Source organism: Triturus cristatus, chromosome 7 (genome assembly GCF_964204655.1).
Source record: "Triturus cristatus chromosome 7, aTriCri1.1, whole genome shotgun sequence".
Classification (NCBI taxonomy): domain Eukaryota; kingdom Metazoa; phylum Chordata; class Amphibia; order Caudata; family Salamandridae; genus Triturus; species Triturus cristatus.
The window spans coordinates 1569486711-1569696062 of NC_140590.1; the positions used below are offsets into that span (position 1 = coordinate 1569486711).

At 45.9% G+C, this 209352-nt stretch overlaps 1 protein-coding gene across 2 annotated transcripts; it reads left to right on the plus strand.

Moving 5' to 3' along the window:
* The first annotated feature begins 68550 nt into the window (after positions 1–68550).
* LOC146812404 (solute carrier family 2, facilitated glucose transporter member 10-like) lies at positions 68551–203315 on the plus strand. 2 transcript variants are annotated; one of them, XM_085619403.1, is made up of 6 exons: positions 68551–68751; positions 111727–111881; positions 114978–116360; positions 180154–180276; positions 188928–189063; positions 200569–203315. In XM_085619403.1, the coding sequence occupies exons 2-6, from the start codon at positions 111878–111880 to the stop codon at positions 200660–200662; spliced, it is 1740 nt and encodes a 579-aa protein (XP_085475529.1). In that variant the 5' UTR covers positions 68551–68751; positions 111727–111877; the 3' UTR covers positions 200663–203315. The 2 variants fall into 2 exon arrangements, with proteins under 2 accessions (XP_085475529.1, XP_085475530.1); XM_085619404.1 differs by lacking the exon at positions 111727–111881 and having other exon boundaries at positions 68579–68751.
* Positions 203316–209352: the final 6037 nt, after the last annotated feature.

Genomic DNA, 209352 nt, shown 5'->3' on the forward strand with positions numbered 1-209352 from the left:
GGTGCGATTCGCAAAAATCGGCCGTTTGCGCCCGCAAAAAGAGCATTTGCGATGCATGAAGGGTCAAGGCACTCGCAATTTGAGAATTCGCAATTAATTGGGAGTTCTCAAATTGCGATTGCATTTAAGGAATCGCAAATTGAGATTCCTTAAATGCAATGCATTAAAGTAAAATAATAAGCGATTTCGATGATAGGGGGCGCAAATTACCATGAAGTTGAACTTCATGGTAATTTATAAAAACTTTGAAAAATGCACGAAAGTGCATTTTTCAAAGTGGTAGGTTACACACACACATGTCCTTTGGACATGTGTGTGCGCAACATTTGTACACAGATCGATTTCAGGGGTGCAACAGGGTGTCGTTTTGACACCCTTGCACCCTTGAAATTGCATTCTCAATTTGCGATTCTCTAATTGAGAATTGCAAATTGAGAACGTCCTCCCATTCATTCCTACGGGCCTCTAGGCCCATAGAAATGAATGAGGAGGTATTTCTTAATTGCGACTCGCAATTTGCGACTCGCAATAAAGAAATATTTAGAAATGGCTATTTTCTAAGCGATTTCTACATGCATAGGCTTTTGCGATTCATTATTAGCGAATCCTTATTTTTCGCTAATAAGGAATCGCAAATGGCATTTTTGATGCATGTGCTAGATGGTTTGCCGACTAGGCCATGTGAGTCACGCTGGGATAGTTGGGTTAATTATTCCTATGTCACTCTGTGTTTATGGATTTTAACTAACCTCGTGAGAAGCTTCACGTTATGAAAGGAGCTGCCCGCCAATAAGAAATGCTATGAAGTTATTATCCGTCAGGGATTTCAATAGAACAAGTCGGTCATCGTGTTCAAAGTAATGCGGCTACACATGAATTAACAAGGCTTGCCCGCTCCCGCCTGTGTCAATACAATCAGAGTTGTATACATGTTGTGACCTGCGCTCCTTGCAACTTAATTAGAGGCCTTAATATTTTGAACTCCTTGAAATGATGGCGGATGCAGAAGACGCTAACGTGTGATGCGGTCTCTTGGACTGAAAGTCAGACAAGACGATTCTGTAAAGCTGTTAACCCAGTTGAGACCCGGGTATAGTATGTAGCCTAAGAACAATGTCTCAACAGGTGATCATTAGGGGGGACAATTACAAAGTGAGTATAAATCACTCCAAGGGGGAAGAGAAGGGAGACCACAAGAAAGTACGGTAGAATATAGATTATTATTCGTAAGTAGTTGTATCAGCACTACAGTACAATTTTACAGAATGTAACCATAACACACAAGTGGGCACTGAACGTGCTAGTTACGGTGAAGGACGCAGTGACACAGGGGTGAAAAAACGAATAACAAAGTGTATAAATAATCAAGTGGTCAACGATACAGACAAATGTATACAAAAAGTAGGTATTATGATTACGACTGAGCTGGTTGACCACGTCAACGCCCCGGCTTGTGTAGTCGACGGCCTTTCGACCTGTTCAATTCCAGGTCATCATCAGGACAATGGTTACTGATTATGGTATAGTGCTGGGATGGAAGTTGTAAATTACGAGTGTGCACAGCCATGTTGCGGAGGCGAAGTGGGGGGTCCAAGGGGGCTCTTGAGCGGTACAGATGAGGAAAATCTGTGTTTAGGGGTGTAGGAAACCAAGTACCCGGTCTGTGAGAGGGACCTGGATATGCTTGGTGATTGTATCTTGGCATGGAAACCGCTATCATTTAGTAAAAGCTGGGCGAGTGAAGCGCCCTCTCTGTCAGCTGCGAGTGCTTTTACTAAATGATAGCAGTTTCCATGCCGCTTTCTGATTGATTCACCGATTCCCAAGATACAATCGCCAAACATATCCAGGTCCCTCTCACAGATCGGTTACTTCGTTTCCTACTCCCCTAAACACGGATTTACCATAATCAGTAACCATTGTCCTGATGATGACCTGGAATTGAACAGGTCGAAACGCTGTCGACTACCCAGAGCAAACCGTGGCGTTGATGTGGTCAACCAACTCAGTCCTAATCATAATACCTACTTTGTATATATTTTTCTGTATCTTTGACCACTTGATTATTTTATACACTTTGTTATTCACCGTTCATGCTGTTTTTTCACCCCGTGTCACTGCGTCGTTTACCGTCACTAGCACATTCAGTGCACACTTGTGCCTAAAGAATTGGCCAGATCCTTGCCGGAGTTTCGTGTTGACCGTAGCAGGAGCAGGAGGACGCGCTAGACGCTGCAAGCTGCAAGCGGGCAGACACCAAAAGTTGTCTCCTCCTTCGGCCACCCGGCCCCTGACCTCCCCGCTGACCTCCCCCCGCTGTGGGGTTGAGTAGTGAAGGTTGAGAGGCTGGGAAGCGGACGGGCCGGGCGGGAAGCGAGACGCGAGGCTGCAGGTGCGGGCTGCAGCCGCGAGAAGGCTCCCGCGTTTCAGCAGCTCAGCTCTGCGGTCGGCATTTGGCATTGTGCCTTGGCCTGAGCCGAGCCGTGCCAAGTCACACAGGGCATTGAAGGGCATTGAAGCCGGAGCTGCTCGTGGCCTATCTGTGTTCGTGTCAGCATCTCTGTGGTCCTGGCAGAGGTGGAGACGTCAGTGGAGGCGGCGATGGCGTGCATAATGAAATACCCTTGAACCCTGAGGCAGGCGGGTACCGAGCATTGGCAGATGAATACTGGCTCATTCACCAAGTAGGCACTGAGTACTGTTGTGTTGTGTTTCATGTCTTGTGACTAGCAGCTTCTTGAGCAGTCTCGTGAACTAAGTGGTCGTGGTCGAGGCAAGTGAACCACAAGTCCTATTGAAGATCCTCTAGTGGAAGAGGCCAGTGACTCTGCGTCCCGGCGCTCTGCCCACAGCTTTTGCTACAGCTGCAGCCACAGTGAGGGGTGAAGAGAAAAATAGTGGGAGCCAGGAGTTGAGCAGGTGGCTTCGTGGCTCTCTGCGGACTTGCGACCTTGTGACCTGCGGCCTGTGCACCTTGCACCCAGCACTTTCCAGCACTCCCTAGTAAAGGTCAGTTGAGGGTTGAGAGCACTGACTTGCCCACCTCTCCACTCCTATTACCCTCACGCAGCTCAGTAAGTTGCAATAACTTACAAAGGGCGCGGTTAATGACTATGAGTGAGGTGGTGAGAGACGGGGGTGTGAATCCCTCATCGTTAAGAGAGCTTGTGGAGTTGGTGGAGTAGGTGGAGTAATTGTAGAAGAGCAGAGAACTGGGCTTCTTATCCTTTACTCTCCCTGCCCAGTGGGATTACAATGGACTATCATAGACCATAATTGAATATAATTGAGTATCTTGTAATGCCATCCAGGTGCTTGCGCTCAAATGCATCAGTAGAAACAGTAACAGGCCAGTCAGGGCCATCAGCCAGCTCAGTAAGTCGCTATACAAACCATAGTAGTCCCCTTAAACTCCAAAAAACCATCCGGCGTAGGAGAAATAGGGATCACCTTTCACAGTTGAAAATGTACCCATCGGTGATGTCGATGATTAACAAAGGTGTAAGGTGCTCCAAGCATGGTAAGGGGTTAAAGGAAGAGAAAAAGGAGGCCCAGGAAGATGTAGAGATGGACACCCATGTAATATCAGAGAACGAGGAGGCCCTTCAGTCCACTAACCCAGAGGTCAAATGTAGTTGGTCGTTGCTGTTACCGGGTTGGAATGGATCACAGGACGCAGTAATATGCGTGACTCTTCTTTTATTTCCTCTCTCAGACAAAGGTGGGTAGGGATTTGGTGGGAGTTACGGGTATACTGATCAGTCAAAAGCACAACATAAAAAGGAGGTATGAGATAGCTTCTCTTTTAGTTCTTGGCTTAAGGATGTCGTGGTGGGGTATGCCGAGGTCTTCCTATTTCTTCTACTCTTGCTTGGAGGCGCTCGGTGGGGCGGGGAAGGAAAAAACAAAACACAGGTCGGGGTCAGTCCTCGCGCTCACAGATAAAACTGTCCTTGTGCTACCGTCACCAATGGCTCTGTGCGGTGAGTATTTGTGTGGGTCTTTATTAAAAGAGCATCACCACTCCAGTGCCCTAACTCCCCATACCACCCCACCAGAACGATCCCCGTAGGGGTACTTGCCTTGGGCCACGGCCCGTCCCTGGGACCGCGGCAGCTGGACCCGGGGCATCTTCTCCTTCCCTTAGCCCTCCAGGGATGGTCGCGTTATACACTCCGCCCTTCTGTCTTCTCCTCGTCTGCTTCTCCTCGTTCCCGTCTTCCTCTGCTGTACCGCCGTCCTCCACTCTCTCCGTCCCTCTGTGTTCGGCGATCCTCTCCGACTCCTGTTCCTCCGCATCTTTTTCCCCGCCTTCGTCACCGTCTCTGCCCAGTCTCCCGGGGCCGCTACTAGACCACTGCTACTTTAGATATTGTACCCTTAGGTGAGGTCCCCGTATTAAGAGAAAGTAATATCAGACTTGGTCAGAGGGGTAAGAAGAAGAACAGGACCCAACGCATCCCAAAACGGAAACAGAAAAAATTGCGGTTCCCTCCCGTAAGTAAGGAGTTAACTAGTACAACATCTCCTCCAAGTAAAGAGGTTACCGGGATTTCGGGCCAATCCACATCGAACACGGGACAAAAAACTGGGCAAGATAATGATAACCAGTTGACCTGCTCGAACTTGGTGCTGATTAACTCACAGAGCCAAGAGGGATATGAAGAAAGTGGGATTCCTAAAGTAAACATAGGCGACAGCGAGAATCAGAACCAGAACCTTCCCCGGAACATTAACTTGGTTAATTATGAACCAAGTAGTGACCCCATTCCTGGAAATGTACTGTAAAACTCAAATGAGCCTGTAATAGAACAAGTCTTAGCTACTGGAGATGCCCCTCTTCGTCTCCGTGGGCGGGATACTTTCCTAGTACGGTTTGATTCCGGCCAGGGGGAAGTCGGGGAGGGGGAGTGGATCACAGTTTGTAATAATAAGAGGGCTATGATAGAGAGGGGTCCGGTCTTGGGGCAGCCTGGTAAAAGGCCAACAGGGAATACAGGGCCAGTAGTCGGGCAGGTGAGCAGGACCTTGCTCTTTGTTTCCCTGTTCGAAACTGTTAGACCTGGCACCTCAGCTGGTCACGCACACAGTGCCCAGGTGATCTCCAGCCTTTTTTGGAAGAAATGCCAGATGTGAGCAGACATGTTGGGAGATTTTGCAGGTAAACACTATTATCTATATTTAACATGACCTCCCGCCTCTTGCATGCCTAGATACCATCTTACCGGCTTCTCCGATCAAATATAAAAGTGGCAGGCTGAAAAGACAGGTGTTGTGGGTCCCCGCAGTTCAATACTACTTGCGCCACCTGCAAACCTGCCCTGCACCAGCACCGATCACCGGTGCCAAGGCGGGAAAGGCAGAGGGCGCAGAGGCGAGCAGAGGTTTGGTTGAGGGAGAGCATCGGAGCCTAAAAAAAGCCTAAATAGCCTACTCTGCATACTTTGTGAGCACACAAGGACACACTTATCCCTTCCCATAAAAATATCGGCCATAATAAGGCGTGACACTTCGTCCTTGAGGTGACTCGTCCTTCAGGGATTTCAATATAGAACAAGTGGGCCATCATGTTCACAGTAATGCGGCTACACATGAATTAACATGGCCTGCCCCCTCCTGCCTGTGTCGATACAATCAGAATTGTATATATTTTGGGACCTGCGCTCCTTGCAACTTAATTGGAGGCCTTAATATTTTGAACACCTTGAAATGATGGGGGACGCAGAAGATGCTAAGGTGCGATGCGGTCTCTTGGATTGAACGCCAGATGGGACGAGTCCGTGTGCCTTTGGAGTTTGGACTATAAATATCCTTGAGGCACCCATACCAATAAGGAGGCAACGTGGTCCGCCCATGCCGACAGTTTTTTATAACTCACAATGGGTGGACATTGCACTGTTTTAATTGAGGCATGGCAAAGCTACCATTAGGTGCTTTAGTTTTATATTACACGAAGGGCTAGAGAGGAGATAAGGGCTCCGAGTAATGTGCTATTGTCAGCCCAGGGATCGAGGGTAGGGATGTGCTCCCTGGATATATTTTTCCCTAAGTATGGTGGAACTACGAGCCAAAGGAGAGTTGCACACTTTGATTTGATATATCAGTATGACATCTCTTAAGTGACTAGTGCACGAAGACAGGAGACCGGAGGGCCTTATTCAAAGCGAGCGAGCGCAAACGGTGCGATTCGCAAAAATCGGCCGTTTGCGCCCGCAAAAAGAGCATTTGCGATGCATGAAGGGTCAAGGCACTCGCAATTTGAGAATTCGCAATTAATTGGGAGTTCTCAAATTGCGATTGCATTTAAGGAATCGCAAATTGAGATTCCTTAAATGCAATGCATTAAAGTAAAATAATAAGCGATTTCGATGATAGGGGGCGCAAATTACCATGAAGTTGAACTTCATGGTAATTTATAAAAACTTTGAAAAATGCACGAAAGTGCATTTTTCAAAGTGGTAGGTTACACACACACATGTCCTTTGGACATGTGTGTGCGCAACATTTGTACACAGATCGATTTCAGGGGTGCAACAGGGTGTCGTTTTGACACCCTTGCACCCTTGAAATTGCATTCTCAATTTGCGATTCTCTAATTGAGAATTGCAAATTGAGAACGTCCTCCCATTCATTCCTACGGGCCTCTAGGCCCATAGAAATGAATGAGGAGGTATTTCTTAATTGCGACTCGCAATTTGCGACTCGCAATAAAGAAATATTTAGAAATGGCTATTTTCTAAGCGATTTCTACATGCATAGGCTTTTGCGATTCATTATTAGCGAATCCTTATTTTTCGCTAATAAGGAATCGCAAATGGCATTTTTGATGCATGTGCTAGATGGTTTGCCGACTAGGCCATGTGAGTCACGCTGGGATAGTTGGGTTAATTATTCCTATGTCACTCTGTGTTTATGGATTTTAACTAACCTCGTGAGAAGCTTCACGTTATGAAAGGAGCTGCCCGCCAATAAGAAATGCTATGAAGTTATTATCCGTCAGGGATTTCAATAGAACAAGTCGGTCATCGTGTTCAAAGTAATGCGGCTACACATGAATTAACAAGGCTTGCCCGCTCCCGCCTGTGTCAATACAATCAGAGTTGTATACATGTTGTGACCTGCGCTCCTTGCAACTTAATTAGAGGCCTTAATATTTTGAACTCCTTGAAATGATGGCGGATGCAGAAGACGCTAACGTGTGATGCGGTCTCTTGGACTGAAAGTCAGACAAGACGATTCTGTAAAGCTGTTAACCCAGTTGAGACCCGGGTATAGTATGTAGCCTAAGAACAATGTCTCAACAGGTGATCATTAGGGGGGACAATTACAAAGTGAGTATAAATCACTCCAAGGGGGAAGAGAAGGGAGACCACAAGAAAGTACGGTAGAATATAGATTATTATTCGTAAGTAGTTGTATCAGCACTACAGTACAATTTTACAGAATGTAACCATAACACACAAGTGGGCACTGAACGTGCTAGTTACGGTGAAGGACGCAGTGACACAGGGGTGAAAAAACGAATAACAAAGTGTATAAATAATCAAGTGGTCAACGATACAGACAAATGTATACAAAAAGTAGGTATTATGATTACGACTGAGCTGGTTGACCACGTCAACGCCCCGGCTTGTGTAGTCGACGGCCTTTCGACCTGTTCAATTCCAGGTCATCATCAGGACAATGGTTACTGATTATGGTATAGTGCTGGGATGGAAGTTGTAAATTACGAGTGTGCACAGCCATGTTGCGGAGGCGAAGTGGGGGGTCCAAGGGGGCTCTTGAGCGGTACAGATGAGGAAAATCTGTGTTTAGGGGTGTAGGAAACCAAGTACCCGGTCTGTGAGAGGGACCTGGATATGCTTGGTGATTGTATCTTGGCATGGAAACCGCTATCATTTAGTAAAAGCTGGGCGAGTGAAGCGCCCTCTCTGTCAGCTGCGAGTGCTTTTACTAAATGATAGCAGTTTCCATGCCGCTTTCTGATTGATTCACCGATTCCCAAGATACAATCGCCAAACATATCCAGGTCCCTCTCACAGATCGGTTACTTCGTTTCCTACTCCCCTAAACACGGATTTACCATAATCAGTAACCATTGTCCTGATGATGACCTGGAATTGAACAGGTCGAAACGCTGTCGACTACCCAGAGCAAACCGTGGCGTTGATGTGGTCAACCAACTCAGTCCTAATCATAATACCTACTTTGTATATATTTTTCTGTATCTTTGACCACTTGATTATTTTATACACTTTGTTATTCACCGTTCATGCTGTTTTTTCACCCCGTGTCACTGCGTCGTTTACCGTCACTAGCACATTCAGTGCACACTTGTGCCTAAAGAATTGGCCAGATCCTTGCCGGAGTTTCGTGTTGACCGTAGCAGGAGCAGGAGGACGCGCTAGACGCTGCAAGCTGCAAGCGGGCAGACACCAAAAGTTGTCTCCTCCTTCGGCCACCCGGCCCCTGACCTCCCCGCTGACCTCCCCCCGCTGTGGGGTTGAGTAGTGAAGGTTGAGAGGCTGGGAAGCGGACGGGCCGGGCGGGAAGCGAGACGCGAGGCTGCAGGTGCGGGCTGCAGCCGCGAGAAGGCTCCCGCGTTTCAGCAGCTCAGCTCTGCGGTCGGCATTTGGCATTGTGCCTTGGCCTGAGCCGAGCCGTGCCAAGTCACACAGGGCATTGAAGGGCATTGAAGCCGGAGCTGCTCGTGGCCTATCTGTGTTCGTGTCAGCATCTCTGTGGTCCTGGCAGAGGTGGAGACGTCAGTGGAGGCGGCGATGGCGTGCATAATGAAATACCCTTGAACCCTGAGGCAGGCGGGTACCGAGCATTGGCAGATGAATACTGGCTCATTCACCAAGTAGGCACTGAGTACTGTTGTGTTGTGTTTCATGTCTTGTGACTAGCAGCTTCTTGAGCAGTCTCGTGAACTAAGTGGTCGTGGTCGAGGCAAGTGAACCACAAGTCCTATTGAAGATCCTCTAGTGGAAGAGGCCAGTGACTCTGCGTCCCGGCGCTCTGCCCACAGCTTTTGCTACAGCTGCAGCCACAGTGAGGGGTGAAGAGAAAAATAGTGGGAGCCAGGAGTTGAGCAGGTGGCTTCGTGGCTCTCTGCGGACTTGCGACCTTGTGACCTGCGGCCTGTGCACCTTGCACCCAGCACTTTCCAGCACTCCCTAGTAAAGGTCAGTTGAGGGTTGAGAGCACTGACTTGCCCACCTCTCCACTCCTATTACCCTCACGCAGCTCAGTAAGTTGCAATAACTTACAAAGGGCGCGGTTAATGACTATGAGTGAGGTGGTGAGAGACGGGGGTGTGAATCCCTCATCGTTAAGAGAGCTTGTGGAGTTGGTGGAGTAGGTGGAGTAATTGTAGAAGAGCAGAGAACTGGGCTTCTTATCCTTTACTCTCCCTGCCCAGTGGGATTACAATGGACTATCATAGACCATAATTGAATATAATTGAGTATCTTGTAATGCCATCCAGGTGCTTGCGCTCAAATGCATCAGTAGAAACAGTAACAGGCCAGTCAGGGCCATCAGCCAGCTCAGTAAGTCGCTATACAAACCATAGTAGTCCCCTTAAACTCCAAAAAACCATCCGGCGTAGGAGAAATAGGGATCACCTTTCACAGTTGAAAATGTACCCATCGGTGATGTCGATGATTAACAAAGGTGTAAGGTGCTCCAAGCATGGTAAGGGGTTAAAGGAAGAGAAAAAGGAGGCCCAGGAAGATGTAGAGATGGACACCCATGTAATATCAGAGAACGAGGAGGCCCTTCAGTCCACTAACCCAGAGGTCAAATGTAGTTGGTCGTTGCTGTTACCGGGTTGGAATGGATCACAGGACGCAGTAATATGCGTGACTCTTCTTTTATTTCCTCTCTCAGACAAAGGTGGGTAGGGATTTGGTGGGAGTTACGGGTATACTGATCAGTCAAAAGCACAACATAAAAAGGAGGTATGAGATAGCTTCTCTTTTAGTTCTTGGCTTAAGGATGTCGTGGTGGGGTATGCCGAGGTCTTCCTATTTCTTCTACTCTTGCTTGGAGGCGCTCGGTGGGGCGGGGAAGGAAAAAACAAAACACAGGTCGGGGTCAGTCCTCGCGCTCACAGATAAAACTGTCCTTGTGCTACCGTCACCAATGGCTCTGTGCGGTGAGTATTTGTGTGGGTCTTTATTAAAAGAGCATCACCACTCCAGTGCCCTAACTCCCCATACCACCCCACCAGAACGATCCCCGTAGGGGTACTTGCCTTGGGCCACGGCCCGTCCCTGGGACCGCGGCAGCTGGACCCGGGGCATCTTCTCCTTCCCTTAGCCCTCCAGGGATGGTCGCGTTATACACTCCGCCCTTCTGTCTTCTCCTCGTCTGCTTCTCCTCGTTCCCGTCTTCCTCTGCTGTACCGCCGTCCTCCACTCTCTCCGTCCCTCTGTGTTCGGCGATCCTCTCCGACTCCTGTTCCTCCGCATCTTTTTCCCCGCCTTCGTCACCGTCTCTGCCCAGTCTCCCGGGGCCGCTACTAGACCACTGCTACTTTAGATATTGTACCCTTAGGTGAGGTCCCCGTATTAAGAGAAAGTAATATCAGACTTGGTCAGAGGGGTAAGAAGAAGAACAGGACCCAACGCATCCCAAAACGGAAACAGAAAAAATTGCGGTTCCCTCCCGTAAGTAAGGAGTTAACTAGTACAACATCTCCTCCAAGTAAAGAGGTTACCGGGATTTCGGGCCAATCCACATCGAACACGGGACAAAAAACTGGGCAAGATAATGATAACCAGTTGACCTGCTCGAACTTGGTGCTGATTAACTCACAGAGCCAAGAGGGATATGAAGAAAGTGGGATTCCTAAAGTAAACATAGGCGACAGCGAGAATCAGAACCAGAACCTTCCCCGGAACATTAACTTGGTTAATTATGAACCAAGTAGTGACCCCATTCCTGGAAATGTACTGTAAAACTCAAATGAGCCTGTAATAGAACAAGTCTTAGCTACTGGAGATGCCCCTCTTCGTCTCCGTGGGCGGGATACTTTCCTAGTACGGTTTGATTCCGGCCAGGGGGAAGTCGGGGAGGGGGAGTGGATCACAGTTTGTAATAATAAGAGGGCTATGATAGAGAGGGGTCCGGTCTTGGGGCAGCCTGGTAAAAGGCCAACAGGGAATACAGGGCCAGTAGTCGGGCAGGTGAGCAGGACCTTGCTCTTTGTTTCCCTGTTCGAAACTGTTAGACCTGGCACCTCAGCTGGTCACGCACACAGTGCCCAGGTGATCTCCAGCCTTTTTTGGAAGAAATGCCAGATGTGAGCAGACATGTTGGGAGATTTTGCAGGTAAACACTATTATCTATATTTAACATGACCTCCCGCCTCTTGCATGCCTAGATACCATCTTACCGGCTTCTCCGATCAAATATAAAAGTGGCAGGCTGAAAAGACAGGTGTTGTGGGTCCCCGCAGTTCAATACTACTTGCGCCACCTGCAAACCTGCCCTGCACCAGCACCGATCACCGGTGCCAAGGCGGGAAAGGCAGAGGGCGCAGAGGCGAGCAGAGGTTTGGTTGAGGGAGAGCATCGGAGCCTAAAAAAAGCCTAAATAGCCTACTCTGCATACTTTGTGAGCACACAAGGACACACTTATCCCTTCCCATAAAAATATCGGCCATAATAAGGCGTGACACTTCGTCCTTGAGGTGACTCGTCCTTCAGGGATTTCAATATAGAACAAGTGGGCCATCATGTTCACAGTAATGCGGCTACACATGAATTAACATGGCCTGCCCCCTCCTGCCTGTGTCGATACAATCAGAATTGTATATATTTTGGGACCTGCGCTCCTTGCAACTTAATTGGAGGCCTTAATATTTTGAACACCTTGAAATGATGGGGGACGCAGAAGATGCTAAGGTGCGATGCGGTCTCTTGGATTGAACGCCAGATGGGACGAGTCCGTGTGCCTTTGGAGTTTGGACTATAAATATCCTTGAGGCACCCATACCAATAAGGAGGCAACGTGGTCCGCCCATGCCGACAGTTTTTTATAACTCACAATGGGTGGACATTGCACTGTTTTAATTGAGGCATGGCAAAGCTACCATTAGGTGCTTTAGTTTTATATTACACGAAGGGCTAGAGAGGAGATAAGGGCTCCGAGTAATGTGCTATTGTCAGCCCAGGGATCGAGGGTAGGGATGTGCTCCCTGGATATATTTTTCCCTAAGTATGGTGGAACTACGAGCCAAAGGAGAGTTGCACACTTTGATTTGATATATCAGTATGACATCTCTTAAGTGACTAGTGCACGAAGACAGGAGACCGGAGGGCCTTATTCAAAGCGAGCGAGCGCAAACGGTGCGATTCGCAAAAATCGGCCGTTTGCGCCCGCAAAAAGAGCATTTGCGATGCATGAAGGGTCAAGGCACTCGCAATTTGAGAATTCGCAATTAATTGGGAGTTCTCAAATTGCGATTGCATTTAAGGAATCGCAAATTGAGATTCCTTAAATGCAATGCATTAAAGTAAAATAATAAGCGATTTCGATGATAGGGGGCGCAAATTACCATGAAGTTGAACTTCATGGTAATTTATAAAAACTTTGAAAAATGCACGAAAGTGCATTTTTCAAAGTGGTAGGTTACACACACACATGTCCTTTGGACATGTGTGTGCGCAACATTTGTACACAGATCGATTTCAGGGGTGCAACAGGGTGTCGTTTTGACACCCTTGCACCCTTGAAATTGCATTCTCAATTTGCGATTCTCTAATTGAGAATTGCAAATTGAGAACGTCCTCCCATTCATTCCTACGGGCCTCTAGGCCCATAGAAATGAATGAGGAGGTATTTCTTAATTGCGACTCGCAATTTGCGACTCGCAATAAAGAAATATTTAGAAATGGCTATTTTCTAAGCGATTTCTACATGCATAGGCTTTTGCGATTCATTATTAGCGAATCCTTATTTTTCGCTAATAAGGAATCGCAAATGGCATTTTTGATGCATGTGCTAGATGGTTTGCCGACTAGGCCATGTGAGTCACGCTGGGATAGTTGGGTTAATTATTCCTATGTCACTCTGTGTTTATGGATTTTAACTAACCTCGTGAGAAGCTTCACGTTATGAAAGGAGCTGCCCGCCAATAAGAAATGCTATGAAGTTATTATCCGTCAGGGATTTCAATAGAACAAGTCGGTCATCGTGTTCAAAGTAATGCGGCTACACATGAATTAACAAGGCTTGCCCGCTCCCGCCTGTGTCAATACAATCAGAGTTGTATACATGTTGTGACCTGCGCTCCTTGCAACTTAATTAGAGGCCTTAATATTTTGAACTCCTTGAAATGATGGCGGATGCAGAAGACGCTAACGTGTGATGCGGTCTCTTGGACTGAAAGTCAGACAAGACGATTCTGTAAAGCTGTTAACCCAGTTGAGACCCGGGTATAGTATGTAGCCTAAGAACAATGTCTCAACAGGTGATCATTAGGGGGGACAATTACAAAGTGAGTATAAATCACTCCAAGGGGGAAGAGAAGGGAGACCACAAGAAAGTACGGTAGAATATAGATTATTATTCGTAAGTAGTTGTATCAGCACTACAGTACAATTTTACAGAATGTAACCATAACACACAAGTGGGCACTGAACGTGCTAGTTACGGTGAAGGACGCAGTGACACAGGGGTGAAAAAACGAATAACAAAGTGTATAAATAATCAAGTGGTCAACGATACAGACAAATGTATACAAAAAGTAGGTATTATGATTACGACTGAGCTGGTTGACCACGTCAACGCCCCGGCTTGTGTAGTCGACGGCCTTTCGACCTGTTCAATTCCAGGTCATCATCAGGACAATGGTTACTGATTATGGTATAGTGCTGGGATGGAAGTTGTAAATTACGAGTGTGCACAGCCATGTTGCGGAGGCGAAGTGGGGGGTCCAAGGGGGCTCTTGAGCGGTACAGATGAGGAAAATCTGTGTTTAGGGGTGTAGGAAACCAAGTACCCGGTCTGTGAGAGGGACCTGGATATGCTTGGTGATTGTATCTTGGCATGGAAACCGCTATCATTTAGTAAAAGCTGGGCGAGTGAAGCGCCCTCTCTGTCAGCTGCGAGTGCTTTTACTAAATGATAGCAGTTTCCATGCCGCTTTCTGATTGATTCACCGATTCCCAAGATACAATCGCCAAACATATCCAGGTCCCTCTCACAGATCGGTTACTTCGTTTCCTACTCCCCTAAACACGGATTTACCATAATCAGTAACCATTGTCCTGATGATGACCTGGAATTGAACAGGTCGAAACGCTGTCGACTACCCAGAGCAAACCGTGGCGTTGATGTGGTCAACCAACTCAGTCCTAATCATAATACCTACTTTGTATATATTTTTCTGTATCTTTGACCACTTGATTATTTTATACACTTTGTTATTCACCGTTCATGCTGTTTTTTCACCCCGTGTCACTGCGTCGTTTACCGTCACTAGCACATTCAGTGCACACTTGTGCCTAAAGAATTGGCCAGATCCTTGCCGGAGTTTCGTGTTGACCGTAGCAGGAGCAGGAGGACGCGCTAGACGCTGCAAGCTGCAAGCGGGCAGACACCAAAAGTTGTCTCCTCCTTCGGCCACCCGGCCCCTGACCTCCCCGCTGACCTCCCCCCGCTGTGGGGTTGAGTAGTGAAGGTTGAGAGGCTGGGAAGCGGACGGGCCGGGCGGGAAGCGAGACGCGAGGCTGCAGGTGCGGGCTGCAGCCGCGAGAAGGCTCCCGCGTTTCAGCAGCTCAGCTCTGCGGTCGGCATTTGGCATTGTGCCTTGGCCTGAGCCGAGCCGTGCCAAGTCACACAGGGCATTGAAGGGCATTGAAGCCGGAGCTGCTCGTGGCCTATCTGTGTTCGTGTCAGCATCTCTGTGGTCCTGGCAGAGGTGGAGACGTCAGTGGAGGCGGCGATGGCGTGCATAATGAAATACCCTTGAACCCTGAGGCAGGCGGGTACCGAGCATTGGCAGATGAATACTGGCTCATTCACCAAGTAGGCACTGAGTACTGTTGTGTTGTGTTTCATGTCTTGTGACTAGCAGCTTCTTGAGCAGTCTCGTGAACTAAGTGGTCGTGGTCGAGGCAAGTGAACCACAAGTCCTATTGAAGATCCTCTAGTGGAAGAGGCCAGTGACTCTGCGTCCCGGCGCTCTGCCCACAGCTTTTGCTACAGCTGCAGCCACAGTGAGGGGTGAAGAGAAAAATAGTGGGAGCCAGGAGTTGAGCAGGTGGCTTCGTGGCTCTCTGCGGACTTGCGACCTTGTGACCTGCGGCCTGTGCACCTTGCACCCAGCACTTTCCAGCACTCCCTAGTAAAGGTCAGTTGAGGGTTGAGAGCACTGACTTGCCCACCTCTCCACTCCTATTACCCTCACGCAGCTCAGTAAGTTGCAATAACTTACAAAGGGCGCGGTTAATGACTATGAGTGAGGTGGTGAGAGACGGGGGTGTGAATCCCTCATCGTTAAGAGAGCTTGTGGAGTTGGTGGAGTAGGTGGAGTAATTGTAGAAGAGCAGAGAACTGGGCTTCTTATCCTTTACTCTCCCTGCCCAGTGGGATTACAATGGACTATCATAGACCATAATTGAATATAATTGAGTATCTTGTAATGCCATCCAGGTGCTTGCGCTCAAATGCATCAGTAGAAACAGTAACAGGCCAGTCAGGGCCATCAGCCAGCTCAGTAAGTCGCTATACAAACCATAGTAGTCCCCTTAAACTCCAAAAAACCATCCGGCGTAGGAGAAATAGGGATCACCTTTCACAGTTGAAAATGTACCCATCGGTGATGTCGATGATTAACAAAGGTGTAAGGTGCTCCAAGCATGGTAAGGGGTTAAAGGAAGAGAAAAAGGAGGCCCAGGAAGATGTAGAGATGGACACCCATGTAATATCAGAGAACGAGGAGGCCCTTCAGTCCACTAACCCAGAGGTCAAATGTAGTTGGTCGTTGCTGTTACCGGGTTGGAATGGATCACAGGACGCAGTAATATGCGTGACTCTTCTTTTATTTCCTCTCTCAGACAAAGGTGGGTAGGGATTTGGTGGGAGTTACGGGTATACTGATCAGTCAAAAGCACAACATAAAAAGGAGGTATGAGATAGCTTCTCTTTTAGTTCTTGGCTTAAGGATGTCGTGGTGGGGTATGCCGAGGTCTTCCTATTTCTTCTACTCTTGCTTGGAGGCGCTCGGTGGGGCGGGGAAGGAAAAAACAAAACACAGGTCGGGGTCAGTCCTCGCGCTCACAGATAAAACTGTCCTTGTGCTACCGTCACCAATGGCTCTGTGCGGTGAGTATTTGTGTGGGTCTTTATTAAAAGAGCATCACCACTCCAGTGCCCTAACTCCCCATACCACCCCACCAGAACGATCCCCGTAGGGGTACTTGCCTTGGGCCACGGCCCGTCCCTGGGACCGCGGCAGCTGGACCCGGGGCATCTTCTCCTTCCCTTAGCCCTCCAGGGATGGTCGCGTTATACACTCCGCCCTTCTGTCTTCTCCTCGTCTGCTTCTCCTCGTTCCCGTCTTCCTCTGCTGTACCGCCGTCCTCCACTCTCTCCGTCCCTCTGTGTTCGGCGATCCTCTCCGACTCCTGTTCCTCCGCATCTTTTTCCCCGCCTTCGTCACCGTCTCTGCCCAGTCTCCCGGGGCCGCTACTAGACCACTGCTACTTTAGATATTGTACCCTTAGGTGAGGTCCCCGTATTAAGAGAAAGTAATATCAGACTTGGTCAGAGGGGTAAGAAGAAGAACAGGACCCAACGCATCCCAAAACGGAAACAGAAAAAATTGCGGTTCCCTCCCGTAAGTAAGGAGTTAACTAGTACAACATCTCCTCCAAGTAAAGAGGTTACCGGGATTTCGGGCCAATCCACATCGAACACGGGACAAAAAACTGGGCAAGATAATGATAACCAGTTGACCTGCTCGAACTTGGTGCTGATTAACTCACAGAGCCAAGAGGGATATGAAGAAAGTGGGATTCCTAAAGTAAACATAGGCGACAGCGAGAATCAGAACCAGAACCTTCCCCGGAACATTAACTTGGTTAATTATGAACCAAGTAGTGACCCCATTCCTGGAAATGTACTGTAAAACTCAAATGAGCCTGTAATAGAACAAGTCTTAGCTACTGGAGATGCCCCTCTTCGTCTCCGTGGGCGGGATACTTTCCTAGTACGGTTTGATTCCGGCCAGGGGGAAGTCGGGGAGGGGAGTGGATCACAGTTTGTAATAATAAGAGGGCTATGATAGAGAGGGGTCCGGTCTTGGGGCAGCCTGGTAAAAGGCCAACAGGGAATACAGGGCCAGTAGTCGGGCAGGTGAGCAGGACCTTGCTCTTTGTTTCCCTGTTCGAAACTGTTAGACCTGGCACCTTGGCGTGAGTCTCCCTTCCTCTTTTTGTCGCTGTGCCTCATGTGTTTTTATGGTGTTGGCCGCTCAGCGCGCTGTGCCACTGCCAACCAGTGTCGCGGTGCGAGTGCTCCCTATGTAAATTGTATATGTTGGTTGGATTCCATGATTGGATTGTTTGATTTACTGTCAGACCCCAGTAAAGTGCGCCAGGGCCTGTAAATGCGAACACCGCTGGTGGGCTTGCAGCACTGGTTGTGCCACCCACAGGAGCGGCCGGTAAAATATGTCTGAGGTCTGCCACCGCAGAACCTGCGTGCAGTCTGGTACTGATATGCTGACCGGCAAGTGCCCACACTTGCCAGTCCCTAAAACCTTCCCTTAGCTGCATGTTAGTCACCCCTCTGGTAGGCCCACGGGCAGGGTGCGTTGTAAGCCTAAGGTAGGACAAGCCCGGATGCGTGGCATGTCCTAGTAGTGAATTACCGCCATCTTGTTGTTCACTACTGCAAGGCTACCCTGTTCTCATAGGCCAGTATGGGCGGCCTGGATTATTACACCCTATGATCCTAACCGACCCAGGGAACATGGTAGAAGATCGAGTTTAGTATGCCTGAACTCGGAATAATAAGGTACATCTTTTCGCAAGGTTTATTTTAATATTCCGGGTTTGCAAATGCCGCTTTTAGAAAGTTGGCCTTTGCTTGCCTAAACCTTTCAGCCGCCTCTGCATGATGTGTATCTGATGTCTGGCTGGTGTGAGTGACAGGGCTGGGGGAACCCAGATGGGCAGGGCTAGGTAGCCTGGTATGAATAGGACGATCGACAGGTAGATGGGTGGGAGGAGTGCTCCTAGGCTCTGAATAGGACAGTGCTCTGCTACCTCAATGCCGGCTCCGCCCCCTGTGGAGCGTCTGATGACTCTGCCCTGCACTCTGAAAGGAGAAGCCTGCATCACGTAAACAAAGTGCTCAGAAACCGGACTGAACTAGGCAAGGGCCCCCCTGGCCTGGGAGAACAAAAGATTTGCTGTATAAATGGAGGAGCCCTGCTCCTGAGAAACTAGATCCGCTTTTGACCAAGAAGAATCTCTGCCTGAGGAGGAGGCACCGGGAAAGCTGTAGGAGGAAGACTGTCCCTATCCTGGGGGATTGGCCTGCAGTGGTGACCTTGCTGCCAAAGGAGAGAAGAGAAACTGTTGCTGAAGACTTTTACCTTACTTTTACTTTCAAGACTTGTGCTTTTCCAAAACGATCTCCAAGGGCTTGGAACTGAGCTTGCCCCCTGAACTGAGCCCCAGGACCATTGGGCTCTACCTGATCTTCACTCGCCTGCTGCTGGACTGTGGTGTCCTTTCCCTCGCCGGAGCTGTGACCCTCGTGCCCCAGTCCCTCCTTGAGCCGTGACCAGGTCTGCTTAGCCGCCCCCGCCTTGGGAAGAGCCTCGCTCGATCGGAGCCGCTCCCCCTACGCTGTGCTGGGCTGCCCCGTCACCTCGCTCGTTGGAGGCTCGCTGTGCACCTTCACCCTCCCGCCGGAATCGGCGTTTGTGAGCATCTCCAAGCCTCGGACGGCCCGGACGCATCTGCGTGCCCGGCTGCCCCGCTTTGTTCACCCGCCACCTGCAACACCCCGCTCTTGTCGTGAGCCTGAAGATCAGACCCCCCTCGTGAAGTGTGGGAGCCCCAGACGCCGCCTCGCTCTTCTGTCGAAGAGCCGCTGAAATCCCGCACCCGCCTTTGCGTCAAGAAACAAGGTACTGTACTTACGAACTCGACCGCGAGCTCGCATCGGATCCAGGGTCCGCAACGTTCTTATTTCCCTGTCATCTGCTGTGTGCTCCCTGGGCGCTGCCTCAGCCCGAAGTGCGCTGAGGCCTACAGTTACCTTGTGCCCGCCTAAAGAACTTTCCGTAACACAAAGAGAACTTTACCGTACTTCCAAGAATTGTGGCCCCATCAGTTTAACGTTACTGGGCCTTGTATTTGAATCTGCTGAAACTACATAAAAGCTTATTTTTATATACTTCCTGATTGGTGTCCGTTTGTGGTGCATGCAAGGGGTTTACTGTATGTGTAATTGCATTTTCTTAACCGTGTACGCCTGAGACTTAGCCTAGACTGCTCGCGCCACGCACCTAGAGGGTGAGCAGGGGTTATTCTGGGGAGTCATCCTTCGCCCTGACAAGAAGTAAGGGGTCCCTGCTTGTTGTGGGTTCTCACCTGCGTCAACCAGAGCCCCCTCATTTCCAACATTGGTGGCAGCGGTGGGATTTACGGATTTGCATTTGTGGTTTGCGTATAGTGAATCACTGATCACCACGTAGTGAGAGCAGACCAGTAACACAGCCACAAGGCTAGCATTTGTTTTTGTTTTGCCAAGAGTCTCCGTTGCTAGAGCCATGCCTGGTTCACTTTCAGCCGGAAGGGCGGCTTCCATAATCTCTGGATTTGAAGACGTAGATTGGGAGGAAGACGCACTTCAGAATCGTACCAATGAAGACTTGAAAGGTCTTTGCTCCAAGTTCAGGATTGCCCAAACTGGATTGAAAAACAAGACCCAATTTGTGAAGGCGCTGAGGGCCTGGTATGAGTCAAAGGCACCAGAGAATCAGGTGGAAGTGGTTCCACCAGAAAGTGTCCATGAGTTTGGCAGATGCCTGTCACCAGAAGAGTTGGCGGACAGGGCAGCAACCCGGGCACACGAGGTGGAAATGGCCAAACTTCATGGGCAGATGGATATGGAAAAACAAAGATTAGCCATGGAAGAAAAGAAACTACAATTAGAGCATGACATGAAGCTGAGGGAGGTGGAGCTGAAAGCAAAAAGTTTGGAGCTTAATCCCTCTGGTGGCAGCACACCGCCAGTACCGGCGGAACCAAGAGTTTATATTCCCAAAGATGTAGTGAAGGAGTTCTTCAAGAATGACGACATCGGGCAGTGGTTCAGAGCCTACGAGGTAGCCATGTCTTCCCACCGGGTCCCTGAGAAAGATTGGGGAGCGGGGTTGTGGGGACGGTTCCTGAGTGAAGGGCGGGACACACTGTTAGATTTACCTGCTGATGTTCATAATTCTTATGCCCATATGAAGGAAGCGTTGATGGCTAGGTATGGGTTGACCCCTGAGTTATATAGACAGAGGTTTAGGGGTTGCACTAAGATTCCCAATAGTACGTATGTGGAGTATGTGACTTTCTTTTGCAGAGCGCTGGATGGTTGGGTAAAGGGTAGTAAGGTAAATGATTATCAAGGGATTCTTGATTTAATGGCATGGGAGCACTTGTCCAGTAATTGTTTTCCTGAGCTACGCCAGCACCTGATCGATAGTAGGCTGACTAACCCTAGGAAGCTTGCTGAGGAGGCGGACCGCTGGGTCAGTACCAGGGTCCACAAGGGTACCGTGGGAGATTCCGCCAAAGGTGGGCAGGGTCCCCAGCAGAAGAGTGGGGGGGACAGGGGTAAACAGAAGCAGTTCCAAAAAGGGCCCCAAAATAGTCCCCAAGGGAACCAAGGGAAGGGTTCTCAGCCTCCCCCACCCCAGAAACCGACCGGGGCCCCGACAGGTCCTCCTGTTCCAAAGGGGCCCGTAAGATGTTACAGGTGTAACAATTTGGGGCATTTTGCCTCTGATGTAAAGTGTCCATTGTTTGGTAAACCAGCACCCACTGGTGCTCCATCCCGGCAGGTGACTAGTGTAGCCTTGGGGGAGGAGAGGGATGTCCAAGGTGGGTGGGGTCCCGCAGAGATGTCCCTGGTCTCGCTAGGAGACCGTGAAGTGGTCCCTCCAACCCAGCTGCCTGAGAACACTAAGAAGTACAGGCAGTGGGTGACCATAAATGGCCATAGAGTGGAAGCTCTTAGAGATACAGGAGCCAGTGTGACAGCTGTCAGGTGTCACCTGGTGTCTCAGGAGCAGGTGGTCCCCAATGCATTCTATCCCGTTGTTGCCGCTGACAACACAGAGAGACACTGCAAGGTGGCTCAGGTTCCCTTTGAGTGGGGGGGGGTCTCTGGTACTCTTCAGGTAGCTGTGAGGCCCGCCATGCCTGTAGACTGTTTGTTAGGGAACGATTTGGAGAGCTCACCTTGGGCTAAGGTGGAGCGGAGTGCTCACCTGGAGATGTTGGGTATGCCGGATTGGGCGTGTGTCACCACACGGTCCATGGCAGCCAGTAGAGGTACTCAAGAGGTCCTGGAGCCTGAGAGGGAGGCCCAGGAACCGGCCTCAGAGAGAAGGAGCAAGGGGCGCGGGAAGCCGGCCCCTGAAGTTCCCACGGTCCAGGAGGAAGCAGACCTTGAGGGGGATGCCCTGGAGCCTACAGGGGAGCAGATAGCTGAACTGGGAGACCTGCCGGAGCTGACCCATTGGCAGCAGGAAGGGGGTCCCACCAGGGAGGACTTTTGCAAGGCACAGAAGGAGTGCCCTTCTCTCGTGGGTATGCGGCAGCAGGCTGCAGACCAGGCCGCAGGTGATCAGTCAGGATCACATTTCGTTTACTGGGAGAACGACCTCCTATATACAGAGCCTAAGGTTGCTGAGCCTGGGTCAGCCCGTGCGCTGGTGGTACCCCAGGACTTCAGAGCCTTCCTACTGGGGCTGGCTCACGATGTGCCATTGGCAGGGCATTTGGGGCAGGACAAGACCTTTGAAAGGCTTGTCACCCACTTTTATTGGCCTCAAATGCGCAGGAGTTCAGATACTCACTGCAGGACATGCCAGACTTGCCAGGCAAGTGGAAAGAGTGGAAGGAAGCAGAAGGCTCCACTCCAGCCATTCCCTGTGGTCGGTACCCCATTCCAGCGAGTGGGGATTGACATTGTAGGGCCACTGGACCCCAGGACAGCGATGGGCAATAGGTTCATCCTGGTCCTGGTGGACCATGCCACCCGGTACCCGGAAGCCATTCCTCTAAGGACAGTGACGGCCCCCGTGGTGGGACGGGCACTGATGGGAATTTTCTCCCGAGTGGGATTCCCTCTAGAAGTGGTGTCTGACCGAGGTACCAATTTCATGTCCAAGTACATGAAATCTCTTTGGCAAGAGTGTGGTGTAACCGACAAGTTCACCACCCCTTACCACCTCCAAGGAAACGGGTTGGTTGAGAGATTCAACCGAACCCTCAAAGGCATGATAATGGGCCTAGAAGGAGCCATGAGGCGTAAGTGGGACGTCCTCTTACCATGCCTTCTCTTCGCTTACCGTGAGGTGCCACAGAAGTCTCTGGGGTTCAGTCCCTTTGAGCTTCTGTATGGTCACCCAGTCAGAGGACCTCTAAGTCTGGTCAAAGAAGGCTGGGAGCAATCTCCCAGGAAGCCTCCCCAGAATGTATATAGTTACATGCTGGCCTTCAGGAATCAGACTAGGCGATTCAGGCAACTTGCTGAGGCAAATCTGGAAGCCAGCCAGGAGGAGATGAAGCGGTGGTACGACCAGAATGCCACTCTGGTAGAGCTTCAGCCTGGACAGAAAGTATGGGTCTTGGCCCCCGTGGAGCCGTGTGCGCTCCAGGATAAGTGGACCGGTCCCTTTGAGGTGGTGGAGCGCAAGAGTCCTGTTACCTACGTGGTGGACCTGAAGTCTCCTAGGAACCCCTTAAGGGTCCTACATGTCAACCGCCTCAAGCCCCACTTGGAGAGGTCCCAAGTGGGCATGCTCTTGGCAACAGATGCTGGAATGGAAGAGGAGACAGAACCTCTTCCTGACCTCCTGTCAGCCAAGGAGCAAGATGGGTCAGTGGATGGTGTCATCCTCTCTTCCACCCTGACCCCTGAGCAACAGAATGATTGTCGCCAGTTGCTGGGACAGTTTTCTGACCTGTTTTCCCTGGTCCCTGGTGTCACTGATTGGTGCGTCCATGATGTGGACACTGGGGATAGTCCACCTGTGCGGCACAAGGCCTACAGGGTGACTGACAGGGTGAGGACATGCATCAAGGAGGAGGTCTCCAAGATGTTTGCACTCGGGGTAATTGAGTCTTCTAGCAGTCCTTGGGCCAGCCCCGTGGTCTTGGTCCCAAAGGCTGCAGCGCCGGGAGCCACACCCGAACTCCGGTTCTGTGTGGACTACAGAGGACTCAATTCGGTCACTAGGACAGACGCCCACCCCATCCCCATAGCTGATGAGCTCATCGATCGGCTAGGGGCTGCCAACTACCTCAGCACGTTTGATTTAACGTCTGGGTATTGGCAGATCGCCTTGACCGAGGGGGCCAAAGAGAGGTCAGCATTTTCCACCCCAGATGGGCACTACCAGTTCCGGGTTATGCCATTTGGGATGAAGAATGCCCCTGCCACCTTCCAGAGATTGGTCAACCAGGTGTTGGCTGGGCTGGATTCGTTCAGTGCAGCCTACCTGGATGACATCGCAGTGTTCAGCTCCACTTGGGAGGAACACTTGCGTCACCTCTGGGAAGTGTTGATGGCGCTGCGCAAGGCAGGCCTCACGATCAAGGCGAGTAAGTGCCAGATCGGGCAGGGTTCCGTGGTGTACTTGGGACACCAAGTTGGGAGTGGCCAGGTGGCACCCCTTCAGCCCAAGATAGAAACCATCCTGAATTGGGAGGCGCCCAAAACCCAGACGGAGGTGAGAGCCTTCCTAGGTCTCACCGGGTACTACAGGAGGTTTGTCAAGGGGTATGGCAACATGGTTGCCCCCTTGACAGCGCTGACTTCGAAGAAGCAGCCCAGGAAAGTGATTTGGACTGACACCTGTCAGAAAGCTTTTGAGGCCTTGAAAACTGCTATGTGCACGGCGCCCGTGCTCTTGGCTCCCAACTTCTCCAAAGAGTTTATCGTTCAGACAGACGCTTCAGAGCATGGTGTGGGGGCTGTTCTTTCACAGATTAATGAGGAGGGCCTAGATCAACCCGTAGCCTTTCTTAGCAGGAGGTTACTTCCACGGGAACAAAGGTGGAGTGCTATTGAGCGTGAGGCATTTGCTGTGGTCTGGGCGCTGAAGAAGCTAAGACCCTACTTGTTTGGGTCTCACTTCCGGGTTCAGACGGACCACAGGCCCCTCAGATGGTTGATGCATATGAGGGGTGAGAATCCAAAGCTGTTGAGGTGGTCCATTTCCCTACAGGGTATGGATTTCACGGTGGAACATCGCCCTGGTACAGATCACGCCAATGCTGACGGTCTGTCCAGATTTTTCCGCCTTAGTGATGAGGAACTCCCTGGGGTAGGGTAGTTCTCCCCACTTTTCAGCTGGAGGGGACACGTGTTAGACCTGGCACCTTGGCGTGAGTCTCCCTTCCTCTTTTTGTCGCTGTGCCTCATGTGTTTTTATGGTGTTGGCCGCTCAGCGCGCTGTGCCACTGCCAACCAGTGTCGCGGTGCGAGTGCTCCCTACGTAAATTGTATATGTTGGTTGGATTCCATGATTGGATTGTTTGATTTACTGTCAGACCCCAGTAAAGTGCGCCAGGGGCGCCAGGGCCTGTAAATGCGAACACCGCTGGTGGGCTTGCAGCACTGGTTGTGCCACCCACAGGAGCGGCCGGTAAAATATGTCTGAGGTCTGCCACCGCAGAACCTGCGTGCAGTCTGGTACTGACATGCTGACCGGCAAGTGCCCACACTTGCCAGTCCCTAAAACCTTCCCTTAGCTGCATGTTAGTCACCCCTCTGGTAGGCCCACGGGCAGGGTGCGTTGTAAGCCTAAGGTAGGACAAGCCCGGATGCGTGGCATGTCCTAGTAGTGAATTACCGCCATCTTGTTGTTCACTACTGCAAGGCTACCCTGTTCTCATAGGCCAGTATGGGCGGCCTGGATTATTACACCCTATGATCCTAACCGACCCAGGGAACATGGTAGAAGATCGAGTTTAGTATGCCTGAACTCGGAATAATAAGGTACATCTTTTCGCAAGGTTTATTTTAATATTCCGGGTTTGCAAATGCCGCTTTTAGAAAGTTGGCCTTTGCTTGCCTAAACCTTTCAGCCGCCTCTGCATGATGTGTATCTGATGTCTGGCTGGTGTGAGTGACAGGGCTGGGGGAACCCAGATGGGCAGGGCTAGGTAGCCTGGTATGAATAGGACGATCGACAGGTAGATGGGTGGGAGGAGTGCTCCTAGGCTCTGAATAGGACAGTGCTCTGCTACCTCAATGCCGGCTCCGCCCCCTGTGGAGCGTCTGATGACTCTGCCCTGCACTCTGAAAGGAGAAGCCTGCATCACGTAAACAAAGTGCTCAGAAACCGGACTGAACTAGGCAAGGGCCCCCCTGGCCTGGGAGAACAAAAGATTTGCTGTATAAATGGAGGAGCCCTGCTCCTGAGAAACTAGATCCGCTTTTGACCAAGAAGAATCTCTGCCTGAGGAGGAGGCACCGGGCAAGCTGTAGGAGGAAGACTGTCCCTATCCTGGGGGATTGGCCTGCAGTGGTGACCTTGCTGCCAAAGGAGAGAAGAGAAACTGTTGCTGAAGACTTTTACCTTACTTTTACTTTCAAGACTTGTGCTTTTCCAAAACGATCTCCAAGGGCTTGGAACTGAGCTTGCCCCCTGAACTGAGCCCCAGGACCATTGGGCTCTACCTGATCTTCACTCGCCTGCTGCTGGACTGTGGTGTCCTTTCCCTCGCCGGAGCTGTGACCCTCGTGCCCCAGTCCCTCCTTGAGCCGTGACCAGGTCTGCTTAGCCGCCCCCGCCTTGGGAAGAGCCTCGCTCGATCGGAGCCGCTCCCCCTACGCTGTGCTGGGCTGCCCCGTCACCTCGCTCGTTGGAGGCTCGCTGTGCACCTTCACCCTCCCGCCGGAATCGGCGTTTGTGAGCATCTCCAAGCCTCGGACGGCCCGGACGCATCTGCGTGCCCGGCTGCCCCGCTTTGTTCACCCGCCACCTGCAACACCCCGCTCTTGTCGTGAGCCTGAAGATCAGACCCCCCTCGTGAAGTGTGGGAGCCCCGGACGCCGCCTCGCTCTTCTGTCGAAGAGCCGCTGAAATCCCGCACCCGCCTTTGCGTCAAGAAACAAGGTACTGTACTTACGAACTCGACCGCGAGCTCGCATCGGATCCAGGGTCCGCAACGTTCTTATTTCCCTGTCATCTGCTGTGTGCTCCCTGGGCGCTGCCTCAGCCCGAAGTGCGCTGAGGCCTACAGTTACCTTGTGCCCGCCTAAAGAACTTTCCGTAACACAAAGAGAACTTTACCGTACTTCCAAGAATTGTGGCCCCATCAGTTCAACGTTACTGGGCCTTGTATTTGAATCTGCTGAAACTACATAAAAGCTTATTTTTACATACTTCCTGATTGGTGTCCGTTTGTGGTGCATGCAAGGGGTTTACTGTATGTGTAATTGCATTTGCTTAACCGTGTACGCCTGAGACTTAGCCTAGACTGCTCGCGCCACGCACCTAGAGGGTGAGCAGGGGTTATTCTGGGGAGTCATCCTTCGCCCTGACAAGAAGTAAGGGGTCCCTGCTTGTTGTGGGTTCTCACCTGCGTCAACCAGAGCCCCCTCATTTCCAACAGAAACTGAATCAATGTTACTGAATACAAGTGCCCTTCTACAGCTGTTAACAGAGATAAAATACTTGGGTCCGATAACAAGCAAAGACCTTGAGATGGTCTACTTAGATTGTAGAAACACTCCCCCAAGTACTAGAGTTACATTTACATCAGGGGTAGTCTCAATGTTAGTAATAGCTAATGTAGATTGCTTTAGGGAAAAAGGTATAGATGTGTTCTCTAGTGTACCCGCCTGGCTTGATCCGTCTGAAAGCTCAGGAATGGTTCATCAGTTGCAAGGGTGTGGGTTTTCAAATAACAGGGGCGCAAAAATCCCTATAAACCTCAATGACATTTAAATAACGATAGGGAGAAATCTACAAAACAGAGAAATGAACATTTTAGGTCCCGAAGTTCGAAGGCTTAGTAGACCCAATGTGGAGGATGAGGTGGTTAAGTGGAGTTGGGTAGCTGGTACCCCGAATGGGTCAAAAAGAACCACTACAAAGCCCAGAGCGCGAGGTAGCCAATTAGGAAGAATCCTATCCTGGAATGTAGCGGGGGTAGGAAATAGGTGCTGCAAGCTTAAATCTTTATTAGAATAAATGAAATAATTTGCCTCCAAGAAACCTGGATGGGGGAGGATTGTCAGTTTGAGAACTTTTATGTGTATTGTTGTACACCAAAAAGATCTGTAAAAGGGCACACTAGTGGTTGTTTAGCTATTTTACTCAGCTGTGCAATGAGATGGGATCCTGTGATCTATAAGCATACCTCAAAATGCTGCATTGGAGTGAAGTTGAGGATCGGTGAAGATAACGTGGGGCAAGCAGTTTTTCTTTTACTGGTAAACATGTATATTCCTCCTGGGAGAGCATCAAACTCATTGGTCGATTCAATCTGTACTTTTGTGGAAAGTTTAAGTAACACTGAAGAATGCTCACGTATAATGATGGTTGGTGACTTTAATGCTAAATTATCCAACAGTGCAGTTATGTCCTTTTCAAATCTTGAGTTGGAGGAAGTATGGTCCATCCCAGATTCTGTATTACCAGTCCATTTAAAATCAGATAAACGACGCTTGTTACTTCTGCATAATTTCAGAATTCTAGACCTTGTAACGTTAAATGGTAGATTTCCAGAGGACTTCCCTGCTGTTTATACTTTTCAGGGCGCATATGGTCACTCCTCAATTGATTACATGGCGGTATCTTACCAAATATTTAATGTATGCACACAATTTAAGGTATTGTCCTCAAATATGAGTGACCACAGTATTTTAGCTGTTAATGTTGATATAGAAATTGAGATGCCCAAACTCTGGAATCAGAGGGATGAAAAGGTCTTATACAATCGTAATAACGGGCGCACTTGCTGGTCAAATAATGCGCTTCCTAATTTTAAGAGGGTCCTTGAAAATACTGCCTTTGCCTGCACCCAAGAAACCCCTGTTAACAGGTTCGAGAGAACCTTGGCTGCAATTAGAACCTTTGGAAGAAAGAAGCAAGTCATCAGTTTTGCACCATTAGTAACTACATCAAGGAAAATTAAAAAATTGAATCAGTAAATTAATACTTTAATTAGAGTCCAATTTAGGCTGCCCACGATACAAAGGCAAAGAGAAATTAATAGATTGAAACAAGTACGGAAAAGGAAAATGATATCGGATCGCAGAAGGGTTGAAGACTCAAAATGGGTTAGACTTCGAGAGGTTGCCCTGTCTGGAGATACTGGGAAGTATTGGGCACTGGTTGCAAACTTTTGTGATGGGAGAGAGAAGTCAAAACCTATTTTAATCCCATAAGCAGAATGGTCAATGTATATTTCCCAGCTTTATGTCTCAAATCCCGCAGTTGGGCAGAATCTTGAGGTTAGCACTGCCCCAACCATGGGGAGTGTTTATTGTGCACCATCACGCTTAGAGATTGAGGGTTACATTAAAGGGGTACGATATTCTAGTGCAATGGGCCCAGACGACGTACCAATTGTCATAATAAAACGGGATGGTGAAGAGTGGGCGAAATGTCTGCACCCACTGTTTGTCCATTGTTATACTCATGGTGACATCCCACAATCCTGGAAGGGAAGTATAATTGTTCTACTGTATAAAAAGGATCCAAAGAATTCACCTGCCAGTTTTATACAGATTTCTCTTTTGGATGCAACAGGGAAATTATTTGCAAAGAGCATCCTTACTCATCTACAAGATTGGGCATTTGGAAATAATTTCATTCCCTTAGAACAAACAGGATTTCGTAAAAATAGTGGCACTTTGGATAATATCACGCCTTGCAAACCTTAACCGAAAAATATCCAGTAAGTCGGGGTTGCCGTTATATGCGCATTTTATAGACTTCTCCACAGCATTTGACAGGGTAGATCGGGGAATGCTGTGGAAGAAAATGGTCACCTTGGGGATACCAGGGAATCTCTTACGATTAGTTATTGCTCTACACTCCTCCACCTGGATTCAGGTTTTATTAGGGGGAACACAAGTCCTCTCGAGAAAAATAGTAACTAATAATGGGTTAAAGCAGGGGTGCCTTTTGGCCCCTCTGCTTTTTTCTATTTATATTAATGATTTGCCAAGAAGAGTGGGGCTCAGTATAGGGGATTCCCCTATATTAGGAAATTTAGAGCTGAGCTGTCTGCTATATGCAGATGACACCATAATAATGGATTTAACCCCAAGTGGACTACAAAGACGACTTGCCGAGTTGATCAGGTATACAGAAGAGTACTATTTAAAAATAAAAATCTTAAAGAGTAAAGTCATGATATTTAGTTATCAAGGATGTAAGGTCAGAAAAAACTTGAATTGGGTTTTGGGAAAAGAGAAACTGGAAGTAGTAAAATTCTATCCATACTTAGGAAAAATATTTACAAACAGGTGCTCAGCTAGCAATCATACGGACCATTGCAAAGGCAAAGCAATCTCACAAGCCTTTGCAATCAACCGTTTGTACACACACTGCGGGAAAAGACACTTTTCTCATATCATATCAGTATATAAAATAAAGATTCCACCCACACTGAACCATGCCAGCGAAACAATAGAGGCACAAGAGTGGGACAAATTTGAGAAAGTGGAAGGGCAAATCTGGCGCCAAATTTGTAATCTGAATCGCGCTGCACCTATTTCTGCGCTTAGGCTTGAATTTGGTTTACTCTCCACTTATGTGCTATCGATGGCTGCATGCTTAAGATGGAGCAATGCATTGATAAATAGCTCAGAAAACCAGTTACGGGTTGCACTGTAAAGAGAAATATTTGTAAATATGTATGAAAAGAGTGCTCTTTTTAGGAATTATTTAAAAGCTTTAACAATGTTCGGCTTAGATGAGGATGGGGCGGCGGTCCTCTGGAAAAGGGTTCTGAAAATCAGAATTAAGAAAACAATCTATGGGGTCTCTTGTGAAAGGGATATTAAAATGTGCACAGAGAATAGTCAAGTCAAGTCAAGTCAAAGTATGCTTTATTCGAATTTCATTCATAAAAGCAGAAAAACAAAATACAATGTAAAATGAATACATACAACAATTTTAAAACAAGATTAAATTTCAATCATTAGCAACAAAGTGCAAAGCACACTTCAAGAGGAAAATGTTTTGACTCAAATTATTGGTCCTCTATATATGTGCTGTTCTATTTATAATGGTAAGAGAATCATAAGATGCATAATTTAAAATAGTTTAAAAAATGGCATACAGATAAAAATACAGGAGTAAAACATAACAGAGAATAGTCAAATGGCTAGCAGTCTCTGTCATGAATAGGAGAGTAGTTAAGTAACTAGCAATCTCCTTCTAATTGACCACACCCAACCTAGATATTTTGCGGTGGCTACTGAAACCCATGTCAAAGTGCTGGTGCATATAATGCGCAGAGCCACAGTGCTACTATCTGTCCCGAGATTTTTGCACATTGGGGACAACCAAATACGCCTTGGTACTGCGTAGGGTTGACAAGAAAATAGAAAGTGACCGATTGTTTCTTTGGTAATACCACAAACAGGGCAGGTGTCACAAGATCCACCTTCCCACTTGGCTGTCAAAAATTTGAGGGGAAGTGCACCTGCTCGGAGTTGGAAGAGAAGCTTCCTTTCACCTGGCCTGGTTATAGTGTCCCGGTAAGATTCTAAACAGGGATACATTTTAGCCTCCAAAAATTCACCAGACATTGAACCAGCACTGGAACTTCTCCAGTGTCGGGAGGCAACCATCTCCCAGTAGGTGCTCTTTAAAATACTTTTAGATGGGAAGATTGCTCTCGTAGGGTCTTCCCAAAGTGAACACATACCAAGGTCGATCAAGGATATCTTTAGTGATTTCAGCCATCCAATTTTGTGGTATACATCAGATCTTATGATATCCAAAAAACCCTCGGCGTAATGATGAAGCACAGGAGTGGTCCAAAGCCTATGCCAATAAATAATCGGGCGAAGCTTAACTAAATCTGTAACTGCTCTTCTACCCAAATCATATTTTAGGGGCAACAATGGGGTGCTTTTAGGAACACCAGTTATAGCCCTGAGAAATTTATTCTCCGAGGATTGAAGTGCAACCACCTTTTCAAAGCCCCAGAGCTCGGCGCCGTAAAGCGCAGAGCCAATAGCCTTTGCTTCATAAATCTGCAGGGCGGGTTTAACAGGTTTAGTTAAAGATTTTCTGTGCTCTGTTGAGATAGCACCAGACAATTGCCTGTGTCTAAGTGTTGCAAGATCAATATGATGCCGCCAGCTCTTCTCTTTAGATATATGTATACCTAGGTATGTAAAAGTTTTCACTACCTCTAGCGGGCGGTTATTCAAAGTAATTTTAGATTTAAAACTACGATGGGGGTTAAAAATCATAAGTTTAGTTTTGGCTGTATTAACCTCTAAGCCATACTCCCCACAAAATTGATCGAAAATAGACAAGGCATGCTGTAAACCGCTAGGGGTTTTCGATAGGATGAGCGTGTCATCTGCAAACATTAAAATAGGGATTTTAATCCCAGCTAAAAAAGGGGCATCCACTTGTGCTGAGAGCATCCGGCCTACTATATCGTTAATGTACAGTGTAAAAAGCACGGGAGCCATTGAACATCCCTGGCGAACTCCCCTTTCAACAGGAAAGTCCGCAGTTGCCGAACCCATCCCCCCCCACTGAATTCTAGCGTAATTAGATTCGTGGAGTCTCATTATGAGGGATAATAGTTCGTTTGGGAGTCCCTGCTTCTTAAGAACCGACCATAACATAGAACGAGGGACAAGATCAAAAGCGGCCCTCAGATCGACAAAAGCCGCATACAAGCTTCCCTCTCCCAGCACTACGGTCTTCCACTGTAACAATGTAAATCGGAAGACCTGGTCCACCGTACTAGTGGAGCGACGAAAGCCTGCCTGAAAGGGTGAAAGAGCATTAAACTCCTCCGCCCAATCCAGGAGCCTGTTAAGGATCACACGCCCCACGACTTTTTGGATAGTATCTATAAGGCTTATTGGCCTATAGTTACCCGGCTGGGACCGGTCGCCTTTCTTAAAAATGGGTATAATTACTGCCCCCTGCCAGGATGTGGGTACCGATGCGCCCTGAGCAATAGCATTCAGAAGAAGATGAATGTACTTGCTCCAGCGTTCTTTGTCATTAATAAATAAGTCCGCTGGCACTCCATCAAGACCAGGAGCACGTCCACAAGCCACTGAGCCAAGGGCCGTCGTAATTTCAGAGAGGCTAAAAAAAGTTTCCTGGATTTGTTCTGCTCTAGTTTCTAGACCCAAACTAGAACTGTTTGGGTCAGCATACTGCGCTCTGAAAAATTTTACCCATTCTTCTTCAGGCACATTATTATACGGGGTCTCTGGAAAACCAGATTTTTCCCACCTAACAATGTGCCAGAACAACCGGGAGTCCCTTTTGTTGCTGGCTACCCTTAGCTCAGACCAATGGTGCTCGTCCCATGCTTTCTTAGCCTTGGATATACTAATTTTGTAACCCTTCTAGCTGTTTGAATTACAGAGGATTGACCACCCTTAATGGCGTTACCCAAGGTTAGACGTGCATTTCTACACTGTTTGTTGTACCACTTGGTAGGCTTGGGGGCTCTGGCTCCATTGTTTTTTACCGGTTTAAGAAAGTAATCTTTGATTGTGCAGAAGAGGGTATTATGTATTCCTTCTACCTTGTCTAAACCAGTATCACGTGAGTTAGAAAGCTCAATTGCCAATATTGCTTGATCAACTTGGTCAGATATTTCAGCAATAGCTTGGTGATTGGTTGCTATCTTTTCCCACTTTAATCTGCGCAGGTCGTTAGTCAGAACAATCAGGGGAGGAACCAACTCAGAGGAGCCATCGGGCTGGTTGGTATGGGACCACCATTTATGTGTTGTACACAAGGGATTATGATCACTCTCAATTCTCCCTACAACCTCCATGTCGCATATTGAGGACCACAATCTAAGGCTACATAAAACGTAGTCAATTCTACTATTATGGCACCCATTGTCAAATGTGCTGGCCCCGTTCCTGTCACTACTAGTCCTTCCGTTCAGAGCTCTTAAGCCCTTCTCATAACAGAGGGAATTTAGGGCAATGACATCATTGGTCCAACGCACAACCGCATTGAGCTCTAATTTGGGGACTCCCCAGTGACAATCCTCTTCCTCCCCGAAAAGATCGTCTTCATTGACTAATGGCTCAAATGTTCTATTAAAATCGCCCGCAATGACAATGTTGTTATTTGAAGAGTGGGTATTAAAAAGACAGCTCAAAGCTGCTAGAGTCTCTGATCTCCCCTCCCTATTACTCCGAACATAGATGTTATAAATATCCAACATACCTAGTTTTTCTAGGTTCACTTTAATTAGTTGGATATCTCGATTATTAGTTTCTACAACTTTAATGGATAGTTTTAAATTCTGACGGACCCATGTAGTTAAACCCCCCATTGGTCTCCCCCTAGGTCCTTTTAGTGCAGGTACCGAATAATTCAAATATCCCTGTACAAAAGATGGTTCACATAACCAAGTCTCCTGGAATATGCACAAATCAAAACTGTTAACAAAAGATATCCAATCCTCAGAATCCAATTTAGAGGACAATCCAGCTATATTCCAGGATAGTAGGTTCCCCGTGATAGCCTTGGTGCCAGCCAAGCTGTCAACAGATGGTAAAAAATCTGGGGCAGAGAAATGACCATTACAGATATCAGTGCTTGCTTGTGATACTGGCTTTCTTAGGTCACTAGAGGCTAAAAATGTGTCAGAAGATGGCTTTCCAGGGACCAAGGAGGAAGCCTTAGGGCTATTAAGTCAGTCCACGTCTTCGAGGTTTGCTAATACCTCATATCGATTTCTGAGCGGAATAGGAGGGTTGAATTGATTAGAAAGTGGAGCCCCAAAATTAATATTGGGAACTATCTGAGTTCTGGGATAAAAATAGGTTAGTTCCCAAGTAGTGATAAAAGACCTCGTATAATTAGTATGCCAATTAAGGATATGGCTGACAGCTCTAGTGTCCCTAAAATTGATTAAAATGATATCCCCATCTATATTTTTTTGTGTGTTTCCCAGCCAAGATAAACGCCGAACATGTAGAATTTCCCCGTCGATATATGAGGGAAGAGGGCGGTTCTGGCCAAGCCAGTGGATCACCTTGTTTTTTAACTGCAAATATCCCTCTGTTGTGCCATCTTTTAAAGTAGGAACTCCGGCAAGGACAACCACAAGGGGGACAGCTTCTGGTGGCATGTTAATAAAAGAAGGTCCACGTAGTTTAGAGGTAGGAGCTAACTTATAACCTTTCCTATCACTCATTGGGCCTGTTTGTGACAGAACATTATCTCCCAAGTAATCGCTTGTATTAATTGGAATAATGGGTTGCATTAGGTTGGAAGTTGTAATTCCACCTGCATTAGTGCAGGTTACCTTGCTAGTACTCGGGTGAGTTTGGGAATTGATCTCCAGAGGAGGAGCAGTATAGGATGGTTCAGCAGGACCTAGACCAGCAGGAGGCGCTGTATATGATTTGCGGGAATCCGCGGCCAATTCCATTTTGCTGTTCATTAGGAGTTCCACTTTCTCCAGCCTTTGTTCAATTGTTTTCAGACTCTCAACAACGGGTACCAACAAAGATTTCAATAGCTGATCTATGTTACCCATTAACTCTATAACATTTATGTCACTTAGCAGACAAGGTGTTGGCCTGCTAGGAGAAGATGTACTAGCTGTACAGTGTGTAGGACCTTTGTCGGCAGGTGCCACACCAGAGTTGCGGCTAAGTTTTATTTTATTTTTGTTCCTTAACAAATCAGAGTCTATCTTTCTCCGTTTATTAGGCACTGGGCCCGTGAATTTAAATTGCCTGGATAGGTTAACCTTGTGGGGTGGAGACTTGCTAACTTGTAGTGATGACCCATTGGAAACAACTGGCTCGACAGTTTGACTAGGGAGTGTGGTTAAAACCATGGGGGATAAATCAATCAGTGACTCAGCAAAATGTTCATTTTGTGACAATACGATGGAATCATTATTACCAGAAGGGGGTGGAGTCTCTTTAGAGAAAAGGCCACTCACATCTGGGGAAGTTACCACATACTGGGGGGTCGTGAGTAGAGGCGTACTTTTAATCAATTCAATAGAATTACGACGCCTCGCTCTTAATTCTGCGAGTGTAGCTTCGCGATCTGAACTCGAGGTAACTTTAAATAGATAACCATCAAGAGTACCCCTATTAGCACAATCAGCCATATCGATATAACTTAATATCGTACACCACTATAAAAATACGTACAGTGAAAATGAAAGGGTATGAACACCACCGAGCAATAAAGATCGAACCAAAATACTTTAAAAACAGCACAAAGGAAAGTCAAGGGGGTGAGCCCGGCCCGGCCTCCTTCGGCTCCTGAGGGCTATAGAGGGCCCGCCCTTGTCCCGGGCTTCTCCCGGCGCTACCCGCGCGCTTCCCGCGGCGCGGGGGGCAGGGTCCGTTATGTAGCGCCTCCGGGCGCGCTGCAAGCGTGTTTCCTGTTTCCGGTCCCAGGGGATCCTGGGTGATGTAGTTCCCGCGTGTGCTCCCCCCACACAGCGGTCGCGGCGGCAGGTGACGGCGGGAGGGAGACGCTGCGTTCAGCAAGAAGTTGAATGCGCCAGGGAACTCAGACCCACTCAGGTGCGTTGCGGTGATTCGCCCAAGCTTTATCCAGGTATCTGGCACGGCCCCCGCTCTGCCGGGGGCAGGGTCTGTTATGTAGCGCCTCCGGGCGCGCTGCAAGCGTGTTTCCTGTTTCCGGTCCCAGGGGATCCTGGGTGATGTAGTTCCCGCGTGTGCTCCCCCCACACAGCGGTCGCGGCGGCAGGCGACGGCGGGAGGGAGACGCTGCGGTCAGCAAGAAGTTGAATGCGCCAGGGAACTCAGACCCACTCAGGTGCGTTGCGGTGATTCGCCCAAGCTTAATCCAGGTATCTGGCACGAATAGTAATAATGACCGTATTGTGGGCAGTAGTATTGTCCAAACAAAACAACCCCTATGTTTTATGGAATATTAAACATCGAGTACTTAGGGTGATTCTGCTGCTGAGACTGAATTTACTTTCTCTAAGAATTATAACAGGAGCTTGGGAGGGTATTCCTAGACAGGAAAGATATTGTCATTTATGTAATTCATGTATACAAGACTTGAATCATGTCCTATTCTTCTGTCTCGCATTACATTCAATACGTCGCAGATACCTAAGGAATTGTTTTTTAAAGTATAATATCGCCACAGCAGGAGAGGCCCGGAACTGGCTGCTCTCACCCCCATCTGAACTAATGTGTTTTAATTTTTTTAATTTTTTTAAACAATTTTTAAATATATATTAGAGCAGTATTGATCGATTTAATATGTATGTTCATATTAAATCAGAGGAGGCTGATTTATTATGTACGCAACTGAGCACGTGCACTTTCTACAAACTTTTTTGCTGCTAGTTACATGTCCTGTGTGATCGCTTACACTTTAGTAAACCCTTGTTTTGCTGCTAATTATCGTACGTTTCATGTCGAAAGTGGCCCTTTAAAGTATTTAAATACTCTTGCACTGCTATTATGCTGCTGATTATCCTGTACTGTTTAGTGAATAGACAAATTATTGTTTTTTATCACATGGCTACTTTGCTCGTTATCTAGTACTGTATAGCGAATTGCAAAATTCTCGCATTTTAAAATAAGGTTTTAATTCTGAAAGTTTTATGATAATGTTAGATTATACATTTTGTACAAGTCCGCAAGTATTCATCTATGGTAAAATTGATTCTTTATGGTTCAACCCTCTTGGCGTTCGAAAATCTATAGAATGGCTGCTATCGATATGCTTATTTGTGCATTTAGATGATATGTTATGATGAATTTAGTACTGGTAATGTTTATGGAGTGTAATGTTGTTCTTAAGATGTATTTTTATGTGGAATTCTTCGGAATTCCAAACCATAATAAAATTAATTGAATTGAATTGCACACTTGTGTGTTATGGTTACATTCTGTAAAATTGTACTGTAGTGCTGATACAACTACTTACGAATAATAATCTATATATTACCATACTTTCTTGTGGTCTCCCGTCTCTTCCCCCTTGGAGTGATTCATACTCACTTTGTAATTGACCCCCCTAATGATCACCGGTTAAGACATTGTTCTTAGGCTACATAAATAACCTTGAGGCACCCATACCAATAAGTATGACATCTCTTAAGTGACTAGTGCACGAATCCAGGAGACCGGAGGGCCTTATTCAAAGCATATGGTTTGTCGAGAAGGCCATGTGAGTCATGCTAGGATAGTTGGGTTATTTATTCCTATTTCACTCTGTGTTTATGGACATTTTTCCCAACCTCGTGAGAAGCTTCACGTTATGAATGGAGCTGCCCGCCAATAAGACACGCTATGAAGTTATCATCACTGTTTTGAACCACATGCAACCTGTTTTACCTGAGTGGACCTCAATGTATGATTCTTGCAACTATCAGAACAATGTAAAATGGCCAATTACACTAACATGTATAACCGTTCTCAGGTTATGCGCACACTTAGTACAAATGTTTGCACCGACTGTGTTCAAGTAATGTAATTTACTTTCATTTGCATTGATGTGCTCCTTAAACATTGTTTCCCTGTTTAAACCACTGTGTATCATATTCGCGGGCACACCACACAACCTCTTCTGTCACACTGACATTTGAGGCTTCCATCCTTGAACTAGTTACGGCAACTCCCATGTTGACCGTTGAGTTATTCGGTCTCTTGTTGTCATGGTAGTATATGTCAGTGTCAGCTGCACTGACGTGCGAGATCTCTCATAATGTTATGAAACTCACGGTGACACGTTGAGCAGCATCCTGCTGCCCCTAGCCCCACACGCTACCTACGTGCGCATTTCAAATTAAGCGGCTCCCGGTAGAGTATTTCACCACGAGCCCGGCAGCCTCGTTCAAGACTGCAACAAAGCGTGGGGGCACGTCTAGGTAAGCGGGCTAACTTCACTAGCCCCTGCAATTGCCTTCAAATCTTCCATTTAGTGTCATACTTAGCGTTAATTCCTTTCACACTTTCCTCATAGGATTGGTGACTGGCCCATTGTGTGGATCCTATTCATTTTGTGTCCCACACTGGCTGATTGTTCACATAACAGCACTCAACTTTATTTACATAGGTAAGCCTTCCTATGTGGCGCTATTAAGTCATTACTCCTACCATTTGCATTATCATTGTATATACTTACCTCAAGACCTTATTACTCCTGGCTTCATTCCAGGTATATACTTACCTTTAGATCCTAAAGACTACAATTAACAAAGTATACCGACAATCGTGAGCTACGCTGACACTCGCAGGTAAGACTCCTTGTCTGCACGCATTCTGTCTCTCACCCCCCAACCGACGGGGTCCTACATCAAGGCTTAATTGTTTGATCTATATTTTTATAGATCCGTTGGCAGCCTTCAATCAACGAGGGACACCAAAGGGAGCCCACCCCCATGTTAGGTGAGTAACTGGTGTTTCTACAACCCCGACTTTTCCCTGCCGCCCTTAGTTGGAACACACATTGATACTTTCTCCTTACTGTCAGGCTGTCATCCCCTTTTCTCTTTCCTGAAGAAGACCAGCCATGAAACTCTAATAATGCCTTGTCAGAGTCGAAACGTCGATGATAATATATGGTTCAGCTCTACCAAGTCTCTTGGTTCAAATCAATAAGCAAATGTGCTATTTACCAGAGATATTGTTTTTTTTGTCGTTCCGAACATCTTTTAGTTTTTCTCTCTTGATAATCTACATAATTTCACCTTGGATATATGCACTGTACCACTATCACTGAGCACCCAATGTCACTTCAATATTGTATCTCATATTGACAGCTCTTTAAATACTTGTAAATATACATGAAAGCTTCAATTTACATAAAATAATATTTTTGCAAGCATCTACAGCCAGTGATTAAAGCAATTGCTACTATTGTTTGATTTATTTATTATGTATTAAGAAACCATTCTTTGATTCATTTCATTACTGGTCAGGCAATTGTTTCCTCCCCCACAGAACCATTGTAGCTTCTGATACACATACCGAACATAGCAGCATGCCTCGCAGAGCAGCGCATGTGCTGCCTAAGCTTCTCCTAATAAGAATACCTTCAGGGTGTATAGCAGGGGAAGGACACTAACCTAGCCAGTGGCCAGTGACCGGAAGCTGTACTTGGGCCAAATTCCATGACACGACATGGACAGACAAGAAGAGCAAAAAGAAATGAAGTGATGACGTGCTGATTAATCAGAAGAGTCTAAATTAGAGTGATGTTGGAATGAACCAGTGGTAAGTTCAGGTAAGTATTGGGCTGGTTCTAAGCCCCTTTTAAATGATTTTTTTAAATACAAAAGACTTCATAAGCACAGCGCAAGGGGTGTATCGGTGTTGGAGCTTAGGCCCATTCAACAAAATTCCTCTCCATAGGGACGACTTTTATAGCTGCATGAGAGGTAGAGGGAGAAAAATCATCAGAGTTAAATCTCAATACAGTGTAACCCGAGTGGGGTCACACATTAATCCACTCGACAAATTAATCTGAGTTTAGTAGGGTTTAATTATACATTTAGAAACAAGTCAATATAGAACAATCTCAACATAATCATATAGAAGTACAGAAAGACCAAGAAAAGTTCAAATCTCTTGAAGAGATTTACCCTATGTAATACAACGCAGATGACTAATTCTATGATGATGACGTAGACGATCAGGAAAAAGACTTGAAAATTGAATTGCATCAGATGACTCTCTTTAATGAGCATGAGCAACTATCTTTTCCTACACAAGCATAAAAAGGGAAACCCTAATACTAGGAAGCAATTGGTAAGGGTGAAATCAGAAAGGTGTCATCTGTCGGAGTCTTTAGTAGAAGTCACTCCAATCATGGGTCAAGTAGCATAAAGCCACACAAGCATAGATAGGCTCTCTGTGAAAGCCCTAAAATGACTCTCCTGTCCCTTTACTTTGTTCAGCATAAAATATCAATCGCAAACAGAGCAGACTAATCCACATGAGCTTTGCCGGAGAATTTCCATAGCTCTGGCACAACTGGATACTTTCACCACCCTTCCCATATCAATAAGTTGCAACTTTGCTTGTGCTTGGTCATTCCTCTCTGATGTGAATTTTGTCTCCTTGCTCGTTACTGCGCTTCTCCTTTCCAATGTGTCCTTTCATACCTTGTTATCTAGTGAAGACAAAACCCTCTTATTTTAGTCTAATGAGGCCTTCACTCTTAATACCAGCAGTGGAAACAAAAAACAAGGAAATAATGCATTCTTCAAAGAAGATCAAATGCGATTCACATGTTAAGTCTCTAAACGTGAGCATAGACTGAACTTTTTCTCAAGGCCTAAACTTTAAACAAGTTAGCAGCAAGGCTGGTTCAAGGATTTTTGGGGCCCTGGGCGAAGGGGAATGTGCGAAGCCCCTCTAATTTTGAAAGTCACACCTTCATGGCATCGGAAGCTGCTTTGTGGAGTCTTCTCCTAGGCCGCAGCTCCTCCTCTCAGCAATATACAAGCACATCTTTTACAGCTCATATCGGGCTGAAGGTGTGAGTACTGCTTGGGGGCTGAGAGTTAAAAGTGTGGAGGTGCTAAAGTGCTGTACAAAGGGGGTCCTGCGGTGTCTCTAAATGGGCTGCCGGGCAGGAGGCCTAATTGCAGGGCAAACCTGCAAAATGTGTCTCCTTGCAACTGGGACAAAAGGAAGTGTCCCCCTCCCCTAGGCTTACCCATGCCATCCCTGAGAGGCCCAGAAAGGGGGCCACCCTCCCATTAGCCCAATTGCAAAGAGACACCTTTCTTTTAATTGGATCGTCAGGGATACATGAGGACCGGTGGGGTGTTGCAATTGTTTGGGCTGAGGGGAGGCCCTAGGCAGCTGCCCACACTGCCCATGCCTAGCACCGGCCCTGGTTAGCAGTGTACAGAGTTACAGAATACGAGCACTTTCCTACACACACAATAAATGCAGCTATTGACACAAATATAAATTGTAAAGAATTACAACTTATCAATTTAATTTCCCAAGTGTAATTAATTCTGGTTGCACGTATAAATGTTTTATCATTAATGAGCACAACTTCTAGTTTAATAACCTCACAATGGGACAGATTTATGTTAGCTTGTACTTTCGCATTAATAGGTAAATATCACATAAACCTTTATTAATTGCGTTATATACACAAGTTTTTCATGTGGAATACTTCAAATATTCAATACTCCACTCCGTTAATTACACAAAATATATTCGAGTGATGGCTATGAATGAATATGATACACTCCTACTATATCTCAGATGGGATCAAGATTACACTTCTCCACAGGTGAAACCTAAAAATGACAAAATTGTCAAGTAATGCTATCAAAAAATAAGCCGCATTATTAGCTGCTTTCACAATTTATAATGTGTTATCATGTGATCTTTGCCATCCTAACCTACGGTGGATCTTATGCCCGCACTCTGGTGCCTTCCTTTCCCCCTGGAGTGATCCGGGTAGCCTGCTGCACACCATCCGAGTTTCCTGAGGGAGCGCCTACGGAGCCTCTGCCACCATGGGCCGCTGACCCGGTGGAGATGCCTCGCTGCTGGGGGACTGTGAGCTAGCAGCTCTCCCCCCTTCGACTGCTTCCCTCCTCCAGGATTCGAACTCCTGTTTCACTCGCTGCGGACCCCAGGAATGACCTGGGTGGACTGCTTCACACCCCTAGAGTTTCCCGAGGGAGTGCCTACGGAGCCTTTGCCAGCATCGCCGCTGGCTCGGCAGAGATGCCTCACTGCTGTGTGAATGTCAGCCAGCTAGTGGGTCTCCCCACTCCTACCACCTCTCCTCCGCGATCTCCGGAACCGAGGTGAGGGGTAGCTGTGTGGTGGGCCTGTGACTGGCTCTGGGGAACAGCTCTCGCTTTCTGAGTCCGACGGAGCACTGAGCGGGGCCTGGCCACGGCCCGGTTGCCACTTTCCCGTCACTACAATCACCTGATGGCCGGGTGATGGAGCCGGCATGGAGGCGTGAGCAGAACTGCACTACTCCAAGAGGCCTGAGGCAGCGGTGAGCATTGTGTGAGCTCACAGATACTCCCTTTGTAGAGACGCTGGGACATCCAGAGCTGCGACCGGAATGAAAGACCGGCTCCCACATCCCTACGCTGCTGAAGCACTGCGTGAGGCCCGGATGCAGCCCAGACTGCCGCTGACCGCGGCCCCCGCAGGGGGCCACTCGGCGGTCGGCGCCTTAGTGGCCCCGGGGCCCCGGTCACCCCTCCCCACTCCCTCCTTCGGGGGGGGGGGCGGGGGCAGGGATCCTGATTGTTGCCCCCCTTCGTGTCGGGAGCCGGAAGTGACGCGCAATGATGCGCGTCACTTCCGGGCCCAGGTGTGAGGGGAAGGCTATTTAGCCTTCCCCCACCCTCACTGGCGACCTCTTTGTCGCCCACCTCGCCTTTGTCGCCCACCTCGCCTTTTTTCGGACGCCGAATCGGACGCCGAATCGTCTCGCGGGGATCGTCGTCGCCGTCGCCTTGCTGTGGAACTCCTGAATACTTGTGGTGAGTTGCCGGATTGCCCCCTCGCCCCGGCCCTGTCCCTGGGCAGTACCAGGAGACGGGGCCCTGTGGTCGGAGTACCACGGGCGGGGGGGGACCGTGCACAGAGCAAGGCTCGTGTTTTATTTACGTTTAACGGAACGTGCGATCGTTGAGGGAGGCTGTGTTTTGCGTGTTTCCCGCTGCCACGGATGGCTAGCGCAGGTGGGCGCGAGGAGTCGATCGCGGGACGCAACCGGCCGGCAATCTGGCTTCCATCTTGGGTGTGGGGCATACTGGCTTCCATCTTGGGTGTGGGGCATAGCATGTTTCTCCTTACGGCGCAGGGATGTATTGTATTATATGTTGCGTCTAGGTTCACGGTTTCGATATTCCTGTAGACGGCGGGTATGGGAACTTGTCCCGGGGTTCCCCCACGTTATAGGCCCCCGTCAAGCGCCATATGTTATGGAGTGCTTTATCTACTACTGGCCCGTGCGTCCCGTTCCGGCCGATGCAAACCGGGTCCCGCGGTGCTTGATGGGGGCTTTCTAGGAAGACCAGCGTTTTTCTGGTAGTTTCCCCGCGCGGGGTCAGTGAGAGCCCCTGTCCGGGTACGTGTGGACGAGGAAGTCTGACTTAGCCCGCTGCATTGTGGGGCTGCGCTGGGACTGAGAACGCGATCGAATTACCTTATCAACCCTCACCAGCGCGGGTAATTTAGAGCGCTATTCGGGACATCGTGTCCACGTCTGTTTCGTGGGCTCCTGCTCCCCGTGCCTGAATGCGTAATGTAGAGGGCGCGATTAATTTACTAAACGCGAGTGCGCGTTGGGACAATTACGCAAATGCGGTAAATTGACAAGTTTTTCCCGCGTTTGGGGCCTCTGGTGGACTCATAATGTGTAGTGCTCTCGGGGCATCGGGTCAGCGCGTTCATATCCTTATCCTTGAGCCCCTGCCCCCGTGCCAGAATGCGTACTGTAAAGCGCGCCAAGAATTTGCTAGCTGCAAGTGCGCGCGGTACAATTACGTTGAATGTGGTAATTTGGAAAGTCCGTTTCCCACGTATCCCTTTCCTTGAGCTCCTGCCCCCCGTGCCTGAATGCGTACTGTGAAGCGCGCCACGAATTTACTAGTTGCAAGTGCGCGCGGTTCAATTACGTTAAATGCGGTAATTTGGAAGGTACTTTTCCCAAGTTGGGGGGCTCTGGTGGAATCGTAATGTATAGTGCTCGCGGGGCATCGGGACATCGTGTCCATGTCCTTTCCTTGCGCTCCTGCCCCCCGTGCCTGAATGCGTACTGTAAAACGCGCCAAGAATTTGCTAGCGGCAAGTGCGCGCGGTTCAATTACGTTAAATGCGGTGATTTGAAAGTCCGTTTCCCACGTATCCTTTTCCTTGAGCTCATGCCCCCCGTGCCGGAATGCGTACGGTAAAGCGCCCCAAGAATTTACAAGCTGAAAGTGCGCGCGGTTCAATTACGTTAAATGCGGTGATTTGAAAGTCCGTTTCCCACGTATCCTTTTCCTTGAGCTCATGCCCCCCGTGCCGGAATGCGTACGGTAAAGCGCCCCAAGAATTTACAAGCTGAAAGTGCGCGCGGTACAATTATGTTAATTGCGGTAATTTGGAAAGTGCGTTTCCCACGTGGGGGGCTCTGGTGGAATCGTAATGTGTAGTGCTCTCGGGGCATCGGGACACCGGTCCATGTCCTTTTCCTTGAGCCCCTGCCCCCCCCGTGCCTGAATGTGTACTGTAAAGCGCGCCAAGAATTTACTAGTGGCGAGGGCGCGCGGTACAATTACGTAAATGCCGTAATTTGACAAGTACCTTTCCCGCGTTGGGGTGCCTCCGGCGGACACGCGATTTGTAGTGCTCTGGGGGCATCGGGACATCGCGTTCACATCCGTTTCCTGAGCTCCTGCTCCCCGTGCCTGAATGCGTAATGTAAAGCGCGCATAAAACTCACTAATGCCCCGTGAAACAGCAACTTTTGGGGAAATGGCCACCAAGAAAGTACAGTGCTGTGGCGCAGGCGAGCGTCATGTGGCTTGCCATGTTCGAGGTGGGGATAGGGGTGGAGGCGTGCAGGGTGTGCGTGGTTTAAAGTGAATTGTAATAACACCTGTTTAAAACCCCCGAGCCCATTTGACCCCCCCCCCTTTTTTTTTTTCTTTGTTTCAGTCGCGCCCCTTTTCCTGTTTGCCTATTTCTGGTGCTCATGCTGGTTTCTCTTTCAGTACATTCGTCCGCTGGCGGTGACTGGAGGTTTTCTAAGTGGCAACAGGGAAACGCGAGCCAAACATCCCCCGTATTCGGGACTCGGACGGGAGTAAGTACGGGCAGGTGGGGGAAGGGGGTACCTGTCGGAGTAGCATGTGGCACTCTGGAGGAACGAATCTGCCTCAAAGGGGGCGAACAGGCGGTTAATGTTCTCTCTTTCCCAATTGCAGATAAGAGAGAGCAACCGTTAAGAGATGGACAGCCAAGGATTATCCCCCCCCTTTTCACACCAGGGACACAGGTTGAGGAGTCCGTGCCGGGCACTTCGGAGGAAGCCCGGATTGCCGCCTTCTTGGAGCTGACAAGGGCCAAGGGTTTAGCCTGGGCAACTGAACTATTGAAAGCCAGTACCCCCCCCCCAGACTCTGGGATAGCGATGGACGTTCCATCTACAGATAAGGATGTAGGGGAGGGTGCGGGCCCGTCTCGGTCAAAAAGAATTCGCCGCCCCACGAACAAGGATTTTCCGGTTGAGCAACCGCCGGCACGAAATAGAGCGGCTCCCCTCCACAGGGCCTCAATGACCCCCCAGGCGGCGGTCGGTTTGGGGACGGGGACGAACATCGGACTACCTTGCCCTCCCCAGGCGACATTTGCATCAGCAGAGGAGCTGGGTAAGCTTTCAGATACTTTAAAAGACTTCATGGCTGAGGTCAGATCTGGTCTGTTGCTTGCCAGGGCCCCCCTGGTGGTCGGCCCGTCCGCCCCACCACCACCGAGTGTAACCCCGGCGCCGGGGGGCTTCACGCATGTCTGGGGTCAGCAGTCGGCTGCGGTGGAACCCCCGCAGCCCCCACCCCCAGCTGCTGCGGTGGCTGAGAACGCGGCAAGTGCGGTCAATCCCGCAGCGGTGGTTCCCCTGGTGGTACCCATGCCGGCACCAACACTAGCCGTTGTGCCTAAGCCTCTAGTTACTACGGCCCCGCTAGTGTCGGGCCGCTGCTCACTCGCTTGGATGGTCCCTTTAGTCGCCAAAGAAGGGATTTGGCGCAGGGAATTTATTGATATCTTCACCCTTCTCATGCATGGGGCTGAGGGGGTGGATACCAGGAGGATGGGCAACAAGGAGGAGGACAAGAGGGTGCGGTATCATTTATATCCTGCAAAAAATATTGTGACCTGGGGTCAGGCCTTTGCCATCTTTGCGGCAGTAATAGTGGAGAAATTCCCAGACGAAGGGCCAGGTCTTTTTCACTATGCAAGCGTGATTACAGAAGAGGCTGCTAAGGGTGGGGGCATGGGATGGTACCACTATGACTGTGACTTCCGCAGACAGAGAGCAATCTGCCCAGATCTTGAGTGGGACCAGTTGGAGGTCCGTTTATGGGTGAAACACATGGGCAAGCATACTGAGGGGTCTACGACAAAGTCAGGTACAGAGAGTGGCGTAAAGAGCAAAGAGAAAGCGGATAAACAGGTGGGGAAATGGCAGAACAGGAAGTCCTTTCGGGGCGGTCGTGGGGGGGGCCGCAGGCCTGGCTTTCGGGCACGGTCTTCTGGAACTTGCAGGCTCTTCAATGCAGGGTTCTGCTCCTGGGACAAAACATGCCGTTTCTCACACAATTGCAGTGTGTGCGGGGCACCCCATGCCGCCACCGCATGCTCCAAGCGCGACACTCCCGACAAGCCTTCCTCGAGCAAGTAGCCCAGGGGGTTTGCCCCCTCCTGCGCTCTGGCCCCCTGCGAACACATCTGCCTGCGCGCATGACCTTGCCCCACACGACCATGTGAAAGGGCCCTCTCCCATCAGCGTAAAGAACCTCCTCAGCGCACTCCGCGGTTACACTAGCAGGGAAGGGTCCCTCATTTCGGAGGGTTTCTTAGACGGTTTCCGCATTCCTTATCAAGGCCCCTTAGTGAGCAGGGATGCGGAAAATCAGAAATCAGCTAGGGAACACCCGGAGGTAGTGCGGGATAAAATAGCGAAGGAGGTGTCTTTGGGCAGGGTGGCGGGCCCATTTTCCTCACCCCCTATGCCCCACTTTGTGATTTCTCCCCTGGGGGTGGTACCAAAAAAGGAGCCAGGGGCTTTCCTCCTTATTCACAACCTATCACACCCTGAAGGGGACTCCGTGAATTCCTGGCTTGACGAGGGTAGATGCTCAGTGTCTTACTGCTCCCTAGACCTGGCGGTCGACATGATCAGGAGGGCAGGGAAGGGAGCCTGGTTGGCCAAGTCTGATATCGAATCGGCCTTCAGGCTCCTGCCAGTACACCCGGACAGCCAACACCTTCTGGGCTTCAAGTGGGGGGACCAGGTCTTTTATGATAGGTGTATGCCCATGGGTTGCTCGGTGTCTTGTGCGTACTTTGAGGCGTTCAGCTCCTTCCTACAGTGGGCCTTAACAAACAGGTATGGCATTGAGGGAGTGACCCACTACCTGGATGATTTCCTCTTCATCGGGGGAGCTGACTCGCAAGATTGTGCACGGGCGCTGCAATGTTTCAAGGAATTGGCAGGACACTTGGGCGTACCTTTAGCTCCTGGTAAGACCGAGGGTCCGGCGCAGGTTTTGGTATTCTTGGGCATCGAGTTGGACACGGTAAAGGGCGTGTCCCGACTCCCTGCAGATAAGGTACAGGCCTTGCGTCAGGAGATCTGCGATCTACTGGGTAGGGACAAGGCTACTCTGGGTGAAATCCAATGCCTGCTAGGGACCCTGAATTTTGCGGTAAAGGTCATACCCATGGGGAGGGTCTTTGCACGCAGGTTAGCAAGGGCGACCGCTGGTATAAAGAAGAAACATCACTGGGTCAAGCTGGGGACAGGTCTGAAGCAGGATCTGGTGGTATGGAGCGAATTCCTAGCCTGCTTTAATGGGACGGTTATTTGGAAGCAGCCCTGGATTGATAGTCAGGAACTTTGTCTTTTCACAGATGCCTCAGGCAGGGAAGGTTTCGGGGCAATCTTGGGCGAGGAATGGTGCGCACAGGGATGGCCCAATGTTTGGCGCAGGCGTAGAATCACCAAAAATGTGACTGTTCTGGAGCTCTTCCCGATTGTTGTTGCACTACACCTATGGCCGGCGGCGTTGTCAGATAGGAAGGTGGTATTTTGGTCTGACAACATGGCGGTTGTTCAGGCAATTAACAACCAGTCCGCTAGGTGCCGGCTGGTGCTGTGCTTACTAAGGGAGTTGGTCCGGGCATGCCTGCGCATCAATGTCGAGTTTAAAGCTAGGCACATTGAGGGTATTCAAAATGTGGCAGCTGACGCTCTTTCTCGTTTTCAGTGGCTCCGATTCAGGGAGGCCTGGCCGCGGGCGAGAGCGCAGATGACCCCATTCCCGGACCATCTATGGAGGATCCGGCAGTGGGACTGAGCCTGAAGGCGATGGGAGAAAGAGCTCTGGCCCCAGGTACCAGAAAGCGTTACAGCGCCCACATGGCAACATTCAGAGCAACTTCTGTAGCGCTGGGTACTTCAGGGGCTGCGTTGGTGTCCCAGGTCCGAGCATTTCTGGTGTGGGCTAGGGGACAGGGGAAAAGCCGTTCATGGGTAGGCAGCCACTTGGCGGCCGTAAGCCACGACACCAAGTTGTCTGGCGGGGCGGATCCCACGAACTCCTATCCCATCCGGGCTGCCTTGAAGGGCTGGGCTAGGGAGGAGCCCAGGGCCCCTGATAATCGGGCCCCCATTGATTTCGAAATCCTGAAAGGCATGCTAGGGGCTCTCGAGCTAGTCACCTACTCTCATTACGAGGCCACGCTGTTTTCAGCCACGTTTTGCTTAGCATTTTTTGGGGCATTCAGAGTCAGCGAGTTAGTGGCTAGGTCCAAGGTCGACTTTTCAGGGGATGCGCTGGCAATTTCAGATGTGTCCATTTCCGGGTCACTGACCATTCATTTACGCAAGTCTAAGACCGACCAGGCGGGGCGGGGGATCAGGGTGGTTCTTCAGCCCCTAGGTGACCCCAGGTTCTGCCCAGTACAATGGGTAAAGGCATTGTTGGAGTACAGACCGCCCGGCCCTGGTTATCTTCTGTTGCATTCAAATGGTACCCCCGTAACTAGATACCAGTTCGAGCAGGTAATCAGGGCCAGCTTAGCCAAGGCGGGGCTCGCCCGGCCGGACAGAAGGTATTCCAGCCACTCCTTCCGCATTGGCGCTGCCACCGCCGCTCACCTGGCGGGATTAGAGGCCGCTCAGGTGAAGAAATTGGGGCGTTGGGAATCTGATTGCTATAAGATATATGTTCGCCCGTGAGGCAGCTTTTAGTAATGTGTTTGTGATTTTATAGTGTGTATCGTTGAAATCACCCTTTCTGATTAAATAACTTGTGTGTACACCATGTCTCCTCTTTATTAGGACGAGTGGTGTGGGTGATCGGGCATTCATTTGTCGCCCGGGCGGCCCAATGGGCATCGCACCGGAATTGGATGCGACACTTCCCTCAGACTGAAGTGGAATGGATGGGGGTGCCGGGGATGAGATGGTTCGAACTCAGGAATAAGATCGAGCAGAGACTAAGAGCACACGGGTCCACCTTGCCCCACCTGTTGGTGATACACCTGGGTGGTAACGACCTTGTTACCCTAGGGAGACGATTGCTGTTATTAGCCATGAAAAGAGACTTAGGGGAAATCTGCAAGCGTCTGGGTGAGTGTGAGATCGTGTGGTCGGAGATCATCCCCCGCAGGTCCTGGCGGGGAGCTAAATCCTTAGAAGCGGTAGAGCACTCCAGGAGGCGCATTAATGGAGCAATGCGTAAGTTCACAGCCCAAAGGGGTTTGGGCTTTATTCGCCATGAGATGATTCGGGGGAATGTAAAGGGGTACTTCGACTTGGATGGAGTACACCTCTCCCAAATAGGCATGGACCTGTTTTTATTGGATTTAAGCGAAGCATTGGTGAATAGAGGGTGCAGGTAAAGAGCTAGGTTGGTGGGGGGCCCTGGCTGCGACGGTTAGCCGCCTCCAGGGCTGTGGCGGAGTTACAGGGCGATCTGGAAGCAGGCCGGTACAAAGGGTACCTCTGCGCGGCACCACGTGGTGCCTGAGCCAAAACGAGGAGCCTCCAGAGAGGTCCCGGAAGCCGGTCGGCGCCCCGCTAGGCCTGCGGGCGGTTGTGGGCCTGAACAACCGGGGGCTTGCTATGCGACGCTCCGCCCCGAGAGGGGGGGTGTGAGTAGAATTTCAACGGCACGTGAGCGAAAAAAGAATCACTTGGGGGGCAGCACTTGCGGGTCGTTCCCGTGCTGCCCGGCTCATCAGGCGGGGCAGGTGAAGTAGATGGCCGCCTGCCCTTGGATCGCCCGTAAGATAACCCACCTATTACATATCCTGGAATTATGTAATAAATCCTGCAGCATTTGTTACCCACTTACAACTGTTTCTTGTGTCTTCTTTGGGTAACCTAATTTGGGGGAGGGGGGAAAGCGGGGTGCCCCTGGGGGTACTATGCCGCTGACCGCGGCCCCCGCAGGGGGCCACTCGGCGGTCGGCGCCTTAGTGGCCCCGGGGCCCCGGTCACCCCGCCCCACTCCCTCCTTCGGGGGGGGCGGGGGCAGGGATCCTGATTGTTGCCCCCCTTCGTGTCGGGAGCCGGAAGTGACGCGCAATGATGCGCGTCACTTCCGGGCCCAGGTGTGAGGGGAAGGCTATTTAGCCTTCCCCCACCCTCACTGGCGACCTCTTTGTCGCCCACCTCGCCTTTTTACCCTCCCTACCGCTTACCCGGCGTGGTGTGGTGGGGTGGGGTTTTTTGCTGAACGTTTTAATGATTTCCTTTTCGTTGCAGGCGGAGTTACAGGGCGATCTGGAAGCAGGCCGGTACAAAGGGTACCTCTGCGCGGCACCACGTGGTGCCTGAGCCAAAACGAGGAGCCTCCAGAGAGGTCCCGGAAGCCGGTCGGCGCCCCGCTAGGCCTGCGGGCGGTTGTGGGCCTGAACAACCGGGGGCTTGCTATGCGACGCTCCGCCCCGAGAGGGGGGGTGTGAGTAGAATTTCAACGGCACGTGAGCGAAAAAAGAATCACTTGGGGGGCAGCACTTGCGGGTCGTTCCCGTGCTGCCCGGCTCATCAGGCGGGGCAGGTGAAGTAGATGGCCGCCTGCCCTTGGATCGCCCGTAAGATAACCCACCTATTACATATCCTGGAATTATGTAATAAATCCTGCAGCATTTGTTACCCACTTACAACTGTTTCTTGTGTCTTCTTTGGGTAACCTAATTTGGGGGAGGGGGGAAAGCGGGGTGCCCCTGGGGGTACTATGACTTTTGGCATCCTGCCTCCACAGTCTACCAAGGGCGGATGGCCTGAGCCTGCCTGGCGTGGGGAGCGGCGCCGGTTACTGTGCTGCAACCACTGGCATACACACGCTATTTTCTCAGTTTGTGCAAATACTGGAGGCAAGCGCTGAGGAGGTGAGCAGACAGCCATTTAAAGGGTCTGGGAGTGGATCGCCATTTCTGCCACAAGCCTGCGCCGTTGCGCAAACTATAATTGCCTGACTTTAAGATGGCTGCCAAGCTTCACTCCCCTTCCTATCCTTTCACCCTTGCCAGCCCCACCAGTTCGTGTCTGGACTCTAGCCTTTTGGTCCCTTCCTGATCCTCATTTTAATCCGGTGGAGTCTGAAATGTATGACCGATTCCCGGTGGAGCTGCTCCTCCAGCTATAGAGGAGACAGGCTGTGGCTCACCGATATGGCCGTCACCTACCCAGCTGGACCTCGGATTTATGTCTCGCCTCTTTCTACGCTGCTGACTCCCTCCCGTGGACTCCCTGGCCTTTTTCTTTTTTTGTGGATCTTGTTTTTCCTGGTCGCTAATACTTCCTGTATTGAATTTGTAACCTTTCTGTAATTAATGTGATTATTTTTGTAACTTGTAAAACGCTGTTTCCTCATGTAAAGCGCTCTGATACCTCCTGGTCTAGCCAGCTCTATATAAAACTCAAATAAAATCTTCAGGTGTGCTTCTGCCTCCAACTTTCTTCCGCTAGAGCGCCCCTCTTAAATAAAATGATTTTGCTTACAAAGAGTACATGCAGAGCTACTGAAACAATAAAAGCTGCAAGAGTAAAAAAACAGGGCCATTGCAATTATACGCAGGGCACGAGTCGGGGGTACACGCAGGTACACGGCGTCCACCCACTATTTTCACAGGGTGAACGCCATCCCCCTGCCAAGAAGTTGGGCCCCACAGAAATATGCTGAACTTGTCCTGGTGTAAGACACTGGGACACGTTCAGCAGCGCCTGCACATTGTCTGCTTTCCATTTCCAGCAGCAACGTGTAGGCAGCAGGGGTGGTTTTTTTTACCTCTAGCCAGGCCAAAGTTAAGGGGCCATCAGGCCTCCTTTTGTTTGAACATCTTGACTGGAGGCGGCCTGGAACCTCACACAGATGTAAATGCCATGGAGGGAAAACAAAGGCACACTGCTTGCTATCTCTTCACAGGTACTTAAGAGATGCATGCTTTTGCCTTTGTTCTGTCCCTGTATATAAGTAGAGACACTGTAAGACTCAGATGGGGTGGTCTGTCCCAGTAGTTACACAAATAATTTAAATAGCACTATTTTATTTCTTTTATAGGGCTACGTCGTGATGTCATGTGCTGTGATGCCTGCGTCATGGTGTCACTTGCATAGTTTCTAACTTGGTTAGTCCCCCTCACTTCTTTTTACAGAACTTGTGCCCTGATTATACGGCAAGGAAGGCCCAATTTATGCGAGATACTCGACTAAATTAGGCAGCACGAAAATACAAAGTTCGAAACAATGCCCCCGAGTATACTAATCCCCCTAATACTAAGCCCCCCCCCCACTAACCCACGGGCTTGGACACTTCTTGGGAAGCTCGAGAATTTGGAGGGCCCAGACAAGGTGATTGGTACCTGGGGCATAGGGGACAACAGGACCGGGGCTCCCCAGCGGCACCTGAATGAGTAAGAAAGCCCCCAAGCGGCCTGCCTGACTTCAAAATGGCGGCCTCAGGGACATATACAAGCATCAATACCTCTGTGAATGCCAGAGACGGCGTGCAAGGTAATTAATGTGCAGTAGGGAAGGAGCAACCACAAGCCTGGGGCCCTGAAGGGACAATAAGTGCAGATCAATCCTCTCCTAACGGGTGAACTGACAAAAGTTGTCCTCCTCTAGACGCTCAGGGTATTTGGGGGCAATTCTGTCTGAGTTAGGAGTGAGATGCATTCCTTGCCCCATTTCTTCACAGCTGCGCAGCACTTAATGCCAGCTGCAACGTTTAGATTTGCGTAAGTACGCACCCTGGACTTTCGCTGCATTGGCAGCAGCCCCGACATGCTGGACACAGGGCATTTGAGCCCCTTTGAGATGGCCAGTTGGCCTGGGGGACTGGGAGGTTTGTAGGGTGCCAGGCCCTAATGTGTATATGTGGTACTAGGAAATGTATTTCATGTAGTTTGATTTTCGGACCCTGTTCTGGCTACCTCTAAATGTGTTTTTTATGATTATGAGGTTGTCTTGCATACTTTGGTTTATGCTAGTGAGATTATGGTCCACCCTGTGCTTTATGCCCCTAATGTTGGAGATACTTAGGAGGTTAGTGTCTAATATTAGACTGTTGAGATTATGGGCGTACAATGCGTTTGGCGCCTAATGTGATGCTGTGCATAATGTGGTTTATGTCACAGGATGATGCTAAGTACAGTGATTTTCCTCTTACACCACTCCATCTTCAGTCCTATCTTGTTGAATCAGTCCTGTTCTGAAGTAACAACCTGTTCCTAACCGCCTCACTTCCCTGACTGCACATTAGTTCAGATCTCTTCACCCGATGACTGGATTATGTGCCCCCTTCTTGTCCTTATACTTCTTCTCACCACCGCTTTCCTAGTAACACCCTTCTTATATCCCCACCACCCTCCTCCTCCTCAGTTTCCCAACATGGCCACCACTCGAGTTAAGTCTAGAATTAATTGCTACAAAATCATTTACCCTTCTAACCTGACTAAAGCTTCAGCAAAACGTTTCAAGCATAACACCATTGAATGTTTCCCTGATTCCCTTTTTGTTGATCAGTTTTACAATGGTCGTTATGGGAGGCTCAAAAACGATCTCATTTTTTTCACTCACGACATCCCCTCTTGGTCCACCAGCTTTTACAATTCCCTTAACGTCACCTCCTCCTCCTCTATCCCTCATGGGAAACAGCTAAATATTTCCCTCTCTTCGTGTTTCAACGGCTCCCTCACTATTTCACTCTATAACAACGGTACTGTCATGATCCAAGCCAAAGACACCTGTCTGTTTCTCTTTGACCACCTCTTCCCTTCCCTACTCCCCTCCTCTGTGACCGGGTTATCCCTTGACTCTTCATCTAGCTCCACCAATTACTCCCTATCTCTTCCCCTGACCCCCCACTCTCCAATAGGCTGCACCATTGGGAGGCACAGGTCGACCCTCTTCCCTCCCCTGTGCCCTCCCCTCCCATTCTTCCCCCCTCACAGTATGCCCCCCCTCATCACTTCAGCCTTACCTCTAGCTAACACGCTCCTCGTCCAATCTGCACCGTCCCGGTACTCCATTCTCATCTCCTCCCCCTATCCCTATCTGCCACCCCCCTCTTTAGTTCACCTCTCCTCCAGCCTTCTCCCCTAGTTAACTTTCCTTACGTTCCCCTTATTCCCTACTCCTCTCCACTTTTCCACCCCCTCCTCCCCTCACTATGTACCCTGATTTCCCCACAAATCCATTACATCTCTCTCCTTCCCCCCACTCCTCCAGCATTGCTGTGCTACCCCCTTTCCCCCCCAGTAACCCTTTCCCTCCCTCTGGCCTAGCAGAACCACTTCCGTTCTTCAATTTCCCTATCTCCCAACCCCCCTCACTCTTCCAGATACTCGCTCCCTCCCAGCCACCTCACCTAGCTGACAGGACCTCTCCAACCCCCTCCCCTCTCTTCCTCTCAAACCTTCTTGATCTCTATGACTCCACACATGCCTCCCCTCTCCTTCCACCCCACCGCCTCGCTCCTCTCCTATCTCCCCCTAATTATGTCCTTAATTCCTATCCTTCTTGCAACGCCAACAAAAACAACTCTCCTTCCACCTCTGGTGCACCAACACCTGCTCTCATCCACCACCTTTCCCCACCTCTGAACCCTGTACCCCTACTCCCCTCCCTTTCCCCCACCTCTCCCTGCCTTCCACCGCCAAGTGCACCCCCTTCTGTTTCCATCGAGCTACCCAACATGCCGTGCTCTGCCTTACTCTCTCTGGAAAATAAGCTAGGCTCTCTAATCACCTCCATCTCCCAACTTGAAGCTACCATTTCAGTTTTAAGCTCCAAGATTTCGACTTTTCCATACACCTCAATTCCTTTGGAAAACACTCACCTTCCCACGAGATGCACCTCGCCCCCACACCCCATAATAGCCAAGCATAACCTGTCGTCTGCAGATTCACACAAGCCCTCGAACGCCACCCTTCTTCCACTTTCACTTCCAAGTAACCCTACTATCTACACTATTCCGACCATCTCCTCTGTCAGAACCACTCATCCATCTTAAACCCTCCCGAGCACCCTCGTATAAGTACAATATCCCCATAACCCCTCATAGCCCAAGTGCCCCCGTCACCAAAACAGTCATGACAGAGCTGCGCTGTATGCTCCACAACTGCAGATCTGCAATAAAACACAAACTTGAAATCTCCGATACCATCATCCTGCACAATATTGACATGCTCTTCCTCACAGAGACCTGGTTCAACGATACCTCTCACTCTATGTTCGATCTCCTAGTACCCACAGGCTATTCTATATTTAGAAATGACAGAATTGACAAAGTTGGGGGAGGTGTTGCAGTCATCTTTAGAAACTCCCTTCAACATAAGGCTTTTCCTAACAGCGCCTTCCGCACTTTTGAATGCCTATCTCTTGAGCTTCAATTGCACCACCGCTCACCTCTCAGATTCCATGCTATTTACCACCCGCCTGGTAATAGTCCTTCGTTTATGGAGGAACTCACGGACTGCATCAGCGACCAATACTCGCAAAGTGACAATCAGATCTTCGTGGGTGACTTCAATATTCACTGGGGCTCGCCTCAAGACACCTCTGCGAATTTGCTGGCCACCTTCCTCTCTGCAAACGATCTTATCCAACACTGCACAGAAACAACTATCGCTACCCCTATTCATGTAGACTGGTCTGACCACCTCCTCATCCCATTCTCTCTTCACCTATCACACTCTATAACTCTCGGCCAACCTAAGAGGGCTACTTCCTGGTTCCGTGACACTAAAAATATTGACCTCGGTACCTTCTGTGATTCTGCTTTGCTGTCACTTCCAAGGCTAGACCCGGACTTAGATGTTAACGAACTCACCTCCCAATGCCTCACAGTCCTTGCAGTCGAAATCAATAATATCGCTCCTCTCCAAAGCAAAAGGAAAAGGCCCACTCCCTCAGCACCTTGGTTCAATAAATCCCTCTATGAAGAAAGGAAGTATCTAAGAGTCTTTAGTCTTTAAATCAGCTTCATTCGGTGCAATACATGTCACCATAAAAGCAAAACAATTATTATAAAAAGCATGCATACCACATCATTTACACAGTTTAAAAAATACATTTGTAATATCTATACAGCTCATAAAGAGCATATTTACAAGTACAGTGACCGGAGCGTACTATCCTGCAGATATAATTTTTAACAAATAAAACTATGTAACAGCTCCCGAAAGTGCTGGTGTCATGTCTTTAAAAAATATAGTTAAAATAACACACATATACCAATATAACAAGGTAATCCACATACGGATCAGTGCATTAGAATGTAAAACATTTCAATACAGTGCCTTCAACCATTATTTAATCCTGGTTGCCCTCTAGTATTTCTTATTTTCAGTGCAACTTTCAGAAAACTTGTTATACATGCCAGGGTCAATGGGTCTTCAGCCCTTTGTAAATATAATAGAGCGGCCCTGGCTTGTCTAAACTTGCCTTTTTTTAAAATTCTTACTAAGTAATAACGCCTGGGAAAAGAATAAAAAGGGCATAACAATACAAAATGAAGGGAATCCTGCGGAGATTTACTATCGCAGCCGCAGGGTCCTTTCTGCTCAACCGTGGCGGTATAACCCGCGGGATCCGCCAACAAATGATGTATAAGGTTGAGCCTAAAACGAGTAAATAAAAACCTAATTTCTGCATTATGTATCAGACTGAGATATGGTTCCATGCCACCTACTGTTTTGGTGGTGCTGTGCGCACAAGCTAAAATCTTCCTACCCTCAGAATCAAATCTACAATCTGCAGCTTTCCTCAGGAGCAAGCTCTTAATTCTGTCCTTATCTTGGGGTATGATTGTGGTTGGGTTAGTAAAAAGGTCTAGACATTCTATTCCTTCTAGTGTCAGTTTTACATATTTAAACCACGGGATGCGCATCCCTTTATCCCTACTGATGCAATCTCTAATAATTTGTCTACCCAGTTCCGCATCAGGATTGGACCAGATTCTCAGCCAAGCCATAACGGGCCTGGCCTTGATCAGGTCCTCGATGTAAGGCCTCCCTAATTCAGCATGGGTGATGTAGGCTGGGGAGCTCTGGGGCGTTTTGAGTATTCTCCGCAGGAATTTATTTTCCTCACCTTGTATTTGCCGTGCCCCTGCGAAGCCCCAAACTTCTGCACCGTACATGACTTTGGAGCAGCAAATGGCGCCATAAAGGTGCATAACCTGCTCCGGCGACCACCGGCCCAGCCTACGGCCATAATTCATTATTGCTCCTGTTGATGAAATCAATTTTATACACCGTTCTTCAATTAAAAATTAAAAGTTTAAAAGCCCATCAAATAAAAGACCCAGGTACGAAAAGGTTTTTACTTGTTCAAGTGTGTGTGTGCCTATACGATATGTGAATTTTTTACACGGTTTCGTCCCGGCTATTAAAACATAGGACTTAGTTAAATTGGCTGCCAGGTCTAGAGTGTCCATAAAATCAACAAAGCCGTCTATTAAGCATTGCAGACCTCTTGGGGTGCGTGCCAGAAGGACCGCATCGTCTGCGTATAACAGCACTGGAATTGGGCGAGACCCTATCCTTGGGGTATCAGCGTTCAATTTGCACAATGCCTGTTCCAGTTCGTTTATATACAGAGAGAATAAGAACGGGGCCAAAATGCAGCCCTGTCTTACTCCACTCGCGCAATTAAACGGTGCAGTTGTGTTTCCCGCCAAATTGAATCGTACTTTGGCGGAGGTGTTCCAATGGAGTGCTCTCATAATATTTGCAAGACCTGGCTCTACTCCTAGTCTAGTCAAAAGACTCCATAATTTTTCTCTGTTCACGCGGTCGAATGCGGCCGAGAGATCCATAAATCCCAGATATATTGATTGATCACTGGCTATAGTATATTTTGACACCAGTAAATAGAGATTCAGGCATTGATCCGTAGTTGATCTGCCAGTCCTGAAACCATATTGTAAATCCGAAATTATATGGTACTCCTCAGCCCAGTCCAGCAGGCGGTTTAGTACCATTCTGCCTAAGATTTTTGCGGTTACGTCGATTAAGGAGATTGGGCGATAACACTGCGGGTCATCCTTTTTGCCTTTTTTAAAAGTGGGCACTATAGTAGCTGTTGACCAAGAACGTGGCATACCAGTGGCAACAGCTGCATTGATCACGCGTGTCAGTATTGGGACCCAAAATTCTGTGTTGGATAAAAAGAGGTCTGGTGGTATCCCATCAGGGCCTGGTGCCTTATTATGTGACAGTCCCAGAATGCCCGCTTTAGTTTCACCAGAAGTGAATTCAATCACTGTCCTCCACGGGCAAGTTTTCTCTTCAGCCTCCGGGTATTCATCTAAAAAGTTATATAATTTTTTTAAATGATTGAACCAGCGCTCTGGGAGAATAGTTGTACCAATTACTGGTGCTGCAGAGTCCTGAAAGCATGGGTTATTTATGGTTCTCCAGAAGGTACTTGAATCCCTCCTCTCCACGGCTTCCCTTAAAGTTTCCCAAGTTTGGGACTGTAAAGCAAGTCTCCTGCATTTAATGGCCTTTTTATAGACAGTCCTACAATGTGCTATTTGTGGTTTGTCTCTGGGTCTCAGTTTCAAACTTTCTTTGAGATCTTTCTGTGCTCGTGAGCAATCTTTATTAAACCATCTTGGCACATTGTTTTGTTTCGGAGGCCGGGAGGTTTTTAATAGACTCTCTATGCGAGTGGCCATTGATTCAAAAGCTTTAGTCACTGTCAAACCTTCAGCCAGGGGATCAGAGCAAATTTCAAACTCTTTGCCCCCTTCCTTAATTAAGGTCTTGAAAAAGGCGTCTCCATCAATACGGGACCACTTTAAGCGCCTCCCCTGATCTGTAACCTTCTCAAGACTGCCTTCCGGCGTACTTCTTATTTCTTTGTTGGAAGACCAATTTTTAATCCATAGTACAAGTGGATTATGGTCACTGAATATACTCCAGTCGACTGTGGCCTCTTTTATCCATTCCCAAAATAAGTTAGAAACTAATATGAAATCTATTGTGGAGCTACACCCCCTCCCTTTAAAGGTTGTTGGAGGACCGGAGCCTTCATCTACACTCACTAGGTCGAGTGTGTGTTTTAGTGAGTGAGTTTTCATCACTTTCTCTAGCTCCCTCCCCTCTTTCGTGTGTTCAAAGTGCAGACCTTTTATCAAGGTGCATCCAGACCAACCCCCCATGCAATATTTTAGGTTTTGGCACAAATGGCAGTTTAGGTCACCCGCCAAGATTATATAGGGGGCCACTGTGGACTTACTCTGCTCTATAACAGCAGTCAAGTGAATCTGCAAATCATGTAATATAGAACCTTCCTTGCTCGATGGTATGGCGTTATAAAAACTAACAAGGATAAAACTCATTTTATTTCTTTGAAACCTTAAACCGAGGAAGTAGTTAGATTTCCAGTTCAAGCTGGACCACACTCCTTCCAGCTGCAAGTCCACATATATAATTAGTCCACCAGTGGGCCTGCCTGGTGATAGTTTTTGTGCGGGGACAGCAAAGCAACCATATCCTTCTAGCTGGAAGGGGTTATGGTCCACCACCCACGTTTCCTGGAGACAAATGACATGAAACCTGGTTACATATTCCCACCATTCATTGTTGTCAAATTGGAGGACAGGCCAGCTATATTCCAGGATACTAGACCAATGTCACCCAACCTTGGCTTTTCCATGGGAGTAGAATTACTGGGAGGTGGAATATGCAGTCAGTCAACCCCCTCCAGTCCAGAAAGTGAAGCAAAACGGTTGGAAGTGGGGATATTAAAAGTGGGGTCTGCCATCAGCTGGGCACTCCGATTTGTTGAGATCACATAATTTCCTATCAGAGATATTGGGTAAAAGTAACTTAAGTCGTGGGTGGATATACCACCCTCATAACCCTCTGATAGCCAGTCTCTGATATAGTTTACCACTCTATGGTCTCTAAAATTGACGATTATAACATCCCCTTGTACATTTTTAGGTCTTTAGTATCTAAGAGTCCTTGAGAAACAATGGAGACAAGCGCCCTCCACCGATAATTTGGCCACGCTTCGTTCAGCAAGATCCAAGTACCACAAGCACATCATCCTTGGAAAAGCGTTGCACTTCAAATCCCTCCTCGACTCAGCCAACAATAGACCCAAAAAACTATTCGACCTCATCAAGAACCCAAACTGCTCTCCCACAACCTCCAAGTTGGAGGATTCTACTAAGAAAGCAGTGGAATTCGCTATATTCCTTGACGAAAAAGTGAAATCACTTCATTCAGGTCATTCATCCTACCCCTAACCATTTGGCAGAACTTTGACCCCATCTCTGAAGATGCCCTCCTTAAATGCATCCTCGATACAAAGCCCTCTAACCATTCTCTTGACCCCATCCCTAGTGCCATTGCCATTGACTTCTATACCCATTCTCTTTCCTATTGGACCACTCTGGTCAACCCCTCCCTCTATCAAGGCTCCCTTCCTGTTTCCTTCAAAACTGGGCAGGTCACCCCTCTGCTTAAAAAACCCACTGCTGATGCGAACGACCTCAACAACTACCGCCCCATCACTAACCTACCTTTTCTTGCGAAAATCACAGAAAAATGTGTAGCGAAACAACTCTCTCGTCATATCAAGGACAATGATCTTCTTGACAATTTCCAGTCCGGCTTCATTCAAAACTGCAGCACTGAAACAGCCTTGCTGCAAGTGATTGATGACGCGCTGCGGATACTCGATTTGGGAGAGTCTTGTCTTATAATCCTCCTTGACCTTTCTGCAGCCTTTGACACTGTCAATCACAACACTCTCCTTAACAGTCTTCAACAGAGAATGGGCATGGAGGGCACTGTGCTTAAATGGTTTGCCTCCTTCCTCTCGGATAGATCCCAAATGATCAAAATAGCGAACAGTCTTTCATCTCCTTTGGCGGTCGGTCAAGGTGTTCCTCAAGGCTCTATACTTGCACCCACATTGTTCAATCTCTATTTAGAACCTTTGGGAAATCTCCTTAGTAAAACCGGGATCCACTATCATCTCTATGCGGACGACACTCAAATCTACCTTAAGGTGGCCTCCACTCACGATCTCTCCTTCCTAAGCTCTACTCTCGACTCCATTCAAAACTGAATGTTAACTCATCAGCTGATTCTGAATCCCTCCAAAACTGAATTCCTCCTCCTCTCCTCCACACCTTCTCCTCCCCCAGTTCAATCATGGATGGATCAGATGAATCTACTTAACAATAAACCCATCACTGTCGACAGCGCAAAATCCCTTGGTGTCATACTCGACAAAAAACTCAATCTACTCTCCCACATCGATTCCATTGCAAAGTCTGCTCGATACCAACTGCGCCTTCTTTGGGGGATTCGTCGCTTCTTCCCGGAGCACGACCTTAAAACCCTGGTCCAATCGCTGGTTCTCTCCAGATTGGACTACAGCAATTCTCTTCTTACTGGCCTCCCCAAATCCCACCTGTAGTCTGTTCTCCATTCAGCAGCTCGTTTCATATATGGGGCCAAAAGAAGCGACCACATCACACCCATTTTATCCATCCTCCGTTGGCTTCCCATCGAGGCAAGATCTATCTACAAGACTGCCTGTATCACCCACAAAGCCTTGCACTCCTCCTCCCCTCGCTACCTGGCAAATAAACTGAAACTCTCTGGAGCCTCCAGACCATCACGTAATGCAGAAAATGTATTGCTTGAACCTCCCACTTTCAAGAAGGAAAGTTCGATGGCCCAATCCTTTTCAGGCAACGCGGTGAGAATCTGGAACTCACTTCCGCCTAAGCTCCGGACCACCACCTCTTCCCAGGCCTTCAAAACTGACCTCAAAGCTCTCCTTCTTCAAAGACACTTCCAAATTGTATTCACGCCCTCTATTTTCTGAAGGAAGTCCTTCCATTATAGGAAATTCTGTTCTCCATGCCTATAGAAGTGCCTTCCCAGTGTGTTCTTATGTTTTGAGTGTCTGCCATTTAGTGCAGTATTATACCTCTACTTGTACTTTGTACTCTTTTGTAACATGCACACATGTCACCTTTCCTTTTGTAACGTATCATTTGCTACCTCTTTGTAGTGTCGCTAGGTGGACCTTTCCACTGTCGTATGGGTCCCTGGCTGAAGTGAAAGCATGTCCCCCTGTGAACGTGCCTCCGGTGGATGAGCCTGACGTCCAGGGAGGAGACACGTGGTGTAAAGTAATAAAGAGCCTGGAGCACCGGGCGTGGCAAGCAGGGTTCTAGCCACCAGTTGCAAACACGTGTGTTGTGCCCCCTGATTTCTAGGCCCGAGGCCCCAACACTACACTGGCGACGAGGTGGTCTCGCCACCCCATCGCGTGCATCGCCGCGTTGCGCTCTTGCCCAAGGAGCGGCTTTGATCTCCCCACCTCATGAGGAGTTGTGCCCCCAGCGTGGCCCCCAGCTGCCTCCGGACCGCCTACCTGGTGCCCAGCCGTGCTGCGCCCATCCTTTGCCGAGCCAGGCCCTCCGCTTTCCCCCTCGGCCTCCAGCGCCTGCCTCCTGGCTGCCCGAGAAGCTTCTGAGCCCGCGGAGCCTGCACACGCGGAACACCGGACCCGCCTGCAGTCTCTCACGCATCTCGCGTGCACCGGGCAATCCAGCCTTGCCGTTTCTCACGCATCTCGCGTGAGATGCGTTTTTGACCGTTCTGAAGTCCAGAATTGCCCCTCCTGCCTCCCAGGACGCCCCAGGACACCGGGAAGGCCCCAGAGGATCAGTACACGATGTCCGGAAGACTAGTGAGCCGGCCCCGAAAGGGTGAAGGTGAGCCTACCCCCGCTGCTGCGCCCGCCCACGACAACCATGGCCAATGTACCCCCCCGCTGGAGCCATTTGCAGTCACTGGCACACCCCCGTCGCAGGCGGCACGGTGGAGGAAGTGGGTGGAACGGCTTGAGAACTACTTCGTGGCGGCGGAAATCGCGGCAGAGCGACGGCGCGCCATGCTGCTACACTTAGGAGGTGAAGCGATCCACGACATATTGAAGGACGTGACGGAGGCTGGCCCGCCCAGGACGTATGCCACGCTGCGCGACGCTATCACTGGATACTTTGAGCCGTTTGCGAGTGCCGACTATGAGCGATTCTTACTGCGCCAAGCCCGCCAGCTCCTGGAGGAGTCTGTGGACGTCCTTTACGCCACACTAAAGAAGCTAGCCAGCACATGCACCCTCCCCGACGTGGACGACGAGATCCGCGCCCAATTCATCCAAGGTTGCGCGTCATCAAAGTTGCGCGAGAGGGTGTTAGAAACGGACAACATGCCCATGCGGGACATCCTCGCGCTCGGGCGGTCAAAGGAGTTGTCTAAAGCACGTGCCGCGCACATGGAGCCAAAGCCGATGGTCGCAATCAAGACAGAGCCAGTGTGCGCCCTCAAGACCGACGCTGGCGAGAACAACTCAAAGCAGCCTCGGCGGAGAAACCCAAGACCGGCGCAAGCTCCCCCCGGCCGCGCTTGCGCGTGGTGCGGAGGAGCGACGCCCCACAGAGGAGCGTGTCCAGCACATGGCAAAGTATGCAGCGCATGCGGAAAAGCCAACCACTTTGCGAGTGTATGTCTGTCGGCACCCAGGAAGAAACAGAGTGGCCCGCCCAGGAGGGTAAGGCAGGTAGAGCTGCTACCTAGCACATCCACCAGCAGCGACATGGATGATGATGAAGCGGACGTGGCCTCCGTCCATGTCGTGAGAGTTCTACACACCCTGGCGGGCTCTCCATCCGCAGAACCCATGTGCACAGTCAACGTACAGGACCAAGCCGTGGCGGCCCTGATCGACACAGGCGCATCAATCAACCTGATGTCTGCCAGCGTATACCGGACGTTAGAAAATGCCCCGGCGCTCCATCCTACGAGGGTACAAGTGTACGCCTACGGCACCAGTCGCCCACTCCGCCTGTGCGGGATGTTCCGGACGGACCTGTCCCACGACACCACTCGTTTACAAACCAAGATCTACGTGTCGCAAGAGGGATCAGGATTCCTACTTGGTTGTCGAACAGCCCAAGACCTCGGGCTGATCCATTTCGCACTCACCGTCCAAGCCAGCAGCCTCGACCACCTAGTTCGGAACCACACAGCTCTATTCGAAGGGATAGGCTGCTTGAAAGGACCTGCTATTCACCTCCACATAGACAAGTCGGTCACCTCGGTGGCCCTCCGGCACCGACGCATTGCATTCCACCTGCGACCCAAGGTGGAAGCAGAACTGAGAGTACTTGAGCGGGCTGGCATCATCGAGAGGGTAAGCGGGCCCACCCCGTGGGTGTCACCCATCGTGGTGGCAAGGAAGCCGAAGCAGCCGGACACGGTGCGAATTTGTGTGGACATGCGCATTCCCAACCTCGCTATCAAGCGCGAACGCCACCTGACGCCAACTATTGATGAAATAGTCGGGGAGCTGTCCGGCTCAAAGTGGTTCTCCAAGATGGATCTGAGGTCAGGATACCACCAGATCCCCCTGCACCCTGATTCGCACCCGATCACCACCTTCTCCACGCATGCGGGCCTCTGGCGCTACACCCTGCTCAACTTTGGAATCTCGAGTGCCGCGGAGGTGTTTCAAAACATCATCCAGAACGTACTACAGGGACTCGAGGGAGTTCTGAATGTCAGTGATGACATTTTGGTCCACGCACCGACTTTGGACGAGCACATCCAACACCTCCAGGCAGTGTTCACCTGACTCCAAGAGCAAGGGCTGACCCTCTACCGAGAAAAATGCGACTTCCTACGCAAGGACATCAGTTTCTTCGGCTACCGGTTCTCAGACCACGGAATTGGGCCGGACCCAGAAAAGGTCAAGGATATCCACGCTGCTCCAGCCCCCACGTCGGTGACCGCGGTCCGCAGTTTCCTGGGGATGGTCACCAACTGCGGGAGGTTTATCAAGGACCTGTCCGACCTCACCGGTCCCCTCCGGGACCTCACAAAGGCGGCCGCCCCCTGGGAGTGGGGCCCGGCACAGCAGGAGGCGTTCCAGAGGACCAAGGCGGCGCTCTCGGCCGACACCACCCTGGCCTACTTTAATCCCCGCAATGAGTCGCAACTCGTGGTGGACGCCAGCCCGACAGGCCTAGGGGCCGTGCTAACCCAACGACAAGCATGCGGGGAATGGGCCCCCATTGCCTACGCGAGCAGGACCCTCACACCAACGGAGCAGGACCCTCACACCAACGGAGCAGCGGTACTCGCAAATTGAACGCGAGGCCATCGCCATCCTATGGGGGTGCCGGCATTTCCACATCTACCTGTATGGGCACCCCTTTGTGGTCATCACGGACCACAAACCTCTAGTCCCGCTGTTCCAGGGTTCCTCCACTCGCCCCCCTCCGCGCATCGAAAAATGGGTGCTCCAACTCCAGGAATTCCAGTTCACGTGGAGTATCGGCCAGGCACCCGGAACCCTGCTGACTTTCTGTCGAGACACGCACGTCCTGCCACGGACTCAGAAGCTGCTGATGCCGCGGCCACGGAGGAATTTGTCAGGATGATCGTGGAAAGGTCACGGCCACTACCGATCTCTTTGGAGAACGTGGCGCGAGCCACCAAAGAGGATGACTGCCTCCAGATCGCCATCCAAGCCGTCACGTCAGGCAACTGGAAAGAACTCCAAAGCCCAGCGTCGTTCCGCACATCGGATGCCCAAGCGACCCTTAAAGCCCTACATCAAGTCCGGAACGAACTGTCCGTATCTCCGGAAGGATGCCTCCTGAGAGGGCCCCGTCTGGTACTACCTAGCTGCCTCACCCAACAGGCAGCCCTTCTGGCGCACGGCGCGCACCAAGGCATCGTGAAATCGAAGAACCGCCTCCGGAGCAAGCTCTGGTTCCCCGTCCTCGACAGGGTGGTGGAGACAATAGTCCAGCGGTGTCCCGTGTGTCTAGCGACCAGCCTACCCAACCCTCCAGCACCTATAATCACTGAGGAAGGCCCAACGGCTCCATGGGAGCGAGCCAGCGCAGACTTTGGCAGCCTCCTCGGAGGGAAGTACATGCTGGTAGTGGTGGACGATTTCTCGCGATACCCCGAAGTGGAGCTCCTGTCCTCGACAGCCGCTGCGGAAGTGGTTCCCAAGTTGGAAAAGATACTTGCCACCCACGGCCTCATCGGGGAGCTGCGCACGGACAATGGCCCCCCGTTCAACGGTACCGAGCTGGCAGAGTACCTGCAGTCACACAGCATCAAACACCGACGCATAACCCCAAGGTGGCCGCAAGCTAATGGAGAAGTCGAGAGACTAATGAGAACTTTAAACAAGACAATTCAAATCGCACTGGCAGACGACCAGAGCATAGAACTAGCCCTCTATCAATTTCTACGGGAATACCGAGTGACGCCCTACTGCACCACGGGGATTTCTCCAAGCCGCCTCTGTTTTGGCAGAACAGTCACCGACACTATTCCACACCATCCCCGGTGGGCGTCAGCACCAACCCCGCCCAACCGGTCCATGGAACAAAGGACAAAAACTAATTGCGAAGCATCGCGGAAAAGGAGAGCGGCCGACAGCCCCATCCAAGTGGGTGACCGGGTGCTGGTGAAAGACCGCCACCCCGGGGGAAAGTTCCGCCTGCCCTTCGAGCTGGACCCTTGGACAGTCACGCGAATCAGCGGAACCCTGGTCACGGCGGTCAGGAATGGTGAAGAGGTCACAAGAAACGTATCGTTCTTCAAGAAGGTCCCGGACGGTGGTGAGGAAGAGTGTCCCGAGCAGGAAGATGACTGGCCAATGGCGCACCCGAGCCCCAGGAGGGCCACGGAACAAGAGACAGCGGCAGCAGGAGTGACTCCCCGCAGCGCTGAAGAAGAGGTGAGCGCCTCGACCGCCTCAGCCCAAGGAGGTCGGGAGTCGCAAGAGACACAGAACCGCCCCCACGGAGCAGGCGCAGACTGTTCGGAGGACATGCGTCTTACCCCTCCCGAAGGGCGCAGCCAGAGCAGGTACCACCTACGCCCATGCCCGCAGCCACCCCAGAGATACCGAGACTTTGTGGCCCGCTGTCATCTCCCGAAGCCGAAGTGAGATGCGCCAAGACCAAGTAAGACTGTTCTTTGTTTATGTTGTGTCTGGAAACCTGCAGAGACTGTGCTAGAGACTCTAAAAGAAATGTGTGACCGTGGTCGCTATGGTTATTGTTGTTTTCAGGTTTTTGTATTTGTGGGTAAAGGAGGAATGTAGTGTCGCCAGGTGGACCTTTCCACTGTCGTGGGGGTCCCTGGCTGAAGTGAAAGCATGTCCCCCTGTGAACGTGCCTCCGGTGGACGAGCCTGACGTCCAGGGAGGAGACACGTGGTGTAAAGTAATAAAGAGCCCGGAGCACCGGGCGTGGCAAGCAGTGTTCTAGCCACCAGTTGCAAACACATGTGTTGTGCCCCCTGATTTCTAGGCCCGAGGCCCCAACACTACACTCTTGTATTTTGTTTGCTTTTGATACATGCACAATTGCCACCATTGCCTCATGTAACGTAAGGTTTGTTTTAGTGTTTTGAGTGTCTGCCATTTATTGCAGTTTTTTACCTCTACGTGTACTTTGTATGCTTTTCTAACCTGCACACGTCACTTTTTCCTTTTGTAACGTATCGTTCGCTACCTCTTCTTGTATTCTGTTTGCTCTTGATACTTGCACAATTGTCACTTTTGCCTCATGTAACGTAACGTTTGCTTTTGTAACATGCTCACTTGTAATTTTTCTCCTCATGTATCATTACTGTTCCTATTGTGAAGCGCTCTGACACCTTCGGGTAAAGTCCGCGCTATATAAAAACGCATTAAATAAAAATAAATAGAATAAATACCGGTGATGCGCCGAGTGGCCAGAAGGTGGCGCTAGTAAACCCTGTCCTGGCAATCCTGTGCTTAAGTCTCTGTGTAAGAAAGAGAGTTTCTGCCACGTCAACTGAACTTCCTGCAGGATTAACTTCCAGCCAGGGACATCAGCCAGAGATACCTGGATCTGGAAAGCGGTCTGAGCAAACAGTGGTTAGGAGGGAAACAGACCTCCTTTGTAGTTTTGTGGACTATTTCCAGATACGGTGAAGGATGCAGTGCACACAATGAAGGTATTTGAGGATATAGTCGGGTTCTTGCTGATTCTGGCTGGGTCGCCGAGAGATAAAATATGCATGCAGTTTAAAACATTTATTTTAATCGTCTTTCAGTGTGCACTGCGGGTGTTTAAACGTGCAGGAAGGTGTGGCTAGTACACCGCGCCGATGTTCTATCAGTGGACCAGTCCCACGTTGATACCCACAATGTTCCGTTTTTTCTGTTTTTATTCTTTGCTCCTCGTGTGCACAGTTCTCATTAGCTAGATTTAAATCTGCCGTCAGAGGACAGCTTCGTGATAATATCTTGAGTTAGGGTGACCGCAGCGAGGATCAGAGACTAATCTTGTAGAGATTACGCTAACCTCAGATACTATCGTTTAGAGACAGGTCCCGTTGCCCCGCGCGAGCGGCGGAAAGATCACTCGCGTGTCCCGTTGTTTTCCTGGTATATGTTACGTAGTTTTGCTGTGCCCATTACATTCGCGCGACAAGGTCCCAGGCAGACCTCCTGAAATCACCAATGAGATTCTGGCCAAGAACGTGAGATAATTGGTTAAGGGGGGGGGGGGGGGGGGGATGGGGGTTGGGGCGTTGCTGTGTGTAAGGATGGTAAAATGACGTCAAATTATTTTTTTTGCAGTTTTATATAGCACGATCTCACCCAAAGGTCTCATCGGAGCGCTTTACATGAGCACCAGTTGCATTACAGACACACATTCATTTGTTGGGCACGGGGAGATCAAGTTATTTGCCCAGAATCACAGGATGTTTGAGCCTCCTGCCAGACTCGAACCTGGTTCAAAGTCGGCAGCTCTACCTGTTAAGCCACATCTGTTATCCTTCACTTTAGGAATATAAGTGCTAACCCATCTCCTCATATGCATTTGTTTAGGATACAGAATAGTAAGTCTCCCACAGTTAAGTTTTCAATTTCAATCCCCCCAGCTCAGAGATCTGTCATTCTGTTCTGTTTTATTATCAGGACTGTAAGTGGGATTAAAAAGTGGAGGTCCCTGAAAGGGGTGTGGCTTATACGATTAAGGGCATGGCTTAAACATATGCACTAAAATTCCCAAAGAGCGTCACCCTACCCATACGTTTGCATAGAATTGCAACTGGAAGGTGACATACGTGGTTCCCCAGCTTCAAAGTCGGCTACTCTGGCCGTTAAGCCACATCTCAAATACTTTATTGTTTGATTAGTTAAATCATGACAATCTATATAAAAAGCTTAAGACACTATTCAAACATTTTTCCCTAAACTGCTCCCATCACATTCAATAAAAGTAAGGCAATAAGACTATTAGCTAGAAGTTCTCTTCAAGAACAAGATAACCTTCGCTTGTGTGCAAACACAAGGTAGCATTATATTAATAAATACATTTGATAAAAGTAAAAGTCCCTTCTAAAAAACTAAGGGGCATATTATCAAGAAACGGCGTTAAAATTATCGCCGCTTTAGCGGCAGAAAACTGCCGCTAAAGTGGCGATAATGGGCTTGATAATATGCCGTTGAGAATTCCCATAGAAAGCTCATGTTCTGGTGTCAACATGGGCTTCTATTGGAATTCTCTGCGGCATATTATCAAGCCCATTATCACCGCTTTAGAAGCAGTTTTCTGCCGCTAAAGCGGCGATAATTTTAACGCCGTGCTTGATAATATGCCCCGAGGTAGCCACCAATATGGAGTAAGTGCAACGTAGCGCAAAAGGGACTACTTGTTCATGGGTCAGGGAAGAGTCAGAGACTGTTAAACAGCCACATCGGTTATACTTTACTTTGGGAATATAAGTGCTAACCCATCTCATCAAGGGGCATATCAAGAAGGCGGTGATAAAAAATTATCGCTGCTTTTGCGGCCGTTTTCGGCCGAAAAGCGGCGATCATTTTATTGCTATATCAGCAAGGTCACACTATCGCGTGAACCCTTGCTTTGGCGCCCTTTCCAATAACGCCCACCTTTGCATCTCTAATGCGATGCAAAGTGGGCGTTCCAGCTCAAAATAACTGGAGAAATTTCGCTAACCAACATTTCTCCATTTATCAATGTGCACGCTAACAAGCATAGCGATAAGAAAAGTAGCGCTAACCTTGGTTACCACTACTTTCCTTACGCCTGCTTTTAGTTTGACTTAGCCATGATATCCAATGGTAGGTGGATATCATGGCTGAGTCTGCCCTGCCCTATCAGCAAGCTATCGCCAAACGTTGTGCGATTATCGCTGTATTTCCAGCGATAATCGCACAATTGGCAGCTTGTGCCTGGAATTTTATCGCTTTTGAGATAAGCGTTGCTAATAGCACGCTATCTCAGCGATAAAATTCGGCGATAGCCGGAGATAAATATCCTAGCGCTAAGCCTAAGTGCGCTTAGCGATAATTATCACCGGTTGTTGCTGATATGCCCCTAAATGCGTTTGTTTAGGATACAAAATAGTAAGTTTCCCACAGTTAAGTTTACAATGTCAATCCCCTGAGCTCAGAGATCTGTCATTCTGTTATGTTTTCTTATCAGGGCTTTAAGTGGGATGAATAAAGTGGGGGCCCCTGAAAGGAGTGTGGCTTATACGATTAAGGGCATGGCTTAAACATATACTCTAAAATTCCCAAAGAGTGCCACCCTACCCACACATTTCCATAGAATCACAACTGGCAGCTGGCATGCGTGACTATTGGTCTGTGCTCTTTGCAGCGAGGCCAAGGATTGGATGATCACATATTCTGAACACCTTTCTGCCCTCAAAGAGAGAAATTCTCACTGCCTACAGCCACAACTTAATTGTGCCCCGTTATAAACACCCAGATACGACTTAATTCAAATTATGCATTAAACAAGAGTAACATGCTGCCCTGAAATCCTGAAAAAAGAGCAAACATTTATAGGAAATGTGCGACTAAGTAAAGCATGTGAAACATAAGCGGGAACGACATGGATTACCTGAAAGTTTTTTACTCTAATTCTGAAATTGATCTGTGTTGTCATATGAAAAGCTAAGGACATGAATACAGAGCCCAAAAGTTTAAAAATACCCGGTCTAGAGCACTCCTGAGAGTCATTACCCAGTGCACATTTGTGACCAACCACCTCCAGTTCCTCTCAGACCACACCAAAAGCTCTTCTAGTGGACTTCTCGTAGAGCCCTTTAATGAACGCCACCCTCTAAACTAATGCGCATCCCAGTCTGCGCCTTCTGTGCATTCTCATGGGCAACTTTTAGTCTGTGTGAACTGATGCTTGTATGTTTGTTGGCCATTGTGAAAATTAGGTGTGGGTGTGTTGCATTGTTAGTCTACGAGCATGCTCTATTTTTCCATGTGTACTAGTATGCTGCATGGCACAGTGTGCAGGCCCAATACAAAAGGCAAATCTAATAGCAATGCTTATTTGCTTTGTTGATACTTTTCTATTGAGAACTTAGTTTTTTAGGTCTCGCCTGACCCAGCGCATGCGCTGGTCAGGCGAGACTTTTTGAGAGGGCTCCAAAAAGTGCTACCAGGCCAGCATAGAGCTACAGTGCATGTGCGCGGGCGCGCGCGCCGCGATTGACCGCGAGTACTTTCACTTTCGCGGCCGCTTTGATGTTTGATCGCGATCACTTTCGCGGCCGCACGGCCTCTTGGCATAGCCAATAGGTCTCGCTTTTGGGACCTTATAAGTATTTAGTTATGCAACTGTTGCATAGAATTGTTGTAGAGTGGCCTGTTTTAGAGTGGAATGGCGTAGAGTGGAGTGGCATAGAGTGTCGTAGAGTGGACTAGAGTGAAGTGGCATAGAATGTCATTGAGTGGAGTGGCATAGAGTGGAGAGAGTGGAGTGGCGTAGAGTGTGAGTAGAGTGTCATAGGGTGGAGTGGAGCAGACTGGAGTGCGTAGAGTGGCCTAGAGTGGGGTGGCATAGAGTGTTGTACAGTGGAGTGTCAGAGTGGAGTAGAGTGGCGTAGAGTGAAGTGGGCTAGAGTGGCGCAGAGTGGTGTAAAGTGAATTAGAGAGTTGTGGAGTGGTGTAGAGTGGCATAGATTGGCGTAGAATAGAGTGGCATATCGTAGAGTGTCATAGAGCATCGTGGAGTAGAGGGTGAGGTAGCACACTGCCATTAAAGACAACACATTTTCAATTGAAATGACTATTACATTTGCCCATACAGTATATTGCACACAAATGATAATGCATGGAAATGGAATCCCCTAGGATACCAATTTTCTTTAACTGTATTACAATATTTGTTTCCACCACACTTCAAAATTTCATAAATGTGCTTCATTGATGCTTTCCCAACTGATATATTCTGAAATATTTGCACAAGTAAGCTAGAGACATTTGCATTTTGTTGCGTGCCAGAATAAAATAACATCGTTCCTCCAGCACACCCTCAGGACCCAGCATGAGTGTCACATAAATCCTCTCACTGTGAAGTCAGAGAAAGAAAAGTAAACACTAAGCTCCCTTGGAAGACAGCCTCTGACATTTTACCTCTGTCTTTGAATGCACAACAAATGTGAGAATAAAAGAATAAAATGTAAAGGCCTGTTTACAGAAAGCAACTACTTATGGAAGAAAACAGTAAACAGGCTGTGCTCTACGGGAGGAACAAAGACATACTGGACAGCCTAAACAAAATAAGCCAGCAAATAGAAAGGTAGTAACTGTGAATTACAAAACGCAAAACCAATGGTAAGCAGTGGGTGGAATGCATTCCCAGGGAAGCATTCCGAATGTCCCCAAGAAGTCTTTGCAAACCAGACAAAGTATGTAAAATTATTCTTTCTGATTACATGTGGCCAAAAAATGTTGATGTGTCACTAACATCGTTTGATTTACTAACCAGTAAGAAAGCTTTAATTTTTCATAAAAGTAATTTGCACCAACCTCAGAGCACAGTAAAAAATAGTACTAGAAGACGCCCCCCTTCAGCCCCTTACAGTTTTTTTTATATAAACCATATGAACTGTTTTTACAAAATGAAACAAGATCAAGATATTGGCCTCAATAGTTCCCGAACTTCGGTCTCTGCTTAATAATAAGCTTTGGCAAAACCAATTTGTCTGGCTTGTATTTTTAATTTGCGATGCAGATAGTACTCAATAACAACCCAGCAATTTGTGGTAAATTCAGTCCTAGGCCTATACCGAAGAAAAATATGCATTGAAAACAAGTGTCATTGTCAAAACCCCTTTCAGAGGGCCACGGGGCATGCAGGGGTTACTGGGCGCAATTGTAGGGGTTCAGGCCTTTTACTCCTGATGTCCCAGGGCCAACCTACTGTGGATTCTGTGCAACTTGACCAAGTGCCACATCAGCATTTTATCCTCAGGGCAAGCATGGTCAAAGCAGTTGAAGGCTCCCTCAGGGCAGAAATACAAAGAGAAATACAACAATCACAAACAGCTACTCAGTCCCGCTGAGGTCAGGACTCTAGTGTTTCGAAGGCAGTTCTCTGTGTCTCAATCCCCCTCCTCACTCTAGTGATCCTGGTTATTAGCCATTCACTTTAGGCAGCATTCAGGGTAATTCTCACCAGCAGTCTGAGTGTCAAGAGTCCACTCCAACTCTGTACCAAAGTCAAAAGTGTTCCAGTGCTGTAGCGCTATCTAGCAAGCAAGTTTGCCCGGGGCCAACTGGCCTGAATTCAGTCTTACCTACATAGTCTGGGCATCTGGAGTTCCTGAGACTGCCCCCTCTGTGGGTGCTGGAGTGGCAGTGGGTGGTTTAGCTGAGTTTACTGCACGCTTCCCAGATGGGCTGAGCTGGACGATCCTGGGGTTCCTTATACAACTGCAGCGACCAGAGGTTCCTTGTGGCTCTGCCTGGCAAGGTAAGTCTTTGGTCTGTCCCACGGTGAGGGGGGGGAGACGTCTCGAAGTTCCTGATTCTGACTTCTCGTTCCAGTATAGGTGCGTGGGGGTCCCATGCGGGCCTCACTCCTACAGAAATGCATCTGTTCAGATCACCCTTCTTGCTGGTTCCAGTGATCCCCTCTGGTATACGGGGTAATCACATCTCTACTGTACAGTGGTACCGGTTCGATCGACACAGCAAATGCCTGCATGGTTGGCCCTCCTGGCATACGTGGATACTGGCTCTTTACCACAAAAGCGTATAGGGCCCACTCTCCAGTAATCCATCCACGGCAGTCCCTCCTGGCATATGGGGTCAGTGATTCCTCACTGCACACTGCGCACAGGCTCCAGCGAGCTCAGCACAGCGATAATTAAAGTTCACTTTGTGTAGGATCCCCCAGCACATGGGGTCACCGATGCCTCTAAGCACAAGGACTCTGGTCCGATAGGCACAGTGATATTCATAGCTCACTTCACAGTAGCCCTCCTCTGGTATAGGAGGGTCTCTGACTTTGTCCTGCACATGGGCCATGACCCGATCGGTGTAGCCCCCATTTCCTCACACCTCAAAAAGGGATTCCACTCAGCAGGATTCCCAACTGGTCTTTGCTCTCTTCAACTCTCTCCTCTACTTCACAGGGCACATTGGGTTTGGCAGGCAGGCATGCGCTAGTGCTCTAGTTTCCAGGGCAGGTAGTCCTGGATTCCCTGGGGGATGTCCCCCCACCCAGCAGGGAGACTAGAAGACCTTGGCCACCAGTCCTGGTCATAGGCAGAAGTCTTGCCAAGCTACTACTCCTCGCACAGCTCAACTGGCTGCTTGATAGTTGACAATTTTGTGGTGTCAAGATATCCTTCTTATAGTCTATTTCCAGACACCAAATGTGATTTAGAAGTCTGAGTCTTTTACGTTGATGTTGGGAGTCTGTTTCCTTATGAAGTGCTCACTCCTATGCCCTCTTTTCCTCTCCAAAGCAGTCTGTCACAGCAGGAGTGGTTCCAAATCTGATAGCCCCACAACACAGGCAATGGGAGTGATTCACACCTGAATTTCAGACACAGTGATATGTGTATCAAAAGGTTAGCCCAGGGCCTCAGCCCTAGTCTTTATGATGGTCCTTCCTAGATTTGCCCAGGCCCCTTCCTTGTGACCTCTCTCTGAGTTGAAGTGTATGGTTTCTCCAATGTGCCCAACCCAGCTTACAGGAATGCAGCAATACACAAATCTGCCTGGGTCCATTCCTCTACCTTCTCCCCTCATGTTTCATGAAGCCCTGGGTCTCCTAAAATGGAACTCGGAGTCCTCCATGTATTATACCCTTCACACAGTAGTGTAACGAAACATATGGACCCGTCAATATGGAGGGGCTTCCCATACTCCGGACTCAGTCAGGAGATCTCAGACCAGGGCCCTGCACTGTGCCAGAGGGCCCCTCTAGTGGTTGGGGACCCAGCACCATAGGGGATGCAGGGGCTATTGTTACGCCACTACCACTCACTGGCACACATACACTCAGCACATGCATTTGACATACACACACTGCATTTTCTCTGTTTTGTTCCATTCACAGGCCCACATATACCCAGTACGGGTGCACCACTCATGCTCTGCGCAGCACTTCCCACCAAACCGATGTAGAACAAGGGTGAGTTAAGCACACAGCAGTGAAACTTTAAATGGGTGAGCCTGTCGGCCTCACTCCAGTAACACAGGTTAAAATGGACCTGTCCACTCCTACTGATCATTACACCATAGGCTGCCACCGCTGCGCTCGTGCTGCTTAACTCCTGGTAAAGGCAGTAGCCTAACACCACCGTGAGTGTTGCGCTTTGCTTGTCCCTCCCTGTCCCACAATACCGCAATCCGTGAGACATGCCTATGTCATGGTACACACATATGATATGTGTTTGTCTATGGCAATAAAAATCAACATTAGGGATCCAGACATCAGTACAGTTACGGCACTTAGGGCAGGAGCGCATCGTCCTTTACCATGCAGGTTACTTTTCGGTCTCAACAGTCACTATTTGAAAAAACATTCTCCGTGTATCCTATTTACAGGCAACAGCAGACATGTTTGATCATTCACAGTAGCCAGTGATTGGAATCCATAGCTGTGATAACAACGGTGACACACCAGGTGGAAAAAACATGACTTTATGAAAAGCACTAGATTTAAAATAGTTGATCATGTATCTGAGCTGATTTATTAATCAGAAAATAATGTTTATTTACGTGTGTAACCTGGCACAATTACGGTGCAAAATACATTTTCTGGGCCATTGCCTGTTTGCACTAACAGTTGCAGAAACGTGCCGTTTAAAAGTGGCACTAATAAGTTTCCTGCATGCATGTTTCTTTTCCTTTTCTGTCTTTTTCATTTTTATGAAATAGTCAAAATGGGATTGATTTTATGGTGCTGCTTCATGTACTGTACTTAGGCGGAAGCCAAGTCGAGATGTTCCTGTAATGTTGCAATAACCAAGGCTGTTACTGCCTGCAGCAAAAGCTGTATTGTCCATTGATTTCAAATTGATTTTTGGAGGACAAAGGGGATCATTATTTGTTAATATTTTGGGTGAGCGCCAGAGTAGCCTGCTTTATGTAACACAGTTTCTACAATGTTGATTTGCTTATGTCAAGTAACTTTATTAGTTCAACCCCATGATACCACTTCACATTATGTACAAAGCATTCTTTTCTACTCCTCTGAAACTATCAAGTGTAACTTTTCTGGGGTTTTGCTCAATTCCTTTGAAGGCAGACTCCCTGACAGTCTGCTATCTGATTTATGCCTGGAGAACTGTTCTTGCCTTTTAAACTGATCAGTTGGACTCTGTTGGACTGTTATCTGATTTCAATTAGACGTTTGCATTTGAACTTACGTTCTACACTTTGCCTGTTTGCTGATTTACCTCTTTCCCTTGATTTATGAGCTGAGTAGATTATGCTTGTTCATTATGGCACTATATTTTTGCTAGACCTGTCAGCCTTAGGATGGTCATCACCCACATTTTCTTTCTGCTTATCTCCTCTTTTTGTTGGCCTGAGGATTCTGAGCACTTTACCACTGCTGACTAGTGTTAAAGTACACATGCTTCTCCCCTAATCATGGTAACAGTGGTGTATACACAATTTTCATATTTAGTTTACTTGTAAGTCCCTCGTAAAGTGGTATACCATATACCCAGGGCCTGTACAGTAGGAAGGTTAGGTGTGTCTGAGCGCTCATCTGCATTCTGATGGCTCTTTCTGGGCAGGAAGGCGGCAGGGGCTGACACTCACACCTGATTAGGCAGTGTCCTGCCCTCACACAAAGGGTTGATTATCCCCTACTGATAGTATGGAGCCAGGGCTGGGAAGTAAGGAACTTAGTGCACTTCAAAGACCCTTCTTTGTAGTCACCCCCACTTCAAAGGCACAAATGGGTATAAGTACTTGGTCTCTGACCTCACCAAAGCAGACAATACTGGACCTGTGAAGACCTCTGCAAGGAGGAACGACTGCTATGCTGCTACAATGACTACAATTCAGCTGGACTGCTGCTCTGGAAGAACTGCTTTTCTGCTCTGCTGTTCTGCCCTGCTTCCTGCCGAGGAAAAGGACTGGACCCATCTCACTTGAAACCAGAGTGACTCCAAGGGCAGGCTGGCTTGCCTCCTGTTCTGAAGTCTCAGGGGCATCAAATAATTCCTAAAACCCTGCAACAACACCTGGACTCTGCCATCTGTGAGTCCCTTCCCTGCCAAAAGGTGCCAATCCAGTCCTGGACCCTTGGAAGTGAGGTTTCCTGTGTTGCAACTCTCAACACTGATGCATCGCCGCCTTTGCGCCATTCGGAACTAGTGCATTTCACCCCATGGTCCATCCTCAGTGCCTGAGTGCACAATTCAATGACAACGCATCGCCTACAAATACCTCGGATTGACGAGGACACATCGCCCCCCTTTCTACTCCCATCTCGTCCTCAATGGTACTGTTTTCAGCAGGGCAAGGCTGGTCCCTGTAGCCCACCTGCGCTCCTTTGCAGTCGGCCTGAACTTTTGGATTTGTCCGGTTAAGAATGACAAAATGTCTCCTGCTACGTTTTATGACGCTAAGCACTATATTTTTATTTAATCTTTAAAAATTAATAACTCCGACTCTACTTATTAGATGGTTGTCATTTTGGTCTTGATTTATTAATAACATTATTGTCTATTTTGTTAACTCTCTTTGTAGTCTTTTTGTTGTATATGCATTGTGTTACTGTGTGTGTTGCACAAATACTTTACACATAGCCTATTTAGATAAGCCTAACTGCTCTGTGCCAAGCTACCAGAGGGTGAGCACAGGTTATCTCTAAGTGAGTATCTAACTCGTCATGACTAGAGTGGTGCTCCCTACTTGAGCAGGTTGCATATCTCTGCCAACTAGAGACCCAATTTCTAACAACTTTCCTAATGACTAATTCAACCTGTTTTATTTTTAGATGTGTTAATGGTGCTTATTTGTATGTGACTAACTAACTTTGGTCTGCTGTAATGATTCTTACATTTTGAATAAACCTGAATGGTTTTGACTTTGAATACTGTCATGTGAAGGATACCTTTATTAGTACTAGGGCTCTTGTCCTTTGGGACTAACATGGCCCCAATTCTGCACATCAACCCTTTGAATTTATTGTTGCAAAGCACTGACACATGCATTGGAATACAAGATCCATTTATGAGGCGGGAAGACACGCCAAACAGTCAATAGAATGAGGTGAGCGAGAAATACACCTCTAGGACAGCGAAAGCCCACACGATGTAAATTTTAAATAACTGGTAACAATAGGTCTTGAAGACAGCTGTGTTGTCAAGCCACCCCTAAAAATAACATTCTGAACGAAAATGAACAAGTAATTTAAAGACTCCATGAAACTAGGTGGACTTCCCAAATATGACAGGATACGATCCTATGCTGTTGTAAATTAGTCCAGCTTGTAATTTTAAGAAAATTAGTGCAGTAGGAGTTGACCAGTGGTTCTGATTGGTGGGCATTCTTGACGTCATGGCTTGTGTAGGATAAATACACCCCGTAGGAATATGCCTTTTCTTAATTTCATTGGCATTGCAGTGCGTAGAAGTGACGAGATAGGTCACATTATGAGTCTCTGTCCTCACTCCATTACCTGCTTACAGCAAGCCAAACTGAGTGGAAAAACGTGTCACTTATCTTTTCCCAACCTATGTTAAATATACGTAGGAAATTGCATTTGTGTTTCAGTGCTACATCCTCTGCTAAAAGAGATGGGTACCACTATTAACCTACTCAACCAAGGGCTACACAAGCGTGTGAGGGAATGCTGAAGACCAGGGCTTTAGCTGTCTCCCCATTATCAGCCTTATGTGATCAAGTAATTGATAAATAAAAAATGCATGTTTCTAAACATAAAGGGTCTTTGGGCCAGTCCCCCTTTTTCATTGGTTTTCTCAAATGTCATTCACATTTTGCTTTCGCTCACCACAGCATGGAGCTGGGGAACAACCCACTTCAGCCACTGGCTCTAAATCATTTCCTTGATCACATATGCTGTTCAGTGCCAATGTTGATGGAACATTGCTTGAATTTGCAAATGCTTTTTTGCTTTCCATTCTTTATCCAGTTTAAAGTTTGCTAGTCACCTTTGTGGATTTAAATTAGTCTTCCAGTTACGTTAATTCAAAGCCAATCATACATTTTCTCTGTACCACTAAGAATCATATATTACTTTGATGCATAAGTAAACAAAAAAATATTTCTATAGCTGTTCCAAGTTCATCTGCCCGCTGGGAAGTATCCGTGGTGTTCTAATAAAATTATATGCAGTGTTTATTTTTACATTTACAATTTTCTGACATCCATGTGGCCTCAGGTTTAGATGGTGGCATGTTTTTCATGTTTCTTCTGTTTGTTTTTGTGTGGTATGTTTGCACTTAAAAAATGAAATAACCCTTTCTACTGGCTTGCCATGACTAGTGATTTTGCCAATGCTTCTTCAAAGATAAATTGACTCAGCAACTATATTTTATTTTTGAAAGACAGAAAATGGCAGAATAAAGGTGTGTTGAAGACCTATCCATCAGCCACTTCACCTGAAATACATTCCTCTTCTTCCACCTTCTACCCATTTCTCTCGAATCTTACTAGTAAGACAGAAATCCCATTCACTGGAATACTTGAATGAAACTTGTACAACATTCCATGTTCCAATGAATTTACATGTTTTACAAGGTGAGAAGGAGATAATGAATGACAAGGGAGAGTGGAATGGCATTTCAGTTTTTCCAGACCATACCATAGCATGCACAGAATTATTCGCAAAAGACAGCTCAACTGGAAATTTATTTAAAACATAATAATTTAGGATACAAAACATGAAACAACATCAAATTGTTTTGTTAACCTCATTAACCATTTGGGGACACTGTCAATTTGCCTCATCGTTTTGAATTTTGCCAGCAGACATTTTCAGAATTTGTTCTATTTATGTCTTCTCCATAATGCATCAGACGTGTACAGTGCGTTCCATAAGAAATTCATTCGAAATTGCAAAGCCACATGGGTTTAAGAAATCTTTTTTATATATATGCCAACCTTTTAAATTCATTCCATGAAGACATGAGTGCCTCAGCCCTATTGCTGAAAAGGTCTCTATTATTTTACAAACCTATGCATATAATTATAATTCATACAGCTATAAAATCTTTTAACTGATTTTCATCAAACTAATATAAAGATAGATGTCACCCTTTTGGCTCCCATTTCTGATAATCGTTGGTTTCTTAATTTTTTGTCTGCTGCTAAAAACAAAACAAATTACTGAGACTCGTATTTTGTCAAACCTTTTAACCTTTGAACAGCTCGTGGGCTTATCATTAGCTGGACTGAATTTGTTTTTAAAAACGGACTATGTCTTTTAAAATTCAAGTATTTCATACAGCCGAATTCAGAATCCGTACTATGTGCTGCGTTCACTTGGCTCCCCCCTTACAGCGTCACAGGTGACTCAGACACCAATAGGAATCTCCTAACTATTCTTTGTTGTTATTAAAGGAAGTCTTCTTTGATTCGCTGATTCTCAATGGTTGCTGGAGCTTGCCACACACAGTATAGTTCCTGCAGTCTATATCCATCCACCTAACGTTCTTTCTTGACCACTTCCTGTTGTGAAAGTAATGCAGAGTCTAATTGGGTGACCTGCCATAGCCATCCTCTACTAACTAGGCCTTGTTAATGCAGTACCCTCAACTTTCAGGAAAGCTGCGCTTGGCATATGAGATATGAAATTTCAAGTGTAGGTAGAAAAGAGGGGCAGAGCTACTTGTTTAGATGCACATTCTAATTATGACCTTCTATGGAGGAGTTTCGGGCGCAATGGGGTTGGCCTCACAGCTTAACTGGCCTCCTATTTAACTCTTGAGTGTTACCTCTGGCTCGTTATCACACATGCCGATAAGGAAGTCCAGGCAACAGGAAGGGAATAGACTACATGGGAAGTGATTATCCCCCTCACACATATATCCATGTATGTATGTATGCATGTATAAATATTTGCAGAGGGCCAGCCTAGCTTGCAACAGGTGTGGTTAAAGCCGCTTGGACACCCGGATGCCCTAGGCAGCAGTTGGTAGCCCATCCTTACTGTATGTGGCTGGGTTTGTTTGAGAGGAAGGCCACACATATAGCAAGCTTCTTCCTGAGCCTTGCGCAGACGTGTGGAACTACTAGTTGTAGTGGCCTGGTCTCTTCGTTTCTCAGTCGTCTCAGTGCTGTTGACTGGCCTGCCTTTCTGTCAGCTGTCTGGTGTAAAGCTGCGGTTAGCCAGCCTGCATAAGAGTCACAGTGTGTTCCCGGGTAGCACAGAGTTACCATGCGAAATGTAAACGGTACACACAGCCCCTAATTATTTGTGTTGTTGTGCTCAGTTAAGGTGAAATTAGTGTAATTAAATACCACTAGATCAATGGGTGCTGAAAATAGACTCTAATGAATACTGCATCTCTTTTAAAAAACAGTGCAATCTCCAGTGAAGTTTCCTGAGGTAACCTTCTTTTGCTCCCCAAAGGCAGCGGCAACTGGGGTTCAGCTACAACAGTGAGGATGCTAATTTACAGTGGTAGAGTTATGCCTCTTCCTATATGGTTTAAGCATACTGAAGGCCCGAAGGAGGCCTACCACAAGAGCATGCCACAGTATGCAAGCACATGGAAAGAGAAAGCTATTAAAAAAGTAATACGTATCTTTCATATTTCATAGGTTAGTCTTGAAGGTCCATCAACTCGGACCACACCAAGGGTCACTTTTCAAGGTCTCTGCAACACCGTCTGAAGTTTTTTCTAGAACACCTGCTCTGGTATCGGAACTAGACGTTTTCTTGTGCAGATTTTTATTGCCTATAATAACCTGTGCTTTATTTAGTACCGTATATCCCACAACTCAACATCTCTCCACTACACCTAAGCACCAACACCGTACCATCACCTAAGTATCACTCAGCATCAGCACAGCACTATCTCAGCATCAGCACAGCACTATCTCAGCATCAGCACAGCACCATCTCAGCATCAGCACAGCACCACCTCCTCATCAATTCAGCACCACCAGTGTGCTACCAACTCAGAATCACTGCAGCACCAGCTCCCCAGAAGTGCAGCACCAGCGCAGCCCCACCAGAGCACCATTGTAGCCCCACCTCAGGACCAGCACAACCCCACCTCAGCACCAGCACAAACACAACTCAGAAGCAATTCTGCACCAATGCAGCACCACTTCAGCATCAGCCACCACCACATCAGCATCACTTCAGCACAGCACCAACTCAGCATCACTCAGCACCACCTAAACACCAGCGCAGCACCATCACCTCATTATTACTCAGCACCACCTCAGTATCACTCAGCATCACCACAGCGCCACCTCAGCGTCAGCACAACACCATCTCGGGATCAGCACCACCTCCTCATCAGTGCAACACCACCAGTGCAGCCCCACCTCAGCACCAGTGCAACCCCACATCAGCGTCAGCACAGCCCCACCTCAGCAGGAATTCAGCACCAACACAGCACCACTTCAGCAACAGCAACAGGGCATCACCACATCAGTATCACTTCAGCACAGCACCAACTAAGCATCACTCAGCACCAGCGCAGCACCACCACCTCAGTATCACTAAACAGCACCTTAGTATCGCTCAGCATCACCACAACACCACCTCAGCATCAGCACAACACCATCTCAGCATCAGCACCACCTCCTCATCAGTGCACTACCACCAGTGCAGCACCACCTCAGCACCAGTGAAGTACCAATTCAGAAACAGCACAGCCCCACCACCTCAACAGCAGCACAGCCCCACCACAGCACCAGTGCAGCCTCACCACAGCACCAGCACAGCCCCATCTCAGCAGTAATTCAGCACTGCTTGATCATCAGCTCAGCACCACATCAGCATCGCCTCAGCACTGCACCAACTCAGCATCAATCAGCACCACCTAAGCACCAGCACAGCACCACCACCTCAATATCACTGAGCACCATGTCAGTATCACTGAGCACCACCTCAGTATCACCACAGCACCACCTAATCATTAGCACAACACCATCTCAGCTTCAGCACCACCTCCTCAGTACCAATGCAGCACCCCCACCTAAGCATGAGCGCAGCCCCACCACAGCACTAGCACAGCCCCACCATAGCAGTGATTTAGCACCAACACAGCACCACTTCAGCATCAGCGCAGCATCACTCAGCAACACCAGCTCAGCACCACCTAAGCACCAGCACAGCACCACCACCTCAATATCACTGAGCACCACGTCAGTATCACTGAGCACCACCTCAGTATCACCACAGCACCACCTAATCATTAGCACAACACCATCTCAGGTTCGGCACCACCTCCTCATCAGTGCACCACCACCAATGCAGCACCACCTCCGCACCAGTGCTGTACCACCACCTCACTACCAGCGCAACACCACAACCACCACCACAGTACCAATGCAGCACCCCCACCTAAGCATGAGCGCAGCCCCACCACAGCACTAGTACAGCCCCACCTTAGCAGTGATTTAGCACCAACACAGCACCACTTCAGCATCAGCGCAGCATCACTCAGCGCCACCTGAACATCAGCTCAGCACCACCTAAGCATCAGCGCAGCACCAACAACTAAACATCAATCAGCACCACCTCAGCACCACTCTGCATCACCTCTGCAGCAGCACACCACCACCTCACCCACACTCAGCACCACATAACTATCATTTAACATCACACCAGCACACCACCACCTCAGCATTACTAAGCATCACCTCAATATACCCTCGGAATCTGGCATCTGTTGATTCTCCCCAAATATCCATCCGCTACTCATGTTGAAATTCAGGTATTATTTACCAACATCCACCCTCCCATTTTTTTATGCCCCTCTAAAAAAAAAAAAGATATAACAAACAAGCAGTTCCCAGCAGTTCAAGGACAAAAAAATTAGAAGACATGTTTATATGAATTCATTTTTTTTTAAATTTTTTATTCGAAACCGTTAGCACACAATAAAATACAAACAAGGGCCTACAACCACCAGGGCCGGCCGCTATAGAGCCCGAGGGCCCGCAATGTAACGCCACACAGTCCGTCGAACCATAGGCAAGGCGCCCGGCAGTTCGTAAGCACATATAACAGGCCGTGGCCGCAGGCCAGGAGCAATTGAAAACAACAGTTTCATTTTGTATTAAATATAAAACACACTCAAGGCAATGAGAGTCCGAAGTAGCAGCGTGCTCTTCATGAATTCATTTTTAATACTTTTGTTCAGTTGTACATAATGTCTTTTAGGTTACATATAAGGTAGCAAAAATGCTTCGAAAACGATTTTATTGTAACTTTTCAACATACTACACAGCAGACACACTGCTCTACAGCACATCTTGAAGACATTAGCAAAGCCAACAGCTCTGGCTAAACACTTATAAGGTCACAAAGTCGAAGTCTATTGGCTATGCCAATGCTTGTTTTCTGTAGTCACAGCTTTTTAAAAAACATTTTGCAGATTCATTTCAAAAGCGGAGGACTGAAGCTTTCTTCAACAATCTTGTGGATATTGTTCTTCTGGGCAGCCCAGCACAGGGTCCTGCTATTCCTCATTCTGTCTGACACTAGATACAGCACGAAACACTTTGGTTCTATTGCCTAAAACAGTGTTAGGCCGAAGCCAATTTTGAAACCAAATGGTTCAGAGACAATGGAACCGATTTGAATCTGGCCACAAGAAATACATGGTGACCCCTGAGCACTACTTCCCTGCCAAACCAATTGTCGATTGGTCCTATGATTGTTTTGTAGCTACAAGTGAACAAAATGATATCTGTGGATCGATGGAAAGAACTTTACCTGAGAACTCCTCTGCATTGCATCTGACTAGTCAAGCAAACTTCATTAAATTTGTGGAAAATTGTCAGAAAAAATCCTGATTAATGAATGTTCAGATTATTGGAGTATTAACATATCCAGTTACCATAGATTTCTGGCTGCAATATGAACAAGCATTTGCAATGCAATAGGTCCCGCACTAGTTAAATGCAGAGCTATTGGCTATTGGCGACAGTTACCTTTTGCAGGGTGAGCACTAGGCTGTATACTCTATGTGCAGTGCATTAACATGTGGCTCCATGCGAGTAAAACCTATGTTTACGCGAGTCTACATCTTTAAATACCTGGAATGCTGAAAAGACTTGCACGCTCAGGAAATATCACCAGATTTAAAGCCATACACGCTCTTTTTCTACGAGAGCCATTTAAAAGGGACTAAAACACGAGGAAGACATTACGCATAGTGCAGACTGTAAACAGAAACTAAAATCAAACCTTATGATCGGGTCCCAGAAAGCACAGCTTGCTGCGTGGCGGTAAAGCGGCTAGAGAGTGTCTTTAGAAGACAAAAATTATACAGATGCCGGATGTGGAGAAGGGAGGGAGACCCGTTCACTTTGTCACATATGAAGGAGCCGACGCTGCTGCCATTGTTAAACCGGAATCGCGTCGCGCTGATTTTAAAAACAATTGTTTGGAGCACGGATCCACGCATTCATAATTGCCCTTAGATACTAGAAACATTTAAGTGAAAATCAGCCTAATGAGCGGCACGCTGGCAGAGGAGATCACGTCAGAACAGTTTGCAGATGTCTGACGCGCGGCCGCCTTTGTAAAAGTTAAAGTGCACACAGGATGTTTTCTCGGCGGTCTTGCTTTATGACGTGGAACAATCAATGCAACAATGCAATGCATTTTTACGAATGGAACCTTAAACTCTGATTAATTAGGGCCTCTGTAGTGGGCAATACCTAAATTAACTGTCACTTACTGTACTATGTATTTAAACGAAAAAGATGTGTAGAATCCTGACACAGCACGTATATTATACATCAAGATATTCCTGCAATTACTTGAATTATCTCTGTTGAGGCCCTATCATTTTTTGTTTTGTTTAGCAGTTTCATATAGCACGAACTCGACCTGAGGGTATCAGAGAGCGCTTTACGTGTGCACCAGATGCATTAGAGACGGACACATTCTTTTGTTTAGGCATGGGGAGATTAGTGATTTGCTCAGATGCTTGAGCTTGCCTCCAGACTCGAACCTGGTTCCATGCGTCAAAGTCGGCCGCTCTGGCCGTTAAGCCACACCGCCCCCTCTTTCAAGAATTCCGTTGTTGGCATCCATTAACTACATTGGCATACACAAAAAATTGAAAAAATAACAGTTAAATCGGGGTATTTTTGTATAGATTCTGTCTAACAGATTGTAAACGTTAGAACTTGTACGCTATTCAGAAGGATTCAAAACGAGTCGTTTTTGGACTGAACAGCTATCATCTCAACATGTGCTGGCGAGAAAAGTTTTTTTCCTGTAATATGATGCTGATAACAGCAGTATCCTGTTTACATAAGTTGCACCCTGAAGCTCGTTTACAGCCGAAGAAACACCTTTGCAGCAGTTATAAATCCGCTCGTGAATTTTGCAAGATGCAGTTAACCCAATTAAAAGCAAGAGTGGCAACCATGGAGATCCTAATGTCGTGATTATAACAAATTATTTTAATTAGAAGTTATCAATAGTTACTAATGAACTAACCACCATTATTCTTGCCCAGGCGTGCACGCTGCCTACATAAACAAAAGAAGTCCCCAAACGAAGACATAAACACCTAAGGTGTAATAATATAGGACTTAGGCGGTGCTGCAGCCGATCAAAACGGAAACTAAAAGGAGGGACATAAGGGGAGAATTACCCATTGGCAAACAAGTTTTCGTGAAGGACAGTAACAGAGCCAAATAACAAGCCGCAGGCAAGCAGCAGGTGGGATTACTCTCGCTATACAGATTACTGGATGTCTCGGAGAGACAGCGAATGCACGCTGCCTAGGCGAGACCTAAAAATGTGGTTAATGTGTATCTGCATTGTGCACTAGTACATAGGCATTAACACCTTTAATTTAAAAAAAAAAAAGTATAATTCAGATGTTTTCAGGTTAAAGCGTAATAAAACTCAAATATTGGGTTTGATCACAATACAAGCTGAGCTCCTCAGTCTTATTGATGCAAGTGGAGTGATGTTTGTTGTTAGGGTGCTGATCTGCCCCTGGGTATTAACTATTTCTGTTATCGTCCACGTACAGATCTATAGGGGCACTACACGTTTGTCACGGCGTTATCTGTCTACCACATACTTCAAGTAAAAAATACATTGCATTTATGGATACAACAGTGTTGATGAAATTCTTATAGTATCTCTTTGCTTTAAGTCTTGTTGTTCTTGATTTTTGTTGACTTTGTATTAAAGAGTGAGGATCATTTAGGAATAAAGAAATCAGATCTGTGCATTGCAAAGCGGCCTGGAGGGCAGCAGGACATTATACAACTGTCCATTTATTTTGTTAAATTTTCATATAAAGGATTTTGACTTAAAATGATCCAAAAGGAAATATTATATTAAAACATGAAGATGTTTGACGTCTAAAGCGTTAATTTTGCATGGTGACAGGATGTGGTTTATGTGGTGATTTGTGTCATGAGAGTTAATTTATATTTTTGAACACGCTACAAAGATTATTATCAGGCTTTAAGCAGTGGAGGATTAAAACTTAATCTGGGATCAGGGAGTTTAAGTGTGTCTGAGCTTGTCACTGATTATTATAAGTAGCTGCCAGAGTAAATACTGTGTGTTGCAACCGGAGTGAGATGATGTGCATGTATTGGTCGCTTCATTGATGGATGCTGAAACCGGAGAGAGTGGTACATGGTTATAATAAATGGAATAAGCTATCTCTACAGAACACTATAAGGATATTGCAAGTCACTGAGGAATTCCATGACTATACAGTGGAATAAAACTGATACCCGCAAGGCCAGACACATCCTGTTAGGGCTCCAAGTTTCCATTTTTACAGATAAACACAGACAGAAACCTATCTATTTCTCTCTCTTTATTTAGTTTCAGATATGGACAAATGGGGAAAGTAGGTCTTTTTTGAGTGATCTTTAATTGTGTCGGTCAGGAGTGCTAGGCCAATAGCAGTGCAGACTGACATGCAGGTGAGTTTAAAAAAGGATACTAGTTTTCCTAATAAAACTTTAAATAGTTGCAAGTGAACTAAAATGCTAACGTGTGAAATGCATATGATTGATTTCCGTATTAAAACCATTGAACTGTCACATTTTAAGTATCCCTTTATGGGTTAATACATTTGGAAATATACTCATTTCAGGTTAATTTGTTCACAAAACCAAAAATAAATACAGATAAGAAGAGCACATAGTAAATGTGGATAATTTCAGGCACACTATCATAAAAGTGGGAGCCCTACTTATAATACAGGGTTACACCAGCGCCCTTCCCTCAGCCTGCTTAAATCCTTGGTGACTTCTCTTTCATGTTCATTGTAGACAAGGTAAATAAAAGCAGAATCTGTAGTGCAAAATTAAACGCACAAAAAAGCAGTTAGTAATTTTAGTACAAATATATTAGAACCAATTTAAACTAAGCCACAAAAAAACTGCTGTACCTTAGAAAGTGTGGAAGGATGCAGAGATGCTATCTTTCTGATATTGACTTACAGAGTCGAAAAATAAATGTTACCATAAATTCCTCCTGTCTGCTTTCCTTGCCTAAACAGCAGGTGTATTTATGCTCTCCGACCTGACTTCACCCCACTGCTAGCACTAGCAGTAGGCATTGTCAACTGTAATAATTTATTACAGTTGACCTAGTAGTCATTTCCTGATTACAGGTGACTAGGGATGTAAAAGTGAACTGTAATAGAGAAATGAGAGACCGGCTTTTATACAGGTATTGCAAGGTCCCTTGTATTACAGACAGTTTTGTTTATGGTTTTAAGGTAAAACTGAGCCGGATTATACTGAAAGATGTACAGTTGGTCAAGTTTCGGAATGCCTGGCCTATTGTTTAGTAAAAGAGTTTTGATGTCAGAACGCACATCAAGATAACCGTGTCACTAGATACCTCTAATAATTTATTACTGACGCCATTGTATTTGTCTCCTTGGTTACCTCGGGTCGTGCAGGGGCATAATCTGGGTTCGTGCACAGCTGTACAGTTAGGGAGAAGAAGTGGTGCAGTGTTCCAGGGTTGGGTGATGCTGCAAATTGAAGCGGGAACCATGGTACTAAGTTGGGCAAATGCCATTATATTTACTCTGTAAGCTGCTGTACACAATAGTCTGCTCTGTAGGAGGGGGGATTAAAGGGTGGAATATTCAGGGAGTGGGGAAGAGGGTAGTGGGGATATGTGTCTGGAGTTTCGAGGAACCTGATGGCACAGGCAGGGAGAAGAGTGTAGTACATGCTGCAGCACAGGCCAGCATGCCTGGATCCAATGAATACATTTTGGGTTTGCCAGCAGTATGAGGGCGGATATATTGTTGTCTGGGCTGGAGTTTGAGGGTGGGCAACAGGAGTGTAGCAACTGATGTGTGGTAGGGGTGTGTAGGTCACCCGGGTGGTGCCCGGTGGGACAGAGGTCTGGGGGAAAGTGCATAGTGTCCGAGTTAGAGGCAGACATGCATGCAGTTTCTGACTGAGGGATCAGGGGTGTAGTGACTGCTGGTTAGTGAATGAGGTGGGGACACACAAGTGGTGTCAGGCAGATAGTGATGGGTGTGGCACTGGTAGAAGCAGGTAAATTGTGTCTAAGGTATGTGTAGTCATAGGTGAGGAAGGCAGCGGCGGCCGGCACTGATCAGGGGTGGAGAGGCGGCAGCGGGGGTGGTAGCGGGAGGGTTGAGGGTGAGGTTAAATGAAACATAATTAAAAATAGCTGCTTGCCACGTCCTCCTTGCTGCTTCTCTTAGTTGCGTCTCTTGTCCTCCCGCCGGCAGGAACCGGAAGCAGCCTGGAAGCACCCAGGCTCCCCAGAGCCAATCACAACGCTGCAATGTATCACAATCGCTGTCACTCTCAAACACTATCGCAATCAAATCCCTGTTACTCTGTCCTTTACTGTTACCCTCTCCATTCCTATACCCCTTGTCCTCCCTATCACCGTCCTAATCACTAATCACTGTCATATTCTCTCTCACTATCGAGACTTTGCATCCATATCTCCCTCCCTCTCACTAATGTATACAAAAAAGTGATCAATAGAATGCTTAAATTAATCGCAGCTACTGGTAAAATTACTCAGGCCGTATCTCAGTCCATCATTATTTTGCACACCATGTCACCTCCATTTGGACCCAGCTTTATGCAATTCTGTCTTGATCCTGCTCCAGTCGGAACAGTCCAGCCTGAACTGCCAAGCAAGGTCCTCCCTAAACCGGAACAAAAGAAACCTTTGGCCTGTTTTGCCCTAGTTAGGGCTCATCAGCCAGGCACAGCTGGGTTCCAGTGACACAGTGTGCATGTGACCCACGTCTGTGCATACCCATCCCACTTAGGGACACACTGCAGTACACAAAAAAGTGATGGATGGAATGCTTCAAATATTCTCCGCCACTGGTAATTACTTGGGGCTGCATCCCAATCCATCGTTACTATGCACATCATGACACTTCAGTTTGGACTCATCTATATTGAAATCAGTCTTGACCCTGCTCCAATCAGAACAGTCCGGCCTGAACTTCCAAGCCAGGTCTTCCCTGAACTGAAATGCAAGTAACCCAGGACTGGTTTCGCCCTAGTTATGGGCTCATCAGCCGGGTACAGCTTAGTTCCAATAACACAGTGTGCACAGGACCACGTCTGGGCATACCTGTCCTACTTAGGGCAACACAGTACAGTATACAAAAAAGTGATGGATGGAATGCTTGAATGAATCTCCGCCACTGGTAATTACTTGTGGCCGCATCCCAACCCATCATTATTATGTACACCATGTCACCTCAGTTGGAAGTCCGCTATAGGCAAATCAGTCTTGACCCTGCCCCAATCAGAACAGTCCAGTCCATACTGCCAAGTTAGATCCTCCCTGAACAAGAACAGGACCGGTTTTGCTTAAAATATGGGTTTCTCAGCCGAGCATAGCTTGATTCCAGTGACACAGAGGGCACAGGACCCACGTCTGGACATACCCGTCCAACTTAGGGTGACACACTAAAGTAAACAAAAAAGTGATGGATGGAATGCTTAAATACATCTCAGCCACTGGTACTCAGGTTGCATCCCAATCAATGCATTGTTATTCTATACACCATGTCACCTCAGTTTGACCCCAACTATATGCAAATCAGTCTTGATCCTTTCCCAATCATAACAGTCCACCCAAACTGCTAAACTAGGTCCTATAGGTTCTCCCTATCACTGTCAAACTATGACTCCCAAGTCTGGTGACTGGATTATATCATGAGTGCTCCTACAGAACTAATGTTTTTAATCAAGTTTAGTTACCAATTACACTCTAAAAATGCAGACTTTTGGGCCACTTTTTGCATTATTTTTCTGGAGGGAAGAGTACCCCCGCCACCAGTGTAACACCACTAAAGCTACGACGGCTCACTTGGTTTGTTCACTCTCAGTGTCCAATGCATACCGAGGGGCATATTTACCTATATGTCACGCAGTGCAGCGTCACCTTGCTGCGCTGCATGACACGGAAAGAGCAGGAATGTGCTGTATTTAACACAACACGGTGCATTCTTGCCTTTTTCCCAGCACTAGTGCGCAATGTGCTGCCTAGTGCCAATGCAGGCACCCTTGCACCATCCTGCAGGGGTACCTGTGTTGTATGGAGGATTGTTTTTGTGCAGGAACGGGCACTTTCCTATTCTGCAGCACCCATAGAAAGAGGAAAAAAACTAGGAGAAATAAACATATTGCTCCTCATTACACCTCACCTGGGGAGGCGTAGCAGTTTTGGTGCATTCCCAGGCCTACCACTTATGATAAATCTGGGAATGCGTCAACATCCATGGGTTATGCATGGGAACACCCATGCACCAACCATGGAACGCCTTCCTGGGGCAGAATAATTAAATGCAGTGATTTGCACTGCATTGCATTACTCTGAATTTATCAAGCCACTCGGAGCCATGCAAGGTTGCTTTGCGTGGCTTGATAAATCACATTTAAGAGTTGTCACGGATGTACTCCGTTGCATGGTGCACAGGTGGTCCAAGTGTGTACGCCACACCACTATGAGATGTTTTCAGCCATCACTGTTCAGTTCTGCCTTTTACGTCACCCCGTTTTCGAAGCTCAACAGGTATAAACGATCACAGTATCCATCAAGGAGCCCTGGAGACCCATGTGGCACAAAAAACTGCCTATGCCACTGCTTAGACTGTTTCTAAATGTTTAACAAAATTGGAATCCCAAGCTCTCCCTAGCAATATGCTATACATGCTTGCATTTTATAAAATAAAGCTCTTCTCTGTGATGACTATGCGTAACGTGTTTCACAAACTGCCCAAATATTTGTGCAGAAAGTGCATTTTAATTTCTGGTGTTCTTGTGCCTCTTTGTGTAGAGTATTTAAGAGGTCACAGATGTCCCTAAATGAATGTAATGAGGATATTCTATGACCTTACATATGTTAGATAAGCTATCAATTTCCCATCGACCTAAAAAGCACGTGCAAGTAAGTACATTTCTTATTTTGCATAATCACATTTTATGAACTATATGAAAATATGTGGCACATGCATTGCACAAAATGATTAATAAATTAAAGGCTTCCTGCCAAGAGATTGTGCTGATGTTAACTAATGTCAGTTTACCGGAGCTGTAAGTCATTTATATCTAAAAACTCAGGGTCCTACACTGCAATATTTCTCAAGTGCTTATGCATAGCTGCCAAGGTTTCAGATTGCTATGTGTGACATTTCCATAATTTCAGAGTAATTATGAGTGTCATTTCACCGACTATGAGTGACACTTTCTCACGAGAAAAATCAAACAGATAAGATGAGGAAAACAAATATCTGAAATTACACCCATTTGAGCAACTTGACTGCATCAGCAAAAACTATTTTTCATAGCATAGCAAGTCAGTGCAACAGTAGATCTTGACTTACTCTTCCTGCACGCGGTAACGTAGATCTGGCCTGTGTCACCATAGCACAGTAAGTAACTGTATGTGTTATAATCTGACACACTGTACAACCTGCACCCACTGACTGCAGGCAGCTGCCTGATCGCGCTGTGCCAAAAAGGAATTTGCTTATTAAAACACACACTCACACACTCACTCTCTCTCTCAGCACACTGAGGCTGAATAAACTGAAGCACTATATGTAGGCCTTAACAAGAAATATTTGAATATTTCCTGCCAGGTAACTCCGTGTAACCAGCACTGCTTGACTCACTTTCATTAACTACGTAATGTATTTCAGGAGCTGTATGTAGTGCTTACCGGTCCGGATTAGCTGGTCCAACTGAACAAAGCGACAGTGCTGATTATTAAAAGAAAAGTCCAGGGCAGTCACATGTGTGAGAGAGAGAGGGAGGGCGGAGAAGGCAGCCCGGCAGGGTGCAACTGCAACATAAGGGAGTCTGGAGGGCTCACAGGTGCTTTTTATGACTTAAGTTGTGCACATATCTTCACGTATTACCTTTCGTATATATTACATTTAAGGCTCCCTGTTTTCCGTTTTTACGGATTTTTACATATAAATACAGACAGAAAACAATGCATTTTCTGTCTGCATTTATTTTTAAAAGTGGATAAATACAGAAAATGTTACTGCTTTTAAGTGACTCTCCGTGCTATCTTTCAAGAGTTATAGCAAAACAGCTGAGCAGATGGACAGCATGGGAAACTAAACAAGCATTTGCAATGCAATAGGTCTCGCATTTATACAAGTTTGAGCTATTGGCATTGTAAATGACAATGCTTTTTATTTAAGTTTGTTTTTTAAAAAACATAAATAAAAGGCACTGTCATTTACAATGCCAGAAGCTCAAACTCGTATAAATGCGAGACCTGTTGCATTGCAAATGCTTGTTTTAACCGGATATAATGTTTTGAGTGTTGCAGGCTCGCTTTGGTATTGCATTAATGCGTATTGCAAAGTTTGTAGCAAACAAAACAATTTAGGTAATTTACTATGATTTCAGAGACCACGCTGGTAGACGGCACGCATCAGTTTTATAATTCTTTACATATCTGCACTCTGCCTGTTTCCACTGCGGTTTAGAGTGTGTATTACTGGCTGTTATGGGAGCTAAGTAAGTAATTCAGTTTTGGAGCTGCGCGAGGCACTGTCTGCCCAAAGGTTGGGTGGTGGTGACTTGCGCAACCGAGAAAACATTATCTAGTCACAGTTTGACAAGGTATTACGTTTCTTCATGTGATCCTCCCAACTACAGCCCCCAGACTTCCCAAAGCCCGCCTCCGCCTTGGCCCGCCCATTACACAGATTGACTTTCCTGCTGTCCAATCAGAAATCCCGATGAAAGGACGGGCCTGAAAAAAAAAAAGAAAGTTACTCTTCCTGACAAGAGAGTTGCGAGTTGGTGCCCTTCTGGCACTGCCAGTCCCCTCGCTTGTTTTGGGGGCTAGGGTGTTTTTCTGGTAAAAGTACTTCTTGCATCTGCACTGCAGCCCTGTATTCGTGTGCATTATTTGCACAGCGCTGACGGAATGCGCCGCGACTCCCCCAAGGACGCAGGCACGCGAGGGGTAAGTAAACAAGGGAGTTGTGTGCCAGAGGGCACGGGGCTGCGTTGCACACTCTGCCGTTGCGGGGGTTCCGACACTGTGCACCCCCCCACTCCCCCCCCCCATACACAGACTCCGGATGCTGTGTGCCGCAGAGCAGTGCAGTGCCAGTGTGCAGCGAGTGCAGTGAAGAGACCCGGTGCGTCTGTGGCAGTCTGAGGCTAAAGACACCCGCGAGGGGCTTTAGGGAGACTGGGGCAGAGAACAAAGGGAGGGGGGAAATAACTTTCCAACGGAAGTATTTAGTTTAAATAAAAAACATGGTGCATGGACGGCTGCTTGTCTCATAAATGTTTGCAAATTTGCATCTAGATTAAGTGTTCAGTTCCAGTGCGGAAAATCGATGTTTGTCTAATGGGCTGCCAAAAAGAATGCGCTGCGTGTGTTTTCAATGGTGTTTTGGATTGTGTTTGTGTATGGCAGTTATTACTACATATGTTACCCTTTCGTGGCGTTGTATTCCTTTTACTTGGCAGTACTCTCTTTGTAAACCTCGCAAGGATAATAGATCGCGTGGGCCCTGTCGAGTTTCATACCGACAGGTCTGTCGGGTTCCGCATAGATCTAATCAACAGCAAGCGCTTTGCGGTTGTCATGTAGCGCTTCACGTCAGTCCTTGATAGTGCTGGTGATGGTAACGATGTGGTTATTTTTGCCAATATAGCGCTTAATACTGGCGATCGAGTGTACTGATGTAATATTGCTAACTAATAGTCAAAACCTTCACTAGATGTTACCTGTGTAAGCACACATAATTTTGTCAGATGACGCATGGGGAAGGGAAGTGCCTTGTCCAGTATCACATACCAGTGGTCACAGAGTGTGACCACACAGAGTGTATTCATTTTTGCGTCTTTATATAGCGCTAATGCATACATGCCAACATTTCAGAAGAGCAAAGTAGGAGATTCTTAAAAAACAAGTATTTACAATGCAATAGGTGTCGCATTAGTTAAATGCAGAGCTATTGCTTTGCAAATGTAACAAGCTTTGGCAACGCGGCCGAAAGTGAAAGTGATCGCAATCGCGATTACGATCGCGTGCAACGGAGGGCGCGCGTGCACGTTCACGTGCACTGTAGCTTTAGGCCACGGCAGCACTTTGAAAAAGCCTGTTTACAAAATGTCTCGGCCAGATCAGCGCAAGCGCTGAATCAGGCGAGACCTAAAAACAGGATGCAATTTCTTTAAATAATGACTTGTGTCAATATACATGTGTAGTATAATGCTAGCATTTACCAGTGGGTGTATTATGTAATATTTGACCGCATAAATAGCTAAAACACGACAGACATCAAAGTCTGAGTGCCCATCTATCAGTTAAATAGAGATGGAAATGCACAGTTTTACAACTTCTTTTATACACAAAACACAAAATAAATATGGATAAATACAGAAAAAATTGCCTAAAAATAAATATGGATAAATACAGACGGAAATGTTAAAAAAATAAATACCATAAAACCAGGAGCCCTAAATTTACATTTTAAATAAAATGTGATAATTTAGAATTTAAACTCTACTCGTGTGCTGTGCTGTGAGTTTATTACTAATATTTTTTTCTGTCTACCTGGGTTTTACTTTGTGTTACCCCTTTCTACCATATCATCACTGACTGAGCCGTCACTGGATAGAATCATAATTGTCCAATTTAGTTGCCGGTGGCAATAAAAATTCTCCACTTTCTGAAGGCAACTTTAAGTATGGACTGTAATCCACATTTCCACCACCGGATGAACAGTATCGAGAGGGAAATTTAGCTGGTTGATTTTAATTTTTATTTAGAGTGCCCTCCAGAAAATGGAGAATTTTCTGTTTCCACCAAATTCTAAATCAAGCCATTTTTTAGGTCGAGCCTGAGGCATGTTGTATTCGGCCATGGACTTGAAGCTCCGCCCATATCTTTCATTGGCTTATATCACTGTCTTTTGTTAACTGTGGCTTTTCATTGGTAAATAGGCTCAGTAGTCCCTCCTTAGTACCCTCTTGTCTCATCTTGTAACCTTCCGTAAGGACTGACCCTCTTATGTGTGTTATTACTCGGTAGGCTTTAATTACAGCCTCCGAGCACTATTTGGTTAAATGGTTTCACGCTCTCTCCTAATGCTTTATTTATTTATTTTTAATAGCACAGCACGGTACAGTGGTAGCCGCATCTATGGTTTATTTGCGGCGCCGAATGCGGCAGCAGCCTTTTTTTCCTATTTATTCACTTTTTTCTATATTTGCAGAGCGCCATGCATGTTTTCACTTTAAGAATGGCTGACGCCCCACACAGCATTTGCGGAATGCTGGCTTCGGCAATGGCTGCCACTTGTTTCTATTTTACTAGATTGCCCCATTGTATGTGCACTGTTGTATTTCAAGCACTGTGGAAACACGTCTCCACCCCTCTCACATATCTCTGCTTCATGCCATGCTTGACGCATCTCATGCACATCCTAATACTACCCACAAAGACACCCAATAAAACACGGAGTCTACCAACCAACAACAAAAAGTGTAGCTCCTTACTCAATTCTCTAAAAAGCGCTCTAAAGCCTTGTTCATTATAGAAAGCGCTACTCAAAATAAAATGGTAACATAAAATGAGAATACTGCACTCACGTCTGTACCTCCATGCAGGGCCCAGCACATGGCGAGATCAGGGGAACCCCCATCAGTAACCGGGTGACGAGCCCCCTTTTCTGCCCAACCTCCTCCATCCTCTGTGGACACCGTGTGGGCTGCGCCGCTGGCCCAACCAGCAGAGTCTGGCCAGTAGGAGGCAGTTCTGCTTACAGCCGACACAGTCGTGGTGCATCACCGGGCTTATGCACTTTGCCGATTACTGTTGCAGTGTACACCATGGGGGGGGGGTTCATCGACCTGTACTCCCCGGCAATTGCTGGATATATGCACACAAGCTGTGGCACTGGCCTGTAAAGAGTGGGAGCATCTCTGTCCTGTGCACACCAGAGTGGCTCGATGCAGAGCTCCCCTAGACATATACATACTATCTGTCTGTAATGCAACTGGTGCTCAAGTAAAGCACTATAATACCTTCGGGTTTAGTTTGCGCTATATAAAAGAGCAACAAAAAAAAATACTTAAGTCACCGCAGGAACAAGTGTTGTGGGAGCAGGAACCGTGGCACGGACAGGTGAGGCACCACACAGCAAAGCTAGTCCTGTCAAGGCGCTACACAACTAGGCAAATCCCGTCGAGGCGCTGCACAGCCACCCCACAGCAAAGCTAGTCCTGTCGAGGCGCTACACAACTAGGCAAATCCTGTTGAGGCGCTGCACAACCACCCCACAGGAAAGCTAGTCCTGTCGAGGCACTGCTCAACCACCCCACTGCAAAGCTAGTACTGTTGAGGCGCTGCACAGACACCCCACAACAAAGCCAGTGCTGGCGAGGTGCTAGACAGCCACCACACATGCTGTTGGTCATAGAACACAGTCCCTGCTTTTGGAACACAGCCACTGGCATGCAATGCCTCGACAGGACTAGCCTAGTTGTGTAGCACCTCACCAGCACTAGCTTCTCCATGTGTCTGGTTCGTGAGAGCCTCAGCTCCGAGCCCCTGGTTGTGTTTCGGGCCCTAGGCCCACATGCTGTATGAATGACCACACGGACTCCGGATATGTGATACTGGAACTGGCCCAGGGCACGTGCGCCCGGCCCCTTTTATTAACAGGGTCACCTGACTGGTGACGCCTGTGGTGGGTGGGTGTACAGTGTCTTACATCAGCAGTGGAACACTAGAATGCGTCCGGCTGGATGCAACATCCCTCCCAAACTTTAATGAAAAACCAAACAGGAGTCCAACCTGTAATAAAACACAGAAATAACACAAACGCACCAAGTGAGTCTATACAGGCTGTCAGCCAATCAGCGCTTGAGCCTCAGACCGCACGGTCGGGATGCCTTCCGTCGCTTTGGCGATGTTCTGTAGACCGGCCTGGTCTCACGGTGTTGAAGTCTATATATAAGAGTTCAGTGTTGATGCATCTGGAGCTGTGGTGAAATCCACTTTGGAGTCGGAGAGGATCTCTGTGAGTGAGGCCTTCCTGTGGGGATTACGTGCTCGGTGACCCTCCTTACTCCTGACTGCTGAGCGACGCTCGACTTGCCTCCCTCGCCTGGACTCCTCTGCCACTGGAGCATTTTGGATGGCTTTTCTTGCTGGCTGTCATGGGACCGTGTGGACCGTGCGGGGCTTCGTGTGAGCCGCGCAAAGGCGTCGCTGAGGAACTGCCGACGGATTCACAGCCAAGTCGCTCATGTAGCCTCCGAGGGTGGTGTCGTTGTCTGGGCATCCTCGCAGTCTGGACGAGGGTTCTGCGCCCTCCTCTGGCGATCTTGTGGGTGACCAGGCTTCAGCCGTGACATTCGTGTTTCCTGCACCGCACGTGGAGCTGTGGCCGACACATCTCTCCTACTCAGACTCCCTTCGCACGGGAACTCCGTCGAGGCCCTTGTCCCCTGGACTGCCACTTGACCGCGTGGGCTGTGCGGGCCGTTGCGTAGGCCACACTTAGGGGTCGCTGCAGAACTCCCAACAGGGCCACGGCCAGGTCTTGTGTAGTCCACAAGGGCGGATCTTCCACTGGCCGGGTGTGCTCGACTTCGGCAGGCTGTAGGTTGACTGGGGTGCACAGACTGTTCCTGGATGATTCGCCTCGTTGCGCTCCGGTTGTTCGGGGCGTGTGTGGATTCACACGGGTGGTGCGATGCTCCTTGTTGATGATGCACCTGGGAGGTGGTAACAGGATGTTAGTTTTCTTCAGTGGGCAGATAGGCGGTGGTTTTCCGTCGGGGTGACCTTAGGGAGTGAGAAGGACTTGATGGACTTCGTGGCACCTCTCCGTTGACTTCAGGCAGGTGCATTGCGAGGTGTGGTGCTATCGATACCAAGCAGTCGGTGACAGGTGAGAGGACGGTCGAACTGCGAAGCGTGGGGCCAGGACGCAGATCGCGCTTGCTAGCGGCTTACGGTAGGTCCTCCCGCTAAGCTGTCTCCAGTGACGTCTCTGCACCCCGGTGGCTGGCTTGTGTGGATGAGAACCTTCCTCGGTGCTGGTGCGGGTCCTTGGTCTTGTTGCCCTTCTCTGTTCCATCTTGCGTGCCTGTGGTGGTTGTCTGCCCTGTGGCATCCTGACACTATTCTGCCTCCTTTGCGGAGTGGCGTTGTGCACCTCTCTTCTCCTTCTCTTGAAGCTTCGTGCTTGCGCCGTCTTGGCGGCTGCTCCTTCCGGTTTTCCAGTGTGCTTGTCCGGACTGTTCACTCTGCGTGAAGGGCTCCTTACTTGCTGTGCGCTGTCACGTCTGGTCACATGGCGCTGTGCAGTCGAATTACCTGTCTCTGTGGCGGCCTGCCACATGGAGTGTACGATTCCTCTCTTGTCTGTCTTTGGTCCCTACTGACTCCGTCTTGAGGCAGTGCGAGGGAGGACACTCTGTGGTTCCTCGGCCCACTGCGGGGCTTCGCTGGGGCGGTGGAGATGTAGGGGATCTCCCTACAGCAGTGCTTCTTCCTTGTGACCGTTTGGCCGGTCGGCTTCACTTTTGGCGCGCATCCGACTGTGCTCTTCGTTTGCTTCACAGGATGCGCTGGCTGTGCATTCTCTTCGGTCTGTCCCTCCTGGAACGGTAGCAGCTGTCCCTGTGCTGCTGTGCACTTGCTTGGTGCTGTATTCTCTTCTTCAACCTCGGTGCAGTAGAGATGTGGTCGCTCTCTGTACTGCGCTCAGCAGTGCTTCTCTCGTGGAGATGTCTCTATCTCCTGGGCGCCTGCCCGTGATGGCAGGTTAATTGGCGTTCTCTTCTGCGCGCATCTGACGTATTGCGCTTCGTCTTCTTCTGGGGCACTTTCCTGGCTGGCACTGGTGGCTATTCATCACTGGGATAGGTGGCGCACTCTTCTCACTTGCGGTCGCGTAAGACAGCCACTGGGGGTTGCATGTTCAGTGTGCGTCTTTCTCGAGCCCATCGTGGGCTTGTAGCTTTTAGCTTTCCTGCTTGAGTTTAGCTTGGTGTTTGGTGGCTCTTAACCATGGCAGTCTTTTTGCTGGCAGAGGCAGCTTTTGACTTCGTTGGCTGAGACAGGTCGTGCAGGGCTAGGAATGCCCTGTGAGTCTTTGGTCAGCGCTTAGACCCTGGCTGCTTCCTTCACTTGCAGGCAGTGTGCGAGGGTTGAGCAGGTCAGCATTTTCCTGGGACTGTCTCATCTTGACACCTGGGTGGCCCTCTCAGGCTGTTCTCGGGACCTTTGTAGTGTTGCTTCCACTTGCAGGTGGGCGATTGCAGAGGTGTCAGCAGGTAGGTGACACAGTGTCATGGGCATCGCGGGTCTCACGTCACTTGTCTTTTATTTCTCTCTCCTCAGCGCAGTAATTGTATTGGCCACTAGGTGGCGCTGCAGGCAGTTCCCCAGAGGCTCTGCAGTTTGGTGGTGCTGCAGACCACTTGGTTGTTTTGGTATTGGAGGCCTTGTGGCTCACACAGGCATGGTGCAGGAAGGTGCTGAAGAGGCAGGGGAGACACTGCTGCAGGTAAGGTAGGGCTGCCCGCTGGTGCGGACTCATCTACCTCATAGTGCTGAGTAAAGTACCTGTCTGCTGGCCAATATTTCTACCATTGACTGTCTCTTTCCCTACAGTGTCTCTCGGGTCGGAGTGCGGCGCAGTATATTGCCGTTGCCGCCCTCTGGTGCTACTGAACCCTTGTTTGGCCGCTACACAGTTTCTCCAGTGCTGTGGGCCTTCCTGCGTTGTACTCACGTGACCGCTAGGTGGCGCTCCCGCCACCATTTCTTTCAGTCCACGGTGGCTTCCTCCAGCCGCAGGGGATGCCGGTTCGTGGCCCTGCTCAGCGCTGGCTGCTGTGGCCCCACAGCTCTCTATCACCGATCCCAGGCGTCTTCTCCGCCGGTGGGGCCGTAGCACGGTGTATAACACTGCTGATGGCAGCTCGCGATGGCCCTTCTCCACTTCGAGGTTTCCTGGGCTGCAGCAGGGTCAATCTTCCCCACCACGCGGGCTCTGCCGGAGACAGAAAACAGTCCCACTGGAAGCAGAATCACAGGGCGGGACGTGTCTCTTCAGGGCGCTACACTTTCTCATGCCGATCGGTGACACAGATTGACGAGGTGAGAGGGGCTGCTGGAGTGGCGCTGCAGACGCGGGCAGCACATTGAGGGCTGGTAATCTGTCCCATTCTCTCCCGCTTCGTGGGCAGCAGCGGGAAGCCTTTCTTCTCCGCAGCTGTCCCTTTCACAGGCGTGGGCAGTGCGGAGATAGCAGGTGCGAGTATGGGGTCGCGGGTTGCGGGGGCAGCTGGGCGATGCATGTGCTTCTTCACCCTGCTCCGGGTGAGGCCTCAGCAGGCGGCCGACGTACCTCATGTCCCGAAGCCTGGCTTGGGCTGGTGCGGGAGTGATGGTCCCCCTTCCCTGGTGCCGGTTGCTTTTTCAGCGTCGGGAACAGCAGGACGCGTGGGCGACTCAAACATTGATGGTCCATGTCCTGCTTGCGGCCCCCCTTCTCCTCACAGTCGGTCAGCACATCGGGCATTGGAGGTGGGGGCTAGACCATCGCTGGTGGGCACAGGCGTGCTCGCTCTCCGGGAGACTTTACTCTCGCATTTCTTCAATCTCAGACATGCTGGCAGTAGGTGCCTTCTGACTCAGCTACGCCTCTCCCCACCAGGAATTTCGGCCAGCGTACACGCGGGGACGACCCGCTCGTCGCCATTGTTGTGTTTCGGGCCCTAGGCCCACATGCTGTATGAATGACCACACGGACTCCGGATATGTGATACTGGAACTGGCCCAGGGCACGTGCGCCCGGCCCCTTTTATCAACAGGGTCACCTGACTGGTGACGCCTGTGGTGGGTGGGTGTACAGTGTCTTACATCAGCAGTGGAACACTAGAATGCGTCCGGCTGGATGCAACACCCCGCACTCCCTCTGAGATTGGTTCCATGTGTGCGAGCCGAGGCACAGGGGGCCTGAATAAACCGAAACCTCGGGCACAAGGCTGAGCTTGTGATCTCTCCTGAAGCGCATTCATCCACGTCACACCGCGCTGAGATCACAATCTTGCAAACAAAGAGCCAATCATGGAAAGTTCAACAGAAATCCCTCCCACCTCATCTAATAACTTTTCCCCCAGCTGGGAGTGGCCTGTCACACTATAGAGCCCAAGAAAGTACTGCTTTCCACTAACTGCCCCGCAGAAATGTTCTGTAAAATACACAATCATAAGGTTCCTGTCTCCACTTGGCATCACACCTCAAAACACATTTCAAGAGGGCAAACAAAATGTAGGAAAACCACAAATAATAACTGCTAACAGAACAGACTTTTTGAAATAATTTCTGATTTGAGGTCAGTGTCTACAATTAACATTGTGTCAGTATGGATAAAAAATCATTGGTAAATAAGGAACCATTATCTCTACCTCCGAATTACATTTACGTTTGTGAACTTTTAGTTTCTTGCAGGACCTCTGACCTCCTGGTCAGGGACCAGCTCTCTCCCCTGCAGCTCCGCTAGTAAGTGCGGGTGCCCTCACTGCTGTCACGCTTGCTCTGCCAGGTGTTCGCGGCCCGTATCGTGTCCAGATTTCTGCTCGGTATTGTTTTTAATCTATCTTCTATTGTCTGTGCCCCTGTTGTTTATTTGCCCGTATTGTGCCCACATTCTGCTCGGTATTGTTTTTCTTTTACTTTTTACTGTCTGTGCCCCTGTTGTTGCATCTGACTGTGTCTGTGTAATTATTTGCTTTTCTCCTGATTAATCTTGTTTTCCTCTTCTCCTCACACCCGTTCCCTTCCCATCGCTGCTGCCCCCGTGGTCACTCCCCCCTGCCGATTCCTCAATCCCGCCTCCCAGCTGCAAGTCCCTCCCCCTTCCCCTACATAATGGCGGCCGCTGTGCAGCTGCGCCGCCGGCGCACCGAAGTTGAGCCAAAGGCAAGCCTGTATGCGCCCGTCCTTGACCGCGACCAGCGCCTGGAACCCTGGATCTCCGACCATCCACCACTATGACTCAACCAACCTCCTCGCACTCAACCCTGGAAGGAACAGCAACTGCCAGCTGTCCATGCCGAGCCCCACCCACGGACAGTTGTCCTGCCATCACTGTCGCCGAACTTTCACCACCGTCCGCACACTAACCAACAACCCCGCACCGAACGCCAACACCTCCACAGTCCTGAAGTACATCATCCTCAATATATGTACCCTGCACAAACACGCCGTAGAGATCTTGGACCTCCTCGACACCCTCTCACCAGACGTCGCCTTCTTCACAGAGACCTGGACCAACGCTTCCTCTGCCCCGACATCGCCACCGCCATCCCCTATGGATACAAAATCCAGAGGAAGGACCGCCCAGAAGGAGGACTCTCCATCGCACACAAAAGCTCCCTCCAGCTCTCCACCTCAACCACGAGGGACCCCTTCTCCACCACCGAACACCTTCATTTCCAGATCCAGACCAGCCTGAGAAACACGCTCCGCGGCACTGTCGCCTACAGACCCCCCGGACACCACGCCCCGTTCACCACTACCATCACTGACCACATCGCGCACCACGCCATCGCCTCCATGGACTACATACTCATTGGAGAGCTGAACTTCCACCTCGACAACCCCAGTGACCCACCTCCACCACCCTTCTGGACATCCTCGCCAACATTGGACTAAAACAGCTCGTCACCAAGCCTACCCACAAGGCAGGACATAGCCTCGACCCCATCTTCGCAGGAAGGAGCAACATCCATGTCAGCCACACCACACAACTACCTCGACAGACGCCAACCTCACAGCCAAAGAACTCCACAGATGTAATTTCCAGCTGCGCAGACAAGCTCACACCCCTACACAACTCCAACAAAGCTTGCCTCAGGAAGCCCACCTGGTTCACCACCGACCTCCAAGAAGCCAGACGCACCTGCATCTTCGAAGAAAACTCCATCCTCGACCCCCTCCCAATTTGGATTCCGCAGCAACTACAGCACCGAGACCGCCCTATTCGCCGCCACAGACGACATCCGCACCCTCCTCGACCAAGGACATACCGCGGCCCTGATCCTACTCGACGTCTCTGCAGCATTCGACACCGTCTCCCACTGCACACTCACCACCAGACTCCACGACGCCGGCATACAAGGTACTGCCCGCGACTGGATCCGCTCCTTCCTCACTGGCAGAACCCAATGAATCAGAATGCCACCCTTCCTCTCTAAACCCACAGAAATTAACTGCGAAGTACCCTAAAGCTCGTCACTCAGCCCCACACTCTTCAACATCTACATGGCCCCCCTCACCGCCATCGTCAGACAGCACGGACTCAGCATCATATTCCACGTCGCCGACACGCAGCCCATCCTCTCCCTCACCATGGACCCCATCTCCACCAGACTCAGTTTCCAGGAAGGTATGAAGGACGTAGCATCTTGGATGAGCAGCAGCAGCCTGAATCTCAACTCGGAGAAGACAGAGGTACTCGTCCTCGGACCCTCGTCCTCGGCATGGGACAACGCCTGGTGGCCCACCGCCCTCGGGAGCCCAGCACTATAGACAGGGCCATTGGAATTATGCGGCAGGAAAGGGACAAATTATGCGGCAAGTTTGAGTTAATTATGCTGCAAAAAATAACCAATGTAAACTTGTTAAAATTGTCTGGGCATTAGTTGTGCCTCTTTAGTACAGTATAACGCCCAAATATAGCAATAAGCTACAGAAAGGTGGCCAGTCAATGTTTGCAAAGTGCCTACCACTGTGCGGCAACATGTGTCACAACGTTTTTAGTAACTTTTGAACTGTTTGGGCTAAAAACATTTTTTTTTGTTAAAATCTGCAGATTATGCAGCAGATGATGAATTATGTGGCAAATGCAGCAAATCCATAAGTATGCAAAAATATCCACGGCCACACACTTGCATATTTCTAGTGGCCCTGACTATAGATGGATTCTTATGATGTCTTGAGTGCTTGCTCTATCGCTAAGTTTCTGTTGAACAAGTTCAGTTACCAAATTAACAAATAATATGGGTATTTTTAAGACTAATATTCAAACAAGTTTTTTGACTTTATATCTTATGTGATTATCCCTCTTATTAGGTTGATCAAAATCCAGTGTTCCAAATATTGGGTCAAACTTCTACCCAGTATTCATAATTTAAGGTTTAAAAAAACACTACATCATAATGGATTCATTGTCAACAACCCAGCTCCATCTCCTATTGTGTGTTGACTTTATGCTAGTTATTTACCCTGTGCAGTGCTGGGGTGCCTTTTGACTAGGTTTGTGCAATACACATCATACATGCATTCACCATATCCATACATAGCTGAAGGGCCGCATTTTCTGAAAGACATGCACATGCTGTTGAGGTCCTACTTTTTGTGAATACAAGACTGATTTAAAAGGCTGTTTATGGGGCTTTAAGCTCGTTCTGCGGTACCAGTTATGGCCAGCGCTTCCCGTACCCGTGGGATGATAGTTGTTAGATGCACTGCTATTTGTGCAGTGTGTCCTTGAGAGGGTCAGACCGTGTTCATATATGTTCTATGGAGATATTGTTAAACTTTTTAACATTTCTCATTAAATATCAACTTTAAAAAAAGAATTAAAAAACGTGTATGACTATCTGAAGATATTGAGAGCGTGTGAGCATGCCAGTGGGGGATAATGTGCTGCGTGGCTAAATACTTATAAGTTTCCAAAGGCGAGACCTATTGGCTATGCCAATGCTTGCTTTATCTTATCACTGGAAGGGGTCATAGTCCAAACAGTTCTGACAATAAAATGCTGTTGGCATTGTGTTTGATGCTGCCTGGGCGATAATGACTTTGCTCCCAGTTAAGAGAGGCGTGAGCAACGGCTGTGTCCTTGCCCAACCTGCTCAAACCATTTCCGAAAGTTCTTAGGTTAAGATCCAGACTGCAACAGCAGACCGCTTTGCAAACGTTTCTAGTTGCCTGTCTGTCCTATTGTAAGAAAAACCACTGATCATAAAGACACAGACGTCCATGATATTAACACTCGGTATCAGCAGCGGTCCGTGCAGGTAGCAGCGGTGGGGCAATGGGGCCGGGTGAGGGGGGATGCAGAGGGAAAATGTATTATTTATTTAATTTTCCCTCTGTATCGTCCCTCGAAATACCCCCTCACCCGGCCCCACTGCCTCGCGCTGCTACCTGTACAACTGCGGCTGCTCTGTATGTCACCAGAAGAAACTGTTTTAAGACAGTCTGTTTAATTACCTCAGTGAGAGCTTCTCTACAAACACTGACTCCCACAAATAGGAAGAGTGAGCTGCTAACGAAACAAAGCCCAATGGCCAAAGAAAAAGGTAATGGGGAATTTTCAGATTCTGATTCTGATTCTGATTATGGATGAGTGGCAATATGGCAGCCATCCTAAAGATGTGGGACAGAAAGTCAGATGAATGAATGGGATTGAGGTAAAGAAATCAAAAATTAACTTCATTGGTACGGTATATGTACAGTTTTCCTAATCCCGAATCATTGTGGTCTACTTTACCTACACTGTATTTCCACAGAACCAGTGTTGGGAATCAGAACAAACAAATGGCTTTGTTGTATAGTGTGAACTAAACTTAAACAATACAGTTATTCGGCATCAAGTGGGCGAGTGACACAGTGACGTCGTGAGCCCTTAAACATTGACTTATAAAGTATGCATGCATTGGGGACAGATCATGACTTACATAATTACATAAATTAATGAATAGATTGTAATTGCATGAGAATAGCGCAAAAACTCACAGGCGAACTTGGAAAATATATGGCATCTAGAATTTGAGAACCATAGTTTAGAAACTTGGTGTAGTCTGCGTACAATATATCAGATTAGTTATTAATTAAGGCGGAGAAATCCAATCCTCTGCTCTGTTGAGGCCAGTGTGCAGGCTGTTAGTTCGTAGTATCCATTTCAGCTCTTCTTTATTCAATAGTGAGCTCAAGTCTGCACCTCTAGGTGGGGGCTTGACCACCGTGATCACTTGCTAGCGTAAGTCATTTTCTACGTGGCCTTTAAGTTCGAAATGCTCCACCAGTGTTGCATTGCTCACTCTGCAACAAATGTGGCTCTATTGCTGACAGATTCGGATTCATACTTTTTGTGTGGTTTGTCCTATATAGATCTGGTCACAGGGGCAAGTAATGCCATATACAACATTCAGAGTATTACAGTTGGAAAATTGGCTCAACAAATGTTATTATGTACACATTTTTTGTCTCAATGGTGAAAGGGAAGACACTTCAATTACCGCATTTAAAGTGTCCTAACTGAGGGGTCGTACCACAAAGTTCTGGTAAGGCTTGGGTGAGATTGGTAGTGGGGAGGCTAGCCCTGACCAAGTGATCTTTAATACTTCTATTTTTACGGAATGCAAACAATGGTCTTTCCAAGTTAAGTTCTCCTGCATTTATTACTGGCCAGTGTTTTAGTATGCATTTTTTAACCAGATTGGTCACTGGAGAAATAGTGGTTACACAGACCATGCGGTCATTGTTTATCTTAGTCTTGGGAGTTAAAAATTCCTCTCTGGGACAATACCAAGCCCTCTTCATAGATTGCCTCACAATGTGACAGAATCTGCCTAATATTGTTATAAGTCACTCTAAAAAATGTCTGAGTTGCAAAGTATCTTCTCAGTTGCTTTTTGTCTTTTGTTCCCCACTTTGATAAAGTTTTTTTTTATGTGTTATGTGATGGAATAAATACCTTTAATTTTCTAATTTAATTGCTCTTTTGACAGAGAACTTATTTTTTTTCTATGGCAATTGTTCCATGAAAATTCATACTAAGGGACCACATGTTTCTCTTTAAACATTTCATATCCATGGTCCCTTATATACCTTGGGTTCCCTTGTCCTTAAAAACATCAAGTTAAATACTAGGCTAACGTCTAAGTATTTCGAGTACCATGAGCTATAGATCAAGACAAATTCATACTTGTCTTCAAAAGTCCAGTTAAGATATTACTATTACCTGGATGTAGTGGTAACCATGGAGCACCTTGGATTGCATATTAACATTACGTTTGGTCATTTCCCCAAATAGATCATTCGGGCGTGTAGAAGTAAGTGGTCGAAAATGGGAACAGATGCAAAGTTTGAATTATGATGGCGCTTTTGCACCAGTCCTGTTGTTTGTTCCCCAAAACTAAATCATCTGGAAGTGATCAATGAAGCCAAACATAAAATTTGCCTTGTGAATTGGGCTCACTAGATGGGTTTTCACACAGTTCTATAGCTGGAGAGGATGGTTGATATGCACAAATGCTTGTCAAAAAAGCTCTAGAGTATTGAGTTATTAACACCCAGACCTGGATTATGATTGTCCTCAAGGAAATCGAAAATGTTAAAATATGACACCCCGGGTTACGAAATTTAATGGTTGTAATAAATGCCATCTATAATAATTTTATCCCTCAAAAATGGTGCATAAAATTTGGATTTGGTGCTTTTGCACGACAGTCTCTATGTTCTAATAGTTTCCAAGCCTTTTCCTCTGTTAAATTTCAGGAGGTTTGACCTGCCTAAATTTATCATACGAGAAATCCAAATGTACGATCTTCATCGTACCCATCAATTACCAGGTGTGATAAATATCACACCACATGCAATTGCTATCCCTGTTTAAACAGGTGGTTGCACAGGGTTGGCTGTTTCATGAGACACTCATAATGAAGGCCCTAGTGGCTCAAAGCAGCCTTTCTTGCTGCTAGTTAAAGGAACAGGTATTCTTCTATGCTTATTAATTTTGCATGCACACCAGTGTCCTTTTAACAAGTACACATATATAATAATGAAGATTGCTCTCAATGTAGGCCCTGTTACTTTCCCCCATCTCGCCTTCCTTAATAGCTCTTACAATACTGTCCAACACATGAGTGGTCAGCACACTTTCAGCCAACCAGACTCTATGGCAGGTTGGGTGTTTGGAGGGATGCCAGTCTGAAGGAGGCGCTCTAGTCTAGTACATGAGTTTGAGACAAGAATGTCTGTTTGGTAAGTTGTCTACATTTTCTAGTTCTACAGTCAGTAGTTGTAAATCCATTTCTGTTCAGTAAAGTTTAATTTTGCTTTATTAGCATGGCTTCCAGATTCGGTATACTAGAACCCCTTATCAGTACATCTGTAAAGTGCCTAGAAACTGCATTTGCCAAAATGAAGCGCTCCACTGTGCATTTCACAGGCTTGTTATGATGCAAGTCAGTGAGCAGAGTCTTAAGATGGCGGCACATACCTGTCAGTGTGTTTACCTGTTCCTGACCTGCCCCTGGGGCAGCAGCTTAGCCTCAGGCATTTCTATGGCAACCAGCAATGAATTAAACTCTACCCCTGACGCCCCTTGCCTTCTTTTGCAGCTGGATAGAAGCACAGCTACCACGAGCCCAGCTGTAATTATATAGTCATCTCAAATGAAGCACTTTATTGTTTAGACTTGCTAATTATCATCTGCAAAGGGCTATGGTTGCCATGGCTGCCAAGCCTGTCATACCCTCTTACTTTAATCTCATTCAGTTCCTGGCATCCCTTATTGTTTTCCTATTTTTACTTTGTCAATCAGTGTTGTTATAACACAGCAACGCTGGTTTCTCTCCAAAGAGGCCTGTGCTCTGCAACTTTTCCATAGTCGCTCTCGTGCACCTTTTGTTTATTTCATTAGCCTCTTCCCAGCTCATGTCAGATCGGCTTCTCTAATATCATTATTTCAAGGCCAGATTAAAGGGCACGTCTCTCTACGTTTCTTTTTTCTTCCATCTGGTCGAAGTATGCCAGATTGGCTGTGCTGCTCTTAGCTTCAGTGTTATGTAAAGGATATTTCACAATATCGATTATAATAGCAAACCTGTGACAAAACCTGTCTGACGAGAAAAGTGTACACACCATACTCACCTTACTGCTTGTGAACTGAAACTTACATATTGGTTTGCTTCAGATGTCAACCTTTTGGGATCTAGCGCGTCTTCGCAAAAACAGTCAGCAAAACCTACCTAACTAAATGGATAACTTTCGGTCGATATTCGCCCATTTCATCGAATTATCGGAAATCACCTAAGAAGAAGAGTTCCTTAAGGCGTTGAATAATAATGGGTGAGTCTTATGTTTTTTCTTTTCAAGTTAATTGCTAAATCGTTGTGAGAAAAGTTATACTGTATTTATTTTTACTTCGTTACAATTTAATATTTTACTTTTTGCTAATTAAAAAACGGTCTGCTGTCATGTTATTTTCTTTGTAAAGTCATGCTCGGCTTTCATTTTCTTTTTGGGTCTTCGCATACCAAGAGAAGGCCGGTGCACTTAGCAAGTGACTTTTGGGCACTCTTCCTTATTGACCAGACGACCTATTTGCGAAATGAAAACGTTACGGTTTTAGAAGGAATTCTTCTTTTCTAGTTGTAAGTGAGCAATTGATTCTTAACCATTGGGACTCTGGGAAGCATTGCATTCCATTGAATTTTGCTCATCAGTGGCATTACTCAAAAGGGATTCTAATGACTCAATCTGACTGGGACCGGGAATGAAATGGTGCCCCTTCCAATTGTGACTCACAATGACTTTAATCACTGTTTTTTCACCACATCTGTAAATAATGACCTGCCTAGTTTTTTTTTCAGTAGGCAGATGTTTTTTTTTAGACCTTTTGCAAATGCACAGTTTTCAATGCGATCTCTTTGTCCATAGAGTGCATCGTAAATCGCTTACCTGTTTCCAAACCAGTTGGTGAGAACTTTTAACGTCGTGTTTGTCAGCATTTATAATATTCCATTCATATTCAGTTATCGATCTGTGCATCTCAGGGTTGTTTGCTCTTCTTCATCAGGGATATTACATACTGCTTTCACTATGTGAACGGACAAGCGTGTGATTCTAAATCTACCCGCCTCTGTCATACATTGCCTCAATGCCCAGATACACCTTAATCTGCAAGGGAGGGAGGGGGGGGGGTATTGGGCGCTCATCCAGTTTTGTCTTGTTTAATGCGTGTTCAGAAAGAAATGCAAGAAACCTTGTCCTGCTGCTATTGATCAAAATCTTCTATCCTAAGACTCCAAATCTCTTGCCCCACTCTTTCGACTGCCCAACAACTCTGAGCATCCCACTCGCACCAGTACAAATTCTCCTCAACCTGGGACTCACATTCAATATTGTCTTTTCTTTCACGCCCCAAGCCGACACCTCAGCAAATTACAGCTCCCACTGAGTGATACTAGGACTCAAAGTTGGGTTGTGTCATCGTGATTATAACTGGTTGCGCTCCAGAAAACAAAACACGATCATGCAGTTAACAATGATTAACAATACTGGAGGGTTTCGTAAGAGTGAAGGAAGCAATGGCGCTCATGCGTGTGCGTCAGGGTTGTTGCTAAGAAAGGTATAAACGGTGCTGACAGGTCAGGGGAACCAAACCCAAAGGAAAACAGCCCCTGCAAGTATGTGGGTCAGAACCCACAAGAACAAAATAGAAAAAGGTCCTGTGCACACGTATTGGAGTAAAAGTTAAAGGTGTACCCAACGGGTAATTACACAGAAATCAAGGAATTTTCTTGTTCTCGAAATCATGAAGATCCACATCAGATATGTCATATGCAGGTGTCTGTTATATGTATTTTCATCAAGATCAATACAGAGTGAAAAAAACCAGCCGACACGTGTTTCGTCACAACGTGATTACACTTTGTGACTCTTCAGGGCTGTAAGTGAAACAAAGCTGTATTGTGTTCGAGACGTCGGTGAGAAAGGTGTAACCGGGTCCTGGTAGGGTAAAGTTACGGGAAGAGGGCGGGATGAACGAGGGAGTCACCTCATAAGATCCCCGGGATACGGGAAAAACATAAAGACGGGTGTGTCTTTAAGTAAGTTCTCAAGATAAAGCACTCGTGTGAGTGATTGGTGGGGTCTTCCGGTAGTCATGCAGTTAACCTGTTCCATTCCTTCCCATGATCCTCATCAAACTGGACTCCGATTTTAAGGCGGTACTGTGTGCTTAGCTCACTTTTCCCTACATGGCCACACTCCTGGGTAGTTGATTAGCGTAGATGTGTCCAAAGAAGATCCAGACGGGCTGGATCCATGCCAGGTTTAGAGAACAACCACTGACTACATATATTCATCACTTTAAATTAATTGTGCGTGAATGTTTCTTATTTGAATTTCAATAAACTCTGTCATGGACCAGTTCCTGCTAGACTTCTATTATACGCATTTCCAATAGACTATTCCTATCCATTCAACTGACCAGACTGCTGAATTTGACCCCTGCTCAAACCTGCTCCCCCTAGCTCATATGAGGTACACGCAGTGCATAATTTATGAAAGAATGAGTACCGGAACCCAAAGCTCGGCTCAGAAGCCTGTGGCTGTTGCAATTAAATGTCAGCACACCCAGTACCAAGGCTGCGCAGTCAACCTCATGCCTCTTTAATCTACCACCAGATACTCCCTGCCCCTTTATCTCACTCCTGCAGGTTCCTGCTTTCTCCCTTTCTGACGGGTTTTCTGTCTTTCTCTTTCTTTTAGATTTGTGTGTGTTGTACATTAGATGCACTCAGTAAATATCTGATGTGGACAAATATGTACCGGTCCTCAAAAAAAAAAGATGCTGGTGGCCCCACTGGCAACCCCCAGCTCAAATTAAGCACTGGGTTCACATGATTTGACAGGACGATGTGAAAGCACCCGCTGCGTTTCCCTGCAAACTTGCCAGAAAACCATCCTTAGGAACTTCTGAAAATCTCTCTCTGCATCTCCTTGCAGTTTTGAAAAGCAGTGTTCCTCTGAGTTTACTAACCTCAAACCCTTACCCTTCCACTCTAGTTTAAAGGGGCAATGTAGTGAATGATGTCACCGTAGGCTTTTCTACCTAACCATGCATAATCAAACAAAGGGGCATCATTAAACAATCGGGCATTCTGGATCCCTTATTTTTGATAATTGATCCACTTTTAGTGTTGGGTTCAGTAGACAAGATTTCCTATTTTTATTTGTATGGCCCCTTTAATATATTGGCTCTCTAGCTCTTCTTTCCTGCCTTTTCCTCCTCCCAGAAACAGTGACAGGAGGGATATGTACCAGTGGAAATAAATGAGAATTAAATAACATTCTTCAAATCAAATGATCTGTAATGATGTCAATTGCTATTGCAAAAATTGTTTTGAAAACTAAATTCCTTTTTCACTTGTCTTTTAGGCCCTGGAGTGCGAGTTCTGCTGTTGTCCACGGTCGTTTCTCTGCTTGGAGGACTGATTTTTGGATACGAGCTTGGGATCATCTCGGGGGCCCTGCTTCAGCTTCAGACAGACTTTTACCTCAGGTGCTTCGAACGAGAGATCCTCGTAAGTGCTTTGTTAATTGGTGCTCTTCTGGCATCCCTGGTTGGAGGAATCATCATTGATCACCATGGTCGTAGAGCGTCAATGCTGGCTAGCAATGTGGTGCTTCTTGTGGGCAGCCTGGCTTTAATTTTGGCAGGATCATTCATATGGCTTGTGGCTGGGCGCGTCATTGTAGGGTTTGCCATCTCTATCTCATCCATGGCATGCTGTATCTATGTCTCTGAGATTGTGAGTCCTCATCAACGTGGCATGCTGGTGTCTCTTTATGAAACTGGTATTACAATTGGTATTTTGCTCTCGTACGCATTGAATTATTTCTTATCGGATGTAAAGGAGGGATGGAAATATATGTTTGGACTGGCTATTGTGCCAACAGTTATCCAGTTTTTCAGTATCCTGTTCCTTCCATCTCAACTTCCAAAATTAAACACACAGGACCAAGAAACACATAAGGGCCTTATTCCTTTACAGAACATTGAAGAAACCGAGGAACCTAACCATGAACTCAATTGTGAGCGTCAATATTCATTTAGTGACCTTTTCCGTTCTAGGGACAACATGAGGATGAGAACGTTAGTTGGACTTGGTCTAGTCCTCTTTCAGCAGCTAACTGGCCAACCGAATGTCCTTTACTATGCTTCAACGATATTTAGTTCCGTGGGCTTCCAGCGTGATTCTTCAGCCATGTTGGCCCCAGTTGGGCTTGGCGTGGTGAAGGTTGTTTCCACATTGGTCGCCATGGGCTGTGCTGACAAAGCTGGAAGAAGAGTACTGTTGCTTGCCGGGTGTGCTGTAATGTCAATATCGGTCACTGGAATTGGTCTAGCAAGTTTCAAAATTTCACTGGAGTCTCACAACAGCTGCAACAGCATCACAAAGTCAAACTTTTCGCAATATATGGTGAACGCTTCTACCACACTAGTTATCACTGACTCCCCAGTGCAGACCATTACTCTTCCTTCGGTGGCCAGGAGAGATGCAAACAATCTGGGTGTTGCAGTAACTGGATCACAGGCCTCTAACATAGATGTCATCAGCTCTAAAAACGTAAGATTGTTTGCAAACGTTTCTTACACTCAAAATGTGGGACACCACCTCCAGTCGAAGGAAAAACTGCTAGAAAAGAATCCAATGCCTTTCAATAACACACGACTTGCTGAACATACTGCTCTGAACTGGATCACTTTAGTGAGCATGATGGCATATGTGAGTGCGTTTTCAATTGGATTTGGCCCAAGTAAGTTAAAGTATGCGCACCATGTTTTATATGCTAAACCGTAAAGTACAAAGGTTTCTGGGCCACAAGTAACATGACACTATGTGCCTGTCGCATGCTTTACAAGGGTATGTTCTGGTTTATGGCCTTGGCTAGAGTGTGTTTTCTATTTTTGGAAATCATTATGATATTGAGCAAAAGAAAGTGTTCCATTTATTCCTTTTCTTTAACATTTAAAATAATTAAATCAATTATTGTTACTGTATACAAAAGTGTCCATACTGAGGGTTATCAGTGGAAAAAACATGGGAGCATGATTGCCTATCTTATTAGGTCTGGCCTACAAGGCGGCACAAGCTGTCTGGTTGTGAAAGACCTACTGTGGGCGTAGTAAGAAATTACAGCTCACTGACTGCTTACAATTGGTTTTCTTTGATGTTACTATTATTGGTTGCTTTTTATTTATTGGATTTCCTTGCCCCCTTTTGCTTGGATGACTTGTATCGTTCCATTCCTCTCTTTTAGGGAGGTCCTTTTAAGGTCTCGCCTAGGCATCACATGCTCTGTCTCTCGAGACATGCTTTATCTGGTGTGTGGGCATTCAGCACGCGCATCGCTTGTGATTAGTTCCTTAATGTGCTTGTGAAAAATCCTTGCTTTTCATTGGTCAAAAGCTTACATTTGTCCCTCCTTTTGCTCTTTTGGTCATGCCCTGGAGACTGCCCCTGTTACATGCATTAGTTCACGGTGAGCCCTATACGTTACAGTTGCACACTACTTTTTCTTTTGCCTCGGCTTCAAATGTTAATTGCCTGCACCAAGCCCGGCCGCTTTTCATACACCGCGGCCCGCCTTTCATTCACCCGGTGTCCGATGTCCATGTTGTGTTGCCTTTAGCCCCTCCCTCCCCATGGCATTTAAGTTGTAAATTCCCCGCTCCCCTCCCGATGTCCAGGTTTCACTGCTCCAAGTGTGCCCCGCCTCCCGCCTTTCATTCATCCAGTCGTGTTGCTTTTAGCCCCTCCCTCCCCTCCTCATGCCGTTCAAGTTGTAAATTCCCTGCTCCCCTCGTGTTGTCCATGTTTTTTGTTTGTGGCTTGCACAGTCGTAATGGCTGCTTGGGGTGCCTCGCCTTTGCTTCAGCCCACCCTTGCCCCTCCCAACTTTGGAGCTCGTGTGTAGAGCGGGCAGGACCAGACCAATTGCATTTCTAATTCTTGTTAGTGTAGTCCAAGCAATCCTCAGTAACGGAAGACCAATGCTAAACAAGCATTTGCAAAGCAATAGGTCTTGCTTTACTGAAAGTTTGAGCTATGCTGTTGCAAGTTATAATGCAACGCCGATAGCTCAAGCTTTCAGTAATGCGTGACCTATTGCATTGCAAATGCTTGTTTCTTTTTGGTTAAGCACTCCAGGAGAGCATGTGTTTTCCACCTCTCATCTTCATGTGCTTTTTTCCTGCCATACCAACCGTGTTTTGAGTTGCTTTTTACCGTGTTTGGTCCCCCAATTCCCCAGGTTGCTCTCTTTCATGTATGCATCGTCCCCCGCAAAACACCCTGCACTCCGTGCTGCAATCTTCCTTGTGTGCTTATCCCCTGCAAAACAACCCCATGCCCCTGCGCTCCGGGTTGCTCTCTCCATACCTGCCAACTTGTACCTAGTTAGCCACAGGAGTGTAAGCCCTGTAGTGCACAACCTTCTTCTTCGCCAGCAGCATACTGGTGAAGTGCGGGCTCATCCTAAGCTCTTCTGTTTTTCTTGTGTGACAGCCTTTTTGTGAATATAAAAACAGTCTTTAAGTAGATCTATTAAAATTATATGGGCCAAGTATTCTTGAAACTTCTTTATTTCAAATAGACCGGTCGCATGCAAGATTAAAATCAAATAAAAGAGGGCGGGTAGGTGATATTTATTAGTATACCTTTCTCACTGCCTTAAGTTAGTTAACCTGTTTCAGCGCTTCCTATAGCATGCTTATAAATCTCTGGGCTTTCTTCAGGAACAGAAAACCCCTTTTCTCACTATCTTCACTATGTCCTATTCACGAGGTGGGAAAAAACAAAGGTTAAAAAACGTATTTGTTAATATTACTAAATAAAAACAGGAACATAAAATTGTATATTATAGACTGGAACAGCATGGGACACACAGTGTTACTGGAGCTCATCTATCTCCCTGTACCTTCTTGCTCCTGGAGACAGGATAGAACGCCTCACCTAGCACATGCTAAATGTTTCTTACCATATTAGTTTTGGATCACAAGGGACCGTGAATCTGATTAGTGCATGGCATGCAGTCCCTTTACAATTTCCACAGCTATGGGCCATGAGATGTAAAGGCAGCTAGACTTCAGTTTTGTTCATGCCTTGGGTTGAGTGAAATACACGAGTCTGGAGGCACAAATGTGTGCAGATGTGATATGTAATTTAATCAGGTAGATGATTTGCAAGATTTGTGATTGCATCCGTTTAATTAAAGGTGAGGTCATAAGCATTGCATTTGGTTTGCATGGCTGTTGTGTGAGTTATCAATTCTGATCCTAACCATAACTTGCAAATGTTGCAGTTTTTTCGGTTTTGGTTTGTGACCTGCACTGGAATGCTCTGGAAATCCCCATTGGAAACCACAGTAGTGAAAGAAAGCATTACTATCACACAGTGCCACTATGTGAGAATTACAACATTCTGGATATAAACATCATCATAAAAATGTCAGAAAATAAAAGTATGTGTAGTTGGTTTAGACAACGGTAGGATGCCGTGTCTACTATTGGGACCTAAGGTAAGTTCATAATACACAGTGGCGCAGCTAGCCCTTGTGCCGCTCATGGCGGCCTCTGCGTTTGCTGCCGGCGGACCCTGCATGAAAGATCGCAGGGGTAGGAGGTGCTGGCGGTGTCTGCTTTGCCGCCCTCATTGGGCGCATGAAAGAGCAGGGGTGGAGGCCGCCACCCCCATAATGCATGCCGCCCGGGGGCACACTGCCCCCTCCACCCCCTTGCTACGCCACCGATAATACATGAGGGAAATTGGAAAATCAGACGACAAAAGTAATACATGCCTTTTGAAAAAGAGCTATAGGTTTAGACAGAATTTAGAAACATAATTTTCGAGGCATATGAGCTGCAGATCGTACACTGTGCATAGATCGCCATCTGGTGTTGGGCTCGGATACTTGCACTTTGTTGTTGTCTTGGAAGAAGTCTTTTGTAGTCACGAGATAGGTGACTTCTCCCTTGGACGATATTGCGCGTGGGCATCGACTTCATCCTCAGATTGTTTTTTTCTGCCATCGGGTTCGGATGTAGCTTTTGCGCTCCGGTTGGATACCTTATTTTCCAAATCTTTTCGACGCGCAAACTATCTACGGTATTGTTTTCGATCGCGTGATCTTCGACGCGCATCTCAACTACTGGATTCTGGTCGTCGACGTGGGCTGCTGGGCCTATCGACGCCGTTCGGGCCTGCAGCTCATAGAAAGGATTCATTAAAAAAATGCCCCCAGTGTGGAGCGAAATTCCCACACAGTGACCATCACAAGGTCTGTAACCTGTGTCTCTCACCCGGCCATGACGAGAACAATTGCCAGGCCTGCGCCTCTTTTCGGTCCAAGAAAACCATCCGTGAACGCCGGGCCCGATGACACATCGTGGCGCAGAGAGCAGCTCCGGCACCAGTGAACATCTTCGACGAAGGCCCCGATGTCCCAGAGAAAGATTCCGAGGATTGGGAAATCGTGTACGAAGCAGACGACTCAGACGACCACATCACTCCTGGTCAACGAGTGAGTACAACTGCCCCACCCCAACCCCACCCAAAAAAAAGAAGGCCCTGGTCAAGACTTCGCCTGCAGGCCCCAGTCGCAACCGAAAACAAGCTTCAGAAGCCCGGCCCACGTGCGCGGCACCGAAGACGGGAGAGCAACCTACTCCCAAAAAGAAGTCTGCACCGACCACCTCGACGCCGAAAGACAAACCATCAGATCCGAAGCCAAAGCCCTCGGAACCAAAAAAGATTTCCGTCTCCATAGCGAAGCCAAAGGACTCCAAACAACCTCCTAAGGCCTCGGAGCCGAAAACCAAACCCTTTTCGGCCCCAAAAAAGTCAGCCCCGAAAGCGGTTACCGAAGAGGAAGAACTTTTTCGACCGGATCCTGTTGATCCCAAACAGAAAAAACTCCATATAGACCCCAAAACAGGACGTGTGGCTGCTGTTCCACACAAGAAGAGGAAGCTGGACACACCAGACACTCCTACAGTGCCTGTAAAGAAAAGAGACTGTGCCACTTCACCTATAAGACCCTCTTCTCCTGTGCTTCCTCCTCAGCCTGTTCTTCCTCCTAAACCTGTCTCTCCTCTACAACCTCCACCACATTCACCACCGCAGGATGATGATAATGATGATTTAGGTGGTGGGGGAGGCAACAATGACCCTTTCACTGACCCTGATGATGACACGGACACACCACAGGACGATTGGGATGATTATGATGACCCAATAGATCCCCCAGACCTGCCTGACCCACAACCATATCCAACAAAACCATCTCCCCAGATGACAATATTGGCTTTGGTCAGCTTGTTAATAGAGCTGCTGTCTACCATGGTGTTCACATGCATTCAGACCCAGCAGACGAGGATTTCCTTCTATACACCTTCGAACAGTCACAGAAGACTGTCCAAATACTGCCAATGCTCAAAGGGGTCATTAAACATGCCCCTGACATATTCAAAGACCCAGTGAGAGCTAGAATTCTCAATCCCAGGATTGACAAAAAAGATAAACCTGCCCCCGACTATCCCATCTACATCAAAGGGCAGCTACCCTTAGACTCACTAGTGGTAACTAACGGTAGGAAACGCGCCAACTCCCAAACCTCCGGCGACGCACCACCTCCAGATAAGGAATCTAAGTTGTTAGATGCCTCTGGCAAGAGAGTTGCTGCCCAAGCAGCCAATCACTGGCGCATAGCCAACAACCAAGCATTATTTGCTAGGTATGGTAGGGCTCACTATGACCATCTAGAAACCCTATTACAACATTTACCTGATCAGTACAAAACACAGGCAAATGACATATTTCAAGAGGGCAAATTAATAACCAACACCTCAATCAAGTGTGCCCTTGATGCAGCTGACACAGCCTCTAGGTCCATTAACACTAGTGTGCTACTCAGACGACATGCCTGGCTACATATTTCAGGCTTTAAACAGGAGGTACAGACAACTATCCTCAACCAGCTGTTCAATCAGGAACAACGTTTTGGACCGGCTGTAGACACCACTCTAGAGAAAATGAAAAAGGACACGGAGACTGCTAAATCCATGGGAGCATTACAGTCTCCATCCACACGTGGTTCCTTTCGTCGCTCCTTTTATAGAGGAGCATCCAAAAACATTGGAACAGACATCGCCTCCTCTTCCTACAAAAACACCACTCAAACATCCCCCAACAGAGGATATTTTAGAGGCGGATACAGGGGAAATAACAACAAAGGGAGAGGCCGAGGTAACAATAACACCCGTGCCTCCCCCACTAATAAACAGTGACTTCCCTCCACTCCCTCCAGACCATTCCACTCCGGTCGGAGGAAGACTTTCACAGTTTGTACCTGTCTGGGACTCCATCACAACAGACAGGTGGGTGAGACAAATTATCCAGTATGGTTACTGCCTGGAACTTACAGCAATCCCACGCACCATACCACCCAAACAGCGTCCAATGTCCACGGAACACCTTACACTCTTAAAACAAGAGGTTCTCTCACTGCTTCAAAAGCACGCAATAGAACCAGTTTCCTTACAGCATCAACCAACAGGGGTTTACTCACTATATTTCCTAATCCCCAAGAAGGACGGGACTCTAAGACTAATACTCGACCTCAGACCCCTCAATCTTTATATACAGTCAGATCATTTTCATATGATCACTCTCCAACAGGTCCTCCCGTTGCTGCAACAAGGCGACTTCCTTGCCAAATTAGATCTCAAGGACGCCTACTTCCACATTCCCATCCATCCTGCTCACAGGAAGTATCTAAGGTTTATAGTGGACGGACACACTATCAGTTCAAAGTCCTTCCATTCGGGGTGCCCACCGCACCCAGAGTGTTCACAAAATGCCTCGCGGTGGTAGCAGCACACTTAAGGAGACAACAAATCCATGTGTTTCCATATCTCGATGACTGACTGATAAAAGCCAAGTCATTCAACCGGTGTGTTCATCACACCCATCAAACCATCCAGCTGCTACGCGACTTGGGATTCACAGTAAACTACACCAAGTCATATCTTCAGCCCTCTCATGTACATCAGTATCTAGGGGCCACAATAGACACCTCCAGAGCCCTGGCATATCCCAATCCAGCCAGGATAGCCAGTATACAAGCCCTAATCACCAAATTTCAACCACAGCACTCCCTTCCAGCAAGGGTATTGATGCAACTCATAGGAATGATGGCCTCTTGCATCTTTATCGTACCTCATGCAAGACTTCAGATGCGCCCCTTACAGGAATGTCTAGCACATCAGTGGAACCAGGCTCAGGGACATCTTACAGATCAGGTGTTGGTGGACAGCCGCATACATCACTCTCTGCAGTGGTGGAACACACAAAACCTGACCAAAGGGCGGCCGTTCCTCGAGCCGGTTCCACAGATAGTGCTAACAGGAGACGCATCACTCACTGGTTGGGGAGCCCATCTCCTAAAACATATGATTCAAGGCAAATGGACCACTCAACAGAAAGTGCTCCATATCAATCATCTAGAATTGCTAGCAATATTTCTAGCATTAAAATCTTTCCAAGTACATCTACAGCACAAGACTGTCCTAGTCCGGACGGACAACATGACAGCCGTGTATTACATACAGAAACAAGGAGGCACACATTCTTTGCAACTGTCCCAGCTCGCACAAAACATTTGGAGATGGGCCATTCCACAAAACATATACCTGCTTGCAGAACATCTTCCAGGAGTTCACAATCTGATTGCGGCTCTGCTAAGTCGGCAGACGCAGCAGATACACGAATGGGAACTTCATCCCCAAGTTCTTCAACCATTTTTCCACTTGTGGGGTCAACCGGACATAGATCTGTTCCCCCCACACGCAAATGCAAAATGCCCAACCTTCACCGCCAGGTTTAAACATCCGTTGTCCAAAGGCAATGCGATATGGATGAACTGGTCAGGCAGATTTGCATACGCTTTTTCCTCTCTCCCACTGATTCCCCAAGTAGTACGCAAGCTCAGACAACAGTCTCTCAAGATGATCCTGGTGGCTCCCACATGGGCACGCCAACCGTGGTTCACAACGCTGCTGGAACTCTCAGTAGTTCCACACCAAAAACTACGCCTCTCCCCAACATTGCTAACGCAGAACCATGGAGAGATAAGGTACCCCGATCCAGGTCAACTGAATCTAGCAATCTGGCTCCTGAAGTCCTAGAGTTCGGTTATCTTAACCTTCCGCCAGACTGTATGAATATCATTAAAGAAGCCAGATGCCCTACTACTAGAGCTTGCTATGCTGCAAAAATGGAAAAGATTTGTCATCTACTGCAGTAACAATCATATTGATCTGCTGGATGCTTCCATCCAGGACATCATTTGCTACTTGCTACACTTGCAAAGATGTAATTTGGCATATTCATCCATACGATTACATCTAGCAGCACTTGCTGCTTATTTACAAAATAGACAACACTTGTCTATTTTGTACCTGCTATAAAAGGTACTATAGTACCTGCGATTAAAGCCTTTATGGAGGGCCTTAAAAGAATAATTCCTCCCAGATTGCCACCCTCTCCGATGTGGAATTTAAATATTGTCCTTACCAGGCTCATGGGTCCCCCATTTGAGCCTCTACATAAATGTGAACTTCAGTTCTTCACATGGAAAGTAGCTTTCCTTGTCGCAATCACCTCTCTCAGAAGAGTAAGTGAGATCCAGGCTTTAACCATACAAGAACCATGCATACAAATACACCGTAACAAAGTGGTTCTCAGAGCAAATCCAAAATTCCTTCCCAAAGTCATCTCTGCTTTTCATCTTAACCAATCAGTGGAGTTACCGGTGTTTTTTCAAAACCCAGACCCCGTAGCAGAGAGAGAGCTCTTCACACACTAGACGTCAAAAGAGCACTACTTTGTTAGATTGACAGGACTAAACCCTTTCAATAAACAAAACAACAGTTTGTAGCCTTCTCCCCACCTCATAAGGGTAACCCCATCTCCAAAGCTGAGATCGCAAGGTGGATAGTAAAATGCATTCAAATATGCTACTAAAAAGGCTAACGCACATTAACAATTCCCCCTAGAGCACATTCAACACCCAAACTAGGGGCTTCCATGGCATTCTTTGGGAATATCCCCTTAGATGACATATGTAAAGCAGCAACAGGGTCTACACCACACACCTTCACCAAACACTATTGTGTTGATGTGCAGGCTAAACAACAGGCTTCTGTAGGCCAAGCTGTTCTTAAAACACGTTTTAAAACTACTGCAACGGATACAGGTGACCACCGCTAAGGGAGACACTGCTGGACAGTCTATGCACAGTGTACGATCTGCTGCTCATATGCCTCAAACGGAAAATGCTACTTACCAGTATGCATCTGTTCTTGGCATGTAGAGCTGCAGATCCGTACACGCCCACCCACCTCCCCGGAACCTGTATCTGTTCCAGTATTATCTTCATTAGATACATTCACGTGGACATCTCTTCTATTTCTTACTGACTCCATTATTTCCCATCATGGCGAAAAACAATCTGAGGATGGAGTCGATGCCCATGCGCACTATCGTCCAAGGGAGGAGTCACCTATCTCGTGACTACAAAAGACTTCTTCTAAGGTGCAAGCATCCAAGCCCAACACCAGATGGCGATCTATGCACAGTGTACGGATCTGCAGCTCTACATGCCAAGAACAGATGCATACTGGTAAGTAGCATTTTCCTTCTTATATAAAATGTGATAAAAAGAAGTAATAGAATGATAATCTCCATGTTTTTTTCACATAAATAAACCCTGTCAATGAGCAGTTAATTTGAACACATAAGTCCTCCGACCGACTGAGCCACTTTCAAAGCACAGGGATGAGACATATTTACAACAATATGTCGCATCTCTGTGCTTCCCCCTGCGCTGGCGCACAAACTGCTGGCATGAGCTGGCACAGGCACCCTTGCACCATCGTGCAAGGATGCCTGCGTTATGGGGAGAGTGTTTATGAGCAGGAAGGGTTCCCTTCCTGCACATAAACAATCAGAAATGGCACTTTTCAACTTCTACGTGTGCTGCTTTAGCACACATAGAACTTGCACAACGTCATTGTTTTACTGATTGTTTGAGTGCAGGAAGGGAACCCTTCCTGTACATAAACAATCACAGGAGGTGATTTCCTCTTTCTATGTGTACTGCAGAATCCAGCACGCTTAGAAAGAGGAAATAACTAGGAGAAATGAATACATTTCTCCTTGTTGCGCCTCCCTACGCCTCCCCTGGCGAGGTGTAGCATTCTGACGCATTCTCAGGTTTACGATTTCTCATACATTTGGGAATGTGTCTGGTTGCATGGGTGTTGCGTGGGAACACCCACAGCAACACCCATGGATCGCCCCTTTCACGCAAAGTGCTGTTTTTCAAAGTGGCCATATGTACAAGAACAGGAAAAGTCACGCAGGGTGGCTTGTCCTGTCCTTGTAAATATGGAGCACTAAAATGCGCCACGGTGCGTCACAAAAAGTGACGCACCAGTGGCCTAAGGGGCTTGTAAATCTGCCCCCACCCTTCTTTAGATGAAAAGGTGATCTGCAGGAAACAAATGATGCGCAGTCACTTCCAAGAGGAGTACACGTGAGAAATATGGGCACCTCCAAGCACTTTCACATTAATCTGGACTCCAACATGCATATTCCACCTTTCAAGAGGTAACGGAGATATAGCTCATAAAATAGCCTATCGGATGCAAATTTACACAATAACTGTACAAGGATCTGTGTTTTTAGAAAGAGTCACTAGGAGATGTTTGTCCCTCCGTTGTACCGGTTGACTATTGTCTGGCTTTGTCGGGCTGAGATTTGAGTGAAGATGAACATTTATTTTAAACATTAGGCCGAGTAATTATCTAGCTGTTTAAGATAATGATTTACAGTCTGAGGCGTTTGATTTTCCACAATCATATGATGTGTATGATATTCAGCACTTTCAGAGAGAAATAAAACAAGCATTTGCAATGCAATAGGTCTCGCATTTGCGGGAGTTTAAGCTATTGGCATTGTAAATAACAATGCCTTTTATTTATGTTTTTAAAATCAAAACATAAATAAAAGGCAATGTCATTTACAATGGCAATAGCTCAAACTCGCATAAATGCGAGACCTATTGCATTGCAAGTAGTAAGGCCGGTGGTACCGCTGGCATGACTGAGCGGAGGGGCATATGCAGGCTGCGCTACGCTTTCCAACGAGGCGGTTTCAGCCGGGACATTAACAAGTCAAGAATAAGCACCAATTACATTCCCAGAACGACGCATGCACATTTGTGTCTAGTCGTTATCACAGTCCTTTATCATACACTATTTACCCTAACTCTCTATTAAGCTAGACCTAAAAAGCAGTTTTAGGGCAACACCAAACAGCCCTCTTCTGAAAACATTTAAATATGCATTCATAAAAGCTCCCTATGTTTTGTATGTATAAAGGTAGCAGCACAAATAAAGCTCATTTCAGCCAGACCTGAAAATAGTGCGTGAGGAGCCCAGAGTGACATGTGAAGGACGGTAGTGGCTGCCACTCGCCAAGCCCTGCCGTCCGTGCCAGAATTTTATGTAATGCTGTGAGCGTGATATTCTCTATATTTGAACAGTTACGTAATCTGCAATATGATGTGGTTATTCATTTGAATCCATGACCCTATAAGTGAGTTATTATGTACGTGCTGCCAGGGAGCTGGCATCAGCGTGCTGGAAAGATCACAAGACGCGCGGGCGAGGCTCTGCAGCTGCTGTGTTCGGTATTAAACCACCTCAGAGACACGGAAAGACAATATTTACCAAACTAGCACACACGAGATGAAAGGACGGCACTACACACTCTGGGGCCGGGAGGACTCGGAAAGGTCCGGCTTTAGTGCAGTCACCAATCGGTTGCGAGTTCCCGACCCACGTTACGGTGGTCGGCAGGACCCACAAGAAGGAAGACAGACAGGGGCGGAACAGCTGCAAAAGGTGCTCGATTCTGGCTTGTGGTTTGCCCTGTCAAGAGTGCTGGTTGTGTTAAAGCTGCAAGTCTCTCGCTGCGGTTCTTCCTTTAGTTATTAAATCTCTCTGATCCACGTTACGTTATCAGATGCAGCCAGAGGATGTGTGCAGTGCCTTGGGTATTGCAGGGGTGCGGGTGGGAGTCTGCTACGGCCCCCACACATCTATTAAAGTCTCTAAATCCTTACAGAAGAAAAATTTTAAGAGACAGTGTCGAAGGCGGCAAATAACGCCAGACCAGCTACCAAAGCAACCTCAGGCACTTAGAAAAACCCACAAAAAAAGCAATTTTATGAGTGAGCAGTTAACATTTCTGAGCTAGTTACCATGGGTGCTTTGGGTTTTAACTAGACTTCTGTCAAGGTTGATTTGTGAGCTGAAACAAAAGGCTGCAGTCTCCATGCCCACTCTGCACCTAGTGGCGAATGATGCCAGGGGATTCGCCCTCCTCCTTTGGCAGAAAAAGATTAGACGTTCCGGAACAATCATACTGGGTTCGATTCACAAAAACAAGTCCGATAGGTACTCCTGCAGATTTTCACCCACGTCTGGAGAACATTTTAGATTTATGGAAAATTCAGAAAGATTACAGCAGGGCTCCCGAGATCCCTCGACTGTGGCTGCTGTGAACTGCATATATGAATTGGGACTTGTAAATCATTCCCTTTACAGACTCAGATTGATGTTAATGGCTTCCTTAATATAGGGGGTTTCAACATTAGCTCCCTTGTAGATTCTGCGCCATCAATTGCTGATCAATCATGGAGCAGCTAGGTCACTTCTTACTGTTGGAAGAATTAATTTACATTATTCAAGGACACTAGTCAAGGCTTGTGCCTTATTTGGGTGCAGTGTGTACAGTCATGTGCAAATCAATTGAAAATAATCAACGGAGGCCTCCAACACATACCATGCACTATGTTTGTCATTATGATTGAATTTATTATAGGTGTTCATCATTCACCAATCAGGATACCCTCTAAGCCGTTCAACAGGAAGAATATAAACCAGTGGTGCGCGCACACCACAGAGGAGCAGGGCCAGGAATCGAAAGTAGTGGTGCGCGTGCACCACAGAGGAGTGGGGGGGAGGGAGCGCGGCAGCGAGGTGAACGCGCGCTGCTGCGCGTGCTGTCCACCGACGGGAATGGGCGTTGCAAAGGCGGGACATGCGCCTGCCTTTGCCCAATCGCGTGCCTTTTTAAAAAAAAAAAAAAACACGCAAAAGCCAATGGCGGGCGCAGAAAGCCTGATCACACGCACAAGCGTGTGAGCAGCTTTCAGAACCCCCTTACAAGAGGTCTCGCGCTGCAACGCTAGGCGCGAGACCAAAAAACGAATTAAGGTTTTTCGTTGTTACTTTAGATTTTACTTTTCGTAGGGGTTCACCTCTTATGATCAATTTCTTTAGATGGCATTGGGTTGAAAGGTCAAATAAGAGAACTATAGGGCTACCATGTACATCCACTCCTGATTGGGAGCGGGAGCTTCCAGAGAGAGCAGTGGCGTAGCCAGTGTCATGCGCCCTGGTGCTAGGAAGGAAACAACGCCCCCTACCGCTGTTGGAACTGTGGAGTACACCAATAATCAGGGTTCAGTGGGTCCCTCATGCCTCTTGGTCCCGGTGTCACTGCTACTGGTGCACCAATGGAAGCTCCACCCCTGAGCGGGAAAGGGAAACTCTTCCAGAGACTGCTGAAGGTCATGAACCTGTGAATGACCTGTTCCTGAGCGGTCTGCACTATGATGTCAAAGGTCGAGGCCTGGCCATAAACTGCCTATGTGAAGGGAGCAGAAATTGTCTGGATATAGGGGTGGGTGGAATTTTTAATTTCGCTAGTGGAATTGGGGGAATTTGGTAATTCCACGTTATTCTTGTAACACGGAATTGCTAATAAATTCTGCCGCTCCACCGGTGGAATTAATCTGCAGATTTTAGTTTCAAACGGGGCTAGAAGAGGGCGCAGTCCCTCTCTGTTTAAACACCACTGCAGATTAAACTTTAATCTACAGTGATTTTTAAACATAGAGGAACAGCTCCCTCCTCTGGCCCTGTTTAAAAAACACTGCCCGCATTGCTGTGCATACACCTTGGGACCCTTAAATACTCAGAGTATATAAGGTTTATATACTCCGAGTGAGTAAGGGCACCGAAGTATATGCACAGCAGTTCATACCCCTTGTCACCATTACATACTACTAAGTAAGGGCGCCGAGGGGTATGCATAAAGGTGCATACCCCTTGGCGCCTTTACAGACTCTGCAGTGATTACTGTAGAGTATGTGAGGGGAGCGATGGGTATGCACAGCAGTGCCAGATAACAAATGCAATATAGTGTATACCCCTCAGCGCCCTTACATAGTCTGCAGTGATTACTGCCTTATTTGTTTATTGCTTTAGATCGAAGCCTGCAACAATCTCTTGCGTCATTAAAAAGAAAAAAAAAAAGGCTTTGAGTCTACCCAATACTTAACATTAGTAGACTTTCTTTTCACACTCATTTCCCTGTTTTTTATATATTAGTGGATGCATTTTTACTTCTCCTTCGTGTATTTATCCCTTTGTGGAGCATCGCCTAGTACAGATTGCTAGGTTGATTAGTGTCGCCCCGCTGTTTGCACTCGAACTTTGGCAGCTTTTTCTTTAAAAAAAAATAAAAAATTCTGCTTCCCCCTTGTTAATTTCACCCACCTCATTCCTCCCATACTCCCTTGTTGCTTATTTTATTTTTGTGTAGCACTCCATTAATGCATATGTTTTTACAATTTTCTCCCTTGTGTGCTTCTCGCAACATACCCCCTGCCCAATGCTCATTGTTCCTGGCTCTTTGTGTTTCCCCTAAGTTGTGTGCTCTCTCCCTTGTTTGCTTTTCCACTTAACCCATCACCCTCATGAGCTCCACATTGTTCTGACAGCTAGTGTGCTTTACCCTCCCTGCAATTCTCCAGACTTTCCACGCTCTGGGGAGCAAGAGTAGGAGACTTTATGCTGCAAACAGATGATCCGCACAGATTTCTTAGTGGTGTTGGTAAATAATTAATTTATGTATTTCACTCAGGTATACGTGCACGATGAGGTACATTGTATGAGGATAGGATAGTGTTAAGTGCCGCAGCAGGAATTTGGATCAAGACATCCTTGCTCTGTGTGTGTTAAATCTTTATTATTTATATAGCACTTCAAACCTTGTTCCGGAACGTCAAACGTCCTTCTCTGTCGGGTACACTTTGTAGTCGCTTTAGAGTAATATGCTTTAAAACACTGAAGAAACACTTAGGTGTCTACTAGCAACTTTAACTGTGTTCATTTGTGCATGCCCAGCCTTTAATTTTTTGTGCTACCTTTTAGGTCTCGCCTAGCGACGCAGCGTATGTGCTGCTCGCTTGCGAGAACTATTGTCGTCGGTTTTGCTTCGGAAGTGGAGTGGAAGCTCCACCCATGCTTTTCATTGACGCGCATCAAAAGTGCTCGCACCTAGTGGCGAATAATGCCAGGGGATTCGCCCTCCTCCTTTGGCAGAAAAAGATTAGACTTTCCGGAACAATCATACTGGGTTCGATTCACAAAAACAAGTCCGATATGTACTCCTGCAGATTTTCACCTACGTCTGGAGAACATTGTAGACTTTTGGAACATTCAGAAAGATTACAGCAGGGCTCCCGAGATCCCTCGACTGTGGCTGCTGTGAACTGCATATATGAATTGGGACTTGTAAATCATTCCCTTTACAGACTCAGATTGATGTTAATGGCTTCCTTAGTTTCACATTTAATTCCGGACATCCACAAGCTTGGTTTCAATGCTGCCTAGTCTTTATACCAACCTGCTGATTTTCTAACTCATTCATCCAAGTTAGAGTTCATCTGTTTTCTCTTTGTTCCTCTGTGTTTCAGACTTTCTCTTTCTCCTTCTTCACTCCTTTTCCAAATTTCTATCTCTCGTGCTCTAGGTCAAAGCCCGGTGTTGAAAAATAAGTACTAGTCCCCAAGAACGAGTGCACTTATAATTGGGGTAGATCACTAAGAATAAAGCACTTAAAACAAGCATTTGCAATGCAATATGTCTCACATTTCAGTTTGTGCTATTGGCATTGTAAATGACAATGCCTTTTATTCATTGTTTTAAAAACCTGCAAGCGGTGCATAAACACGCACTTTGTACGTATAGTCTTTGCTTATGAGAAGCAAGGCTTGCAGTAAAAGAGACTGCCAGCCTTGCTTCTCGTAAGCAAGGACTATAAGTACAAAGTGCTTGTTTACTCACAGTTTGTAGGTTTTCAAACGCATGAATAAAAAGCATTGTCATTTACAATGCCAATAGCTCAAACTCCTGAAAATGCGAGACCTATTACATTGCAAATGCTTGTTAGTGGAGGGGTGGGAGCCTTGAACCTGCTGCGCTTCAACATAATAAAGAGAGGCTTACTGGGAAAGTGATTTATACATTTCTTGAGTGTATCAAAGCACTGACTTAAAAAAACTAATTTCATTAGCTTTCTTTGGAGCAAACTCTGTACTACCTATAACCCCCATTTCCATTTCTTTTTGCATTTTTATTGGAGCGCTTTAAACAAACAACAATTACATTACACAAGGGTGACGTGCACCGGGAGATTAAATGCTTTGCAGGATGTTCAGCCGAGACTTTCACTTAATTCCCCAGTTTCAAAGTCGGCAGCTCTGGCTGTTACATCACGTCACATCCTCTTCCCCTTTTTAAGTCAAACCTAGCCAGCGAATGCGCTGTCTCTTTGAGACATGTTGTATTCACTCTGAGGGCTTACAGTCCGCCCTTTGCCTTTTTATTCGTCCCTTCGAATGTCGTCTAAAAATGCTTGCTTGCTAGTGATTAATCCTAGCTTCGTCCCTCCTTTTTCTGTTTGGTCCCCTCCCCAGAGCACTATCCATTTAGTGTTTACATTACGCTTCTGTAGTTATATGTTCCTTTGGGAGACTATTTTTTTCTTTTATTCCTGCTCGTGTCAATGTTTGCCCTTCTTCAGTCGTTCAGCTTTGGCGCCCGTCACTTAATCTACCCATCCCATTCAAATAACAAGACCAAATGGCAGACGCTTTATACACTGTTTTTGAAATTGCCTCTTTATTTTTCTCTGACTTCAAAGTGCAAGGCTTTCCCCCAAACACCTCCCACTTTGCTGCTTGCTGCTTGTTGCTTTAGTGAGTCTCGGTCACTGGACCTTCTGCAGCCCAACCTTGCAGCACAGTTATGGGCAAGGCTTGGGTAACCCCTATTGCATTTTCTCTGATGCTTGTTTATATAATGTGAACTCGAGTGACCCGAAGATGTTGGAGCACTTTACATAAGCGCTAGTTACATTACACAATGTCAGATTAATTTTTGGGGGCATTTTTATAGAGCGCCAACTTGACTGACCTAAAGGTGATGAAGCGCTTTACAATAGTGCCAGTTACTGTACAGATAGTAAGGTTATTTTCTATGTTTTTAGATGCGCGGAGATTAAGTGATATCAATACCGCCCCTTTTTATTTATTATTTGCCCTCTATCTAACAAATGGGAGCAGCATTCTTCCCTCCAACCTCCTCCCATGTTGCTGCATGCAAGCCCCTCTGCTTGTCGTCCTCCTTAAAGAGCTTTAATTTCAAAGCACATTCACGGCAGCTCCCCAGGGACCGTTAGGTATTTTTTATTATATAATGTGAACTCAAGCGACCCAAAGATGTTGATGTGCTTTACATGAACACTAGTTACATTACACAATGTCAGATTCATTTTTGGTAGCCTTTTAATAGAGCAAAAACGCAACTGACCTAAAGGTATTGAAGCGTTTTACAATACACAAGCACAGTCACATTACACAAGGTCAGATTTTTTTTGTTTTGTTTATAGGTGCGCCGAGATTAAGTGATACTGACATAGTCCCTATTTATTCATTATTTCCCCTTTACCTGACAAATGGAATCATTTTGTTGTTGTTGTTTTGTCCAGTGCTCCTATACCCAGTGGGCTGGGATAGAGAGCGGGGTCAAGGGCTTACTGGTAAACGGATGGTGTGAGCAGTTTTTTTAATGGAAAACTTTGGAGAAGGGTGCCTGGTTAATAGAGGACTGGGGGAGGAGGGATGTGACATTTCCCCCATTGAAAAGTACTTCACTGCTTGTTTTTACTGTCTGTTCAATACTCTAGTGATTCAGTCACACACAGAATTTTAAAGTGCTGTTGAGTTACATCGAGGCACTTGTCTTTCTGACTGTGCGTTAAAAAGCCTTGAAATGTGTCCATAAATGTTTCCTGAGGCAAGCACGTATTCCTGAATCACACTGCATGACTCAGTGTGCAGTAATTGTATAGCTCTTAAATCCCTGGCAGCAAAGCACCCAGGATAATGTGCTACATGGCTAAACACTTAAAAGGTTTCCAAAGTCGAGACCTATTGGCTATGTCAATGCTTGTGTCCTCTGCAGACACCATTGCTGTGCCAGGTCTAACAATCTGAGTAGAGATAGACTCTCATGTGGCACAGAAAGCTGTATGTAAAATGGTCAGGTGAAAAAGCTAAAACCATGGCCATAGCTTGAGTCTAGTAAGTAAAGCCATGCTTTTAAATGCTGTCACTGCTTTAAGCTGGAAGACTTTTAACAAGAGAAATGTACAGCGCTCACTAGTAGTAAGATAAGCATTGGCAAAACCAATAGGTCTCCTCATGCAAAAACTATTGGCATTGTCAATGTGCTGTAGCCATGCTGCACAGCATGGTTGGACAAAACATTGACCAAGTGAATAGCTCTTGCGTAGCTCTTTACAGTGCTTGTTTGCTAATTGAGGCCTGCACAATACCCAAAAATATTAAACTATAGTTTAAACTGTCAGAAACGGGATCTCACAAAAACAGCTTACCTATGATTTGCCCGGAGCCCTAAAAACCCTTAAGATGGCGCTACAGAGGGGGAACGTTTGGGACAGAGAAGCAACGAGCTGAGACAGAGAAAGAGAAAGAGAGAAAGATCACTTTCTCAGGTGGCACTTTAAAGGTGGGGCCCTGGGCAGTTGCCCACTTTTCCTGTTACCGAAAACTTTCCTGGCATGTTAGCACTGTACCCTGGTAGCAATTGGTACTACACAAAACTCCTACATAAATGCATTTCCTCTGACACAGAGAAATAGAATTATATAAACGTTGTTTGAGGGTTCCAAGGACGACCTATTTTCAAAATCTTTAATTGCTAATAATCAAAAGTGGTGATGTGAATTTATTCTGAAATTGTGTGGCTAAGGTTGAGGGAGAGCTATGTGGGCCAGATGACACTTAGAGTTTGAGTTTCTAAGATGGATGTCTACTGCTGGTGCTTATTTAAAAGTTGCTGCAACTCATTCTGGGTGAATTGTTTTGGAGTTATGATTACTTTCTATTTTTCTCGCCAACTAAATTGCCTTCCATCATCTCACTCCATTGGTGCAATATTGGTGATTTTTTTTCATGACTACAATGTGTGTTCCTCATCTTGAAGGCTGCATGAATTTTAATTTGACATGCTTGTGCTGTGCTGTTACTTGCAGGAAGTGGTTGGTAGCGGATATGGGTTGATGAGTATATATGTATGCATTTGCTAGTTGGTAGGTCTGTGCATACAGAACTTTGCCACCAGTGCAATAAGACTAAGACAAATTAGCTGCTGAGTAGCCACATTTTTCGAAAAATATTGTAGTTGGTCACACGTGCCATAACCTGTGTGATTACTCCTCTATGAGTTTCCACTTTCCAGCCCACCTTGCATTAAATTGTTATGTGTCTGCTGATAATGATCCATACATGGTTTCCATACTCTTGGAGACATGCTGTGAGATGGTCTATATTTTGTCGGTGTTTTGGGGCTGCTTATTGCACTTTATTCACTATAGCATTAAGCCTTTCTACAACATAGCTTTATTGAAACATGCTTGTCTCATTTTTATCTATAACATTTCGCTCCAAGTTTTTATCTAAGTTTGGATCTAACAGGAATTTTCTATGAAGGCTGTGATCCTAAAATGAGGCTTGCTCGGTTTTGCTACTATGATGTGCTGGAATCCTATCTGCAGTAATCCCAATGTATGTATTAGTATCCTAAAACTCAGTCTTTGTGTCTCCAAGCTTCCCTCCACCACTTGAAGTTAGGAGGAACTTGATAAGTTAGAGGACTTAATGTGATGTTGACAATGCTGTTCTTTGAATGCAAGAACCCAGGTCTAAGAAAGACTTGATCTGTTTGTTTGGTGGGTGCCATTGTTCATTTTCTCTCATTTTCACCTTCTCTTTGCTGAGTTCACTGGAGGCATAGCAGCATATATGTCAGTAACATAGTCATCTTTTTTATTTCACAATCCATTATTTTTAAGTCCATCATCACTACTAGCCACCTCTCAAAATGTCAGACAAAGTTTTGCTTTGATTGTGTATTCAACTCTTAATCCTTAAAATATTTGCTGGAGACACATTTTCTATTGAACCCATTGCTGTTGCACTTGTCTTCATGAATGTCCATGTCAGAATGGCCATATAATTCCAGATGTTGGGTCAGAAACCTGCAGGAGGGCCTAGTTGAATCCTTAATTTCATCTCAATAATGGGGATCTTATAACCTTAACCAACACTGTTGTGGTGTGTATTACATCAACCATCTTCCTGCTGCACTCTTCATGAGTTCCAGCCGGCAACAAAACCTCAAAAAATAAAACAAGAACAGAGAGAAACATTTTATTACATTAGGAACAGGAGCAGTTACAGTAATAGTTTCTGGAGCTCAGCCCTATCTGAATCCACTGTTGCCTTCTCTTGTTTCTAACGCAATAAAGATGTCTTACTCTTGTATGTTGAAATGCTTTTTCATGTTTATACTCCCTGTGGTTTGGCTAGCTTCTGCACATAAACCACACAAAACTAGATGTGCTCTGCAGTGCACATGACATTCCTGTAAAATTGGTTAGAGAAAAATCTTTTTCTTATTGTCAGTCGGAGTTCCCCTTTAGCGAGTGAGCCTGAAGGAAAATTGACACATAGCTAATCTTAACAAGCATTTGCAATGCAACAGGTCTCGCATTTTTGAAACTTCAAACTATTGGTATTGTAAATGACAATAACTTTCATTATTGCAGGTTTTTTAAACACATAAATAAAAGGCATTGTCCTTTTTAGTGCTAATAGCTCATAATCAATTGCGTGATCTATTGCATTACAAATGCTTGTTGCTTCAGCATACAAGATGCCGCTATTTAGCAAGGCGGTACAGATACTCGTTCAGCAGGCCTAATTCTGAGCAATTTACTGCTACAATGTCTACTACATAATCACATCTTTCCATCATCACCGTCTGCATAAAGAAGTTGCTCTGGTAAATGAATCCACACTCTAACATTATTAGGCCTGCCATTACCCATGAAAATATTGAGTACTGGACTTGTGCAGTGCGGACTGGACACGCTTCATTCATATGTCTCCCGAATACACAAAAAGTGTCTGATTTCGTGCAGAGGCTTAAAGTGCTCACTATGAACAAAAGGTGCGTATATTGATGTAAATACAACGTACAGGTCCCTCCGGAGTTTTAAGTGAGTTCTACATGTGTCTGCAGGAGTTAGGAAAAGTAGAGAGGAGGCTTCACGAGCTCAGTCTGAACTTCCACGGGCAGCCTTAATTCTCCACGTAACAGCATCTCCACCAGCAGGCTCTATATGGGAGACGCTATATTTCGGACTTGGGGCCAGATGTACGACCCATTTGTGCATGCGCAAACGGGTTAGCGACCCGTTTGCACATGCAAAAACGAATGGGCCCATGTACAAACCCTATTTAGCGAGTCACAATTTATTTGCAACTCGCAAAATAGGATTTGCCACTCGCAATTAGGAAGGGGCGTTCCAAGGGTATCCCTTCCTAATTACGACTCACTACCCAATATAAGAATGTTTTGTGACCGCAATTGCGGTCACAAAACACTCACAATTTACCGCCCTCTTCAAGAGGGTGGTGATGCACTCACAAATGGGAAGAGGTCCCCAGGGGACCCTTATCTTTGCAAATGCAGGGGAAAATATTTTGTAGGGGCAGGCAGTGGTCCCAAGGACCACTACCTGCCCTTAACAATGAAGCAAAATTGTTTATTTTTTTAAAAAATGCATCCCGTTTTCCTTTAAGGAAAACGGGCTGCATTTAAAAAAAACAAAAACCTGCTTTATTGAAAAGGAGTCCCAGACATGGAGGTCTGCTGAGCCCAGCAGTCCACCATACCTGGGAGGGTGAGCCATTCCTAATGAGGTCGCAAATTGCCAGTGCTTCATGAATATTGACGAGGCATGCAATTTGCGACCCCATTGGGAATCGCAAACAGTGTCTCTGACACTGTTGTACATGGCATTTAGCAACTCGCAAATTGCAACTCGCAAATGAGCGCAATTTGCGAGTCGCTAAATGCCCCGGTCGCACATCTGGCCCCGGCTCCTTAAACACACTGGTGTTTTGCATCTGATTCAGGCTTTCTAATTAAAAATATGCCCCACTAATGGATGCCCCCGCTGCTCAAGTTCAGCCAGGCCCTGAAACACGGCAACCAAGCATTTGCAATGAAATAGGTCTCGCAACAAGAGTTTAAGCTAATACTGCCAATAGATTAAACTCTCGCAAATGCCTGACCTATTGCATTGCAAATTACTAGCACCTATGCTTAGCTTTCACATTCATGAAGGCTGTTCCCCTTTCTTTAGACAAGCTGTGTCTAAAAAAAGGAACGCGACCGACATCAAATTGATACTGCGGCATGGAGGCTTTGACAAAAAAAACATCTGTTTGTCAAGTTGACAAACAGATTTTTTTGGGGGTAAAAACGCTTATGGTGCGCTTTCATTTTAATGTCTGCCGTATACCTTTCTTTAAACGCGGTTTGGGAAAAGAAAGTGGCGCGGCCTCTATGAATGTGAAAGCGCCGCATGGGCACTAGTAAAACAAAATAAATGAATAAGGAAGCGTGGCCGTGAGCGTTGCTAAAAAAAATAAATAAATAAAAAACCGCACACGCTATAGTTAAAGCAGACCGCCATTAGTAAAAATTAAACTAAAAGTGGGCGGCGTGCTGCGAGGTAGCGGGTGGAATAGGGGAAAAGCATTCAATAAAATAGTGCTCACCGACTTATAAAGCAGACCATGTAAGAACACCAGCAAAAGGTCCAGTCGTTATGGGAGGTAACAAATGCTGACAAGGTGGTACCATGGAGGGACTAACAAGCCTAATAACGACTCGGAAGCCAGAGTTTAGGAAGAACAATGACACAAGCCAATTAAAAATATGGGCGTGAGTAGGCGGAGCTTTAAAGTCATACTCCACTACGGCATGCCTTGCAGCAGCTCATGCGCTGCCCAGGTTCAGCCTAAAAAACATAGAACAAGTGGTATAGTATCAACAAATGATTGGCTGGAGTGGTTTTTTAAAATTATTTTACGTTCTCCACAATCTTAGTATGCCCTGGGGATTCCTTTCAGCGACTTTAAAGGTTTGATTGTTGGGTGAAATGGGTTGATAAATGGTTCTCTTGGCCCTTATCTTACAGGGAAAGTTCACAGTGGGCACACAGCCTTGGGCACAAGACTCCCCTGTAAATGATATTCAGCCGGAACAGACCGTTAATTTACATATTGTCAAAGCAAGGGGGGCGGTGCCTAATGAGACCATAGCAACATTACTATTTGACGAGTTTTGAGGCCATATAATCAGTTCTAAGCACCTGTCTGTGAGCAGAGCTGCTTGGTCGGCCTACAGCAGCAGTCAGTCTCATGACAGAGGGGGGGGGGGGATCGTTTCTCTGTTCAGGAGTCCTTATACCTGCCCTAACTTGACCCCAGAGCTCTAAGTAACTTATGAATGGGACAGACGACAGGGAATACAGGCTGAAAAAAACCATACCACAACCGAGGACAATAGCACCGCCGCAGCTGGACGGTTCACAATCACTCCAGCTAAGCCCCGGGCACCAGCCTAGCACCAGGAACATTCAAGGCCAGAGCACGAGACTCAAAGTAGGATCAGTCATAAGCAAGCAAGGAAGCTTAAGCCTCGGACCAACTCTGGCTGCGCACGACCTAGGAAGGGACAAAATGGCCCAATCCTCAGGCACACCAACCATTTTCTATGAGGTAGTCCTCACCCTGAGATTCCACAGCACGGGACAGCATGACATTCTGATCCGGTGCAACATTCTCCACCTCTTTTTAAACACCTTGCCACTCTCGACCAGCTACAAACTGGGGATTTGGAATGGGTGAGATTCTTGAGCACCAAGGGGGACACACATGGTGACTCAACAGTAGTGGGCCTGAAGAAAAAGAAAACAGTACAAGCCATCTTGAACAATTCCACACAACTCGTCGAGTGGGGCATTGATGTCCAGACTCTACCCAAAATACCCACACAGCTTAGCACCAGACAGGTCCTGCACGGGGCAAACAGCTCAGGATTCCTCAAGAAAAGATGGAAGGGATATAAGGACTGCATGGGCATCAGGATTGCATGTCAAAACAACCAAAGGGTTATTAAACAGGAGACATACTCTGCTTTCAAGGGACCTTGGCACTATCTAGCCATTGGCAGGGTTCTACGAACATCATGTTCCAGCAATAAAAAAGAATCTCTTTGGCCACCTGTCTGGCGGCCTATCAGTTTTCATAAAACACGCAAACTCCCTTGTAGTGACAGGAATAAACCTGAACTCACCTGGGCTGCAAGCCCTTCAGATCGAAGGCCTGAAGCACAATTCACAGCCAATGTGCCTCCTGATAATAAACTGCTACATCAACCCAGCACAGACCACCATGAAGGATCAGATGGAGGCACTGACATGGAAATTAAATGACCTCCTAAATAAATACAAATCTCATCAGGTTATTTTAGCTGGGGACTTTAACCTGAAGGACCTTGACAAAGCCATACCCTCATCTCGGGATCGGGCAGGGCTGCACCCCTTTATGATCTACTTAATAATCACAAGCTATCCACTACTCACGCAGTGAAAGAAGCACTCTTGAACTCTGGGCAACCACAACCGACCTTCCGGGATATCTCAAGGATCGATTACATCATGGTCAGCGAAGCAGTGGTGGCCAGTTTGGAAGACTTTCTAGTCGAGGATAGGTCGGAAAGTGACCACAGGCCACTAATAGCAGTGTTTCTGCTGGAAGTTCCATTAGCCACCACGCTCCAAGTCATTGGAGAGTCAAGAGGGGATGAAAATCATAGCCTCCTCAGGATGATTAGATGGTCAGATGAGATAGGCAAGAAGCTTCAAAACTGGTTAGATCTAAACCAGGAAGGGAGCCTAGCAACGCTGTCTTCACTGATAAAGGGCTGGAAGACTACTGTTGAGGAGTTACAAGCGAGTTCTGGTCACCCCCAGTCACAACGCCCCAGGTCCAAAGTGCAACCAACAGCTGGAAGCATTCGCCCAACTAAAGACATAAGCGAAAGTAAACTCCTCTTGCCTAAGGCCCTCGTAATGAAGAAAAGAGGGGGCAGACAAATACATGGACCCTCCGTTGCATCATTGAGGGCAGTCTTATGAAAGAAATGGTGGGGAACACAAAAAAGTCCACATAGAGAGAGAATGGATCAAAGTGTTTTCCCTGCTTAAACAGAAGAATCCATCAGGGATATGGAGACACATAAACCGGCTGAGCAGTAGAGGAGCCCAAAGAGAAAATGGAGTGGCAGAGCAAGACTGGCTGGTCCATGTGAAACACCTATATTCAATCGCCCACTCAAACAAAGGCAGCACAGAAGAGCCCATCTGTGGGGTGGACCTTCTACACCAATTCAGTACAAAGACCAGAGAAACAACCTCTATCCCTCAAAACCCCCTCGGGTATCAGGAAGACCAGGTCGAGATGTATTGCACACCGCCAGCCCAGATAAACCCTCAAATGGTCATTAAGATCCTCAAGAACATGAAGAATGACGGGGCCCCTGGGCCAAATGGGATACCTTCACCGGTTTTTAAAAAGGACCTCGATTTTTGGGAAACCATCCTCACTCCTCTTTACAACTACTCTTTTATGACAGCTAAAACCTCCGATTCCTGGAGGGGCTCCATACTAGTCCCAATTTTCAAAAAAGGGGACCATTTAAAGCCATCAAATTACAGGCTCATCGCTCTGCTCGACCCCGAAGCCAAGGTCTATGCCCGCCTCTTATTGAAGGACCTGGAGACTTGGCCCGAAGAAAAAAGCATCATTCCCTCTTACCAGACCGGCTTCAGACCACAGTCATCGACCATGGACAACATACTGGTGCTAGCGCACCTGGCAACACAAGCAACAAAGAAGAAAAATCCACCACTCTTGCGGCTTTATCAATCATAGCACAGCCTTCGACAAAGTTGTACAAAAAAGGTTTTGGTGGAAATTAGAAAACTGGGGCATCCCGCCAAACCCCCTGAAGGCAATTAGATCGCTATATGAAGACACCTGGGTGCGGGTTAAAACTAGCTCCGGCACAGTGTCCCTCAAAATAACAATGAACAACGGGCTTAAACAAGGATGTGTGCTGGCCCCCATCCTGTTTAACCTGTACACAGCGAATCTGGGGGACGTCCTGAAAGGAGCCAGCCTCGTAGCACCAAGACAAGGAAGAATGAGGCTGCCGGTGGTGCAGATTGGGGTGTACAAATCCTCCCTGCTTCCACGGATAGAGTAATTTCACAGTTACACGCACATACACTCATCATACGCTTGGGCCCATTTCACTAACATACGCTCAAATACTCTACCATCACCGAACCTGTGGAAAGAAAAACTCCTAAACACCCTGCATCTACACTGAGGTCGATAAGACCTAGTTATTATAACTGTCTTGTATCGTGATCCAAACAATCTATACAACAATATTCAAAATAGAGTACTCAATAATTGACAAGAAATAACCACCGACACTGTAATTAAAAATTATGGTACTTTATCTAAAATTAGTCAAAGTAAAATCAATCAGAGTAAATCATCATTCTCATAATTACCTATTCTAGCTAAATGTCAGAATGGGTCGGGACAGGTCTCTCAGTAGAAGTCTCCCGAATCACCGTCCTCACAGCATCGATCCTCACCATCGCAGGTTTGGGAAGAAGTGGCGAAGTGGCAAGTGGCAAGTGGCAAAGACCCTCTCTAGGCTAACAATATTTATAATAATTCTAACAAAAGAAAGCAACATTAAATGTTCCAAACGTCCGCTGAACCGCTGAGCAGAGCGAGCAGGAAAGGATGTAGCATTGCTACATTTGGAAAATCTCCGCTCAGAGAAATCTCAAAAATAAAAAGACAGAACAGGAACCAAAAATTAAAAAGTATCTATCAACATCCACATTTCCTCGGAACTAACATGATGAGCTCAGAGTCCATTCATTATGGCTCCTTTGTCCTCCAAGGTTGCTCGGGTGCATCTGGAGACTTGCCCAGAACCGCTGCTGTCCTCACGGAAAATTTTAACCAGGCGAAGACTGTGGTCAGATGTCTCTCGACCATATTCAGCAAGGCCTTCTCATCACAAATCACTCACTCGAGGCCAGGCTGCAAACGGCGGCCATGTTTTTCTAGGCCAAAATAGACCATCTTAATTGAAAGAGACAAAAACAACATTACCACAGCATAGTGATTAAACAGTGTTAACCCCACTAATACCCTTATGTGTATGTAATTATCTAGCCTTTGCAACACAGAAAAGCATTAATACAAAAGCGTTTTGTGCTTTAAAATAAACAGCACACAGCAACGTCTATTTAATAAAACATGCACATCATCTAGTAAGCAACACAAACGCGTTCCCACGTGTAGTTCTCTCTTGTTAATTCGTACATGTTGGTAAGTTTAAACACTTACACAAAACAAATAATTAGTAATTAATAATTAGTAATTAATTATGACAAATAGATAAACCGGAGCTTAAAAACCCAATAGATTTTCAACAGAAAACTCTGCTCCAGCACCGGTGCTACAATACGCCAATGACACAGCTATAATGGACCACACGAGGGTGGCCTACAAAGAGCCCTAAATGCACTGAATCACTTTAACAATGATAACAACCTTACAGTCAACCAGGGGAAAACAAAGGTCGTCATTTTTTAGAGCTACCATCTGAAAAAGAAAGCACAGTGGCTAATGGGAGAACTGCAAATCAGTAAAGTGGCATCCAATAACTATCTAGGGTTTGGCTTACGGAATGGGCTAAGGCAAACATCCACCCGAAACATCAGTCTTCCACGGCCAATAAGGGTACATACCTGTTAAAGCAATCGAGTCTACATCTGATCAGCCCCACCGCCGGACAAATACTGACTGCCTTAAAAGCAATATTGCTGCCAGCTGTTAGCTATGGCCACCTGGCCTTCCCGGGGTCGCAGGATGCCCTTCTCATCTTAGCCCAAGCCAAAGCATATACATCAGTTTTCTTCATCCCAAGGTCAGCAAGGAAGTCTAGGCTAAGATTGGAGCTAGGCCTGGTAAGGCCAGACCTGATGTGCCAAGGGGAGATTATAAAACTATACTTAAGGATTCTAAGGGCCCCAAACAATTCCTTAAAACAACAACTGAGAGCTATCTTTGAGGGGCCAAGCTTGGCATGGCACACCAGTTTAGGCAAGATCGAGGAAGAGAGCATACCGTTGCTGGAAATTCCATTAAACGCCTGGAAAAAGCAATAAATAGACAAGTCAGCGAAACATTATTTGAACTGGATCTTAAATCTCACCACTCTAGCCCCCACTTAGACCAGCTGAAGAGCTCCTATATGGCAGGCAAGGCACAACCCTACCTAAACGAGGCCCTCACACCAAAGCACCAACCAAAATTCTCTTCATGAGACTATGCATACTAGGAATCACCGATTTTAATCCTGCATGGGCTCACAGGGGGGAATCCACAAAATGCAGACTGTGTTCCTACATGAGGGAATCTTGGTTGCATCTCCTATGCTGCTGTCCGCCCTTACAAACGAACGTCGGTGTCTGCTTCGCCCCATTTGTATCACTAGGGCAACCAAGACATGTAGTGAAGCATCAGCCTTGTACTTTTCTTAAACAACCACGATGACCCTGGCGAGACTGGGGAAATGTACTCACCAGATTAGGTTTGCTCTAAAGGCTGCAAATGAATACAATCAACCAGATGAGCACGGCAAAAACCAGGGGGATAAAGCAGCCTGGCCCCAAACAAGTACTGAGCCCTGCACCCTCTTACTCGTCCCTTTGAGACTGCACCATATTATGGCTCTCAAATGAAGGGCCAAGGAGAATGGCTTACAGATTGCTGAAGTAGAACATTTCCAAGGTGCATTAGGGTGCCTCATAAACTCTGTGCAAGGACACATGACAATGACCACCGGCGCAGGCTGATTGAGTGGGCGCCGCGGTGAGGGAGGGCGGTATATAAACCTAATTTTATCTGAAGCTCCACTACTTTTACTGTTACCATTCTTTTACCTGTTCGTTTTTTAAAGTGTTTTACTGTAATGATTTTAATTAATTGTACAGTTAATAAATTCAAAATTCAAATTCAAGAATGGGGGCAATCCGAACGGGTCTACAGAAAACATATTAATAAGTTGTCTGTACAATTCTCAGTACATCTTCGTCCGTTTACAAACTATTTGCAGGTTATTAAAATGATGGCATTATTTGATGGTATTCAGTGTCGAAATGTCATACGGGAAAGAGGCAGAGCAAAGGTGCAACTTTTGACTTATACTTCCAACACTGCGGGCACTGATTGAGGCACTCATTCATTTTAAAAACAGCTTAGCTGCATCTCAGACTGGACTAAGCAGTGAACAGTTTCATAATGATTCATTACATGGAAGCAGCCCAGCCCACTCAGTCACCACAAGGAAACTCTCATCTGTTATTACTATTTTATTTATAGCGCACTTGTACACTCCCTGGAGCATCTTGGAGCTAAAAAAGAGTCTTCGCATCACTTCCTTGAGACAGAGATGGATAAAAAAGACCAAAAGGCTACCAGGAGAGGAGGGCTTGGGCACTCTCCTGAAGAGTACATGGTCCATATGTTGATGGACTGCAAAAGACAAAAAATTCTATATTTTGGGTCCAGGATAGTAAAGCGAGCACCTGCCTCCTGAGGCGAGTATTCCACTTTCTGTAACTGAGTGCAGCATGTGCATGTGCCCTGTTACAGTAGAGTCATGCAAGGTGTGACGCAAGTGTGTAACGGGACAGAGACCCTGACATTAGGACTCTAAAAGGCTGATGAGAGGTGTGTGGATTGGAGATGTGTGAGAAATATGGTGTCTTTAACAATAGGTAACGACCCCACCCCTGTGGGGTGTATCCCCGGGCACTGGACTGGAGTAACGAATTTTTTCGTGGTTATCAATGAATAATTTGCTCAATTATGTACTTGAAAGTTTTTTAATTTTTCACTTGATTTTTCATTAATCCGTTGGAAAACTTCATTTCCCAAAATGCAACATGTTACTTTCACAAAGTTGTCTCAATCCGTGTTCCAATGCATTTCGGCAAACTGCCTTCATCAGGGAACATCTAAAACAAAAGATTTAAACTGTCTGTAATGATACCGGATGGATATATACAATACACAGTACTAGTCACATACATTGTAACAAATGTGAAACAAATGGCGTGTTAATGTATCAAGCGTGGTTTTAGGCTCGAAAAGAGGCTGTAAGGGGACCGTGTGGGTGAACATCGTGCCACATGGCGGTTAATTCACATAAGAAAACTAAAAAAGCTTAAAGAAGATGTGTGGAGGTTGTAACTGAAATCACTATATAGAAGTGACTAAATAGGTATAATACGGGCGTTGAAGAGTAAATATACAAGCTGGAGGGGACTACGGAGGCAAATATCAAGATCTTACCGGAGCTGAAACCGTCGGTTCACTCAGGTGCCTTCCATGAGTGTGCTGCTAGTGCGTGACTCGCTGTGTGGTGTGGTATTTAAACGTAATTGACGTGCTACTAAAGGTGAAAAGCGGACTGTTGGAGTGTGCGTGTGGGAGAGAAAAAAAGTTCCTAAAAAAGAATTAAAAAAGAATTAAATTAAACTCTCAGGGCATGCTGTTTGTGTGGTATGTGATGAACAAACGTTGTTCGACAGTCTATATTGTGAATACAGTTAATCAATTCTGAGACATTGTCAATCAATGAGAAAACTGCAGCCTTCCGATACGGTACCCAAGGCTGAATATCGCAGTGAGTGTGATCGGTGTAGGTTAAATGTTTATAAATAACAAGAAAATTCCACCCTGTCATTCATTCCGTGCGGCTGTAGAGAGTTCAAATTATAAATCCAATGATTTTCTCTTTGCAGCAATGCTGTGCGGTTATCAATTCCTTCTCGTTTTTGCACTACTTCTAAAATGCAAGCTTTTAACTGACTGTTGTGGTGTTGAGCTTCAATAAAGTGATGAGCTACCATTGATTTGGTTTGTTTGGTTCTTATGTTACTTTTGTGTTCGTTCAATCGAACTTTTAATTTACGTTCTGTTTGTCCGACATAAACTTTTCCGCATGGGCATTTTAACATGTAGATGATTGGTAAAGAGAAAATCATTGGATTTATAATTTGAACTCTCTACAGCCGCACGGAATGAATGACAGGGTGGAATTTTCTTGTTATTTATAAACATTTAACCTACACCGATCACACTCACTGCGATATTCAGCCTTGGGTACCGTATCGGAAGGCTGCAGTTTTCTCATTGATTGACAATGTCTCAGAATTGATTAACTGTATTCACAATATCGAACAACGTTTGTTCATCACATACCACACAAACAGCATGCCCTGAGAGTTTAATTTAATTCTTTTTTAATTCTTTTTTAGGAACTTTTTTTCTCTCCCACACGCACACTCCAACAGTCCGCTTTTCACCTTTAGTAGCACGTCAATTACGTTTAAATACCACACCACACAGCGAGTCACGCACTAGCAGCACACTCATGGAAGGCACCTGAGTGAACCGACGGTTTCAGCTCCGGTAAGATCTTGATATTTGCCTCCGTAGTCCCCTCCAGCTTGTATATTTACTCTTCAACGCCCGTATTATACCTATTTAGTCACTTCTATATAGTGATTTCAGTTACAACCTCCACACATCTTCTTTAAGCTTTTTTAGTTTTCTTATGTGAATTAACCGCCATGTGGCACGATGTTCACCCACACGGTCCCCTTACAGCCTCTTTTCGAGCCTAAAACCACGCTTGATACATTAACACGCCATTTGTTTCACATTTGTTACAATGTATGTGACTAGTACTGTGTATTGTATATATCCATCCGGTATCATTACAGACAGTTTAAATCTTTTGTTTTAGATGTTCCCTGATGAAGGCAGTTTGCCGAAATGCATTGGAACACGGATTGAGACAACTTTGTGAAAGTAACATGTTGCATTTTGGGAAATGAAGTTTTCCAACGGATTAATGAAAAATCAAGTGAAAAATTAAAAACTTTCAAGTACATAATTGAGCAAATTATTCATTGATAACCACGAAAAAATTCGTTACTCCAGTCCAGTGCCCGGGGATACACCCCACAGGGGTGGGGTCGTTACCTATTGTTTAAGTTTTACACACTCTCCGGCAGGGAGTGATACCCTGGAGCACGGCACAATTGTTTGAAAATTCTTCCAAGCACAGCAGTGCACAATTGACCATAACTAGTTTCGTCTAAATATGGTGTCTTTGACATCATAGCCTACAAAGAGTATTGGAGAGAGAAGAGCATACAGTGGCATAGCGAAGGGTTGTGGGGGGAGCGGTGCGCCCTGGGCGGCACTTTTTTTGGGGCAGCAGCAAGCACAAGGTACGTTTTCTTTTTTTAAATGTTATTCTTCCTAGTTGGAGTCTATTGCCTCCCCCCTCTCGTCCTTATTTGTCGCCACCACACCGCTCTTACCTGCACCCGCCGTCGCTGGGTGGCAAAGTCAAGGATCGCCCCAGGCGGCAAAAGCTCTAGCTATGCCAGTGAGTGTATGAGGGTATAAAGAGACCCATGATATTCCATTTCGTTCTCCCTCTAAACATTTATAATTCTTGGAAATAAATAATGAGGTTTGATGTACTCTTTCTCATTATGTTGGGCAAAGATCTGATTTTTTACAGTCTTTTCCGCAGGTTTCTTGAATGTCCTATGCAGGGTTTTTTTTTTTTTTTACAAATCTTCTTCAGATTTTCACATACACAGGAATGACAGGCATTTCAGTGTGTTTGTGGAAGTGCCAGATCGTACCCAATTGGAAAAGAATGTGAAAAAATAAAGTATTGGGCTGACAAATTTTACTCTCTGCCTTAACACAAAAAATAGAACTAGTACATGCACACTCTTCTATCAGCACTTAGCTCACACATGTTCCAACAAATGGGAAGATTGCGCCCAATAATGGTAGAGTTATTTTCTATAATGAATCAGAGGATAAAAATAGATGTATTGTGTTAATCAGGGTTCTTGAAAAAATATTTTGTATCCCTAATAATCATCTCCTAGCTTCCCACACACAAGTTGGTCATATAGAGCTGGGTGTAGAAATGTGTGCTCCTGCACTAACATACCAGATCTTTATAGACGAGCCCACCTCTGACCTGTTCAGCGGATGTTGGTTCTTTTTGTCCCTTTTAATATACTCTGATTCCGGAAGTGACCTCATCAGTTCTTGTGTGCAATGCACATAGCTTATTACATGAAAGGAATTGGTAATCCTAAAAAATTGTAGCTTGGTGTCCTGCAGTTTACTTGTCTGACTGAGAATGACAACTTGTGTGCATTCTGAAAAAACATTGAATTGAAAATTGCCTGAATGTTCTTGATGGGCACCTGCAAACTGGAGTGACACTCGATAGCTTTCAGATACGAGCAGGTGGAGTGCACACATAATCTGAACATGTGTGGAGATTGCCTGACTGCACAGAGTTTGTCTACCTAGCATGTGTTGTAGCTTATCATTGAGATTTAATATTATTTGTCTGCTGAGGGTGTATCTCCCCTACACTTCCACCTCTGATTGGCTGAAGAATGTTACTTATCGCCTAAATATTTCTCCCTTCTCTTCCACCTCCAATATTCTCATTCTTTTCCCCGTGGCTTTTAGGGGTGCCACTCGGAAAGTTGGCATTATTTTTGGTATACTTTTATACTTTTTATTTATACTTTGCACTTGGTTACAAACTACTCCCTTTTCACAGTAATTTGAGAGTGCAGATTTCTTTTTTCTTGTGACTATTCGCTAACTCTGAATACTTAGTATATGCATTCACCCCTTCCCTATTTGAAATAAGTTACCTGGAACTAACTATTGCCTATCCCCATTTGGGGATGTTGGGCTTGGCTCTCTCTGCGGGGTTACCCCTAAACCTTTTGCCTTCTCACTTCCTGTTTTTCTGAATTTGTTTGCTTGATGTTAGGACTCTGTACTCTTTACCCCAGATAACCTGTGCTAAAGTGCTTGTGCTTACTCCCTAAAACATGGTAAAAATAGCTTACACCCAATTGGCACAATTAATTTGCTTGTAAGTTCCTAGTAAAGTGGTAGGTCTGCCAGCCTGTAAGCAGGTTTAAACTGCAAATTCAGCGAACAAAATAATCCCCTTTCCAAGCCTAAAACTTCATTTTTATGACATATGTCACCCCTAAGGTAGGCGGTAGTCAGTACATAGAACAGGGTCCATTGTATTTAAAACATGGGACATGCACCTTTAGGTTTTACATGTCCTGGTAGTGAAAACTCACAAATTCGTTTTTCACTTCTGTGTGTCCTACCTCTCCCATAGGATAACATTGGCTTACCTTTTTACATTTAATAAGTGATAACTTTTGTTAGTGAACAAGTAGAAGTAAACTGTTTAGTGCCCAGGGAATTGTAATTTAAAATCCTCTTTAATGGTTAAGTGGGAATTTAAGTCACAATTCTGAAAATGCCACTTTTAAATAGTTGGCATTTTCTGGTCCTAACCGTTTGGTGCTTGCTTCCTATTTCCTGGTTCACATGACTAGGTGTAGTTGGCAGTTGATTTGTGTATTCCTCCCGGACACCCACACAACACAGGGACTGGTTGTTGGCAGGTTGGGCCATCCAAGGCAGGATGAGGGGGCGGAGCTGTGCACAGCTCCACTTACACTTCAAAGGCATTGCCTCAGCTCATACACAAAGACCTTCATACTAGCCTATTGTGAATGCTGATAAACTGGAACCAGGGCAGGGAGGCAGGAAATTCCAGACACTTCTGTTCGGGGGGGAAAACTCCAGGAGTTTCTTCACTTCAAAGCGGACACTCAGGTATAAAAAAAGGTTCCTGAGACCCACTCTTCAGTACACTCGTGGACATGTAGACACCGCAGAAGAAGCACTGCTCAGCTGCTAGCTGACTGCCCTGCTTCTTGAGGCCCGCACAGCTGCCTAAGAAGCAAGCTTGGGCCTGCTCCCTTCATCCCAGACTAGCAGAGTGATTCAAAGGGCTAGTTAGCTGGCCTCCTTTAGTGGGTTCCACTGATTGGATTTTTGTCATCTGGGTGTTACATAATTTATTAAACTGTACTCTATTTTTCTAAATTGGTTTGGGATTTTTCTTGTGTTGTGTTTTCACTTAATTACTTGCTAAGCACAGGTTAATTTAGTAACTTATTGTTATTCACCCTGACAAGGATTGTGGCTTCTGTTTGAGAGGGGATCACACGCCCCTCAACCAGCAAACACATTTCTCACAAGGAAGGTCTTATTTATTCCCTATGCTGTGTTTATTAGAAATTAACTTTTGCACTGTTTCGTACAATACTGTGTTTTATTTTTACAATTTTATATTAGTTAATGACTGATTTGAGATTTGCTAAATCTTTGTACATCTGGCCCTTATATCTACTGGCCAGGGTTGGACTGGGACAGAAAATAGACCTGGGCCCTAAAATAAAAGTGACCTCCATTAGTGAATCTGACAGCCAAAAAAGTGGCCCACATTTGCAAATCTGGCCTGTTTACAGCTTGTAAAGACTCCCTTTGTGTTCCGCAGGGTATGGGAGACCGCATGCCTTTGCTCTTGCTGCAGGCCATGTTTGTTTTAATATCCGGTAAATCAAAAGAATCTGACTTAACTTAGAGGCAAAGTGTAAAGTATTTTTACAGCACACAAACAGTAATACAGTGAAAACATAAGACACGATAAAGCCCATCCCAATTTAGACATATAGGGTGTATTTTAATAAATGATTTGACACCAAAACGATAAAACTCCAATCATTCGAACCGGAGTTATGAATTTTTGAAGTTTAAGGTAAACACTAGCACCTAAAATATCAAAGTGAAAACCGTGAACATCTAGTCAAGTGAGAGTGGGTCAAAGTTGAAAAATATGGCTGGCTGCGATGGAGCGTCAGTTGGATACAAAAAGTGGAATGAGACCAGTCGGAGCTTACTTTCAGACCTGAAAGAAAGTTTGAAGAAAATGTTCTGAGAAGGTAAAGTTCAGAGGGGCAAGGCTGCAGGTTGTGAGTAGGGAGTGTTGTCTTCGGGGAGATGCTGGACGAAGCAGTGGTAAACATTTCTTTGTTCGAACGTAGTCACTTTTTGGAAGTCTAAAATCTCTAGCCTGGATGAGGCAGGAAGCCGTAGCAAGGAACTGGAGCAAGAGTTCCACAAGGCCGAAAGCCCGTTTCACAAACATCCACTGAACAAGATTTGCTGCTAAGGAGAAGAAAGTAGAGGTAGCTGCCGCAAAGTCAGCCCGACCGGTGATGCATCTTTGGTGGATAGATGAGCAAGTTGGTCCCTGTCTCTTCTCAGTTCTCAGAGCAGGTTTTAGAGTCCCAAGTTTTAGACTGTGGCTATTTGGGCACCTCTAGCATCACCACCAAGGGTCCAGGACTGGAGGGACACAACGTGGGGGTGGGTGGGGGCGGGTGGGGGCTTAGGACTCACTCTGGCTGGGACTAGGTGCTGGTTCAAGATGGTTGGTGACAGGGCTTAAACAGCAAGGGATGTCTTTGATGGTTCAAGGCAGACTTCAGGCAGCAAAGCAGTCATCCCAGGTGCAGCAGTGCATTCTTCTGAAACATACAGCCAACAACAGCAGCAGGCAGTCCTATAAGAGTCCTTCCACACACCCAGAAAATGTACTGAAGATTGGGTTTGAGAGTGTCCCACTTTTATACCTGGTTCCCCTTTGACAAAGGAGATGCTTCTAGAGAATCCCCTTTGAAGTGCTTGGAGTTTGTTGCTTCCTTTGGCTTGGCTCCAAGCTGGCTACATGAACAATACAGGAGTCCTTTGTGTGCAGGCAGAACACAGCCTGTTCAGTTGCAAGTGGGGCTGTGCCCAGCTCCACCCCTTTCCAAACAGTTGATGGCCCATCTAGGCACACCTAATCCCTCTATTGTGTGGGTGTCTGGGATGAATAAACAAAGTCGAACTGCTAACTTCCCAGTCATGTGATCCAAGAGCAGGCTGCAGGCACCAAAAAATTAGGACAGGAAAATAGCATTTTCAAAATTGACACTTAAAATCCAGCTTTACTATTAAAAAGGATTTCAAAGTATAACTTCTCCGATACCAAACATGAAATACTTACCTGTTCCCAACCAAAAGTTCTCACACATTAAATGTAATAAGGTAACCCTATATTATCCTATGGGAGAGGTAGAACTCTCAGTAGTGAAAAACTAATTTAGGCGTTTTTCACCACCAGTACATGTAAAACCTAAAAGTACTTGTCCAACCTTTTAGTTACAAAGCACCCTGCCCTATACGCTACCTAGGACCTATATTAGGGGTGACTTATATGCAATAATAAGGGAATTAAAGGATTGACAAGGGGGTTATATTGCCAAGTCGAATTGTCAGTTTAAAGCTGCATTCAGGCTGTAATGGCAGAGGAGCTACTTGAGTGGGTGCACAATGAGTGCTTCAATATACTGTGCTTGGATATGTGGTATACCGCTTTACTAGGGACCTATGAGTAAATTACATATGCCAATCAGTTGTAAGGCAATTTAACAATGTTTTTGGGAGAGAGCAGAATCACTTTAGCACTGGTTAGCAGTGGTAAAGTGCACAGAGTCCTAAAGCCAACAAAATCGAATTCAGCAACATAGGTGTGGGAAGGCAAAACGTTTTGGGGAAGATTACCCTAAGGCTGACCAGTCTAAAACTCGCTTGTCTGCATTGATTGACTATTTCACTTTTTCTTTAAGTTCAACGTTTGTGGATTTTATTCTAAAGTGCTGGAGGTCCAATCCCAGTGTTTAACTCGCCACAGCTACCAAGTCTACTAGGTCTATGTGTGGCGAGCTGCTCCAGCCCAGGTTTTTTCCTTTGAATTTTCAGACTTGTAGACTTAATTGTATAAAGAAAAAAACAATACTTCAAGTTACAGAATTCAAAGTAAAAACCTGGATTGGAGCAGCTCATCACACATGAACCTGGATAACTTGGCAAGACTGTTACTCCATCTTTATCAGTCTACCAACCCACCAGACATTTGGTTTCCACCAGTCGAGATTCTCTCAGATTGTTCTTGGCTTCCTTGTGGTGCCCCAGATTCAAGTATTTTATGGGCCCAAAGCTGTGGAAGGACCCACCGGTTTGCCTGAGACTTTCGGCCACTGCAAAATGTTCAAAACTTGTTTGGAATAATCGCCTGCTGGGCCAGGCTTACAATCAAGTAAAGCTCATCTTTCCATTCATTTTACCTTTCTTGAGTTTCGCTATGTTTTCAAATCATTTCAAATATTTTTGTGCGTTGAATTTTTTTAGGGATGCTTTGGATAATAGGCAACATAACTTCAAATAAATAAATCAATACATAAATAAGTAATTAAATCCATGTTCTGCAAATGAAACAGAAGCTACTGCTTTTCTCTGCCAAAGCCTGGACTCTCTAATGGTACTGCGCATTAAGGATTCCAGTGGCATAGATGCAACTGGTTTTGCTTTATTCAGTTCGCTGCAGGATGCTATGTTTGGATATTTTTTTTTTTTTTTACAAATGCTGAAAATGTATGGTGGATTTAACCCAGATCAGTTGACTGGGGGTGAGTGTTTGATTTGCTCAAGCGCTCCGTCCATCATCCCCTTTGGTATCGCTTTGTTCGCCCTAAGTTGGCAGGGTATGCCCAGACGTGGGTCCCTTGCTCACTTTACCACTGGATTCAAGATAGCCTGGCTGACGAGGGTTATGAACCCGAAACCGGTCCCAGGATACTTGTTTCCGGTCCAGGGAAGACATGGCTTGGCAGTTCGGGCTGGACTGTTCCCATGAGGCACAGGGTCAGACTGATTTGCATATGGCCATGTCTGAACTGGGGTGGTGGAGTGAGCTAAAGAATGATGATGGATTAAACCCAGATCAGTTGACTGGGGGTGAGTGTTTGATTTGCTCAAGCGCTCCGTCCATCATCCCCTTTGGTATCGCTGTGTCCTTATACCCTGCAATCCTTGAAACAGTGAGCTCTTAGTTATATTTCACACACAATGTATACATTTGGATTTGAAATCTGCATTTTAAATATTTGACATGGCTTAGCATATGTAGTTCTACAACATACAATAAGCCTATGGCCATATCTTGGATGTTACTCATTACTATAGCTTCTGGTTTTATGGTATTAGTTTTTAACATTTCCATCTGTATTTTTCCATATTTATTTTTTTGGCCACCTTATTGGTATTTTTCCATATTTAGTTTCTGTTTTGAGGATAAAGGAACATGTAAAATGGTAAATTCCTGCATTTATTGAACTGATAACAGCGCACTCATACTTTGATGCCTGTCCCGTTTTAGCTAATTAAGCAGCCAAATATAACAAAACACTACACCCACAGGAACAAATTTGCATTATATACAAATATTTATTAACATATGCCTTTATGTAAGAAAATGTAATGTTGGTTTTTTAACTCTCGTGATGTCTATCTGCTCAACTGTTGGCCTAGAAATCATGAAGGACATCATGGAGACTCACCCACAATAAACTCAATTTTCTTATATTTTTCTGCTTTTAAAAATAAAGACAGTCAGCAAACACATTGTTTTCTGTCTGTATTTTCTTTAAAAAATCAGTAAAAAAAAATGGAAAACTGGGAGCCTTACTCATTACAGTTGAAGGGAGTTGGAGCATTTCTTGGCTAAGCATTGACAAGTTTTTTCCTTTGCCGCCTTTAAAAATTACTGTTCCAGATACTGGTAATTGTGATACATAGACATTTATTTACATAGCTGAAAGTGCTGAGTTTGTTTCCTACAGATAAAGCCAAGAGGCAGACCACATTAGATGTATAAATGTTATAGAGAAGGTTGATTTTAGGAAATCTAACTCCTTTTTTTTAACCAAAGTTTTTTCTAGATATATTTGAAATGTATGCAGCATGGCTATACTAGAGCAGGAATCCAGAGAAGCACCAGCCACATTCAGTGATGGGACATTAATTGAACGCTTATTAAAGGAAATTAAAAATATGGTATCAAACATCTGCAAATGAACAATGTAATGGTTCAATATAACATTTAGTTACTGGCTGCATGTAGGAAAGTGGAATATTATGTAGTATGGCTGGGTGGCCTTACCATGCAATATTATCACAGTATCCCAAAGATGGTCCTTGGGAACACACTAATAAATCCTTAGCTCAGTCCTAGTAGAGTGGCAAAGAGCAGTCAGGCTTTACTAGAGGAACGTGTGTTAAGCATTTCACAGTACCAACATGGACGATAAGTGACACGACTCAAGAGAAATCCAACACCAATTTATAAAAATACAATGTATTTTTATATTAATGTAGACACCAAAATGAACAGCATACATATAAATGGAGTTATAGATTTTTTAAGCAATATTAAATCAGTGCAGAAAGATACATAAAACAAAATATCATTCCGGTTAATGGAAAAAAAACACTAGTGACAAACGGTCATTTGCAGGTTGAGTTACGTGGAACCCTTACAGGATTAAGGTCATGCGGTTCCCAGGTCCAGGCTGTGACAATTGGATTAATTTTACTAAGCCCTTTGCGCCTGGGTGCAGAGTTGTTCTGACTGTCCTTGGTGCTGAACGGGAGCTGTGGTGGTGCTAATTTTACTGCTTACAAGGCGATGCAAGAAACAGAATAGAAAAACACGACAGATACACAGCTGATGATGTTGAATGATGGTTGCATGGTGTTCCCTGTAGATGCAGCGTTGAGTGTGGGGGTCAGTTACTGGATTGGTGACCAACAAGCCTTGGCAGTGGTTAACACAGGGAAAAGATACTGGAAATTCTCAGGGTGTGCAGGAGAGAGGTAGCACCCTAAAACATTGGAATGGGAGAGACTACAGCTCCCATAATGCACTGGACCACCTGGATTTGGACGATCCCACAGAGGGCTTGATGGTCAGGGATTCTTTGGATCTGGTGAGTGTTCTTACCTGCAGTTTGCAGGGGACTAGTGCCGCAAGTCCAGCAGAGACTGAGCGTGCTTCTGGCTTCCACAGGGATCCCTCTCTGTGTGAGTGGTGAGTTTTAGCCTAGTACGAGGGTCGTTCACTCAGTGCCAAGTCTGTTGCCTCAGGGACAAAGGATCTTTCTTTTGCTTTAGTGCTTTGGGCACAGTTCTGTTGTCGGCGACACAAGCCTCCTCTTGGTCCTTCCTTGATGCAAGTTGTTCAGATCTGAGGTTCTTGTATCAGGGGGGTCCCTTAAATCCTAGATTTAGGGGCGTTAGGGGCATGGGGGCTAATAGCGAATGTGCAGCTAGTCCCTGCAGCTAATCTACCCCTGAGGTGACCACATCCAGGGGTGTAGGTCACCCTTTTCTACCCAGAACCCACTATTTCTGCCCTTCTAAAGTTTGCAGAATTCTATTTTAGTCTTACAGATCAAGCTTCTCACCCTGGAGGTGTGGCTGGCCTTCCTGGAGGTGTACACCTCCTGCATACCTAATTTTCTGCCTTGCCCGAGTGCATGTGTGCCTGGGGCAAGTAGAGGGCTATGCCCTCCTCAGAGGGACAGTCCAGATGCATATCAGTGGTGGTGCAGCCTTAGAAGCTCACCACTCTGATGTGTCACTTCACTAGCCTGCTGGGGAGGAGGGAGGTGTGACCTCCTTCTTGCCCAGACTTTGTTCCTGACTCCTGGGAGTGATCACATTGCTGACAGGAGGCCGGAATCCTGTCTTGGAGGCAGATGGTGTGGGATTTACGGGCTTGCCTGTCAGAGCACAAGGAAGCTGGGGCAACCAGGTTGGCAAGGTAGCTACCTGGGTGCATGCCAGCCTTCCCTTGACACCTGATTTGAGAGAAGGCACGTTGTTTGACACAAACTCGACATATTTAGGTGGTATCATAAGGGAGCTAGCAACCCGGGTCTGTCCGGGTGTAAATCCAATGTTATCCTATGGACCACCTATCACTTATAGTCTACTTTAACGGTAAAACACTATAGAGACTTATACGCTTGCGCTTAAATGTCTACACTTTTAATATACTGCAACCTTCCTCTTGGGCACAGGAGGCCTTCTCTATGGATGCCTGACATATACTGAAAGCAGCGTACTGACTTTGTTACACATGGTGAGGACAAAGTTGAAATGGAGCAGTTAACAACTTTCCTGCAGTCTGCAATGGTAGGTCTGCTGTCATTAGTTTACCTAGGTCACTCAGGGTGGCACAAACAGTGCTGCAAGCCATGGAGACCCCTTAACAAACCGTGCCCTGGGTACCATATGTACCACTTACCAGGGACTTATAAGGGCAGTATGGTTTATGTCAATTAGGGATGCCAATTACAAGTCAGTTTTAGAGAAAGAGCACTGCCTCTAGTATCCAGTAGTCCAAACAGGGGCAAAAAATGGGGGGACATCTGCAAAAGGTCCTGTTTACTTACACTGGTTAAGTGGGCTTATCTTGTGATAAATAGATGGTACTCTTCTTAAGAATCCTGGACCAGAGTCTCCTAAGTTGGATAAACACAATAATGTATGCAGTAATTTGTGCTCTACCAGTGACTGGAGCTATTAGAACATAGCAACAGTCTCATTTTGCCCATGAACCCCCCACAGCAGGTCATGGCCTCTCTCATCCTCCAGCTGCTTCTACTGTCACAGATGAACAGTTTGAGCAGGAGATGCGCCCAACAGCTTGTGCCGCCCCTTCACAGAATCTCATGTTGTGACAGTAGGATTTGCAGGATTAATGATGAAGCTGGATGTTCTGGTAGCACCTGGAACTGATCGACAGATGCAGGTAGAGCAGTATATGTCAACTATCATTCATTGACTGGGAGCTGGGACGCGTGACATGGATTTCACACTTTTGTCCAGTGTTCTGCCCATTGCAAAGCACCATCATAACCCTCCCCCCAGAGCCACTTCTGCCCTACAGTGGTGGTTGTTGTAACTGAATAATAGCTTTAGGGCCAGATGTACCAAGGGTCCCGTTTGCATTTCTTGAATAACGACTCAATAGGAATCGCTATTTAAGAAATCCAAAAGGATACGTACAAAATTTGTGAATCCCTAATAGCGATTCCTACAGATTAGGATTCGCTATTAGAGAATCACAAATAGGAAATGCCATTGCATTCTCGCATATGAGCGAAATTGGAAATTTCCTAAATTGCGATTTCCTAATAGGATATCACAGTTTAAGAAATGCAAGTCCAAGGGTGCCTCTGGGCTTAAGGCACCCCGAATTTCCTGGTGCACATATAGGCCCCAGGGGCATATGTGTGCTTCATGTCACAATAAAAATAAGCATTTTTAATGCATTTTTTTATTTTGCACCTGGTTACCATCGACTTGAAGTCAGTGGTAATTGCATTTCCTAAATGCCCAATTCACATTTAGGAGATGCTTGTACATGTGCTCTTCCCATCTAGAATACCGCTTCTCTTGCTTCCCCTCATCTACTCTGTCTTTCAGCGCCAGGAAGCCTCGGCGACAGTGCGCTTTACAAATTTCACTTAAGATAAGATTCACAAATTGGTAATCCCTATTTGTGATTCCTAAATCGCAGTTGCAAGTTGCAATTTGAAATTTCTACGGTGTAGAAATCGTAAATTGCGAACGTTTTTGGCCCTTTGTACATCTGAAAAGGTCACTTAGCATTTCTCAACAGGCCAAACTAGCGATTCTACCCGTTAAAAAATGCTAAATGGATTTGTACATCTGGGCCTCAGTGTGGTTCCTGCTCCAACTGTCAGCCAGTTCCTTAGGTACCAGAGGAGGCGTGGGAATTGTAATGAAATGTTAGCATCTGCTCCTTTTCGGCCACAGTGCTTGGAATCTGGGAAATTACTGGCTGTTATTGCTTGCATTGGAAAAAATCTGATTGGCTCTAAATACTCAAATGCACTTCCAAATGTTTCTACTATATGTCTTATTAACCTCCCAGTCTTTACCTTAAAGCTAATACCCCAACGAGGTTTGATATCCATGGAAAGTGGGAGGTGTGGAGAAGGAACACGCAGTCAACTAAATGAGCATCCCATCTGGTCCAGTTATATCTCACTTTTTAATTACAGAGTGTGGGAGCACTGGATCTGAGTTTCAGCGTCTGCTGTAATGATTCTCAATATTGTACAGTTCATGGTTCTTAGCTGCACTCTTTTCCTTCATGCTGGGAGGCCTCTCTGTGTGCCTCTTGAGAGAAATTTACCTCTGCAGATATCTGCATCCCACAAGGTTACTCTCCATGCTCCTTCATAATAGCTTTTGCTTCTCTCTACCTCTCAATCCATCGCTATACAGTTTTTGGTCAGCTACAGTTCTCCCTAGAAGGAACTTCTATGTCTCTCTGGCACTCCTTTATTGCTGCTCCCAACTCACAAATAACTCCGCTAGCCCAAAGACCATCTTAGAGTCCACCTGGGAGATTGTAGTTTTATTGCAAATATGTAACATTGTTGGAGATGTCGAGGAGGGGCGGTGTGGAGAAGGGACTAGACACCACGTACATTTTTTGCAGCAGTTTGCAGTATTGTGCACGTGTGCACTCTTTCACCAACTCAATTAACGTTGATGTATTTTACAATGCTTTGAGTGTACCCTTTGCACACTAATGAACTCCTATTCACATCATTAGGATGTATGATGGAACCCCACATGCATTTACCCTGCATGCCTTTACAATGCAGACACTACCACGACTGCGATGTTACCATGCGTTACTTTACCATGCAAGTCATTACAGCGACTTGCCTTGGGGGGGCACTCGGCTTTGGAATAATATAAATTACTTTTCCAACTCCAGTCAATGCAACAGAAGGGAAGGTGTTGGACTTAAAATCCAACACCAGTCCAACAAGGCATCCCCTAAAGCAAGTCGTTGTAACAACTTTTGGGGTAAAGGAACTCTCAGTTAGGGTAGTGACTGCGTTGTAAAGGCAGGTCGTGGTTCTGACTGCGGAGTGAAGGATGTCTCCCCATCATTGTTACTATTACGTATTCCCATGGTTTTGAGGTACACCGTGCAACAGAGATGGCTGTGAATATTCCTCAAATGAAGTCAAAATGGAGTTCCTTAGTCTGGCTGCCTGTGTTGAGACGCCCTCCCTCCATTTCATGTGCTATTGAAAATTGAGTTGATGAAAGTAGACCAATAATTTAAATCTTGAAATGGGGAAGGCCTGTCAGATTGGGCTTAAGCATCTTTGTTAGGCAGATGGAAGGAAACTTGATTATTTTCTCTGCAAATAAATAGTCTTTTGTTGATGGTTCTATGTGTTTATAGCGAAAAATCGAGCTAAAGAAACAGGTTCTAATGAATAATTTTATATTTAAATGTGTTTATTGAAGTTTTCAAAAACAAACAATAACATACAGAGGCATCCAGTGAAAGACATTGCAATACTCATCTAATGAATAATTTTAATCGCACTGTTTGTGACTATTTTTCCCAAATAAAGCTTTCATCAGGCAGATGAAACAAACCCGGCGAAAGCCTTTCTCGGAAAAAAATATTTTCCTGCAGGTTATTTTTAAATGTTGTAATTCTCTGTTTATACAGTTTTCACTTTTCATAAATAAAATTAAATAAAGCCACAACATCAACAATCATATCCACGTGCATCGTTACAGTAAATATACATCACGCCCTTCGTTCTTATTGAGCAACAACAAAGGCAGTAGAATAATGCTCCGTGGGTACTCTGTATGCTGATAGCCCCTAAAATACCCCACCAGGCCACATTTATCCCATGTATGCCTGCCTGATCTTTTGAAGTGTTTGCACCGGGGACCCTAAAACTTGGGATGTTTCTGTGGGCATCCCCTCGCCATGTACACAGACTATTCTGCGATTGATCAAGAATCCATCCCTCTAAGCCATTCACAAAACGAGGGGACTCGTCATGATCTCCAGTGGCTGGCGCTGTCTTGCCTGGCAATCATGCACTCAATATCTATCAGTTGTTTCTGCCCCGGTGATCATACCACTCTGTTTTTATATTTTTATTGTGTGTTCCTCCTTTAACCCCTTCAGTGCCCGCCCCTTTCCCCGCCCAGTGCCGGCCGTTGCATTAGCGGGCGGGGTCTATGACGAGCTGGACTCGTCATGGGCACAGCGCCACCGCGGCCCATGACGAGTCCAGCTCGTCATGGGCACTGAAGGGGTTAAAGCCTTCCCTCTCCTTTTTATTTGTTCTCTCGCTTCCCCCTCTTTCTAAGGGCATGGGGGCCCCTTCTTTTTTCTGTTTATTTCCTTACTTTGCTTATCCTTCCCTTTGAACCTTCTCTTCCCTGTTATCTCCCCCCTCCTCTACTCCACATCCATTTCCACTCTCCATCCCCCAAGGGTGCTGTGGCCCTCTCTTTCTTCCCCTCTCTCTTAGCCCCTTGCCCCTTTACCCTACATGCCTTGATCTTGCTGTTATGTCATTTCATTATTCCCTTTGTCATCTCCCTTTCTTCCGTTCAGTATAACTTTTACACACAATTAATTGGATTGTAATAGAAAAGTTCTTCCGGCATTATCACTAGTTCCCAAAATGGGTGTTTGTCAGACTCATTTCATAGGCTGCCTTTCTTTATTTAGGCATTTGGTCTTAATGACAGAGTTCTGGTGTTGGCTGAATGTAATGTCACATGCTGGGCAGTGGTGTGATGGAAAAGGATGTGGCCCCCTGCAGAATGTGAAGGAGGGGCCCTTAAGTCTCCAATATCTACAGATATTCATTTTCCCATGTGTGAATGGGGGCCCCCTAGAGGGTTGAGGCATCCTTAAAGAGGTTACCCCCCCCCACAACTGTGCTGCAGGAACTAAAGAGACCTCCCTTATGCCCCTGAAACGGGATGGTATTGTTTTATCTCCTTTCGCCTTAGTACACAGAATTATTTTCAATTCCAAGTGCAGGTGGTTGCAATAAATCAGCTGTCTAAGAAACTGGGTTACTTGTTTAGGGGGGTGAAACCCTTCTCAAGCAACAACCACAGTTTTTCTCAGGTTGAAGTCACAAGCAAACCCTAAATTTACCTGTGCTCAACCCATGAGTAGCTTGGCACAGAGCAGTCAATCTGAAGTCAGAGGCAATGTGTAAAGTATTTGTGCAACACTTGTCACAGTGAAAACACACCAAAACATAGCACCACAACAGAGTTAGAAACATAGAGTAATTGTTAATAAATAAAACAAGACCAAAACAACAAAAATCCAATCAGTATAACTGGCCATATTCAATTGTAAAAATTGTAGTAAAAATAGTGCCAAAAGGCGTAAAACACCAACTGTGAATATCTGGTCATGCCGGACTGGGACAAAGCCACAAGTGCAGGCCAAATGCAATGGAGTGTGGGCCAGCTAAAGGGATCCAGCTTGGCCCACCGAGCAGAGTACCTTGAATCCTTGTTTGTGGAGTGTTGCGAGGATCCGCATTGAAGATGTGTTGTGCAGCCGAAGTGTCAGTTCCGCTGGATCCACAGAGGCTGGCAGAGCACTTTAGGTCCACTTCCACAGGTCAAGGACTGTGGTGGCACCACCTAGCAGGGTAGAATCACAGATGACAAAGTCCAGGTGCAGGAGCAAGGTTGTTGCAGCCTTATGTTCCTGAGGCTCAAGTCAAGAGGCCAGCCAACTAGCCCATGAAGTCACTCTGGGGTACTGGGTTCAAGAGATGCATTTCCAGCCCTTTTCACCCAGGCAAGAGAGCAGCAGGTCAGCACAGCAATGCAACAGCCCAGCAAGGCAGTAGTTCAGCAGGGTAGCAGTCCGGCAAAATGGCAGTCCTCCTGCAGTTTAGCAGTTCTTCTTCCTGGCAGGATATCCATAGGTCCAGAAGTGTAATGCAGAGTTGGTGTCTGAGGTCCAGTTGAGCCTTTGAAGTGGGGGAGAAGCTTTTAGAGGTTCCCCTTTGTAGTCCCCAGGCCTCCTGCTTTCTCTTTCCTGGCTCCAAACTAACTGCAGGGGGTTTGTAGCCCTTTGTGTGGAGGCAGGAAGCAGCCTATTCAAGTGTCGGTAGGGCTGGGTCTAACTGCATTCTCCCATCCTGCCAGTGATTGCCCATCCAAGCACATCTGAGCTCTCTATGGTGTGTTGCTAACTAGGAGAAATGCACAAAGCCCAGCTGTCAGCTATACCCAGTCATGTGATCAGAGTCAGGCTACATGCACCAAATGGCTATTGCAGGAAATTGCCAACTTTCTAAAAGTGGCATTATAAAAATTGTAATTTAAAATCCGACTTCACCACAAGTTAGGAGTTTTAACTCCAATTCCAAAGATATGAACTGGTTACCGGCATTCATTTGGAATGTAAAGCGTATTAAATGTAATACGGTAACTTCGATGGTAGTCTATGGGAGAGGTGGGCCTTGCAGTTGCGAAAAATGAATTTTTCACTACCTGGACATATAAAACGTGAAAGTAAATGTCCCACTTTTTAAATACACAGCACCCTGCCCTGTGGGCTGTTTAGGGCCTACCCTAGGGGTGATGTATATGTATTAAAAAGGCCTGTCAAAAAGGTTTTTTTGCTAGGTCCCCTAGTAGCATTTAATTTGCAGGTCCTCGACAAATGTACCTCTTTACTAGGGACTTATATGTAAATCAAATATGCCAGTTAGGGATAAGCCAATGTTACCATGTTTTAGAGGAAGCACTTGCACTTTAGCACTGGTTAGAAATGGTAAAGTGCGTAGATTTCTAAGGGCATAGAAATAAGTTCAGCAAAAAATAGAGCTGGAAGGCAAAACATTTGGGGTAAGACCACCCTAAGGCTGATTTGTGTTACAAGCTGCAAAAATATGATTGCATTCAAGGGTAGGGATCAAAAAACAGGAAGAGTTTTCTTTTAGGTGATAAAAAACAAGATTTATCAATGACCTTTCCTTAAAGTACCATGAACAGTCAGTTGTAAATCAAGAGTGCCAGAATGCCTAAAATCCAGTGAGTGAGTTCAAGGGTAGAAACTCCAAACTAACAGATTAGTTTTTTTTTTTAATACTGAATACCACACCTCTATATACAGTAATTAAATGTTTCTCAGATTCTTCCTCCCCCGCCTGAATTTCCAAGATTAAGGTTTAATGGTTACTGCAGAGAGTTCCAGGACTGTGAGTCTTGAATGTGAAAAGTTCTACCTTGTTTGGAATATAGGCAGCTTGTTTTCGGGGATGGAGTGAAATTGTGTGTCTATATCGCCAGACAGAGGCTCTCATTACAAGTTAAAAGGTAGATGCTGATTCTTGTGCAAACTTTTTTTCGTACAGTGAAATTCATTCCCAGTTGTGTGATAGTTATCAAACCCCCCTGGTTTCGCCTGACAGGTTCCATTAGGTCAAACCTACCAAGGTGTATTGGAGGAAAAGCCTGGAAAAAAGGAAAAGCATGCAGAATTCGGTTTGTTACACGATTCTGCATGTTATGTCTCATTTTCCTGTTGAAATTCATAATAAGAGGTATTTACAAGGGGTGTGCAAAATTCGAGTATATTGCCTTCACGTTTATATACAAAATTACACTAAATTTCTGCAAAATTAAGCAAAATGAAAATTAGTCACTTTAGGCTACATTTTAGTGCAAAACACATCCTTGTTCAAATGTGGGACAAAAAAAACAAATGCATTGTAAACAACTGTTCCTTGAATTTGGTTCTTCTGTGCCTTCGTGATAAGGTTTTACAGCGAATGGCGTATTTGCAGCAAATATTTCCCATGAATGGTGCATAATTGCACAAAGTGGCATCATTTCGGGAATTTCATGTAACGACTGTAAGGCAAAATCGCACCAGCATAATATAAATCACACCCAGGCATAGTATTTAGTGCAGACCTCACCCTGGGGTAGTTGTATCTAGTGCCGGTCCGCCAATGCGAGGCTACACGGTCGCTGGGGGAGTGCGAGCTCAGTCTCCCCACACCAGTACGCAGCAGGCCCAGAGAGCGCGTTGAACGACGATCTGTCTGTGCCCCTAGTCCTCCAAAGTGTGCACCTCCTGGTATAAAGCTAGGGCCGGGGTCGAGCTTACCATGTGTGGTAAAATACCCCACTCTAATCCAGCCAACTTGTTAGGAAATCCAGAGAGCGGCCTAATCGCAGAGCTTTTTTGAGTTCATGAGGCAGGACTCCAGTGGTAATCTTTTATGTACTCTTACAAGCCTTTGTGAATTGGCCCACTTTACACACTTAAATATTTCAGGACCAATTCACGAAGGCATGTAAGAGTATGAAAGAGAGTACACGCTTATTTGTAAACTTTCCAGAGTTTTTAATTTGCGCATTGCTGAAGTAGAATCTTCAGTCCTGGAGTGGTTGAAACATATCAATCCATTGATGATAATGAGATGGTTGAACCAGACACTGACATTTCAGGGAGGACTTAGCTGAGAGCCCAAAGTAAGTAGGAGAGTGAATGTCTTAACTGCTAGGATTAGATCAACCTACTGAGTGGGGAGGAGAAGCGGAAGGATTCTATGACATAAGTGTAGGTTGGAGAAAGCATCCTTTACTTCTGTTTTGCGTTGACTTGAGTATCAAATTACATATGCTTGTACATGATGAATCAACCTTGGTGAACCTGTTTTTTGGCAGAAGGACATTGCCCTATAGTGGTTTGACTGTTGAAAACAGGGTGTGAACCGAGTCCACCAGTCTCAGTCTTGGCTGAGTTTACGCCTAACCATTTTTCTACATCTTGATCTGTAACGCAGTGTGGCTTGCTGCAAAACCCTGGACAACCACCAGTGTTCATCTCTACTTTCAGGTTAATCTGGGTGTCATTCGTATGCATATGGATGCCAAGTTGGTGTTCTTCTATAGCTTTAGCTGTAGAGGCATTCTGGGAGATGACGGAGCTCTGTGAAACTTGAAGGGGATAGGGAATTATTTTGCTTAATAAATAGCACACTTTTACGATTGGAGAGGACACTTATCACTGTGGTACATTTAATTGTGAGCCATGTAAGGAGGAATCCCATTTGTAAGAAAGTGGATTATTATTTGGGGTGGGCGACTGCCCACCTCAAAAGGAATAATAATGGCTCCTTGTCAAGGTGAACACTCAAAGTCACTAAATTAACGTGAGCCCTACATCCTGGTAGCAATGTCACAGAGCAGGCACGCTCTACTTAGAGCAATGTGTAAAGTGTTTATGCAATACGAAATCAATAATAAAGGCAAAACACCGAGCAATAAAAATCACAAACCATGCTCTGCATAGAATCATTGCTCACGCCGTAGGCAGAGGCAGAAGACCAAATTGTTCCCCCAGCAAGAGCAGCAGAAGAAATTGCTCCTGCCACAGCAGGAGTAGGAACCAAGTTCCCTCTTGCAGATTACTGTGTTCCTCTAGCCACACAGAAAGCCTGTCACTGACCTTTGGAGCAACTACTTTGTGCTAGGTACAAGAGGAAGCAGGCTCAGTCGATTAGGGCTCCTCTCTCAGTTCACAGACACCAATTCCAGTCCTCTTCTGATGTTCCGAAGGTCTAGTTGGAGTTCTGAGGAGGGTTCCTCTGGAGACCACATTTATGCCCTACACTGGCTAGTGGGTGGGGGTGACTCCTGGGCACTTCCTAACCAATAAGGTAAATGTTGGTAAATGTTCTCAGGGGCAACCCTGCCCAAGTTTTCAACATTTACTATTTACAATATTGCAGGCAACCCCACTGTTCTCCTTCACTCTCAAAATAAAACATTGAGAAACTCTTTCTCCCATGTGCAGAGCCTGTGTGCCGACCCAGAAGTGTGACCAGAGAAATGAGCTGTTCCCTCCCCTGTATACACTCTGAATCAGTTCCGGAGGTATCCTTTCTCCTACAGGGTTCGGTGCCAGCCTGAGTAGGAGGACAAAGGCTGCTTCCTCCAGGTGTCGCCTTTCATTTACATGTGAAAGAGCAGATCCCCTTTCAAGTTAATGACGTTCCTGGGTCCACCCTATCTGGTCTCACTGCAAGGGGAAGGAAAACAAAGTGTCATTGTTGCTTCTCTGGCAGCTGTTTTTCACTCCCCGTTTACAGCTCAGGCCAAGTATAGACTGAGCAGTTGTTGGAGAGCTTACGCACATTAGCCTCCAGCATCCTCAGGCAGGTTAAAGGTCTAAACGTTACATTTCTAATATACTGAATAAAAATACAATTTCTCCATTATGTTGGATTTTTATTAAATATGAAAATAAGTCTTTAAATAGAATCTGTGAGAAGTTATAGATCAAAGTAAATCTATACTTTTACCTTTCCCAAGTGCCAGTTACAGCCTAACCAATGACAGTGTCGTTTTGGGCCTAGTCACTAGGCGAATATGCAATTATAATTCCACAAATGCATCACTCTTACATATTATGCACCGTACCTTGTGGGCAACAAGGTATGCTTTGGGGTGACCTATATAATATTTTAAATCAGGGTTTCTTACTTGCTAAAATTGTGATTTTGACAGGTCTGTTCAGCAGGATTCAGGTGCTGCTGTTAGGCTACAGAGGGTAGGCCTTAAAACATGTTTTCACTGCCCCTCTCGTGGATGGCACAATGGTACTGCAGCCCATGGGTGACATTTAACTATCCTTTCTAGGTGTATTTCTGTACCATAGACTATGGCCTTGTAGGAAAGTTAATTGCGCCAATCAGGTATAAACCAATTTGGACATGTTAAAAGGAGGAACAGAGACACTTTACTCCTGTTTAGCATGGGCACAGAGTTCTACTAGAAGCAAAAAAGACAGGGCCAAAATTGGGGGGAAATCACATGATAAGACATTAATTTCCTGCACCCTTCCCTTCCCAGTGGCGTAACGTAGGCCTTTGGGCCCCCAAGCTCCAGGGGGCCCCTGCAGTACCCTGGCCCGGAGCTCCTGACTGAATCCGGAGTGATGGGCCTCCATGTAGTTTGCAGGGTGGCCCCCTCAAGTTTTGTTACGCTAGTGATGCACATCTGTGCAATACAAAGTAGAACTGGGCAGCTCCATAGCCCGCTGTTTCAGCTTTGTGTATGCAAAGTAATTAGATGATATTGGACCAAAAATGGTGCCATCACAAACAGGGCCGGCTTTAGCGCTGGTGGCGCCCGGTGCAACAATCAATTTTGGCGCCCCCACACCCTATGACCGCCTACTCGGATTCTCTCACTACCACTGGACATAAGTGCCCCTCCAATCATAAGTTATTGCTAAACACAGCACACACCCCTGAGGTCGGCGCCCCCTCCACAGGTCAGCACCCAGTGCGGCCGCACCAGTCGCACTGCCCTTAAGCCGGCCCTGATCACGATTGTGCAGCTTACGCTTGAATCTGATATATACTCATTCTCACAGCTATGTATAGCCGCTCAATGTACTGCTCATGATACCTGTGAATAGGTTTACTTAATCCAAGAAAAGGCATGTATATGTTTACATTTTTTCCCCTTATCAAAATTTTTTGCTTTGCATGTCTCGTCTTCCTGAATTCATACTATAAAAGTGTATTTATTGAATGTACCAACACTTGGTCTGTTGGAAATATTTATAGCACTAGGTTTAGGATAAGCGACATTTTGCTTCGTTTACACTAGATTTCTCTATACATTCTTTGGACACTCGCAGGGAATCGCCACCAGTGTAAATTAAGCATAAAGCAATGTGTTCTTGCACACATATGATTGCACATACATTATGAACACATATGTCCTACACTTACTTTTGTAAAAACTTCTTCGTGACTCAGGTGTAAATAATTCTTACATAAGCAATGCATTTCTCCATGTTTAAACTTGACTTACGACTTGAAAGCCCCTTCTGAATCGGGCCCTGACAGTTTCTACTTTGCAATAATATTTTAACAATTAAAAAATACAAAGATTTTGTGTATCGTGTTAAATTATATTTCTCAAAATCCCAATCATTAGAAACAAAAAAAATCAATATAATGGAACGGCTCTATTGAACTGGTAGACCGTCAATATCTAATTCAAAACCAAGACATGCGTTTTTTAAGTCTTTTCCTGGAATTGATAAACAAGAAAAGTCTTTTGGCAGGAGTAGAAATTGTAACTCAAGTTTCAATTGACAAATTAACATGTAATTGATTTTAGTGACAGCATGTGTGGTTATATTAAACTCAACATCGTTGCTTTTGTAAAGAATGCGTATATGTTGCAGATAAATGTGAACGGGGTGCGGCTGGAATACATGGATTTTATAATTAAATAATGCAGATTTGCAAGAATACAAATGTTTATTGAAAGCAAGGCAGCATTTTTGCTCCACAACTTCTATTTTTTGGGCAGCGCTGAAGCGAATCATGGGGTTTGTAAGAGGGATGGACAGCTCCAGGGGTTTTTAGACTTTTTGGTTTCAGATGAATTAGAAAAGTTGAAAAATGTTTCGTGGATAGAAATATGATTCTTTTCACATTAAGCCTTAAACGGGTTACAGTAATAGTGCTAGGAATTTCAGTTCTGTGAAAAAAATGAAAATTTGCCTAGGGTATTAACTCCCAAAGGGCTATTTTTCTGGTCTTTTGCAATATTTTTGCACAGCGATTAGATGGACACTAAGTATGATGATGCCTTACCTCAACGACCCTGGCTGCTTATTTCTTTTTTTACAAAAGACTTCAAACGAGTACAAATTTTGAACTTCACAAAAGTATAAAAGTTGTACACTTTGACCCACTTCACCAGGGGACCATGTTTTCCAATAAAAAACAATAATTTTGCAGGAAATTTTTCCTAGTATATATATTTTTTATTTTTTATTAACCATAAAACAGTAGCAGCACATAAATTGCATAGGTAGATACATACTTATACACTTCATACATCAATATAGTATACATGACATTTTCCGCAATGGTAAATATGGTATAGGCCTATATAAAGGTGTTCACATTTATTGACATTGCAATATTGTTCTGTCCATGGCAATCAGAATTGAAACTTTGTCACCAATCATCTGTGTACCCCTCTTCATGTGTTCACGATTTCCCCGCCTATATTGCGTATTATCTTGACTGAGTATTAATAGTAAAGCCTACTGAGTGTGACAAGAGCTATGTCCTGAGAGGGTCCCTTATGTCTCTGGGGCGTGAAGTTAATGGAAGTAACTGAGCATAAGTAAGTGTCCCTGATCCATTCTTTGAACTTAGGAGCCCTCCCTCGTCCCCATCTACATGCCACTCTTCGTTTGGCTAGTAGTAGTCCCAGAGACATCAAACGTCGGCATCCAACCTCGACACATTCTGTGTAACCCAATATAGCTTTTCTAGTATATTTTTGCTGAAAAATGCTACAAGAAATATTTTCCTACAAAAGTCTAGGCTTTCCAGACTTTTTCCTCACACATTGTTTAAGCTTCAGGTTTCAACTTGGCAAAGTTAAAAAAAAAAAATCCTGAAGTTTACATAGGCCAAGAACCTCAATCTTGCCCATCCCTAATTTTATGCAGAATGTGCATACCCTTAGCTGCAGATGTAGTTAGCTGCTTGCAGCAGATGGATCCCAGCACCAAATGGCAGCTGCTGCTGGAGATATTTGCAATAGAGATCAGTCGCAATCCTCCAAGAATAGAACAGTTATGGAATGAGGCCATACATGATTAATGTTCATTAACATGTATTTGATTGTTTCCCCTATAGACTATTCTGATATGTTTGTGAATTGCTGTGTCGGTGGGTGGTGGCAGAGATAGGCCGGGCGATCACTGTTATGAGCAAGGGCCTAGATTAATACCAATCTTATTTAGCTTCTGGTTTGAAGGTGGCCTACATGAGAAGGGTATTTTTTCAGATCACATGTTCTTTTGAGTCCTTGCTGTGTTGGTTGAGACACATTTGCCAAATGAGGTTAAATTACAGAGGTCTTTCCATGCAAACATATTTTCATTTTTTTAAATAAATCTTATGCAACAAATTTTAGCCATGGATGGATATTCTAAAGCACAAACTGAGTATACAACAAGGATAAATTATCTAGAAAAAAAGGAAAACATGCAAGACAGGATTTTTTGAAAATAGGGGTTTAGGAGTATTAATAGAACTTTCTGAAAATTGGATCCACACAGCTAACATATTGCAGATACTTGGGACTATAGACACACTATAAATTATTGCAGTTAAAGAAGGCCATGGAATTAGAGTAGAGGCCTGACCTTATTTAATAAAGTCTACTGTGTTCAGTTGATGATTCCTTTAATAACCACATACATTAATAAAGGATTCCTGTACTGATGTGTTTTATACAAGTGCAAATCTCAAATGAATAGTTTGAAGCAACTTTTTGAAACACCTCCTTGTGTTTGAAAAGCTTCACACTAATGGAACTGATAAGGCTGGATTGTGAACATGTTTCTTGTTGGGCTAGGGATAGCGCAGAGTTTTAAAGTAATTTTTCATTAAGTAGAGGAAAGAGTATTACATTACTGTTTCAGATTTTTTTTAATTGAGTCACAAAAACAGTAAACGGCCTAGTATTTTTGATTATTACTGTAACGTACGACGTACGATTTCAGATATAGAAGAATAATTAATGCTTTATATGCTTGCTAATTTATCGAACCATGAAATTATGTAACAATGATTTTTAGAAAAGTTTGAGTTTTTTACTTTCTTAGGTTGCTTGTAAATTCAGTTTTGCCAAACTAAGGAGCAAAACATTTATGCTCGTTATTGATTTTATGGTAGGCAAATTCTCAAAGTATGTTCTATGTATTGAAGAGCAGGAATTTAGATTATTGATACGAATTTAAGATTTAGAATTACTATTTATGCAGTTGTTAAACAAGTTACTTACCTTTGGTAACGCATTGTCTGGTAGAGACATAGTCTAGCCGCAGATTTCTTAACTTTTGAATTCTCTCCAGGCGCCAGTCTGGATCTGGAATTTTTTTCAGCAGTCCCTCTTTGTGCGGGGGACTGTGTCGTATGACTCCATAATGATGTTGCCTCCAGTTGTGATGTCAGCCGAGTCATGTAAGTCCCCAGCGGAGCGCATACGTCAGTTTCTTCTGTGAAACCTTCCGCGCCAAATCGCTGAGCCACTATGGAAATTGACTGTAGAAACAGTGTGCCAAAAAATATCGCTGTATCTTTGAATGAACAGTTAGGATGTGGTAATGAATGGAATATTAATTCCCATACAAAGTCTGTAAGGAAAGACCAGAGGGTTCGTCGAAGCACACAGCTACACGGAACACTGACAACTGATATATAAACCAGGGCTGTAAAAGAAAATACCTCTTACACTACAGATCGTTTGCAGAGCGGGGAGAATGGGTAGGGTGTCCAGGAATCTGCAGCTAAACTATGTCTCTACTAGATAAAGCATTATCAAATGTAAGTAACTTGTTCATCTTGCCACAGATTCCTCAACTCTTGAATTAAATGTCATAGCTATACCACACCCGGAGGAGGGTCTGAGAACCAAGCCTACAAATTTTCTCAGAGAGAACCAGCCTTTCGAAATCCACAAGAGACCAGACATTTGTAGGAATTAGTTGAGAAGGAGCATGGGGCTTATTACAAAAACTGCGGCCAATACCACTGGTAATGGAGTAAAAAATAAATAACCCTGCAAGCACCGAAAAACCGAGCCCCAAGGGTAGCGGAATAATGCTGTGTCATAAGAGAAAAGTCAATAGTATGATCATAGAACATGATCCTCCAAAGGGCAGAGTGTGCCTATGGACTAGGATGACCAGGGCAATAGCGAATGTCATGAAAACTACAGTTCCCTCCTTCATCAAAGAAGTATTTGAGGAAAAACTATCCTGAGAAACCCAGAGAAAATGACTCCCAGAATACATCCATCTTAGAGTCAGGATGAATCAACACAGTCACCATAAAGTTGGGAAGACCAACACTAATGCAAATCAAAGCATGTCCTTGGAAAAAACACTATTATACCAAGTATTATACCAAGTAACCTTACTTAGGTCGCACAACATTCATAACCCTAAGCGATGGTAAGATGGCAATTATATAGATATGAATCTGCTATAAATATTGATCAAATATGTCCAAATCAATATAGCCAGTGCTCTGTATATATATATATATATATATATATATATATCCTTTACCACGTTGCTTGGAAACAGCCACCGCAAACTCCAAATCAGCGGGTGCGTCGGCAAGCGAACCACCAAGCTCGGTCCGCTAAATACGAACAACACTCCTCTCAAAACAAAAGGACACGACGCAATGTCTTTGACAAATCCAGCCAGGGTTTAATTCGTGCGACATAGCCACGAATTAAACCCTGGCTGGATTTAATAGTAGATAGTAGTAGTTAGATAGTTATAGTTAGGACCGAGTTTCCATAGGAAATCTCAAAATTCTATTTTGAATAACTTTGGCGCCGGTTGACGAATCCTCGCGAAATTTTCAAAACAAATGGGGCGCTCCGTTCAGCTCCTACCCTGAAAGTCTCGGGGTGATTCGTCAAGCGGGGGCCGAGAAAAAGGGGGGGTCCCAAAACGCGTTTTCCCCATGTATTTTTCCATAGGACCTTTAGTCGCAGCTACAGCCCGAACGGCTGAACAGAATTACTTGAAATTTGGCAGAGAGGTAGTCCTCAGGTCAGGGAAGTGCCTTTTGCATGTCTGGTGTAAATCTGTTCAGTATTTCCTGAGAAAATAGCATTTAAAACCATATAAATATCTATACGTGCGCACCGTGCGCGCACGGTGCGTGCACGGTGACGTGCGCGAGCGCAATTCTGATTGGTTGTTAGATGTCAGTAAACATTTGAATCGGTCGAAATCAGGAAGTGTCGGCCGCCATTTTGTCTCTCGCAGTCTGAGGCAGTGAAAAACAAAGGTGGAGAACGTGAAAAGAGGGCAGGGTGGACAGTTCCTGACCCCCTAGCCTTTGTCAGGGGGTCACTGAAGGACCCCCCAGGGTGAAAAAAACCTTTTTTTATTTTTTCGGAAAAGCGCGCGGTGCGCGCACCGTACGCGCACGGCATGCACAACGCATTGTGGGCGTTCATTGCGCGTAGCGCATCGAACGCCCACAGTGCGCGCACGGTGCGCGAATTTCACCTGAAAAAAAAAATATTAATAAATACATAACTTAGCATTTAAAAAAACTGTACAAATTCACTTAAAAAACCATAGGTTTCACACACGTTATAGTTAGGAATTAGCATTTAAAAAACCTTGCAAATTCACTTAAAAAACCATAGGTTTCACACATGTTATAGTTAGCTGGACATTTCCCTCGTAAAAAAACAATGAAATTCCCCCGTTATAGTTAGTGCAGGCAACTATAACTCACGTGACCGCAATCCTCTGCTGATGATGTCAGATATTACATCACTGATGACATATGTGTTTTTCTGAAAAATAAATATTTGTAATATATGTATAGCTAAAGATTAATGGAAGAAGACATGGGTAAATAGGTGTCTAAATACAGTGATGTAATATCTGACATCATCAGCAGAGGATTGCGGTCGCGTGAGTATAACCTACAGCCATACCAAAACCATACAGTGAAAAGAGAATCCATCTGCATCTCATAATCGGATTCACAAATATATATTCTATATATTGCAAAATTGTATATAGCAGAGCTATATTTAAATATGTATAAACACAGATACACATACTTGTGTATGTGTATATATAACATACTCACGTGGCACAGAAGGTCAAGATGAAGAACAACCCAACCCCTGGAAATCTCAAAAAGAGATATCCAATTGGGATATTGGACAGAAAAATAACTGTAAGTCAGACGAGGATATACAAATATATAGTTCCATAAGAACATGAAGAGCAACAGACTATACGCTCAAAACATTACACCTAAAAGGACTGCAAGCAAACAAAAAAGGGACCACTGCCGATTAGAGGAAAAATAAATGCCCCAAAGAGGTAGTGGACATCCAACCTCCAGACAGGGTAAGCATAACTACACTCACAACCCTAGTATATTGAAGTATATGGAGACGAAACCTCAGAATGTTTTTAAAGAAGAAAAAGAACCATAGAAGTGAATTTCTTCTTAACAGTATAAAACTCCCTACAAAATACAGGCCATGGGTGTAAAAACTTACCCCTGAGGGGTATACAATCCCAGATAACTTTGCAAGCAGTGTTCATGGAACAAACATGAAGTAGGTAACAATACAACCCCCCCCCTCCGCCAAAAAGGAGGTAACCATTGCCCATATAAGTATTCGGAAGAATACAAAATAGAGACCATGACCCTATCATATGTAAAGGCTCCAAGAATATCAAGGAAACAATAACCAATACACGGGCAAGGAACACACAGCATGGAAAAGCTGATATAAACACAATCAAGAAGAGTAGCAGAACCTAAAGGACAACCAGCCCGTGCACCATAGGAATTCAGTGAAAAGTGCACCCTGCCAAAAAATTGGTGAAAAGGACCGTAAACAACTGAAGGACAGATCAAGAAGAATGTCGTAGTGGGAACCTCGAACAGGTCAGAAACATAGACTAGCCAGAAGAGCCCAAACTCCACTAAAGTGGAAACTCAGAATTGCTGAAAAGTACAAGAATTCTCTCTGAATAGAAGCTCCCACCGAGGGCATAAACAAGATGTCCCTATAAGAGATACTAAAAGTCAAAAGTAATGCTTACCAGCATACAAAAATGCTTCTAAAGGAGCATGTGACATAGGTAAACTTCCTAACCTGAAGACAATACCTCAAGCAAATGACCTCTTGAGCATGAAGTCCATCATAAGAGGAAAAAGAGAAAGAAAACCTATTCGATAGGTATCCTCGTTACACACAAAAAGGGGACATAACTTGATAGTATTGAAAAATAATATCTGCTAACCGCAGGTAAACCACATCCGGTGTCACCAGCAGGCGGAATCTAGACAACTATGGCACTGCCATAACATGGCCAGCCGTGTAAGAAATAAAAGATCTCAAACAAGCCTAGTATAAGGAAAAAACCTAAAGAGGCAAATAATTAGAAAGAGTGAAATTAGGACTCTGTTTCACCTCAAGTGTTGCTGAAACGCCGCAAAGCTGAGTCGGCCTGGGCACCAAAAGATGGGTGCCATCAAATGGCATATCAACCAAAGCAGCTTGGACAGCCTCTGAAAAGCCTAAGGAACGCAACCAGGCATGATGACATAGCGCCACAGAGGATGCTATGACCTGACCCACTGAATCAGTAGTGTCCATGCCACGCCTAATGACCAGTTTAGCCGCTTGCTGGCCATCCCGAATCAACTGATCAAGATTAGATCGGAGGTCATCTGGACGTGATGGCAACACAGATTTTAATGAATCCCACAATGCATGGGGAAAATGCCCAACAACACAAGACATGGTGATGGACCTAAAAGCAGAACTAGTAGAAGAGAAAATATGCTTGCCACACGTATATTGGCTCCGAGAATCTCTGTCCAATGGAATATTAGGGAGAGAATTCATATTCTGTGAGATACCATCACACTATGAGAAGTAGGATGCCTGTCGAGACAAGCTGGGTCTCCAGGAGCTGGTTGGTGCCTGTGAGATATAGAACGGTCCAGTGGGACCCCTGTATCAGGTTTAGCCCAAGTGCACAACAAAGTGTCGTACAGGGTCTTACTAAATGGAACAACGGGCTCCACCCGTGTCTGACCTTGACAGAGGACGTTGATCAGAGGATCAGTAGACTTTTCCACAGAAGGAAGAATTAACTCCGCAACCATAGCCTTAACATATTTCCAAAGGAGGAGCTCTCCTCAGTAACAAGGCTAGGAGGGGAAAGAAATCCTGAAGCTGGGGAAGACACTAACCCACTAGCTTCTCCTAGTGCAGACAGCCAATTCTCCTCCATAAAAGGTGGAACAACCTCAGATAAAGGCTGCAAAAGCCCAGGCTCCTCCGTATCATCTCCTAAAAGATGACCTTTAGAAGTACCAACATTAGAGGGAAGCAGGATCAAAACATTCAACACTGATGGCTCCATTGACTCAGCACCCGACGTCAACTGAGAAGACAATGCTTCGGCATCGAAAGAAGGAATGGCTTTGATTGGTGCTGCCGATGCTGTTGCCGTAATCGGCTAACTGAGGATAGCCATCTAGGGTGGAAACCACAAAGGGCTGTGGTCCGGCCCCAACTCAGAGTCGGCTAACGCTGACTGGCCCCAACCCAATGACTCAAAGGGCCCAACTGACACTGAGGACGAACCCACCAGCGTGGCTCCTCTCAACTCCATGGGGCCCGATGCCACTCCAGGGGAAGGTGAAGACAAGACCAGATAAGATTTAGAGAGTTATAATACACTCTCATCTGGGTCACCGATTCTCTGGCTCCCAGAAAGATGGGTAGGTGCGGGGCAGAGTGGAGTATGGCCTCCTCAACCAGCGAACAGGAGGTGCTGTGAGGGATGGAGTCTCTACGCAGCGAAGTCGGGGAATGCTGTGACTTCACTCACCTGCGCTTACCTTGGGACGTTGATGAGGAGTGACGCCCCCGGGAATGGCTCCTGGAATGATCTTGCAAATGGACCTTGGAAAGGGGAAGGAGATCGTCAATGAGAAGTTTCCGAGGACTGCGTCAGCCGCACCCCTAGGAGTTTCATTTGGCGTTCCTTGAGCGCCTTCGGCTTCAACATTTGACAGGAGCTGCAATCTTCGGAGTCGTGGTGTTCTCTTACATACCACATGCAAATGGAATGAGGGCCTGTACCTGACATCTGTCGTGCACAAGACCCACTTAAAGCCTGAAGACATGAAGAAAAATGTTCCAACCAACAAAAACTGTCGAAGTAGGCCAGAAACTGGCCTGAGGAACCGCTTCTCCGCATCCGCAATGTGGCGCAGAAAAGAAGAAACTGACATCCACGCGCTGGATGGGGCTTATATGACTCCACTGACTACACCACCGGAGTCGACGTCATAACGGAGCCATATGATGCCATCCCCCGATGAGCAGAGGGATTGCTGAAAACATCTCCAGATCCAGACTGGTGCCTGGAGAGAATCCAAAAGTTAAGGAATCTGCAGCTAAATGTCTCCATCAGATGAATTGTTCACCTTTTTATTCTGATTTATAATTTTAGATGAAACTTGTGTTTGTGATCAAATCTATATTGTTTTAAATTATGAATTAAAATGAACTAAGAAGATTGTAGGCAGTGTTGGACCCGTGACTAGGCTGTCTGCTTTAAAGTATCTAGGGCATGTATAAGGCGGTATTTACTCAAACTAAGTGCAATCTATAAAGTCCCTTGCCTAACTGGCTCTTTTTCTTGGAGGTCTTTAGACTTTTTTTTTTTCTGAACTTGAGCAGCTGCATAGTGAAACCCCCGCTCCAGGAGCCTAAAAGGCGCTGCCCCGGGGTCCCATGCGCAGGTGAACTCGTTCTTTTTAGAGCTTTATTTCGTGGTTTATTGGCTTCTTCTGTCTGCTCATAAATATCACTTATAGGGAAAACCGTGACAGAGGGAAGTGGGTGTTGGGTTTACGTGCAAAGCGAAAGAAAGAGGAATGATGAAAACTGTGAAAAAACAAAGGACAGGACAAGTAGAGAAAGAAAGGATTTAAACAAAAAGGTATGGACGAGAAAAAAAGAGGGGTAGGTAGAGGAAAGCAAGAATGGGAATATACAAAAGGATGAAAGGAGTAGTGAAGGAAGAAAAGGTGAATGCTATAATGGAAGGATGAAGAGATTAAAAAAAAGATAGCTGGATGGAAGAGTGAAAGAATAGGTGAAAGGGTGAATGGGCAAAGGATGGAAAAGAATAGCCTGATGGGTGAAAGGATGGAGGTACCGAAAAATGAACGGGTGGGTCAATTAATGGATATAGTGATGATTGAATGGTTGAAAGGAAGTATGATTGGATGGGTCTGTGTCATTAGAGATATGGCTCATTCATAGGAGGGATATTTACACTTTCTACATACTCCTGTTCTTGAACATATTCATACAGAGCTTACCTGAAGCCCTTTCCCTTCCAAACCAGAACATACTGTTACGAAGCAGCTGACAACACACTTATTTGACAGCGTAATTGTTTTGCAGTCACAGAAGAGGTGGGTGAAGCAGATGTATCAATTTAAATAAAAAAAGTATAATAGTTAATCCTGAAAACTGTGTATTAATTTGATATTTTGAGATTTAAGATGGCAGAGACTGGGAAGTTAATTCAAAAGAACATTATTTTCACCTTTTATTTCTTCAGTGACGTGGCTGGTTCTGAGCGAAATTTATCCCGCCGAAATACGAGGACGAGCCTTTGCCTTTTGCAACAGTTTCAACTGGGCTACAAATTTAATAATCAGCCTATCGTTTTTAGATGTCGTTGGTAAGTTTATTTGTTACTTAAAATGCTTTGTGCGTTCTTGTGATATGTTAATGCTCACGGGATTTACTCTCAGTATTGTCGCGGGGTTTGAAGGGTTTGGGCCAGGTTTACACTTCTCATTCACATGTCCAATTGTTCAAAGCTACAGAAATGAGGTTCCTGCTCCTGCCAATAGGTTTCAAGCGGTCATCCAGTTATGAGAAAATACTGTTCTCCTTCCCAGTCCTGCATCTCTGGCAATCACCAACAATAGGCATTCTCGAATTTTCCTTTGATGATGTCAGCTGGGGTTTTGAGACCTATTGTGACATCATTCACCAGAACTCTGTTTTTTTAAATTGAAAAACTGACACAGTTTATCAGTGGCGGCTGCCGCAATGCTAAATGGAAGGGGGGTGGGGTTAGGAATAATAATTTTTTTAAACGTACCTGACGACGCGGCTGCCTCGTACCTTTTCTTCTGCTCTCCTCCCAACATGCACTGGGGCACAGGCTCCCCACGAAATCCAGGCGCTGCTCTCATGCTGTACCTAGCATGAGAGTAGCACCAGGATTAGTTTGAACTGCATGGTTTGCCACTCAGACAGTGCTTAGGAGCCTGTGACGTTCCTCCAACCCAGCTGTGCAACCCAGCTGGGTTGGAAAAACTAAGTGCGCATGTCTGTTTGGCTGGCCTCAGACGGCCGGCCAAACAGACATGTGCACTTACAGTGCGTCTGCCACTCCTCCCTGCTATGCCCGGCCCGCCCCTCCCTACATTGGTGGCATCAACTCAGTCAGTCAGCGGTAATTTTATTTTTTGCTTGACCGTTGACTGACTGACCAGTGTGGCAGTGCTTCTTCATTATGGAGGAGCCGCCCCTGCAGCTTAAGTGCAGTTACTTGACCGATGCAGCGACCAAACATCGCAATCCACACAGAATGCCCATATTTACTTAAGAACTAGTTGTCCAGTGTGTAGGAGCAAGAGTGGTAGTAATGTGGGAGTAGCCACACTGCTCCCCTCCCTCCTCACCCCAAATGTGAATTCACTTCAATGACTAGCCATGAGAACTCAAATCACTCAGCTGCACCCTCAAATATTTCCGTGGGAGAACCCTAAAACTCATCTCAGGGGCTTCTGCTCTCCTCCACCAAGAGCCTCTCTCGCTGTAACTCAAAACAAGCGAGGCCGGCGCTACATTAAGGACACCCGTTGGCAGGGCTAGTAGCGCCACGACACGAGGAGATAAGAGTGTGCCAGACGGTCATAAATAAACCAAAAATGGCTTTGTTGCAAGAGCAGTGGGGTCACTTCAACGATAATTGTCAATTTCATCAGGGCCTGAAACTCCTTACACCATTGGCACATACAAGGGCTCTCCCTATATAACACAATTCCTGCAAACATCAGACAAAGGCAAACCACTTAATCTTCAGAAAATCAATCAAAACTCAGCATGCCTGTAACCACTGTGCTTCATACAACCACATGAACCTGTAGCTGAAGTTGTGAATTTTAGCCACACACACTTTCCATACCTCTGTGCCTGCAGCACCGCCTTCTTTGTCAGCCTCTCCTATCTCCCCAAGCCTTCCCATAAGCTGAGGGTCCTCCTTGACTTTTATTCGAGCATCAGAAAGGATATCAGTGCGTGTGTACCAGCTGTGGCTTCTTGTTGCTCTCCCAAACCCAGCAGATGGTCCCGGATAGTCCTTGGTGACCACAGGACTGTCCTGACTTCAATGATTCTGTTTTTACCATCTGTAACTATTTCAAAATGACACAAATAGACTAATCACTGAATTAAAAAAAGAGGCCACACTGTCCCCTTTGGGTCCATTCCAAGCAGGAGTCATTTAGTCATTTTACTAACTCATGGGCGGCCAACAGAAAAAGGCCCTCCATGCCTACAGAACAAGATTATTTGAGTGTGTGTGCTATAATGTGTGTGCTATAAATCCCATAGTAAAACAAATAATATCTTCCTAACAACAGAACTATGACCTTACAGACTACACTATTAATGAAGAACCGATTTCACAAATAAATACCCTCCCCTTCCACTCTTAACACATCCTGAGTTTATTATTTAACTTATCCTGAGCCTACCTATCCAATCTCCACTAGACACACAAGTCCCATTCCATGCTGATTGAATAGTCTGCCATCCTTTGTAACTTTCAGACTACGTTGCACCACTTTGCCTGGCAATTGATTCCAGAAAACACACACTCACATCCATAAATTCTCAAGACATTTGTTGAGTTTTTGGTTTATTTTCAGTCCTGTCTAGGCACCTTAAAGATATTATTTTTTCTTCAGTAATACTTAATTTTGCATCAATTTCGTTTACATATAGAGTAGTATTCCCTGCTTAATCATAATGACATTTCACTGCTAATACTGTACACAACAAAATGCTTATTTCAATTCACCTGGCCATCATATCTAGAAACAGACAAATGTGGAGTGGATATTTCAGCACCAACATAAGGAAGAAGCTCTTCATCTAAAGCCTGAATACATCAGGGATCCCTTAACTCAACGTCTTGTTCAAAGGTTGTGTCAACTCTAAACACGCATTAAAATTTGGCAATTTGGGTTCGGCCTATCTATCAATAGTCTGTCTTCTTGCCTCTCACAAGCTCTTTTTCAGAGGGATAGACACAGCCAGCTAGCTGTGGCTGCCATGTGTACTCTACTGGGCACAGATTGCACTTAACCAAATTGGCTGTCTCAGTGTTTGATTATTTTGTCTCCCTCAACGCTGACTTTAGCAACCATTGAGTTGATTATCCAAAGTGGAGATGATTGTGGAAACTCTTCCTTCTGACACTAAAGCATCCTTTTCTCCAATGTCTTGTCCTTTGATATATGTGTTATTTGCTCAAAAATACCTTTCAAACTAAAATGTGTTATGACCTGTTTCCAGCAGATGAAACAGAGTTCTTAAATATTTCATAGATATGCCCACGTTCAAACCTGATGCCTTTTCTGGGGTACAATACTGTTGGACCAGATGATAAAACCCTCATTTAGAGTTTTGTGAATGTTGGACATTTACAAAAAAGTTATGCCCCATCCACTAGACTCATGGTTGCCTGCCTGTTAGAGGTGAGTAACCTCAGGATTTCCCATTGGAAACCCTGCACCTGATGGTCCCTCCTTCACTGGGCTGCCAGGTAATAGTGATGGTGCCCAGTGCTATTAAGGACGGCCATCGCTGCATTTTCCTGCATGGCTGCCCTGAGCATGGAAATCAACCAAATGGTCCCCATGCAGAGACAGAAAATGTGCTGTGCAATGAAAGATAGTGATGTACTAAAATATGAGTGGGTGATGGTGCAATGGAAGGGAGTGTGGAAGAATGAAGAAAGGAAGGGTACAGTGGAAGCAAAAGGATAGAAATAACATTAGAAGTTGGATGGAAAGATGCATGAAAGATTAAGGACAGATGCAATGATGAGGAAGTAGGACCAAACTTAAAAAATGTCCCACAGAGGCTAACCACCCAAGGGCATCTCACTGCTTCATGGCAACTATCTATATTGTGGTCAGCACCTAAGGGTTTGTTATGAGACCACGACTAGCTTTAACACAATATATTAATCTCATAATGGCAGCAACTGCAGAGAAATCAGTAGTAGCATCAAGAGATAACAAATACAAATGTTGAAAAACTGATAAACAATTCAGCAGTACACATACAGTAAGGAGAGAGAGTGGGGGCTGCTAGGAAATAAATCCAGAACTGAGTAATCCTGATCTGCCTGGAATTTCCAATTGTTTAATTGCTTAGTGGGTGAGTAGTATGGAATGGGGAATGCGGGCAAGACCACGCCACTTCATAGCACGTGGATGCCCCAACCTCATGCTCAGGGGCACACTAAAATCTAAGAAATGCACCATAACCCGTGAATGTCTGGAAACAGCTAAAGAAACGGTACCATCTTCTGCCCTTGTACGAACTGATAAGCATGTGACTTAGAACTCCGGGCTTGAACATAGCCACAATAAAATAATTCAGTTAGGCCATTTGTATCTCTCAAGTTATTGCACATGCTGCAGTTAAATCATGCCTTCGAGCAGAGCAGAGTTGTTTGCAGCTCTGGCCGGTAGCCCAGCTTTTCATATGCCTCGTCCATCTGCAGTGAAGGATTCCTAGACCCTGTAGCGCTGGAACAAGAATAGCACAGTGTTTTACCTTCCAAATGTTTATTTATTTTGAAGCAGCCAAACTAAAGACTATTCTTTAAAGCAAGAAAAGAAGTGAAAGTTGGTATAAATAATATCAAACATGCATTGGTAAAACCAATAGATTTTGCCTGTGTGAGAGCTGTTGGCTTAGCCAGCGTGTTTACACCACATTGTACACCAGCATGGCTGTTGGTAAGCAAGGCTAAAAGTTTGTGGTGTGGAGGAGAGTGGAGTGGAGTTGCGTAGAGTGGAGTAGAGCGTCCTAGAGTGGAGTGTCGGGCATTTGAGTAAAGTGTTGTTGGTAAGAAGGAAGTAGAGGGAAGTGGAGTGGTGTAGAGAGGACGGACGTAGAGTGGAGGGGAGTAGAATAGGGTAGAGCAGCATAGAGCATTGTGGCATTGAATGGAGTAGAGGGTTGTAGAATGGAGTAGAGTGGCATAGTGTGGAGTAGAGTGGAGTGTCATAAAGTGTCAGAGTGAAGTGCTTGTGGAGTGGCATAGAGTGGAGTAGAGACGTAGAGTGAAGAGGCATAGAGTGAAGAGGCATAGAGTGGCATCCAGTGGAGTAGGGTGTCATGGAGCGGAATAAAGGGTGGAATAGTAGGGTGTCAGAGTGGAGTGGTGCAGCATAGAGTGGAGTAAAGTGTCAGAAGGTGGAGTTGACTGGAGGTGCATAGCATATAGTGAAGTCTTATAGAAGTGGAGTGACGTAGTGTGGAGTGAAGTGGTGTGGAGTAGCGTAGAGTGGCGTGACGTATAGTGGATAGAGTGTCAGAGTGAACTGTAGTTGAGTGATAAGGCGTAGAGTGAAGTGGTGCAGAGTGGAGTAAAGAGGCATGAAGTTACATAGAGTGGAGTGGCATAGTTGGCGTAGAGTAGAGGGGTGTAGAGTGGAGTATCTTGGATTCGAGTGGAGTGTTGTATAATAGAGCGTAGTGGCATAGAGTGAAGTAGAGTGTCATGGACTGGAGTGAAGTAGAGTGGAGGGGCATAAAGTGGTGTAGCATAGACTGGAGTAATTTGTAGTAGAGTGGAGTAGAATGAAATGCTGTAGAGTGGAGTGTCATAAAGTGGAGTGGCGTGGATGGAGTAAAGTGGCTTAGAGTGAAGTGGCATAGAGTGTCAGAGTGTCCTAGATTGAAGTGTTGACTAGAGAGTAGTAGACTGTTATATAGTGAAGTGAAGTAGAGTGACGTAGCGTTAGGTAAAGTTGAATGGACTAGAGTGGAATGGAATGTTGTAGAGTGCAGTGGAGTGCAGTGGAGTGGCATAGAGTGGAGTGGCATGGAGTAGGGTGGTGTGGAGTGGCCTGGCATTGAATAGAGTAGTCAATTAGCAGATTGGCCTAGAGTGAAGTGGCGTAGAGTGGGGTAGGGTGGCGCAGAGTGGTGTAAAGTGAAACAGAGTGTCGTGTAGTGATGTAGAGTGGCATAGAGTGGCATAGAATAGAGTGGCATTGCGTAGAGTGGAGTAGAGTGGAGTAGAGCATCGTGGAGTAGAGGGTGTAGTAGCACACTGCCATTAACACATTTTCAGTTGAAATGACCATTACATATACCCATACAGGATACTGCACACAAATGATAATGTGTGGAAATTGAATCGCCTAGGGTATTGATTATTTTGATTGTACTAAAATATTTGTTTCCACCACACTTCAAAACTAAAAAAATGTGCTTCATTGGTGCGTTCCTAACTGATATATTCTGAAATATTTGCACAAATCATTTACAGACATTTACACTTTGTTGTATGCCTCTCACTTTGAAGTCAGAGAAAGAAAAGTAAACACTGAGCTGCTTTGGAAGACAGAGCGTGACATTTTACTTCTGTCTTTGAATGCACAACAAATGTGAGAAGATAATGCAATTTAAAGGCCTGTTTACAGAAAGCAATTACTTGTGGAAGAATACAGTAAACAGACTATGCTCTACGAGAGAAACAAAACATACTGGTTAGCCTAAAACAAATTAACCCGAGTAGAGTGTCGTAGAGTGCCATAGAGTCAAGTGTCATTTCATAGAGTGTTGTGTCATATCGTTTTGTATCGTAAAGTGGTGCGGCATAGTGTGAAGGGGGTAGAATGTGGTGTTGTATTGTAGAGTGGAGTAGAGTATAGGGGTATTGAGTGAAGTAGAGTGGAGTGTCGTAGAGTTATGTAGTGTGGCCTAAAGTGTAAGTGGCCTTGAATGGCATAGAGTAGAGTTGAGTTTCGTGGTGGGGAGAGGAGTAGAGTGTAGTATTGTAGAGTGGAGGGGCATAGAGTGGAGTGGAGTGCTGTAGAGTGGAGTAGAGTACTGTAGAGTGGAGTGTTGTGTCATAGAGTGTCATGTCATAGAGTGGAGCGGTGTAGCGCGTTGTGGCGTGGAGTAGAGTAGAATTTGGATAGTCAAATAAATCCTCTCACTTTGAATTCAGAGAAAGTACAGTAAACAGCAAGCTTCCTGAGAAGACACAGCCTGACATTTGACCTCTATCTTTGAATACACAGCAAATGTCACAAGATAAGAACAAAAGTTAAAAGCCTGTTTATAGAAAGGGAGCACTCGTGGAAGATTACAAGGAGGAATGGTGCTACCGACTACATCCGATGTCAATCTGTGTAGCAAAGTTGTTTGTTCTGTGGTAAACTCTTCTATCAATCAGTTTAGGACAGTAAAACATTTATGGTATTTTTGATAAGGTCCTATTATGGGTTTATTACAAGCTACAATCCAATCTAGTCTCCATGGTTATAGTGGTAATAATATTATAAAACAGCTGTTTCAAAGCTTGCATGTCCATGTAATTTACTTCTACTCCCTCTCTCTTTGGCATTCTTTGGGATCTTGATTAAGAATGTAGCTCCAATGCACCAGGAGAAAGAAGGAAATTAGCTTACTTAGTGAATACAAATAGTTTTTTGTAATGAGTGGTACAGTTCATGAGTTTCCATGTTCTGAAATCAATATCATGGTTGTAGACTTGACTCATCATCTGGTCTGGGTGGAATGGCATTGAACTGGGATATGGTTTTAGTCTATGGCATAATTGTGCTAATTTTCCATTGAGTTGAATGCTGGCATTCTTGCAGCTGATGCTTTTCTAGTGCCTGACACCTCACTGGGAATCAATCATGGAAAATACGGCCATCATGGGTACTTGACTGGATCAGTTTCTGATTTGCCAACTTTTCTTTATTTGTCTAGTTGTAGACCTCTTTTTCACTGCTGAACATACTGCCTTTCATGTCCACTAGGAGTCCATTCTGGGTTCTCCAATATTCTCTCCTCACACCACCTCTTTGTACCATGTGACGGCATCTCTTCCGTTGGGTTTACATATCATTTCTGTGCTGCTGAGACTGAGGTTGATTTTTCCTTGTATATTCTCACCCTGTTCCCTTTTGGGGACGCTCTGACAATCTCATGGTAATTTCCACTAGATGGCACTTTGCTCTCTAATGCTTAGGGCTGCAAAGAGTGGAATTATTTGCCTTCCTGCCTGACCCTTTCCCCGAAAACATGATTCCTTCTAGCTGATCCCAGAACCAAGAGGGTGTCTTTAGTATCAGAATACATTTACCCCTGTCAATGACAATACCCAAAAGGGAAATCTGCAGTCACGTGCCCTTCCAGACCACCAGATTCCTTATCAACATGCTGCTATTGACCAAGCTAGACTACTGTAACACCCTGCTGGTAGCACTCCCTCAATAAAGTTTGCTCCCTTGATAAAATCATTAACTTTTTCACTCATGTACTATGCAGCTTACCCTGGCACTTACACACCACAGTACACAATAACTAGTTGACTCTTATCGAAAAAGTAGGATGCAACACAAGTCTCTGACCATAATCTTTCTAGCTATCCTTAATACGACCCTCCTATTCTTTCCTATTTATACATTTTCGTTCACGACCCATTCATGCCTCCATACCACCACTGGTCTGCCTTACCCTCTCCTTGGTTACAAAGCCACCTTGCGTGTCATCGTGGTTCAGATTCTAGTGGTGCATTTGAGTATACTATTCAGCCAAAGTAGAGATGTCAGTTCCTTATGGAATTTAAGAGAGCCGTAAAAGCCCACATGCCTGATGCGCAGAACCCCATAACACCAAACAGACTAGTTGATGCCAACTCTACGAAATTATTATGTTTTGCCTTCAATACTTTCTTATATTTCCATCCATTTCCATCCATAACATTCTCATCCAAAGTAAGGGTACCTGTAACCACCTAAACTGCTTTATTAACTTACAATAAAACCTACTGAAAGTACGTCCAGCTGATCGAGAAGTAGATTAACTTGAATACATAATTTCTAATTGTATTCTGTTACTAGAGGGCAGGACAACAAAGTCAAAGGTATGGGCCACTGGCCTATACAAAGCATAGAAAATAATTCTCAGCCGTCATTCTGAATGTGTTTATTTTGTTGTGATAACATATGAAAAAACATTTAATTAATTTCACTTTTGTTTTTCCTGCAGATTCCATAGGTTTGTCATGGACCTTTCTTCTCTATGGTCTGATGGCAATGTTTGCAGTGGTATTCATTTATTTATTTATTCCTGAAACTAAAGGACAGTCACTTGAAGAAATTGACAATCAATTTGCAAATAAAAGGTGGGTCGTGTGTGAACAGAATCACCTAAAAGGAATATTTTTGTGTAAGGACAATACAATGCAGTTAAAAGGCAAAGCCTTGTCTATAGAATGCTCATTGTTGATTGTGAGACCGGACAAAGTAGTAACAGACACTTTCCTAGTCTCTAACCTCACAGATATTACCACTAAACCTACTAGGGTAAGCCATTGAAAGGCTTCAAATAATGCCTCTGTATTACTAAATTTGTAATTTCGAATGGCCCTTAAGACCTGGCTGTTCAAATAAGCCTCCGATGCCTCCAAGCACTTGGATACCCTATCGCCGTGCTACTCCTAGTACGGTCCGCAGGCCGCCAGCGGCCCAGCAGGCCTTCATTGGCAGCCCGCAGACCTTGCCTTGCCGTTTCTACTTTTCCAGTGAGGCCGGCGGTATACACAGAGGATGACCGCAGGAGTATACGTAGGGAATATGTATTAAATACGTATTCTCTACGTATGCTCCTGCGGCCATATTCTGTGGTTACTGCCGGCCTCTGTGACATTACACACGGCACCGTCGGACAGCTTCCCAAAAGGCCCTTTAAAAGTCCGCTGTAAGCGCTTTCACAGCTGACTTTTAAAGGGCCTTTTAAGAAGCTTCCTGTTTCGTGTTGCCGACGACGTCCTACCCCGAGAGAAAGTTTGTGAGTACCCATGCCCTATCAGGTGAATAACCATGCTTTATAAATCCTGATTCATGGACTACAATCAGAACTATTGATATGTAAACAAGAAATGGCTCATAAATGAACGTATATGTATAGGGTATTAAGTTAGATGCAACATTGCAGAAGACAGAGGAGAACACATTCCTTGTGATATAAGTACGTCCTCCTCCCATAACACAAGCAGCACAGTAGCCCTGATGTATACCCCAACTGACGTGACAGAGACATGGGCCAGCACTGGGGTCACTGGAACACAAAACAGTTCGATTGCCTAATCTACAAATACAAAACTATCAATTCCAGTGTTCCCAGAGCACCAGAGAAGTAGCCTTCTACACGGTATGAGCTAGAAGCGATGCAAAGACATAGGCTAGGTTTGTTACCGGCCACGCTTCACAGAAACCATTACACCTGCTTGTATTTTTTTCTTTTCAAGAAACCTTAGCAGTAGAGTCCACACAGGAGCCAGAACCTCTTCTTTTCTCCCAGCAGTTAAATATCTTCCTCCCATTGTCTCAAATGAGCCGCAGTGGGCAAATAGATCGAAACAGAGAACGTGCGACAAGAGGTAAACTAACCAAAGTCGAATTCTGTCCATCCCATAATGAAAGAACAAGTGGCTCTGAAATCAGAGGGCTACAAAGAGTTTGATTTGGCTCAGGAAGGAGATGTAATAGAAACATGATTTTAAGATCTTATCAATATGTCTAATGATAAGCAATCAAAAGTAAAATCTGGAGGCATCACCAACAAGCAAGGGTTGGACTAATACCCAGATTTGGGTATTAAGGAATGCTGGTATGCTGGTAGATAGAAATGCTGACGCTAGTCACCACATCTCCCAGCTACTTCATATACATCTTAAACAGCATAGGCTTACTTACTTGAACCCTGGGATGTTGCATAGCAGGGGAAGGAGGCTAGACCTGGAACCACCACATGAATAAACAGGGAGAAAGTGAAAAGTTCAGATAAAGGCTGCTGAAGTAATGTTTTATTGAAAAACATCAAGTCAACGAATAACAAACCAGCCTACAACCACCACCTCGCTTGTCCTCCCACTTGCTTTTTTAGGTTGAGCCTAAGGGCAGCGTGCATGCGCTGCTCACTCTGTGAGGCATGCTGTTTTGGAGTATGCACTAGAAGCCCCTCCCACTCTCCACCCATATTTGTCATTGGCATGTGTCATTGTCATTCATAAATGCTGGCTTCTGATTCGTAAGTAGGCTTGTTAGTCCCTACTTGGTACCGTTTGTTACCTCCCTTATCGACTGGACCTTTTAATTCTATTGTTACACGGACTGCGTTGTATGTAGGTGAGCACTATTTTGTTTATAGACTACGGGGACAAACAATGGGGGCTGCTTTTTGGTATTTGCAGCGCGCCTACCGCTTTTTGTATAGTGAGCTATGCTGCTCTAACTTTAAAAGCGGCTGCCCCTTACCCCCACAGCACTTACCGCACTATGGCGAAGCTTTTTATTTTTTTATTATTACTTTTTAGAAGAACGCAGTGTCCGCTTCAGGGACACCGCGTGTTCTTTCACCTTTTTTTTTGTCTAATTTTATTTGCATGCTGAGTGCGGCGCCAGCTTTAGGGAAAATGCACTCCGTTTCATTATGTTTTTTTAACCATAATGTTGAGCGCGTGGCCCGCTTCAGGGACATCGCACTCTTATTTTTTTTTTTTTTACTTTAATTGTGAGCATGGTGCACGCCTCACGGAAACAGGACTCTACAATACAATAGTTCTTGCTTTTGCTAAAGTTTGACCTATTGGTATTGTAAATGACAATGCCTTTTAATATTATAAAAGGTATTGCCAGTAACAATGCCAATAGCTCAAAATCTCGCTTGCGAGACCTATTGCATGGTAAATGCTTGTTTTTTTTTATTGAGTCTTATAGAGCGCAAACTAGACCTGTAGGTATCAGAGTGTTTTACATGAGCACCAGTTGCGTTACAGACGGACACATCCATTTTTTTGCCAGGCACGGGTCGATTAAGTGATTTCCCCAGAATCATAGGATGTTGAGCCGATGCTGAGATTCGAGCCCGGTTCCACAGCTCCTAGGTCGACCGCTGTAGCCGATAGGCCACATCCTCTCCTCCATTCCACACTCTTAACTCACACCTGTTCTTATTCCACTCTAGTAGGAACATTAAACACTACGCATCATAAAATAACTGCAGTACATTTTCGACAAAACACAGCTTGAAAAGCGTATAGAATCTTTGTGAAGTACTGCAAAAGCTGTACAATTTGCTCAATGCGATATAGAACAAAATTATTATAACAATGACATCAACCTCAAAATTTGTAAAAGTAAAACAATACTGACTCCACACTGGTGAACATTGAAGCATTGAATGTAATCTCTAATCCAAACTGGAGACCCGTTTCATCCTCTTTGCTGGCACAACACCCACTCCATTTTGATTGTAATCTCCTGTCATAAAACCTGCTTCCTTTTCATGAAGAAATGACTTGTTATTGCGCGAATATTTAGACTATGTAAAAAACACAGGTGGTCTCGAGAGTCACACCAGAAGCTTGTGGCGCCGTGGCCAGGGCGAATGACTCCGGAATCTGAGGATCACGGTTCGATCCCCGGCGCTGGCGGCAGATTAGCCCAGCACCATGTGGCTCTGGGCAATAGCTTGCTTAATCTTCCCGACGGCCCCCAGCGTCTAGAGACCCTTACGGGTATTGTTCGCGCTTTACAAATGTGGATTATTATTATTATTATGCACAGAGAGCACACCCATATAAGTAAATAGGTTTGAAATGGTTCTCATTAGGATGTGTGCTGCAAACTAGAGACCTGATGTATCAAAGGTTGTGTTTTTTTACTATTCTGTGTCTATGGGAAAATGTATTAGTACTTATGAACCTTAATCCTTCTCCAGAATGATCTCTTTCTATATATGACCATTTAATACGTTTGGATCGTTTGCACTATTTACTACATTATAAGCAATTAACATTGGGCAAAAGTAAATTGTTCCATCACCTAAATAAACAAGGTATTTTTAACCAGCATATAAATATTTTTAGATATTGTGAGCAGAGTCTGCAAAACCCTGTCTTACAGCTACTAATTGTTCAAATAGTACATGTATATTATATTATATTTTCTGTTTGATAAGAAACTGCTTGAATACAGTCTAAGTGACCCCAAACTGAAGAAGACACTAGTCTCTGAATGCTGTCCCCGATGTTGCAGTGGTTGAGAAATTGTATTCTGTGCTGGCCTCTTAGGACAGGACACAGTGACTGAGTTTGTGGAGGTGGCCAGAGATGGTACAGGTTTTCAGGAGAGATTCAGGCGGGGGCAGAACAAATACGAACGGTGGAGCGGGGCGGGGGTTAAGTTGACAGACAATGTTATAGGGAAAAAAAAATAAAAAAAGAAATAAAACTTCTTACCTTGCGCACGCCGCCTCACCGAAACAGCGATAATTAAGTAGTTTTATTTATTTTTTATTTTATTTTCCCTATCCTATCGTCTGTTGACTCCCCTCCCCATTGCTCTTACCTGTACCAGCTGCGCCTGAAGCTGAAGAAAGTACATTATTCCTAACACACTAACAAGATGCTGGCAGTAAACCCAAGTCCTCGGACTGCTTGTTGGGTACTCACAACGGTGATCTGTTTCTATAATATTTATTTAATGAGCGATGAGATGCAGGGCCTAGAGTACTAGGGAGAAAAGAAAACAATGTCATGGTGTTTTACATGAACAGCATGTTTTAAATGTAATTCTGCTTTGATCTCCAGTGGGAAATGCCTTCAGTGTTATTCAACTGCATGGAAGAGATCAAAAACTAACCCAAGCAGGAGAGAAAAATGTTTTTGAAGTTTGTAAAAAAGAAAAACACCATTAGTATTGAAGACACTTTGCATATCTGTCTCCTGATCTGCTGCTGCATTTGTACCTGACAATATGATGGTGATGTTGCAAAGGACTGTGGATATACAGATGAGTCTGAGCAGGATATTTGCATGTCTTAACCATGGTCCTTAAATGTCTTGCTCTCACATTAGTAGGAGGCAAATCATGTTGAAATACTACCTGTTTTTCTTCATACCACAGACTCAGAATGTGCAGTGTTTTTTTTAACAAATCATGTAGTCAAAGACCAGTGGGGGATCTGGAGGGGGGGGGGCATTTGGTGCCCCAGTTACATTTTACATTCAGGATCTTCTTGCGAGAGATAATGCACCCCTTGCATACTGTTCTTTGTGTTGCTGAGGATTCAAAAGTCCAATTTTATGATTTCTGGGCTTTCATATGCATGGACTCTCTGAAATCAGAGGCCTGGTTTACGCAGAGGCACATGGACAAAGGAGTCACTGTTCTTGACTAACAAAAACTTTCACTCAAAAGATAATTGTGAAGAAAATGGTTTATTATAGGTGTTGGTGTGAGACCCCACTGTGTAATAAACACACTACCTGTAATAGTTCCAGTCAGACTTATTTGACGAAACTTAGCTCAACCCATGGTACCTGTCTCTCGGCAGTCAGGCTTTAGTAAAGGAACAAATATAAAGCATTAAGAACTACCAAAACAGTCAAATAAGGAATGTAAGAAACCAGGCCCTTTTACAGATGCCCCCACTTTTTTTTTTTCTAAAAACATATTTTATTGTGTCAATTTGACTATCACAGCGCAGGGCTCTGTACTCCAGAGACATCTGCCATATTCATCATACATATTCCAGCAAGCAAATGACAGATATATATTTAAACATAAGATAAACAAGAAAAAAGGGGGGTAAAATCACGATGTATACCAACTGCATATTTGAAAACACTTAGTATCCCCTCTCTGAACTTCCCCCTCCCTCCCCCAACTCCCTTGTGATTGCACTCCTGCCGCCTAATTTTGCTCTCCCACTCCCACCAACTATATATCCCACCCTCATGGCTCGTACCCCCACGTGCCCCCTCTGTGGCCACTGGACCCTACTAGCCACTACCCCAACGCACGGGTCTCCTCCTCCACTGGCGGCTCTAACCTTATTCCTCGAAAGTCCGCCCACCTTTTCCAGATCTTGTAATGTTTGCGTGGGCACCCCATGGCCTCAAAGACGGGCTGCTCCAGTCCCATAAAAAAATCTAATCCATTCTTCCATACTGTCATGGACGGTGCTGGTGCAGCCTTCCACTCCCTAGCAATATCTTGCTTAGCCAGCGTAAACCCCAACAACATAAGGTGTCGTTTATAAATATTACCCCCTATGCCTTCCATGACATGAAGTATAGCCAGCCACGGTGATCAGGGGAGCTCCCAACCCAGCACCTCCGAAAGGCATGCCAACACTCCCCTCCAAAACCGATCTAATTATGTGCACTGCCATATTGTGTGCAGAAATGTACCCTCTTCCCTACCACACCGCAGACACTCTGGGGACACAATCAATCCCGCCCACCACCATCGTGTTCTTGTAAAATATACCCTGTGAAGATATTTAAACTGAACCAGTCTGAGTCTCATGGCTATAGCTGCGCCCCGCGGTGCTGCTAGTGCCTCCCTCCAGTCCTCTTCCTCTAGCCAACATCTGCCTCCCAATCCCCTAGCAGTTTGCTCAGTGTAGGGGAACTGTATGTGACCAGGGATTGATATATCTTGGAAATTATTTTTTCCCTAAGGTCCCCCATAAAGACTGTCGCCTCCAGTGGGCTAAATTCAGGGAGGGACTCTAAACCCACCAGACTAGGTGACCGGGCGTGACAGAGCTGTAGATATCGAAAAAATTGTGCCCGTGGCATGTGGAACTCCCACTGTAGATCTTGAAAAGATTTGAGTGTCCTACCTCTCATTACATCTCCCAGTGTTGAAATGCCAATCACATCCCAGCCCTTGAATCCCTGTAGTGCTGCCAATTGGGGCAGACGCCCATTATTCCACAGAGGGGTCTCCCGAGTCAAGGTGTTCCACCATCCCATGCGATGCAACGCCTGCCTTCAGATCTGAAACACTATCCGTGTAACCGGTGGCCGTGCACCTCTCAACGACGTCGAGTATAGGAGCGTGTGTAAGGTGTGACTCCCCATAAGCTGCCGCTCCAGCGCATATGCCGGGTCTCCCCTCTCCCCATACAACCATTCATTAAGAATTAGCAAGTGCAAAACCTGGTAGTATGATAAGATATCCGAGGTTGCCAGCCCTCCGCAAATGCCCCCACTTTTTGCCCCAATTTGGACTACTAGATGCTGGTTTTCGACTCTGACAGTACACTGAAGCCTGCTAAGTTGGCCCCAGTGCCATTACTCTCTCCCTAAAACTGATATGTGTGAATTGGTAACCTCAATTGACAAAGGACTTTAACCCCCTTATAAGTCAATAGTAGTACCCAGGGCGTGGGTGTTAAAGGTGTCACTACTGACAGCAGCACTGTCATTGCACACTACAGGAGCAGCGCAAACTGCTTGAACTCGACTTTGCACTCACCATATGTGGCAAAGTCAGTGCAATATTTTTAATGTATACCAGTCACCCCTAAGAAAGGCTTCCTGAGCCCAGGAGGAAGGATGCATTATATTGAAGATGTGGACTTGTAAACGCAAGCTTATATGTGCCTATAGTGGCCTTTACCATTAAAGGACACTATAAGTAATAGACGGTCCATTGGATAACATGGGTTGGCACCCTGGCAAACCTGAGGTTGGCAGCTCAATTTTGGTGCCACCTAAATATGTTGTGTTTTTTATCAAACAATGTGCCTTATCACCCCTGACACGAATCCCGCGTTGAGGACGATGTAGCATGCACCCAGGTGGCTACCTTATAGGTTGCCCACCCAGTTGCCCCAGCCTTTCCTTTGCTATGGCTGTCAGCCTGAGCTTGCTGCCGCCAAGCCAGGAATCTGACCTCCTGCCAGGAGGTTTGAACTCTCAGTCAGAAGCAAATGCCTGGAAGGGAAGGAGGTCACACCTCCCTCCTAGACAGGCTGGCCAGTGAAGTGGCATATCAAGGCGGTGAGCTTCAAAGGCTGCACCGCCTGTAAAATGCAACCAGGCTGCCTCACAAAGGAGGAAACAGCCCTCACCCTGCCACCAGCCAAAATAGCACCCGGGCATGTGGGAAGAATTCATATTCAGTAGGTGTACACCCCCAGAAGGCTAGCCACACCTCCAGGTTGGACCACCTGGTCTGCACAGCCAAGGAAGACTTTATCATTTTTAAAAGTGGTACATTAGTGGGTTCTGGGCAGAAATTGTGACCTACACCTCCAGCTGTGGTCACCTCAACGGCAGATTACCTCCTTTGGTTAGTAGCCCATTGGCCACTTGCACCCACACCCCTAACACCCCTAAATTTAGGATTTAAGGGCTACCCCTGACACAAGAACATCAGATCTGATCTGGCCTGTACAAGCACAAAAAAAAGACCCATGTCCAACAACAGAAGCTTGACAAACTAATGGCGTGATACTCTATACCTGTGGCAACCTTTCTGGAACTGCACAAACGTGGCTCATCCTGGACCAATGTTTGCCTTCCCCAGCAAGAGGGACCCTTTTGAGAGCCAAAGTTATCACCAGACTCTCCTGGACTAGTGGCACTAGTCCTATGCAACAGCAGGTAAAAACAACATTTGGAACCAAAGAATCGCTGGCCATCGGGCCTTCTGAGGGATCGCCCAGAAGTAGATGGTCCAGTGCATTGTGAGAATTGCAGTCTTGCCCTCCACAAAGTTTCAGGTGGCTACCATGTTCCCCTGGTCCTCCCGATGTTGAAATAACTTTCTGCTGTACTTACTGCTGCCAAGTCTTAGTGGTTGCCAGTCCGGTAGCCACCACCCTTACTCGACGCTGCACCTTGAGGGTACTCTGCAAAATTTTCATTTGCCATCAACAGTCGTTTCATTGTTGACATTTTGCACCCTGTTTCCCACCAGCACAGTGTAAGTGGTAAAATCAACTCTCCTGCAGCTCCCGCTTTAGCACCAAGGACAGCCAGGGCAACTCTGCCCCCGGGCTTCTAGTCAGGTAAAATTGAACTGTCTGCAGTGGCTTGGTACTGGGTACCACATCATCTTTACCCTCTTAGGGTTCCATGTCCGCAATAATAAAGTTTCACAGTATTAATTTGCACCGATTTTATGTTGCTTCTAAAACCCTTAACTCTTGCTATATGTATCTGATTTTGTTCTTTGCGGTGTCTAAATTAAGGTAAAATTCTGATTTAGTTTTGTAAATTGGTGTTGGATTTCTTTCAAGTCATATCCATTACTTATCGTTCATGTTGGTACTCTGAAATGCTTAACACATATTCCTCTAGTAAACCCTGACTGTTCTTTGCCACTCTACCAGGACTGAGATAAGGATTTATTATTGTGAATCCAAGGACCATCTTTGAGGTTTGCGAGACTATTGCATGGTGAAGCCTAACCAGTATCACAACATAATATTCCACTTTCCTACAAGGGAGGAACGAGACACAATAAAAATCCAACACCAATTTATAAAAATAGGTTGTATGTTTATGTTCAAAGTGACACCTCAACAACACAAAACCACCTGAGCATTCCGGCAATATGATTTTTTAACCCCTTCGGTGCTCATGACGGAATGGTTCCGTCATGACCCACGGTTGAGCTGTGCTCATGACGGAACCATTCCGTCATGACCACGCCCGCGCAAGATTCCGTCAGCACAGCGGCGGAATCTGCGCAGCATCGAAGGGGTTAAAGGAACAATAAATTACTGCTTTTTCATTCAACACAAGAAATCATTGAGATGGACGACACTCGCACTCAAACTTTGCAAGCTTTATAAAGGTTTTATAAAGTTGTAAACTACTGCTTCGGCCTGCTGTGAGTGACTAACTCCGTCCGGGAACAAATCCCAGAGGCCAATAAGGCTTGGTTGGAGTGCTTCTTCACAGTTAAAGCAGTCTCCAGTCCAGTTTTAGGCTCCGTTGGTTAACAGCCATAGACTATAAGATAGTGGTCCTGATGCAAAGGAAACAGGATGCTGAATGATGCTGAACTGGTGATGTGGGTCTTCCTGGGATCACCTCTAAGAACATGAACAGTGTGGGGCGACTTTGGCCACAGGAGTCTATGGCTCTCGAAGTCCGGTTGAAGTCCAGCAAAAAAGCAGTTGCCACTGGTCTCTGGTTACAGCAAAACCAGTGGTTCCCTTAAACTGGTCCTTACTTCCATTTTGGTTGATCAAACTACACTCCGACGACTCTCCAGAGTTCAGCAGACCCTGGTGCAAGTTTTGAGGGTCAGGCATTATTGGCTATCAACTCATCAAGGCAGACATATTCAGCTTTTGGGGCCCTGTAACTGTAACAAGAAGTCAGTCAACTGACTCTTGAAGCCACTTCTTCTTTGTCTGAGGCTTGGTGCCAACCTTTCCTCGAGCAGGGCACCACAGACACTATCCTCTCTTTGCTAACCCACAGAGAAGCAGGGGGAGTCCAGTGTTGGTGTAGCCTCTTTTTGCGTGCTCCAGGGAAAAGCAGGGCAGTCCTTTTTCAGTCCATTCTTCAGTACAGACGTGATCTCTGGTCTAGATGCCAAGGTTACTACTTTTATGCCCAGGTTTGGCCCTTGGGGATATGGCGACTTCTAGTCAATGAGCTACCAGATGTCCTCCTGCCTAGTGATGACTTTCTGTGAAGTGTAGCTACCGGTTAACCCAGAATGCACGATTCTGCCCACTCACAAGATGGAAGAACCATTCTCGTGGTGTCCATCCAGGGTGCAGCCACATAGGGGATTTACGCCCATGGAAAAACAGTTTGACAACTGTTTTCCTCTCTCTGTCCCTGATGCCAAACTGTCTGCAAGAACAAAGGAGCAGCTCCTCTCATGTGTGCCCTGCGTTTGCCCTTCTAAAGTGGCTTCCCCTTTGAAGCTCGTCTTTTGGGCTCACACCGTTTTGCCATCCTGTAAGGGAGAAGTCATACCTCTTTCAATGAGAGGCCGTTTACGTTCCTTCCTGAGTCGTTCACTCCTCCCCCTGGGAGTGCAGAAGGCTGTCTGGTGGCCAGCGACTGTAGACGGTCAGTAGAAAACTTTGGGCAACAAAGTGGCTGCTTAATACAGTTGCCATATGAGCATAAGGTACATTAAATTTGACTTGACAATCAAGTCGGATTAATGCAAGGATTCTTTCAATACCTTGAGATATCAAATTTGGTAGTCCCATTCAGATTTTGCACTGCTGAGTTGCCAGTGTGTACCTCGGCACTCGCCAATGTGGCTACTGGCCTTTCTACAGTAAAAAAGACAATGCAGAGTTCTACTGCCAGGACGTGTAAAGTCAAGAAACACATGTCCAACATTTTAAAATAATGCACACTGCCTATAGGGCCCGATAGGCCTGACTTAGGGATGACTTGATTTATAAATATTAAAAAGGAAGGTTTAGGCTTTTCATTATTTTAAATTGCAAAGTTGAGATAGTAGTCAAAAACTGCTCTGCTCGGCAGCAATGGTGGGCTGGGAGTCATACTTTGCTTTGTCACATTCATGGTGGCACAATAAAGGCTGCAGTTCACACAAGACACTGTAACTTCCTGGTACCATATACTAGGGACTTACAAGTAAGTTAACTTACACCAATTGTGTGTGAACCAATAAGACATATACATTTTAAGAGTCTCAGCAATGGCACTGAGTACTGGTTAGCAGGCCTCAGTGCACCTTCAGAGATGAAAAACCAGCAGTATCAGTCCAAAAGCTTGAGGGTGATCATGCAAAAAGAGTCATTCCCTTACAATTATAATTTTCAATAAATGTCAATCAATGTCTTTGCCACAATACTAACTTATTTAATTGCTTTACAGGTGTCTGAAAGCAAACATAATGTGTAGAAGGTCTGGACGGAGAGAGTTCTCTGGAGCAGAGTATCGAAGAATGGACGTGTCTAGCGCTCCTTAGAGTACAGTCACCAACCACTGGAAGAAGCCATTCCAGCATTTTAAGGGCTGTTCTGCATTGTTCTGTAGAAAATATAGCCTCATGCTCAACGTCACAGATTTCTACATTTTTTTTTTTAAAAACAAATTTTTATTGTGTCAAATTAGCCATCACCATGCAGAGCCCTGTAATCCAGAGACGTCTGCCATATCCTTCATCCATGTACATACAGGCAATAGACAATTGTATATTCAAAAGCCCTCAACTTCCCTCCCCGAATCCTCCCCTCCCCCCCAACACCCTGTGATCGCACTTCCTCCACCTAGTCCTACTCTCCCACTTCCATCCATCGCGCTCTCCCCTTGCATCGTTCTACATTTTTAACCAAATTGAGTTTAATTTTTTCTGGGGTCCAGAACTCGGTGTTATTTATTATGGTGAAATTGTGGTGAAAACTTTGCACAAGAAATATTGCTATTGATAGTGTTTATAGAGCTCGCAGTTGCCCCAAGGGGCCATGGTGCTGTTGCCTGCTAGATGTCAATTATGAGTCTGGGGTGGTTTCAGAGCAAAGTAAATGTCATTTATCAGAAATCTATGGGGAACAAAATTATTCTCTGAGTGTCCTTTTTGTTAGCCCAATGACACCTAAATTGAACTGAGGAACCTATACATGAATGTGTAGAATGGAGCAGTGCGCTTGCATTCAACTAAACTGTGCTGTCTGCCACAGACCATGCAATAACACTACGTTAGTGCATGAGCTGTATACAGCACAGCTTGCAATTGACGGGGAGGTGGTTGCTGCTTAATGATTCTGAGCCCTGATGTCTGGAACTCTTACACTAACACCAGGAATTACTGAGTAACCACGTGTGCCTGAGGAACTAGAACAGCATAATTGTACAGGACCTGTGTGCGTTAAATGTACCTAAAAATGTACTATATGTGTGTGTGTGTGTTGGGGGGGGGGGTACTGTACATAAATTACATAGTCAGCAATATATGATATACCTATAGGTGTGCACAAAATGTAACTCTGGCCATTTCCAAAATACAGAATCTGCAAACATTTTACACATGCGGAATGTACTGCTCAGTGGTGCCAACAACTCCGCAAGAGTGGTGGATTTTACGCAGGTTAGGGCCGAGGAAAAGACTTTAACAGAGAGTGAGCGGCAACGCAAAATCTTGCCTCGCCCACAATTTTGTATGTTGGGAAGGATACCCATAAACCTCGAGGTTCTACCCCATCTACTCGCCCTGGGAACACAATGCAAACTCCAGAATGCACTAGTAGGTGTATTTCCAGGGAGGGAAAGGAAAGAAGCCCCACTATTTTTTATGGTGGGGTGCTGAAAGGGTCTTCGTCATTCTCCCTGTGAATAATTTTTTTGTTGTTGCTCTAATCTGCTTTACTCCTTTCTGTAGATTATTCATTCCGTGGACAACCCACAAAAGCGTTTGGTGGATTTTCTGTAGTACCAGGTCTAGGGACAGGGTCGGAAAAAAGAGTGTAGAAGAACATGGCTGTCCCCTTTGTGTAAAACCTTGGCCACAAGGAGTTCTGCCGTTGCTCTAAGACTTCTATGCACAAGTACTCTCCCAGTTCTCTCAATCGCCCTAGCTAAATACCTGGGTTGGGCTTGGTCCTTAAGGCTTAGGGCTCTTAGGGAATCTGCGGGAGCACCTCCGTAGGGCTTCATGGGACGTTGGTTGTAAATCCCCTTGTACGAATAGCAGTACCATCTTGAACTGTATTTTATAACATATTTCCATCTTTAGTCTGTTGACATGTTTAATTCTTGTCTTAACTGTAACTTTTAAATTTGCCGTTATGTTTAATTTTTGTCTTAAATGTAACTTTTAGATATTTAAACGACGATTTTATGTATTTTATAAGGAATTGATTAGTGATAATTTTGTGTTTTGTACATGTTTGTGTCTTCTATGAATGTTTTTAAATTTCGAATAAAGACTATGATGATGAGTGTAGAAGTGGGTGTGACAATTCTTAGTTTAGTACCCACCATTTTGCATGTTAGGGACATTCACAAACGTTTAGAAGATTTCTTCAACAAGTAATCCCCAAACAAACAAATGTAAGCCTGCTCACCCAAAAGGCAGGGTAAGTGTGTTTACAGAGTGTGAAGGGGAGTGTGAGGGGAGCTCCTGGGAATTTTTGTGAATCTTCAAAAACTTGAAGTATTCAAATTGTAGTTGGAATGTTAAATAACTAGGTTTCTAACTTTTTATATGTATTTGCTAAATTTGGTCCTGTGATATTAACGTTATGAGTTACGTAAATGATATTCTTTTTAATGTTTGTCCTTCCAATGCACAAGACCAGTCACATGGCAAATTGTGTATTTTTGCACTCTCTCTGAAGCCGAGCTGGTTATGCTAAAAAATAGTTTCATTGCCTCTAACGAGTTGTGCCCCTTGCCTGGGCACAGCAACTTGTTAGTTTACTAGAAAACCTCACTGTTTCTCTGCCTCAGACACTCTGCCTCCCAGACAACACTTCATATTAATTCATAGTCACTTAAACTGCATTTTTAGTGGTCCAACTTCCATTAGATAGGAAATACTGCTTTTGTTCTCATTTTGTAATAATGCACAGTTCATCAGTTTGAAGCTCTTCGCTCTGAGACAATAAAAACAAATAATGATCGATTTGACTCTATGAATTCTGTGAACACATCATATGTACGTGTCTCTATTTATGCAAAATATCTCAGAGCATTGTTAGTGGCATTTCACCAGGCAAAGACTATTTAGGACACATTCATTGAAGAATGTGCCACCCACTGAAATAATACTTTATTGGCCAGAAGACATGAATGAATATGCAGTTTCAATCCCCCATTTAATAAATGTTACACTCTGCTCCGACTTCAGTTCAGTTTGGCATAATGAGCATACAAAGGTGTATTTTTTATTGATTATATAAAAGTCTAATCCCAAATGTAGAGCTCGGATCCGAGTGTGTGAGTGAGGTGTGTGTGAAGTCCGGTAGGTGTATATCCGATGGGTGTATTATCTTCCGAGGTGTCTATCTTCCGGTGGGTGTATATCTTCCAAGGTGTATATCTCCCGGTAGGTGTTTATCCTCCTTTTTACTGTGCAGTGATTGACAAATTTTATGTGGGATGCAAATATGTTTCGGTTAACCAGCACTTTTGTCTCTGACCTGAATCCTGCTCTTTAAATTGAATGATTTATTTCTAGTAGGTTGTGCACCACTGTCTTATAGCGACATCTGGTGGAACAATCATTAACTGAAAGCAGGATAATTCATTCAGGATTTTGTTGGCTCTGCTATACTGGACTGCAAATACTGTTTATTGATTGTTGATAACGGATTCACGAGCACGCCACTATTAGAGGCCTTTAATTTATTTCTAATTTTTGTTATTAAACAAAGCAAATTGTTCTTCTGTTTAAATAAAAATGAACCATCGTCTTTATTTTCAACGAGTTTTGCCTTTTTCTAATATTAGATTCACAAGGTGTCTATAAGCAATGATGCCCTTAGTTCCTTGTCGGGTTTATATCCTTGTTATAACTGTGTACAGTTACCATGATCATCATTGGGTTTATTAAATGTGTTATAATTTTGTAAGACAAATTGCATGACAATGTGAGAAAGAAATTGATATAGATATTTTTTTTAAATCAAAGTGACTCTTAAAAACTCGCATTCTGGACTACTTAACCTTCAAAATACTTTATTTAGACAACTAAGTCAATTAAGGTGGCAAGTACAAGATACAAACAATTGTGCAAGTATGAATAGTTTTTCAAAAGAAATATATAAAATTAGCGTACAGAAGCAACAACTCATTGTGCGATACAGTCAGTGAATATGGAGCATAGAAATAGATGCACCCATGACGTAATATCTTTAAAATTTCAAAAAGCTAGTGCCATAGATTTTCGACAATAAGGTTGCAACAAATGCTGAGAACTAGCTTTGCGTATATATATATATATATTCACTGAAAAAACCATAGGTTTCACACATGTTATAGTTAGCGGAAATTTTACTGATAAAAAACCAATGAAATTCCCCCGTTATAGTTGGTGCAGGCAACTATAACTCACGCGACCGCAATCCTCTGCTGATGCTAATACTGTATTTAGACACTTATTTGCCCATGTCTTCTTCCATACATTTTTAGCTATACATATATTACAAATATTTTTTTTTCATAAAGACACATATGTCATCAGCAGAATATTGCGGTCGCGTGAGTTATAGTTGCCTGCACCAACTATAACGGGGGAATTTCATTGGTTTTTTATCAGTAAAATTTCCGCTAACTATAACATGTGTGAAACCTATGGTTTTTTCAGTGAATTTGCAAGGTTTTTTAAATGCTAATTCCTAACTATAACGTGTGTGAAACCTATGGTTTTTTCAGTGAATTTGTACGGTTTTTTAAATGCTAAGTTACTTTACGCCATTCGTGGCGTGCGCGCCCACTTAACGCAGTTCGTTCCGTGCGCGCACGGTGCGCTTCGCGCACCGTGCGCGCACAGTGAGCACGCGGTGCGCTTCGCGCACCGCGCGCCCACTTTACGCAGTTAGTGCCGTGCACACACGGTGGGCACGCGGTGCGATGACAAAGCAAGAAAGCACGTCAACAAATCTGTTTCTGCTTTCCTCCGTGACTATGGTATGGGTGCCATTTACCACAACAACTTGCGTTATGACATGCAAGACATTTATAGAGGAGATGGTGTGCACTTCAATGATGAAGGGAACAGAGTCTTCCTCTTGAACATTAGACTCTGCATCGGTACTTACTTGTAGGTACCACTAAAAAATCATTTCATAAACACAACGGCTCTTTTTAGAGCCCCCTAATATCTAAACACTTAAATCTGATTTTCATTTTTTTTTTTTTTTTTTTCCTACCGTACGCTTACCGTAAGCTTACCGTACGCGTACCCCGTGATTTTTTTTAAAATCAATAAATGTTTTCTTTGTACTTTTCTGTCCTTCTTTGACCCCCTTACAAATGTTAGGGGGTCTGTAACTCTCCTCATTGCCCCCTTTCCTTGTTTTCACTCTTTTTTTTCAGAGTGAAATACACAAAATGGCGGCCGCCGCTTCCTGGTTTCGGCCGATTCGAATTTTTACCAAGATCTAAGAGCCAATCAGAATCGCGCTCGCGCACGCCACCGTACGCTTACCGTAAGCGTACGGTAAGCGTACCGTAAGCGGGCTCAGATATATATATTGATTTAAAGGCTATTTTCTCAGAATCTGCTGAACAGATTTACACCAAACCTACAAAAGGCACTTCCTTGACCTAGGGACTACCTCTCTGCCAAATTTTGAGTAATTCTGTTCAGCCGTTCGGGCTGTAGCTCGTTCTAAAGGTCCTATGGAAAAATGCATGGGAAAAACGCGTTTTGGGACCCCCCTTTTATCTCAGCCCCCGCTTGACGGATCCCCCCGAGACTTTCAGGGTAGGAGCGGAGCGTAGCGCCCCACCTATTTTGAGAAATTCGCGAGGATTCGTCGACCGGCGCCAAAGTTATTCAAAATAGAATGTTGAGGTTTTCCTATGGAAACGTGGTCCTAACTATAACTACCTACTGGCGACCGCCAGTAGGTAATGTATATATATATATATATTATCTACTGGCGGTCGCCAGTAGATAGTTATAGTTACAACCTAGTTTCCATAGGAAATCTCAAAATTCTATTTTGAATAACTTTGGCGCCGGTTGACGAATCCTCGCGCAATTTTCAAAACTAATGGGGCGCTCCGCTCAGCTCCTACCCTAAAAGTCTCGGGGTGATTCGTCAAGCGGGGGCCGAGAAAAAGGGGGGGTCCCAAAACGCGTTTTCCCCATGCATTTTTCCATAGGACCTTTAGACAAAGCTACAGCCCGAACTGCTAAACAGAATTACGTGAAATTTGGCAGAGAGGTAGCCATAAGGTCAAGGAAGTGCCTTTTGCAGGTCTGGTGTAAATCTGTTCAGTATTTCCTGAGAAAATAGCATTTAAAAGCATATCAATATCTATACGCGCGCACCGTGCGCGCACCCTGCCGTGCGCGAGCGCAATTCTGATTGGTTGTTAGATGTCGGTAAACATTCGAATCGGTCGAAACCAGGAAGTGTCGGCCGCCATTTTGTCTCTCGCAGTCTGAGGGGGTGAAAAACAAAGGTGGAGAACGTGAAAAGGGGGCAGGGTGGACAGTTCCTGACCCCCTAGCCTTGGTCAAGGGGTCACAGAAGGACCCCCAAGTGAGAAAAAAACAATTTAACGGGTGGGACGACACCACCGCTTAATTGAGCGGGTCCGCTGCTGTCTTCTTGTTACAGTGGCATTCGGAGCAGCGAGTGACTGTGCTTATGGGGGAAAAGTTCAGAAGGTGAAACCTTGAAATTTGAGAACTTTGTCAGTGCGAGAGACCGGCAGCCCACTTGGGTGTCATGTAAAGACTTCCATTCCCAGAATGCTTTGCTATCTTGCTCACTTGATTGATATGCAAATAAAAGGAGGTGGGGATTGTATGGAAGCCTTGTTTGCTGGTCATTCGCGCTACAGTTTGCCTATGATTAAGGGCGTCAGGCCCGAAACGCGTCAGGTGTGGTTTGCCAATGGACCTTCCCTGCTTTGACCGGCTTGCTGCGAGTGCGTCCCGCAATGTGGTAAACCCATTTCTTCCAAATATTGCGGCCCTGCCTGGTCGTGGGACGACACCACCGCTTAATTGAGCGGGTCCGCTGCTGTCTTCTTGTTACAGTGGCATTCGGAGCAGCGAGTGACTGTGCTTATGGGGGAAAAGTTCAGAAGGTGAAACCTTGAAATTTGAGAACTTTGTCAGTGCGAGAGACCGGCAGCCCACTTGGGTGTCATGTAAAGACTTCCATTCCCAGAATGCTTTGCTATCTTGCTCACTTGATTGATATGCAAATAAAAGGAGGTGGGGATTGTATGGAAGCCTTGTTTGCTTCCCTGCTTTGACCGGCTTGCTGCGAGTGCGTCCCGCAATGTGGTAAACCCATTTCTTCCAAATATTGCGGCCCTGCCTGGTCGTGGGACGACACCACCGCTTAATTGAGCGGGTCCGCTGCTGTCTTCTTGTTACAGTGGCATTCGGAGCAGCGAGTGACTGTGCTTATGGGGGAAAAGTTCAGAAGGTGAAACCTTGAAATTTGAGAACTTTGTCAGTGCGAGAGACCGGCAGCCCACTTGGGTGTCATGTAAAGACTTCCATTCCCAGAATGCTTTGCTATCTTGCTCACTTGATTGATATGCAAATAAAAGGAGGTGGGGATTGTATGGAAGCCTTGTTTGCTGGTCATTCGCGCTACAGTTTGCCTATGATTAAGGGCGTCAGGCCCGAAACGCGTCAGGTGTGGTTTGCCAATGGACCTTCCCTGCTTTGACCGGCTTGCTGCGAGTGCGTCCCGCAATGTGGTAAACCCATTTCTTCCAAATATTGCGGCCCTGCCTGGTCGTGGGACGACACCACCGCTTAATTGAGCGGGTCCGCTGCTGTCTTCTTGTTACAGTGGCATTCGGAGCAGCGAGTGACTGTGCTTATGGGGGAAAAGTTCAGAAGGTGAAACCTTGAAATTTGAGAACTTTGTCAGTGCGAGAGACCGGCAGCCCACTTGGGTGTCATGTAAAGACTTCCATTCCCAGAATGCTTTGCTATCTTGCTCACTTGATTGATATGCAAATAAAAGGAGGTGGGGATTGTATGGAAGCCTTGTTTGCTGGTCATTCGCGCTACAGTTTGCCTATGATTAAGGGCGTCAGGCCCGAAACGCGTCAGGTGTGGTTTGCCAATGGACCTTCCCTGCTTTGACCGGCTTGCTGCGAGTGCGTCCCGCAATGTGGTAAACCCATTTCTTCCAAATATTGCGGCCCTGCCTGGTCGTGGGACGACACCACCGCTTAATTGAGCGGGTCCGCTGCTGTCTTCTTGTTACAGTGGCATTCGGAGCAGCGAGTGACTGTGCTTATGGGGGAAAAGTTCAGAAGGTGAAACCTTGAAATTTGAGAACTTTGTCAGTGCGAGAAACCGGCAGCCCACTTGGGTGTCATGTAAAGACTTCCATTCCCAGAATGCTTTGCTATCTTGCTCACTTGATTGATATGCAAATAAAAGGAGGTGGGGATTGTATGGAAGCCTTGTTTGCTGGTCATTCGCGCTACAGTTTGCCTATGATTAAGGGCGTCAGGCCCGAAACGCGTCAGGTGTGGTTTGCCAATGGACCTTCCCTGCTTTGACCGGCTTGCTGCGAGTGCGTCCCGCAATGTGGTAAACCCATTTCTTCCAAATATTGCAGCCCTGCCTGGTCGTGGGACGACTCCACCGCTTAATTGAGCGGGTCCGCTGCTGTCTTCTTGTTACAGTGGCATTCGGAGCAGCGAGTGACTGTGCTTATGGGGGAAAAGTTCAGAAGGTGAAACCTTGAAATTTGAGAACTTTGTCAGTGCGAGAGACCGGCAGCCCACTTGGGTGTCATGTAAAGACTTCCATTCCCAGAATGCTTTGCTATCTTGCTCACTTGATTGATATGCAAATAAAAGGAGGTGGGGATTGTATGGAAGCCTTGTTTGCTGGTCATTCGCGCTACAGTTTGCCTATGATTAAGGGCGTCAGGCCCGAAACGCGTCAGGTGTGGTTTGCCAATGGACCTTCCCTGCTTTGACCGGCTTGCTGCGAGTGCG

Bases quoted from the DNA above. Each gene is read 5' to 3' on its own strand.
- LOC146812404 (XM_085619403.1), top strand. The intron at 180,277-188,927 runs GTAAGTTTATTT...TTTTTCCTGCAG, and splicing joins ATCGTTTTTAGATGTCGTTG to ATTCCATAGGTTTGTCATGG. The intron at 189,064-200,568 runs GTGGGTCGTGTG...ATTGCTTTACAG, and splicing joins AATCAATTTGCAAATAAAAG to GTGTCTGAAAGCAAACATAA.